This window comes from Tamandua tetradactyla, chromosome 12, assembly GCF_023851605.1.
Source record: "Tamandua tetradactyla isolate mTamTet1 chromosome 12, mTamTet1.pri, whole genome shotgun sequence".
Taxonomy (NCBI): domain Eukaryota; kingdom Metazoa; phylum Chordata; class Mammalia; order Pilosa; family Myrmecophagidae; genus Tamandua; species Tamandua tetradactyla.
In genome coordinates, this window is record NC_135338.1 from 32,434,495 (window position 1) to 32,722,852 (window position 288,358).

A 288,358-nucleotide genomic window follows, 5' to 3' on the forward strand; every position below is an offset into this window, starting at 1 on the left:
TAGATGAGGACTTCCAAAGGCTTAGAGTGACTGGATGTTAGAGTGGATTTATAATGTAAGATCTGCTCAACCACCCCAGGAATACCCAGAGGACGTACCTTTCATGAGGACTGTGAGGAATAAATTTATGAGACTGAGTCCATCATCCCTAAAGAGCTCTGTGGTTGCTGTTCTCTGTAGGTCAACTATTACTGCGTGAACCATTATCACTGAGCTTAGATTCTTAAACACAATAAGAGTGATCAGATCCTAGGTTGGCAGAAGCCAAGTAGCCATACTTAATCGACAAAATACAAGGTGGGTGTGACTACCATAATGGACAGCAGACTCAAAATAGCAATCAAAATCTATCAATTTTGTTGGCTAGTAGATCATGGAATACCTAGAAGTAAAATAAATGAGACGTCTACTAAATTCTTACTTGATCTGCGTAAGCAGAAGAGTTCTAGGTCAAGTGAACAGAAGTCTAACTTGAATTACAAAAACAGAGAGTCACGGCCCCTTACTCAACTCCCAGACTTGAGACGGTTTATAGACAGAGTCCCATGAATGAAGGGAAGGCTGGATTCCCTTGGGGAAGAACCCTGCCACACTGCCAAAAATATATACTATTAATCTTCCTCTCAGCCTTCCCTAATGAGACCTATAGCTTCTTTTCTGGGCAACTGCGCATTGGGGAAAAAATAAATGATCAGACATTTGGGGGATTATTAGACACTGGCTTGGAAGTGACATTAATTCCAAGAGACCCAAAAATGTCACTGTGGTCCACCAGTTAAAGTAGGAGCTTATGAAGGTTAAGGTGATCAATGGAAGTTTAGTTCAGGTGCCTCTCACAGTGGGCCCAGCAGGTCCCTGGACTCATTCTGTGGTTATTTCTTCAGTTCCAGAATGAATAATTGTAATGGACATACACAACAATTGCCAGAATCCCACCTTGGTACCCTGACGTGTGGAGTGAAGGCTATTATGGTAGGAAAGAACAAGTGGAAGCCACTAGAACGGCCTCTACCTAACAAAATAATAATTCAAAAGTAATACTGGATTCCTGGAGGGATTGCAGAGATGAACTCCACCAAGGAGGACTTAAATATGCAATGGGGGTGGTGTAATGGTGGCTCAGTGGTAGAATTCTCACCTGTCATGCCAGAGACCCAGGATCAATTCCTGAAGCCTGCCCATGCCAAAAAAAAAAAAAAATGCAAGGTGGTGATTTGCATTCCCATCCAACTCTATTTGGCCTGTGCAGAAAACAGATGGATCTCATAGGACAACAGTGGATAACAGTAAATTTAACCCTATGGTTACTCCAATTGCAGCTGCTGTTCCAGATATGGTATTGTTGCTTGAGCAAATCGGTGCATCCCCTGATACCTGGTATGCAACTACTGATTTGGCAAATGCTTTTTTCTCAATTGCTTTCAGTAAAGACCACAAGAAACAGTTTGCTTTCAGCTGGCAAGGCCAGCAATATACCTTCACTGCCCCACCTCTGTCATGTATCATTTCTCTAGCCCTATGTCATAATCTATTCCGCAGGGATCTTGATCATCTCTCATTTTCACAAGGCATTACACTGGTCCATTTTATTGATGATATCATGTTGACTGGACCTAGTGAGCAAAAAGTAACAACTACTATAGGCTTATTGGTAAAGCATTTGTGTATCAGAGAGTGAGATACAAACCCAACAAAAGTACAGTGAAATTTCTAGGTATCCAGTGGTAAGGGGCCAAATCAGATGACTAAGGTAGAGCAATCTTGGGCCAGGTTTATAGATGATTCTGCCTAATATATACATACCACCCAAAAGTGTACAGCTGCAGTACTATACCCCTTTCTGGGCCATCCCTGAAGGATAGTGGTGAAAGGAAACCCTCCCAGTGGGCAGAAGTTCAAGCAGTGCACCTGGTTGTTCATATTAGAGTCCTTTATAAATGGGATGAAAACAAGGAGAGAGAAAAGCAACAGAAGCAAGAAGCTGAAAACAATGAAGGGAGAGACCAGCAGAAGAGAAGGGAGAGACTAGCAGATGTTGCCATGTATCTTGCCATGTGACAGAGGAATCCAGGATTGCTGGCAGTCAGTCTTCAGGAAGAAAGCATCATCTTGATGATGCCTAGATTTGGACATTTTCACAGCTTCAAAACTGTAAGCTTGTAAACTACTAAATTCCCATAGTTAAAGCCAATGTATTTCATGTTATCTGCTTTGAGCAGCTTAACAAACTAAAACAAAGATATTTATGTTTCATGTGATGCTCAGCAGAGGGTGACTTCAGCAGAGGAAGATGTTAATAACCAAGTAGGTAAGAGGATCACTTCTGTAAATGCCAATCTGCCTCTTTCCCCAGTCACTCCTATCATTGCTCAATAGGATCATGAATAAATGGCCATGGTGGTCAGGAGGGAGGTTCTGCATGGGCTCAGCAACATGGAATTCCACTTACGAAGGCCGGTCTGGCTACAGCCACTGTTGTATCCAGAATATATAAAGAACTTTTACAATGCATATAAAAAGACAAACAACCCAATTTGAAAAATGGGCAAGGAAATTGAATAGATATTTCTCCAGATAAGATATATAAATGGCCAATAAATGTATGACATGATGATCAACATTAGTAGCCATTAAGGACATACAAATCAAAACCACAATGAGATAACTACTTCAGGTCCACAAGAAGCATTGCTATGTTTAGAAAAATAAAAGAATAACAATGTCAGAGAAGATGGGGAGAAACTGAAATTTTAGTGCATTGTTGGTGGAAATGTAAAACGATACAGCCACTATGGAAAGCAATACGGTGGTTCCTCAAAAAATTAAATAAATAATTACCATATAATATGGCAATTCTACTTCTGTGTATATGCCCCAAAAAAGTGACAACAGTGTCTCAAACAGATACTTACACACTAATGTTTATAGCAGTGTTATTCACAATAGCTAAAAGGTAGAAAACCCAAGTGTCCATCAACAAATGAATGGATAAAATGTGGTATATACACACAATAGAATATTATTTGGCTCTAAGAAAGAATGAAGTCATGAGTCATGCTGCAACTTAGAAGAACCTTGAAAATATTATGCTCAGTGAAATAAGCAAGGTGCATAAGAACATATATTGTATGATTCCACTTATATGAAATACCTAGTTTAAGCAAATTCATAGAGACAGAAGGTAGGTTAGGGGTTATCAGGGGATTAGGAGAGGGGAAAAAGGTGAGTGTTTTGTTTTGGCAGCAATGGGTGGAGGGTTGTTTAAAAACATAGGAAAGCTTTCTTGCATTTTCCCTTGCCCTTGCCCCCACCCCACTCTCTGGCTTAGTGGCAGTCTTGAAGACAGCAGCCAGTAAAAAAAAAAAAATTGCAAATTATTGTGCATGCTTATTTAATCCTGCCTGTGGCTACGTGAAGACTGTTACAATGCACAGTTCTCTTTTTCACCCATCTCAGAACTTATTCAGGGTGGGAAAAGCCCTAGAGGAAAAACTGAGGACAGTTTTTTTGAGATATTATGGCATTTAAATACACCTGTATGCATGGGGAAATTCAGAAGGCCACACACATCCCAGGGCAAGACACATGTTCAGAAAAGACCTGAGAAGTTCCTAAGTTTTCACGTTGGCCTGATCTCTAGGTTTAGTGCAGCTAAGCGTTGAAGAACAACCCAGCACAGAGCAAATCTGCAAAAACTTTTTCAGTATATGATTGTAACTGTTATATCTTTTTGATGGATTGAAACTTTTATCAATATATTATGTCCTTCTTTGTCTCTTATAGCCTATTTTGACTGAGTATAACATAGCCATCCCAGCTCTCCTTTGGTAATACTTTGCAAAAAACGTCTTTTTCCATGCTTTTACTTTCAACCTCCTTGTGTCTTTGTATTTAAAGCGAGTCTCTTTAGACAACATAAATGAATCTTTTTTTGTTTTTTTTATTTTAAATTTTTTTAAATACAAAAAAACATCAAACACAAACATTCTTAACTTTTGATCATTCCGCTCTATACATATAATCAGTAATTCACAATATCATCACATAGGTGCATATTCATCATCATGATCATTTCTTGGAACATTTGCATCAATTCAGAAAAAGAAATAAAAAGAAAACAGAAAAAAAATCATACATGCCATACCCCTTACCCCTTCCTTTCACTGATCGCTAACATTTCAATCTAAATTTAACATTTGTTCCCCTTAGTATTTATTTTTATTCCATATGGTTTACTCGTCTGTTGATAAGGTAGATAAAAGGAGCATCAGACACAAGGTTTTCACAATCACACAGTCACATTGTGAAAGCTATATCATTGTACAATCATCATCAAGAAACATGGCTACTGGAACACAGCTCTACATTTTCAGGCAGTTCCCTCCAGCCTCTCCCTTACATCTTGGATAACAAGGTGATATCTACTTAATGCATAAGAATAACCTCCAGGACTTCCGGAGAAGATGGCGGCTTAGTAAGACACGCGGGTCTTAGTTCCTCCTCCAGAAAAGCAACTAAAGAAACAGAAACAATACAAAACAACTCCCGGAGTCACGACAGAGACCAAAAAGACAGCGTACCCCATTCTGGAACGGCTGAACGGGCAGGGAGAATCTGCTGCGGTGAGATACCCGAGGGGCGCGCGTTTTCCAGGCCAGGGCGGCTGGCGACTGGGGTCCCCTCCACGCACGTGGCTCCCCAGTCTGACTGGGAACGTTGGATAGCGGGGCCCTCCCATCACGCTTGGCGTTTCGGGCCAGCTGGGCAATTAGGACCGGCACTCTCCCAAGCCGCGGGGCCAGCGACCCCCGCCGCCACGCGCGGTTTCCCGGGCCGACTGCCGTGCAGACAGACGAGCACCATGAGCGCCACCTACTGGGCAGGAAAAGAAAAAACAGAGCCCAGAGATTTCACAGAAAAACCTTTCAACCAGCTGGGTCCCACACCCAGGGAAATCTGATCAAATGCCCAGACACCAGCAGAAAATAATGGATGACGCTCGGAAAATTGAAGATATGGCCCAGTCAAAGGAACAAACCAATAGTTCAAATGAGATACAGGAGCTGAGACAACTAATGCTGAATATACGAACAGAAATGGAAAAACTCTTCAAAAACCAAATCAATAAATTGAGGGAGGACATGAAGAAGACATGGGCTGAACAAAAAGAAGAAATAGAAAATCTGAGAAAACAAATCACAGAACTTATGGGAGTGAAGGACAAAGAAGAAAAAATGGAAAAAACAATGGATACCTACAATGGTAGATCTAAAGAGACAGAAGCTACAATTAGTGAACTGGAGGATGGAACATCTGAAATCCAAAAAGAAACAGAAACTATAGGGAAAAGAATGGAAAAACTTGAGCAGGGGATCAGGGAACTGAACGACAATATGAAGCGCACAAATATACGTGTTGTGGGTGTCCCAGAAGGAGAAGAGAAGGGAAAAGGAGGAGAAAAACTAATGGAAGAAATTATCACTGAAAATTTCCCAACTCTTATGAAAGACCTAAATTTACAGATCCAAGAAGTGCAGCGCACCCCAAAGAGAATAGACCCAAATAGGCGTTCTCCAAGACACTTACTAGTTAGAATGTCAGAGGTCAAAGAGAAAGAGAGGATCTTGAAAGCAGCAAGAGAAAAACAATCTGTCACATACAAGGGAAACCCAATAAGACTATGTGTAGATTTCTCAGCAGAAACCATGGAAGCTAGAAGACAGTGGGATGATATATTTAAATTACTAAAAGAGAAAAACTGCCAACCAAGACTCCTATATCCAGCAAAATTGTCCTTCAAAAATGAAGGAGAAATTAAAACATTTATAGACAAAAAGTCACTGAGAGAATTTGTGACCAAGAGACCAGCTCTGCAAGAAATACTAAAGGGAGCACTAGAGTCAGATACGAAAAGACAGAAGAGAGAGATATGGAGTAAAGTGTAGAAAGAAGGAAAATCAGATATGATATATATAATACAAAAGCCAAAATGGTAGAGGAAAATATTATCCAAACAGTAATAATACTAAAAGTTAATGGACTGAATTTCCCAATCAAAAGACATAGAATGGCAGAATGGATTACGACCCAGCAATACCACTGCTAGGTATCTACTCAAAGGACTTAAGGGCAAAGACACAGACGGACATTTGCACACCAGTGTTTATAGCAGCATTATCTACAATTGCAAAGAGATGGAAACAGCCAAAATGTCCATCAACAGACGAGTGGCTAAACAAACTGTGGCGTATACCTACGATGGAATATTATGCAGCTTTAAGACAGACTAAATTTATGAAGCATGTAATAACATAGATGGACCTAGAGAACATTATGCTGAGTGAGTCTAGCCCAAAACTAAAGGACAAATACTGTATGGTCCCACTGATGTGAACCGACATTCGAGAATCAGCTTGGAATATATCATTGGTAACAGAGACCAGCAGGAGTTAGAAACAGGGTAAGATAATGGGTAATTGGAGCTGAAGGGATACAGACTGTGCAACAGGACTAGATACAAAAACTCAAAAATGGACAGCACAATAATACCTAAGTGTAATGTAACTAGGTTGGAACACTGAATGAAGTTGCACTTGAAATATGGTTTTTTGTTTGTTTGTTTGTGTGTTTGTATCTTTTGTTTTTGTTTTTTTCTTTTTCCTTTTTATATATATATATTTTATTAGTATTATTATTTTAATTCTCTTCTCTATATTAACATTCTATATCTTTTTCTGCTGTGTTGCTAGTTCTTTTCCTAAATCGATGCAAATGTACTAAGAAATGATGATCATACATCTATGTGATGATACTAAGAATTACTGAGTGCATTTGTAGAATGGAATGATTTCTAAATGTTGTGTTAATTTCTTTTCTTTTTTTTGATTAATAAAAAAATTAAAAAAAAAAAAGAATAACCTCCAGGATAACCTCTCAACTCTATTTGGAATCTCTCAGCCATTGACACTTTGTCTCATTTCACTCTTCCCCCTTTTGGTCGAGAAGGTTTTCTCAATCCCTTGATGCTGGGTCTCAGCTCATTTTAGAGTTTTTCTCAATCCCTTGATGCTGAATCTCAGCTCATTCTGGAATTTCTGTCCCACGCTGCCAGGAAGATCCACACCCCTGGTACTCATGTCCCACGTAGACAGGGGGAGGGTGGTGAGTCTGCTTGCTGTGTTGGCTGGAGAGAGAGGCCACATCTGAGCAAAAAAAGAGGTTCTCTTGGGGGTGACTCTTAGGCTTAATTTTAAGTAGGCTTGACCTATCCCCGTGGGGTTAAGTTTCATATGAACAAACCCCAAGACTGGGGGCTCAGACTATAGCTTTGGTTGTCCACACTGCTTGTGAGAATATCAAGAATTCAACTTGGGGAAGTTGAGTTTTCCCCCCGTTCTCACCATTCCCCGGAGGGGACTTTGCAAATACTTTTCCACTCACTGATCAAATCACTCTGGGATTCATCAGGGCATCACCTGGACAAACCAACAAAATCTCATGTCCTATACAAAGTTCCATGTACTTAAGGTGTTCAATCAACTATCCACATAAGTTATATTAGGAGATGCACTAGTCAAAGTATAGATTTGTACCAAATAAACATTTTTTTTGCTTTAGTCTCACACATTAGTTGAAATTTTAAAATACTAAGTACCATCTATTTTCAGCACACTGCAGTAATGACATTCTTTTGTTCTTCCTCATGCAAAAACATTTTTTAAATTTGTACATTTAGTCACTATCATTATACACTCTAGGCATTTCTAGACTACACCATCTCAATCTTTATCATCTATCTTTCTTTCTGATTTCATTTATGCCCCAGCCCTTCTCATATGCAGATTCATTCAGTGTTTTAACATGATTTTATTACAGTTAGGTAATATTGTGCTGTCCATTTCTGAGTTTTTATATTCAGTCCTGTTGCACAATCTGCATCCCTTCAGCTCCAGTTACCCAATATCTTACCCTATTTCTATCTCCTGATGGTCTCTGTTACCAAGGAAATATTCCAAGTTTATTCACTAATGTCAGTTCATATCAGTGAGACCATACAGTATTTGTCCTTTTCTTTCTGGCTAATCACACTCAGCATAATGTCCTTAAGGTCCATTCATGTTGTTACATACTTCATAATTTATTCTGTCTTACAGCTGCATAATATTCCATCTTATGTAAATGTCACAGTTTGTTTAGCCAACTGTCTGTTGATGGACATTTTAACTGGTTCCATCTCTTGGTAATTGTTAATAATGCTGCTATAAACATTGGTGTGTAAATGTCCATTTGTGTCCTTGGCCTCGTGTCCTTTGAGTAGAGACAGCATATAGATGGGTCCTGTTTTTTAATCCATTCTGCCAGACTATGTCTTTTGATTGGAGAGTTTAATCCATTAACATTCAGTGTTATTACTGCATGGGTAGTATTCTTCTACTATTTTGCCTTCTGGATTTTATATGTCATATCTAATTTCCCTTCTTTTTTACCTTTACTCATAGTCTTCCTTTCTACACTCTTCTCCACACCTCTCTCTTCTGTCTTCATATCTGTCTCTAGTGTTCCCTTTAGTATTTCTTGCAGAGCTGGTCTCTTGGTCACAAATTCTCTCAGTGATTTTTTGTCTGAAAATGTTTTAATTTCTCCCTCATTTTTGAAGGACAATTTTGCTGGATATAGCATTCTTGGTTGGCAGTTTTTCTCTTTTAATAATTTAAATATATTATCTCACTGTCTTCTCGCCTCCATGGTTTCTGTTGAGAGATCTGCACATAGTCTTATTGGGCTTCCCTTGTATGTGATGGCTTGCTTTTCTCTTGCTGCTTTCAAGATCCTCTCTTTCTCTTTGACCTCTGACATTCTGATTATTAAATGTCTTGGAGTATGTCTATTTGGATCTATTCTCTTTGGGGTATGCTGCAGTTCTTGGATCTGTAATTTTAAGTCTTTCATGAGAGTTGGGAAATTTTCAGTGATAATTTCCTCCATTAGTTTTTCCTCTCCTTTTCTCTTCTCTTCTCCTTCTGGGATACCCACAACACGTATATTCATGCACTTCATATTGTCTTTCAATTCCCTGAGTCCCTGCTCATATTTTTCCTTTTTTTTTTCCTATAGTTTCTGTTTCTTGTCGGATTTCAGATGTTCTGTCCTCCAGTTCAGAAATCCTATGTTCTGTCTCTCGAAATCTACCATTGTAGGTTTTCATTGCTTTTTCCATCTCTTATACTGTGTTTTTCATTCCCATAAGTTCTGTGATTTGTTTTTTCAGACTTTCAGTTTCTTCTTTTTGTTCTTTCCTTGCCTTCTTTATATCCTCCCTCAATTCATTGATTTGGTTTTTGATGAGGTTTTCCATGTCTGTTCGTACATTCTGAATTAGTTGTTTCAGCTCCTGTATGTCATTTGAATTGTTGGTTTGTTCCTTTGACTGGGCCATATCTTCAATTTTCCTAGTGTGATTTGTTTTTTTTTGCTGGCGTCTAGGCATTTAATTACCTTAATTAGTTTATTCTGGAGATTGCTTTCACTTCTTTTACCTAGGGTTTTCTTGCTGGATGAATTTGTTGTCTATCTGTTCTTTGACAGTCCGTTCAGCTTTATCTGGACCTTCAGCTTAAGTTTTGTTTAACAGAGGAGAAAATTTCAGTTCTTGTTTTCTTGTTTCTTGCCCTGCTTGTGTGGTGCCTTTCCCCCACACACTTAGGAGGGTCTACTTAGATATTATAGACCCCAGCCAGATTTTCCCAGAGCAAACTGACTTCCTATCAGGAGGAAAGAGTCCCCTGCATCGGTTTTCCCAGAGGGTGAGACCCAGCAGTTTGAAAGACTTTCCTGTGAAGTCTCTGGACTCTGTTTTTCTTCCACAATTGACGTTTGATTGTGCCCAGTCCCTGCTGCTGGTAAAGTCCTTTCCTTTCCCCTCTGGGAAGCAGCCTGTGGGGGAGGGGCGCTGGCCATCACAGTTTTGGGAACTCACAGTTCTGGGGGTTGCTTGCAGCCGGTCCAGCTGGTACAGACTGGGGTACACTGTGTGTTCGGTCACTATCGTGGCTCCGGGAGCTGTTCTGTACTGTTTCTTGTTATTTAGTAGTTGTTCTGGAGGATGAACTAAAATGCGCACGTTGTTAAGCCGCCATCTTGACCTCCATTAAATCTTGAATACGCATCTATTTAATGTGTAATAATAACCTCTAGGATAACCTCTTGACTCTGTTTGGAATCTCTCAGCCATTGACACTTTGTCTCATTTCACTCTTCCCCCTTTTGGTCGAGAAGGTTTTCTCAATCCCTTGATGCTGAGTCTCAGCTCATACTAGGGCTTTTCTCAATCCCTTGATGCTGAGTTTCAGCTCATTCTAGGATTTCTGTCCCACGCTGCCAGGCCACACCCCTGGGATTCATGTCCCACATGGACAGGGGGAGGGCAGTGAGTTTGCTTGTTGTATTGGCTGGAGAGAGAGGCGACATCTCAGCAACAAAAGAGGTTCTCTTGGGGGTGACTCTTACGCCTAATTTTACGTAGGCTTGACCTATCCTTTGTGGGGTTAAGTTTCATATGAACAAACCCCAAGATTGGGGGCTCAGCCTATAGCTTTGGTTGTCCATACTGCTGTGAGAATATTAAGAATTCAACTTGGGGAAGTTGAAATCATGTGGTTTTTTAAAATCTATTTTGTTGGGGCCCAGAAGCAGGCCTCTGACTGTTGGCAAAAACCACATCAGAAAAGCCTTGGAGGCACTGCCACTTGGTCTCCTGTGAAATGAGGTCCAGCCTGTATGCACCTTATTTAATCTGGCCTTACTGTGAGAAAGTTCTACCTCTGCAGTTTCAGGCAGGTTAATCAATGCTCACTCAGCTCTCAAGGACCCTGACTCTGGAGACCAAAGAAAGCTGTATAGAAAGCATTCTGATAAGTAATAAACAGTTCCTGGGAGGAACTGTGAACAAAACTTTGTAGCTTTGCAGGCATGACAGATATTAATTATAATCTTGCTTTGCTATATTCCCTAAAGTAGTTTCCATGTAAGAGCACAATAAATATGTGGATGTCAGTTTATTCGGTACTCTTGCTTCTGATGAGCTTGAGTACCCTCACCCCACTTAACTAACTTCTTATGCCTGTCATTTCTTAATCCTGTATGGCATCCCTTCTTCTCCCCTGTTCCTTAAGGAAATCCCAGCACATTTTGCCAACTTCTGCCCCTTACTTTCAGTTTAATTCATTTACATGTAGGGTAATTACTGATAAGAAAGGACTTCTGCCATTTAGCTATTTGTTTCTTGTTTTTCTGTTCCTCCATTACTGCCTTTTTTTATATTTAGTTGAAATCAAACATTTCATTTTGCTTTCCAATATTCTTCTAAGATGTCCATGTGCACCATCATATTTGATACCCATGAAGGGAGACTTATCATGTTGCACATGAGAACTCTCTAAAATCCAGCATAATAGCATTTGCTAAAGGCCATAAACCTAATCAGTGCTGATATCAGTGCTTGAACTCTGGTTATATTTCACCACAATGCTATTGGCCTTTGGAATCCCCACATTTGAAGCTGATCAAGGCTCTGCCATTTATGAGAGGCATGATTCACAGAAGCTTAACATTCTCTCAACTTCAGGGTTCTTCTTTGTAATATTTGAATAATACTCCCCACCTTGCAGGAATTTTTGTGAATTTATGTGTGCAAAACAAAGTTGGGACACTGATAATGGTTTAGGCATCACTGCACATTAAATCTATCATATTCTAGGGTCACATTCAAAAGGTTCTTCACTATCTTCCGAGGTTTATCACTCCCATTCCCTATGATATAACAATTTCACTCCTAGGTATATCTCCGACAGAAAAGCACATATATCAAAAGACGCGTTTCTCCTCTTTTGTTGCTCAGATGTGGGCACTCTCTAAGCGAACTCCACAGATGAACTCACTCCTCTCGCCCCCATATGGGATATGACACTCAGGGGTGTGCCTCTCTGGCAACATGGAACATGGTCCCCGGTGATGAACATGGCCCTGGCAGCATGAGATTGAGAAAGACTTCTTGACCAAAAGGGAGAAGAGAAATGAAACAAAATAAACTTTCAGAGACTGAGAGATTTCAAACAGAGTTGAAAGGTCACTCTGGAGATTATTCTTGTGTAGTCTACAAATATCCCTTTCTAGTTTTTGGTGTATTGGAGTACCTAGACGGAAATACATGAAACTTGAACTATAATAAAAAAGCTTTGATTCTTGAAGATGATTAAAATAACTATATAGCTTTTAGGGTGTGATTGTGAAAGCCTTGTGACTGACATTCCCTTTATCCAGTATATGGGCAGATGAATAAGAAAAAAAATTAATAGTGGGGAGAGGAGGTATGGGATATTTAGGGTGTTCTTTTTTTTACTTTTATTATTATTACTTTTTTTGGAATAATGAAAATATTCAAAATTTATGATGATGAACGCACAACTATACGATGACACTGTGAATCACTGATTGTATAATTTGGATTATTATATGGTATGTAAATATATAAATATCTCAATAAAATTGCATTAAAAATATTTTTAAAAAGACATATTCTTTAACGTTCAAAACACCACTATTCCTAGTAGCCAAGATGGAAACTACCAAATGCCCACTGGCAAAACAATGAGAATGAAAGATGTACAACTACACCCAACAATGTGGACGAATCTCACAAACATAATATTAAGTGGAACTAGACAGACACTAAATAGACATATTGGTTAATTTCCCGAAAGGGCAAAGACAGGAAAGAATATCACTTGGTGTTGGAATCAGGATAAGGTATCCTTGCGGAAGGGAGAAGTGGCTGGATAAGCATGAGGGTGGCTTCTGGGGTGCCGGTAGTGACCTGTTTCTGAATCTGGGTGCTTGGTTACACAGGTAAGATCAGGTGGGAAAATCCACTGACCTGAACATATGGTTTGTGCGCTTTACTGTATCTAAGTATATTTCAATATAATTTTTAAAGTTGCCGTTTTTTATTCTGCACGTACTTAGCACCCGCTTCACCTGCTCTGCAAACACTGTCGAATGAGTGGATTACACAATTTTCACTTCAAAAGGGAGAGTGGTTTTTGGACAGATAAGCGCCGTCAGGGGCGGATTCAGCGCCACACCCACAGGGCCTGGAGAAGGAGCCTGATTACTTTTACCTCAGAAGAGTCCAGGGCGCGGAGTCTGATCTCAGACACACGACGTCCCGGCGCGCTCCCTACGGCCTCTGAAGAGACTCCGGCCACTGCCTCCGGCCTCCCGGGTCAGCGTCCAGACCGCGGCAGCGCACGGCCGGGATGGCGGCGACGGTGATCCTGGAACCCGCGGGCCGCTGCAGCTGGGACGAGCCGGTGCGCATCGTGGTGCGCGGACTGGCCCCCGGACAGCGGGTCACCCTGCGCGCGTCTCTGCGCGACGAGAGGGGCGCGCTCTTCAGGGCCCGCGCGCGCTACTGCGCGGATGGCACCGGCGAGTTGGACCTGGCGCGCGCGCCCGCGTTGGGCGGCAGCTTCGTGGGGCTCGAGCCCATGGGGCTCTTCTGGGCCTTGGAGCCTGAGAAGCCTTTTTGGCGGTTCTTGAAGCGGGACGTGCAGACGCCTGTCGCCGTGGAGTTGGAGGTGCTTGACGGTCACGACCTTGAGCCTGAGCGGCTGCTGGGCGGGTCAGTTCTCGAGCGCGACTTCCTGCGTCCTGGGGTGCGGAGGGAGCCGGTACGCGCGGGCAGGCTGCGCGCCACGCTCTTCCTGCCGCCGGGTGAGTGCTGGCCGCTGGGGCGAGGCCGATTTCGGGTGCTGCCGGCGCTGGAGTTAGGCTCCTGAGCACTGTCAGGGAAGTCCCACCTTGACTCAGTGCCCGTACAACCAAAATGGAGGGTTTTTCTAGGTGCTATGCGTTTTTTTTTTGTATTTTATTTAATCTCCATAATAGCCCGATGAGAAGGTGCAAATGTAAAAACAGGCTTAGGGGCACTAGATATGATGCCTGCCCATTTTGCTATTAACCACTACCCTGCAGATCTCTACAAGCATCAGCCCGACCAGTCTTAGGCAAAATAATGGTTAAAGGAAACCGTGGCCACATTGCCCTTCTTTTGGGTCGTGGGCACAATGGGCCTTTTCTCTGCTTCTTGTGCCACAAGAAGTGGTTCTGTACCACAACTCACACTTCAGACTTTACTGACTCTCACCTAAAGCCATCTCTGGGTATTTATTTTTCTTTCCTCCCTTTCTAAATTAACTATCAGTACACAAAAACCGAGTGGCTATTGCACCACAACAGAAAGCTTTGTTTCAGAGTCTTAATTTTAACAGAAACCATTTCAGAACACTGAATCAACACTGTCTAAAATGTGAAATTCCTCCTGCCATGATGTAGTCATTTTAGTCATTAACACGAGGCTGTTTCTTACTCTCCCTTACAAAGGATAAAGATTCTTAGAATCTTGCAGGTATTATCATAGAATCATATGGAGGGTAAAGTGAGTAGGAAGGTACGTTTTGTTTTAGTTTTCCTCCCCATAAGGTATCCCTTTTCAAAAGTGACTCAGTGATTCATTGTCTTCCTTGGAGTCACAGGAACCCAATAAATAATTTAGAAAGGTCTCTAAAAGGAAAACAAATTTATTTAGATTTTATAATGTCTTTTCACTTTATAATATTGCCTTCTCTAGGACATGGACCTTTCCCAGGGATCATTGACATCTTTGGTATTGGAGGGGGCTTATTGGAATACAGAGCCAGCCTTCTGGCAGGCCATGGCTTTGCCACGTTGGCTTTAGCTTATTATGACTTTGAAGATCTCCCGAAGAAACTTAACAGCCTACAGATGGAGTACTTTGAAGAAGCCCTGTCCTACATGCTTCAACACCCCCAGGTTTTTCTACTGTTCTTTACTTAATCACATTCTCTAGAATTATCTCCAGAGAGGGCACTGCTGTTCTGTTTTTCTTTCACCGGAGAGATTTATTTGGGAGACCTCCTTGGCTTTAAGTGCCTGTTATTTCTATTTTCTCTGTCAAATGGATTAATTATGTAGAATTAATTATAAAATCCATGTGAAATTGTATTTTAAGGCACCAGGTAGCCTAGCTATGGGCCTCAGTAACATTCCTTTTGTAATGCAAATGGTGCTTCTAATTTATCTTTGTATGCTTGTTTTTAATCTTCTAATATTCTAATATGAAAGTATGTTCTCAAACATCTACCCAGGACTCTATCTGAGACTCTATAAAAGTTTCACTCATTAAGTTTGTTTTTTAGAATTGTAAAATCTCCAGATAGATCCTAGGCCAGATTAGCCCTGAAACCCAGAGTTACCAGTGTGTCCAACAGCATCACTCAGTTGCATCACCCTACCCCATAATGTTGACACCCCTTTTCAACATGAAGAAGTTAGAATGATCATTGTCCAAATGTCCCTAAAGATTGGGAGAAGAAGCAAAAGGAGAAGGAGGAGTTTTAACAGAGAAGATAGGATTTAACAAATGAAGATGACTACTGAATCATTATATTGATATTTCTGTTTAGTCTCCAGAGCAGCTAAAAGGAAATACCTGAAATTGTGGAACTGTAACCCATACCATACTTTGAAATTTGTTCTATACTACTTGTTAAAATGTACTTTGAAATCTACTGCATTTTTTGTATATATGCTATATTTCACAAAAGAAAAGAGGTTAAAAATTGAAGCAAAACACTAGGTAATGTGTATAAAACATACTTTTAACTCAAAAAAGAAAGAAAGTATGTTCCCAGATTTTGATCACGATTTGCCCACCCATTTCAGAGGCTAAGAAATATTTAATTCAACCCTGAAGTCTTACTTTGTTTCTATAAAGTTAATCATCTGTTTGTTGAGGTAGGGTCTGATGAGTGACTCATTTTTTAGAAATGAACTTGGTTCCACATAGAATTGGTTACCCAGTCACATTAAAACCTGAATCAAGCTCACCTAAATGAGGCCCCCTTAACTTGACAGGCCTCCTGTCTCAGCATTTTTTAGTGGACGATTCTGTGGAACATTTGTAACCAGTACCTAAATTTGCCAGTGAGTTTAAGATTTATTTGCTATGTGTTTAGCCATTTATTCTTTATGTAGGAAGCAACTTCCCTTTCAGCTGAGATTGATTCTCTTGGGGCCAACTGACATATTAAAGCTAGGAGCATCTCCAGTTGCATTTTAGAAAAACTTTTTTTAACTGGATAGGTTCTTGACTCTTCTCTCTTCTTTTCTTCCAGGTAAAGAGCACAGGCGTTGGGCTTCTGGGCATTTCTCTAGGGGCTGATATTTGTCTCTGCATGGCCTCATTTTTGAAGAACATCTCAGCCACAGTTTCCATCAATGGATCTGGATTCAGTGGAAGCAGCCCCATACACTACAAGCAGACTAGCATCCCACCATTGGGCCTTGACCTGAAGAGAATCAAGGTAGCTTTTTCAGGTCTTGTGGACATTGTGGATGCACGGAATGATATTGTAGGAGGATATAAGAACCCTAGCATGATTCCAATAGAAGGGGCCCAGGGACCCATTCTCTTCATTGTAGGTCAGGATGACCATAACTGGAGGAGTGAGTTCTATGCCCAAACAGCCTCTGAACGATTACAGGCCCATGGAAGGAGAAAACCCCAGGTCATCTCTTACCCTGGGACTGGGCATTACATTGAACCACCTTACTTTCCCATGTGCCCAGCTTCCTTGCACAAATTACTGAACAAACCAGTCATCTGGGGTGGGGAGCCCAGGGCTCATTCTAGAGCCCAGGTGGATGCTTGGAAGCAAATTCTAACCTTCTTCCACAAACATGTTGGATGTGCCCAAGAAAGAGCTTCCCCCAAATTGTAATGCATACTCTGTTGTTGACATGAGAGATTCAAGGTCACATTCTGAGTGTTAAGTAATCTTATGTGAATTAGTCATCCCTGAATTACATTAAATTCATGTTATTGGCATTATATATCTTTGGTTCTTTTTTTAAAAAAGTTTTTTTGAAGTAATTTCAAACTTTCAGCACAGTTGAAAAAATAAAACAAATCCTATGCAGAGAACTCAGAAATACCCTGTATTAGTTTGTCAGTGCTACCGAAAAGCAATATACCAGAAATACAATGGCTTTTAAAAAAGGAATTTAATAAGCTACAAGTTTACAGTTCTAAAGCTGTGGAAATGCCCAAATTAAAGCAGCAGCAAGAGTTTACCTTCACTCAAGAAAGGCTGATGCTGTTTGGAACACCTCTTGTAGCTGGGAAGGCACAGGGCTAGTGTCTGCTGGTCCTTGTTCCCACTTCTGTTGCTTCCAGCTTCTGATACCAGTGGTTTCCTCTCTAAGCATCTGTGGACCTTCACTTAGTTCCTCCAGGACACAACTCTGGGTTCTGGCCTGGTTAGTATCTCATGGGAAGGCACATGATGACATCTTCTGGGCCCTGCATCTCCAAATATGTGGGTCTCGTGTTGACTCTGAAGCAACTGTTCTCCAAGTGTCTGCGCTGGCTCTGTGCTTTCTCCAAAATGTTTCCTCTTTTAAGGAACTCTAATAAATGAATCAAGACCCACCTCACATCTCCATTTAATCAAAAGATCACACACACAATTGGGTGCATCACAGCTCTGTGGAGATAATCTAATCAAAACTTCCACCCTACAGGATTGAATCAAGATTGAAAGAAACGGCTGCCCCCAAAGATTGTATTAGGATTAAAACATGGCTTTTCTGGGTTGCATAATAGATTCAAACTAGCGCATATCCCCTGTACCAGTTTGAAACTGTCTTATACACCAGAAAAGCGTGTTCTTCAATCCTAATTCAATATTGCTGGGATGGATCTTTTTTATTGTTTCCAATGAGATTTGTCTTGAACCCCATTCAAGATGGGGTTGGTTACTGGAGCCCTTTAAGAAGGAACCATCTTGGGAAAAGCTTTAGAGCTGACAGAGCCCGCATAGCTGGAGACCTTTAGAGATGAGAAGAGAAAGCTAGCAAACATCGCCACATGACTTCCCAGCTGAGAGAGGTGTTCTGGACCCATTGGCCTTTCCTGAAATAAGGTATCTTTCTCTGGATGCCTTAGTTTGGACATTTTCACAGCCTTAGAAAGATAAACTTGCAACTTAAGCAACTCCATTTCTGGTATATTACATTCTGGCAACTTTAACAAACTAAAACACCACACACAGGTACAGATCTACAAATTTTGTCTTTCTGCCACCTTTGCCCTTCCTACCTTCCTTCTTTCTTTCTTGCCTTCCTGCCTTTCCTTCTTTCTCTCTTTCTCCTTCTTTCTCTCTTCTGTACATTTGAGAGCAGTTTGCACACATCATAATCCTTGAACACATAATACTTTCATGTACATTTCTTACAAAGATATTCACTATGCAATCACCTTAAGGGCAATTACCATGTTCAAGAAATGTAACTTTGGTATAAAGCTTTCATCCATTTTTCTTATGTCTCAGTGATGTCCCTTTGAGCCTTTTCTCACCTGTTCTTAGCTCCCATCTGGTATCATGTCTTGCACTTAATTGTCATTATTTCTTTAGTTCCTCTTTCTGTTTTTTTCTTGACTGTGAAACATATATACAGCATAAATCTTACCACCTCAACCCCACCTAAGCATGCCATTCAGTGGGATTGATCACATTGACAATATTGCATTACACTTACCACCATCCATTCCTAAAACTTTCCCTCTACCAACAGAAACCCTATATTCATTTTGCATTAACTTAACTCCTCATTGCCCCTTCCTCCACCTCTGGTAACCTGTACATTACTTTCTGTCTCTATGAGTTTGCATATTCTCTGAAATTTTTTCTTTGTAGTTACCATGGGGTTAAAGCTTAATGTCATAAATCTGTAACAGTCTCTTTGCTTAACTTCAATAGTATTATCAAAAGAATGCTACTGCATCCCCCCCCTACATGGGACATGACATCCAGGGGTGAAAGTGTCCCTGGTGACGTGGAAGATGACTCCCAGGGATGAGTCCAGACCTGGCACCGTGGGATCAACAATTCCATCCTCACCAAAAGGGGGGAATGAAGTGTAACTAATTATCAGTGACAGAGAGAGTTCAAATAGAGTCAAGAGGCTACTCTGGTGGTGGCTCTTATGCAAGCTTCAGATAGAACTTGCTACCTATCATAACCTACCAGTCCCCAACCAGAACCATTCCAACCAATCCTAAAGAACACCTAGGGCAATATATAAGATTCCACAAGGGTTCCATGCACTAGAGTAACTTTCCAGAAACTGACAACCTCCAGATGGGTCCCTGGTCCAGATAAGTCCTGAAACCTAGCCCAGCCTCTCCAGAATATCAGATACTTCCATCACCCTGCCCTATATTAGTGACAGACCCTTCTAACATGAAAAATTTAGAATTGCCATAGTCCAAACACCCCTAAAGAGAGGTATGGAAAGATCAAAGGTGATGGTGGAGTTATACAGAGAAGATAGGATTTAACAAATGAATATGAATGCTGAATCATTAAATTGATATCTCTTTTAGTTCCCAGTATTTTAGAGCAGTTAGAAATAAAAACCTAAAATTGTGAAATTGTAACCCATGTCAAAGTCTGAAATATGGTCTACAACTAAATTCAAACCTTTGAAATTTAAAGCTTTTTGTATATGTGTTATTGTTCGCAAAAAGAAGGGAAAAAAGTAGATTGTGATGATAAAAAGTATTTAAGCCCTCTAGCCTCCTATATTCTGGAGCAGCTAGAAGAAAAAAATATGAGAGGATTGTATGGTAGCCTGTGACAAACACTAGGATCTGTCCTGTAACCGCTTTCTGAAGAGTGCTTTGAAAACTATTGCTTTTTTAGTTCTTTGCTTTGTATATATGTTATACCATACAATTAAAAAAAAGTTAAAGAAAGAAAGAATACTACTGCAAATAGAAAGAAGAGAGCTTTATTAACAGTATAACAATTCACAAATTGGGCAACAGCTAGTAAAGGCAGGCATTACAAAGTTTTTGCAGGAGGGGACCATAAAAAATTAATTTATAATAATAAAAAAAAAAAACGGGGGAGCTCTTTGTTGGAGGAGCACTGCTGTTTCCTGTGCTGTAGCTCGGGTTGCTGCGGCGGCCGTGGCAGCCCTGGCGGACGCAGGAGTGATGGCAGCGACCGATATAGCTCGCCAGATGGGTGAAGGTTGCCAAACTGTCCCTTTGGCTGGACACATGGGGTTTGACAGCTTGATAAGTCAGTCAGCCAGGGCTTCTGCTTCAACATCCTGTGCGTGGGAGAGACAGGTCTGGGCAAGTCAACCCTCATGGACACTGTTCAACACCAAGTTTGAGGGGGAGCCAGCCACCCACACGCAACCAGGTGTCCAGCTCCGGTCTAATACCTATGACCTCCAAGAGAGCAATGTGGGGCTAAAGCTCACAATTGTTAGCACTGCGGGCTTTGGGGATCAGATCAATAAGGAAGACAGCTACAAGCCCATCGTGGAATTCATCGACACCCAATTTGAGGCCTATCTGCAGGAGGAGCTGAAGATCCGCCGAGTGCTGCACACCTACCACGACTCCCGCATCCACGCCTGCTTGTATTTCATTGCCCCCACGGGTCATTCCCTGAAGTCTCTGGACCTGGTGACAATGAAAAAGCTGGACAGCAAGGTGAACATCATCCCCATCATTGCCAAATCAGATGCCATTTCGAAGAGTGAGCTGACAAAGTTCAAAATAAAAATCACCAGCGAGCTTGTCAGTAATGGGGTCCAGATCTACCAATTCCCTACAGATGATGAATCAGTGGCAGAGATCAATGGAACCATGAATGCCCCTCTGCCATTTGCTGTCATTGGCAGCACAGAAGAACTGAAGATAGGCAACAAGATGATGAAGGCGCGGCAGTATCCTTGGGGCACAGTGCAGGTTGAAAACAAGGCGCACTGCGACTTTGTGAAGCTGCAGGAGATGCTGATTCGGGTCAACATGGAGGATCTGCGGGAGCAGACCCACACCCGGCACTATGAGCTGTACCGCCGCTGTAAGCTGGAGGAGATGGGCTTCAAGGACACCGACCCAGACAGCAAGCCCTTCAGTTTACAGGAGACATATGAAGCCAAAAGGAATGAGTTTCTAGGGGAGCTCCAGGAAAAAGAAGAGGAGATGAGGCAGATGTTTTTCCAGAGAGTGAAAGAGAAAGAAGCGGAGCTCAAAGAGGCAGAGAAAGAGCTGCATGAGAAGTTTGACCGTCTGAAGAAACTACACCAGGATGAAAAGAAGAAGCTGGAGGACAAGAAGAAATCCCTGGATGATGAAGTGAACGCTTTCAAACAGAGAAAGACAGCGGCAGAGCTGCTCCAGTCCCAGGGGTCCCAGGCTGGAGGGTCACAGACTCTGAAAAGAGAAAAAGAGAAGAAAAATTAACTCTGCTGTTTGCTGCATGCTGCATGAGACCCAGGGTCCTGTAACCCATGGCTGTGTACTGAATAGTATTCCCCGCTACAGCTGGACTGGACTCCATTTAGCCTTTTTTCTAAGGTTCCGAGGTTCCTATGTTAACTGACAGCTTTCCTTGGGTGCCAGGCAGCCGCCCCCACCCCACCTCCACCATGTACTATCACTTCAAGCCCCCACCGCCTTTTTCAGAGTTTGACAACTTGTTCCTGCTTCCCAGGCCCTTGGGCATTGACAATGTTCATCTTATTCTTTTTAATTTTTTTTTTTTAGTTTTTTTTTTTAACTACTTCTTTCAAAACACAAAATTAAACAAGGCTATGCCAAATTTTCGGGCCTTTCTGAAGTGTTGAGAATTTGCAAGAGGGTGTGTGTGAGTTCTCTCTTCAATAACAGGTAGCCAAAAATAAGCAAAAGGTAAAGAAATTGAAAAGCAAATGTTTGCACACACTTTCTCTTTTCTTGTTGGTAGAACAGAGTGCAGCGTTGACATGTTTTTGTTTTGTTTTGTTTTGTTTTTTTGGTGAGTTTGGAAAGATACTCTCATCAGTTAGTGGCAAGCAGCAGGCATGAAGGTGAAGCTGCCAGAGCATAAACTAGCATCTGGGGAAAATCCAAGACACAGTGAAGTGAGAGACCCTATACTTGGAGGAAAGACGCTCAGAGAGATGCTGAGTTAGGATGTGAGGTCTCCTTGGGAAAGCATCTTAATTGCAGCTTTGCTCTTTTTACATCCAGTTCCAAAGCTTCTTCCACAGGATCTTAAAGTTAACAAACCAAATGATCTCCATCCCCAGGGTAATTATTTGCATTTCAAATATGAGACCCTCCCCCTATATTAGCATTTGTTTACAGATTAACTGGGGGTTGAGGAGCTCTGAGTACCTTAAAAGAGTTAGAGCCCAACAACCTTTGAGATACCTTCAGAGACTAAGCTAAAGCAGGAGTTTTGTATTAAGGGGGGAAGTTTGGATCAGTAGTACAGATATGATCTGCTTTTTTTTTCCATAAGAGGAAGTTGAGGCCTGGAGAAATTAAGAAACTCGCTCCAGGTTCCACTGCTATTCCCGGGCAGAAGCCAGACTAAAATTCCATGTCTCTTGACTCCCAAACCATTTCACAAAGGATTCAGTCCGTTCATATATGTTTCTGGAGATAAGGTCTTTTGATGTTGGGAGAAACAGAATAGTCAGTATTAATTGGCCCTTCAGGGTTTTCTTCACCTCCAGTCCATTCATATATGTTTCTGGAGATAAGGTCTTTTGATGTTGGGAGAAACAGAATAGTCAGTATTAATTGGCCCTTCAGGGTTTTCTTCACCTCCTACAGAAAAGCATCAGAGGATGGTGTAGGTGGGGTGGAGGGCAAGCCGAAGACTCCAGGCTAGGTCCCTAACTGAGTGCTTCTGCTGATAGGAATCACCGGGCCATCTGTTAATGCCTCAGCTTTCCTGGAACTTTAACCTGTGCCCTGGGGAATGCTTGTAATCAGGGAAGTTTGATACACAAAACTCTGATTTGTGAGTGACAACCAGGCCTTTAGAAAGTCAATTCAGGCTATTCAAAGAATGAAAGTGCTTATTTTATTGGATCGCTTTTCTCATTGTAGACAGAAAGGTTTTTTCCTCCTACAATGAAAAGATTTTTTAAGTAGTACGATAGTTACTTTTTTTTTCTTCTTTTAATACTCTAAGTACTCTGATTACTTCTGGGGAAACAAATCCAGTCATTAGAAATGGTCTGGGCTTTTATTTTTTTTCCATCCTGTAATGGAATGACTTTCCTGAAAAGACACCCCCATGCCCACCCCACACACACATACACTCCTCATTTCTCTTAAGCCAAGAAGTTTGCTTGCCCCTAGCAATGGTGCAAATCATTTTGTTGGTGTTTTTTTTTGTTTTTGTAGTTGTTGTTCGTTTGTTTTAATCATTTGGCATTTACATGTGGCTGTTAATATGTGCTTGTTTTTAATTAAAACAAGAAGCTTTAAACCAAAAAAAAAAAAAAAACGGGGAAAATTGCGGGATTATCAAGCAGTTTCTGTTCTAGTAGCATATTGGAACATTGGGGCAATAAGGAAACTTGTTCGAAGCTGATTGGTCAGACCTTAGGTTTCTTTTTCTTGTCCTATTTGTTATAAGCTTTAGTCTGGTTTACCAAGTTATACATACCTGTAGTCTGATTGTGTTAGCTCAGGGTATTCCTCTTGTGTGCCTCCCTTGCCCAGAGCCATTTTGTAACCCAGGGCTTGAAAGTCATTTAGAGTTCCTTTCACAGCATACATAAACTATTTTCCTGTACACCTCCCCCCTTCCCCCCACCGTCTCCCCACCTCTATGTAGTTCTTGTCACAAATTACATATTCATACAGTTTGAATCCCAAGCCATTGATTTATCATTACATTTTATGCATTTGCCATTTACATCCCATAGAAAGCAAAAAGTGGAATTAAAACCAAAAAGTACAACAGTAGCTTCCTCATGATCCTGGGTGCTGCACTGTATGTCCTATAGCACACAGTCCCTTGCTCCAGGCAGCCACTTGACTGCTCTCCCACTGTTTTCTGGGAGAGCTCTATGAGCCATTTTCCGCACACAGGTTCCCTGTGTTTTCAAACCTAAAACTAGGCACTCCATGTCTGTCCCTCAACTTCTCTTCCACAAATAAATAGATAAATAAACCTATATTCTTCTCCAAGTCTTCCTTATCTCAGTAAATAGCATCATCATAAACCAGTTCAAGAATAAATCTAGGACTTCCCCACTTCCCACATCTCCATCTGTAAGTCCTGTTGTTTCTATCTCTAAATACAGGTCTGTCCACTTGAAACATATGTCCACACAAAACTTGTACAAAAGTGCTCACAGCAGTGATATTCATAATAACTCCAAAATAGAAATAACCAAAACTGTCCATCAAATAGGAATGGATAAATAAAATGTGGTGCATCTATAATGTAATCTTATTTGACATGAAAAAGAAATGAAATACTAGTATGTAATACTAACATGGATTCACCTTGAAAACATTATTTCAAGTGAAAGAAGCCAGTCATGCAGAATCACATTTTTATGATTCCATTTATATGAAATGTCCAGAATAGGTACATCTCTGTAGCTACAAAAGCTACAGAGACAAGTAGATTAGTGGTTGCCTAGTGCCGGAGGGAGATAGAATTAGGGGGAGATGGGATTACTTTTTGAGGTGATGAAAATGTTCTAAAATTGATGGTGATAATGGATGTATAGCTCTGTGAATATGCTAAAAGTCATAATTATTAAATAATTAAGTAAAACAATGCTAATAATATATACTTTATAGATTATATATAATTAGTATAATCTATATAACCTTTAATATTTAAAAAACAAATTTAATCACGTAATTTCCTTCTTAATATCCTTCAATGGATTCCCACAGTAGTTTTAATTAAATCTGAACTCCTTACCATGTTTACATTATCTGCTCCTTGTTTCCTTTCCATCCTCTCTACCAAAATTCAACAGCAGCCCACTTATTTGGGGTTTCAAGAATGCTTCCACCTCTTTTTCACCTCTGAATCATTATACATAGTCCTGTTACATGGAAAGTGACTCCAGACCTTTCCAAGACTGGCTCCTTTTCAATCTGTTATCTTTCTGACTATAGTTTGTTGCCTCCTGAAAGAGGCCTTCTTTGGCCATTTGGATTATCTCCCCCTACATATTCTCCATCATTGCATACTGTTCCTTTTTTCTTCATAACTTTGTAAACAATTTAAAATATATTTTGATCCATATATTTCTCCCAGCAGGTTATAAATGGCACGAAGGCCAAGTCCATTCTTGTTTATTAATCAGTGTATGACTGGCATCTACTCTAGTGCCTGTCTTAATTTCCCAGTTGCTAAAATAGATACCATATAACAGGTTGGCTTAAACAATGGGAATTTGCTCGTTCATGGTTTTGAGGCTAAGAGAAGTCTAAAATCAAGTCATCAGCAAGGTGATGCTTTCTTCCCAGACGCTGTTGCATCTGGAACTGGCTGCCTGAGATCTCCACTCTTTTATCTTCCTGGTTCTATTGATTTCCAGCTTCTTTCTGAGGCTTTCTCTCTCTATGTCTGAATTTCATCCTTCCTATAAAGTCCCATCCTGAGTCTCATGTCCTATTTCAATGGGTTCATACCTTCAGGAATGGATTAAGAATAAGAACATATTTTTTCTCCCTATGGTTTATACTTAAAACTACCACAGTGCCTGACACATAGTTACAACTCAGTAAGTATTTGTTAAATAAAGAAACTTTGTAAAAAAAAAAAAAAAAAGATTACATATTCAGGGCAATACTGCATGATTCTACTTATATGAAATTTTTGGAATATGCATGACTAAAGTGGAATAAAATCATAACAGTGGTTGCCTCTAGGGGATGGGATGGGGATTGACTGGAAAGAAACATGATAGAACTTTCTAGCATGATGTTAATATGTTCTGTGTCTTATTGGGAGTTTGGGCTACGCTTATGATCTGTCCATTTTATTATGTGTAAATTTTACCTCAAAAGGAAAAAACTCTTGCAAGTAAATAATGAACACCAATGAAATGCATACTGAAGTTTAGGGGGAAATGTATTGTTCTCTGCAACTTATTTTAAGATATATTAAAAATAAAATGGATTGATGGATGGATAGATTAATATGTCTGTGATAAAATGAGTATTGTATTAATTGTAGAATCGAGGAGTTAGTGGGGATATGGGTATTCATTGTAAAATTCTTTCAACTTTTATTATGTAGGAAAATTTCATAAGTGTTTGTGCTGGTTTTACTCTGTTGTGTATCCCAGAAGAGCCAAGTTCTTTAATCTTCATTCAGTACTTCTGGGTGGGAGCTCTTTGATTGCTTCCATGGAGAAGTGATCCACCAGGTGAGGTTGCATACTGGAGCATTTTAAGAGGGAACCATTGTGGAGAAATCTTCAGAGCCACCAGAACCAACAGAACCCATACATCCAGAGACCTTTGGAGATAAAGGAAAATACCCGCAGGGAAGTTTCATGAAACAAGAAGCAGGGAGAGAAAACTAGTAGACATCGCCATGTGCCCTCCCAGCTGAGAGAGATACCCATACTTCATAGGCCTTCTTGAACCAAGGTATCTTTCCCTGCATGCCTTCACTTCGACATTCTTATAGCCTTGCCTTAATTTGAACATTTTCACAGCCTTAGAACTGTAAACCTGCAACTAAATAAAGTCCCCTTTTTAAAAGCCGTTCTGTTTCTAATATATTGTGTTCTAGCAGCTTACTAACTAAAACAGTGTTGAAATAAAAATATGTAGAGGCCATTCCCGATGAAGCTTCCTGCACTCTGGTCCCAGTGAGGCGCCATCAGCAAAGAGCTCAGGGGACACTATCCTTGCTGATGCATAGTCTGAGTGCCGTAAGTGCAGTGGGGAGAGACGCCCTTGCCCTGAGCCCACCTCCAGGGAGGACCTGGTTGCAAAAGCTGAAGAAGTGAGACGCAGAGAACCGAAGACCGTCCAGCTAGTGCAAACAGCCTAATGCGCCCCTATCCAAACAGAGGCCCGGAGCCCTCAGGTCTGCACAGATAGGGAGACAGGGACTAAGAAGTAAGCCAAGCCACATTCCTTGTGCTATACCCACACACGGGGACATGCAAAACCCCACACCCCATGAAACCCGGACCCTGCCCCCCCACTGCACTCCAAGCACCCTCCGACCCCCTAACCCACATATCCCTGCTCCACGCACACCTGCCCCAGCCCAACTCATCTCTCCCAGGCAAGCTCATACTGTCACCCTATCCCTCCTGAAACCAGTGTAAGCACCCCCAGTCACTTGCTCTCCACCTCCTTCTCCCTGCCCCCTGCAAGCAGTCACCTGTGCATCCAGGCTGCAGGCGCTAACCTGTGTACCCAGGCCACATCTGCCTCCAGTGCACGCAGTTGCATAACCCTGCCCTACCCCTCCTGAGCTCTGTGCACCACACATCAGCATCCATCCAACCTGTGCACACCCCCAGCCCTCCTTCCCAGCTCTGGGCAAGCGCTGATCTGTGCATCTGGACCACATCTACCTTCAGCCCACGCAGGCACGACTCCACCCCGCCTCCCCTGAGCTCTGTGCACATGCACACCAGGGCCCTGCCCCCCAGACCTGCGCACTTGCAGTCATATCCTACCCACTGGCACCCACGCATCCATACACTGACCTCTCAACCCCCACACCCCACCCCTCCTGCCCTGTGTACATGCACACGCTTGCCCAACCCCCAGCACAAGCGCTTCAGTCCCACAGCTGGCTGGTGTTCACGTGCACATCTGTGCTACACAGCCCCCACCCAGTGCACACGTGCACCGCTGCCCCCCACCCCGAACCCCACACCCATGCCAGGGCCTGCCCACCCCACACCTTGCAACCCCTGCAACCTGCACCCTTGTGCATTTGCATCCTAATCCCCCTGGCCCCTGTCCATTTGCACAAGGATGCATCCATGCCCCGTGCCCCATACCTGCTCCACACTCATCCTGCAAATACAAAGCTTTAGACTGCTGAAGGAAATCAACTTCCATAGTAACCCTATCAAGATATTTACATACATTGAAGGCAACAGAGGACCACAAAGCATATGAAGATGCAGACAGATATAGACCAAATTAAAACAGTGGAGGAGACAGACTTTGGAACAACTAATCAAAGATGTTCATACAACTGTACTAAATAAAATCGGGTTGGCTAATGGCATAAAGGAGATCAAGAAGACACTAGAAGAGCATAAAGAGGAATTTGAAAGAATAAATAGGAAAATAGCAGCTATCACAGATATTAAAGACCAAATAAAATATATACTAGAGACACACAACAGCAGATTTGAAGAGGCAAAAGAAAAAATAAGCAAACTAGAGGATGGGACAATTGATTTCAAATACACAAAAGTAAATGGCAAAAAATTTGAATTGTATCTCAGGGAAATGATGGACAAAACAAAGCACGCAAATATAAGAATCATCAGTGTCCCAGAAGGAAAAGAGAAGAGTAAAGGGCTAGGAAGATTAGTTGAGGATATAATGGGAGAAATCTTTCCAACCCTTATGAAGGACATAAATATTCAAATCAAAGAAGCCTAGCAAACCTTGAATAGGATAAATCCAAATAGGCCTATTCCAAGACACATACTAATCAGTCTGTCAAATGTTGAAGAGAAGCAAAAAATCCTGAAAGCGCCAAGATAAAAATGATGTACCACATTCAAGGGAAACCACATGTTTTAGTTTGTAAAAAGCTGCCAGAATGCAATATACCAGAAACGGAAGGGCTTTTAAAAGGGGGAATTTATTAGGTTGCCGGTTAACAGTTCCAAGGCCATGGAAGTGTCCAAATTAAGGCATCTAGGGAGAGATACCTTGGCACAAAAAGGCCACGAAATCTGTACCCAGCCCAATTTTCCTTAAAAACTGAGTGAGAGATTAAAATTCTCACAGACAAACAAATGCTGAAAGAATTTATCAACAAGAGACCGGCCCTATAAGAAATACTAAAGGGAGTTCTCTCAGCTAAAAAACAAAACAAAACCAGAAAAAAAAAACAGAGGAAAGAGAGGTTTGGAGAAGGGCAGAGAATTGAAGAGTACTAGTAAGGGTAACTTAAAGGATAAAAGGAGAAAGAGGGAAAATAATATATAGATCTGACAAAGTCCAAAGGGTAGGATGATGGCATCAAGAAATGCTTTTACGGTAATAACTTTGAATGTTATTCAAACTAAACCTACCAATTAAAAGATACAGATTTGCAGAATAGATTAAGAAATCTAACCCAAAAAGCAAATGGAAGAAGAGGAATAACAAAGAGTACAAGAACAAGGGGGGCTTATACCAGGAATGCGAGAATGGTTCAACACAAGAAAATCAATTAACGTAATACAGCACATTAACAAATCGAAAGGGAAAAAAATCACATGATCATCTCAATTAATGCTAAAGAAGCATTTGATGAAATTCAACATCCTTTTCTGATAAAAACACTTCAAAAGGTAGGAATCAAAGGTAGCTTTCTCAATATGATAAAGGGTATGTATGAAAAACCTACAGCCAGCATCATACTCAATGTAGAGAGACTGAAATCTTTCCCCCTAAAATCAGGAATGAGACAAGGATACCTTCTGTCATCACTATTATTCAACACTGTACTAAAGGTTTTAGCTAGAGCAATCATGTCGGAAAAAGAAATAAAAGGCATCCACATTGAAAAGGAAGAGGTAAAACTTTCATTATTTGCAGATGACATACTATATTTGGAAAATCCTGAGAAATCACAACAAAGTTACTTGAGCTAATAAACAAATTCAGCAAATGGCACAATATAAAATTAATGTGCTAAATTCAGTAATGTTTGGGTGAATGGGTGGTTCAGTGGTAGAATGCTCACCTTCCATGTGGGAGACCCAGATTTCGATTCCCAGACCATGCACCTAAAAAAAAAAATAATAATAATCAGTAATGTTTCTATATACAAGCAATGACCTAAACGAGGAGTCAATTTAAGGAAAAAATTCCATCCAAAATAGCAACTAAAACAATCAAATATTTAGGAATGAACTTAACTAAGGATATAAAGGATCTATACATAGAAAACTATGTATCATTGCTGAAAGAAATCAAAGATCTAAATAGGTGGAAAGACATTCCCTGCTCATGGATAAGAAGATTAAGTGTACTTAAGATGTCCGTTCTGCCCAAATTGATCTACAGGTTCAACATGTACCAAACAAAATCCCAACAGCCTACTTTGATGATTTGCAAAAGCTAATTACCAAATTCACCCGCAAGGGAAAGAGACCCTGAGTGGCTAAAAGCATCCTAAAAAGCAATAATTAAGTGGGTGTATCAACATTTGTGACTTATAGCTTATTATAAAGCCAAAGTGGTTAAAACAGCATGGTACTGGCACAAAGATAGGAGGATTGACCAACAGAATTGAATCGAGAGCACAGAAATAGACCACCAAATCTAAGGTCAACTGATATTTGACAAGGCCCCCAAACCCACTGAACTGGGACAAAATAGTCTTTTCAATAAATGGGCATGGGAGAACTGGATATCAATAGCCGAAAGAATGAAAGAGGGCCCTTACCTTACACCCTATACAAAACTCAATGTGGAACAAACATCTAAAGATAAGAACCAGTACCATAAATCCTAGAAGAAAATGTAGGGAAATATCTTCAAGACCTAGTATTAGGAGGTAGCTTCCTAAACCTTGCACCCAAAGCACAAGCAACCAAAGAAAAAATAGATAAATGGGAACTTCTCAAAATCATTTGCTGTTGTACCACAAAAGACTTAATCAATTTGGAAATAACACATTGGATAAAGGTTTGATATCCTGTATACATAAAGAAATCCTACAATTCAACAACAAAAGAACAAACAACCCAGTTATAAAATGGGGTAAATATAAGAATAGGCATTTTTCTAAAGAACAAATACAGATGGCTAAAAAGCACATGAGGAAATGCTCTTCTTCATTAGCTTTAAGGGGAATGCAGATCAAGACTACAATGAGATATCATCTCATACCTATAAGAATGGCTGCTATTAAACAAACAGGAAACTACAAACGTTGAAGAGGATGTGGAGGAATTGAGACACTTATGCACTACTGGTGGGGATGTATAATGGTACAGCCACTATAGAAGACAGTTTGATAGTTCCTTAGGAAACTAAACATCGAGTTGCCCTATGATTCAGCAACAGCACTACTCAGTATATACCCAGAAGAGCTGAAAGCAATGACACAGACATTTGCACACCAATGTTCATTGAAACATTATTCACAATCACCAAAAGATGGAAACAATCCAAATGCCCATCAACAGATGACTGGATTAACAAAATGTGGTATATACATACAATGGAATATTATGCAGTGGTAAGATGAAATGATGTCCTAAAGCACATGACAAGATGGATGAGTCTTATGGCCATAACGCTGAGTAAAATAAGCCAGACACAAAAGGATAGATACTGTATGATTCCACTTTTGTGGTCATGGTAAAGGTAAAATCTATACAGAATATAGGGGACCTAGAGATATAAGTAAGCTAGAGATGGATAAACGGTTAGCTAATGAGGTTGAATTTAAGTACAAGGGAATAGATAGAAGTAAGGGTGGTTCACTAGTGGGTCTATAATATTACCATATTGAAGGTGAACATGATTGAAAGGGGTTGTATAGCCCCATGTGTCCCACTGATTAGCACTACAAATATAAATAAGTTCTTTCATGAACTACTTCAAAGGTATGATTCTTGTACAAAGAATGTATAATTTCAGGGTATAGGAGGAAAGCTGCTATTGCATGCTATGGCTGTGTTCCACAGGAAAACATCATCAACAACACAGCAATATCAAGGGTAATTAATGGGGGGAGGGATGAGAGTTAAAAGGAGGTTTGGACTGACTATTTGGTGAGGGCATGTTTAGTGGTTATCTTTATCTTGGGAACAATGAAATTATCTGAAATTGAGAGTGTTAATGGATGTTGACTTTGGACATTATCACACTTCCAATGGATGGAGGTGGATGAAGGATGCACTGACTGAGAAGTAGATCGGTGAATGATAGTGTACCCATATGATCAACTATTGTGCTACTACAAAAAAGGCACGAAGTTGTGAAGCATGCAACATTGTGAATGAATCTGTGGGACATTTGGTAAGGCAAAATAAACCAGAAACAAAAGAACAAATATGGCACAGTCTCATTTAGTAAATACTTATAAGAAAACTGGGGCCTAGATTGTAAGTTCTTATAGGAGTTATCTGTAGTCCAGGACAGTAAATGCTATTTCTGGACTTTGAGAGGCTGTGTATATATATACACACACACACACATATCCTGGTATTTAGAGATAAGAATGAAGCTTATCTGGTCTGGATTAAGGTAATTAAGAATGACGCTGTTCTGGTCTGGATTAAAGTAATTCCAAATACAGGTTTAAGGAAGACATCATCTGTATTTTTAGAACTTCGTCTACTCTATGAGTAGAAAGATTTATTTTGTCCAGAGCCCATATTTTCTGTAGCACATAATCTGACCCAACCTGTTGAGTACACTTAACCAAACACAGGGAGCCCAGAATAGGAATGAGGGTGAAAGTCTCCCTGGCAACATGGGAGATGACTCCCAGGGATGAGCCTCATCCTGGCACTGTGGGATGAATGATGCCATCCTGACCAAAAGGGGGAAAAGAAGTGTAACAAATAAAGTATCAGTGGTAGAGACAGTCCAAATAGATTTGAGAGGCTACTCTGGAGGCCACTTTTGGGCAAGTTTCAGTTAGACATTGCTACCTATCATAATTTGTCAACCCCCAACTGAAACATTTCCTGCCAACCCTAAAGAAACACCTAGTGCTTTATATGAGATTCTACAGAGATCCAAGGCACTAAGGTTACTTGCCAGAAACCTACAACCTCCACATGGCCCCTAGACCAGGTAAGTCCCATAATATAGAAGGGCCAGCCTCTCCAGAACATCAACTAATTCCATCCCCCTACCCCATACTGACAGCCCCTTCCAACATGAAAAAGTTAGAATGGGCATAGCCCAAATACTCCTGTATAGTGGGAGAAAGAGCAAAGATGATGGTGGAGTTATACAGAGAAAGTAGCATTTAAAAAATGAGTATGATTGCTGAATATTGATACTTCTTTTAGTCTCCAGTTTCTTGGAGTACTTAGTAGTAAAAACCTAAAATTGTTGTTGTGCCCCATACCAAACTCTGAATTCTGTTCTACAACTAATTGTTGTGGTGTGCTCTAAAATTTATTGCTTTTTTGTATATATGTTATTTTTCACGAAAAAAAGTCGATTTTGATGATAAATGCACAGCTATATGATGATATTGTAAACCATTGATCGTACACTTTGGATGATTACATGGTATGTGACTATATAATATATATCCCAAAAAATGCTAAAAAAACCAAAACAAAACATAAGTAGTCTTCAAGGTGGCTCCCAGATAAGTCTCCCTTCAGAAACAACTAATAAGAGGATAAATCCCACTTGCTTCTAACTGTGGTGGAGTTATATTGCGACTGGAGAAGATCTCCCGCAAATGCTGAATGGGGTGGGGGTGGGGGGCACAAAAAAGAAGGTAGGAGATCTTCAGCTAGGACCTGCCAGACCAGATCCCTCCCTCTCACCTGGTCCAATGCAGCTTAAAGTCACATAGTGGCAGCACTGCCAGGTACCTTCTTACCTGGGTACAGACTACAGAGCCGCATACAACATCAATTTACAACCCCACACTTTTCCAGGCACAGGGTTCCAAGGTTACAAAGAGCCAGGGCAGAACCCAAGTGACTAGTGAATGTGTGCATGCAAAAGGGCCCCCAAGAAGCAAAGACCAGGAGCAGAACTGTTGTCGAGAGGTGCACACATCCAACCCAGTTCCTAATTGCTGGAACATCTACCCAAAGAAACAAGCATTAAACGTTGACCTCATCTGGCTCCCTGGGGTGGGACACCCTACCTTGGAAACAAAAGAGACGTGACGTGGGACTTTCAACAAGTGATGCACCTGTTCAACCTGGTCTCTAATTGCTGGAACACCTAAACAAAAAAGGGGGGACATTTTTTAACACTGATCCCATCTGGTTCCCTGGGGCAGGACACCTTAACATGAAAGTTACCGGAGGCAGAAAAACCTTAAGGAGAAAGGGGGAAACTGAACTACCGTAAGGCAGGATAGGCCCCAGGACTGAAAAGTGTATTGTAAAAGGAACACTATGTCAGGGAGAGCAGTTGAGCAAATCATAGAAACTGGGAAGAAAATTCTGCACAAAAACAAACAGGACAGATTGGGACTTCAAGAGGAACAATAGAGGAGAGGAAACCTTTTCCTGGAGGTGAAACACTTGTACAGAAAAGAAATATCTTAAAAGTTGTACCACATGTCCAGGTCAAGAAACAGGTGCCAAAGACCTGAGAAAATCTGAACAGTTAAACATGGGCTTCTCTAAAGAATTAGTATAAGCTCAACCAAACACCAAAGAGTCTTAGCACATAGCCACTTGACAATAAAACTCTAGGCAAAAGGGAGAAACTGAATTTCAGAGCTAATACCTCAAAATAATCAGATGCCCAAACATCAACAAAAAGTGACAGGCCACACTAAGAAACAGTTAGAGATGGCTCAGTCAAGGGGACAAATTAAAACTTCAGAGGAAAAAGAGACTTTGGAACAACTAATCAAAGAATCCCAAACCAATATCCTAAATCAATTCAAAGAGATGAATGAAAACATGAATAGAAATAAACTAAATATGGATATAGAGCTAGATGTTTCCTTGAATACAGCTTGGCGAAGAGTTAGTAGTCCAAGGTGGATATGAGAAGAGTGTGGACCATTTGACAAATGCAGTTGCTGTGTATGGTCAGCCACAGCAGTTATTGCAAGTATTACAGCAAACTCTTCCACCACCAATGTTACAGATGCTTCTGACCCAACAATTAGAGAATTTTAAGTGCTCAGAGCTTGACTGAAGATGATGTGGCATGAAAAACAAACATCAGCATAATAAAATCTCAATTTAAAATATTTAAAAAATTCTTAACTCAGAAGATGAACAGCTCTGGGGAACTAAAGGCAAATATGCTTGATATGGACTGTGTACCACACGGAAATCTAGGAAAGTTCATTTTTACTCTCTGTAGATCCATTTCTCTCTTTTATTTATTTTTCCCAGTAAAAAGTGTATTTTGATGAAGGCTTTTCATTTTATAAATATACTATGAGTTATTGAAATATTGTAGATTTTGTTCCTTCCTAAGATGTGCACTTAAAATGTACATATATGTAATGATACTTAGGTTAAAAATACTCAGCGCTCAGTTTTGAACAATAAGGTAAAAAAAAAACTATAGGAGAAACCTGAAGAAGGCACATTTTTAAAGCTAGTACAGTTTTTAAAAATATTTTTATTGTAAACAACAAACAAACATACAAACATTCTTGACATCTTGACATACAGACATTCTTGACATGGTTACAATCAATGGCTCACAATATCATCACATAGTTGTGTATGCATCACCATGATAATTTTTTTTGAACATTTGCATCTCTCCACAAAAGAAAAAAAAAGACAAAAGAAAAAATTCATACATGCCATACCCCTTACCCCTCCCTCTCACTGACCACTGGTATTTCAATCTACTCAATTTATTTTAACCTTTGATCCCCCTACTATTTGCTTATTTCTTAATCATATTTGTTACTCATCTGTCCATACCATAGATAAAAGAAGCATCATACACTAGGTTTTCACAATCACACAGTCACATTGCAAAAGCTATATCATTATACAATCATCTTCAAGAAACATGGCTACTGGAGCACAGCTCTACAGTTTCAGGTACTTCCCTCTAGCCACTCTAATACACCATTAACTAAAAAAGAGGTTATCTGTCTTAATGCCTAAGAATACCCTCCAGGATAACCTCTCAACTCTGTTTGAAATCTCTCAGCTAGTGACACTTTATTTTGTCTCAGTTCTCTCTTTCCCCTTTTGGTCAGGAAGGTTTTCTCAATCCCTTGATCCCAAGTCCCAACTCATCCTAGGATTTCTGTCCCATATTGACAGGGAGGGATTTATGCCCCCTGGGAGTCATGTCCCACGTAGAGGGGGAAGGGCAGTGAGTTTGCTTGCCATATCAGCTGAGAGAGAGGCCACATCTGAGCAACAAAAGAGGTTTTCTGGGGGTGATTCTTAAGGCCTAATTTTAAGTAGGCTTAGCCTGTCCTTTGCTGGGATAAGTTTCATAGGGACAAACCCCAAGATTGAGGGCTTGGCCTCTTCATTTCATTGTCCCCACTGCTTGTGAGACTATCAGGAATTCTCCAAATGGGGAACTTGAATTTTTTTCCCTTTCTCCCATCTCCCAAGGGTACTTGCAAATACTTCTTTATTCAGTTCAAATCCCTCTGGGATTTTACAGGGTATCACACTAACCTAGACAAACCAACAAAATCTCATGCCCTATTCAAGATTCCATGTACTTATGGTGTTCAATTAAACTGTCCCTAGAAGTTAAATTAGGAAATGTACTAGTCAAAACATAAATTTTTCACCAAATAAACATTTCTTGCTTTAGTCTCACACAGAAGTTGAAGTTTTAAAATATAAATGACCATCTATTTTCAATATCCTGCAATATGGACATTCCTTTGTTTAAAGCTAGTACATTTTGCTGTACTTCAGAAAATTGGATGAAAACTCAATTGTGTTTATCAAAACTGAGCATTGAAATATTTGAGATATGTTTTTTCCATTTAATCTCTTAAACAAAAAAAACTATTAAAAATAAAACACAAATAAAAATTTGTGAAATGTGCTGCTATGCTGTATTAACAACTTCACCCCCATCCCTTGTTTCTAGAGTCTTGAAAGATTTTGCATAAATCAGTGGGCTTAGTGAAATGTCTTTTTTTTTTTTTTTACAAAATTGGTGGGCTTTCTACATTCTGGGTATTTATTTCCCTATATTTTAGATGTGTGTAGTTGCAAATAGCACTAGTTAGTGAATTAGTCTGCTCACTTTCCTCATTTATAAAATAAAGAAACTGGTCCACTGATTTCTGAGGTGTCCCTTTCAGCTCCATATATATTAGTTCTGTTCAGCATCTTCAAATCCACCTTCTCCTGAGGAGTGTCTTTGCTTGGCCACTGGACCTTGTGTTGTTTTATACTCTGAATTTTGCATGCTTGCCTGATATAATATTTCTAAATTGATCTTGTGTTAAGGTGTCTAACTATTGTGTTGATTTTCACTGAAATTATATGGTCCTGTCACAACTCTGTAGGTTAATTTGAAATTATGTACTTTAAGGTAACTGGGATGACCTGCTGGCCAAAAAAAAAAAGTTCCCCTTTGCTTTTATCTTCAGTATACTTCTTTAATCCTACTTCAGCTTGATTCATTTTTCTTGTTGAAATCCTGAGAGTATGGTGTAACCTTGTAGTTGAAGACTTGAAAAGAATGGAGTTAGTGGGACCTTATGTTCTAAATATTGATGTTACCTGCAGTCACAGATTCCATTTCAGAACTGAGAATAAGGATCCTTGGTATTGTGTGGCATCTGCTGAACTGAGCAATGTTTCTCATTGTACAAAATGGATGTTTTGTTTTGTTTTTTGTCTGTCTGTGAAGAGATCCCAAAGATTTTCCCTTTGTACTGGGTTTTTTTGTTGTTGTTGGTTTATTAACAAACTTTTCTTACCTTAACCTAGGTTTGTGTATGTGTGTGTATGTGTGTGTGTAGTATAGTGCAGTACAGTGGAAAGAATTTGAAATATATGTCTAGCTTCTGCTTGTTGTTAGTTACATAGCCTTTGGCATGTCATGTCATATCACCTCTAATACTCTTACCTATAAATTAGAACATCAAACTAGGTGACTCAAACATTTAAGGACTCTTCTCCAGGTACTTTCTAGGATTGTGAAAACTCTTAAAGAATGTACTTTTAAAATTATTATTATGACACTTGGTGTGCTTTTGGGGAAGAAAACCACTATAAACATGATGGTTAGCTGGCTTAACTAATAGGTTCTGAAATTCAAAGCAGTGTAGTGGTAATAGGTCAATAATTGACCATACAGCTTAGAAGCACTCATCTCTCTTGCAATATTCTAGGTATAGATCTAGGTAGATGGCGAATATAGGTGGGAAAAGGAGCAAGGATCAGACAGCTTGGCAAAAAAAAGAATTGGCCCAGAAAAGGTAAATATTGGCTGGAAGAGTGAAGGGTCAACTTAGATTTTGGGAGGGTAGAAAGTTATCTATATATGCCTTTGAAAATTGGAGTGCAATACAAGCTGAGTATCACTTGCTTTATGGAAAAAAAATCTATTTTGATTTAAGGCTTGTTGAAAAGGCAGTGATATTTCCATTTTAGAGGTGATTAAGCCAAGTACATTTTCTCATTTAAATGGCTGCTTTGGTACTTTAAAATTAGATCTCATTTTTGAAAGCTAACTGTATTACAAAAAAAGAAGAAAAAATCACTGGCTTTTTTCCCCAAATGTACACTGTATTTCCTATCTAAAGTTTTAACAGCAGTAATTAAACTATGGCATCATGATGCTGGCCAAATGGTACCTGGTACGTGGGAATGCAATCACTCAAGATTTAAGTCAAGTTTAAAACAGATCCAATGCTCCCATATGCTAATGTTGCACACTTGTATAAAATCTCTGGGAATGTGAAACATGTCTTAGGGTATCTTGCCATGCTTATTTGGGAAAGATCTTAGTTAAATACAAAATTTCTATGGTTTATATTTAAAATGAAAACATTTAAGGCCAGATGGTAGCATTATTAGTCTATTAATAGATAACTAGAACTTACATTCACATTTAACTTACATAAAGTGTGTAAAATTAATGTGAATGATAGGCAGTCACTAAATATTTTATTCTTCTAATGCTTCAGTAAGTTTGATATTTTTACCACATTCCTGCCTGTCTTTGTGACCTCATAGATCAAAGTGTTAATGAAATGTTATCACAGAAAAATATTTAAGAAAATTGATATCGTGCAGCTGTCATATGAAATTTTATTACTTGTAATGTAAAAAAATGCAGTTTTATAATTGCTTGTTCTCAACTGTTTAAGAGAGTATTAAAGGCCTTGGAGAAAGAATAAATGAAAGGGGGGACATTGCTACTGACCCCACAGAATTAAAAATTATCATAAAAGGATACTATGAACAACTGTATGCCCACAAGTTAAGACAGCCTAAATGAAATGGATAAGTTCCTAGGAAACCACAAACATCCTACACTGACTATAGAAGAAACAGAAAATACCAGCAGACCCAATTATGAGTAAAGAGATTGAATCAGTAATCAAAAACCTCTTAACAACAACAAAAAAGCCCAGAACCAGATGTCTCACATTCCAAGAAGAATTAATACTAATTCTGCTCAAACTCTTCCCAAAAATTGAAGAAGACAGAACACTTCTCAACTCATTCTATGAGGGTAACATCACCCTCATACCAAACCAGATAACGATATTACCAGAAAAGTACTGACAAGCATCCCTTATGAATATAGATGCAAAACTCCTCAACAAAATACTAGCAAACTGTGTCCAACAACATACTGAAATAATTACATACTGTGATCAAGTGGAATTTATCCCAGATAAGCAATAGTGGTTTAACATAAAAAAATCAATTAATGTAATACACCACATTAACAAAACGAAGGGAAAAACACATGATCATCTCAACTGATGTAGAAAAACCACATGATCATCTCAATTGATGTAGAAAAGGCATCTGATAAAATCCAGCATCCTTTCTTGATAAAAACATTTAGAAAAATAGGAATAGAAGTAAAGTTCATCAACACGATAAAGGACATACATGAAAAAAACCACAGCTAATGTCATAATCAATGGTGAAAGACTAAAAGCTTTCTCTCTAAGACTAGAACAAGATAGGATGCCTAGGGTCACCATTGTTGTTCAACTTTGTACTGGAAGTTCTAGCCATAGCAATTAGACGAGAAAAAGAAATAGAAGGCATCCAAATTGGAAAGGAAAAAGTAGAACTTTCATTATTTGCAGCTGACATGATCCTTTATATATGAAGTCCTGAAAATCTTAAGAAAGCTACTAAAGCTAATAACAGCAAAGTGGCAGGGTACAAGACCAATTTCCCAAATCAGTAGTGTTTCTACAGGCTAGTGATGAACACTTTGAGGAGAAAACTAAGAAAAAACTCCAGTTACATTAGCAACTAAAAGAATAAAATATCTAGATGTTAAAAGATTGCTAAAAAAATAAAATAAAATACCTAAATAAAAGGAAGGGAATTCCAAGCTCATGGATTGGAAGACTAAATATTGTCAAGATGTTGGTTCTACCCAAAGCAATTTACAGATTCAATGCAAAATGCTCTCACTCATAGAAGAAAATGTAGGGAAATATCTTATAAATCTTATATTTGGAGGCGGTTTTATAGACCTTATACCCAAAGCAAGAGCACTGAAGAAAGAAAGAAAGAAATGGGAACTCCTCAAAATTAAATACTTTTGCACATCAAAGAGCTTCATCAAGAAAGTAAAAAGACAGTGGGAGACAATATTTGGAAATTCCATATCAGATAAAGGTCTAGTCTCCAGAATTTATAAAGAGATTGTTCAACACAACAACAAAAAGACAACCTGATTACAAAATGGGCAAAAGACTTGAACAGACACTTCTCAGATGAGAAAATACAAATGGCCAAAAGACACATGAAGAGATGCTCAACGTCCCTGGCCATTAGAGAAATGCAAATCAAAACCACAATGAGATATCATCTCACACCCACCAGAATGGCCATTATCAACAAAACAGAAAATGACAAGTGCTGGAGAGGATGTGGAGAAAGAGGCACACTTATCCACTGTTGGTGGGAATGTCAAATGGTGCAACCACTGTGGAAGGCAGTTTAGCAGTTCCTCTAAAAGCTGAATATAGAATTGCCACATGACCCGGCAATACCCATTGCTAGGTATCTATTCAAAGGACATAAGGGCAAGGACACAAACGGACATTTGCACACCAATGTTTATAGCAACATTATTTACAATTGCAAAGAGATGGAAACAGTCAAAATGTCCATCAACAGATGAGTGGCTAAACAAACTGTGGTATATACATATGATGGAATATTATGCAGCTGCAAGACAGAATAAAGTTATGAAGTATGTAACAACATGGATAGACCTTGAGAGCATATGCTGAGTGAGATTAGCCAGAAACAAAAGGGTAAATACTGTATGGTCTCACTGATATGAACTGACATTAGTGAATAAACTTGGAATATTTCATTGGTAACAGAGACCATCAGGAGATAGAAATAGGGTAAGATACTGGGTAATTGGAGCTGAGAGGATACAGATTGTGCAACAGGACTGAATATAAAAACTCAGAAATGGACAGCACAATACTACCTAACAATTATGTTAAAACACTGAATGAAGCTGCATGTGAGAATGATAGAGGGAGGAGGGCTGGGGACATAAATGAAATCAGAAAGAAAGATAGATGATAAAGATTGAGATGGTATAATCTAGGAATGCCTAGAGTGTATAATGATAGTGACTAATGCACAAATTTTAAAAATGTTTTTGCATGAGGAAGAACAAAGGAATGTCATTACTGCAGGGTGCTGAAAATAGATGGTAATTAATATTTTAAATTTTCAACTTATGTGTGAGACTAAAGCAAAAAATGTTTATTTGATACAAAAAAAAAATGCTCTCACTCAGCAATGTTGAATGAGGATTAAAGTACATGGCTTTTTTGGGGTCCACCACAGATTCAAACCAGCACACTTAGTGTTTTAGTTTTGTAGACTGCTCAAGCAAATATCATGAAATGGTTCTGCTTAAACAATGTGTATTTATTTGCTCAGTTTTGAGGCTGGAAAAATGTCCAAGTCAAGGCATCAAAAAAGCGATCCTTTCTCCCTGAAAACTGGCATTCTGGGGCTGACTGCCAGTGATCCTTGGCTACTCTGTCACATGGCAAAGCACATGGCAGCCTGATTGTTTTCCTTCTCTTCCAGGTTCTTTTTCAGCTTCTTGCCTCCTACGGTTTTCTTTATGAAATTTCATTCCTCTTACAAAGGACTCCAGTAACAGAATTAAGACCTATCCTGATTAAGGTGGGCTACACCGTCATTGAAGTAGCCTCATCAAAAGGTCCTACTTACAATGGGTTCACACCCACAGGAATTGATTAGATTTAAGAACATATTTTTCTGGGATACATCCACCCCTGGAACCCCAAAAGACATATTCTTTCTATATACATTCATTCCATCACAGTATCTACCCCAAAGGCCTTAAGTCATTTCAGAAACAATGCTTCACACAAAGTCTCATCAAAATAAGTTGTGGGTGCAGTCAGTCCTCAGGTAAAACTCCCCTGTCTGTGGACTGTGAAACCTAGAGAACAAGTTTTCTGCTTCCTATATAGAATGGAGGACTAGGCATAGGATAAATATTCCCATTCCCATAGAGAGAAATTGAAAGAAAAATAGGGGTCACAGGTGCAAACAATTCTGGAACCTAGCAGAGAATACTCCATTAGATTTTAAGGTCTGAGACTCATCTATAGAATGATGTTTTGTCCTCTGACCTGGATGGAGCAGCAGCCCCACCCCTTCCAAGTGCTCACCCAGTGACCATGTGTGCTGGTTTGAGGGGATTATGTACCCTAGAAAAGCTATATTTTAATCCTGAACCAATCTTGTGGGAGCAAGATTTCTTTTAATCACTATTCAATAATGTAGGCTGAAATATTTTGATTAGATTATCTCCATGGAGATGTGACATGCCCAATTGTGGGTATTAACTTTTTTATTAGATGCAGATATGACTCCACCCATTCAGGTGGGTCTTGATTGGTTTACTGGAATCCTTTAAAAGTGGAAACATTTTGGAGAATGACAAAGCAACAGAGACAGAGCTCCAAGAGAACAGAACCATGAGAACCATGAGAACCCATGCAGCCAGAGAACGTTAGAGATGAAGAAGGAAAAACCCCTGGAGTTGCTTCATGAAACAAGAAGCTGGGAGAGAAAGCTAGCAGAAGTCACCATGTTTGTCATGTGCCAGAGAGAAACCCTGAACATCATCGGCCTTCTGGAGCAAAGGTGTCTTTCCTTGGATGCCTTAGTTTGGACATTTCTATAGCCTTGCTTTAACTTGGACATTTTTACAGCTTTAGAACTGTAAATTTACAACTTAATAAATTCCCCTTTCTAAAAGCCATTCCATTTCTGGTATATTGCATTCCAGCAGCTAGCGAACTAGAACATCATGCTTTCCTCGAATGCTGGGGTTTAGACTCCATACTCTCCCAAGCATCAGGAGTACAGAGAGATTTAAAACAAGAAGAAAGAAAATAGAGAAATGAACTAAAGAGTCATGGAATCCAGTGAAAAAGTATATTGTGTATTGGTCTCAGAAGGAAAGGAGAAAATCCGGCAGAAGCAAAATATATGAAGAGTTAATGGCTGAGAATTTTCCAAAACCGACCTAGACAGCAAGCCGCATGTTTGAGAGGTATATATACACCAAACATGATAAAGACGAAGACAATCAGGCAGTTTTAAAATATGGTGCGAGTTCATTGACACGCCTCAAGAGGTGAAAGATGTATTTCCATACCACTTAAATTTGAATAGGCTTGTGGCTGCTTCAAATAGTAAAGCAGAGCGGAAGTAATGTTGCGTGACTTCAGAGGCTAGGTCATAAAAGGCAATGAAGATTCCACATTGATGGTGGGAATGCTCGCTCCTGGAGCTCTCAGGCTCCATGTAAGAAATGTGATTATGCTCTGACCATGATGCTCTGAGGATACACAAAACATATGAAGAAGCCAACTGTAGGCTCTCCTGCTGTCAGTTCCAATTGAATCCAGGCTTTGAGTTATCCCAGCCCAGATGCCAGTCTTGTAAGTGAAAACACCTACAGATGATTCTAGGCCCTGGCCATGTGAATCTTCCCAGCAAAGGCTTCAAATATTGTAGAGCAGCGAATTGTCTCTGTCAAGTCCTGCCAAAATTGAAGATATGTGAGCAAAAAAAAGATTTTTAGTGTGAAATATTGCTGTGTAACTGCCTTAAAACTTACTGACTTCAAACAACAATCATTTCTTCCTTCCTTTATGCAGAGCTCAGTGGAAATGGACCACATTTGTACCAAGTTGCACTGCCCAGGGCAGTTTGGGGGTTTAGAGGATCCAATATCAAGACGATCACACAAGTGGCTGGCAAGTTGGTGCTGGCTATCACTTGGGAATTGAATTCGGGCTGTCAGCCAAGGATGGCCTCAGTTTCTCTCAACTTGGGCTTCTTCTCTGGGTGCCTGGGCTTCCTCACAGGCTGATGGCTGTGTTCCAAGAGTGAAAACATCCTGAGAAAGGGAGAAAATTGCATGGCATTCTTCTGACCTGCTTGGAAATTGCAAAGCATTACAACCCTTGCCATATATATTGGTAAGATAGTCAGAAAAATCCACTCAATTTCAAGAACATAAACTATATCTCTTGAAAGTAGAGTGGCAAGATGCTGTGTGCTATGGGAAATATTATTGTGGCTAATCTTTGGAGAATACAATCTGCCTTCTGGCCATAAAAATTCACATTCTGCCCACAAGTAAAATATGCCTATCCCCCTGCCAAAGATTCCCAAAAGTCTCATCCCTTTAAGGCATCAAGCTCAGACTCAATATATGGAATCTCATCTTCTATGTTAGGTCCAGGTACAGTTGAGGCTCCTCAGGTGCATTTCCTTGGGTAGAGCTCCTTGAGAATCATTTTTCTCACTGTGAACTAAAACAAGTCATTATTTCTTAAAATACTTTTTCTACCCCTTTCTCTCCCTTTCTTCTTCTGGGATTCAAATAATTTGTATATTGGTACTCTTAACAGTTCCTACAGGTTCCTCAGCTCTGTTAATTTTTTCTGTTATTTTTTCTTTTTGTTCCTCATGTTGGATATTTCTATTGTCTTGCCCTCAAGTTTTCTGATACTTCCTTCCACCTGTTCAAATTTTCTGTTGAATCTAACTAATGAGTTTTTCATTTCAATTAATGTATTTTCAACTCCAAAGTTTGTTTGGTTCCTTTTTATAGTTTCCACCTCTTTATTTTTTTCACTAAACATTTCCCTAATAATAATGGAAAAGTTCTCAAATCTGATGAAAGACATGATTATACACATCCAGGAAGCCTAGAAAACTCCAAGCAGGAGAGACTCTAAGAAATCTACACGAAGACAAATTATAGTGAAATTCTCAAAATCTAAAGGCAAATAGAAGATTATCAAATCAGGAAGAAAGAACTGTCTTGCACATGGAAGAGATCCACAAAGAAGATTAACAGTGCTTTTCTCATCAGAAACCATGGAGACCAGAAGACAGTGAAATAGCCTATTAAAGTCCTTAAAGAAAAAAACTGTCAACCAAGAATTCTATATCTGGCAAAGTAATCTTTCAAAAACGAAGGTGAAATTAACATTTACAGAAAAAACCAAGGCTAAAAGAGCTCATTACCAGAAACTTTACCCTTCAATAAGTGCTAAGGGGAGTACTTCAGGCTGAAATAAAAGGACATTAGGCAGTAACCTGAAGCCTTAAAAAGAAATAAAGAACATTGTTAAAGATAACAACGTAGGTAAATATAAAATCCTGTAATATGTGCTTTTTGATTTGTAACTGATTCACCTCCACATATGACTTAAAAGGCAAACATGTAAAATAACTGTAATTCTATGTTAATGAGCATATAACATAAAAAGATGTAATCTGAAGCAATTACACTATAAAAGGAAAAGGATAAATATATATATAGTTTGTTTATTATTTGTTTAGGTTTCTTAAGCTGCTTAAAGCAATCACCATGAAATGATTCAGCTTAAACAGTGTGAATTTATTCAGTCATGGTTAAAGTCCAGGAAATGTTCAAATGAAGCCATCATCAAGGTGATGCCTATTTCACAAAGACTGACTGCCAGCAATCCTGGGCTCCTTTGTCACATGGCAAGGCACATGATGGTGTCTGCTGGTTTCTCCTTTCTCTTCCAGTTTTTACTAATTTCAGCTTCTTGTTTTTGTGGCTTTCTCCCTCTTTTTATATTTATTCTGTTTATAAGGGACAAAGTAATAGGATTAAGGCCCATCTTGAATGAGGTGGGTCATACTTTAATTAAAATGGCCTCATCAAAAAAATCCTACTTGATCATCGTTTCTTAGTACATTTGCATCGGTTTAGAAGAACTAGCAACACAACAGAAAAAGATATAGAATGTTAATATAGAGAAAAAAAATAAAAGTAATAATAATAGTAAAAAAAAATCCTACTTAAAATGGATTTACATCCACAGGGATGGATTAGATTTAAGAACATGTTTTTCCAGGGTACATACAGCTTCAAATCACCACACTATTTAAACTACACTGGTACTAATTAAACTAAGTTGTTATTACTTCAAAATGTCAAGTGTAATTGCAAAGGTAACCATTAAAATAATAACTGAAAAAATAAAGAAAAGAAATGAAAATGGAACCACAATGGTACACTGTGAAAAAGCAACTACATACCAAAAAAGAGACAATAATGACGTAACTGAGGAATCAAAAACATATTAGAGCAGGCCACAGTGGCTCAGCAGGCAGAGTTCTCACCTGCCACTCTGGAGACCTGGGTCCAATTCCCGGTGCCTGCCCATGCAAAAAACAAACAAACAAACAAACAAAACATATGAGGCATACTGAAGAAATGGCTAAATGACTGAAGTAAATTATTTCTTCTCAGTTATTTATTTAATAGGATTAAATTCCCCTGTTAATGGCAGAGATTGACAGATTTGTTTTTTAATAAAGCATGATACATCTATAGACTGTCTACAAGTGACTCCCTTTAGGTTCAAAGACAGGAATAGGTAGAAAGTAAAAAGATAGAAAAAGATATTCCATGCTGTATTAGGGTTCCCTAGAGAAACAGGACCAACATGAAAGAGCTGTAAATATGACATTTATAAAGGTGTCTCATGCAACCGTGGAAACGGAAGAGTCCAAAATCCGTAGGGCAGGCTAGGAAGCTGGCCACTCCAATGAAGGGTCTGGATGAACTCCACAGGAGAAGCTTGCTGGCTTAAGAAGCCTTCAGCTGATTGGATTATCCCATTATGGGCGGTATGCCTTAGTTGATCACAGATGCAGTCAGCTGTCTGATGATTTACTATACCAGCCTCCCAGTTTATCAACCAGCCACGAAATATCCTTCCAGCAATGATCAAGCCAGTGCTCTCCTGACCAGACAACTGGGCATAATCATTTGGCCAAGTTGACACCAGACCCCAACCGTAACAGTCCACCTCTAATTAACTTGGCAGCTATTAACATCACCTAGAAACATGCTTAATTTCCAAATAGAACGCAATGACAAACATATGTTTTGCCTAACAATACTCAGCTGTCCTGCATACAACAGGAAACATGCAACATATATCCAGAATAGAGTACAAGTCCTTAGGTAACATTCATTCTTAAATTTCATATACTATGGCTTAACTACTAAAACATGAGCAATACAGTTATGTCATATAAGAGGAAAACAAGATATTTGCTCATGTACAAATGCAAACATAGTCATAACAAAATGGAGGAAATACTCTTACAATCACAGTCCTTGTTTCTGCAACTGATCACGTGGCCATAGTTCATATTTATCTCTACCTTTTTCTACTACCCATTCCATGTCTTTCAGTAAGCACTTCAGCTAGCTGTAGTTCTTTGTCAGGTAGGATGACCCAGACCTTCATTCCTGAAGTTTCTGGGCCACTGGTAGTCCTGCCTGGATTGGGTTGTTGCAGTTTTCCATTGACTTTAATTACAGGGCATGGTAGTAATAAGAGACACTCTAGGGAACCTCCTGTATTCCAGAAAAATGGCCCCCTACTTGGCACATGACTCCCATGGGTATAAATCTCCCTGGCAACATGGGACTTGACTCCCAGGGATGAGCCGGGACCTGGCATCATGGGAATGAGAAAGCCTTCTTGACCAAAAGGAGGAAGAGAGAAATGAGACAAAATAAAGTCTCAGTGGCTGAGAGATTTCAAATAGAGTCAGGAGGTTGTCCTGGAGGTTATTCTTAGGCATTATATAGATATCCCTTTTTAATTTATGATGTATTGGAGTGACTAGAGGGAAGTACCTGAAACTGTTGAACTGTGTTCTAGTAGCCTTGATTCTTGAAGAAGGCTGTATAACTATATCGTATTTACAATGTGACTGTGTGATTATGAAAATCCTGTGTCTAGTGCCTCATCTGTCCAGGATATGGACAGATGAGTGTTAAAAAAAAAAGGATAAAAATAATAGGGGGCGATAAAGGGTAAAAACTAGGTAAACTGAAATACTGTGGGTCAATGAGAGGGAGGGGTTGGGGTTATGGGATTGTGAGTTCTTTTTTTTCTTTTAATTTCTTTTTCTGGAGTGATGCAAATGCTTTTAAAATGATCATGGCAAAGAATACACAACTATTTGATGGTATTGTGAGCTGTTGATTAGTATAATGCAGTTGGATTATACGTGTGTGGTTATTTCTCAAGAAAAATATTTTTAAAAAATTAGAAAAATATTAATCCAAAATTAAAGAAATAAAGCACAGACAAAAATAATAAGATGGTAGATTTAAACCCAAATATATAAATAATTATATTAGATGAAATAAATATTGCAACTAAAAAAAAAATCTGTTTTGCATTCATGAGTTTCTTAGACACTTAGAGACCAAAAAAAAATTAGTCTCCATCAGCCACTAATGTTATGGAAGACAACACAAGGCTGAGTATTTAGGTTGAGGGTCTTTATTTACAAATTGGATGATACTGTACACAGTATATGCTATATATTAACTACCTTCATGGTTGGGCAAAATAGCTAATCTTTTTTCAATATAAAAAGATGAAAAGTGAAAAATGCTGACATTCAAGGAAATTGAATACTCATGTTCTAATTTTTTATAGGATAACATGACTAATCTTTTACGAAAATAGGAAAAGAAAATTTTGGAAGTCAATGAAGTCCATTTAATAAAACTGTATTACATAATACTGTAACACAATAAATGTTTTCTTAGGAATGGATACTTAATTATTTGACTTTTCATAATTATATGCACACATAAGAATTTTTCAAATATTTGTAGTCTATTATTTAGGAATATTTCTATAATATAGGCAATTTTTTAAAACTTATCACCTGACAGTTACAAATAGATGTATTCAAATCCACAATTTTTAGCAGAAAATCCTAAGGGCTTTGACGTTTTAAGAAAAGTGAACCTTTAAAAAGTTATAAAATAAAATATTAATGCCAAACCCAAACACAAAATAATAGCTTAATGCATTATTACAAGGCAAACATTCTTTTACTTGTTCGATGTCCTCATATTTGTCCTGTCACAACTGACATCTCTCCAATCCCACAAAAATAACCACTACACTAATTTCAATAATCACTTCCTTGCATTTTATCTTGTAACCCAAGTATATATCCCTAGACACCATGATTTAATCTTACTCATTTATAAATTTTTATTAGATATGTTTTTACAACTCTTTTTAATCCGTTATTTCCCCCTTCTTCCTTTTATTTTCATTGGAATTTATCTGTTGAAGAACCCATATCTTTTGACCAACCGAGTTTCCTACAGTCTGTATTTTGCTGATTGCATACCCACACTGCCATCCAGTGTGTTTCTCTGTCCCCTGGATGATGGCACAGAACCAAAGGTTTGAGCAGACTCAGATTCAATCCTTTTGGCTAGATGATGGGTCATGGTGTGTTTTTCTCATCAGAACACATACTGTCTCCTTCTCTTTTTGTGATGTTAGCTGAAAACTGATACTCAGTGCCTTGATCCAGTAATTCATTGTGGGTTGGAGAATATTCTAATTTTATTTCTTTTTCATTTGTTGGTTGGAAGGTTTCTTATAAAGGCATGCTTTCTCACATCTATTATTTGGTTAATCAATGATAGAGTAGTGTAGGAAAGGGAGAATAAATATTTTATCTTTCCCCCCAGTTTCATTTCTTACCATATTTCAAGCTAATGAACATATTCCTAATCGTCTTTCTAAGCTAACGTTTCTTTTAGTGTTATGAAGTCAAGCATATTTGATGAGTTCCAACCCATTGTAAACATTACTTTATTTGATGGGTTTCAACCCATTGTAAATGTTATTTTATTGAAGCTCAAACTGACCCATCACTGGCCACTGAGAACCCCATTGAATTGGCTCTACCCCAGCAGTCTTTCAAGTTACCTTGCTATCTCGTAAGACCAGATGTTCCCACTCAACTTTTATTTTTCCAACCCCTCCTCCTCCAGACCTGAGTGGCCTGTTTCTCTAAGAAGCCTGGTTACTTTCAGTGAAAAATAGTGTTTCAAAACCATTATCTGGGCTCTAAGGATGCTTATTGCTATTCAGTTGGTCATTGTTTCCAGGAGAGCACTAGGAAATAATGATATATTTAAAAAAACAGAACACTTCATGAGTTCATTCATTTTGATGCTTTAAAAATCAACTTCAGTACCAAAAGATTTTACTTAGCCTCTCTGTTGTATCTGTATCTCTACTTTTCTATATTGAGAATCCTGGCTTCCAAAGACACAAGCAATGATAGAATTAGAATATCCCACAATTATTCTCTTGCTTTTTCCACATTACATACACAACAATCTCAGAATAACAAATTATTACAGCCACCACCAATATACATGAAACATTTAAATTTATTTTCTATTTGCTCTGTCCATTGTTACTCAATTTTTAAAAATAGTTACTGTGTCAACATTTGCAGAATATATTTGCATAGCATGCTGTGCTTTCTACCTTTTATCTCTCCTTTAGTAGTAGTTCTTCAATTAACTATATATTTAATGCTCACCACAAGTTCTTATTAGATGGCTCTGATTCTTTTCCATGTCTGGTTCTTTAATGATGAACGCAGGACATAGATTAACATTTCCATCTTGAAAGAAAGCAAAGAAACTATTAAGACTAGTGATACTGACTTCTACGGATAAAATTTTATTTAGATAGAGTTGACTTTTTAATTATAATAATTTATAAACTACTTTGCTCCCTACACATAAGTGCAGCTTTTCCTCAGACATGAAGACTAGTTCATTCTTTCTAATTTTTGATGCCTTTCTACTGGAAAAAAAATGAGGTCTTTTGCTCTGATTTATGCAGTAAAATGTTATATTATGATGGTGTTGGTATAGCACACATCATAGCTATATGGTATTCAGAGATTTTTTTCCTTCAACTACCTAAAAATGAAGTAAAGAATAACTCATATCCTATATCTTTTATTTTCCAGTTCAGTTTAGCCATTTATTTAGTTAATCTAAAGCAAACTTAGAGTAAAAAAAAAAAGAAAAACAATAATAAAAATGTTTCTATAACAAATATCTAGTGCTTTTAAAAAGTCTTGCTTACTAGCCTATCTATTACTAAGTAAATTGGGAAAAGTAAAGACGGATGAAATCTAGAGGATTTTATGTGCTCCATTTTAGATATTGTTTTCAGGTTGCTTTTCATAGTTGCTAACAAGTAGCAACAGATTTTTACTTTCACCTCTCTTCTTCCAGTTTGAATGGACCAACTAGGAAAGCAAAACCTGTTGGATAAGAACAAAAGGAGAAGAATATTTCAGAGGTAATCATTCGACTGAAAATCTAGTCCCTGAAAAATTAAAGAATATATTTTTGAGTAGTTGTATTGACTACCGAGGCAGTAAATCTTCCTTAATTCAGAGCAATGTAAATGTGTTGACTTGAAAAAAAAATTTTTAAACCATATTTTAAGTAAACCATTAAGTCACCTTTCACTCTTGACCTCAGTGCAGCAATTTTGAATCCTCTCCCTGGTTTCCAGTTGTAAAAATTTTGCCACCTAAAGGACAAATTAGGTACAAATATTAATTGTTTCAATGTGCCCTTAACCTTTTGTGAAAAGGAATTACAATTCAGGATTTTCAAAAAGGGAAAAAGATATTTGAGTGTGGACTATGAGAAAGTTGAACACTCTTTATAGCCCCTCAGGATGGAACTTTTCCAAGGCCTTATAAAGAAAAAACTGATTCACATGTTAATGTGAAAACTAAACTCTCATAGCTCTACAAAATTTTGCGGAGATTTTCCTTTCCTTTTTTTTTTTTTTTTAACTGCACTGACTGGAATTTAAGCCAACATTCTGCCCTTCCATTCTCCACTGCAGAGAAGTGTGTGTGTAAGAAGTATTTTAAGCTCATCATGTTCTTCCAGATTTTCTTCTCTAGTCTTGCCTCATTCTTTTTTTGTTGTTGTTGTTAATTGGCATAAAAGATGTATTTAAAATTTGAACTAACACTAGTTCCGTGTAGATGAAGTACTATAGTATGAGGGGTACGCAGTCATTAATTGAAAGCTAGGCAGGAAATTTCATTTGAGGAAAGGATAAACACTCAGACTTGGTTTTTTGTTTGTCTGTTTGCTTGTTTGTTTTCATGGGCAGGCACCAGGAATAGAACCCAGGTCTCCAGCATGGCAGGTGAGAATTCTGCCACTGAGCCATCATCACACCATCTGGTTTGTTTTTAAGTTAAAATATTTCTGTATGGTTTTGTGTGTGTGTGCAAATGAATGCATATTAGGACTTGAAAAGGCATTGTGTTGGCTTGTAGCTATTATGTACCCCAGAAAAGGCATGTCCTTTTGAAAATCCTCATTCAGTATTGCTGGGTGGGATCTTTTTATTGTTTTCATGGCAATGTGACCTACCCAGTTGTGGGCAGTAACTTTTGATTAGATGGTTCCTTAGAAATGTGACCCCACCCATTCAAGGTGGGGTTGCTTACCCCTTTAAGGGGGTACTATTTTGGGAAAAACTTTAGAGCTGAGAGAGCCCACACAGCCAGAGATCTTTGGAGATGCAGAAGGAGAACACCCCTGGGAAAGCCTTATGAAACAAGAAACCAGAAGAGAAAGCTAGCAGATGTTGCCCTGTGCCTTTCCAGCTGACAGAGGTGTCCTGGACCCATTAGCCATTCTTGAGTAAAAGTATCTTCCCTGGATGCCTTAATTTGGACATTTTCATGGCCTTAGAACTGTAAACTTGGAAATTAATAAACTCCCCCTTTTTATTGATTTTTAAATTTTTTTAATATAACACCAAACAGACGCAAACATTCTTAACTTTTGATCATTCCATTCTACATATATAATCAGTAATTCACAATATCATCACATAGTTACATATTCATTATCATGATCATTACTTGGAACATTTACATCTATTCAGAAAAAGAAATAAAAACAAAACAGAAAAAAAAATCATACGTACCATACCCCTTACCCCTCCCTTTCATTGATCACTAGCATTTCCATTTATTTTAACATTTGTTCATAAATTCCCCTTTGGTTTTTAAAAACCATTCTGAAAAAAAAAGTCATTCTGTTTCTGGTATAGTGCACTCCGGAAGCTTTTACAAACTAAAACAGATTTTGGTTCTAGAGAAGTGGGGTGCAGCAGTTTGCAAATCCCAAACATGCTTCAAACTTTATAAATGGATAAGGGGAAAATTCTGGAAGAACTGTGAGAAGTTTGATAGAGAAGGCCTAGAATGCTTTGAAAAGACTGTTAGTAGAAATGTGGATCCTAAAGACACTTCTGCTAAGACCTTAGAAATGATGCATGTGGTACTGCAAACTGGAAGGAAGGCAGCCCTTGCTTTAAAGTGACAAAGAATCTGGCAAAATTGGTCACTGGTTTTAGATGGAAGGCGGATTTTAAAAGCCATGAACTTGAATATTTAGCAGAAAAGATTTCCAAATTATATGTGGAAAGTGCAGCCTCATTTCTCCTAGCAGCTTATAGCAAAATGTGACAGGAAAGAGATAAGCTGAGAACTGAACTCCTGGGTACAAAGAAACCAGAAATTGATGTTCTGGAAAATTCTGGGCTTCCAGAAAGGGAGACCCCAGAGAATAGTACCCCATGTGAGGATTTAACCAAACATGGAATCAGTCACCTGTTTCAGAAAAAGCCAGGATTGGAGATGGAGTTATCCAGGAAGAATTTGTGAAAAGTCCTTTTGTCTGATGGGCATGATCCCAGGGTACTGCATAGAAAACCAACAAGAGTGTTTTGGGATCTATATAAACAGAACCACTGCCAGTCTGGACTAAAACGGCCAGAAAGGGGACAAATTGAAGGAAAAAGTGACTTCAAAGGCAGAACCATGGAAGCTAAGGTCTGAAGCCAAGAAACCTTGGGCCAGGTACTTGGAGAGGGTGACTTTGCCCTAAAGGCAGAGGGTGGGCCTTCTACCTCAATGTTCTGGAAGAGTTGTGCCCCAGGCCTTGGAGAGGGTGGAGCACCTTCCTTGAGGACTGAGGAGGGTCTTGCTGACACCACATTATTCTGGAGGGGTAGAGCATGTGCCACAGAGATGACAGAGAGCCCAGGTGCAGCTGCAATGCTTGGAGAGGGTGGAGCGAAGAAAAAGGCAATCACCCAGTGTCCTCCAAGGTTGCATTTGAAGAGAGCCCAGCCACTCTGTAGGCCCTTGAAAAGGATGTGACTTATGCTTTCTAAAGCCCCAAGGATAAATGACCCTCAGACTTTGAAATTTAATGGAGTTTGCCCTATAGGTTTTCTGAACTGTTTGGGTCTGGTGACTCCTGTGTTCCTTCTAATTTCTCCATATGGAAATGGAAATATGACTGTCCCTCCTTTGTATATTGGCAGCAGATAACTTGTTCTGAGTTTTACAGGTTCAGAGCCAGAAGAGAATTTTGTCTTAGGACAGATCATGCCTGTACCTGACTTTGATGAGATTTTGTTTTGTTTTGTTTTTGTCATGGGTAGGCTCCAGGAATCCAATCCATGTCTCCAGCATGGCAGGTGAGAATTCTGCCAATAAGCCACCGTTGCACTGCCCTTTGATGAAATTTTGTACTGTTTTTGACTTTGTATTGTATTTGTGTTGTTACAGAAATGGTTTAAGACTTTATGATACTGTGGTGGAATGAATGTATTTTGCATTTGGAAAGAATATGTCTTTTGGGGGTCCAAAGGGTGGAATGTGCCTGTTTAAAAGTATTGTGTACCCCTAAATTTGGGGAGACAGATATTGGGGCTGCTAGGCCATCTATTCTCCTGCTTCCCACCTAGCCAAAAAAAAAAAAAAACCCTCTTTCTCTCTTTGAAACTCTAGTGTCTCAGGAATTGCTCACTTGAGCCATTAGGTAGAGAATTCACTGCCTGTCTGGTATCAGAACCTACAGAGGTCTTAACTCCACAAACATTAACCTGATGTTAAAATGTGTCTAGATACCATTATCTCTAGGAAATATGGTTCGGTGACTAAGGGATTGGAGCGGTCCTGTAACCAAGAAATTAGGATTTAAGGGATTTTGATTACTGACTTATTATATAGATGCTCCTTTTTGCTTTCTGGTATACTGGAGTAGACAGAGAGAAATACCTGAACTCTCTAAATTATAATCCAGCTGCCTTGATCTCTGATAATGATTGTATAGCCTATATATTATACTCGTGTGATTGTAACCTTCCTTTGTACCCGTTTATACAGTTTTTCAACTTTAGAGTCGTGTAGTCACTAAAGACAGCTCCTAACAAAGTTCAGCCCTAACCCATCTCAAGTCCAAAATTATCTTGACTAACTTAGATCTAATCAATGTGGGCCCACCTGGCATGTGCAGCAGCTTAAAACTTTAACCTACAAGTCAACTATACCTCATTATAATACTAAAAAACACACTCATCCTCATATTAAGGCCACCATTTTCTTACATATGTTCTGTTGACTAAGCATGTACTCAATCTGCACATTATCAATGATTAAATCATCTCTATTTACATTATCTGGGAAGACTGAGCTCATTATCCTAAGCCCTGCCCATCTTTTTTTCTCTAATCAAACTATAAGAAATACTGCAGTTCAGGGAGACAGATTTTGGCCCAATAAGCCTAGTCATAAACTTTTTCTCTCTTTGAAATCCCAGTGTCTTAGGAATTGGTCATTTGAGCATTCGGGGCAAAAGAATCCACTGCCTGTATCCAGAAACAGTAGGAGAGTAATTAGGGCCATGTTTCCCCAGGGACCACCTGAATTACAATTATCCAGGAGGCTGCTTAAAAATCCAGATTCCTGGAGAAGTCAGCATCTCTCCCAATCCTTTAGCTTTCAGACTTTGTACTTCTGTTTTGACACTCATCACGATGCATTGCAGGATTAGTAATAATTAACTCTTTCCTCCATTCAGGGCATTACTGGATTTGCACAGAGGTCTAGGAGGCCTCTGCCCAGAGGTTCAGAGATTGTCCTCAAGCCCGACCAATGGAAGTATTGCCAAAGGTTCCGCCCACGACTGCTTTCCAGAAGGTGAAAGGCACCACCCACGGTCCATCATAGGCCAAGCCTGCCTACCTCGTTTTGGTTACGGCTGGCATGGCGGCGACGGTGACCCTGGAGCCCGCGGGCCACTGCACCTGGGACGAGCCGGTGCGCATCGTGGTGCGCGGACTGGTCCCGGGACAGCGGGTCACGCTGCGCGCGTCCCTGCGCGACGAGAAGGGCGCGCTCTTCCGGGCTCGCGCGCGCTACTGCGCAGATGGCATCGGCGAGCTGGACCTGGCGCGCGCGCCCGCGCTGGGCGGCAGCTTCGTGGGGCTTGAGCCTATGGGGCTCTTTTGGGCCCTGGAGCCGGAGAAGCCCTTTGTGCGGCTAGTGAAGCGGGATGTGCTGACGCCCTTTGTCGTGGAACTAGAAGTGTTCGATGGCCACGACCCTGAGCCCCAGCGGTTGCTGGGCCAGGCTGTGCAGGAGCGCCACTTCCTGAGTCCTGGGGTGCGGAGAGAGTCGGTACGCGTGGGCAAACTGCACGCCACGCTCTTCCTGCCGCCAGGTGAGCGACCTGCTTTCCAGAGTGTTCTTGGGAGCCTGGTGGAGTCCAGGGAGTCTCAGCCGCCCTTTGCCCGACCCAGGAACCACGTAACTGTAGGACTACGCAAACTTATCCCTGAGCTCCAGAATCAGAGATTCTGGGTAGAAGCTTTTCTTCCTAAGCCTCTCGGCCCTTCCTCAATGTACTTCCCTCCCTTAACTGTATACTAAAGCCATGCATTCAGAAGTATTTACTGAGCGCCCACTATGGGCCAAGCATGCGACTGTGATTCAAGGATCGATTTAGGCAATGTGCTCTGCGGTCTGCAAGAGTGATTTTCAGCCATCTTTCACTCCAAACTTCCAAGGAGATTAAAACCCACTGTGATAACCAGTGAAACACACACACACACACAAACTCCTCCTTGACTGTCCCCTTGTCTCATGGTAAACAAACAGACTAAGACAGTTCTCAAACTGTCTTAGTTTGAGATATGATTTTGCTCCCGCCCCTTCAGGAGACATTTGGCAATGCCTGGAGGCATATTTGGATGTCACAACTGGGAGAGGAGTGCTGTTGGCATCTAGTGCATAAAGGCTGGGCATCCTGCTAAACGTCCTATAGTGCACAGGACAGCGCCCCCCCCCCCCCCAAAAAAAAAAAAACCAGGATGCTTGTTAGGTAAAAAGTGGCCTGGAAACAAGACACCTAGTCCACCTCTTCCAACCAAATTTCTGACTTAAACCCTTACTATCTAGAAATGCTGGAGTTGCGGTAGCAATCTCCTAAACAGAATTATGTAATCATTCTCCAAACAAGAGACACTGCTTTTTTCTTTTGTTTAGAATTTTGATTATAATGACACATATACAACATGACATTTCCCATTTTAACCACGTGCAAGTATACGATTCAGTGGTGTTAATGATATTCACAATGATGTGCTACCGTCACCATCATCCATTACCAAACTTTTCCATCGCCCCAAATGGAAATTCTACCCACTAAACATTAACTGTCCATTCCCTACCCCAGCCTTTGCCTTGTGCCCTGTGCCCCACCCCCTTATTTTTACACCGCTTCAACAACTCACAATCTTAATGAGTGGCTGCTCCACTAAAATGTGAACTCTTGGCATTGGAATTGGGCCTTACCCGTCTCTATATCCTTAGAGACTTGCACAATACCAGGGATATAGTACGAGCTCAATAAAGTTTTCATTAAAAGACAAACACAAACACCTCTCTCACAATCGGGCATGGTGCCTGATATTCCTAGTTGTCTGTCTTGTGTTAACTATTTCAATATCTACTCTATGTTCTATTTTAAGTTTTTGTTCCCTGCCTCAAAGACTTTTGTAAATAATGTTGAAATGTTGATCGTTCAACAAATATGTAGTAAGTCAAAGACTATGCAAGTACTGGGATCCAATAGCCAACAAAGTTAGACGTCAGCCTTGCTGTAGTTTAATATTGGACTGTGTTCTAGTTTGCTAGCTGCTGGAATGCAATATACCAGAAATGGAATGGCTTTTTTAAAGGGAAATTTAATGAGTTGCTAGTTTACAGATCTAAGGCCGAGAAAATGTCCCAATTAAAACAAGTCTATAGAAATGTCCAATCAAAGGCATCCGGGGAAAGATACCTTGGTTCAAGAAGGCCGATGAAGTTCAGGGTTTCTCTCTCAAGTGAGAAGGCACAAGGCGAACACAGTCAGGGCTTCTCTCTCAGCTGGAAGGGCACATGGCGAACACAGGGTCATCTGCTAGCTTTCTCTCCTGGCTTCCTGTTTCATGAAGCTCCCCGGGAGGCATCTTCCTTCTTCATCTCCAAAGGTCGCTGGCTGGTGGACTCTCTGCTTTGTAGTGTTGCTCTCTCTGAATCTCTCATTCTCCAAAATGTTTCCTCTTTTATAGGACTTCAGAAACTAATCAAGACCCACTCAAATGGGTGGAGACATGTCATCCCCGAATCCAGTTTAACAACCGTTCTTAACTAAATCACATCAACCAGGGAGATGATCTCATTACAGTTTCAAATATACAGTATCGAATAGGGATTATTTTACGTTTAAGAAATGAGATTTATATTAAAACATGGCTTTTCTTAGGGGGCATACTTCTTTTCAAACCAGCACAGACTGTAAAATCAAATAGAGGATACAGGCAGCTATACTTGCACCTTTAATGCATTGTGGTAAGTAGTATGATAGGGGAACGACAGGCACAGGGTGCTGGTGGAAAAGGCAATGTAAAGGAACTCAGCCTTGTGGGAAACGGGAAAGCTTCTTGTAGGAAGGGAGATCTAAGCTTAGACTTGAGTGAAGACTAAGTAAGCCAGATCAAAAGGAGAAGGAGAGAATAGTATTCTAGGCAACGGGAACAGTATCTATCCATACTCAAGGGTCAAAGAAAATAAGGCATGTTTAGGAATGGTGTTCTTTAAGGCTGGAGCAGAGGGTGTGAGGAGGTGGAGGGTATATTCTAATAATCCTCTACCTATGTTGAGACTTACAGCTCTCAAAGCATTCTCAAATAGATATTCTTTTGAGGACAACAAGAAAGAAAATATGATGGAAAATGCATATGTATATGTTCTTTCTAATTTGAATTCCTTTTATTACTTTTGTTTTGTGAAAAATTCTGGGGAAAGGGGTACTTTGTCCTCCCCTTTACCCCCTGCACATTATTAAAACAAAAAAAAAAGGTAAATTAAGATGGGTCTTCCTTCCACTGAACATCTCCTTAACTTTCCTGGCTTCAGAAACTTCTGTTTGTTTGATAGCAAAATCTGAACCCAAGAATGGCTTTTGAAAGTCTAAAGCTTCTGGTGATGTGTTGTGTTCTCCAGGCAGAGAGCCCTTCCCTGGGATCATTGATCTATTTGGAACTGGTGGTGGCCTTTGTGAATACAGGGCCAGTCTCCTGGCAGGACACGGTTTTGCTGTGCTTGCTTTGGCTTATTTCAGATTTGAAGACCTTCCTGAATATTTGAAGGACGTGCACTTGGAGTACTTTGAGGAAGCTGTGGACTTCATGCTGCAGCATCCAAAGGTGAGTTCTGGTGTTTCCTAAACTCAGAGGACAGAGGTAGACAGGACACAGGCCTGGATCTATGAGCACTATCAGGAGATGTGGAGCTGGAAGTATGCCGTAAAACACAAAGCTTCCTTCAAAAGTTACTAAGACTATTACTAATAATAATATAATTAATATTATTACTATTCATTATTATTATTATTATCTATTTCTACCTGTTTCTCTCAAATCCGTAAGACTTAATTGCTGACTGTCCTTTGTAATTCTTGACTATAATTTAAAGAAGACTTGGGCTAAAAAGCTACAAGACTTGAGTTCTTGGTTCTGCATCTTCCCCAACTGGTCCTATGATCCTGAATAGACAATTGCCCTCTTTGAGGTTCAATTTCCTTGTTTAGAAGATTAATGTATATATGTAGAGAGAAAAATTTGGCTCAGACATTTCTGAGACAATTGGTGACATTTAAACAGGAACTATATATTTGATGATATTAGGAATAATTTTTAAGTTTTATAATGGCAGTATGGTTTTGTAAAGAAAGTCCTTATCTGATAGTGGAGAATGTATTAAACTAATTAAAACATTTTGGAATGATTATGAATGGAATGATAAATATTCTTTGCTATTATCTAGACTTAAAGAGACCCAGACATTCTAATATTAAGGAATAAGATGTTCTGCAAGGTCTTGAGGATCGTCTAACTCAGTTAGGGTTCAGCAAATGGTCTTTTAGCAGAGCTTCTAAAACCTCGATGACATTAAACTGTGATGGTTGGTTTGTTTATGGAGAGAAAACCCTAGAAAAAGAGGAGGACATGTATACTATCACTTCTTCCCTTAGACCTAGACAAGAGGGCCTCCCACCTTGGACACTTTGTTTTAGATGGCCACCCTCTGGCCTGCCTTTGGCTGCAGCCCTGCCCACAGGGTGAGGATTCCCAGGGCCCAGGGAAATGTATCTACCTGGAATTCACATGCCACCTACCCCTATGCCTTTGGGACCAGGGACATCAGAATTCTCTGTTCAAATAATTCTGATCCTGCCTCCAGGACCTATGCTTCTTCCCTGGCTCCATCAGTGTGTATTCCTGTAGGCCTCGATGTGCAGGTTGGGTGTCCACTTGTGTGTGCAGCAGGACCCTCAAGGGCATGTGATGGAGCCACGGATGGGCAGAGAAGGAGGGTGGGCTCGAGACCAGGTATTGGGGCAAGAGATTGACTCTCCCCAATGTCACATTCCAGTATAGAACTCCAAGGAGTTTTAAATTTGAGCCTGGCCTTTTAAGTTATGTGGAAATATATTAATCAAGAAAAGTAAAAAGAGTATATTTTATTTAACTGTTCATTTAGGAAATTTAGGCCTTCATGTGTACTCTTGGCCCAGGCCCCATAAATAGTAGGGGAGCAGGGGCCTGTATATTAGGAAATCACTTGATTTACTTATTTTAAGAAAGCTACTTAGAGAATGTAAAATCACTGTCTATGTCCTTCATTTATGAATGCCAGGATTGTTCTCTCTCTCCTCAGGTGAAAGGCCCTGGTATTGGCCTTCTTGGCTTCTCCAAAGGAGGTGACTTGTGTCTCTCAATGGCCTCCTTCTTGAAGGGCATCACAGCCACGGTACTTATCAATGCCTGTGTAGCCAACACAATAACTCCTCTGCATTACAAGGATATGACTATTCCTAATCTTGCCAGTGACTTAGAGAAACTTAAAATCTCTGAGTCAGGCATAATGGATTTTATGGATATTTGGAACAACCCACTGGAGGAACCCAATCACCAAAGTCTCATTCCATTAGAAAAGGCCCAGGGCCCCTTCCTATTTATTGTTGGCAAGGATGATCATAACTGGAAGAGTGAACTATATGCTCATATAGCCTCTGACTGGTTACAAGCCCATGGGAAAGACAAACCCCAAATAATCTGTTACCCTGGAACAGGTCATTGTATTGATCCACCTTATTTTCCTCCTTGTTTAGCTTCTGTACATGCAGTATTGGGCCAAGCAATGGTGTTTGGAGGTGAGCCAAGGGCTCAATCAAGGGCACAGGTGGATGCCTGGCAGCAAATTCAAACTTTCTTTCATAAGCATCTCAATGGCAAAAAATCTGTCAAGCACAGCAAAATATAACCTTGTAATCATAGACCAGATGCCATCAATAAAAATTCCATTCATACAACATGTGTTGAATTTTCCAGAACATGTAGGAATCTTTTTGTAACAAAGCAACCAGTTCAGCTTCCTTGTCAGATCCAACCCTCATTTCGTCTCTGCTCAGTATCCCCTTCTTACACCCCCCCTCCCAGTTTTATCCAATGTATAGGTGTTTTAGTTTGTTAAGCTGCTGGAATGCAATATACTAGAAACAGTAATAGCTTTTAAAAAGGGAATTTAATCAATTACAAGTTTACAGTTCTAGTGTCAAGAAAATGTCCAAACTAAGACACCAACAAGAGCTTACCTTCACTCAAGAGAGGCTGATGCCATCTGGAACACCTCTGTGAGCTAGAAAGGCATGAGGCTTTTAGCAGAATTCTAGCAGAATGGTGGCATTTGCTGGTCCCTTGCTCCTGGACTTCCCTTTTTCCTGTGGGTACTCCTCACCATGCTTCTCCAGGGCTGGCCTTCATCTTTTGGCTTCCCTTGGCTCTCTCCAGGTTCTTGCTTGTTCACCATCCCATGGGAGGGCACATGGTGACATCTGCTGGGTTCCAGGCATCTCCAAACGTCCGTGTCTCTGTTTTGAGCTCTCTTCAAAATGTTTCCTCTTTTAATGGACTCCAGTAAACTAATCAAGACCCACTCAGAATGGGTGGACTCATATCTCCATCTATTCAAAGGTCACACCCATAATAGGGTGTGTCATATCTCCTGGAGATATTCTAATCAAAAGTTTCTGCCCTACAGTATTAAAATTAAAAGAAACAGCTGCCCCCACAAGATTGGATCAGGATTAAACATGGCTTTTCTGGGTTACATAATACTTTCAAACCAACACACTATGCCTAACCCTACTCTTCCTTAACTTTAAGCAGGAAAAATGAAGTGCTTTCCCAACTCACAGTTGCTGGCCTGGCTTCAGCCTTAATGCCCAGTTCTGAGGACTAAGCGTCTGTATTGCTCTGGAGTCCTATATCCCCTTTGGACCCTACTTGATCATGTCTGAGCCTTGGGAACCTACCCACTCACATTTCTTAAGGAGTGGACTCTGCTTCATTCTTGCCAGTACATATCCCTGAGTATCTACTGAAGCCTTACCACAGTCTGATGATTGGGGTCCTTACACCTGTTGAAATAATTCCTTTATGTTCCTTTATGGATTCCCAGTCACTGTGTGATATGCCTGCCTGGAGAACTGCCTTGATGCAAACAGATTTTCGGGTCTACACTCTGTGAGCCATTTCCTTAATCTTTGTTAGTCATGCCATAGCTGCCAAATCCGACTTCCTGCACTATCTGTTCCTATGACCTTCCTACAGGGAATGACTGGGACCAGTCTGCTCCAGACCATTGTAGTGTACTGGGTACTATCTAGTGTCACAAGAAACTAGAAAAGAAGGTCTTCCCTAAATGCGAGAAGGCTTTTCTGAGACTTCAGGGTACATAGTTTGCTGGGTACATAAAAATTTTTCACCAATTTGACTCTGTTCATAAAAATGGATAGATATTAGCTAATGAAAAGAGATGTTTCTTAAGGTACTTTAATTTTGACCAACTGTTTAAAATGTGTTTCAATTGTAGTCATTCACAATGTAGTATAATATTCAATGTAGTGTATAATATGTGCCTTCTGGGGGCCTCTGCTTTAACTCGCTTCCAGATGGTCTCACTATCTTAGAGCTGCCCTTGGGATGAAGATCACATGAAGAGTTATAAGGAAAGTGAATGGGAGGTGGTGGTGAGAAAAGTGAGGGCTAAAAAGGCAGCACCAAAAACTAAGCATGAGGGAGCCACGAGAGCCACGTAACCTGAGAGAAAGCCAGCAGATGTCGCGATGTTTGCCATATGCCCTTCCAACTGAGAGAGCAAGCCCAAACTTCATTAGCCTTTCTTGAGTAAAGGTAATCTCTTGCTGGTGCCTTAATTTGGACATTTTCATAGCCTTACCTTACTTTGGAGATTTCCCTGGCATTAGAACTGTAAACTTGCTACTTAATAAATTCCCCCTTTTAAAAGCTAAAAAAAAAACCAAAAAACCAAGCATGAAGATGATGACCAGTGATCTCCATTATGGAAGCACTAGAGCAGATAGCCCTACACCTCAATTTCTTCCGTATTGATAAAGTAACCTAAAAATGCCCTACACTGACTACAGATATTTGATCACTTTCCCCTCAAAATTGACTCTATGTGCCACTTGTCTCCAAGACTTTGTTTCAAAAGAACTTCAGATTGTTACAAAGTTACCTGAAAGGGGGTACAACAATGTGAATTAGAAGGGAGAAAGAAAAAAAAAGATATCCATAAAATGAAACCAGAAACAAGGCTGAAAAAAAATAGTGGCTGTTATGAAGTCCTATGCATGTGCTTCGATTGGACCACTCACTCAGACATACATTTTCTACTCCAACTCCAAAACTCATGTTCTTCATTCACCATTTGGTCAACTGTTTTCCAGCCAGAGGAGATATGTGCAAATAGTGCTGAGCTGCTTGATGGAGACTACTGGTAAGTTAGAGTTAGATGATGGAGACCATCTAAGCCAAGTTGAAGAGTTTAGATTTCAAATGATAATATAAGGAACCATTTCTAACATAATCGATTTTTTTAAATGGCTGTCAGTAACTTTTCCTTGACGTTTAGTGGCTGAAAGCAGTTGAAACCAAATAGAGACATTTTTTAAAAAATTTTTTATTTTTTTAAACATGGCAACATACAAACATGAACATTCTTAACATATGATCACTCCATTCTTGTGATATAATCAAAAACTCACAATATCATCACCATGATCATTTCTTAGAACATTTGCACCAATTCAGAAAAAAAGAAAAAGAAAAAGAAAAAAACCCTGCATACCATACCCCTTACCCCTCCCTCTCATTGACTGCTTGTATTTCCATCTACCCAATATATTTTAGCCTTTGTTTCCCCTATTTTTTTCTATACCCCTTACCACTTCCTTTCATTGAACACTAGCATTTTAATCTACTAAATTTATTTTAACATTTGTTCCCCCATTTTTATTTTTAATTCATATGTTTTATTAATCTATCCATACCATAGATAAAAAGAGCATCAGACACAAGGTTTTCACAATCACACAGTCATGTTGCGAAAGCTATATCATTATACGATCATCTTCAAGAAACATGGCTACGGGAACACAACTCTACATTTTCAGGCACTTCCCTCCAGACTCCCCAATGTACCTTAACTAAAAAGGTGATATCTATATAATGTGTACGGATAGCCTCTGGACTCTGTTTGAAATCTCTCAGCCATTGACACTTCATTTTGTCTCATTTCTCTCTTCCCCCTTTTGGGTGAGAAGGTTTTCTCAATCCCTTGATGCTGAGTCCCAGCTCTAGAGATTCTAGGATTTCTGTCCCACGTTGCCAGGGAGGTCCACACCCCTGGGAGTCATGTCCCACATAGAGGGGGAGGGCAGTGAGTGTGCTTGCCATGGTGGCTGAGAGAGAGAGAGGCCACATCTGAGCAACAAAAGAGGTTCTCTGGGGGTGACTCTTAGGCCTAATTTTAAGTGGGCTTAGCCTATCTTTTGTGGGGATAAGTTTCATATGAACAAACCCCAAGATTGAGGGCTCAGCCAATTGCTTTGGTTATCCCCACTGCTTGTGAGAATATCAGGAATTCTCCACATGGGGAAGTTGAATTTTCCCCCTTTCTCACCATTCCCCCAAGGGGACTTTGCAAATACTTTTTTACCAAATAAACATTTTTTGCTTTAGTCTCACACATATGTTAGAGTTTTAAAATATGAATTACCATCTATTTTCAACACCCTAAAATACTGACATTCCTTTGTTCTTCCTCATGCAAAAACATTTTTTAATTTGTACATTTAGTCACTCTCATTGTACACTCAAGGCATTCCTAGATTATACCATCTCAGTCTTTATCGTCTATCCTTCTGATTTCATTTGTGCCCCCAGCCCTCCTCCCTCTATCATTCTTACATTCAACTTCATTCAGTATACTAACATTATTGTATTATAGCTAAGTAGTATTGTGCTATCCATTTCTGAATTTTTACAATCGTCCTGTTGCAGAACCTGTATCCCTTCAGCTCCAGTTACCCAATATCTGCCCTATTTCTATCACCTGATGGTCTCTGTTCTTAACTGAAATTTTGTTGGAGACATTTTTAAAAAGAAAATAACAAAAACAAACCACAAGATATAACCAAATTCAACACATTGTTCTGCTTTCCTTTGTATATATAATACCCTTGAATGTTCTTCCCTTAGGGTGAGAAAGGACAAAGGACAATTTTGAAAACAAATACATGTTTTTGTCATCCAACGATTATTTTCAAAATATTTGAATAATCTGCTACATATTTCAGCCAACTAAAAATACAAAAATCTCTTAATCATTTCAAAGCAGTATGATAAGCTATACTGCACATTTGTTTTAAATGATCTTTGAATTTGGAAAGATAAAAGCTGTAGAAGGCATTCTATTTTTTCATGTGGTAACATGCAGGTATGAACAAAATCCAATATTCATGACCACTATAATGATGGGCTTGGAGGCAGAAGTAAAAATTACTTGACTCGTTGTTCTAAAGCTCAGGTTCAGCTAACATATAATATATACAAAGACAGAGCGACTTCACTAGGTACTTTTCAAAGAAAAGGGTTGTTGGCTGGTTCTAAACGAAACACTCTTGATCCAGTGGTCATATACCTTGAATGGCAAAATATTTTCAATCCGTAAATCAGGACAAATGACCGTTATAATTCCATTTATAAGGAAAGTGGAATAATATATTTGAAAATGGGAATGTTTCCAAAATATCCAAGTCAAAATATCCTTGACTGTCCAGTTTAGTGGAGTGTTTTCCTCTGGGTTAATTAACCTCATTTTACAAATGCATTTTAATTAAGGCAGAATTATATATAAAATTAAAATTTCAATTACATATTCAACATATGAATACATTCTTCCCTGTGAAAGATTCAAGTAATACAAATAAAATAAAAGATCCTCTTAACCTGTTACCCAGTCCCAGACCTCTCCAAGGGGTAATTACTGTTACCAGCTTGAAGTGTATCCTTCCAGACCATTTTCTATGTATATACATGCAAATTTATGTGTGACTAGAAAAGTATGGTTTGATCAATGTTTTGGCTAAGATCATGTGGAGTACAAATGGTGCATACTGTAAGCTTATTTCTACATATAAAAATACACTTTTTAAATACACAATTAGCCACAACCAGGCCAAAGAACAAAAGGGATTATTTTATTTCACAGTGCAGCTTTCTCAATAGAAAAGAAAAATTTGTGGGAAAACGGATACCACAATCCCACCCAACACTCCACACCTGGGCTGTTTTACAGCTCTCTGGGCTTGTCAAGGGAACTTCTCCCCACTAATTTCCACCCTCAATCCCTATCATTTTATAGCTGAAATCACTGCCTCATCTAAAGCTTTTAAACTTTAATTTTTACAGCCTTGCTTAATCCAGGGCAAAGATTATTTCAAGGGAGGAAAATGGAATTTGGCAGGAGCCTGGCATACGCTGCCTTCCGAAACCAGGTTTAGGGAACAGTGTCCCCTGGTGGCCAGTGAGGGATTTTAGCGGAGGAGACTGGCGGCATTTTCCTGTCAGAAATCATTAACTTCTCATTCTCCAGTCGTCGAGAGGTTCGGGACGAACGCCTTCCTCTCCCAGGCGGTTTCGCCACGGAGCTGCCCAAACCACCGCCGACCTCGGGTTCCGCTAACCCGGCCTCGCTTGCGGCCGGTTACTACGTGGCGCCCCAGGGACCACCCCAGGCCGTCTTGCGAGCTGGAACCCCTGTTGCCCCGCGCCGCCCAGTCCGCCCAGTCCGCCCAGTCCGCTCCGGCCCTGCCCTTGAGCGCCAATTCTCTGCCTGGTCGGTGCCGGGCCACGTCGTGTTCTGGGCCCGGGTCAGAGTCGCAGCGATCTCAGAGCCATGTGAGCGATTTTGCTCAATCTTCTAGTCATCTGGTAAATGTGACAATTTTCTTCACTCCATATTCTTGTTTAAAAATTAAAGATTTCTCAACATCGTGTGATTCTGTATTCTATTATGTAACACTATTTTATCTATTCTTTTAAGGCGCCTGCTAGATCCTCTGAATTTTAGGAAACCATTTAAGTGGTTTTTTAAGATCTTTCACTCAACTTTCTTTTTCCCAGACCTACAATAGCAGCAAGTGGACCCAAAGCCATATTTTATGAAGATCGGTTTTTTAAATCTATTTTGTCATTTTGCAGAATTTAAAAGCACCAAAAAAGGACTTTGTCTTTTTTTCAGGTTTCAAAAGAACAAGAAAAGGACCTAAGCTATATATATATATAATTATTTTTCTTTCCTCTGTGAATTTTTTCGTGTGTGTGAAGAAAGTTTTGCTTTTTTTTATTAATTTTTTAATTTTTAAAAAACATAGCAAACAAACATTCTTACCATATGATCATTCCATTCTACATATATAATTAGTCATTCTATGAATGTCTTTAACCTTTGAGAATCTGAAACTCAAAATGTACTTGATGAAAAATGTCCCAAGATGCTGTGAATTAATTTTCAGAGACAAGTAAATTTCTGATGACATACAGTTTATATAGTGGTAATAAAACATATTCATGGTCAAAGTTTACCATTTCAGTGACCAGGAGGAAGTTGAAGTAACTGGTCTGAAGATAACATGGATTTATCAATGATATTTCACCATTAATACCAATTCTTTATGGTATAATTTATACTTGTGAGTAAAAGAAGTACTCTTCTGGTTTATCAAATATGTTTGAGGATTAGATTTTTATTACAGCTACCTCAACAAAACTGGTAGGGGTTTTATCAAGCAAGGAAGAATTCTAGTTATGAGAGGTGGGAAGATGTGGAGGTCTTCTGAAAAGTACTGAAAGAACAAACATTGGATATGTTATGAATATACATTTTTTATTTTTAATAAACATTTGCTTTTTTCTATTTTTTAAAATGTGATCTTAATGACATAATTTTTTCAACATGAAATTTATTTCAGCTATTAAAATATCCACATTATAGAGCAAAAGAAAATAAACTAGCAAAATGAACATAAACCCTTATAATATCCTTCCATATATATGTTTATATATGTGTGTGTGTGTGTGCTGTGTATAATTTTTAAACGTTTTTGTATTGTTAAATATAACACATATACAAAGAAAAGGAAAAAAAGCAATGATTTTCAAAGTACACTTCAGTAAGTAGATACAGAACAGATTTCAGAGTTTGTTGTGGGTTACCATTCCACTATTTCAGATTTTTCCATCTAGCTGCTCCAAAACCCTGGAGGCTAGGAGAATTTTTTTTTCTTTTTTGTGAAAAATAGCATATGTACAAAAAAAATCTATAAATTCCAAAGCACATCTCAACAATCAGTTATAGAACAGATTTCAGAGTTTGGCATGGGTTAAAATTCCACCATTTTAGTTTTTTAACTTCTAGCTAAGATACTGGAGACTAAAAGAAATATCAATTTAATGTTTCAGCAAACATACACGTTTGTTAAACTCTACCTTCTCTGTGTAATTCTACCATCCTTTGAGCTTTCTCCCACTCTTCAGGGGTATTTGGGCTATGCCCATTCTAACTGTTTCATATTGGAAGGGGCTGTTGATAATATGGGATAGGGGGCTGGAACTAGTTGATGTTCTGGAGAGGCTGGCCCCTCTGCATTTCAGGACTTATCTGGTCTAGGGAAAAGGGTTGTAGATTTCTGGAATGCTTCTCTCCTGCACGGAACCCGTCTAGAGTCTTATATAATGCCCTAGATGTGCTTTAGGATGGGCGGGAATGGTTTTAGTCGGGTTTGGCAAGTTAGGGTAGGTAGTAATGTTTAACTAAAGCTTGCCTAGGAGTGATCTCTAGAGTTGCCTCTCTACTCTGTTTGAACTCTCTCAGCCACTGGTATGTGTATAATTTTTAAAAAAGGATCATACCAACTATTTTGTTTGGTAACTCGCATTTTTACTAAATTCATCCTAACTGTCTTTGCATGTTAATAGATGCATTTCAGCATCATTTTTTACTGGAGGGCTATTTCATTGTTTGGATGGTCAATAATAATAACCAACTCCCTTTTGTTGGTATTTGGGTGTTTTTTGTTTGTGGGGTTGGTTTGTTTGTTTTTTGGCTATTAAATCTTTGCGCATTTATCTCTGTGCAACTGTCCAATTATCTCTTCAGGACGACTTCCTAGAAGTCTCAAGGGATGCAAAAGTTTTTGAAGCATTTAATACATATTGCCACAGGTCTCCAGAAAGGCTGTATCAATTAAAGGGGCATTGAAGTTGTGCACCCCTGTTTCTCTATATCCTTAGCATGTTTGAATATTTCAACAATTTCTGGCTAACTTGATAGGTGGAGGGAAAGACATCTTAGTTATATAAAAACAATATTTTCTAATAAATATTAAATATGGAACTGAACTTTCTGGCGTCTTGGACTCCCCGGAGGACCCGAGGGAAAAAAAATCTAAGAACTTCAGGAGAGTTTAGCGCTGCACATCTTCAGTCGGAAGGTGAGGTGAATCGTCACAGGAAGTTTATTCTCCCCCGGACAAGGATGGGAAAGACATTCTGAAGGGGAAGGAAATTAAAATTTCTTTTATGGAAAAGGCAATTTCAAAGTTTTAAATTTTAAGGATGGGAAAAGCTGGCGCGAGGCTACAGTTTAGCTGAATCTGGTTTTACAGGGGAAAAACACTTCTCAGGACTGTTCTGTGCGATTAAGTTCACTCCCCGCCCCTTCAAGCTACACGGAGGTCGTACGTGTGCCACTCACACGCAAGCGGGAGGACCGGAGCGGGCGGAGCGCCATCCCACAATGCCTCGCTCGCGCTACCCTAAGGGCGGAGAGAAGGGACCGCTGCCGGGGTATGGATCTGCGGAGGACTCTGAGCAGTGCGCAGGCGCACTGACCGCGGAGGGCCCTAGCAACCGGAGCAGTGACAGTAGCAACCGCCGGAATGGTGAGTACCGTCCCGGCCTCGTAGCCGAAGCTGGGAGGAGATTGGGAGTGGAAAAGGGTAACTTGGAGTGTTGAGGGTGGTGGGTCGGCCAACAGCGGAAGGGAGCCGCGAGCGGACGCTAGCTTATTGGGAATCGGAGGCCCGAGGCTAAAGAGAAGCCCAGGCTTCGGGTGGGCTGGATAGAGGGTGGTCTGGAGTGGTTTGGAGATTGGGTTAGGGTGGAGGGACTCTGGCCTACGCGCACGAAATTCTCGAAAAAGAGTGCACTGGGTTGGGAATAGAATAGGAGTAATTCTCCCTCTGGAGAGGTGAGGGTGGAGAAGGGTCCCTGTTTACGCGAGGGGTTTGTGTAACAACCGTTGCAGCAGTTTTCTTCATCTGTGATATACCCACATTGCTCTTGGAATGACAGTGCTCTCAGTTATTATTAGGTAATACTGTGAAACCCACTCTGATAGAATATATTAGGGCAGTGTTTCTCAAATACTTACTAAGTATGGAATACAGAGTATGAATTTTTAATATTCATTGAGGGGCGGTGAGGTTGATGATTCAGGAATTTACATTTCGGCAGTGTTCCTCATGTGATTCTAAAATCGGAGAACTTTGAGAAATGGCTCGCCTTAGGTTTGAAATCTGTCAGTAGTCTATCTAATCAAAGCTCTTTATGAAGAAATGATTTTACCTAGTGATGCTCCTCTCAACTTCTACTCACAGTGTTTACTCTCTTGCTTACATACTTGGTAGTTCCAACTAGTAGTTTGAAAAAGGATGTTGTTGATTGTTTATGGACCTACCCAAAGCTATTTAGCAAAATATGTGATTGTCTTGCCGGACAGAGATTTTTATGTAGAATAAGTGTGATTAGTTGCCTACTTTTTTTTGTGATTCCAATGCTAAATTTAAGTGGACAGAAATTGAGCCCAGGAGATTGAAATGATAAGGAAGTCATATCACATTCATAACTCTTGTGGTTAAGATGAAATACCACTCTTTTAAAAGTAGTTTTTACCCTGCCTTCCCTACTTTATTCCACAGGCATTTAGGTGTAAACCACTGGCAAGGGAAGTAAAACGTTCTGGAACCTATGTTTACATTCAGGGGAAGAAAGAATTAGCCTTAAATAATTCTGAAGATATGAAGCATGGAGATTATTAAAAATCTTCAAATAGGAAATTTGAACCAGTAATTAAATGAAGCTAGCAGAGGTTGCAACTGGTAGTCCTGGAACCCTCCAGGATACTTTTTTTTTTCTGGCCCATGTAGAGTTTTGACATTTTTAAATTAGTTTTAAATTAGCATATTTCGCACTAAAACCCAGACATCTGGCTTTTCTGAAAAATCAGAAACAGCATATTTCATTATCAGGCACCTTTTTCACATTTTAGTATTACTGAATGATAATGATGTCATACAATTATAATTAGCATCTTTTCTTTTTTAATGGTTCATAAAATAGGGATGTTACAACTAATGGAATTTTTATAATTGAAGAAATGTGAAATTAGGGTAACTCATCTTCCCAGACACCTCCTGCCAACAGGTGTCTGGAGCTGAGTAGAAGTTTTACTCTTTATACAGGCTCTGTCCTAATCTGGCCAGCTTTATCCATCATAATGTCCTCTTGGTCCTTGAGACTCCTGCTATATATAAGGGAACCAGTGATCTTATGTCAATTTTATATTATCAGAATAGACAGCTAGATTGCTTCCAACTCCCTATTTCCAAAATGTTGTGAAAGTACTCTTGTATTGTCTTCTTATGGACCAGTATAAGGATTCTCTGGGAAATATACCCAGGAATAAGATTGCTGGGTCATAGGCTCTATGCATACTTAATTTCCCTAGATTCTGCCAGACTGCTTTTCAGAATGCTCTATTAGTTTTTACTTCATCCAGCAAACATGAGTTCCCATTTCTCAACATTCTAACCAACTTCCTACCTATAGCTAGTCTGAGAGATATATTTTAGTATCCCATTGTTTTACTTTTCATTTATTTGATTATTGATGAGTTTGAACACCTCTTGATATTCTTATTAGTCATTTGTATTTCATTTTCTGTGAATTGTCTATATTTTTTACCAGCTTTTCCACATTTCTTTTTGTTTTTGATTTTCAAGAGTTCCTTGTATATTCTAGATTGTATGTAATCCTTTGTTGGTCTTCTCCCACACTTTCTGTAAATTTTTTTAGTGGTGATCTTCACTTGCTGACCTCCATTTGTTCCAATGTTTGTCAGTTTATTCTATTGGGTTTTCTATATAGATAATCATCTAGACATAATGACAGTTTTGATTCCTCCCTTTAACATTCCAATTTGTATTTCTTTATCTCACTGATGAAGTTCTCTTGTACCATGTTAAACAGAAGCAGTGACAGTGGGCGTCTTTCATGTGATTTAGATATTAAAGGGAATGCTTATTAGTTTCCCAATTATGCCCACCCTGATGACCTTATTTTAAATATTTAAAATAAATATTCTTGACACATCCTGATATCCCTTACCACACTCATTTTCTTTTTTCTTAGTACTTTTCATCTTTAATGTATTATATAATATACTTACTTATTATATATATTGTTACAGTCTGTTTTCCTTTAATAGATATAAGCTCCATGAAGGCAGGGACCTTTGTTTTGTTCATTGATATATTCTAAGCACATCGAAAAATGCTTGATACATAGTTGATACTCAGTAAACATTTGCTGAGATAAATGAATGTCTCCATTAAGTCTGATGTTTGTTATAGATTTTGACATGTAGCTATTATCAAGTAAGTAATTTCCCTTCTACTCTTAGCTTGGGCTTTTATTATCAATAGATGTAGAACTTTGTCAAATGATTTTTCTGTATTTATTGAAATAAACAATTTTTTCATTAATCTGTTAATCTGTTGTGTTCCTAGTATAAAACATTCTTCATAATTATCCTCATACACAATTGGCTTTGGAAATCTAATATTGTATCTGGGATTTTCAAATCTGTGTTGAGAAGTAAAAAGGACTCTATCTGGTTATGGAATCAAGGTTACCCTAACCTCATAAAATGAGTTGGCAGTTTCCCCTCTTTTTCTGGTTTCTGAAACAACTTCTATAATGGAATATTTATTCTTTGAAAGCTTAATAAAGGTCACTTGTAAAACTATCTAGGCTTGGAGATTTAAAGGAGGTAAGGGCACTTGATTATCATTTAAAATTTTGAAGAGTTATTCGTCTGTTCAACTGATCTGATTCTTCTTGTGAAAGTTTTGGTGATTTTGTGGTTTTTTTCTAGAAATGTATGCCTTGTCTAGGTTTGAAGATTAATTATATCATTTTTTTTTAATATCTGTGATATCTGTAGTTTCTTCCCCTTATCCATTTGATGTTTTTAATTTGTATCTTCTCTTTAGTTTTGTTTTTTTTTCCTCAATCAGGTTTACCAGAGATTTAAGAACCAGTTTTTAGTATTGTTAATCTCCCCTACCCCCACCCCATTCTGTTTTTCATTGTTTTCATTTGTATTTCTTCCTGTCTTTCTTTGGGTTTGCAGTGATGTACTTTTTCAAATTTCTTGGATGCTAAGCTCATTTGTTTTCCTTTTTTTTTATTATTTCTGATAAATGTATTTAAAGCTTTGTTTTCTTCTTAGTACTGTATTCCTCAAACTTTGATTCATTATTTTTATTAATTTTATAATTTCTATAAAATATATAATAATCCATATAATTACAGAATTATTCATTAGTTTGACTTTACCCTCTAGACATAATCTCATGTACTTTTAGGTTTTTCTTTTATTATTATTTGGGGTTCCTCTTTAAAAAAAAAAACAAAACAAATAAGCTCCAGCAATAATTTATTAATAATGTCTGGGGTGCAAGAGTAGTTCAGTGTTAGAATTCTTGCCTGCAATGTCGGAGACCCAGGTTTGATTCCCAGCCCATGCACTTCCCAAACAAACAAGCAAACAAACAAATGCAAAACCAACCAAACAAAAAAATTCAACAAATGGTGCTGCAGTAAGGGGATACTCACATGGAAAAAGATTGAAATGTGACCCCCGCCATACAGCATACAAAAAAAAAAGAGTGTCTTCCTTTTTTCATCTTTAAAGTCTTAAATATTGGACTTCCGGATAAGATGGCGGCTTGGTAGGGTGTGCGCGTCTTAGTTCCTCCTCCAGAACAACTACTAGATAACTAGAAACAGTACAGAACAGCTCCCGGAGCCGCGACGGAGACCAGACACACAGTGTACCCCAGTCTGGGATGGCTGGATCGGCTGGGAGACTCCACTGTGGTGAGGTCCCCGAGCAACACACGCTTCCCCGGGCCGCAGCGGCTGGTGGCCGGAGCCCCTCCCTCCCTCCTTCCCGGGCCGGCTGGGAGCCTCGGATCAGCGGTTCCCCAAGCCACGGCGGCCGGCGACCGGAGTCCCTCCCACACACGCGGCTTCCCGGCCGGCTGGGAGCCTTGGATCAGAGGTTCCCCGGGCCGCGGCGACCAGAGCCCCTCCCACACACGCAGCTTCCCGGACCAGCTGGGAGCCTCAGATCAGCAGTTCCCCAAGCCACGGCGGCCGGCGCCCCTCCCCCACAGGCGATTTCCCGGAGGGAAAGGAAGGAGTCTCCAACAGTAGTAGAGACTGAGCCCAACCTAACACCAATAGTGGCATTAATGAACAACTTCTGACTACTAAAAATAGGCCCTCAGCTCAGGTGAAACTGATCAAGGTGGAAGTCGCCTATTGGGCTAACTGAAAAAGAGGAAAGGGGGCAAAACAGAGCCTTCTGCAGCTGTTTCTATGGGAGCTTGGTTGCCTCTGGGCTCAGCGCTGGGATTACACAGGTTGCAACTGCCCCGAACGCAGAAACAGGCTGCTTTCAGGGCTCTCTACCACCTGAACCTTCCCTGCGGGAGGGGTAAAACGCAACACAGGTGGAATCCCTCTCTCAAGGAATTCAGATCCCAGGACTTCACAATTTGAAGCCATTAAAACCAACCTACAACCTTTCCTCTGTCTCCACCACACACCCAGCAGCGACAGTCTTCCAAAGTTAAAGGAGCCACAATGTCTTTTGCTGGTGGGACCCACAGACAGACAAGCACCACATACTGGGCAGGATAAGAAAAACAGAGCCCAGAGACTTCACAGGAAAGTCTTTCAACCTGCTAGGTCCCACACTCAGGGAAATCCAATTAAATGCCCAGACACCAGCAAAAAATAACAAATCACACCAGGAAAATTGAAGATATGGCCCAGTCAAAGGAACAAACCAATAGCTCAAATGAGATACAGGAGCTGAGACAACTAATTCTGAATATACAAAAAGAGATGGAAAACCTCTTCAAAAACCAAATCAATAAATTGAGGGAGGACATGAAGAAGGCATGGAATGAACAAAAAGAAGAAATGGAAAGTCTGAAAAAACAAATCACAGAACTTATGGGAATGAAAGATACAGTAGAAGAGATGAAAAAAACAATGGAAACCTACAATGGTAGATTTCAAGAGACAGAGGCTAGAATCAGTGATCTGGAGGATGGAACATCTGAAATCCAAAAAGAAACAGAAACTATAGGGAAAAGAATGGAAAAATTTGAGCAGGGGCTCAGGGAATTGAATGATAATATGAAGCGCACAAATATACGTGTTGTGGGTGTCCCAGAAGGAGAAGAGAAGGGAAAAGGAGGAGAAAAACTAATGGAAGTAATTATCACTGAAAATTTCCCAACTCTTATGAAAGACCTAAAATTACAGATCCAAGAAGTGCAGCGCACCCCAAAGAGAATAGATCCAAATAGGCATTCTCCAAGACACTTACTAGTTAGAATGTCAGAGGTCAAAGAGAAAGAGAGGATCTTGAAAGCAGCAAGAGAAAAACAATCCATCACATACAAGGGAAACCCAATAAGACTATGTGTTGATTTCTCAGTAGAAATCATGGAAGCAAGAAGACAGTGGGATGATATATTTAAATTACTAAAAGAGAAAAACTGCCAACCAAGACTTCTATATCCAGCAAAATTGTCCTTCAAAAATGAGGGAGAAATTAAAGTCTTAAATATTGTATTAAATTGAATCTAAGGTGCACCATTTTTTATTTTCCATTGAGAAAGAAAAATAAATTGGAATTAAACTATGACAAACACTTTAAATCATATTGATAGAGCTTTTTTAGATGAATTTGGGCCTATTGATTTTCATCATATGTCATCCTTTTCAAACAGTGAAAAATATACGTATATGAGATAGCTATAAAGCATAAAAAGATGCTCATTTTCATTTGCCATAAGGGAAATGCAGATCAAGCTACAGTGAGATACCACCTCACACCTATAAGAATGGATGCTATTAAACAACAGGAAGATACAAATGTTGAAGAGGATGTGGAGAAATTGGAACGCTTATGCATTGCTGGTGGGGATGTATAATGGTACAAACACTACGGAAGGATGTTTAGCGGTTCCTTAGGAAGCTAAATATCGAGTTGCCCTATGACCTGACAATACCATTACTTGGTATGTACCCAGAAGAGCTGAAAGCGGTGACATAAACAGATATTTTCATACAGATGCTCATAGCAGCATTATTCACAATCACCAAAAGATGGAAACAATCCAAGTGTCCATCAATATACAAGTGGATTAACAAAATATGGTATATACATACAATGGAATATTATGCAGCAGTAAAATTAAATGGCAATATGGATGAGCCCTGAGTACATTAATGCTCAATGAAATAAGCCATGCACAAAAGGATAGATACTGTATGATTCCACTTTTATGACCATGGTAAAGGTAAAATCAGAGGCTAATAATACAGAATATAGGGGATCTAGAGATATAAGGAAGCTAGAGGCTGAGTGAACAGTTAGCTAATGAGGTTGAACTTAAATGTAAGGAAATAGGGAGAAGTGAAGGCAGTTCACTAATAGGTCTATAAATAATATTACCGTATTGAAGGTGAACATGATTGAAAGGGGCTATATAGCCCCATGTGTCCCACTGATTAAGACTACAAATATAAATATGTTCTTGCAAGAACTTCTTCAAAGGTATGATTCTTGTACAAAGAGTGTATAAGTTCAGGGTATAGGAGGAAAATGCTATTGCATACTATGGGCTCTGTTTAACAGGAAAACATCAACAGTACAACAGCAATAGCAGGGGTAAATTATGGGGGGAGGGACAAGAGTTAAGAGGAGGTTAGGATTTTCTGTTTGGTGAGGGTGTGTTTATTGGTTATCGTTCTCTTGGGAGCAATGAAATTATCTAAAATTGAGAGTGTTGATGGATTGCTGAAAACATACCTGATGGAAGTGGCTGAAAGATGTACTGTCTGAGAAGTAGAGTGGCAAACAATGGTGTATACATATGATGGAGTATTGTGCTGCTACAAAAAGAAATGTAGTTTTGAGGCATACAACATTGTGAATGAACCTGTGGGACATTTGGTGACGCAAAATAAACCAGAAACAAGAGAGCAAATATTGTATGGTCTTATTTAGAAAATACTTATAAGAAAACAGTGATCTAGATTGTAAGCTCTAATAACAGTCACATTTAGTCCAGAGTGGTATTGTTATTTCTGAATTTTGAGAGGCTGTTTATATATCTATAACCTGGTATTAGAAATAAGAATAAAGCCAATCAGGTCAGGATTAGTGTAATTCAGAATACAGGGGTAAGGAAGATATTGTCTATATTTTAAAACCTTATTTACTCTTTGTGACCAAAGAAAGAAAGGTTTATTTTGTCCAGAACCTAAATTTCCTGTAACGCATTATCTAACTCACCTTGTCTGGGTAGATCATTCAAGCAAAATCCAAACACAGGGAGCCCCGAATAACATTGAGGACTTTTAATCCTGTATAGCTTAATATAATGCTTGGATACATCCCAGAGTTTATTAAACAGATAATCAAAAAGTATTGGCAAAATCCCTTGCCAAAAATAAGAAACTCCTGATACTGTGTCAAACATTAGGGGCACCCAAATAATGCCATCGTGACCAAAACGGGGGAAAGAAGTGTAACAAATAAGGTGTCAGTGGCTGAGAGTTCAAATAGAGTTGAGAGGCTATTCTGGAGGTCACTCTTATGCTTTAGTTAGACATTGCTACCTATAATAACTTGCCAAACCCCAACCAAAACCATTCCAGCCAATCCTGGAGAACATCCAGGGCAATATATGGTTAGATTTCACTAGGGTAGCTTTCTAGAGACCTACAACCTCCAGATGCGTCCCTAGACCAGATAAATCCTGAAACCAAGTGGGTCCAGCCTTCTAGGCCCAAGTAGTTCCATCTTCCTACTCCATATTATTGACAGCCCCTTCCAACATGAAAAAGTTAGAATGCCCATAGCCCAAATACCCCTAAAGCATGGGATAGAAAAACCAAAGGTGATGGTGGACTTATACAAAGAAGGTAGGCGTGGGAGATGACTCCCAGGGATGAACCTAGCCCTGGCACTGGGGTATCAACAATGCCATCCTGACCAAAAGGGGAAAAGAAGTGTAACAAATAAGGTATCAGTGGCTGGGAAAGTTTGAATAAAGTCAAGAGGCTGTTCTGGAGGTCACTCTTACACAAGCTTCAGTTGGACATTGCTACCTGACATAACTTGCCAAACCACAACCAAAACCATTCCTACCAATCCTAAAAAACACCAACATTGTTATATAAGGTTCTACAAAGTTTCCATGCACTAGGATAGCTTTCCAGAAATCTACAATCTCCAGATGGCTTCCTGGACCAGATAAGTCCTGAAATGCAGAGGGACTAGCCTCTCCAGAACATCAACTGGCTCCACCCCCTTATCCCATATTATCAACAGCCTCATCCAATATGAAAGAGTTATATTACGCATAGTCCCCTAAAGAGTAGGAGGAAGCTCAAAGTTAATGATGGAGTTATACAGAGATAGTAGAGTTTAACAAATGAGTATGATTGTTGAATCATTATGTTGATATTTCTTTTAGTCTCCAGTTTTTTAGAGCAACTAGAAGTAAAAACCTAAAATGGTGGAATTATAACCCAGACCAACTCTGAAATCTGTTCTACAACTAATTGTTGCACTGTACTTTGAAATGTATTGCTTTTTTGTGTATGCATTATTTTTCACAAAAAAAAGTTATTGTGATGACAAGTGCACAGCTATAAGATGATATTGTAGACCATTGGTCATATACTTTGGATGATTACATGGTATGTGAATATATAATATATATCAATAAAAATAAATAATTAAAAATATATATGCATATGAAATAAATTGGCTAATAATTTTCTAAAATTTCACCACTGCCACCAGGCCCACAGCAGTAGTATATTATTTTTTGTTGTAAGATATGTCCAAATTTCAGTAATTTTATGAAGTAGAAAGGCTTACATCTTAGAGTCAATGAAATGTGTGTATGTGTGTATACATATATATATATATATATAATCTTCCCTGTATTATTTTTTTAGCTTCCTCACTTTATTTTTTAATTCGTTTTATTGTAGTAACATAAATGTAAGAGAAAACTTGGGATTTTAACCTTTATTAAGTGTATAATTCAGTGGCATTAGTACATTTGCAATGTTGTCCTATTATCAACACTATCCACTTTTTCATCACCTTGCGCAGAAACTCTGTACCCATTTAGTAATAACTCCTCATTCCCTCTCTTCCCAGACCCTGGAAACCTCTAATATACTTTCTGTATATATGACTTGCTTATTCTAGATATTTTGTATAAGTGGAATCATACAATATTTGTCTTTTTGTGCTTGGCTTCTTTCACTTAGTTTTATCAATGTTCATCTATATTGCAATATATATCAGAACTTTATTCAATATTTCATTGTATGTATATATCACATATTGTTTTTCCATTCATCTTTTGATGGACACTTGGGTTGTTTCTTCCTTTCTTTTACTTTTTTTTTTTTTAATAATTGTTTCTTCCTTTTGACTGTTGTAAGTAATGATAATATGAATATTGGCGTACAAGTATCTGTTTGATTCTCTGTTCTCAATTGTTTGGGTATATACCTAGAAGATAATTTCTGGGTCATATGGTAATTTTATGTTTAACTGTTTGAGGAACTGCCAAACAGTTTTTCACAGTAACTGTACCACTTTATGTCCCCACAGGGTTCCTACTTTTCTGCATCCTCTCCAATACTTATGTTCCATTTTAAAAAAATAGCCATTGTAGTGGTTATGAAGTGGTATCTCATTTTGGTTTTGATTTACATTTCCTTAATAAGTAGTGATGTTGAACAACATCTTTTCATGTGCTTATTAACCGTTTGTATATCTTCTTTGAGGAAATGTCTATTCATATCCTTTGCCCATTTTTAAACTGAGTTGTCTTTTTGTTATTTGAATTGTAGCATTTCTCTATATATTCTGGATATTAAAAGTCTTATCAGATATATGATTTCCAAATATTCTCTCCCGTTGGATAGGTTTTTTCCACTTTCTTGATAATATCCTTTGATGCACAAAAATTTTTTATTTTGATGGCATGTATTTTTATGTATTTATGTATTTTTTCTTTTGTTGCTCATACCTTTGGTGATGCATGTAATAACCCACTGCCTAATACAAGATCCTGAAGATTTTCCCCTGTGTTTTTTCCTAAGAGTTTTATTATTTTAATGCATTTTGAGTTAATTTTTATATATGGTATGAGATAGGAGTTCACTTTCTTTCTTTTCTTTTCTTTATTTATTTATTGTATGTAGATATCCAGTTTTCCCAGCATTTTCCCCATGAGTGAACTTGGCAACCTTTTTGAAAATCAGTTGGCCATATATGTGAAGCTTTATCTCTGAACTCTCAATTCTATTCCAGTGGCTTGTGTATCTGTCCTTAAACCAGTACCATACTGTTTTGAATACTGTAGCTTTGTAATAAATTTAGAAATCAGAAAGTGTGAGTCTCCAACTTTGTTCTTCTTTTTTCAAGAGTGTTGTGGCTATTCAAGGCCCTTTGTAATTCCATATAAATTTGAGGACTAGCTTTTCCATTTCTGCAAAATGCTGCTGGAATTTTCATTGGGATTGTGTTGAATCTGTAAATTGGTTTTGGGTGGTGTTAATTTCCATTTATTTAGATCTTCTTTAATTTCTTCCAGTAATGATTTGTAGTTTTCCACCTGTAAGTCCTTTATATCCTTGGTTAAATTTATTTATGGAAATCTTGTTGTTTTAATTGCTATTTTAATGGAATTGTTTTCACAATTCATTTTCAGATTGTTCACTGCTGGTGTATAGAAATACTACTGATGCATATTTTGGGGGGGTGGCGGGGTGCATGGTCCAGGAAATGAACATACCACTGATATTTATATATTGATCTTGTACCCCACCACTCTGTTAAATTCATCTATTAGCTCTGATAGCTTTTTTGTACACTCTTCTGAATTTTCTAGATATTGGATTATGTTATCTGCAAATAGGCATAGTTTTATTTCTTCCTTCCAGTTTGGATGCCTTTTCCATTAAGTCTTTCAGCAATATTTTGTAATTCACAATGTACGAGTTTTTCATATCCTTGGGTAAATTTATTCCTAGATACTTTATTTTTAAAATGCTATTGTAAATGGAATTGTTTTCTTTATTTACTTTTCAGATTGTTCATTACTGGTGTATAGAGATATAACTGATTTATGAGTGTTGATCTTGTACCCCTCTACTTTGCTGAATTCTTTTATTACCTCTGTTAGCTTTGATGTGGATTCTTTGGGATTTTCTATATATGGGATCATGTCATCTGTGAATAGAAATAGTTTTACTTCTTCCTTTCCAATTTGGTTGCCTTTTATTTATCTTTCTTGCCTAATTGCTCTGGCTAGAACTTCCAGTGTGATGTTAAATATAAATAGCAGTGGTAAAAGGAGAGACATTTTTCCTTTTCTTGTTGTTGACCTTAAGGGTAAAGCTTTCAGCCTTTCTCTGTATGATGTTAGCTGTTGATTTATCATATAAGTCCTGTATCATGTTGAACAATTTCCCTTCTATTTCTAGTTTTTATCAAGAAAGCATGCTGGAATACATTTTCTGCATCAGTGAGGTTATCGTGTATTTTTTTCTTCATGAAATATGGTTTATTTAATAGCAAGCGTCAAAAGCTATATATATTTTTGTCATCCAGGTACGAGTCAAGTGTATGGCCATTACATAATGATTTCTTTATTCCCTGAGAAATATTTAAATAAATAATTCTGATTTCAAGAAACTAAAACACCCTCCTTTGTATATAAAGTTCAAAGAAAGAAGTTCATACTTTTATGGTAGAAAAAGCTAAGGCTAATCATTATTGCATGAAGATTGAATGGACAAATTGCACCAATAAAGACAGACTTTCTTCTCCTTTTTCTTCTCCTTTAAGGCAAAAGCAACAACAATCAAAGAAGCCCTAGCCAGATGGGTGAGTATTTGAGTTTTTCACTTTTTTAAGAAACCATGCAAAGAGATTTTTTGGTAGTTATTTAAATTTGACCACTTAGCATTGAGGGATCCTTGTGGTAATGAAACTGTTCAGGATTTTGACTGTGGTGGTGGATACATGAACCTACACAGATGAGTACAAGGAAAACTGGGAAAATCTAAGTAAGATTGGTAGATTATATCAATCTCTGCATCCTAGTTGTGATATTATACTATAGTTTTGCAAAATGTTACTGTTTTAGTCTTCTAGCTGCTAAAACAAATACCATGTGTACTGGTCCAAATCTGTGGTGGACCCCAGAAAAGCCATGCCCTTTGATCCTCATTCAATATTGCTGAGTAGGAGCATTTTGATTGTTTCCATGAAGATTTGACCCACCCAATTGTGAGTGGTAACTTTTGATTAGATGATTTCCATGGAGGTGTGTCTCCACCCACTGAAGGTAGAGTTGCTTGCTGGAATCCTTTAAAAGAGGAAACATTTTGGAGAGAGTCCCTTTTTGATAGAGCCATGTGAAAGCCAGCAGATGCTGCCATTTCGCCATGTGCCCTTCCAGCTGAGAGAGAAACGTTGAACATCGTTGACCTTCTTGAACCAAGGTATCTTTCCCCGGATGCCTTGAATTGGACATTTCTGTAGACTTGTTTTAATTGGGACATTTTCTCAGTCTTAGAACTGTAAACTAGCAACTTATTAAATTCCCCTTGTTAAAAACCATTCTGTTTCTGGTATATTGCATTCCAGCAGCTAGCAAACTAGAACACCGTGCAATGGGTTGGGTTAATAGCAGGAGTTTATCGGCTCACAGTTGCAGAGGCTAGGTTTGCTTCTTCCTGGGGTTATTATTTTATGGCTAGCTGGCAATCTTTGGGATTCCTTCACTTTTCTATCACATGGCAATACACATGGCTGTGTCTTCTCCTTTTTCTTCTGGGTTCCCTTGACTTCCAACTTCTGACTTTTCCCCATGACTTCTCTCTCCCTCTGACTGTTTATAAAGGCCTCCACTAATCTGGATTAAAGTCCAACCTGATTCATTTAGGCCACTCCTTAACTGAAGTAACAGCTTGAGGAAATCTTATTTGCAGTGAGTCCAAAACCCCAGAAGACAAAGAATATGTCCAAACTGGGGTACACAATTTGATCCATCATTGCTACCATTGGAAGAAACTGGGCAAAGTACACAAGGGATCTCTTTGTATTATTTCTTACAACTGCATTTGAATCTTCAATTATGTAAATAAAAATTTTAATTAAATAATTAATTTATAAATAAATAATTAATAAAAATTTTTATTAAATAATTTAATAAAAATTAAATAATCTAAACACTGGAAAATTTAAATATGTAAAGACTGATTCATTTATTGTAAAATGGCTGGCATCTTCATGTTATCATCATTAAACTACATGTAATTTTCAGGTAATAGAATTGAATTATCCATTCAGTTCTTGTGAATTCAATGTTATAAATTATCCAGGCTTTAGACAGATGATGGTTTATATGTAGTCCAACATAAATCACATAGACAATGAAAATAATAAAGCTAAATGATAGAGCAATATTAGAAAGGAAACAAGATTATTTTAATGCATAAAATATAAACTACAATTATTATTGAATAAGTGTTAATTAATAAAAGTATTAAAATTAATTTTTTTAATTTTAAATAAAATTATTTAAATAATTCAAAGTTGGAATGCTTGTAATTCAGCACAATTCATACAATTTACATAGAATATAGAAATGACCCCTCAGTTTCTACGACCAGTAATAACATATTTGTGTAACTTATTAGTAGATTTGTTTTTTTTTCAAATGACAATGTACCTTTTACTTTTGTAGATGGGCTTTGAGTAAAAACTCTTTCAGTAGTTTTGCTGTCTGGGGAAAACAGAGAAAAGTAAATAGAATAATGAAATATTTAAATTCTTTTTTTATGCCTATTTTCTAGTTTACTCTAATTGCAATTTTTAACACTTTTATTGAGGTATAATTCACATAAATTTTACCATTTTTAGGTGTACAGTTCGTGGTATTTAGCACATTCACAATTCTGTGCAATTACCATCTCTGTTAGTTCCAAAATATTTTCATTACCTCATAAGAAAGCCCCTTTTAAATAAAGGAGCCAGTCCCTATTTGTCCATCCTCCCAATACAAGGAATGACCAATTTGCTTTTTTCCTCTCCAGATTTACCTATCCTAGATGTTTAATATAAATGGTCACATAAAATATAGCCTTTTGGTTCAGGTTATTTCACTTAGCGTAAGATTTTCAGGGATCATCTAAATTGTAGCATGTATCAGTACTTTGTTACTCTTTATGGCTGAATAATATTCCATTGTGTGTATATACCACAATTTATTTGTCCATTCCTCACTGATGGATCTAATTGCAATTTTAAAATGAATTTCTTTTTAGTAAAGTATTTAATGAAAAAACTGTTTTATTAAAGAAAAAAAGTATGGAGAGGATTCAGTATTAGATTCAGTTTTCCTTGAATTAGATATTAGGATTTTATTTTATTTATAATGAGTAGTTGTTTATTTGTTTTGGCTTATAAGTACTATTTCTAGATTACATATGGCTATAAATATTTGATTTTAAGATTTTGGGGGGACATCAACCTACTTTTTTACAGATTAATGAAGCATTATTGAGGGTCTAGTAGGTGTCCATTCCTCCTGCCCAACCTACATATATGTGACACACAAAAATAAGCACTAAATGGATGTATATTTATCTCTTTTTTCAATTGATTGTAAATTTTGTTATGATGTATTATGGTTTGATTTTTTTAAATGAGTCTTTTTAGGTCTTACACGACACTAGGTTATAGAAAATTTAGGAAAGCAAAGGAAATGGTATCTGAGCTTGCGGAACTTCCAGCTTTGTTGTAGAGATGGAGCTAAAAGATATTAAGGCACTCAAAAAATATTATTAGGCATCATATTACTGGTAATTAAATGATTAGGCAGCATATACTGGTAAATTAAAATGTGTACTTAATATTAAAGTAAAATCTAAGATAGAATTTAGCAGTAAATTAGAGTAGCGCAAATAGCTTTATCCTTAGATATGTTGTAAAGAGAAAGTCTTCCAGAATTCTTGATATTTTGAACTTCCAGCTCAGGTTGAACTGTGTATGAAAATGGAAGAGAAGATGTCAAAGAAAACAGTTGATCTTACAGGTATGAGCTTAAGTTTAAGAAAACTGTATCTACAACATACCAAGATCTGTGGTATGCAGCAAAGGCAGTGCTGAGAAAGAAATTTATAGCTTTAAATACTTACATTAAACAAGAAGAAAGATCTCAAATGAGAGACCTAACCTCACAACAGGAAGACCCAGGAAAAAAAAAAAGCACACTAATCCCAAAGCTAGCAGAAGGAAGGAAATAACAAAGAGTAGAGTGGAAATAAAAGAAAGAGAATAATAAGTAAACAGTAGAGAGATTCAACAAAACCAGAAGTCGGTTCTTTGAACAGACCAGTAATACTGACAAACCTTTAACTTGACTCACAGAGAAAAAAAAGGGGGAAGCTAAATTCAGAAGTGGAAGGGAGGACATTACTACTGATCCCAAAGAAGTAAAAAGGATCATAAAAAGATACTATGAAAACTGTTTACCAACAAATTAGATAACCTAGATGAAATGGACAAATTCCTAAAACACGGAAACCATTTACACTAACTCAGGAAGAAATAGAAAACCTCAGCAGACCAAGTAGAGATTGAATGTGTCATCAGAAACATCCCAAGAAAAAAATGTTCAGGACCAGATGGCTTCACAGGGAATTTTATCAGACATACAAGGAAAATTTACACCAATCTTGCTCAAACGTTTTAAAAAAATTGAAGAGGAGGGAATAATTCCCAAATCATTCTATAAGGCCAACATTGCCCTAATACCAAAACTACATAAAGATACCTTAAGCAAAGAAAATTATGGACTACTATCCATTATGAATAGAGATACAAAAGTCCTAAACAAAAAGTTAGCAAACCTAATCCAACTGCAGATTAAAAGAATTATGCACAATGATTAAGTGGGATTTATCCCAGGTATAAAAGGGTGGTTCAACATAAGAAAATCAATTAATGTCATAACCACCTTAACAGAGGGAAAGGGGAAAACCCAACAAGATCAAATCACTTGATGCAGAAAAAGCATTTGACAAAATCTGGCACTGTTTCTTGATTTAAAAAAAAAAAAACATTTAGAAAACTAGGAATAGAGGGAAACTTCCTCCACATGGTAAAGAATATATATGAAAAACCCATAACATCATATTAATTGGTGAAAGGTTGAACACTTTCCTTCTAAGATCACAAACAAGATAAGGATATCCATTTTTACCAATGTTATTCAACACTGTACTGGAAATTCTTGTGAGAGCTGTGGGTAAGTAAAGGAATAAAAGGCAATCATATTAAAAAGGAAGAAGTAAAACTTTCCCTATGTGCAGACGGATCCTATATATATAGTCTCCGTGAAACTCTACTAGAGCTAATAAATGAATTCAGCAGTGGATCAGGGTACAAGACCAACATGGAAAAATCAGAAGTGTTTCTCACTAATGCAAGGTGTTAATAATAAAGAGGTATATAGGAACTCTGTATTTTGTGTATTTCATGCGTGACTTTTCTGTAACCTCACAACTTCTGTAATAAAAAAAGGAAAAAAATTAAAAAATCAGTAGTGTTTCTTTATACTAGTAATGAACAATCTGAGGAGGAAATTAAATAAATTACATTTGTGTAGTGTGCTGACTTGAAACTGTTGTGTACCTCAGAAAAGCCATGTTCTTTAATTCTCGTTCAATATTATTGGGTGGGATCTTTTTGATTAAGTTGTTTCCATGGAGATGTGATCCACCCAGTTGTGGGTATGACCTTTTGATAGGTGGTTTCCATAGAAATGTCTCCTCCCGTTCAAGATGGGGATGTTTACTGGAGTCCTTTAAGAAGGAACCATTTTGAAAAAAACTTCAGAGCCCATGCAGCCAGAGAGTTTTGGAGATGCAGAAGGAAAATGCCCCTGGAGAAGTCCTTTGAAATGAGAAGCCAGGAGAGAAAGCTAGCAGATGTCCATGTGCCTTCACAGCTGACAGAGGTGTTCTAGACCCATCAGCCTTTCTTGAGTCAAGGGATCTTTCCCTGGATGCCTTAATTTGGACATTTTCTTGGCCTTAGAACTATAAACTTGCAACTTAATAAATTCCCTTTTTAAAAGCTGTTCCATTTCTGGTATATTGCATTCTGGCAGCTTTAACAAGCTAAAACACATAGCAACTAGGGGGTGCATGGGTAGTTCAGTGGTAGAATTGTCGCCTGCCATGCTGAAGACCTGGGTTCAATTCCCAGTCCATGCACTTCCCAAACAAACAAGCAAAACAAACAAACAAAACTTCAACAGAATGGTTCTGCAGTAATGGGATACTCACGTGGAAAAATAATGAAATGTGACCCCGCCATATAGCATACAAAAACAAAACAAACAAAAAAAACCACATAGCAACTAAAAGAATCAAATATCTAGAAATAAAGTTAACTAAGCATATAAAGGGCTTTACTCAGAAGACTACAAAACATTGCTAAAAGAAATTAAAGACCTAACTAAATGGAAGTACAACCCATGCTCATGGACTGGAAGGCTGAATACAGTTAAAATGTCCATTTTTTCTAAAGTGATTTACAATTGTAATCAAAAGTCCAACAGCCTTCTTTGCAAAAATGGAAAAGCCAATTGTTCTAGTTTGCAAGCTGCCAGAATGTAATATACTAGAAACAGAACAACTTTTCAAAGGGGGAATTTATTAAATTGCAAGTTTACACTTCTAAGTTCTAAGGCCATAAAAATGTTCAAATTGAGGCAGGGCTTTTAAAATGTCCAAATTAAGGCACCAACAAGTGGTTACCTTCACTCAAGAAATGCCGATGAAGTTCCGGCTTCTCTCTCAGCTGGAAGGGCACATGGCGAAATCTACTAGCTTTCTCTCCCAGCTTCTTGCTTCATGAAGCTCACCCAGGGACGTTTTCCTTCATCATCTCCAAAGGTCTCTGGCTGCATGGGCTCTATAGATTTTTCCAAAATGGTTCCCTTTTAAAGGGCTCCAGTAAGCAACCCCACTTTGAATGGGTGGAGACACATCTCTATGGAAGCCATTTAAGCAAAGTTACCACCCACGAATGGATTGTCTTCATGGAAACAATAAAAAAACTCCCACCCAGCAATATTGAATGAGGATTAAAGAACTTGGCTTTTCTGGGGTACACAACAGATTCAAACTGGCACACCAATCATCAAATTTATATGGAAGAGTAAGAGGACTTGAATAGCTAAGACACCTTTAAAAAGAAGAATGGAGGCGTGTGAGGGTAGTTCGGTGGTAGAATTCTCACCTGCCATGTGGGAGACCTGGGTTCGATTCCTAGCCTATGCACTTTCCAAACAAAGAAACCATCAAAAATAAACAAACAAGTTCAACAAATGGTGCTGTAATAATAGATACTTACATGGAAAAAGAATGAAATGTGATCCTACCATACAGCATACAAAAAAAAAAGAAGAAGAATGGAGTTGGATGACTCATACATACTTCCTGATTTTAAAACTTCTTACAAAGCTACAGTAGTCAAAACAGCATGACACTGGCACAAGGACAGATTGCAGACCAATGGAATAGAATTGAGAATTCAGATCCTCACATCTGTGGCAAATTGGTTTTGACAAGTGTGCCCCTCGATTTGGAAAGAATAGTCTCTTCAACAAATGGAAAACTGGATATCCCTGTTCAAAAGAATAAAGATGGACCATATACAAGTATTTAACTCAAAATGGATTAAAGACCTAAATGTAAGAACCAAGACTATTCAAATCCTAGAAGAAAAGGTAGGGAAGCATCTACAGGACCTTGTGTTAGGCAGTGGTTTCTTAGACTTTATATTCAAAGCGTGAATGGCAAAAGAAAAATAGATAAATGGGACTTAATATTTAAAGTTTAGTGCATCATAAGACTTCATCATGAAAGCAAAAAGACAGCCTACAGAATGGGAGAAAATATTTGGAAACCACATTCTGATATCCAGAATTTATAAATAAATCCTACAGCTCAACAACAGAAAGGGGAACAATCTAATTCTAAAATGGGCAAAAGTCTCAAATAAATAGACATTTCTCTGAAGAATATACACAAATACCTAAAGAGCATGTAAAAATATACTCACAATCATTTACCATTAGGAAAAATGTAAATCAAAACCGCAGTGGGGGCAGGGCAAGAGTAGCTCAGTGGTAGAGTTCTTGCCTGCCATGAAGAGACCCAGGTTCTATCTCAGGCCCTGCACTTCCCCCGCCAAAAAAAAAACCTGACAATGAGATGCCATGTGTTCTAGTTTGCCAGCGTCTGGAATACAATATACCAGAAACATAATGGCTTTTAAAAAGGGAAATTTAATAAGTTGCTAGTTTACAGTTCTAAGGCCAAGAAAATGTCCCGGTTAAAACAAGTCTATAAAAATGTCCACTCTAAGGCATCCAGGGAAAGATACCTTGGTTCAAGAAGGCCGATGAAGTTCAGGGTCTCTCTCTCAAGTGAGAAGGCACATGGCAAACACAGTCAGGATTTCTCACTCATCTGGAAAGCCATGTGGTGAACACAGCATCATCTGCTAGCTTTCTCTCTCGGCTTCCTGTTTCATGAAGCTCCCCAGGAATTGTTCTCCTTCTTCATCTCCAAAGGTCGCTGGCTCATGGGCTCCCTGCTTCTTGTGACTAAGTCATTCTTCTCTGCTCTCTCCAAATCTCTCATTCTCCAAAATGTTTCCTCTTTTACAGGACTTCAGAAACTAATCAAGATCCACACAAATGGGTGGAGACACGCCTCTGCCTAGTCCAGTTAAACAACCACTCTTGATTGGGTTACATCTCCAGGGAGATGATCTAATTACATACAGTATTTAATAGGGATTATTCTCCCTTTACGAAATGGGATCTTGATTAAAACATGGCTTTTCTAGGGGACTTACATCCTTTCAAACCAGTGCTCCATGTCACATCCGCTAAGATGAAAAATGAAAATTTACAAGTGTTGGAGAGGATGTGGAGAAATAGAAACACTCATTCTTTAATGGTGGGAATATAAAATGGTGCATCCTCTGTAGGCAGTTTGGCAGTTCTTCAGAAAGTTAAGTATAGAATTACCATGTGATCCACCTCTAGGCATATACCCAAAAGATTGAAAGTAGGGACTCGAACAGATATTTGCACTGTTATTCACAATTAACAAATGGTGGAAGAAACCCAAGTGTTCATCAACAGATGAATGGATAAACTAAATGGAATATTATTCAGCATGTGAAAAGAAACAAAGTTCTTATACATGTGACAAGAGCAAACCTTGAAAACATCATGTTGAATGAAATAAAGCAGAAACAAAAGAACAAATATTGTATGATTTCACTGGAGTGAAATAAGTAGAATAAGCAAATTCATAAAGTCAGAAACTAGAATAAGGTTATCAGGGCCAGAATGGAGGCAGGGAATGGGGAGTTAATTATTAATTTCTTTAATTTCTTTTGGGGTGATGGAAAAGTTTTGGTAAAGTATGGTAGAGATGGTAACACAGCATTGTGAATGTAATTAATACCACTGAATCACACCTTTCAGTGTGGTTAAAGGGGAATGTTTTAGGTGGCATATATGTTTCTAGAACAAATATTAACATATAAAGCAGGCATAGGATTGTACAACATCAACAGTGAACCACTAATGTAAACTATGGAGTATAGCTAATAATACATTATAACCATATTCTTTCATCAGTCATTACAAAAGTACCACACTAATGCAAAATGTTAAAAATGGGGGTGGGTATATGGGAACTGTATTTTGTGAATAATCTCTCTGTAAATCTACAATGTCTCATAATTTAAAAAGCAGAGTTAATATGATGGTATATGGGAACTAAGTGCAAGCTATGGGGAAAACAAGTATGTTAAGAAACAAGGAATTCTTCCTAGGAAAATGTTTTTTGCTGTTGTGTTTTGTTATTGTTTATTAATTGATGAATTCTTAAAGGAGTTTGAATATTACAGAAATAAAAGTTACTTTCTTCTCTCCTCTTTCCATTTAGTAGGGAGCTAACAATGCATCATCCAATTCAGCCATGTAGAAGCTTTCTTATCAGTATCAAGAAGTAAATGTTTTCGTTAAGAGAATGATAAGAAATGCACGGTTATTAAATTCTAATGATTGATTTGAAATAAACATCAAAAAAGCTTAGAAAATTCTGGCTTGTTTTTTTATTCTGTATTACAATGAGGGATCATTTTCTTTTATCTTTATTTTTATCGCAGGAAGAGAAAACTGGTCAGAAACCATCTGAAGCCAAAGAGATAAAGCTTTATGCCCAGATTCCCCCTATAGAAAAGATGGATGCATCTTTGTCCATGCTTGCTAATTGCGAGTAAGTTTTGTATTTTTTTTTTTGTATACTGTATGATGGGGTCACATTTCATTATTTTTCCATGTGAGTAACCTATTATTGTAGCACTATTTGTTGAATTTTTGTTTGTTTGTTTTGCTTGTTTGTTTTGTTTTTGGGGGACGTGCATGGATGAGGAATCAAACCTGGGTGTCCCTCATGGCAGGCCAAAATTCTACCACTGAACTACCTTTACATTCCCTCTCTTGTCTTTTCTAATCCTTCTAGTGTTGATATTTGGTTTCCCTTCCTTTTCTCAAGGTAGGAATTAGAAAAAGGTATTTAATTTTTTTCTATGTTCTTCATTTATTTTTTGTTTGCTCTTGTAATTCTTCCTGTGACAAGGCCAAACGAAGATTTTACTGATTTAGGATTATTAATAGAATAATACTGAACAGTACATTATTTTTTAAGTAAAGTTTTTATGATGTAGCTGAGTATCATCTGCTTGGAAAATAGAAATTTCCTCGTCTTCTCGGAGAAGCCAAATAACGCAAGAAAACCATAACTCTGCCATAAAATCTAGTTTCTCTTGTAAAATTTTCCAGCAAAGTGTTTTTCTACTTACTCAGTGACCAAAAATATCCCCTTAAAAAACTTTTCAAATTATAAAATATATTGAAAAGCACAAAAAGAAAAAGTTGTCATTAACCAAAATTACACTACCTTATGAGAACCAGTTTTAGCATTTTGATGTGAAGCCTTCTATTTTATTCTAGTCAGGGTCCAGTTACACTTGTTTTGTAACCCTGTTTTCCTTTGCCTTTTGGTGTCAGAGTTATATCAGTTCCTTTTAATTTACCTTCTAAATACTCTATACAGTTTTTAGCAGGATTCTGTGATGGATTTGAGGTCATTATACCATGACATCTTATAACCATGCTTTTTGGCTGCAATGTCTCTTGACAGGGCTATAGAATACTATAGAATTACTTGTCTTTCTAACTTCTTCATCCTGTGTTTTTCTAAGTGTGGTTCCCTGACTGTCTGTACATGTCTCCTTATGCAGGAGATCAGCCCCACTCCAACTTTATAGAAACAGAATATCTGTTGATGAAACCTAGGCATCAGTATTTATAATAAGCTCGTTGGGTGATTCTCAGACATAATTTGTGAACCCATGCATTAGACTAATATATGTCTTTGAGATTAAAGAGATAAATAAAAATATTTATTTATTGTATACAAGTTGTTCTTTGTGATGGTAGCACAGTATATCACATATACAGTATATCACATAAAAATCTACCTCAGAATACTTGAATGGCTTCTAGCATGATTTCAACTGGTCAAATATTGTTTTACTATAGAGCCCTCTCAAAGGCAGACATTCTAGAAAGTTTTGTACCCTGTACCAAAGCACCTTAAAAACTGCTTAGCGTCAACTGGTTCACATTTTTGCTTCATTCTCTTTGAGCAGGCTGCCTGAACATGAACTGAAGAATGATTCCCCAGCCGTATTCCCAGATTTAAAGTACTCCATTTTTCACTGGTAGTTCTTGGAAGTAGGGAATTACTAGAAGATATATGAATTTGACCAGTAGTTTATACTGTACAGTAATTACTTTGCTGTTTAAGCAGAAACAAATGAATAATTATTCTTCAAATCAGATCATAAAGGGTAAAATCATAGGTTCTGTTCTAGTTTGCTAGCTGCTGAAATGTGATATACCAGAAATGGAATGGCTATTTAAGAAGGGGGACTTTATTCAGTTGCAAGTCCACAGTTCAAAGGCCATGAAAATGTCCCAGCTAAAACAAGGCTTTAGAAATGTCCAATCTCAGGCATCCAGGGAAAGATACCTTGGTTCAAGGAGGCCGATGATGTTCAGGATTTGTCTCTCAACTGGAAAGGCACATGGCAAACATGACGGTATCTGCTAGCTTTCTCTCCCAGCTTCTTGTTTCATGAAGCTCCCCCAGGGGCATTTTCCTTATGTATCTCCAAAGGTCTCTGGCTGCATGGGCTCTGGTGGTTCTCATGGCTATCCTGTCATTCTGCTCTGTTGCTCTCCCCTTCTGTCCGAAATGCTTCCACTTTTAAAGGATTCTTGTAAACTAATCAAGACCGCCGGAATGGGTGGAGTTACATATCCCTCTAATCCAAGGTTAATACCCACAATTGGCTTAGTCATATCTCTCTCTGTGGAGATAATCTAATATATCTTCAAACCTAAATTATTGAATAGGGATTAAAAGAAATAGTTATTCTTACAACATTGGATCAACATTAAAATATGGCTTTTCTTGAATACATCATCCTTTCAAAATGGCACAGGCTCCAAAGTCAGATTTATTTGGGTTTTAATTCTATCCCTGCCATTTTCTGGCTGTGTAATATTGGACAAATTGCTCAATATCTTTATGTCTTAGTTTCCTCATTTGTAAAATATGAATAATAATACTTATCTTCTAGGATTGTTTTAATGGTTAAAAGAGTTAATACATGTAAATTACTTAGAATAATACTGGGCACAACATTGAGCATTCAATAAAAATTAATTTCTATTACATATATTTTTTTGCATGAAATGTATTAAGATATTAAGTGTTTATTCAGGAAAGGAAGATTAAGATGTATAATTATATTTTCTTTATAAATTTTGTTTTTATAGAATTAAAATATGTATAGAAAAATATATTTGAACTATTAAAAGTGGTCAACTTCAGGGGGATGTGTGGGGTGTGTAAGTTTATACATGACTTTTTATCATATACGTTTATGAGTCATTTAACACGTGAAAAAATATATCTCCACATGTGCATATACATAGTTATTTTTTTTACAAAAAGGCATCATGTGAAATGTATTTTTTCTTGTTTTTTACATGTCACATATTTACACACACTTTCATGGGGGTGTATGCACATATCTGCATCCAGATATTATTATATATACTATTTCTTTATACTAATATAGATTTATACCGCTAGACACAGAACTGTACAGCTTCTCAGAAGGTTTAATATGCATGCAGAACTATCTTGATGCATATATGCACATCCAAGTATACACGGAAACACAAACAGAAGCACAGTGCAAAGAGTAGGTGGTTAGGGGATTGAGGAGCTGCAGAAGGGCTGCCTAAGGGAGGAGGCAGGAACACAGGCAGTGCTTGGAGCTGCCTGGTAAGTTGGACAAGAGTCAGTCATTTGTTTTAATGGCAGCATAGAATTTCATTATATAGCAATATTTACTTTATTTCTTACTTAATTGACAGATGTTTAGATTTTGTTTTGTTTTGTTTTGTTTTTTTGCTATTGCAATAATACAATGTATAACCTAATTCATATATCTTTTGGTATTCGTATTGGTATTTCAGTAGAATCTATTCCTAGAACTGAATTACTGGGTCAAAGAATACATGTATTTAAAAATTTAATAGATAAGACAGACTGCCCTCAAAAAGGTGATTTGTTTTGTTTGCATTTACTACAATGAGTGTGTATTACTTTTAACTAGAAAAAAAAATGAAGAATTCAAAATTAGGGAGTAAGTACCATGACTGAGGGGAAAAGTGAATTCAGTATAAAAAAGAAATTACTTAAATGTTATCTTCTGTATGTACTTAAAGAATAATTTCTGATACACCATTTATTTTTAAATTAATTCAGGTTTCTCTTTGTTCTTTTTAAGGAAACTTTCACTGTCTACAAACTGCATTGAAAAAATTGCCAACCTGAACGGCTTAAGTAAGTTATCCACAGTAACAAATGTTTCTTAGATTTTCTAGTTATTGGGATAAACATTCCAGAGATACCATATAATTCCAGAAGCTGGCATCTATTTTCACCACAGTAATTCTCAGATGACAAACATAATGTGTAAATGGTGTGTCTTAAGTTTGATTATCCAAAGAAAGTTAAAGGTAAAATGAAACTTGAACATCTTAAAGATACTTTAAAACTTTTAGAGTTTGAATTGATATCTTAAGTAGAAAATCTGATTTTTTTAGTATGTGTTTCTTTGTTCAGATTTGTCTTGTGTTTGTTTCAAATTAGTTATATTTAAAATTGAATTCCTTATAATCCCTTTTCTTTCTGTGCTCCTTTTTGTTAGTGACATTGCCATCCTCCCACTTGTCAAGACTTCTGATCCCCTATATTAGTTTCTTATGGCTGCTATTTGTTAACAATTAGCATGAACCTGGTGGCTTAAAACAATAGAAATATTTCCTCTCACAGTTCTGGAAGCAGGAGTCTGAAATCATTTTCACTGTGCTGAAATTAAGGTGTCAACAGGGCTGCACTCCTTCCAGAGGCTTTAGGAGAGAATCTGTTTCTTGTCCCTTCCAGCTTCTGGTGGTTGCCAACAGTCCTTGGCTTGTGGCTGCATTCCTACAATCCCTCCTTCCGTGGTCACATTGCCATCTCCTCTTTTGTCTATGCAAAACTTCCCCTAGCCCCCTCTTACACAGATTCTTGTGTTCACATTAGGGCACTCCTAGATAAACCAAAATAATCTCCTCATCTCAAAATCCTTAACATTTGTATTTGCATGGGTTTTTTTTTTTTTTTTTTTGCCATGTAAAGTAACATTCATATGTAAGATAGCATTCACTATAATTATAGTGGAATTACAGATTACACTATAATTTTTAAATTTGATTTAATTTTTTTCAATGCTGACCACAACCCACTAAATTAATTAGACAACCTATTCATGGATTAAGACCCACAGTTTGAAAAATACTGCCTTATGATTTTTTTTTTTTCCCTCATGGGCAGGCACTGGGAATTGAACCCGGGTCTCCAGCATGTCAGGCGAGAACTCTGCCACTGAGTCACCATGGCCCACCCATGATTTTTGTCGATGTCTCGTAACTAGCAATGATACCAGAATTTTCTTCCTAAAGTTATTCTGATTACCATTCCTACAGATGAGAGGATCTGAAATAGTTTCTCTTATCTAGCAGGAGTTTTATAAGGCAGAATAACTCTATTGCCAATTTACTAAACATTTATTATATCAGAACTCTGAATGGAAAACTTCATGATGTGACTATATTCGAAACTGTGACTAAAAAGCTGCTTTGTGTGACTATTATAACCTCATATTAAAGATTAGAAAATCAATTTATTTTGTTGCCTTGTATGTTTGGCAAAAACTTTATACTTTACTCCTTCAATTTATTAAAGAAATAAACACACAGCTTTAAAATACTGTTTTGATTTTATCGGTCTTATATGCAGGATGAAACTTTTTTTTCCATGCAAAACATTTTTTTTATTTGTACATTTAATCACCATCATTGTCCACTCTAGGCATTCCTAGATTATACCATCTCAGTTTTTATCCTTTATCTTTCCTTCTGGTTCATATGTGGCTCCAGCCCTCCTCCCTCCATCATACTCACATTCAGCTTCATTCAGTGTGCTTATACTATGGTGCTGCAGTCAGGTAATATTGTGCTATCCATGTCTGAATTTTTACAATCAGTCCTGTTGCACAATCTGTATTCCTTCAGCAATGATTGCCCGGTCTCTACCCTATTTCTATCTCCTGATAATCTGTGTTCTTAACTTCACCTCTCAAAAGTTCATTCATTAATGTTAGTTCATATTAGTGAGACCACACAGTATTTGTCCTTTTGTTTCTAGTTAATTTTACTCAGCATAATATCTTCAAAGTTCATCCACATTGTTAAATGCTTCGTGACTTTATTCTGTTTTACAGCTGCATAATATTCCGTCGTATATATGTACCACAGCTTGTTTAGCCACTTGTCCATTGATGGACATTTGGGCTGTTTCCATCTCTTGGCAATTGTAAATAATGCTGCTATAAACATCAGTGTGAAAATGTCCCTTTGTGTCCTTGCCCTCAGGGTCTCTGAATATGTAGCTAGTGATGGGATTGTTAGGTCGTGTGGTAATTCTATACTTAGCTTCCTAAGGAACTGCCAAACTGCCTTCCAGAGTGGGTGTACCATTTTACATTCCCACCAACACTGAATAAGTGTGCCTCTTTCTCCACATCATCTCCAGCACTTGTGGTTTCTGTTTTTTTGATAATGGCCAGTCTAGTGGGTGTCAGAGGATATTTCATTGTGGTTTTGGTTTGCTTTTCCCTAATAGCCAGTGAAGTTGAGCATCATTTCATGCGCCTTTTAGTCATTTGTATTTCCACTTTTGAAAAGTGTCTGTTCATATCTTTTGCCCATTTTTAATTGTGTTGTCTTTTTGTTGTTTAGTTGAAAATTCTTTATACAGTCTGGATATTAAACTCTTATCTGATATGTGATTTCCAAATACTGTCTCTTATTGCATAGGCTGCCTTTTTATTTTAACAAAGTTCTTTGATGCACAATAGTGTTTAATTTTGAGGAGATCCCATTTATCTATTTAGTTTTTCAATATTCATGCTTTGGGTACATGAAACTGCCTCCTTTTGCAAAATTTATAAGCTATTTCCCTGCATTTTCTTCGAAAAGTTTTATGGTCTTAGCTCTAATGTTTAGGTTTTGATCCATTTTAAGTTAATTTTTGTATAGGGTGTGAGATATGGATCCTCTTTCATTCTTTTGCATATGGATATCCAGTTCTCCAAGCACCATTTATTGAAGAGACTGCTCTGTGCCAAGTGGGTTGGCTTGACCTCCTTATCAAAGATCAATTGTCCATAGATGAGAGGGTCTATTTCTGAATACTCAGTTTGATTCCACTGGTCAGTATATCTGTCTTTCTGCCAGTACCATGCTGTCCATGCTGTTTTGACCACTGTAGGTTTGTAATATACTGGTTTTTTTGTTTTTTTTTTTTCATGGGCAGGCACCAGGAATCGAACCCAGGTCCTCGGGCATGGCAGGCAAGCATTCTTACCTGCTGAGCCACCATGGCCCGCCCTGTAATATGCTTTTAAGTCAGGTAGTGTGAGACCTCCCACTTCATTTTTCTTTCTCAAGATATTTTTAGCTATTTGGAACACCTTTCCCTTCCAAACAAATTTGGTTATTGGTTTTTCTATTTCTGGAAAGTAAGTTACTTGAGATTTTAATTGGTATTGCATTGAATCTATAAATCATTTTGGGTAGAATTGTCATCTTAACTATATTTAGTCTTCTAATCCATGAACATGGTATGCGCTTCCATTTTTAGGTCTTCCATGGTTTCTTTTAGCAATTTCTTGTAGTTTTCTGTGTATAGGTCTTTTGTTTTCCTTAGTTAAATTTATTTCTAAATATTTGATTCTTTTAGTTTCTATTGTAAATGGAATTTTTTTTCTTGATTTCCCCCCTCAAATTGCTCATTATTAGTGTATTTGGGGGGTGTTGATCTTATAACCTTCCACTTTGTATACTCATTAATTAGCTCTAGTAGCTTTGCTATAGATTTTTTTGAGATTTTCGACATATAGTGTATCATCTGCAAACAGTGAGAGTTTTACTTTTTCCTTTCCAATTTGGATGCCTTTTATTTCTTTTTCTAGTCTAATTGCTCTGGCTAGAACTTTCAGCACAATGTTGAATAACAGTGGTGACAGTGGGCATCCTTGTCTTATTCCTGATCTTAGAGGTAAAGACTGAAAGCTTTCATATAAAGCTTTCAGTAAAGACTGAAAGCTTTCTGATATTGAATCAGATGCTTTTTCTTTCACTTTCCAAACACTTTCAGTGTTTGGCTTCTGGGACACCACCTTTCTGGTCACTTTTTTCCCAGTCTCATGTCCCCAACTTTTAAATGCCAGAGTGCTCCACAACCCGTTTATTGGATCTCTTCTTTCTTCTATCTTTATTCACTCTCCAGATGATCTCATCCAGAGTCACGGTTTTCCCATGTATATGCTGGTGGCTCCCAAATTTATATCTCTAACCCATATGTCTTTACACTTCTCACTATCTAATATACTTCATCTCTAACCCATTATTTGTTTATTATCAACAGGACAGGAATTTTTTCTGTATTGTTCACTGTTTTATTGCGAATGCTCATGGTTGTTTCTTGTATATAGTAAATGCTCAATACAAATGTGTTAAGTGAAAGATTTTAAAAATAACTTTATATTTAAAGCAGGTTTAGGTTTACAGAAGAGTTGCGCAAAGTACAGAGAGTTCCCATATGCCCCACACACATAGTTATGAAGGATTTTTTTGAGTGAGCTTTTTCCTCTACATAAAATAGGGGGAAAAGTGGTAATTTCTTCATATAAAGATGCTTTAAAAATATGTGAGATTCTCAAAATATGTCATTAATTTATAATTATATGGGTTCTGGCTTCAGTAGTTAAACCATTTCTTATGAATTTGATCACTCTTAAAATACGTTATTCTGAAAGGTCAGTATTTTTCATGAGAATTTAACATAATTTATTAAATAGCATAAATTAAAACAATTGTTTATATAAACTATATATGCCTTACACACACATACATACATCATTTTTTGCACATGAATCAGGCAATAATGCTTTATGCTAAATGTTCTAGAAATTTATCTCATTTAATCCTAATATTCTTACAAGATAGATATAATTTGCCCCATTTTATATGTGATGAAACAAATTCAAAGAGGTTCAATTGTTTCCCTAGAGCATTGGGATTTGAACCCATTTATTTGGATTTGTGTTTTTAACCTTTTAATAATGGATGTTTTAGAATGTAGCTTATGTAAAAGTAGACACAGTAGTTTCTGGGAACAAAAATGAGATTTTTTCTGTTTCACTGGAAATTCTTCTTTTAATTTAGAAAAATAAATCATGCACGTGTTTCATTCAAATGGTTCAAAAGAGATTACAATTAAAAATGTCTTCCCCCAACCATAGACTCTCAGTTCTCTCCAAAGGCAACCAGTTTCGTCTCTTTTTTTATCTTCCAGAAATAATCTATGCATATATAATAGAAACATCCTTTAAAAAAGTTTAAACAGGCATTTCATTTTTTAACCAGATTACAAACTATTTTAAATATTGAAAGTAAAAGAACTTTTAAATACTGAAACTATTTTATTTTATTTCTAATCCTTTGTGGAATGAGGTGGAGTGTACATAAATATGTTTCTGTTTTCTAGTGTGAGTCCTCATAACTGAAAAGATTTGCATTTGAGTTTAAAGTTAAAATCTTCTTTACTTTAATTTTGTTCCTGTAATAGGCAATCATTTTTTAATTCAGTATTGGCATGATGTGAAATTTTAATTGCTGTGCTTACTTTAGATGTTAGGTCAATGATATTTTCTACTTGATTACCAATTTTTATTACAGCTTTTCTTATTCATTATTTAAGGATATTTATTATATAAAATTTTTTAAAGCCTTTTTATTCTGAACTTGCAACAGTTGTGTAATATGATTCTCATAAACAAAATATTTCTTTCTTTTCACTACAGAAAACTTAAGGATATTGTCTTTAGGAAGAAACAACATAAAGAACTTAAATGGACTGGTATGTTGTTATTTATCACTTAAAAAAAATACAAACTTTTTTTACTAAATATAAAAACAATTCTTGTCCATTGTAGAAACCTTACAAAATAAAAAAAAAAACATGAAAAGTACTTAAGAGACAAGTGCTCCAGACTGAGGGGACAGCAAGCACAAAGGTCCTAGAACTAGAGATGCTTGATATGTTTGAGCATGTGAGAGTTTGGTATGTGTGCCGGTTTGAAAGGATGATATACCCTAGAAAAGCCATGTTTTGTTCCTGAACCCTAGAAAAGCCATGTTTTGATCCTGATCCAATCTTGTGGGAGTAGCCATTTGTTTAATCCTGATCCAATAATCTAGGCTGGAAATTTTAATTAGATTATCTCCATGGAGATGTGTCACACCCAGTTGTGGGTATCTAGCCTTGGATTAGAGGGAGATGTGACTCTACCCATTCCAGGTGGGTCTCGATTAGTTTACTGGAATTCTTTAAAAGAGGAAACATTTTGGAGAGAACAACAGACCCATGATAGAGCCATGAGAACCACAGGAGCCCACATAGCCAGAGACCTTTGGAGATGAAGAAGGAAAACATCCCTGAAGAAGAGCTTGATGAAACAAGAAGCCTGGAGAGAGCTTGTAGACTTTGCCAAGTTTGCCATGTGCCTTTCCAGTTGAGAGAGAAACCCTCAACTTCATCAGCCTTTCTTGACTGACAGTAACTTGTTGGTGCCTTAATTTGAAGACATTTTTATAGACTTGCTTTAACTGAGCCATTTTCTTAGCCTTAGAACTGTAAACTTGCAACTTATTAAATTTCCCTTTTTAAAAAGCTGTTCTGTTTCTGGTATATTGCATTCTGGCAGCTGGCAAACTAGAACAATATGTAAGAGCAAGAAGAGTTGAATAGAGAAGGGAGGGTGGGCCTCAGTAAGGATCAAGAAGGAGCCAGGAATCAGACCACATGGGCCTAAAGGCTATGATAAGGATTTTAGATTTTTTTTTCCAAGTGAGTTGGAAAGCCATTGAAGGGTTCTGATCAGATGATTTGACTTAAATTTTTAAAGAAATAATTTATTTTTAATTGTGATAAAATATATATCATAAAAATCATTTAAAATATTTTAGGTGGACAATTCCTTGACATTAAACACATTGACAATACTGTATAAGTTTGCCACTATTTCCAGGCTATTTTCATCATCCAAAACCCAAACTTGTACTCATTTAGCATAACTCCTCCACTCCCTCCCCTGGTAACCCCTATTCTGCTGTCTCCATAAATTTGCTTTTATTAAGTATTTCATATGAAAGGAATCATACAATATTTGTCCTGTTGTGCCTAGCTTATATTACTCAGCATGATATCTTCAAGATTCATCCCTGTTGTGGCATGTATGAGTATTTCACTTCTTTTTACAACTGAATAATATTCCATTGTTTGGATATACCACACTTTTGTTTATTCTGTCATCTGTTGGTGAACACATGGTTTGCTTCCACATTTTGCCTCTTGTGAATAATGCTGTGAGGAACAGTGGTGTACAAATATTTGCCCTGGTCCCTGCTTTCAGTTCTTTTGGGTATATTTCTTGGAGTAGAATTGCCATGTTATATAGTAATTCTATGTTTAACTTTCTGAGGAACTGCCAAACTGTCTTCTATAGTGGCTGCATTATTTTACCTTCCCACCTTCCCATTTCACCACATCCAACATTTGTTATTTTCAGTTTTTTTAATAACCATCTTAGTGAGTGTGAAATGATATCACATTGTAATTCTAATTTGCATTTCTCTAATGGATAATGATGTTAAGCATCTTTTCAAATACTTATTGGCCATTTGAATATCTTCTTTAGAGAAATGTCTATTCAAATCCTAGGCCTATTTGTTAATTAGGTTGTCTATTTTCTGTTGAGTTGTAGGAGGTCATCATATTTAATCTTAATAATCTCTATGATTTTTTTTGATATTCTATATAGATTGGTAAATTTAAGGATATTTTGCCTTCTCTTTATTCTCTGAGCCTGAGATGATAAAATTTTCTAGGATAGGGACATTACTCATAATGGTAAAAAATATTACACTGTAGTAAAAAAAATTCAAAATGTATTACTTCAAGCTAAACATTACTTTGCTACCTAAGAATTTGCAAATAAATATATCTCCAGATTTTTAGGATCACTAAGATGATTTTTAGGATCATAGATTTTTAGGATCATAGATCACTATGGCAAACTCTTGTGTTCCCCTAGGTATTTATAGAATCCACATTCTCAAGTATTGCTATATATTTCTTCCATGAACTGTAATATTTAACCAGAGACCACAAAGAAATGATAAATATAAGATTAAAGACATGTATGAAATATTATCTAGCTGAACCATTACTTCCTTAGATATCTTTACTTCTTATTAACTCATATAGTTAGCACTCAACAGTTTGTTTTCTTCCTAGAACATGTGTGTATGTGTGTATGTATACCTTTTACCAGTCCAAAAGCATTACTACTTATGCATTGACTAAAGAAAAATAAAGCTGCAGAGGTGTAGATTCGAGACTTCAGGTAGGTTCATATACTAGATTATTCACCAGATACAACATCCTCATAGCATTATTTAAAGAGCTGCCAGAGTAAATTACAAATGACTACCCATACTGTATGAAACAGAAAATGTTAAATTGAAGGAAAGTAATCTATTTAAAAGTAATTTGGAAAACAGACTATTAATGTATATTTTAAGCCCATTCATCTATATGTATCATCTGGCCTCTGTCTTCCTCTCTGATCTCCTTTTCTATTACTCTTCTACCTAGCTGCTGATCTACATGCTCTGGCTTTCTTTCTCTTTCTTAAACCCACCAAGTCCATTCCTACCTGAGGACCTTTGTACTTAACTGTTCTCTCTTCTTTAAAACTCTTTTACCCTGAATTTCCACATTTTATCCTTCATACCTCAGCTCAGATGTTACCTGCTCAAAGGTAACAGTTCTTTTCCCTATAGCAGCTGTTTAATTTCCTACACTGCTTAAAGCAAATACCATGAAATGGTTTGGCTTAAATAATGGGAATTTATTCTCTCACGGTTTTGAAGCCAGGAAAATGTCCAACTCAAGGCATCATCAAATGACGCTCTCTTCCCAAAGACTGGCTGCTGGCAATCATGGGCTCCTCTGTCATATAGCAAGGCGCATAGTGATGTCTGCTGGTCTTTCTCTTCTCTTCCGTATTTTATTGATTTCAGCTTCTTGCTTCTTTGGCTGTTCTCTCTGTCTGAATTTCATTCTCTTAAAAAAAGGACTCCTTTTTAAGAGGATTATATAATAGAATTATGACTGGTTCTGATTGAGGTGGATCACACCTTAACTGAAGTAGCCTCATCAAAAGGTCCAATTGACAATGGGTTCCTACCCTTAGGAATGGATTAAGTTAAAGAACATGTTTTTCTGGGGTACACATAGCTTCAACCTCTATAGCAGTCACTTTACCATTATAATTTTATTTTTCATCTTGCTTGTTCTCAGAAATTATTTGTCTGTTATGTCTCTCTGTCTCTTTCTCTAATATACACACGCAGGCACACACACATACACACACACTAGAATCTAAACTCTGCTTCATGCAGGCAATGAACAACTACAATAGTGTTGTACATGTAGTAGGCACTCAAATATTTATTGAGAGACCCATTATATTTTATTACTAATTACAAAAACTTTTATGTTAAAATTTCAATTTAAAAAGTAATGTAGTAAAAACCTAAAATTGTGGAATTGTAACCCATGTCAAACTCTGAAATATGTTCTACAACTAATTGTGGTGCTGTACTTTGAAATTTATAGCTTTTTGTATATGTGTTATTTTTTAGAAAAAAAGAAGGGAAAAAGGTCGAGTGTGATGACTTTTTTTTTTTTTTTTTTTTTAACATGGGCAGGCACCGGGAATCGAACCTGGGTCCTCGGGCATGGCAGGCAAGCATTCTTACCTGCTGAGCCACCGTGGCCCGCCCGAGTGTGATGACTTTTAAATATTAATACTTTAAATATTAAAAAAATATTTAAGCCCTCTAGCCTCCTATATTCTGGAGCAGCTAGAAGGAAAAATCTGAGAGGATCATATGGTGTGATGACTTTTAAATATTAATACTTTAAATATTAAAAAAATATTTAAGCCCTCTAGCCTCCTATATTCTGGAGCAGCTAGAAGGAAAAATCTGAGAGGATCATATGGTGTGATGGCTTTTAAATATTAATACTTTAAATATTAAAAAAATATTTAAGCCCTCTAGCCTCCTATATTCTGGAGCAGCTAGAAGGAAAAATCTGAGAGGATCATATGGTAGCCCATGACAAACTCTGGGATCTGTCCTGAAATTACTTGTTGAAGAGTGCTGTGAAAACTATTGCTTTTTTATTTCTTTGCTTTGTATATGTGTTATACTATACAATTAAAAAGTTAAAATGAAAAAAAAAAAAAGTAATGTATGTTTGGGTGGTACAACGGTGGCTCAGTGGCAGAATTCTCACCTGCCATGCTGGAGACCTGGGTTCGATTCCCAGAGCCTGCCCATGCCAAAACAAACAAACAAAAAAGTAATGTATGTTCACTATAAAAAAGAAATCAAGCAATTTGTAAATATTTGAAATGCCATGTGAAAGTACTTTTTATTCCTACCTACCCCATCTCATGAGGTAACCATGATAATATTGTTTTGTAGACTTAAATTTTTTTTCAGTGCACACACAAATAAATAATTTATCTCTGTGTGTGTGTCTAAGTTATATGTGTTTTACTGATATTATACAAGGCAAATTTTTTCTGTAATTTAGCTTTTTCATTAATAATATATAAGGGGTATCCTTCATTGTTAATACATGAAGATTTAATGCATTCTTTTTTAATGGCTGCATAGTTTTCCATAGTGTCAATGTACAATAATATATTTAACTATCCCTATACTGCTGGGCATTTGAATTATTTACAAATTTTTTTCTTTGAAGGGAAGGCAATGTTGTCTTTTTTTTTTTTCTATTTCAAATCATGCTGCAGTGAACATTTCTCCAGTTATCTTAATGTATGCATATAATGGATTCCTAAAAGTAGAAATGGCAAAGATATATGTGCATTTAAATTTTTGATAGGTATCTTAAGTTGCTTCTGCTAGACTGACAGTTTCTACTTCTGTCAGTGGTGTGTTGGTGAGGATTATCCCTTTCACGTTCAACATCATTGATTATTATACATATTTTTAGCTTTTATCAAAATGATAGACAAAAATGATATCATCATGTTTTAATCTCCATTCTCTAATCAGTTGTAACTTTCAACATTTTTTGTATTATTATTAGCCATTTATGTTTCCTCTTTTGGAAACCAACCAAAGATATTCTTTGTATATTTTCTACAGTTTTTATCTTTTTCTTCAAGAATTCTAGGCAGCCTTCAATATTATAAATAATTACATAGTATTGAAAATATTGTTATTATTATTTTTTGTTGTTGCAGTAAATAGTTATTGACTATGTACCAGGTTCTTTACATGCAATATCTGATTTCAGATTCACAAAAAGTAGATAATATTCCTCATTTTAAGATGAGGAAACCAAGGCTTAGATAGTTATGTAATGTACCCAAATTTAACATTCTTCAAACACTGTTGCTGAAATGGTTGATTAATTCAACTTCTTTAGTGGGATGTTTGTCATAACTATCACAATCTTAAATATGCATGGACTTTGTCCCAACTGTCCTATATCTAGGAGTTTTTCATAAACGTACATGGACAAAGATGGTGGACAAAGTACATTCATTGTGATATAGCTTGTACAAAAGACTACAGTAACCTAAATATCTGCCAGAAATGGATTGATTAAATAAATAATTACTATGCCTACTTTCAAATATATAGGAGTTTGTGTTACTTGGAATGGTCACAACACCTTTTGAAAAAAAATTTTAATGTTTGTTTTGGTATTTTACTGCAGTTGTTCATCCCAGGTGTTGGATTTATTAGTCCATCTTTGTGGAATGTTGGTTCTATATTTTAAACATTGATCACTTCTCAAATGATTAAAACACATAAAAATATTATTCTGAGCTGGTTTACAAATCTTCATATTTAGAGAAGTATGTAGAATAGATTGGATATGTATTGAAAGACAGAATTACTCCCTGCACAACAAAAATTTATACACTTGTAATTGAATATGCATAAGAAGTTCTCATTCCTGCAAATCTTCTTCCCATATGTATTGGTTTGTTAATGCTGCTGGAATGCAATATACCAGAAATGGGTTGGCTTTTATAAAGAGAATTTATCGAATTCAAAGTTTACCATTCTGAGACTGTAAAGATGTCCAAACTAAGGACTTAAGAAAGGATGATGGGTCTGGAATACCTCTGTCAGCTGGGAAGGCACATGTTGGCTTCTGCTGGTACTTGTTCTTCGTTCTATTGCATCCAGCTTCTGATGCTGGTAGTTTCTTCTCTAAACATCTGTGGGCATTCACTTAGCTCTTCCAGGACCCAACTCAGGATTCTGGCTTGCTTAGCATCTCATGGGAAGGCAAATGGTGATGTCAGCTAGGCTCTGCATCTTCAAACATCTGTGTCTAGGCATCTGTTCTCTCTGTTGGGACTCCAAGCATCCTCAGTTCTCTGCTTATCTTTCAGCTCTGAGTTTTCTCCAAAATGTTTCCCCTTTTAAAGGACTCTAGAAAACTAATCAAGACCCACCTTGAATGGGCGGAGTCACATCCACAGTTGGGTATGTCATATCTCCATGGAAACAATCTAATCAAAAGGTCCCACCCACAACTGGGTATGTCACATATTCATGAAAACAATCCAATCAAAGTTTCCACCCCACAATATTGAATCAAGATTAAAAGAAATGGAAGTGGGTCAAGATGGCAGCTGAGTGAGATATGAAATTTAGTTCATCCTCCAGAGCAGCTAGGAACTGTATGGAACAAATGCTGGGGGGCATCAGTGACTGGACATACAGTGTACACCGGTCTGGAATGGGTGGAATGGCTGAGATCCCATGCAGAACTGTAAGTCTCCAAAGCTGCAGAGGCCAGTGCTCCTCCCTCATGGACATGGCAGGCTGGTTCCCCGAGGAGAAAGGAAACAGACTTTACTAGCAGCGGGGGCTTAGCTCAACCAAGCTCCAATTACAGAATTAATTAACAAATTCTGACCATTGAAAACAGACCCCGAGCACAATAAACCTGGAATAAACACTGAGGTAACGAAGAGTGTTTGTCCTGGAAGAGAAGAGGCAGAACTGATGAAAAATAAATAAAAACCAGGGACTTTTTGAGTTGGACAGTACAAAATACTGGAAAAGGGCAGGACCCTAAGAAAAGGGGGCACGTAAAGCCTTGGGGATACATAGAGCCACATACCAACTCAAGCTCTTGATTGAGTGGGTTTGGCTCTGAAAAGGCTTTTTGATTATTTTAATTTATTTATCTGTATTTTATGTCTTAGCAGCTCATTAGATGGAACTGCAAGCGCTCTCAGACTCCTGCAATGACCCAGGCAAGGGTGGAACTAAGGCATGTCTGAGAGACAAAGTAACTAGTCAGGTGAAAAGGGTTAATTCCCTAAAGGACATATCTTCACCAAGATAAGGGGGATGGGGCCCAGATCAAGTGACTGCCCTCCTTCAGGGAATTCAGGAGCTGGAAAACAGGAGCAATCAAAGCTAGCTTACTACTGCAACCTCTGTCTCAACCACACCACTGGCAGGGAGAGGCTGCTGAAATTAAAGGCACTACATCACTTTAAGTTGGTGAGAAGTGATGGGCTGACAAGCACCACATGCTGGGCAGGATAGGAAAAACACAGAGACTACAGTCTTCATAGGGAAGTCTGACAATCTGCTGGGTCTCACAATCAGGGAAAACTGATGCTGGCTACTTTCTCTTCCTCAGGCATGGACCTATCTGATCTGGGAAAATCTGACTAGGGTTAATAATATCTGAGGAGACCCTCCTCAAAAAAAAAAAAAGTTCCATATAGGCAAGGCAAGAAACAGAAAATCAAGAACTGAAAATTCTGATCAGTTAAACTAAACCGGTACTACAGGGCTAGAATAAGTTGAACTGAATGTCAAAGAACAGATAGAGAACAAAGCCATCCAGGAAGAAAACCCTAGATAAGAGTGTTTCCAGAATAAACTAATTAGGTGAATCATTGCCTAGATGCCAGCAAATAATGAGTCATACTAGGAAAATTAAAGATATGACCCAGTCAAAAGGACAAACCAACACTTCAAAAGAGATACAGAAGTTGAAACAACTAGTTCAGGATATCTGAGCAGACATGCAAAATCTCATAAAAAACCAAACCAGTGAGTTGAGTGAGAATATAAAGAAGGCATTGGGCAAACAAAGTAGAATTTTGAAAATTTGGAAAAACAAATTGTAGAACCTATAGGAATGAAAGTCAAAATAGAAGAGATTAAAAAAAAACAGTGGAAACCTACAACAGTAGATTTGAAGACACAGAAGAAAGGATTAGTGAACCTAGAGGACAGAACATCTGAACTTCTACATGCAAAAAAATATATAGGGAAAAAAATGAATGGAAAAATCTGAGCAGGGTCTGAGAGAATGGAATGACAACTAAAACTGCATGAATATATGTGTTCTGGGTATCTCAGAAGAAGAGAAGGGAAAAGGAGCAGAAGACTAATGGAGGATATAATCACTGAAAATTTCCCATCTCTTATGAAAGACAGAAGATTACAGATTCAAGAAGTGCAGCATACCCCAAACAGAATAGATAGAAATAGACCTTGTCAATTGTCAGAGACAAAGAGAGAATTTTGAAAGCAGTGGGTGAAAATAATCCATCACGTATAAGGAAAGCTCAATAAGACCATGTGTGGATTTCTCAGCAGAAACCGTGGAGGTGAGAAGGCTCAGAGAGAAAAACTGCCAACCAAGAATTCTATACCCAGCAAAACTGCCCTTCAGAAATGAAGGGGAGATTAAAATCTTCTCAGGCAAACAGTCACTGACAGAATTTATGACTAAGAGACCATCTGTACAAGAAATAATAAAGGGAGCACTACAGGCAGATAGGAGAGGACAGGAGAGAGAAGTATGGAGAAGAGTGTAGAAATGAAGACTATCAGTAAAGGTAAAAAGAGAAAAAAATAAGATATGACATGTAAAATCCAAAAGACAAAATGATAGAAGAAAGTACTGCCTTTACAGTAATAACATTAAATGTTAATGGATTAAACTCCCAAATCAAAAGACATAGATTGTCAGAATGGGTTAAAAAACAGGACCCATCTATCTATATATTGTCTACAAGAAACTCTCTTTAGATCCAAGGACAAAAATAGGTTGAGAGTGAAAGGTTTAGAAAAGACATTTCATGCAAACAACAACCAGAAAAGAGCAGGGTATTAGCTATACTAATATTTGAAAAATTAAGTGTCAAATGTAAAACAATAAAAAGAGACAAAGAAGAACACTATGTATTAATAAAAGTTACAATTCAACAGGAAGTCATAAAATCATAAATATTTATGCACCAAGCCAGAATGCTCCATATATGAGGAAAACACTGACAACACTGAAGGGAGAAGTAGACACCTCTACCATAATAGTTGGAGACTTCAATTCCCCAGTCTCATCAGTGGATAGACCATCTAGACAGAGGATCAGTAAGGAAACAGAGTTTGAATAATACAATAAATGAACTAGACTTAACAGACATTTACAGAGCATTATACACTACAACAGTAGGATACACATTTTTCTCAAGTGCACATGGATCTCAAGGAAAGACTATATGCTGAGTCATGAAGCAAGTCTCCATAAATTTAAAAAGATGAAATCATACAAAACACTTTCTTGGATTGTAATGGAATGAAGTTGGAAATCAATAACAGGCAGAGGGCCAGGAAATTCACAAATATATGGAGGCTAAACAACACCCTTTTAAACAACCAATAGATCAAGGAAGAAATTACAAGAGAAATCAGTAAATATCTTGAGGCAAAAGAAAATGAAAACACAACATATCAAAATTTATGGATACAGCAAAGGTGGTAAAGAGAGGGAAAGTAATTGCCCTAAATACCTATATTAAAAAGAAAGAGTGAGCAAAAATCAAGGAATTAACTGTTCACCTGGAAGAACTAGAGAAAGAATTGCAAGCTAACCCCAAAGCCAACCAAAGGAAAGCAACAATGGCAATGAGAACAGAAATAAATGAAATTGAGAATATGAAAACAATAGAGAAAATCAACAAAACCAAAAGTTGGTTCTTTGAGAAAATTAATAAAATCGATAGACCCTTAGCTGGCTTGACAAAAAAAAAAAAAAAGAGAGAGAGAGAAAGAGAGAGAGAGAGAGAGGGTGCAAATAAAACCAGAAATGGAAGAGGAAACATAACTACTGATCCCACAGAAATAAAGGAGGTAATGAGAGGATACTATAAGCAACTATATGCTAATAAACTAGACAACATATGAAATGGACACCTTCCTAGAAAGGCATGAATGACCAACATTGACTCAAGAAGAAATAAACGACTTCAACAGACCAATCACAAGTAAAGAGATTGAATCAGTCACCAAGAACCTCCCCCCCAAAAAAAAGTCCAGGACCAGATGGCTTCACATTTGAATTCTACCAAGCATTCAAGAAAGAATTGGTACCAATCCTCTCAAACTCTTTGAAAAAAATGAGGAGAGAAAGCTACCTTCTCATTCGGTGAAACCAGTATCACCCAAATACCAAAGCCAAAGGTACTGCAAGAAATAAAATTACAGACCAATCTCTTTAATGAATATAGATGCAAAAATCCTCAACAAAATACTTTCAAATTGAATCCAGAAATTATACACCATGACCAAGTAGGATTTTTTTTTTATTAATTAACGGAAAAAAAGAAATTAACCCAACATTTAGAAATCATACCATTCTACATATGCATTCAGTAATTCTTAACATCATCACATAGATGCATGATCATCGTTTCTTAGTATATTTGCATCGGTTTAGAAGAACTAGCAACACAACAGAAAAAGATATAGAATGTTAATATAGAGAAAAAAATAAAAGTAATAATAATAGTAAAAAAAAAAAAACCTATAGCTCAGATGCAGCTTCATTCAGTGTTTTAACATGATTACTTTACAATTAGGTATTACTGTGCTGTCCATTTTTGAGTTTTTGTTTCTAGTCCTGTTGCACAGTCTGTATCCCTTCAGCTCCAATTACCCATTATCTTACCCTGTTTCTAACTCCTGCTGGACTCTGTTACCAATGACATATTCCAAGTTTATTCTCGAATGTCGGTTCACATCAGTGGGACCATACAGTATTTGTCCTTTAGTTTTTGGCTAGACTCACTCAGCATAATGTTCTCTAGGTCCGTCCATGTTATTACATGCTTCATAAGTTTATCCTGTCTTAAAGCTGCGTAATATTCCATCGTATGTATATACCACAGTTTGTTTAGACACTCATCTGTTGATGGACATTTTGGCTGTTTCCATCTCTTTGCAATTGTAAATAACGCTGCTATAAACATTGGTGTGCAGATGTCCGTTTGTGTCTTTGCCCTTAAGTCTTTTGAGTAGATTCCCAGCAATGGTATTGCTGGGTCATATGGCAATTCTATATTCAGCTTTTTGAGGAACCGCCAAACTGCCTTCCACAGTGGTGGCACCATTTGACATTCCCACCAACAGTGGATAAGTGTGCCTCTTTCTCTGCATCCTCTCCAGCACTTGTCATTTTCTGTTTTGTTGATAATGGCCATTCTGGTGGGTGTGAGATGATATCTCATTGTGGTTTTGATTTGCATTTCTCTAATGGCCAGGGACATTGAGCATCTCTTCATGTGCCTTTTGGCCATCCGTATTTCCTCTTCTGAGAGGTGTCTGTTCAAGTCTTTTTCCCATTTTGTAATTGGGTTGGCTGTCTTTTTGTTGTTGAGTTGAACAATCTCTTTATAAATTCTGGATACTAGACCTTTATCTGATATGTCATTTCCAAATATTGTCTCCCATTGTGTAGCCTGTCTTTCTCCTTTCTTGATGAAGTTCTTTGATGCACAAAAGTGTTTAATTTTGAGGCGCTCCCATTTATTTATTTCCTTCTTCAGTGCTCTTGCTTTAGGTTTAAGGTCCATAAAACTGCCTCCAATTGTAAGTTTCATAAGATATCTCCTTACATTTTCCTCTAACTGTTTTATGGTCTTAGACCTAATGTTTAGATCTTTGATCCATTTTGAGTTAACTTTTGTATAGGGTGTGAGAGATGGGTCTTCTTTCATTCTTTTGCATATGGATATCCAGTTCTCTAGGCACCATTTATTGAAGAGACTGTTCTGTCCCAGGTGAGTTGGCTTGACTGCCTTATGAAAGATCAAATGTCCATAGATGAGAGGGTCTATATCTGAGCACTCTATTCGATTCCATTAGTCGATATATCTATCTTTATGCCAATACCATGCTGTTTTGACCACTGTTGCTTCATAATATGCCTTAAAGTCAGGCATCGCGAGACCTCCAGCTTCGTTTTTTTTCCTCAAGATGTTTTTAGCAATTCGGGGCACCCTGCCCTTCCAGATAAATTTCCTTATTGGTTTTTCTGTTTCTGAAAAATAAGTTGTTGGGATTTTGATTGGTATTGCATTGAATCTGTAAATCAATTTAGGTAGGATTGACATCTTAACTATATTTAGTCTTCCAATCCATGAACACGGTATGCCCTTCCATCTATTTAGGTCTTCTGTGATTTCTTTTAACAGTTTTTTGTAGTTTTCTTTATATAGGTTTTTTGTCTCTTTAGTTAAATTTATTCCTAGGTATTTCATTCTTTTAGTTGCAATTGTAAATGGGATTCGTTTCTTGATTTCCCCCTCAGCTTATTCATTACTAGTGTATAGAAATGCTACAGATTTTTGAATGTTGATCTTGTAACCTGCTACTTTGCTGTACTCATTTATTAGCTCTAGTAGTTTTGTTGTGGATTTTTCCGGGTTTTCGACGTATAGTATCATATCGTCTGCAAACAGTGATAGTTTTACTTCTTCCTTTCCAATTTTGATGCCTTGTATTTCTTTTTCTTGTCTAATTGCTCTGGCTAGAACCTCCAACACAATGTTGAATAATAGTGGTGATAGTGGACATCCTTGTCTTGTTCCTTATCTTAGGGGGAAAGTTTTCAATTTTTCCCCATTGAGGATGATATTAGCTGTGGGTTTTTCATATATTCCCTCTATCATTTTAAGGAAGTTCCCTTGTATTCCTATCTTTTGAAGTGTTCTCAACAGGAAAGGATGTTGAATCTTGTCAAATGCCTTCTCTGCATCAATTGAGATGATCATGTGATTTTTCTGCTTTGATTTGTTGATATGGTGTATTACATTAATTGATTTTCTTATGTTGAACCATCCTTGCATACCTGGGATGAATCCTACTTGGTCATGATGTATAATTCTTTTAATGTGTTGTTGGATACGATTTGCTAGAATTTTATTGAGGATTTTTGCATCTATATTCATTAGATTGGTCTGTAGTTTTCTTTTCTTGTAATATCTTTGCCTGGTTTTGGTATGAGGGTGATGTTGGCTTCATAGAATGAATTAGGTAGTTTTCCCTCCACTTCGATTTTTTTGAAGAGTTTGAGGAGAGTTGGTACTAATTCTTTCTCAAATGTTTGATAGAATTCACATGTGAAACCGTCTGGTCCTGGACTTTTCTTTTTAGGAAGCTTTTGAATGACTAATTCAATTTCTTTACTTGTGATTGGTTTGTTGAGGTCATCTATGTCTTCCTGAGTCAAAGTTGGTTGTTCATGTCTTTCCAGGAACCCATCCATTTCATCTAAATTGTTGTATTTATTGGCATAAAGTTGTTCATAGTATCCTGTTATTACCTGCTTTATTTCTGTGAGGTCAGTAGTTATGTCTCGTCTTCCATTTCTGATCTTATTTATTTGCATCCTCTCTCTTCTTCTTTTTGTCAATCTTGCTAAGGGCCCATCAATCTTATTGATTTTCTCATAGAACCAACTTCTGATCTTATTGATTTTCTCTATTGTTTTCAATTTCATTTATTTCTGCTCTAATCTTTGTTATTTCTTTCCTTTTGCTTGCTTTGGGATTAGTTTGCTGTTCTTTCTGCAGTTTTTCCAAGTGGACAGTTAATTCCTGCATTTTTGCCTTTTCTTCTTTTCTGATATAGGCATTTAGGGCAATAAATTTCCCTCTTAGCACTGCCTTTGCTGCATCCCATAAGTTTTGATATGTTGTGTTTTCATTTTCATTTGCCTTGAGGTATTTACTAATTTCTCTTGCAATTTCTTCTTTGACCCACTCGTTGTTTAAGAGTGTGTTGTTGAGCCTCCATGTATTTGTGAATTTTCTGGCACTCGGCCTATTATTGATTTCCAACTTCATTCCTTTATGATCCGAGAAGGTGTTGTGTATGATTTCAATCTTTTTAAATTTGTTAAGACTTGCTTTGTGACCCAGCATATGGTCTATCTTTGAGAATGATCCATGAGCACTTGAGAAAAAGGTGTATCCTGCTGTTGTGGGATGTAATGTCCTATAAATGTCTGTTAAGTCTAGTTCATTTATAGTAATATTCAGATTCTCTATTTCTTTATTGATCCTCTGTCTAGATGTTCTGTCCGTTGATGAGAGTGGTGAATTGAAGTCTCCAACTATTATGGTATATGAGTCTATTTCCCTTTTCAGTGTTTGCAGTGTATTCCTCACGTATTTTGGGGCATTCTGGTTCGGTGCGTAAATATTTATGATTGTTATGTCTTCTTGTTTAATTGTTCCTTTTATTAGTATATAGTGTCCTTCTTTGTCTCTTTTAACTGTTTTGCATTTGAAGTCTAATTTGTTGGATATTAGTATAGCCACTCCTGCTCTTTTCTGGTTGTTATTTGCATGAAATATCTTTTCCCAACCTTTCACTTTCAACCTATGTTTATCTTTGGGTCTAAGATGTGTTTCCTGTAGACAGCATATAGAAGGATCCTGTTTTTTAATCCATTCTGCCAGTCTATGTCTTTTGATCGGGGAATTCAGTCCATTAACATTTAGTGTTATTACTGTTTGCATAATATTTTCCTCTACCATTTTGCCTTTTGTATTATATATATCATATCTGACTTTCCTTCTTTCTACACTCTTCTCCATACCTCTCTCTTCTGTCTTTTCGTATCTGACTCTAGTGCTCCCTTTAGTATTTCTTGCAGAGCTGGTCTCTTGGTCACAAATTCTCTCAGTGACTTTTTGTCTGAGAATGTTTTAATTTCTCCCTCATTTTTGAAGGACAATTTTGCTGGATATAGGAGTCTTGGTTGGCAGTTTTTCTCTTTTAGTAATTTAAATATATCATCCCACTGTCTTCTAGCTTCCGTGGTTTCTGCTGAGAAATCTACACATAGTCTTATTGGGTTTCCCTTGTATGTGATGGATTGTTTTTCTCTTGCTGCTTTCAAGATCCTCTCTTTCTCTTTGACCTCTGACATTCTAACTAGTAAGTGTCTTGGAGAACGCCTGTTTGGGTCTAATCTCTTTGGGGTGCGCTGAACTTCTTGGATCTGTAATTTTAGGTCTTTCATAAGAGTTGGGAAATTTTCAGTGATAATTTCTTCCATTAGTTTTTCTCATTCTTTTCCCTTCTCTTCTCCTTCTGGGACACCCACAACACGTATATTTGTGCGGTTCATATTGTCCTTGAGTTCCCTGATACCCTGTTCAAATTTTTCCATTCTTTTCCCGATAGTTTCTGTTTGTTTTTGGAATTCAGATGTTCCATCCTCCAAATCACTAATTCTATCTTCTGTCTCTTTAAATCTATCATTGTAGGTATCCATTGTTTTTTCCATCTTTTCTACTTTATCCTTCACTTCCATAAGCTCTGTGATTTGTTTTTTCAGTTTTTCTATTTCTTCTTTTTGTTCAGCCCATGTCTTTTTCATGTCCTCCCTCAATTTATCGATTTCGTTTTTGAAGAGGTTTTCCATTTCTGTTCGTATATTCAGCATTAGTTGTCTCAGCTCCTGTATCTCATTTGAACTATTGGTTTGTTCCTTTGACTGGGCCATATTTTCAGTCTTCTGAGCATAGTCCATTATCTTCTGCTGGCGTCTGGGCATTTAGTCAGATTTCCCTGGGTGTTGGACTCAACAGTTTGGAAGATTTTTCTGTGAAATCTCTGGGTTCTGTTTTTCTTATCTTGCCCAGTAGGTGGCGCTCGTGGCACACGTTTGTCTCATGTGTTTGGAAGGGATTCCCCCCCGGTTACCGTTCTCCGCCACCTGGGGATTTTCAATCCAATTCTCTCAGTTGGTCCGGGGGGCCGCGCGAGGTGGGGGCGCCAGCCGCCGTGGCTTGAGGGGACGCTGTGGGTCCTTTATTAATGCCCCTATTGGTGTTTGGTTGGACCCAGTCCCTGCCACTGTCGGAAATTCCCTCCTCTCCGTGGAGTGGTGCCGGTCGCCGGCCGCTGCGGCCCGGGGAACTCACCACCGGACCAGGAAGCCGCCCGCGGGGGAGGGGTGTCGGTCACCGGCCGCCGCGGCCTGGGGAACTCGCCACCGGACCAGGAAGCCGCCCGCAGGGGAGGGGCGCCGGTTGCCGGCCACCGTGGCTTGGGTAGCCCTCTGATCCAAGACTCGTAGCCGGTCCAGGAAGCCGCCCGCAAAAGAGCGGCGCCGGCCGCCACGGCTTGGGAAACTTGCCTCTCCGAGACTCTCAACCGGCCCGGGAAGGAGGGAGGGAGGAGCTCCGGCCACCAGCTGCCGCGGCTCGGGGGACCGCGCGCCGCTCGGGGATCTCACCGCAGCAGAGTCTCGCAGTCAGTCTAACCAGTCCATTCCCAGCATACTGGGGTATCTGTGTGTCCATTCCCTGCCGTGGCCCCGGGAGCTGTTCTGCACTGTTTCTGTTCACCTAGTAGTTGCTCTGGAGGAGGAACTAAGACACGCGTACCTTACTAAGCCGCCATCTTGGCCCCCTGCATCCCCAAGTAGGATTTATTCCAGCTATGCAAGGCTGGTTCAACACAAAAAATTAATATAATATGCCATATCAATAAATCAAAACAAAAACCACATGATCATCTTTCTTGATGCAGAAAAGGCATTTGACAAAATTCAGCATCCTTTCTTGATGAAAACACTTCAAAGAATAGGAATAGAAGGAACTTCCTCAATATTATAAAGAGAATATATGAAAAACTGACAGCTAACATCATCCTCAATGGGGAAAAACTGAAAGCTTTCCCTCTAAGATCAGGAGCAAGACAAGGATGCCCACTGTCACCATTGTTATTCAACATTGTGCTGTAAGTTCTAGCCAGAGCTAACCAGAGCAATTAGAGAAAAAAAAAGAAATAAAAGGCATCCAGATTGGAAAGGAAAAAGTAAAGGTCTCACTGTTTGCAGATGACATGATACTATATGTAGAAAATCCAAAAAAACCTATAGCAAAGCTACTGGAGTGAATTAATGCATACAGCAAAGTGGCAGGGTACAAGATCAACACCCCAAAATCAGTTTTACTATACACTAGTGATGAGCAATCTAAGCTGGAAATCAAGAAAAAAATTCCATTTACAATAGCAAATAATTAAATATTTGGGAATAAATTTAAGGATACAAAAGACCTATGCACAGAAACTATAAGAAATTGCAGAAAGACATCATGGAAGATCTAAATAAATGGAAGGGCATACTGTGTTCATGGATTGGAAGACTAAATATAGTTAAGATAACAGTTCTACCCAAAATGATTTATAGATTCAATGCAATACCAATTAAAATCCCAAACAACTTACTTTGCAGAAATAGAAGAAACAATAACCAGGGAGCTGGCTGGACCACAGGTTTTGGGGGCAAGTTGGGTCTGTGGGGAGCATAGGGGCCATGCTACCCAGACCCCGGGCCTGCTCCGCTTCATGCCGGGATGGTGAACCTGGTGGCCATGGTCTGGTGCTGGCTTCTGTGGAAGATGTGGGTGTTTGCCCTGGTTTTTGAGCTCTCACTCATCTACTTTCTCACAAGCACCTCAAGCAGAAGGAGAGGGCAGTGAGATTGAAATCTCCTCCAGATTCAAGACGATGATCAGCCCATTCCTTGGGAAATACATAAACCTGGGCAACTGCAGTCGACCAGGCAATCAGTGTCGTAATTCCATTCATGTCAGTGTGCCTAGCACAAAGCAATACTGCTGTATTGGCTGCTTGCCCAATGGCTGCTGCAGCACCTAGGAGTACTGTGTCTCCTGCTGCCTGCAGCCCAACAAGCAACTTCTCTTGGAGCACTTCTCAGATGGGCAGCTGTGGCATTCCAGAACCTCTTCGTGGCAGTGAAAGATCACTTTGAATTGTTTTTGGCTAAATGCAGGACCTCATCCCAGAGTGTGCAAAATGAGAACACTTATAGAGATCCCATAGCAAAGTATTGCTGTGGCAAGAGTCCTCCTGAGCTCTTCCCTGCGTGATAGGCACAGAAGACTTAAAGCATGGGCAAGAAGAGACTCTGCTGAAGAACTCTGCCAACCTGAAGCCACATTCAAATCTAGTGCATTGGTCAGAGGACAAAGGCACTTTAGGAAACTACTTCTCGTGTTGTGCTTCTTGTGTTCACTTCATCGCCTGGACCTTACCAGATGAAACTGTTCTATAGAGCAACATGGAAATTTCACCCATTCACATTCACAAAAGGCAAAACTGCAGGCTGAGTTTTAGGTGGTTTTGACATTCTTGTGTGGCACTACCTGTGTTCCTGTGAGAGAGCTGTGACTTGTGTTCTCCACTTGTTGGGACTCAGTTTTTACTTATGGTTCTGATCTGGGCCCTTTTGCCATAAAAATATTTATTGGAGATCTTTGGAGTATTGGGAAAGTGATAATGTTTTGTGTAGAAAAATATATTCAAGGAAATTATTTTGATTGTCACCATTATTCTTGTTTTCCTGTGTTCTTGAATTTCATGAATTAAATTATCCGTTTGCCCCTAGAGAAAATATTTTGTCTCTTAAAATGTGGACTTTCTCTCTAGGAGTTTATTTTTGTTTTTATTTTAACAGCATCTTCATGAGTAGGCCTTGAACACCAATGAATTAACCATATCCTGACACCATAAAATTGCCTGAAAAGTCAAAGACACTGTTCCATACTAACGCTATACAAGATTTCTAGCTGTTAGCACCACATGCATGCAGATTTGTTTCTAGTGGTATTTGAATATGCTTGCATACCTATGTGAGAGAATGATTTAACAAAAAATTCTGACTTACTTTCCTGGGGTACTCTGTCCTCATTTCCTTTGAAATCACTGTGTTCTACTCAGTCATTGTACAAAGGGAACATCAGGAAAATCATGGACTGCCTCGTCGCTGTGTCCTGTTGGAGAATCCCAGTATTAAGTCAGTTTTCAAATGGAGATACATTAGTAGCTTGCTGTATGACTTCATTCTTTATTGCTTTCAGCTTCTATGGATATAACAGGTGCAAATACTCACTTTCCCTGTGATTTGCAATGTATAATAGTTTCATAGTTTATGTTTAAAAAGGAAAAAAGAAAACCCAACTATGATAGTGAAATTCATGTGCCAACTTGGCTAGGTTATGGTGTCCAGTTGTTCAGTCAAGAAAGCACTGGCCTGACTGTTTCTGTGAGAGTATTTCATGGATCTAAATAATCAGTAAGTTGATTGCATCTGTGGCTAAGTCTACACTCAACTGAGGAGTTGCCTTCAGCAGCGAGAGAAGTCTCATCCAATCAGTTGAAGGCCTTAAAAGGAGAAATATGATTTCAGCTGTAAGCAGAAAGAATTTCATCTCTGCTTAGCTGGCCACCTTCTTCTGGGGCAATTAATCAGATACCTTCATCTGAATTCCCAGTTTTGCGGCCTACCTTACAGAATTCAGACTTGCCCAGTCCCATGGTTGTGTGGAAACTATCAGCTTTCTTAGAGAATAAACTGGCAGTGACTTTGTTTTTTAATTTTACAAACACACACTCTCCCTCCCTCTTCTCCCCTTCCCCTGGTAACCTCTAATTTGCTATTTCTAGTCATCTCTTGTAAGTGATATTATGCAATTTTGGCCTTATGTGCCTTATTTATTTCACTGAGCATAATGTTTTCAGAATTCTTCCATGTTGCAGCATGTCTTATAACTTCAGTTTTTCTTATGGCCAAATAATATTCCACTCTGTGTATGTACCACATTTTGTTAATCCATTCATTTGTTGTTAGATACTTTTGGCTATTGTGAATAATGCTGCTATAAACCTTGGGCTATGTTTTCATTCTCTTTGGGCATATACTTAGAAGTGAGGTTGCTCAATCGAATGGTAATTGTATATTTGACTTTTTGAAGGACTGCCATTTCACTTTTCATTATGGCTGCACCATTTTATGTTTACACCAATAATACGTTAGAGTTCCAGTTTCTCCACATCCTCACGAACACTTTTCCATTTTAAAAATAGTCATCCTGGGCGGGCCATGGTGCCTTAGCAGGCAGAGTTCTCACCTGCCATGCCAGAGACCCAGGTTCATTTCCCAGTGCCTGTTCAGGAAAAAAAAAATAGTCATCCTTGTGAGTGTGACATGGTGTCTTATTGTGGTTTTGGTTTGTATTCCCTATTGAATAATGATGATAAGCATCTTTTTGTGTGTTTATTGGCCATTTGTATATTATTTCTGGAAAATATCTATTAAAGTCCTTTGCCTATTTAAAAAAGAAAAGAAAAGAAAAGAAAAACGAATAACCAAATTTGTTTGGAAGGGAAGGGTGCCCCAAATAGCTAAAAATATCTTGAGAAAGAAAAATGAAGTGGGAGGTCTCACACTACCTGACTTTAAAGCATATAATGAACCTACAGTGGTCAAAACAACATGATATTGGCATAAAGACAGATATACTGACCAATGGAATAAAAATAAGTGTTCAGAAATAGAGCCTCTCATCTATGGACAATTGATCTTTGATAAGGAGGTCAAGCCAATTCACCTGGAACAGAGCAGCCTCTTTAAGAAATGGTATTTGAAGAACTGGATGTCCCTATGTAAAAGAATGAAAGAGGATCCATATCTTACACCCTATACAAAAATTAACTCAAAATGGATCGAAGACCTGAACTTTAGAGCTAAGATTGTAAAAGTTTTAGAAGAAAATGTAGGGAAATATCTTATAAATCTTATAATAGGAGGTGGTTTCCTAAACCTTACACCCAAAGCACAAGCGTTGAAAAAAAATAAATAGATAAATGGAATCTTCTCAACATTAAACACTGTTGTGCATCAAAGAACTTAGTCAAGAAAATAAAAAAGGCAGCCTACACAATGGGAGACAGTATTTGGAAATCATGTATCAGATAAGAGGTTAGTATCCAGAATATATAAAGAAATTCTTCAACTCAACAACAAAAAAATAAACAACTCAATTAAATGATGGGCAAAAGATATGAACAGACACTTTTCAAAAGAGGAAATACAAATGGCTAAGAGGCACATGAAAAGATGCTCGACTTCACTGGCTATTAAGGAAATGCAAATCAAAATCACGAGATATCCTTTGCCACCCATTAGAAAGGCCATTATCAAAAAAAAAAAAAAAAAACAGAAGACAAGTGCTAGAGAGGATGTGTAGAAAGAGATGCACTTATTCAGTGTTGGTGGGAATGTAAATGGTGCAACCACTCTGGAAGGCAGTTTGGTGGTTTCTCAGAAAGCTAAGTATATAATTACCATATGATCCAGCAACCCCATTACCCAGGTATATATTTAGAGGAAAGGAAAGCAAGGACACAAATGGACATTTTCACACCAATGTTTATGGCAGCATTATTTATGATTGCCAAGAGATGGAAACAGCCCAAATGTCCATCAACTGACAAGTGGTTAAACAAGCTGTGGTATATACATATGATGGAATATTACACAGCTATAAGACAGAATAAAGTCATGAAGCATTTAACAACATGGTTGAAGCTTGAGGATATTATGCTGAGTGAAATTAGCCAGAAACAAAAGGACAAATACTATGTGGTCTCACTAATATGAACTGACATTAATGAATGAACTTTTCTTTTTAAACTAATTAGATCTATTGGTCACTTACAGTTCCCACAGAAGTACACAGCATGCCACACAAGGTCACCAAGAGTATAACCTGACACAGGGTAACTACAATGGTTAAGTGAGACAACAAAGGGAAACTCTGGGCTGCAGCCTTTATTGGAGTCTAGGGTGGCACATTAGCAGTTTGGCAGTCAAGTATGCAATTGGTGGGTGCTTGTTTGAATTTGACCATGATAGTTGGTCTGATATGATGGCAAAACATCAAATGGCATTTTGAACTTGAGAATACTAATACAATAACATATTTTAATCTGCCTGTAGAAAAGTGACGATAGTTTATCTCACCTTTTAAATTATTGGTATGTCAGAAAAACTAGTCATTATGTTTACTATAACCCATGTTTGCTTCTATATGCTTTTATTCCCATTATCAACCCCTGTAGTATCAGGTTGATCTTACCATCTTTGTTGGAGTTTCTTAAGAATTTCTCCATAGTTCATGCTAATTTTTTCCCCTCTGTGAAATATCTTTACCTCCTTTCATATTCTTTTTTGAGAATAAGAATTCTCAGATTCCACTGACACCTTACAAAGTGAGAGCCATGCTATTTCATGTGTAAACTGCTGTGGTTACAATTTGGATTCACCATAAATTTTTCCTAGTTGATACTGTCAATATCCTAAAAAGGTATTACTTGTATTAAACTTAAATCCCTCCCTTTTCAAGGACTGTCAGAATAATACTCCATCTGGCCATTCCGAATTTATTACTTTCTGTGAGCTTACTCATTTACTGGTAAGTTCTTTTTAGATACACCTGGCAAGATCATATCTACTCACCTTAGATAAAAATGTGTTAATAAATACTCAGAACGGTTTAAAGATTATGGCCAATAAAATATTGATTTTCAAGAGTATAATTTTTACTTTGGAAAGCAATATTATCCCACTTAAATTTTTCATGTATAGAATATCCATGTTAAAATACCAAGTTGCTGAAAGATTTATCAAAATGAGTGGTCCAAACAATAATTATATTCCAATTTAAGACAAATTAAACATTTAAGGGTAGAAAGAATATGTGAAGGCTTTTGGAAAACTCAGATAATAGCCTGACCCTGAAGGTGTTTGAGAAACTCAGCAAGGCAGCGTTACTCCAATCACCAATATAAATTAGTTTTGCCTGTTTTAGAGCACATAAATAGAACTGTACAATATGTCCTTTTAAAAAAAAATTATTGATAAATCTTAAATTACAAACATTCTATACATGGTGTACAATTTGTGGGTCATAATATTATCACATAGTTGTGTATTCATCACTGTTCTAGTTTGCTAGCTGCCAGAATGCAATATACCAGAAACAGAATGGCTTTTAAAAAGGGGAATTTAATAGGTTGCTAGTTTATAGTTCTAAGGCCAAGAAAATGTCCCAATTAAAACAAGTCTACAGAAATGTCAGATCTAAGGCATCCAGGGAAAGATACCGTGGTTCAAGACGGCCAATAAAGTTCAGAGTTTCTCTCTGAAGTGGAAGAGCACATGGCGAACACAGTCAGAGTTTCTCTCTCATCTGGAAAAGCACATATGGTCAGGGTTCCTCTCTCATCTGGAAGGGCACATGGTGAACATGGCTTCATCTCCTAGCTTCTCCTGGCTTCCTGTTTCATGAAGCTCCCCAGGAGGCATTTTCCTTCTTCATCTCCAAAGGACTCTGGCTGGTGGACTCTGCTTTTTGTGGCTATGTCGTTCTGCTCTGCTCTCTCTAAATCTCCCATTCTCCAAAATGTTTCCTCTTTTATAGGGCTTCAGAAACTAATCAAGACCCACGCAAATGGATGGAGACATGCCTCTACCTAATCCAGCTTAACAACCACTCTTGATTAAGTCACATCTCCAGGGAGATGATCTAATTACAATTTCAAGCCTATAATACTGAATAGGGATTAGAAGAAACAACTGCCTTTACAAAATGGGATTAGGATTAAAACATGGCTTTTCTAGGGTACATACATTATTTCAAACCAGCACAATCACCATGATCATTTTTTAGAATATTTGCATCACTCCAGAAAAAGAAATAAAAAGAAAATACTCATACATACCATACACCTACCCTTCCCTCTTATTGACCACCAGTATTTCCATCTACCTAATTTATTTTAACCTTTGTCCCCCTATTATTTGTTCATTTTTATCCATAATTTTTACTCATCTGTTCATACCCTAGATAAAAGGAGCATCAGACACATGGTTTTCACAATCACACAGTCACATTGTAGAAGTTATATCATTATACAATTATCTTCAAGACTCAAGGCTACTGGAACACAGCTCTGTAGTTTCAGATACTTCCCTCTAGCCACTCCAATATACCATAAACTAAAAAGGGATTTCTATCTGATGCATTAGAATAACCTCCTGGATAACCTCTTAACTCTGTTTGAAATTTCTCAACCACTGAAACTTTATTTTGTCTCATTTCTCTCCTCCCCCTTTTGGTCAAGAAGGCTTTCTCGATCCCTTGATCCTGGGTCCCAGCTCATCCTGGGATTTCTGTCCCATGCTGCCAGGGAGATTTACACCCCTGGGAGTCATGTCCCACATAGAGGGGAAGGGTAGTGAGCTTACTTGCCATGTCAGCTTAGAGAGAGAAGCCACATCTGAGCAACAAAACACATCTAGGGGTGACTTTCAGGCCTAATTTTAAGTAGGCTTAGCTTCTCCTTTGCAGGAATAAATTTCATAGGGGTGAACCCCAAGATTGAGGACTCAGCCTATTGATTTGGTTGTCTCCACTGCTTGCATGAAATATCAGAAATTCTCCAAATGGGAGAGTTGAATATTTCCTCTTTTCTCCCCATTTCCCCAAGGGGACTTTTCAAATACTTCTTTATTCACTGCACAGATTACTCTGGGATATATCGGGGCATCACAGTAATCTGGGCAAAGCAACAAATTCTCATGCCCTATTCAAGATTCTGTGTACTTATGATGTTCAACTAAACTGACCAATGATTGAACTTTGAGAGTAAAAGTTAAGAACACAGGTTTTCAAGAGGTAAAATAGAGTAGAGATTGGGCATTTGGTGCTAAAGGAATACAGATTTTGCAGTAAGACTGATTGTAAAAATTCAGAAATGGATAACACAATATTACCTGATTGTAGCACAATATAAGTACGCTGAATGAAGCTGAATGTGAGTATGGTTGAGGGAGAGGAGCTGAGGGCACATATGACACCAAAGGAAAGAGGATAATGACTGAGACTTGTATAACTTAGGAATGCCTAGAGTGGACAGTGATGATGATTAAATGTACAAATATAAAAATATTTTTGCATGAGGGAGAACAAATGAATGTCAGCATTGTAAGGTGTTGAAATTGGATGGTGTTCTAGTTTGCAAGCTGCTGGAATGCATATATCAGAAACAGAACAGCTTTTAAAAGGAAATTTATTAAGTTGCACATTTACAGTTCTAATGCCCTGAAAATGTCCAAATTAAACAAGACTATAGAAATGTCCAATCTAAGGCATCCAGGTAAAGATACTTTGATTGAAGAAGACCTATAATGCTCAGGGTTTTTCTCTCAACTGGAAAGGCACATGGCAAACATGGCAACGTCTACCAGCCTTCTCTCCAGGCTTCTTGTTTCATGAAGCTCCCCTGGGGGTATTTTCCTTCTTCATCTCCAAAGGTCTCTGGCTGCATGGGCTCTCATGGCTCCTTTCCAAAATGGTTCCTTCTTAAAGGGCTCCAGTAAGCAACCCATCTTAAATGGGTGGAGACACATCTCCATGCAAACCATCTAATCAAAAGTTACCACCCACAATTGGGTGGATCACATCTCCATGAACACAACCGAAAAGCTTCCACCCAGCAATATTTAATGAGGATTAAAGGATATGGCTTTTCTGGGGTCTACAAATTCAAACTGGCTCAGTCCACCCTTTGGACCCCCCAAAAAACATGTTCTTTCCAAATGCAAAATACATTCATTCCATAACAATATCAGAAAGTCTTAAACCATTTCAGTAACAGTACAAATATAATACGAAGTCAGAAACAGTAAAAAATCTCATCAAAAAGTTAGTTACAGGCATGGTATGTCCTAAGGCAAAATTCTCCTCTGGCTCTGGACCTGTAAAACTCAGAACAAGCTATTTGCTGCCAACATACAATGGAGGGACAGCCCTAAGATAAATACCCCTATTTCCATCGGGAGAAATTAGGAGCATAGGGGTCACGAGACCCAAGCAGTTTTGAAAACCTACAAGGCAAAGTCCATTAGATTTCAAAGTCTGAAAGTCATTTATCTTCGGGGCTTTAGAAAGCAGCAGTCCCACCCTTTTGAAAGGCCCATCTCTCTCCAAATACAGCCTTAGGGAGACCACCTTTTTCTCGGCTCCACCCTTTCCAAGCATTCGGGCCATACCTGGGCTTTCTGCCATCTCCGGGGCACGTGCTCACCCCCTCCATGTGGTGGCAGCCAGACTCTCCCCAACCCCCAAGATGTGCTCTACCCTCTCCAAGGGTAGAGGTGGCACAACAATTCCACTGCAACGAGATGAAAGGCCCACCCTCTGCCTTCAGGGCAAACTCACTCCTCTCCAAGTACTTAGGTGGATCCACCCTCCTGGCCCAAGGTTTCTTGACTTCAGACCCCAGCCTCCATGGGTCTGCCTCTGAAGAAATTTTACCTTCACTTTGTCCCTTTTCTGAGTTTTTAGTACATACTGGCAGGGGTTCCATTTATACAGGTCCCACAGCACTCTTGTTGGCTTTCTAAGTAGTAAGCAAAGATCATGCCCATCAGACAAAAAGGGTTTCCACAGATCCTTCCTGGATAACTCCATCTCCAATCCTGGCTTTGTCTGAAATGGCTGACTGGTTCCACATTTGGCCAAATCCTCACATGGGGTACCATTCTCTGGGGTCTCCCTTCCTGGAGGCCCAGAATTTTCCAGAACATCAACTTCTGGTTTCTTTGCACCCAAGAGTTCAGTTCTCATCTTATCTCTTTCCTGTCACATTTCACTATAAGCTGCAAGGAGAAACCAGGCTACACTTTCCACATTTAATTTGGAAATCTCTTCTATTAAATATCCAGATTCATGGCTTTTAAAATCTACCTTCCAGCCAAAGCCACTAGTCAATTTTGCCAGGTTATCTGCCATTTTAAAACAAGGATTGCCTTCCTTCCAGTTTAATAATACATGCTTCATTTCTGTCTAGAGCCTTATCAGAGGTATCTTTAGAGTTCACATCTCTACCAACAGTCTCTTCAAAGCATTCTAGGCCTTCGCTATTAAGCTCCTCACAACTCCTCCAGAATCTTCCCCTTATCCATTTAAAAAGCCATTCCAACATGTTTGTTTGGTATTTGCAAACTGCAACAGCACCCCACCTCTCCAGTACCAAAAACTGTTCTAGTTTGCAAGCTGCCGAATGTGTTATGCCAGAAATGGAACAGCTTTTTTAAAAGGGAGTTTATTAAGTTGTAAATTTTCATGTTCTAAGGCCATGAAAATGTCCAAATTAACATACCAAATTACCTCCACTCAGGAAAGGCTGATGACATTCAGGGTTTCTCTCTCAACTGGAAAGGCACATGACAGCATCTGCTAGCTTCCTCTCCAGGCTTCTTGGTTCACAGAGCTCCCCTGGGGGCATTTTCCTTCTTCATCTCCAAAGGCTGTACTGGCTCTCATAGCTCTAAAGCTTTTTCCAAAATGTTTCCACTTTTAAAGGATTCCAGTAAATTAATCAAGACCCACCTGGAATAAGTAGAGTCACATCTCTCTCTAATCCAAGGTTAATACCCACAATTGTGTGCTTCGCAACTCCATGGAGATTATCTAATCAAGTTTCCAACCTGCAGTGCTGAACAGGGATTAAAAGAAATGGTTTCCTCCAAAAGACTGAATCAGGATTAAAACATGCTTTTCTGGGGTACATAATAGTTTCAAACCAGCAGAGACTGCTAAGGTGTTAAAACATCTTTGAAATGAACAACTTAAACTATTAGGGCTATAGAATAAAAGATTATAGATCTCAGATTTATGGTGTATTGGAGTGGCTAGAAGGAGGTACCTAAAACTGTTGAGCTGTGTTTCAGTGGCCTTGATTCTTGAAGATGATTGTATAACGATATAGCCTTTACAGTGTGATCAAGTGATTGTGAGAACCTTGTGTCTGATGCTCCTTTTATCCAAGGTATGGACAGATGAGTAAAAAAATAAGGATTAAAAAATAATGGGGAGGGTGAAGGGTAAAAAATTGGATAGATAGAAATACTGGTGGTTAATGAGAGGGAGGGAAGGTGTATGGTATGTGTGCTGGTTCGAAAGGATATATGGACCCTAGGAAAGCCGTGTTTTAATCAAAATCCCATTTCGTAAAGGCAGAATAATCCCTAATCAATACTGTCTGTTTGAAACTGTAATCAGGTCATCTCCCTGGAGATGTGATTTAATCAAGACTGGTTGTTAAGCTGGATTAGGTGAAGACATGTCTCCACCCATTTGGGTGGATCTTGGTAAATTTCTGAAGTCCTATAAAAGAGGAAACATTTTCGAGAATAGGAGATTTGGAGAGCAGAGAATGCTGCAGCACCACGAAGCAGAGAGTCCACGAGCCAGCAATATTTGGAGATGAAGATAACGCCTCCCGGGGAGCTTCACTAAACCGGAAGCCGGGAGAGAAAGCTTTGGAGATAAAGAAGGATACCGCCTCCCAGGGAGCTTCGTGAAACTGGGAGCCAGGAGAGAATGCTAGCAGATGACGCTGTGTTCACCATGTGCCCTTTCAGCTGAGAGAGAAGCCCTGACTATGTTCGCCATATGCCTTCTTGAAACCCTGAACTTCATCAGCCTTCTTGAACCAAGGTATCTTTCCCTAGATGATGCCTTTGATTGGACATTTATATAGACGTGTTTAATTGGGACATTTTCTTGGCCTTAGAACTTTAAATTAGCAACTTATTAAATTCCCCTTTTAAAGCCATTCCGTTTCTGCTATATTGCATTCCAGCAGCTAGCAACCTAGAACAGTATGTATACGTTTTTTCTTTTTTCTTTTTATTTCTTTTTCTGGAGTAATACAAATGTTTTAAAAATTATCATGGTGATGAATATAAACTATGTGATAATACTGTGGGCCATTGATTGTATCCCATATATGAACTATATTTGTGTGAAGATTTTTCACTAAAAATATTTCTAAAAAAAGATTAAAAGAAATATAGCTGTCCCCACAATATTGGATCAGGAAAAAGGACATAGCTTTTCTGGGGTACTTAACATCTTCAAACTGGCACACCAAGTAAAGAAAAATCCCAAAATGCACTAAAATTTGGTCATAGTAAAGCAGCTATATCCTAATGGCTGAAAGCTAAACTAAAACTAATACTTCACATGGCTGAACAAAGCATTACAGACATCTTTGAAAGCTAGCCTATTTAAGGAATTCCTTTATCTTCCCTTCCTATCCTATCCTCTCCTGTCCTATCTTATCCTACTCTATACTACCCTACCCTGTCTAAAATAAGTTATGATTTGTTGATAATTAAAATGAACCTTTGGCAAATGAATAAAATAGTAAATTCATCAATTGGCAATTTGGAGAATTGATAAAATTGGCCGTGTAAAATTAACCAGGAGTCCTCATCTGTACATATAAAGTGACACCAAGTGGCAGAACTCAGAATTGAACCTAAATCTTATGATGCTGTGGCCAGTATTTTTTCTGCTACCTCACACTATGTAAATTGTAGGCATGAAAAAGATAAGGATATAAGGCAATGAAAATACATGCAATAATATTTAAATTATTTTAAGGCTGATCTCCCTCCTCCAAAAGATATGTATGATACAGTAATTAAATCCTTTGGGAGAATTAGCTGAGAGTGCTTGGTTAAATCACAAAGTTCTCATATAAGAGTGCTAAGATGGACAGATTTAAGTTTCTTTTCCTTTGCAACTGTTGTTCCTTCTACTTTGACAGCTAAAACTAAAAATGAATTGTGGCGTTGGGATGACAGAGCTAACTCAGGCTACTTCATTTTCAAGTTTCCCCTTGGTTCCAGCTGTATGGAAAATGCATTAATGATCTTCATCCAGGGTACATTTATTTTCTCAACAGTGTTTAAAGGAACAATTATCAGGACATAGACCTGAGACCCACATTCTAGACATTACCATGTGGATGTAGGTAAATTATTTGGGGATAAGAAAATATTTAGCATCTAATTTACCTTGCTTAGTACATTTTTGTTTTTTAAAGAAAAAAATCACTATACTTTGTCTTATATCTAAAAAAGAAGGAAAAAAGTATTTGTGTCATCATTTATTATATCTAGCACACTGAAGAGGCAATATGATATAATCTTTATACTATAATGGAAATACTGGAATTTAAAACTGAATTTTATACATCGAAAAAAGATAAATTGATAGATAGATACTGGGATGGAAAGTGGATATCTATATCTATAAAATTCATTAGACTTTTTTATCTTTGAAAATTTCCACAATAAATGTTGAAAAAATCCTGAATTTTAGACAGCTCTACTACTTAATAGTGTGATCTTAGATAAAGCTAATTTCTCTATAATAGAAATCAAACAAACTGAAAGTAATTTGAAAATTATACCCTTGAATAAAAAATAAAATAGTGTGATTATTATTTCCCCTCTTGGTGGTTTCAGTATCCTTTCATAGTATAGTATTATGCATTGTGAGTTTTTGTTTAGTGAAGCAATCTTAGAGAAGAAGAAGCCCAGATCAGTTGGAAGAGAAGAAGAGAATATTCTACTTGGCTTCCTTGATGAGGCTACCACATAGCCTTCAACTCTCTTGCAAGTATACAAGCAGGTACCAGGTCTCTCTGAAGACCATTGTCTATAGATGTTTATAAGGAAGGAGAAGGAAAAGCCTACAAATAAGCCTATAAATCAGTTAGCTTTCTCTTTCAGGAAGTAGTAGGGGACACATTAGAAGAACTGTGGATCTCCTACAATTTTATTGAGAAGTTGAAAGGGATCCATGTAATGAAGAAATTGAAGATTCTCTACATGTCCAATAACCTAGTGAAAGATTGGGGTAAGCTGGGGCTGGCTCTTTGCTAGCCTTCTCCTTCTGTTTATAGAAAGTAGCTCAATAGGGAAGAAGGTGTAAAATGGGAACTTTTCTTTCAGAGAAAAATTGCTATAGGAGTTCCTATATTTCAGCCAGATACTTGAGATTTATATTTAAATATTTACTTTGTGTAAATACAGTTGGATTTTAATCATGAAAACATTTTAATTATTTGTCTTGGGTGGAGGACTTATTTGATATCTATATTGCTTTGCTTTTTTATTGTATATTTACTAAAGCCATACTGTATGCCATGAGCCAGGCCAGGCTCTGGAGATACACAGATGAATAGGACACTAACCCTGCCCTCAAAGAATTCAGTTTAGTCAGGGGAGATCAATTCATAAACCAATAATTATAAAACTGTATGATAAGTTCTGCAATAGAGATTTGAATGAGTTGCTTTAAGAATTCGAAGATGGGGGAATGGTTGAGTCAAAGGCAGTATAGAGAAGATCTGTGGTTGTTGGAGATTGATTTGTTGTTCTTTTTTATTCTGAACCTCATCTCCTTGTCTTCTCATCCCATCCTTATATGGCTAGCATAGAGGTAGAACAAAATGTTTTCTGTTTCCCTCCCTTTTTGTAATGTCTTCAAAGAGTGACTTTAGATGGTATAACTTTCCTAACTTACTTCAAAAGCTCAAATGACTAATTGTCCTGAATATTCAACACCACAAATTGGAACAGTAAAACTTGCCATTTTAATATGGAATATATTTTTTTATACTTGCAGCTGAATTTGTGAAGCTGGCAGAACTACCATGCCTGGAGGACCTGGTGTTTGTAGGCAATCCTTTGGAAGAGAAATACTCTTCTGAGGGGAGCTGGATCGAAGAGGCAAGCAAGAGAGTGCCCAAACTAAAAAAGTTGGATGGTGAGTGACTCTGAGCACTGGCTTAGAAATGTTTTCTAGGTATAAGAATTTGAATTTGTGGCAGGGAATGATAAAAAGAAGCAAAACTAAAGAAAATGATACATTGTCTCTCATTTCCAAGGTCATTTCTGTCTATACTAAATTTAATGATCCAGGTTTGAGTCAGGATGAGAGAAAAATTCCTAGGACATTTAGACTGGTACAAGGGCACCTCTGGACTAAAAGATTATAAGAAAGCTGGACTTTTTCTCAAGTCACAGAGGTATTATTTTGCAGAGTAATTAGATATAAATGATAAATCACTGCTTTTTCTCTTTCACTTTCTCTCTCTTTCCTAGTTTTCCCAATATCTAAGGTTGATGTCAATGTCAGTAGATATCCCTGACAGACTGGGTTCAAGTCCCATCTGCATCACTTAATAACTTTTATGAACTTGTGGTATTTAATTAATCTCACCAAAACCTTGTTCTTTTATAGTCTAAAAATAGGAGATGATACTACTGCTATTAAATCTTTTAAAGAATACCTCATTATGTTGCTGTGAAGATTGAATGTAATAATCTATGTTAAGCATTGAGCACGGTGCTTAGTACATAGCAAATATTCAGCAAAAATATTATCAATTATAATCATTTTAGTAGATTTTTAATGCAGTTTTTTGAGATATATTCACACACCGTACAAACTATACAAAGTATACAGTCATTGGCTCACAGTATTATCACATAATTGTACATACAACCCCATGATCAATTTTAGAACATTTTCATTACTCCAGAAAATAAATAAAAAGAAAAAAGAAAATCCAAATCTTCTTATACCCCTTACCCTGCTCCCCATTATTGACCCATAGTATTGGTATAGTATATTTGTTACTGTTGATGAAAAAGTATTAAAATATTACTGTTAACTATGGTCCATAGTTTGCAATAGGGACATTTTTTCATAAATGCCTCTATTATTAGCTCCTTCTAATAGTGTCATATATTAGTTTTAGTTCATGAAATAACTTTTTTAATATTTGTATAGTTAATCATGGGCATTGCCCACCATAAGATTCATTGTGTTATGCATTCCCAGGTTTTAATCTCCAACTTTCCTCCTGGCGATGTACATGACTCTAAATTTCCCCTTTCCAGCACATTCACATGCCATTCAACACTGTTAATTATTCTCACAATAACATGCTACTGTCATCTCTGACCATTTCCAAATGTTTAAGTTCAACCTAGTTAAACATTATGCACATTAATATATTAAGCAACTGCTCCCCATTCTTTAGTCTCATTGTATATCCTTGGAACCTATAATCTTCAGTTTATGTCTATGAGTTTACATATTACAATTAGTTCATATCGGTGAGATCATACAATATTTGTCCTTTTGTGTCTGACTTATTTCACTTAACATATTGTCCTCAAGGTTCATCCATATTGTTGCATGCTTCAGAACTTCATTCCTTCTGATCACTGAATAGTATTCCATAGTATGTATGCACCACATTTTGTTTAACCATTCTTCTGTTGATGGACACTTGAGTTGTTTTCATCTTTTGGCAATTATGAATAATGCCGCCATGAACATCATTGTGCAAATGTCTGTTTGTTTCCCTACTATCAGATATTCTGGGTATATCCTGAGTAGCAGGATTGCTGGGTCATAAGGCAACTCTATACTTAGCTTCCTGAGGAACTTCCACATCATCTTCCACAGCAGTTGTTACCATTTTACATTCCCACCAACAGTGAATAAGTGTTCCAATTTCTCCACATCCTTTCCAACACTTTTAATTTCCTGTTTGTTTAATAGCGGCCATCTAATAGGTGTGAGATATCTCATTGTGGTTTTGATTTGCATTTCCCTAATAGCTGGTGAAGCTGAGCATCTTTTTCATGTGCTTTTTAGCCATCTGTATTTCCTCTTTGGAAAAATATCTATTCATGCCTTTTGCCATTTTTTAATTGGGTTGCTTATCTTTTTATTGTTGACATTTTAACAGATTTTATTGTGGTAAAGTATGTATAACTTAAAATTTGCCATTTTAACCATTTAGTATATACAATTTATGTATACAATTTAATTGTGTTGATTACATCCACAATGTTGTGCATCATCCACTATCTTTTTCCACACTTTTTAATCATCTCAAACAGAAACTTTATACCCAATAAGCAATAACTCCCTATCCCCTGCTTCTTCTAGCTCCTGGGAACCTATAACCTACCGTCTTTATAAATTTAATTCCTCTATATATTATAGAATCATACATTATTTGTCATTTTGTGTCTGGCTTATTTCACTTAGCATAATGTTTCCAAGATTTATCCATGTTGTAGCATGTATCAGAACTTCATTCCTTTTTATAGCTGAGTAATATTCCATATATATATATATTTTTAATCCATTCATCTGTTAATAGACTTTTGCATTGTTTCCACCTTTTAGCTATGTGAATAATGCTGTTCCAAACTTTGGCATGCATACAAATATTTATTGAGTTCCTGTTTTCAGTTAATATGCCTATTTGAGGTCCCTTGAAATTCCAGATGAATTTCAGAATGGATTTTTCTGAAATCCGTTTTTCTGCAAAAAATGTTATTGAGCCTTTGAAAGGAATTACATTGCACCTCTGTATTGCTTTAGGTACTATCTTAACAATATTAAGTCTCCCAATTCATGAAATGGGTGTCTTTTTATTTGTTTAAAACTATTTAATTTCAGTGAGGTTTTATAATTTTCATTATACAAGTCTTGCATCTCCTTGGTTAAATTTATTCCTAAGTAATTTTATTCTTTTTGTTATTGTAAATGCAAATTTCCTTTTCATATTGTTTGTTCAAATTTCCTTACTAGTGTATAGAAATCCTGAATATTTGCTAAATTATTTTATTAGCTCTAACAGTTTTTTTTGTGAATTCTTTAGTGTTTTCTCTAAATTGACCTAGTTTTGACTATAAGTGCACCCCATTCCATCCCACCCCCACAACTGCCACTTCCAATCCATATTAGTAGGGATATTAAGAAATGTAGTCGGTCATTCTCAAGGTTCTTCCCTGGGAATATACAGCAGTTCTATGGCCAAGTCATAGGGAGAGATTTGCTGATCATTAGTCAACTGTCCTAAAAGTTGACCCCTGAGATATCTATTGTGCCCATTCCCAAGAGCCCTCTAGACTAATGACTCCCAGATGCTTCCGTGCTATTCGTGGATTATGGAAATGTTTTTTTGAAAATGAAAGTCTAGGTGGCTATAGGATTATTGCCCTAAATAAAACACACAGTCATTGCTCTCTGAGTCTTACCTTTTGTCTTGCTTGCTTTAGTATGCAAGTCTTACATCTCCTTGGTAATCTTCTCTTAAAGATTCAAATATATAGTCTGAAGATTACCCCAGGGAAATCTTTCTAGTCTGGAGATTTTCACCTTTTCCCTTCTTCTACACATTATTCTTTGTCCTTTCACAAACTATATCTTTTCTGTTTTTCAAAAATAAAAGGCAACTCAGACTATAGTTAACAGTAATATCTTACTGTTCTTTCATCAACAGTAACAAGTGTACTTCATCAACACTAGGGGCCAGTAATAAGGGATATTAGAGGTTTGGGGATTTTCTTATTTTTTATGTCTGTGTTCTAGTTTGCTAGCTGCTGGAATGCAATATACCAGAAATGGAATGGCTTTTTAAAAGGGGAATTTAATAAGTTGCTAGTTTACAGTTCTGAGGCTGAGAAAATGTCCCAATTAAAACAAGTCTATAGAAATGTCCAATCAGAGGCATCCAGGGAAAGATACCTTGGTTCAAGAAGGCCGATGAAATTCAGGGTTTCTCTCTCGGCTGGAAGGGCATGTGGCGAACATGGGGTCATCTGCTAGCTTTCTCTCCTGGCTTCTGGTTTCATGAAACTCCCCGGGAGGCGTTTTCCTTCTTCATCTCCAAAGGTCGCTGGCTGGTGGACTCTCTGCTTCGTAGTGTTGCTCTCTCTCTGAATCTCTCATTCTCCAAAATATTTCCTCTTTTATAGGACTTCAGAAACTAATCAAGACCCACTCAAATGGGTGGAGACATGTCATCCCCTAATCCAGTTTAACAACCATTCTTAACTAAATCACATCATCCAGGGAGATGATCTCATTACAATTTCAGACACACAGCATTGAATAGAGATTATTCTACCTTTATGAAATGGAATATATATTAAAACATGGCTTTTCTTAGGGGGCATACTTCCTTTCAAACCAGCACAGTCTGTTATTTTTCTTTTTGGAGCAATGAAAGTGATCTAAAGTTGAATGTGATGATAATTGCACAACTAGGTGTTGATACTGTGAGACATTGATTTACACCTTGGATGGATTATGTAGAATGTGAATATATATCAATAAAATTTACAGTTAAAAAAAGCCATAAGTCTTATGGGCTGTTTCTGCTTTCCACACTGCCCTTGAGGTAATGACATATAAAATTGACTAGCCTACCTGACTGAAGCAGGGTAGTGAGGAAAATGCTTAGAGGCAAAAAATTAGCCATATCCAGCCACATGATGAAAATGATGTGATCATCATCATACTATGCACGTTTTCCTTATTGTTTTCATGATACCCATACTGATATTCACATCCCAAATAAAGGACCTAATCCTCTGTGGTTGAGGCTTCCTTGTCCTTCACCCTTTTCTCCCCTCCTCACCATCTGCTGCCATATTCCATTGTGTTTGTCCTATACTGTGCTCTCCATCCCTCCTTACCATCTCTATCTAAAGCTTGGTACTCAATCCTTTTATCCACCCAAGCTTACTATGGCAGTGGTTCTTAAATGGACCTGTACTCCATGGAGAAACATTTCAGGATCTCTGAGTAAAGAGTGAAGGAAAGGTATATAATTTTTTTAAAGTTCTGTGGGTGATTCTGATATGCCTCCACAGGGAAAGATATGCTCCTCTCTCCTCCAATTCAGAATTATTGCCTTAAAAGGCTTATAGGTAGCTCTTCCCACACCAAAAGTAGTTTTTTTTTTCCATCTTAATCATTAGTTTTTATTTTATTGTAAAAAAGTTTAAGAAACGTCAACTTTAATGTAAAAAAACTTACAGGTAAAGGAGGAGCACTATACCAAAAGAATTTTATCAGCTCAATTAAGATAGAACTGACATATAATAAACTGCACATATTTAAAGTGTATAATTGGATAGGTTTTGCAGTATGTATACAGCATAAAACCATCACTACAATCAAGATAATGAACATGTGTTTCATTCCCAAAAGTTTCCTCACGCCCCTTTGTAATCCGTCTCTCCTGCTCCTCCCCACTGTCACTCCCCAAGTAACCAGTGCTTTCTGGTCCTTTAGAATAGTTTGCATTTTCCAGAGTTTTCTGTAAATGGCATCATGCAGTATGTCCTCTTTTTTTTTTTTTTTCTGGACCCATCGTAGGGGTAAAATGAGAGGTAAAATGAGAGAGACAGTAAATTTCTTCTTGTGGGGAGGAACAGGGACAATAAGGAAGAGGCAAATAGTCTTCTAAGGTACTGATAATGTTTTATTTCCTAAATTGGGTGCTGGGTACACAGTCATTGGGTTTATGACTCTTTAAATGATTAATACTTTATTTGTATAAATGAACAATTTCACAATTAAAAAATAAAATAAAGAAAAAGAGACATCACAGTAAAAGAGGAATTGGAATTGGTTTTTTAATAAGGATAGGATTTGTATGGGAAGACAATTCAAGAGGGCATTCCAAAATGGAGGGACTTTGTTAACCAAAGTTCCAGAGGCAAGAGTGTGCAAGATGAATTTTGGAGACAGCAGGTTGATCAGTTTTGCCAGAGTAATGATGATTGTCTGAAGAGTTAAGATTAGATGGTTGGCTGCCATCAAAGTTAGCTGTAGAAAGACTTCAAATGCTAGAGGTCAGAAAACTGGTGGCTCTTGGCCTATTGAGGGCCTGCAGATGTTTTGTTTTCTCTGCAGTGATTCTTTTTTAAAAAATCTGCCACTAGTACTTAATAATTGGGAAATTTACATAAAAGTTCAGATTTCTGGCACCTCCAGGATTGTTTATCTTATTGTGAAAATTAAGACTATTTGTCATTAACATGCAAAGTTTTTAATGTATTCAAGGCTTACCTCATTTTTCTGTCTGGAACATGTAGGCAGTTTTATTTGGAACCCTGTATTTGAGGAGCTGAATATTCATAAGCATTTATACTAATCCACTGGGAATTTTCCTGAGAGGATTTTTTAAGAATTTGAAATTAGAGCTATTTTATGAAATTCCCTTTATTATAGCACTCTTCACAGCATCCCAGAGTTCCTCAGGTCAATAGGAAAATATTTTCATTTAGAATTTTAGTAATCTGTTAGTAATCTGTGGAAACTGACCAGAAATAATTTTCTTTTACTTTTTAGGTACCCCAGTAATTAAAGAGGATGAAGAAGAAGAAAACTAACTCCACATTTTCCACTTTGTGTTAACTTATTTTAATGTTATAAGAACAATAGATAAGTTTTGTATAATTGTCTATTTTAAAGATTCTGTGTGGGTTAAAAGGTTCTTAAGAAGATAAAACAATCTGTCATTCCCATCTTTTTCTTTCTTAATTTACTCAAATATTGTTTCTCTCTAAAAATGGTAACATCAATTTATGTTTTTTAGCCCTCTTTTTAGAAACTACAAATTTTCAACTTCTGTCTTCAGTCCCAGTTATATACTATGTGACCCCATCTCCTGAAACCTTTATAGACTAATTGTTATTAATTACAAAGGAACAAAAGTGATTCATTACTAAATTTGTTTAGATTATTTTTTAGGCCTAGAATTTTGAAAGGTATACTTAGTTTTGAATCTATGGACCAACTTTCCTGGAGGTTTGTCTCCTTACAATTCAGAAGCACAAACGTGTCATGCCTTTGGTTCAGAAGGTAGTACGATGATGGGAGGAGCTCCTCATATAAATATAGCAGCAGCCATAGGACCAAGATCCCAAAATCCAATTGGAATATGGTGAAAAATTAATTTCTTGGAGGCCTTCTATCCCATGTTGTATTTACTTGTTTTCTTTCCAAAAATGTATGCATTATCAACTGGAATTTAGGTTGTGTTTTAAATGCATGACTATTTGAGTCACTGCGCACAGTCATTCTGTGATACAGGTCAGTGGTTAAGTGACTGTCATGATCATTCCTTTTCCAGTAATGTGGTCAGGCTACTCATGTGGACCTGGCTTAGGCACTGTTTTGCTTTATAAAGCAGTAGCTATATATGAATTCCTGGCCTAAATGCTGGTTAGTGACATATGTCAAAATTTGCCCTAATGACTTTGGTCTGGTGACCCTCCTTGTTGGGGAAGTATTGTTATGGTTATAAGGGTATAGAATTCAAAGACTGGATTTGGTACCTTTCAATAAATGAAACCTAGAATTTCAAAATATATTTTTTGAGAAGTTCTAAGTTAAACAGGTCCTAAAATGTATTATGTAAGTGTTATGGAGAGAAGAGAGAAGAGATGTTTCATTATGGGATCCCAGACAAATGGTAATATTTTTGAGGATTGCCTCCTTGTCAAACATTGTAAATGATTGAAATAGAATTTACCATATAAGACAAAAAAAAATTTATGGCATTTCCCTTTCAGGAAAATATAAGACACTGTAATCAGTAACCAGATCAAGACCATAGCAGGTCATGACTCAATCACTAATAAATTACAGAGAAGTCAGGGGCCTTCTGCCAAATTGTGCCTAAAATCCCTCAACCAGAGACTATTGATTCTTGTTTCCCCATCTACTTGTGTGATTTTACTTAAGAAAAAAATCACAGTTAAAGAGGGAAGAGTCATTTTTTAAAAGTGGTTGCATAAGTAGTCCAGGGTGTCAGTAGTTTTCAGCTATCACTTAAGTAGGAATTACTTGATTTCTCTAAGAGTCCCTCTGATCAAAAGGGACCACTGCTTTGACAATCAACTCTAAATACAAACAATAAGTGGAAAAATTAGTCCGACACCTTTTTATGTCCTTTTAGCTCTTTCTTACAACCTGACCAGAAGTAAACCTTTATTCTACTCTGACTGGCTTATATATTCAAAGCTTTGGGCATTTCTTTTGTGAACCATAAAGTAATGAGGCTCCATTCACCATAGGCTAAGAGAGGGAAGATGCAAGTCATCCAATAGGCAAGCTTGAAGCCATATTGCTAATGTATGGATGCATTTTCTGTAGGTTACCCTGGAAGTGAATTTAATAGGGAATGGATAACTTCATAATGAATTCATTTGTAACATGGCTTACAATTTTTGCATTTGATTTTTCTGAATTCTGTAGTATAGAAACTGATTTGCTCCTTGTTTATTAATGTCTTTTAATCACTGGTAGTCCTCAGAGAAATGTAAGGTGCTTTTCTATGTCTGTTTCACACTAAATTCATATTCATTTCCATTCAACAAATACTTGAATGCCTTTTATACATCCTTTTCATGGAATTAAAGCCAGCTTCTATGCCATTAGAAAATGGAAGGTAGGGTGTGTGGAGAAGTTCAGGATAGTCCCTCAAATCATTTCTCAGATCATCCTTTACTGCTGTAAGTTTAGCTGATATTAAATGCCTTTGGTTTATATCTCCTGTGTTAGATATTTGAGCTACTTGGAATGGATTCTCTCTGTGTTCTTGTTTTAAGCATTACACTATTTTAGCGTAGATTATTTAAATTTCTTCTATTCTTAAAAATGATGGCAGTGCTCTGTAATCAGCCCAGTATTTTCATTTTCCACAGGAAATCTGATCTTAATCTACTAAGGAATTCAACTTTTCTATATTCCCTAACTCTAAACCTATGACCGCATTTTCTGGTTAGGGCTTGAAAGATTTTTGTGTTCTCTGTTGATAGAAGTTTTTTCCTTTAAGCCAGAGTTTCTCAACCTTGGCACTAGTGACATTTTGGGCCCAATAATTCTGTTTTGGGGGCCTGTTCTGGCCTCTACCCATTCCCCAGTTGTGACAACCAAAAATTCTTCAGACAGCCATCTGTCCCCCGGAGTAGGAGGAACTTGCCCCTGGTTGAGAATCAAATGCTTTATCTGTATGCCACCTGAGTTGTTGTATCATCTGAGAGAAGGGGATATACTTAATAATGGTGGATGGAGGGAAATGACACTGGTGTTAACCTTTTTTGTAATGTTCCTTTTCAGAATTTTTACAGAACATTAGAAACTCAGGGTTGGAAGATTCAACTTATCTTTTTTTCAACGGGTCTTTGCTTTTCATATCTCTGCATTCTTGCTTATCTTAGGACAGTGATTATTAACCTACCTCTCCATTAATAGCATCAGAATCCAACTTTATCATAGATTTTGCTTTCTCTCTAAACGTTTTCAGTATACTTTAGAAAATGGATCATCATTCTTTGTGTGATTCAGTTCAGTAATACTTTGAATTATGTAGACTGCAGCATCATTGAATACATAAAAATATTGTGTAAAATTTGGTAATCATTTATGAAAGTTAGGGGGTAAGCATTGATTTTAGGTGTGATCAGAAGAATATCTGATTATGATAACTGGTCAGTTACTTGGTATGGGTAAAGGATCCATTCCACAAATAGAGGTGGTATAAGACACTTAAATGTGGTTGTTTGCAGAAAGTTTTACTTGAATAGATGCTTCTTCTGATGCCTTTTACCAATGTCTGAAGCAGAATAAGGAAGAATAAGAAATGAATCTTGACCTTTACACTGGTGAAGTGTAAATAGAGTTGAAGATGGTTATCTCTGTCACCCGGAATATTCCACCTGTTGTTCTTAGGACTAAATGGAAAAAGTGTAGGGCCCAGAAAAATTGGATTTAATCAGTCACTTAAAAAATTGGGGGGAAGTCTCAAAGCTTTGATCCATTAGTAGAGCAGTTAGTGTTTTTCTGACTGCAGTCAGACTATTAGTTCACTATACCCTTTACACATTGTAAATATTGGTAAAGGTAGAAAATTGCTGAACTGCAAGTTACCTTTTATCAGAAATTTATTCCTTTGACACGCAGTTTTCCTTATCTGGGCTGCATAATATGTCTGTAAATAATGAAATATAAGACAAGATTCAGTATAGGAGGGTTGGTGCTCTGACACAGATAGATAACTTGATCATATCCCTTTATACTCAAACTATCCAGCATGCCTCATTGTTTTCTTTTTGTAAAACCATAAAATAGGTGCAATAAGAAATAAGGTTATGTTTAAAATCACTGAACTTTTAGAAATCCCATATTTATGTAACTATTCTGTCTTTTCATAAACTAGTGACTGTAAAGGAAAAAAATTGAAAGGAAATAGACTGAGTCTTAGGTTTTTTCTGACCCAAGATAAACAGTAAAACTTTTTACCTGACATCTATTTGGAGAAGTCATAACTGGATTCTAGTTAATTTCCCATATTGGGCAGTTTAAAGGAAAACCAGTCAACCAAATTATGATCTAGCAAATTTAACAAGGGGGTGGGGGAGAGCTGACTATTTTTCAGCAGATTTGCACTTTAAAATTATGAACTGGATGTTGGTGGAAAGTACTCCCAAAGGGCAGATGGGAAGTACCTTGCCTGCATGCGAATGTTAGAGAATCAAACCTCACGTGCTTGTACTAAGCCCACAGGAGCAGTAGCTGTCTGTCAGCACAATCAAAGTCGGGATTGCCTGATTTCCTTACTTGGCACCATCTTCCCTGTCTGCTACATCCGCCGTCATCCCTCCGTGGGATATGTCAAGTAGAATACTCCTACTCAGAATAGAAACTCTGTTAGATATATTTTCCACATCTAGATTTTAAAAATGAATTTAGTTATTGGCTCAATTAAGTTGTGGCTAATGTTATGTGAGTGGGAAGATCTTTGCTTCTTTGATTAGCAGGGTGTCTACCTCTGAGATGCCATTGCCTAGAGGAATCAATCCCATGAAAAGACTGGTGAGTTGGAAGAAGAGAATATACATATAGCCAGTTACTTCTCCCAGGTGGCAGTCATGACCACAAGCATCATTCCACAATCTTTGGCTTTAGAATAAACACTGATATGATGAACATGTTAACATGTTAATATTTTGGTAATAATCTTTTATACAAAGGCATTTTGCAGCATGACCTTATGACTAAACTCATTGTGTGTTAAATTATTTAGAAATGTTGGGTTTCTGAATGTTATTTTGTGCCACTTATTTTAAAATAGTAATAAATTGTGTTATTTTATATTTAAAAATTGTATTGTTTTTGGTTACATGACAATTTTAACTGGCTGATATAGAGCAGCTGTGAATTTCCAATGATATTCAATTCTGAAGAAATTCAATGTTCAGAATTTATAAATAACACATTTATTAAATATAATAAATATTATTCCAGGTGGTTTTTATGTCTGTGAGGGTGAGAGAAAAAGAGACTCATTTTCTATGCTGTTTGTTTTTTTTTCTCCAGTGGTTCACTACCAGTGATTATTGGTAATCTCCTAGGTTTGCCAGCCTTCTCCAAAAGCATTTTGGGAACCATTTCAAATTATTAGGCTTCTGGAAAGAGCACTTATAGAGATAGCAAATTATTACTGCACTTGACCATTCCTTCTCTCCTCACTTCCAGAAGTGCACAAAGTAAAGGTTAGATGATAGGCCCTTGAAATGCAGTCTCGTGGAAAACAACCTGAACTCGGCCAGCCCATGTTTGATACACAAGGAACAAGAAGAATCCTTCATTATCAGTAACACTCCACATTTTGAAAGCACATATTCTGTGGTATCGGCTAAAATTTAATTGTGGTCACAGGAAAGGATTGTAGTGTTTTCCACTTCTTAATCCACAGTTCTTTGGTTATAAGTATGTTCTTTGCTACTTGACCTCCCTTAAAAAGCAGAAAGTTTGATTTCTAAGCCTATATGGAAAAAATCTTAGGTTCAGATCATAAACAGCTCATTATTTTTAATTGTTTCCTATAACAGAAGACAGACATCTAGGATCCTGACAGTTTGTTTTATATGTATATATATATAAATAGCATATTATTCATAGTATATATATATTAAAATTATAAAAGTCAGAATCCTGGGTGATAATCCTCCCTCTTATGATGCAATCAGTTGTACAGCTGTGAAAGGTGTATTCCTCTGTGCAGACATAGAATGCCTGTAACACATTTAGTGAAAAACTGAAAATTAATGTATTTGTTTTTAAGAATGTGATACTATGTGTGTGGGGATATGTATGGTGACCGGTCGGTGTGTGTGTGGCAGTGTATGGTGCAGCAAAGGAGTGTGTGGTGGGAGACGACAGCATTTATGATGGGAATGTTGAGGGGGTGAGGGATGTGTGCAGGAGCAATGGGGGGTAAGGTACGTGGGAGGGGCAGGGACGTAGGAGGTAAAGACATGAGAGGTGAGGACAGGAGTGTATAGAAAAATCTGGAAGGACACATACTCATTAGTTTTTTTTTTCCATATGCTGTATGGCGGGGGTCACATTCCACTCTTTTTCCATGTATCGTTATTGCAGCACCATTTCTTGAGGTTTTTTTTCTTTCTTTGCTTTTTTTTTTTCAGTTAAGTACAAGGGCCAGGAACCCAAACCAAGTCTCCCTCATGGCAGGCGAGAATTCCACCACTTAACTACCCTTGCCATCCCCCCCATATTAGTTTTTATATACATTTTATATAAAACTTATGATTACTGTATGAGTCTGCTATGATTTAAAAACCTTGTTACTAGGGGAAAATCTTCACATGATTTCTGGATTTACTAAAAATCTCAAAGATGCACACCTCCGGTCTCTGCAGCCAAAAAGACATCCTTCAACCCAAATTTCCTTTTTAGGCTCTTGATATAAAATATCATTTTACACATGAATGTATACTGAGTCAGTTACTACTTCAGTGAAACAAAATTTTTGCTGAGAAGGGATTTAAAAAGGAAATAAAAACATTGCCAGATACCCTCCCTAAACCCCATCTCAAAATTAACCTAAAAATTTTTATTTTACTTATATCTATTTAACTTCCTAATATTTGCCTTAAAAACATGTAAAAATTGAATATATTAAAAGAAATTACAATTTTAACTCATAATGATAAAGCTTAAAAATAAATCAAGGTTTGATTTTGTTAAAAAGGAAAAAAATTGTAAGAAAAGGAGAGAGAGCTGAAATTACACTGAAGAATTTTATACATGACAAAATCAGACAATAAGTTTTAAATCTTTTTATTAGCATACATCTATTAAACAATTTCAAATTTTAGAACACTTAGAATCAGCAAGAATAAGGAGACCTACTATTTGATGACAAAGATGGAGAATGGGGGAATGGATTATTCTGCAGGTTATCAACTTCTCAGGCGATTTATATCTGTATCTTGTATCAAAATTCTTGATTTACACACCTCTACAGTTGCAGTATTTTTCAAACACCCCATTTTGTAGTCTCAGAATACTTTTCAATTAAACTGAGAGACATTTAAAGATGAGAAATATGAAATTGCACTTTATAGTTAAATAACAAATATCTAATAAATTCACATTTCTTTTCCATTAATATAAACTAGGAACAATATACAGTAAGCACAAACTATGCACGATATTAGTAACAATAAAAGTTCACATTTTTACTGAACACTTCCTTTCAGCTAAGCCTTGTGCTGTCTGAACATGCAATTTCTCATTTAACAACCTTGATGGGAAGCGCACAGGTTCACTTGTTTTTCACAACTGACAATGATGCCACGATGACAGCTCACACTGAGCACGTATTCAAGCCTTTACCTGGCATTTCAGCCAGCATGATGCACTTGCACTGTTGCAGCAGCTCACAGTGCTCGCTTGCAATTTTACAAATGTTACACTAATATGCAGGCCGGACTCCCCCTCCCCCCACCCCAAAAAGAACACAACAGAACACTTCTATGGATTTACTAATCAGAGAACACACCTATAACACAAACAATGGAGCAGACGTGATCTAGGTCTGCCCTAAAGCCCCCTTTTTCCAGGGACTTAGAAGTGCCCCTCCAGGCCTAACTGCAGGAGGGCTGCCTCAGCCTCCTCCTCCTCCTCCTTGGCCTCCTCCTCGCGGATCTGCACCAGCAACTGGAAGAGGTTAGGGGCCGGCCCTTCCGCAGCCCCAGTCAGCCATAGCTGCCTTCGGATAGCCCCGCTGTGGTTGGCCCCCGCAATGACTTGCTCCAGGCGGGCCTGGTTCACGTTATCTTTATCGATGGCCCCCTTGTCCACCACCTTCTGCAGCAGAGGCTCCAGACGAATGACATAAGCAGATAACTTTTCTCCAGGGTTCTGATAAGTGTTCAGAAATCTGACCTGCGCATCTCTAGAGCTCTCCACACTCCCAAACACCTGCTCAAGAGCCTTCAGACATTCGGCAGTGGTTATGGCGGGGTTGTTGGTCTTGAGGATGCGAATGACATCAGAGGCGGGGCCTCTAAGACTCTCAATCAACCGCCGCCTCTTTTCTACATCAGACACCTGCCACTCCTCCATGACCTCATTAGTGTGCTCTAACCAGGGATCAAAAGTCTCCTCCCCAGGCCCCGGAATATCTCTCCCCGAAAACAGGGTCAGCTTCTTGTACCAGATAGACTCAACAAGAGGCTGAATAACATTATCCAAAATATAATTTAGCATCTCTGCTGGCATTTCTGGGCCTGGGGCCGGAGCGGGGTTCTGAAATCCAAGGACCCGAGCAACATCTTGCACGGTCCACCCCTCTCTCGCTAGGAAAAGATGCAGCCTTTCCAAAAACTCAGCATCAGAAGTTGGGGGCTTAAAGACCACTTTCCAGACCCCGCCTTTACCCGGCATCTCCCGGGGGATAGCGGCGTAATCTACAGCACCAGTGAGCTCTAACAAGGCTGCTTTCGCATTCTCTTCCCTCCAGAACATTCTCCCAAGCACTCGATAGGGTACCTGGGGCATTGCTGCCTGGAGGGTCTCTTCGATTTCAGCCTCATCACAATTCACTGGGATTCCCCAGACCAGCAAGGCTCTCTGGGAGTTCACATCCATCCCCCTGCACCAGTCTTCCAACAATGTCATCGCCATTTTCCCAACTATCAAGTGGCGGCACCCTTACAAGTACGAATTCGATTGTGGCTTTGGCCTAGGGCTTAGCACAATACCAGACTCTCCCCCGAACAAACACGAGGGGGGCAAGCTTCCCGCAATTACAACTAACAAATGATACCAAAGTCCTGCCCTCGCCCTTCCCCTACCCCAAAGTACTACTCTCGTAAGTCCGTCCGGGCGTTCTCGGAGCGAGGCCTCGCGGACGCTCAGTCTAGTAAGTCACGCGGCCGGCGCCATCTTGCGTCTCCGGTCGGCTCCACGGCCGAGGTCCGTCGCCTGCAGACAGGGCGTTGACTCGCGACGAGGAAGGCGAGAAGAGAGGGCGGGTCGAGAAGGCTGGAGCCTCCGGGCCGAAGAGGCCGCCGGGGTGTGGTTGCGGGGCGTGGCCGCCTCTGCTCTCAGCCGCTCCGGGCGTCGATCAGGCGTTGGCGGACGGAGCTAGGCCTTCAGGGCGGCGGCCTGGAGAACTCTGCCGTCCACCGAGGGAGCTGTTCCAACGTTGCAGAGGCGACGGCGGCCAGACCAGGCGAGCCGGGAATGGTTTCTCCGCGGGCGCAGGGACCTTTCTAGGCAGCGACGATGACCGGGGACCGAGGCGGCAGACGGGCTAGAAGGACGGAGAGGCGAGGCTATGGCGGCTGAGACGACCGAGGGTAGGGGCAGCCGAGCGCGCCGGTCGCAGCGGGCTCTGGTGCAGCGTGGCGACCAGAGCGTCCTCCTCACAGCGAGCTCAGGAGCTTCTGCCGCAGTGGAGGGCGCCGCCCAAATCGCGAGGCGTCGAGCGCGCCCCGCCCCCACGACGGAGCAAGCGCGCGTGTAACCATGGCAACGGTGTCCCAGGCGACGGGAAATGCGCGCGCTCCCGTGGCGGGCTGAGTCGATTCGTTGCCATGGTGCCAGCGACAGGCTGTGGGCAATGGTTTTTTTGATGGCGCATTTCCTTTTTCACGTTTTCCGGTTTGTTTGTTTTTTTTACAGTGAACAAATATGCTAAGCACCGTGTTTAAAAATAAGGATCTAGAGTAGACTTAAAATATTGTTGAAAATGCACCCATCATTCAGGCCTGTGTATTGAGGTCGCTCATTCAGTTAGTCTATGCTGCATAATAAAATGTTCTCAACACCCCGGCCACCTGACCATACCCTGCATCCTGCATTTAATTCCAATGAAACCAGGAGGCATGTCATTTATGTTTTTGTGTGCGACACTGAGTTTAAATATTTTCTTACCTAAAACTTGGTAGTAGATACATTATTTCTACTCAGTCACCTTTGTAGCAAGGACACCATCAGTGTGAATTTTTTCTTGTCCTAGCGTCGACAATGAGCTGGTAAAACAGAATCCGTGTACAAAAATGTCCAGTGTCATCCCTTGTATGCAAAACAAGGCCTAATTATGTCAACCCCAGTTGGTGAAAAAAACAAAGCAAAAGAACACAGCATTCAACTCTGAATTTTTAAAACCTTATTTAATAAAAGGTTTAAAGATACAGAAGAACATTCAAAAGTAAATAAGTTACATAGGTACGTTACAATCACATCAGCAAGATTTTCTTTAGTGTATTAATTTTTTTTTTTATAAAAAGCACACAAAAAATAAAATTTTCAGTCTGGTCTATCACAACTGTACAGCAAAAGAGGTAATATTTATAATATATGTACACTAGTTTAATATGTAACAGTCTTTTTAAAAAAGGGTGCCACAGGCAGCAAACACACAAAAGGCAGTGTCTGATCTTTTTTTTTTCAAAATAAAAGGAATATAGTATTTATATGCTATTAAAATATTTGTACAATAATTACAGACTGTCAAGGCTGTTCCTGTGCTCTGTCCCCTCCAACAAGGCCTTCAACTTGAGAGACAATGAAGAAAAAGTGATAACAGCTGCAAATTGTTAGAGGCAAATAGTAACACAGCCAAATGTGGGGAGGATGCAGAATTGTTTTATAAAAATATGCATACTTCCTGTAAACCTAAGGAGTTAGGCTTGCCAGTCTGGTAATAAACGATCCAAGGAAAGTAGGCCCCAGTGAAAACACATTTAAACAGCTGAGGCTGGAGTATATGTGTATTCCTCCTTCATCTTAACATCTGGCACATAAGAAAGAGGTTACATCATTGAGGCAGTTAAACATAGGCCATCCCTTAAGACACAAGCAGCATGTGACCTCTGTGCTAGGGTGGACCTCACTTAGCACAGCGGGAGGTGGGGCGGCAGAAAGGGCTTGAGGGGGCTGCTGAAGGCATGGAGGACAGTGCTGACAGCACTGCTTCCTCGGGTAGGTAAGAGACCTCAGAAATGGTCTGGAATACAGGCACTAGGTCAGTGTCATGCCCTTAGCTGAGTGCAGGTGGAGGCTGGAAGATGGATATGGTGGGACAGTGTAGGAGGGCATTATGAAACTGGAGGTTTTGTCACAACTTCCTACAGCAAAGAGCTCTGAAGAGGAAAAAATGGAGGGGGTGGGTAATGAATTGACTGTGTTCACAGGGAGAAAGCACCATGAGAGATATACATACCAGCTTCTATGGCTGCATCAACTGTATTGGCGGGGCACTTGCCACAATTGCATCTGCCCTCTGAGCATTTTAATTTTCACACTGCATTCTAGATATAAATCCATCCTTAAGCATGGATCCTCCTAAAATATGGTATCTGGTAGATAGGCTGCTGGACAATTAATACTTTCCCCATCTACATTCGCCTGGTCTGGTCTTCGTGAGCTGAGAAGAAATCATTTTCTTGTTAAAAAAAGATGTCAAAGGACTGGATGCTACCACTGGTCAGCAGGGTCTCATGAAACTGAAGGTTGTTTCCTTTATACGCCCATGAAGAGGCCTGAAACTAAATACAGTTTAAACAAAAAAACAAACATGGGACACAGAAGTAGCACTTTGGAGCTAAGCTGAGAAGGCACTCATATTCCACAAGTGATTTAAAAGTTAGTCTAAATTTGCTACCCTCCTGCTTCTAGAAGGGTAACAGATTTTTGCAATCTTGGGCCATGTAGCTTATAGAAGTCTATGGAAGAAACTGACTAGGAAGCTGGAAATATATGGGGTCATCCAGGAGTCGGGGAGGGAGAAGAATTTTGTTACTCTTATAGCTGGGGTCCGGTAGAAGCACATGAATGAATAAATGAATATTGAAAAATACCTGATAGTGCATAGTTTAGAAACAAAACTCCCTCCCCACTCTCAGTTACTAACATGATGCTTTTAGGCGGCTATTTCAAAAGGAGTAGCAGAATGCATACTGTGGGGTTTCTTTCTAAAATGTATGACCTGTCATTTACTTGTATTCACTTAGAACTCCTACACAGTTCAAGCTGAATAACAAGAACAGAAAAATAACTCAGCTCTCCTATGGGACTGGCAACTGAAGAGGCCTCTAAAACCTTCCAGCCCTTTTGCCTCAGTGACTCCATGCCAAATATGGCTTCTTCAAGCCAGAATCTAGGCGTGATAAACAAAATTAGAATTCTGGCCTCCTGTCAATCCCCTCAGGCGATCTGAAAGTACAGCCAGGGAAGTAGCAGCAAATAAAAACTGCCTTTGATCTCCCAAATGCTCCTGCTAGCTCCCGACACCCTCCACCTTTTTTTTTACCATCTTTCAATGCTGCCATCATTCCTACCGGCAAGAGCTTCCAGAGCAACAAGGCGTGGACCTTAGGGTTTGGGACTGAGGGGGGAGGCAGGGGAGTGGTGCCAAGAAGGTGCCTTGTTTGGGGATAAATGCACTTGGGCCTCTGGAAAGCAGGCGGCCCCCTGGTCCCTGAGAGGATGTTAAAACTTAAATATCAAGAATAAATAAATAGCTCCTGAATGACACCAGTCAAGGAAATGAAGGCTCCTTTCCAATCTACTTAGGAGACCTCCCTCTCCCAGGGAAAGATCCAGAAATCTCCAGCGTGCAGGATTGGGAAGCTGAGCTGTGGGCATCAGCACTAGACAGTGCTGAGGGGAGTTGGGGGGTAACTGCTGAGGGCAGGACAAAGGCAGGTAGGGTACTTGCCGCACAGAGGCACCGGCTGGGTGGCTGGGGATGGCTCCAGGCCTCTGCAGGCCTTGCTCGAGGCTAAACTCCCATGGCAACCTCCAGGGCCAAGAAAGTATTTGGCAAAGAGGTGGGAAGCAGGAAGAGCCAGGTTTGTCAAAAGCTCTGCTTCCTTCCTTTCAGCAGGCTAAGCGTTCAGACAGGGACCCGGCCCCCTTCCCCAAACATTTGAGAAAACTTTCCAACCCCAACAGGGCTGCTAGCAAGCAACAATGGGATAGGTACCTGTCCTCCGACTCTCCCACGATGCATTCTGGAGGCCTCCCAGGAGAAGGTGGCCTTTCTGAGGACATAGTCACGGAGCAGCTTAAGGCCTGGACCACCACATTCCCGCCAACAGTGCCTTTTTTTCGGGATGGGGGCCAGGCCTCTGAGGTCCTCTGGAGAGGGGGAATAATGCTGCCATGGGGGTAAGCTTGGGGGTGAGTTTGTGCTTGGCTTGCCAAGGCGGCTTCCTGGAGACTGAGGGGAGGGAGGATGGGACAGCAAGGAAGAAGGGAAGAGACCGAGCGGCAGCAGAGGTCAGAGTGTGAGAGGTGGCAGCAGCGGCCGGCCGCAGAGGCTGGAGCCCCTTCGGAGGAGGCAGCCCAAGTGGGGACTCTCACGGTTCCACGAAAGCATGAGGACAACTTCCAACAGACTAAATGCAAAGAGAACTGGATGCTGCTGCCCATTAACACTGCTCCTTGGGGCCTTTATAAATAAAAGAGCCATTTATTTGACTGTCTGGTTTGTTTTTTTTTTTTCAGAGGAAAGTCTATGGTATTCTCTTCTCACTCCCTCCGGAGGTTCCAGGGTGTTTCCAGGCGCTTCCGTAGGCGGGTGCGGGGAGGGGCCGGGGGTGGGGGGCCCGGGCCGAGGCTCGCCCGGCCGCGCCCTCCCTGCCGTCAGCCCTTCTCGCCAGCGCCGCCGTCGTCCCGCAGGGCCTGCGGGTGTGGGGAGGCGGCGGCGGCTGCAGCTGCTGCTGCGGCGGCGGCGGCGGCCTCCTTCTCCCGCTGTCTCAGAGCTGCAGCCTTCTTCTCCTGCTCTGCGTGGCTCTTCATGTGGGCGCTGCGGCTCTTCACCTTGTAGAATACCCTGCAGCCGGGCACAGGCGGGAGTTCACATAAGTGGTCTGGTCCTCCCAGTCCCCGGGGACCACTGGGGAGGCGGGGGAGTGAGTGAGAGTGTGCGTGTGCGTGAGGGGGGCTCCAGCGGGGGCCTTAGAGAGTGTGAGTGTGAGTGTGTGTGTATGTGTGTGAGGAGGGCTCCAACGGAGGCCTTCCCGACGTGCCCCAGGCCACACAGCCCAGCTTCCCCCTCTCCCAGAACCGAGGGGGAAGGCTCCTGACTCAGCGCCATGCCTCTCTTCTAAAAGCTGCCAAACGATGTCACTGCCCCAGAAACCCAATAAGCCAATCAGAAGACAAGGTAGACCTCTTCCCCCGCCCAATCAGACTTTCTGACCCGCCCCCCTACTGGAGAACCCATGGAGGCAGAGCCTGCCATCTTACCTGCCACATTTTTTACAAGGGAAGGTGTTCTCCTGATTCTGAGTCTTATTAAATGTCTCTGGTTTTTTCTTCTTCTCCGAAAAAGGCAGTGCCCTCCGTGACTTCCCTGCCCCTTCCCTTGGCTTCTCTGAGGCGTGGCCGCCAGCAGATCCTGGGGCATTGGGCTCATGGCTTCGGAGGATGAGGATGTCATTGGCCTGGAAAGAATCAAACAAGGGGAGTTGAGTGATTTGAGAAAGCGATCTCAATCGCTTTGAGGGTCTGGAATTCTGGAACCTCAGGGAAAGGGGCGCCCTTAAAGACTGTTAACACTCCTGTCAAATGGGCATCTAGTATCTGCTTGAAACATCCCAGTGACAGGGAACTCCCTACCTTCTCAGCAGCCTATTCAGTCCCTGGCCAGCTGTCTTGTTTAGAGAGGTGTGGTACGGTCATTCAGTGGGACAGGCCCAGCTCCTACAGGGCCTCTCAATTCTGACCAGGGAGATGGTGCCTCAATTAATGAAGCAATGTGTTTCTGTTTTCTATCACTCTGTCCATTCGTGCCTTTATCCCACAAATGAGATTCAGGTCTGTGTGATGTACCAGGTGCTAGAAATACAGAGGTGACAAACAGGAGCCCATGCCCTCACAGAGCTCACAGTTAAGGGGAAAGGACAGGTAGCCACTTCATGATGATGCAGCACGGGAGATGGGTGGAGGGGAAGAGCAAGTGCCATAGGGACAGAGAAGAGGACACCTGGCACAGACCTGGAGGAGGTACTACTCAGACCTGGTTCAGCGACTATGGGCCTCAGGCAAGGGAGCCTCAGATGGCCGGCCGAGGTGACAAGTGCCAACCTTCATAGGAAATCGTCCACAAAACTCACAAGAACTCAGCAAGACGAGTACACAGAGCACAGCTCTTGGTGTAGGAACAATACTCAAAAAGTGGCAAACCTCGGTGTTTATAATTTATGGGGTTTTTCTGTGAGCATAAGTTGCAAAACAAATTAAAATAAAAACAGACCCTCACAGCAGTTCCCCAGCAGACTCCTCCCAATCTCTACCCTTCCTGGGGAAGCTCTCCCTGACCCAAAGCAGCACTTGCTTTTCGGCCTGTGATGTCAGAGGCACCGGAGGACCTGGGCTGTAGCCTCTTTAACCTAGTTTCCTCCATCTGCAAAATGGGGGTTACCACTTTGTGGGGTTATTGTCAGAAACTGGTGAAATAATGAAGATGAAAGCACTTTGCAGACATCACCTCAAGAGAGTCCCACTTTCATATCAGGATTTAGCTCTCTTAGCTACATCCTGGTCTAGAAGACAACCCATGAAGGCCTCCTCATTCTCCCACATACCTTCTGGGTTTTTACAAATCTTCTTTCCTCTACAATTCACATATGGAAGCAGTATAGTGTATAAATTAATAGCAGAGCCTCGACTCAGACTGCCTACTAGCTGCATACTAGCTGTGTTCTCCTGGGCCTCAATTTCCTCCTCTGTAAAATGGGAATAATAAGAGTACCTACCACACAGGGTTGCGGAGAGGATTAAATGAGCTAGCACCATAAAGTACTTAGTACATTCACTGCCACGAGGATTATGATGATGCCCATTTGCCTGCTTGGCCCTCCCTCCCACACCCCCGGGCCCAGCTCCAGCCCTCCTCCTGGTGGGGGCGGGGGGGGATCCCGGGCGGGAGTCACACTCACCGACTCATTGGCCTGTAGTGTCTGCGTGGCTTTGACAGCCGCTGCTCTCCGGCTCCGCTCACGCCCCTCTTCCTGCTCGCCTTTCTCCTGGATTTCTGGCATCTCCTCCTCCCCCTCCTTCCTGGTCTCCTTCACCTCCCTCTTTGGCTCCAGCCTCTCTTCACTCGGGGACTCTCTTCTGGGAGGAGGCACCCTTGGGAACTTCTGGGAATTCTATGGGGGTTAGAACAAGGGTAGTGAGCCTCGAGCTCAGTCCCATGCTGCACCACTTCACGATGCAGGCTCAGCCAGGCCCTGGCCAGTCCCTGCCAGTCCTGCTCCCCTGGCCCGCCCCAGGGCAGTGGCCTGTGCTGCCACCCTATAAAGGGTCCCGGCCCTCCCAGGGCTAGCGGGCCTGAGACAAAAGACAGAGGCTGGAACCTGGGGAGCCCTCAAGTGTAGTCGGAACCCTGGAGATGCAGCCAGGGGTCATGGAGGGCAGGCTCGTCCCTCCCCACGGGCCATCTATCCTTCTGGACAGACCCTCAAGAAACACGGCCTTGGACAGGGTGGTCTGGTGGAGCCAGGCAAGGGACCTTGAGCTCCAATTCCAAAAGTCTGTAATGCTTTCTGTTACTCCTCCCCTTCCTACCTGTAAAATAGGGACCAAACCACTCCTTGCCCTAAGGGTAGCATGTTACAGAGTGTGGACCCAAGATAATACTAGGTGGGCCCAGGAGCACAGAACTGAATATCATTCTCTTTTCAATTCTCTTAAATTATATTAAAGGCAAAGTCTCATGCTGGAGTTGATGTGTCTTTCACATTTCTCTAGATTTGATCATCTTTCTCTTGAGCAAAGAGAGGTCAGGCCTCAGGCACGGGCTTGGCAGTAGTAACAGTAGCTAGCTCAAATTGAGTAACACTCTTTGGTTTTCATATATGTTTATCTTTATTCGTATCTTCTATTTATGGCAAGCATAAATAGAAGGTACATTTTCTGTTAACAAGTGTGATATAATGCTTCCCTTTAATTCAAATAAAAAATGAGTTAATTCTAAAACTATACTAAGCGTATGGCATGTGCATACGACAAAAACATTAATGGTGATATGTGGTAGGATGCAGGCATGGCAAAAGTCTTACAGGTGAGCAAAGGATAAGTGAAGTTTAGGAAACAGTGCTAGAAGGCTGCTATGAGGGGACAATAAGATGACATTGGTGCAAACAGTCTGAGAAAACTCCCCAATGTCCTGCATCAACACAACATATTATTACTATGACACTGGTAGGAGAGACAGGGGACCCCAAAGGACCACGGAGAGTGCCCAGGACATCAGCTCCTCGAGGTTGTCAGAGACACTGCCTCCCACCTTCAGCTCTCCACCCACTCCTAGAGAGCTTGGCTCCAGGGTCCCTGCTCAGCCTGGCCTCAGGCCCAGCACAGGTTCTAAGCAGCTGGGGCAGGGCATTACCTTAATATCCACTTCAACCTCTTCCTGAACTGTCTTCTCGTCGTTTGCATCCACATCCCCAAAGGTGAGGGTCCCATTGCGGCCGATTTTCACCTGCTTCTTGTAGGTGTAATAGAACTCCACGCACTGGGCCACGGTCTTGGTCTGGATCTGATGGGAAGCCAAAACCGTGGTCAGAGCACCCTGGTTCAGTTCACCTGCCTCAGGATACCCCAGCCTTTCTCATCCCTGCATGCCCCCTCTTAACTAAGGCCAAAAAGCAAACCCAGTTTCAGAAAACACAAGACTTTCTCCAAAGCCTTCTCTGCAAAGGGTCACTGACAGGGCCGTTAATCTAACCAATGCTTCAGCACTTTAAAGGACAACACTGGAACCACTGGGGAGATTTGAATATGGATTGCATATCAGATAATGTATCAGCTTAAATTTCTTGGACTTGGTAATGGTATTGTGGTTTTGCGGGAGACGATCCTGTTGGTAGAAGATGCAAGCCGAAATCTTTAGGGTCAAGTGTGACAAGGTCTGTAACTCACTTTAATGATTAGTCAAAAGAAAGAGATGCACAAGTGAGTGTGCATGTGTGTATATGCATGGATATCAATAGAGAAAACACAGGTAGCAAGTTGTAACAATTTGATAAATCTAAGTGAGGGGTAGATGAGTGTTGACTGTACTATTATTTCAATTTTTAAGTTTGATCCTTCTGCAAATAAAAAGTTAAGGGGGAGGGGGAACCCAAGTCTGCCACTGCCCCCTCCATGCCCATTTGAAGCTAACACTGTAGCAACTGTCCCTGTTTCCAGATTTCACCCCTCCAATACGTGAAAGTCTGCCATCTCAGGAGGAAACCCCCTTGTATGATCCCTAGAGCTATGGCCTACTTCTCAGCTCCCTCTGGTCAGCATGTCTGACACTGACCACCCCCCACTCCTGCTCTCACCAAAAAAAAAAAGCAAAAAGTTAAAAATATGGACTGTAGCTAACTAATATTTTAACATTCTTACATCAGTTATAACAAAGGTACCACATGTCAAGATTGGGTGCGGGATACATGGGAAAGTTATCATTTTTATTCTTAGGAATATGCTACATCTCACTAAAACAATCCAATTTCCTTGTCAGTTACACTGTTTTACTTTGAGGCTTCTCTGAAAGTGCATGCAGACAGCTGCAGGTCAAAGCTTCATCCTTAGGAAAAACAAAAAACTCTACACAAAAAGCAAGGTAAGAATATAAATTATGTTCTACCCGTCAATTAACATAACCTTGGTAAGGATGTAAAAGGAGGACAGGGTCAAGGGTCTCAACTGACATTTTGAACTTTATACAGCTACATATACATACTTCTATGGGATATAAATGTATCCTTGTTGTCATAAGTCTGTTTTCTTGATAGAGACTTTTCCTTGTTGCAAGGCTAATGCCCTCATGATAGTTAAAAAATCTATTAAACTTCCATACCTGGGGAATTCCTGCTACTCTCACAGGTAATATGGCCCAAAGCTCTGGAATACATAAGCCTTGCCTAATAAAAGAAAATATGGTAGTAAGCCAAGTCCTCGATCTTAAAGCGTGTACCTATGAACCTTATTTATATAATGATGAAACTAAGCCTAATTATAGGTAATGCCCAAGAGTCACCCCCTGAAAACCTTGTTGCTCAAAAGTGGTCTCCATCTAAGCTAAACTCTGCAAATAAACTTAACTACCTGTCCACCTACGTGTGACACGACTCTCAGGGATAAGCCTCCTTGGCACCGAGGGATTAGTACCAAGTGGTGATCAGCGCTGCATCTGGAGAAAGACCCTGATCAGTAAGGGGGGAAATACTAAATAATATCGAGATTTTTATGGCTAAAAGATTTCAAACAAGGTCAGGAGGTCATTCTTCAAACAGGGTCGAGAGGTCATTCTGGAAGTTACTCTTTTGCAGGCTCAGACAGATTTCAAATTGCCACAGTATGCAAAGCCTCACAGAAAAGTGCCTCTGAGGGCCTAGGGATATCCAGACATTGTAGGCAAGCCACATGGCTAAATAAATTTAACACCCTCTAGCAGGCTCTAATAGGGAAGCTATGAAAAGCTATCTCCCTACTATGACATAGTTATATTTACCAATAAATCCCCTAATGTTGATTCTTCTACTTCCTTTACTTGAACCTGTAATTTTCAATTTACTTGTTGTGCTGGTTTGAAAGGATGCATGTCCCCTAGAAAGCCATGTTTTAATCGAAATCCCCTTTTGTAAAAGCAGAATAATCCCTATTCAATATTGTATGTTTGAAACTGTAATCAGATCATCTCCGTGGAGATGTGATTAAACTGGATTAGGTGATGACATGTCTCCACCCATTTGTGTAGGTCTTGATAAGTTTCTGGAGTCCTATAAAAGAGGAAACATTTTGGAGAATGGAGATTCAGAGAGCAGAGCAGAATGACATAGCCACGAGAAGCAGAGAGTCCATCAGCCAGCACTTTGAAGACGAAGGAGCTTCATAAAACAGAAAGCCAGGAGAGAAAGCTAGCAGATGATGCCTTGCTCACCATGTGCCCTTCCAGCCGAGAGAGAAAGTGTGACTGTGATTGCCATGTACCCTTCCACTTCAGAGAGAAACTCTGAACTTTCTCAGCCTTCTTGAACCCAGGTATCTTTCCCTGGATGCCTTTGACTGGACATTTCTATAGACTTGCTTTAACTGGGACATTTTCTCAGCCTTAGAACTGTAAACTAGCAACTTATTAAATTCCCCTTTTTAAAAGCCATTCCATTTCTGGTATATTGCATTCCGGCAGCCAGCAAACTAGAACACTTGTTAAGTTTATTTCTCAGAGGCTTCCAGCCTCTGGATTGTTCCTGTGTTGACTGAGCTCTGCCGGCAGGTAGGCAGTCACCTCCCACTGTCCAGTGCTTCAGACCTGCCCTGGACAACTAACAAAATGATGATGCTCCCGAAAGTAAGGAGCATTTTCAACTGCAAGCAAAACAATTCCATTCTGAAGCCCCATAATATCTACATCCCTTCTCAGCCTGAAGCAGCCAAGATGGTCATTGTCCCAAATTCCTCAAGACTAAGGAATGAACAAAAATAAGGGGGATTATAACTGCTGACTGCAGCAGCCTGACCGTTGTTGTAGTCATTATCTTGTGATAACTGAGTAATTTGTAACACTGCCATTTAAAAAAAGAGAAAGATGGAAGAGAAAAAAAGCCATTATTAAAAAGTTCAGGGGAAAAAATGTGTACATGCTAAACATTGGTGAATTTGGGTAATGGGTATAAAAGAGTTCCTTGCAACTTCTCGGTAAATGTGAAGTTATTTCAAAAGAAATCATTAAAAAACAAAAAAAGATAGATAGATGCCAAGGCCAAGGTGGTGAGTCTGATAGGAGACTTATTCCATAAGCTAGAACCCATAAAACGTACCAAAGTAGACCTGTCCCATCCTATTCTGCTTCCTAAGAAATGCAAGGAAAACTGCTTTAACACTGTGCAGAAAAGGAAGGGAGAAAGGGGAGAGGAGAGTTCCTGATAAATTACAAGAAGAGTCAGCAAACTTTTCCTGTAAAGTGCTAAATATATTTTACATATATTTTAGGCTTTGGAGGCCGTGTGATCTGTAAATGTGAAGTTATTTCAAAATAAATTGTTTTAAAAAAAAAGATATTTTAGCCTACATATCGCAGTAGAACTGAGAACACTCAGTTCTACTCTCGTGGCACAAAACAGCCACAGACAATGTGTGAACAAAGGAACATGGCCACATTCCAAGAAAACTTTATATATGGGCAATAAAGAAAAAGAAAAGTTATGGGAGAAAAAGTGTGAGCACTGTTCACGTTCAAAGCTAGGTCCAATCTGGCAAAGCAGGTCCCCTTCGTCAGCCAGTGAAACAATTCTGTTCTTCCTCAGAGCAGCGACTGACAAGTGAGGACAGGGAAACATCGAACTGCTCCATGGAATGCGGCGGGGCGGGGCGCAGGGCTGAAAGGAAACTAACAAGATCACTGGAAGCCCTGAAGAGAAGGGCAGCAGACCCAAGTCTTGTTCCTAAGGCTGCCACTAAATGGCTGTGTGGCAGCGAAGTCACCTTTCCAATGTCTTCATGCAAATAATGAGTGAGGTGAGACTAGAAGACTCCAAGGGCCTCCCAAACACTGAAATCTTCGCCCTCCCATTTCACAAATCCATTCGGCCACTGGGTGTAGTGTGGGGATTACTTTCCCATGCACAGAGCTTCTTTTTCTGCCCGCCCCCCGCAAAGGGTCCCATGCCGGAATCCCGGAGCACCTGTCCAGAGAGCCCAAGGGGTCAGTAAGGGTCCTCGGGGCCTGAGGAGGGAACAGACATGTCTCATCTCACAGGAATGGCCAAGCTGTGGACATACTCATTACATCTGTTTACACTTTCACTATTGATCCTCTCCAATCACCTGTTTGACTGATGGTCTGCTCTTTTCATTACAGCATTAGGGAGGCTGCCAGAGACACATCCTGGGTTCCCAGCAGTACTGCCCCATCAGGGACAGAACATTACTAAAACACAGCAAATGACTGTCCTCACAACAGGGACCTGGGGGGGGGAGGGTTCAGCAACACCCTGTCCAGTCTCCACGTCCCACCCCGACACAACCTAAAATCTCAGGGGCCCTGCACTGGCCACAGGACACCCCCTCCCCACAGCCCTGATTCTGTGAGACAGGCCTGGAAAGATGTAATTCCTTGGATTACCAAAACACTCTATTCTCCCCAAAGAATGGAGAAGACAAGACACATTTAGGAAACTCTACTTGTATGGCTGAGTCACTGGAAGGAAGCCCCAGGAATGTTAGGAAGTGGGCAGAGGGTCCCCAGGCCAGTGACATGGGCACTTGCAGGCTTTCTGATTCCATCAACCTAGGGGAGCCTCCTCACCCCACGAGTGCTCCAGGCACTTGGGGAATGACTCACCCCTGCTGGCAGCCCTGCTGCCTTCTGGCGCTGCCTCCCCAGTTTAAGTTTGATGCCACTGGGTTTGATGTGCTCTCAGGCCTCCCTCCAGATCTGAGCCCCCAGAGCATGGAGGGGACTCACAACCAAGGGGGAGAAGGGCCTGATGGTTTTCCCTTGGGATATCGTTTAGAAAGTTGTCGCTGAGGGTGCTTAGTGGCACTGACCTAACCCTGCATTTTAAAAGAAGCTTGGCCAGCAGCTGCAGGAAGCCTGCTGCAGAGGGGGGCTCCCAAGTCATGCAGGCAGTCCCTGTCCTCGCCTGCCCCGAAACAGAGCCCCAGCTCACCAGCTTCTGCACCAGGAAGAAATCCTTCTTGTAGATGGCAATGCCCTTGTTGAACAGCTTCCTCTCCGCCATCTTCCACTGGTCAGAGCCTGCAGAGCACAAAGGGAGCCGAGGGCAGTGAGGCAGGCAGGACTGTGGGGTGATGCTGACAGGCAGAAATGCACCTCTGCAGTCATTCAGAGCTGCCTCCGCAGCCGGCTTCTGGGGCTCTGGCCGGGCTGCTTAGCCTCTGAGCCTCACTCTCCTCGCTCGTGAAATGGGAACTAATAATAGAATCCACCTCCCAACTTGTGAGGACTAAATGAGATAAAGCATGTGAAATCCGGGTGCTCTGCAGGCAGCTGGCAGGGATGGATACCAGTGGCTGCTATGGTTACATTCCTTGGTCCACGTCCCTCTTCAAGTACAATGGAACATGGGACTCCAGGGGCCATCTAAGTTCCAGGCTCTCTGACACCAACTGAGATGGCCCTCCCTGGGTTCCTGTCCCTTGCACCTGTGTCCTGGGCATTTTTTTGGTGGGACTCGACTCCCATCTGTCCACCCCCTTCCCCCATCCCCTCCAGGACACAGGAAGCCCCTTAGCAACTACCCTAACTTTGATGCCAGTTTCCTCACTCTGGCTCTCTGCTTACCCACGGCTCCTCTCCCTTCCCGACACCCTGAGCCATGTCTCAGCAGAGGTCACGGACCCATTGATGCTGGAGACCCCTTAAGGCTCCAGGCCCCAAACTCACCCCCAGAGAGGCCCACCTGTGTAGTGATAACTTGCTAGCGGGTGGCTGAGGGGCCGAAAGGGCTTCATCAGTAGCAGCTTATTCAGCGTCTCCTGAAGGGGAAGTGATAGGAAGGTCAGGGCCCTGGCAGGGGTCTCTGGAGGCCTGAGCATCCCAGGCCCTGGGCAAAATTCAGAGAGAGGGAACTTACTTTTGCCCCTCTTAAATGCTGAGGGATAAGAGGCCTGGCAGAATTAAGAAATCATGGGGGAGGGAGCTGCTCTGGACCCAGGCTACCTGACTCTTAAGGGGAAACACCTGGCCTCAAGGCCAGGCAGCCTTTCAGTGACAGCCCTGTCTGAGGGTGGGGGCTGCTCTGATTCAGAATCGGGGATTAGGCTGGATGCAAGGACCCCATGCAACAAAGTGTGGAGTATGGAACTAGGGCCCCTTTGGTCTGAGCCCCTACACAACCTCCTCCTTCGTCAGTCTTCCCACCCTCTTCAGACCAGCATGCCAGCAAGCTTGGCTCCCAACAGCAGACATGCATGCATGCCAGCCTCCTTCTGCTGAGGGGCGGGGAGGGGCCTTCTCACCAGGATGTCTCCCCTGGACTCGTGCAGACAGTGCAGGGCCAGCTCCTGATTGGTGCCAGCTCCAGGGAAAATGCTGGAGCAGGCAGCTGTCAGCAGGTCTTCCACTGGATGCAGGTGAGGAGGAGAGGAAATCACTTTCAGGGGTGGGGCTGGGCCGGGCCTGGGACCAGAGCTAGGCCTCACCCACCTGTCCATCCACGAGCCCAGTTCGGTTGCTCACTCCTCGGGTCCCTCCTTACCTTGCCGCTGCTTCTCCCGGCTGCTCTCTAGGTTCTCCCACGGCTGCCACACCAAGTCGGCCTTGTGGGGGTCTGCAGCTGCGAGGGAACGGTCCCTCAGCGAGGGAATTTCTGCTTGGAACCGAGAGCCCACGTTGATCCGCCTTCAGGAGTGGAAAGGGCAGGGAGTGAGGCCTTACCATGTAGGGCCAGGGAACCCAACTTTTGTTCTGGGGATGCAGGGGTAGTTGGCAGATGCTGAGCAAAGACAAGGCCTCATCTTGGACATAAGGAAATCTGACTTCTGTGGGAGCCCAGCTTTGCACGGAGGCTGGAAAGGGGAGGAGCCACTCCAGGATTATAGACAGGCAGAATCTCTTGGACTACCCTTCCAACCCTCCTCAGAAGTAAATTCAAACTGAGCTGCTCCATCCCTTTCCCTGCAACTTCCACACAGAAAGGTGGGGACATTAAAGCCCAGGGCAGACGGCAGAAGTTCACAGACCCCTCTGCTCACAGGCCACCTGCATGCACTGGTGCCTGGCCACCCTCTACCAGGGGCCCGAGGGAGGGCGGGACTTACGGCTCAATGCTGACTGGGGTGGCCTCCCCCATCACAGACAGGACGGGCGGGGTGACTTCAGCACTGTCTATGGGACAAAGAGCAGGTTAGTAGACAGCACCCTCCTCCCTTCAGCAAAGCGCCCCAGGCCCAAAGCTGCTGCTGTGCATGCACCAGAGGCACAGCTTCTCCCTGCACAAGTTCTTGCCTGGAGGTCGGGCACCCTGAGGTGGGCTCCGAGCTGGCTGGACTCAGGCACTTGACTAAATATTTATTGTGCCTCAATTCTCCCACCTGCAAAAAGGGGCTATCAATACCCATCTCCTAGGGCTATTGTGAGCACTGAATGAAAAACTCAGCAAGGCACAGCACTCAATCCACATGCGCATTATTTTCACCGCAACTCAGACCTGCCCAGCTCACCACAGAACCTGTCTCCAACACAAAACCACACGTGTTCGAATGCAGAGGCGTAAACTTTGGGCACACTAAGGAGGTGGTGAAGGGGGCTGGGTCACCGTTTTGAAATGATCTTCTCGCTTCCTTTCTTGATTCTCTGCCTCAGTTTCTCCAGAACTAATCTTAATGCCCCATGATCAAGACACACCCTTGCTCCAAAAAAAAAAAAAAAAAATCTCTGCTGAATCCCCTTCTGAAAAGTGAGCTTAAACCTGAAATCTTCAGCTCGGCATTCAAGGTTTCAACTTCCTGCAAGCCCGGCTCTCCCTTCCACTTTTTTTTCCACCCACCCCTTTGCCTGCACCCCACAACCCAGACTGCTTACCTCATGCTTCCTCAGTCTCCCTGCAAAGGCAACCACTTCCCTGCCTTTGCACCGGTCGTTTCCTCCACCCAGCAGGCCCTTCCCACCCTTGGCTCCACCTCCTCCTGAATCTTTTTCCTCACCACCCCAGGCAAGAAGCCTCTGCATTTGGGAGCCTACTGTCTGCTTCACACACTGGCTGCAAGTCACACTGCCCGGAATCTCTGTCCGTCTGTCTCCCAGACTTTTATGTCAACTCCCTAATGAGCCCGGACTCTTTTAGGAAAGACCATGGCTCTCCTGCATTCCTGGAGTGCTCAGAGGACCCAGTTCAAAGTTTTCCACACAAATGCTCCAGGAATACTTGTGGATGAACCGACCTCTTCTTGGCGGCCAATTAGGTCTCTACAGTGCCTTTTTCCTGCACAGCCCAGGCAAGGGGGGAGCTGCACATGGAAGTGGGAGGGCCAAGAAGCCGGTCAGCCCGGGGCAAACCATTTCTCACCCACTGGCACCAGGGGGTACCAGAGAGCTATGCTGTGAGGGAGGTCAGGTCATAGGTTAATCAGGTGAAGACCTCCCTCGTTTACTCCCACTTAGTCCTTCCCACCACCCCTAAGAGATGGGATTATTCATTTTGCAGAGGAAATGGATCCCTTTGTGGAGGGGGCAACATTTCTCAGCATTCGATCCACAAAGCCAGCCCAATCTTTCCAAAATGTCTGCTTTTGGCCAAAACGTCTCTTCATTAGACCCAGGGGACAGGATCGACAACGCAAGATTAAGAGCAAAGGCGACACACCAGGCATTGTGCTGACTGTTTGTGCATGTTAATGCATCTGGTCCTTACCACAGCCCTATGAGAGCTAAACCAGAAGAAACTATCAGTGGATCCAAAAAGGGTTGTATACTGGCAGTTGCATATGGGTCAACCAAATACTACTACTATCCTCACTTGAATGAGAAACTGAGGCCCAGAAGAGTTTAAATGTCTTGCACAAGGGGATGTAATAGTAAATGATGGAACTGGGATTTGAACCCAGCAGTCAGGCTAACCCAGCCTGTGCTCTAGAACCAGGACAGCCCCCTTCGCCCCTCGCATTCCAGCCCCATCCCCATCAATTCCCCAAAGCTGGGTCTCCTCTTTGCCCACTCCTCTTCCTCCCCACACTCCCCTGCCCACCCTGGGTGCCGAGGTGGGGGCCACTCACTGGATCGGAGCAGGGTACGGTGGGCGCTCTTCGGAGTGATGGGAGGTGGGGCTGGGATGCTGCTAGTTGACATGATGGCATTGAAGTAGAGGCCGGAGCCCTCCCGCACGGGGCTGAGGATAGGGGGCGGTGTGTAGGGGGGCAGCTCAAAGCTCCGTTCAGAGGGGTGGTCGGCGAGGCGGACGGGAGAGCGCAGGTGACTCTGGTATGGGGTGATGTTGGAATAGACAGGTGGGGCGATGAAAGTGCCCGCCTTGGTGGGGATGATCAGGGGCTCAGGCCGCGGCCGCTGCTTTGGTTTCCGCACCGAAGCTTCCCCCTCCACCTTGACATTCATATCCTCGGCCTGGAGGAAAAAAGATGGCTCAGCCTCCTATGTACGTGCAGGGAAAAGGGGAGTCTTGACCACTACTTGCCCTCACCTTTGGGACCTGTCCTACCCCACACCCACCAAAGCAAGTCTGAAAAAGGAAGCACGTCAAAAGGCCTTTATTGTCTTTTTCTGAAAAGGACCAGAGAGTAGTATTTTAGGCTTTGTAGGCCACACATGGTCTCTACTGCACATTTTTCTTTTTTAAAATAATCTTTTAAAAGTGCAAAAACCATTCTTAGATCTGGATTTGGCCACAAGCCATGTTTTCCAATTCCTAAGGTATGTCTCAGGGGCAGGAGAGTGCAGTAGCTGGGGACCCAGGCTCTGGAGCTGGATTGCTGGGTCCACTTCCTTTACTTACTTAACCCCTCTGTGCAGCATCGTTTTTAACATGGGAATAATAAGTGCCTACCTACCGGAGTAACTGTGAAGACTAAATGAATTAACTAATGGAAATCAGAGGGAACAGTACCTGAAACACAGCAATTACTCAATAAATATCAACCGTATCATTACTTAAATTCACTAGATGGAAACCCTACTAAGTGCCAAGACCTGAGCTGGGAATGGGACCAGGAGATGAACAGGACAGTCCCTGATGCCATAGAACTTTTGTTCTCATGGTATGCAGTGCTACTATCAGAGGCTAGTGCCCTCGTGCTGTAAAGATGAGCTATTCTTGCTTACACTACTTCATGCCTGATATGGCCTCTATGCAGAGGAGGAGGCAGGGCTTTAAGGGAACAGAGGCCTTTCCTTGCTCCATCCCTCCCCATCCTGCAGGGGTGAACAGCATCAAGCTATCAACAGGTGAGGCTGCATGCTGACTGAGCAGGTCTGGGAACAAAAGTCTCTCTCCCTCCCATGCTCAAACTCTACAAAAACGTCTGCCTAGCAGAGGGCCCTGGTACTTTCACCCATTTGTGCTCTCTTTTCTCTTCTACTGACTAAGAAGAAATGAAACTAATGATTCTTCAGTCCGTAGGGGAATGATACGATTACACAGAAAAAAATGCAATGGAACCAGAGGCCCCCAAAACTGCTAGACAAGAAATCCAAGATAAACTACCTGTAATAATCTGTATTTTTATAAGGGAAATGGATTTAAACTATTCTGAATATTTGACAATATTAAGAAATAGACGTCTATTTTTTAGGTGCGATAATGTTACTGAAGTTATGTTACAAAAAGAGTTCTCACGTATTTACTTCAGACACAAACTGTCCTATGTATGCATGGAATAATACGATGTTTAGGATTTGCTTCAAAATAATCCAGTGGCAGGGAGAAGTGGAGGTACAGATGAAACAAGATCCAGTATATTCTCACAACAGGTGAAGCTGGGTGATGGATAAACAGCAGGGTTCATTACATAATTCTCTCTATCTCTGTGCATGATTGAATGTTCGTAATACAAAGAAAAATAATAAATATACAAACAACAAAAAAGAAATGTGCCCAAGAAGCCTGATGTAGTGAAAGTACTCACAGGTGGGGACTCAGGGCTAGCTCTGCCATCACTTGGCTGTTTGACCTCAGGTTAAGTCTCCCCACCTTTTCTGGATCTGTTTCCTTAAACGGGGACTAGGCTGTGTAGTTGCTGAGGCGCTTTCCTGCCTACTCTTGGGACAAGCTGCCCGGACCTCCTGCCTCCAGAACACATTTTCCCTCAATCAGAGAACAAACCCTAGAGAGCACTGCTGTTCATGATAAATCTTGAAGCTTCCCTTCCTGATAGATAGGTTTGGCAGGCCAACTCTCAAGCTGAAAATAACTAGAAAAGCCAGGCTAAATAGGAAAATAAAGGCAAACACATTTCTGAAAGCATCAGAAAGCAAATACATTGGCAAAGAACTAAAGAACCAAAATCCAAGAAAACAAGGAGAGGCAAAGAGGTGAGGCTGGCATTTGGGGTCGGGTTTTCCCTAGAGACAGATGCTGATAATGGAAGAGGCAATTGAGAGGCTGAGAAACTGAGCAGAGCTTTTAATAAATTCAGGGAGCTAGCAGAATAGAAATGGGAGTTTAGAGATTACAAAAGAAGGAGAACCTGGTAAACGACCCCCCACCCCCACCCCAGGCTTTAAACTGGACTCCAAAGGCCTATCTTCTCAGAGTAAGGATGAATTAGAAATAAACTAGTCCTCACATGGAATGAAGCCCAACTTCAAACTATCTCGATCTCTGATTAAAGTGATTCAGATGCCTCACATTGTTTACTACCTGACAGAAGCAGGATAAATCCTCTCTGGAAGAGAACATCATCCAGAGACTTAACTGCAACAGTTTTTGCATATATAATGTTTGACACTCTACAAAAAAATAATGAGATATAGAAGGAAGATATGATGTTTTAAAAAAGAGAAATAAGTAAAAGAAACAGACTCAAAGGAATTCCATTAATGGAGTTATCAGTCACAAACTTTAAGAAAACTATGCTTAATGTATTCAATAAAACAAAAGGCAAGCCTGAGCATTTCATCAAAGAACTAGAAACTCTAAAAGTAAACCAAAGGGAAATTTTGTAATGGAAAAATATAATAACTAAAAACAAGAACTTAATGAATGATTTTAACAGCAAATTAGACACAGACAAAGATGAACTGAATATAGTTCATAAAAAAAAAAGAATGGAAAATACAGAAAAGTGCAAGACAGACGTGAAATAGGGGATATGGTGAAAAGGTCTAACAAAAGGTACTTGGAGTGCCAGAAGAAAGGGAGAAAGAAAATGGGGCAGAAGAAATATTCAAGAAGCACTACAAATCCCAAAGAGCATAAATACAAAGAAAACCATATTTAGGTATAACATAGTAAACTGTTCAAATTCAAAGACAAAGAAAAAAAATCTTAAAAGCAGCATGATAAAAAAATACTGTACATTCAAAAGAGCAGCAATTTGTCTTACAGTGATTTCTCAACACTGTCAGAACAAGGTATTAAGATATTTAAAGTGCCAAAACAGAATAAATAACTGCCAACCTAGAATTCGCTACCAAACAAAATCATTCCTCAAATATGAAGGTGAAATAAAAACATGTCAGAAAATCAAAGACTAAAAAAATTCATCCCTAGCAGACTCACCCTAAAGGAAATACTAAAAGGTGTTCTTCAAGCAGCATGCAAATGATCCAAGATGGAAATGTTCTGGAAGTGTACAAAAAAATGAAAAGCAGAAAAGAGGCTAATATTTGAGTAAATAAAAAATTAATATAGACAGCAGAACAATATAATATTTGGTGGATGCTAAAATATATAGAGAATGAAAATCCATGTCAATAATTCTATAATTTGGGGGTTGGGGCTAAGTGGGAAATGAAGTTAAAGTTTCATAAGGACTTTGCCATTTTCCTGGAAAAGGTAAAAGTATTGAATAATATTATATTTCACCAAGCCATGGATGCATGTTTTAATCTCCAGCAGCCTCTCTCAACCAAAGAATTAGGCCTGAATTTTACAAGGCATTCATTGTACATGATAAATTAACATCTCTCTTATGAATCTAGAATGGTACTAGCTATGAACCATCCTTTGGAGAATTGAGAAAACAGTCACTGTTCACTTTTTGTAGAGCCTACTTCTCTTGTAGAAAGTCAGGTAAGAAAGGTTGCTAGGATAATCACTAAGAGAGTAATAAATGAGTGTATGACTAAAAAGTGAACAGAGGGAGGATGTGAAATAACAAACCCAATAATCCAAAGGGGGAGAAAACGGAGTAAAAAGGAACACCAAAAAGGCAGGATAGGATAAACAGAAAGCAAACAGTAGATGACAGATTTAAACTCAAGTATATCAGTAATTACATTAAATGTAAACATACCAATGCTCTAATCAAAAGAAAAAGATTTGTTGGACTGTGGTTCTAATAAACCCCAACTATATGCTACTTGAAAGATACACTCTAAGTAGAAGATACAGAAAAATGTTGAAAGTAAAAGGATGGAAAAATAAACTCTGAATGCACCAGCCAAAAGAAAGGTGGTGTGGTTATATTAATTTCAAAGTAGACTTCAAAAGGCAAAAAGATTACTAGAAATAAAAAGAAACATTTCATAACAAGAAAGTGTCTAATCTAATGCTAAATGAATGTGCCCTAAAAACAATGCCTTGAAATAAGTAGAACAAATATTGACAGAACTAAAAGAAGAAATAGACAAAACCTCAATCTTTTTTAGCGATTTCAACATACATCTCTTAGTACTGAAAGAATAACCATCTTCTCTATATCCCAGTTCCTAGCATGTGTAGGGGCCCATTTAAGGTTTCCTGATCTGAAATGAAGGAGAGCCACTGTCCTAGATTTCCCCTGACAATTCTACTTTAAAAATAAAACTGTCTCATTGTCCCCCCAAAAATACATTCTCCTGAAGTTTGGTTTGGAAAATACAAATGGTATTCCCAAGGGCTTCTTGAAACCCTCCTACACTGCCAGGTTCTCCTTTACCCATGGGATCCTAGGCCCCCAGGATCACTCAGGTACTGGAGGTGTTTGGATACAGAGCCTCTCATACCTGAGCTGGGGCATCAGTCCCAGGGATGCGGGTGGAACGCCTCCGGGTGACGATGACTGATGGTTTGTGCTCGGCGGGGTTCTGCTCCAGACCCTTCCTGTCCTCATCAATACCTCCAGCCTGAACCACCTCAGCTGGGTCCACAGTCCGCACAGGCACAGACACCGGGATGACGAGAGGTACCATCCCGCTGTCCTCTCGTGCTCTCTTGGCAACTAAGGAAGGCTCAGAAAACTCCACCCCACACTTGGTAGCTGAGGCCAATACACTTTTCCGCTTCTCCTCAGAGCCATTGGCATCCTGGAGAAAAGGGGTGGGGGTGGAGGGAGGTGAGGTTTAGCATATAAAGCTTGATATGCTGGTCCAGGCCCCCAATCCCCATTTAATCCTCAGTAGGGACTCAAGTACCTATGAAGGCTCCCAATTGTCTTTGACAATTTGGCCTTTCCCTCACCTTTTCTCCTGCCACATTCCCAAATACTCTCCATAACCTCCATTCTGCAAGTTCATCCCATTTTGGCCTGGAGCAGAGGTCCCCAGAGGCCCCACAGTAGCCTAGAGATGTGTTTGTCCTGGCACATCTAATAATATGTGAGTACTCAAAACTCATCTCTGCAGCAAAAAGTAAAGGAGGAATCTGTGGCAAGATGAAGGGTGGTGGACTTTGCATCTGTTCCCCAATGGGCAACTGGCTATAGTGAAATTTGGTTGTCCCCAAGGATAGGGAAAATTTGACAGTCTCCTACATATCAGCCTGGCCCTACAAGCACTGAGGGTTGAGACCTCTAGGAAAGGAAGTAGAAAACACTGGCTTTGGAGTCAGATATATAAGGCTTCTACCCCAGCTATGTGAAATTCCATTTAAGCCTCAGCTTCTTTGGCTACAGAATGGGGATAAATGCCAGTGCCCTTTCTCACAGGGTTTGATAATTATTTATTATCCAGTACAAAAAAATTCCTAGCATAACAGATGTCCTCAGATTCTGTTGTTCCTCCCCATCATTGTTTTTTTTTTCTTTTCATATGCTGTATGGCAGGGTCACATTTCATTATTTTTCCATGTGAGTATCCTTTTCTTTTTTTTTTTTTTGCAGTGGGAAGGCAGGCACTGGGAATTGAACCCACGTCTCTGGCATGGCAGGCAAGAACTCTGCCTGCTGAGCCACCGTGGCCCGCAGTATCCCATTTTTGCAGCACTATTTGTTGAATTTTCATTTGCTTGGTTGGCTTTTTGTTCATTTGCTTGTTTTTTGGAAGTGCATGGACTGGAAATCAAACCTAGGTCTCCTGTATGGCAGGCGAAAATTCTACCACTGAACTACCCTTGCATCCCTCGTTCTTGTGTCTTTTTTAAAAAGCTTTAAATCACCTCTATTGAAGTATAATTTACATATAACAAAATGAACCTATTTTAATATGTATTTTGACGAATATAATCAAATAACTCATGCAACTACCATCATAATCTTGTCTTCCAGCAGGTTGGGTCTGGAAATGGCTTCCCCTTCCCCTTACTTTCAATCCTTCAAGGCCCATAACGAGCCAACCTATAACGGTGTATTGCAATTTCTTGCCTGCTGACTCCTCTTGAGTATAAACCTTAGCTTCCCTTCAGGTAAGGGTGCTCTTGGGTAGGGATTCTTTGCATGCGGGGAGTTCAGAAATGTATGGGTTCACTATCCGCTCATTTTTTTCACTGACTTGGAAACACTCCCCCTCCACGGCCCTCAGAGACCACTCACCCAAACCCCTTACCAGGTCACCCCCCCCACACTCTCACCTTTGCATTCTGCAGCGAGGCCAGCTCCACTGCTTTCTGGGCCAGGGTCAGCAAATTGGCCTCCTGGGACGCCCGGCGCCGCCGTCGTGTGCTCTGGATGACCCCACCCCGTAGCACCTGCCCACAGTCCCCCATGCCCACTGCCCGCATGGCCTCCTCAGTGCTCATGGCAGGAGCCTCCCGCTCCCGACCATTGGGGGCCAATCTTTCCCCATCAGGAAGCAGCTCCAGTGGGAATCCCAGGGCTTCAGGATGGTGCTGCCCCAGGGGTCCGGGCAGGGGCTGCTGCGGAGGCCAGTGATGTAAGAACAGGTTGCTGGCGGGGTCCTGCCCAGGTTGGGTGCCAGCCCCATCCAGGGCGGTGGGAGGCAGGACACCTTCCTTAGAGAGGCGGCGGGAGCGGCGGGGGAAGGCAATCTGGGCCTGAGGTAGCACAGGCTGCGGGGCCGACTCCTGCAGGAGGGCCTTGCGCAGTTCAGGGTTCATATCAGGATTGGGGGGGAAGGGGTAGGCTGCCATGCTGTGGTGAGCCAGGTGGGATTGTCCCAGAGGCCCAGCCGGCTGCAGGCCGAAGTCCTGGGGTGGCTGGGAGGGTGGCTGCTGCATGGGGTAAAAGTTCTCAAAGAGCTGCATCTGGGGAAGGGCTGCCTGCTGCTGCTGTGTCTGCTGCTGCTGTGTCTGCTGCTGCTGCTGCTGCTGTGGAGGGAAGGTGGCGACGGGGTTGGGGGGCGGTGGGCCCTGCCGGAAGACTTGCCGGTTCACCTGGTGGCCAAAAGCCAGCTGGAAGGGTTGCAGGGGCAGCGTCTGATTTGGGGGCTTCTTGGCTGTATGGAAGGAGTTCAGGGGAGCCTGTGGCCGCCCCACCTCCAGCTGCACTTTCTGTGACATCATTGGCCGCACGGCATTCCCGTAGCGGTCCAGCTGCGGGCCACCCCCTTTCTCCCGCTTCAGTGTCTCAGGGTGGTTATAGTAAGTGGAGAGCCCCACACCAGGATGGGGGCTCCCCTTGGGTCCACTGTAGAGAGGCAGGCTGTGGCAGTTCCAGGTTGAGTGGGGCGGAGGCTGGCCAGGCTGCTGTTGCCAACTGCTGTCACTGACACCCCCTCCCCCTCCACGCTCTGGGCCCCGCCCTGGAGCCATCACTGAGTTGGGCCACTTGACCGAGCCCACCTGCTGGGACAGCATAGCTGCTGTGGTCCGCTCAGGCCCATATACCACAGAGTTCAGCAGGGCCAGGCTGCTGGGAGGGGGCAGTTCCACAGGCTGGGAGGTGGGGGCAGCCCCTACCGGACCCTCGTGCCCAAAGTAGGACTCCTCCTTTACTCTGGTGGATGGTGGAGCGGCTGGGGGCTGCTGTGGGGCCTGCAGGGGTGGGGGCTGCTCCTTCGGTGCTGGCTCCTGGTCCCCAAAGAAGAGGCAACGCTTCCGCTTGTTCTGAGCCTTGGGCTGGGCCTGGAGGTTCATGGTGTGGCCAGCGAGGCCCCAGCAGTGAGACCTGCTTCAGCAGCTGCCCATCCCCTGGGGACAGGACCTGATGGAAGCCTGGTGTGGCCCTAGTCCAGAGGCCAGTGGGGGCTGGGGGGCGGGAAGCGGCAAGAGCAGAGGAAGATGCCAGGTGAAGCAGTGAGGCACCAGGAGAAAGAACTGCTGGCTCTTCCTTCCTCTTTATGGAGAGGCTCTCAGGCTTGGCTACTCTTCCCAGTTCATGGTGCTCCACGGGGTCCTTGAGCCTGCAGAGAAAAGAGTAGCCATAGCGTCAGCCACAGGCTCCCAGGATGCCCTGGATGTCAGCACAAGTGTAAGGAAGGAGCCTCCCTTCTGTGTCCAGGGAATGAGCCCCGCATCACAGAGCCACACTGGTGAGGCTAGAGCAGGACTACAGGGGAACTGCCAGGATGGCAGCAGAATCAGTAGCATCTCCCAAGGAGCTCTGCGACTCTTGTCTTGTCCGACCACCTCACCCTCCTGTATAATCTGTACACAGGTAGTATAATCTGTGCATTGCACAAAAGCATCTGCCAAGGGGCAAGTGGGGCTGAAGATCCAGCTCGAGGCCCCTTTGGCTGGGAAAAGGGACACTGAAGGCCACACTGGACTCCTTTGTCACAACCCAGGCTCCAGCCCACTGGACAGCCAGGCCTGGTCCTCCTCTGACCACGCAGCAGGCTCCTCACTGGACCAAGAAGGGTCTATATCCAGCCAATGCCTCCTCTGACACTCCATGCCCATTTCAGAGCCAGGAAGCGGAGAGAACAGGGACACTTCCAACATGACTACCTTTCCCACATGGACCCCAGCATCTGGAGCCGCGTCAAGCTCTTGGAGCACCCAGAGCCCAGGGGCTAGACTCAGCAGTCCTTGGCACTGAGACCCCAGAAGGGTGGGTGCAGTCTCAGCCCCACCCCTGGGAGGAGCTGCTGGGTGGGGCTGTGGCTGCCAGAGTCTCCTCCAAACTAGCACAGAACCTGTTTTGCAGCTTTGGCTGGTTGGAGGTAGGATCCAGCCCAGTCGCTGGTCAGCAGCCTCCCTGTGGCGGCCCCATCCTCCACTGCCAAAGAGCCCGACATCCTGGGCAAAGGAATAGTATAACTAAGGTATCGGGAGAGCTGAGTGCTAGAACTTAGGCCAGGGAGGTTTCTCCACGATATGGCCATGACTAAAGTGCTCAATTTTTCTCTGTTTTGTTCTCTAACTCAATAAAACAAAAGAGGTTGTACTACTTATCCTGCTACAGAACAGAGTCTGTATTTTACAATTTACATAGCTGCCTCACATGGATGTTTTAAGACTTTTTTCATTTCAGAGAGAGAATTTCCTTTTCCTCTGTGAAGCTGATGGGTAGGAGCTGCGTGGCCACCTCTTTCCCACACTGAGGGTCCAGGGCCCGTCCAGGTAGGAAGGGGGAAGGCGGGGTGGGAGGAGGGGTAAGAGAGCTCAGACAGGTCGGGGAGCAGAAGGCGGGATAAACCTGCAGGTCCAGGGCGACCTCAAGACCTGCATGCTCTGGGTTATTGTTACGGCCCCAGAAATTCCCAGGAAACCAGCCCTGAGCCGCAGGAGTGGCCAGCAGCCTCCAGGAGGAGGGCAAGGCAGAGAGATTCTCTGCACAAAGCCGGGGCGACACCGAGATGCCCGCCCCTGTTCCACCCGCACCCCCCCCCCCCCCATGAATGCCAGACCCTCCCCTGGATGGCAGTAGGGGGCTCTCCCCCAAATGCCCCTTCCACAGACTGGAGGGGGAGGGGTGGGGGAGGGGGAATGGCTCGGAGGGAAGCCCAGGAGCTATCGCACCTCTGCACCCTTCCGCAGCAACCAGCCCTTCCAAGGCGCCCGCGTGACTCACGCCAGGCCCCCTCCTTTATCTTTCACTTTCACCCAGCACCAGAAGGGGAGGAACTTCCTCCTCGATTTCCTTCCTCAGCTCTCGGGCCTCAGAGGAACGAGTGAGAGGGATACCTTCCCTGCTTGCACCCGCTTTGTCTTCATACGTGGAAGTTGGGGGACGAGGAAAGCCGAAGACAAGGAGGGCATCCAAGTGCCCCTGGCATCTGAGCACGAGGGGAAGGGTCTGCCAAGCAAAGAGCGCCTGGGACCATAGAACCACCTTCTGAGCAAACTTCTCTTGCTTTTACACCCTCATTCCCCGACAGCCCAGCCAATTCTGAGCGCAGACCCAAAACCCGGCCCCCAGACTGAAAATAACCCAGGGGCCACCCCAGGAAGCTGCAGGGTGGAGGACTGAGCTCTTTGCCTCTGAGGGCGCATCAAGCAGCCCCAACTAGAATTACTGTCCACAGAGGGAGGAAGGAAGAACCCTGCAGGCCCACGTGCTCCTGTGCGCTCACGCCTCCGCTCCCCGACAGAGTACACACACACCATCCCCCACAGCCACCCACGATCACAGTCCTGCCACCATGTGAGCCGCAGCAAGGGCTTGGAACCTGGAGGGAAGGAAGGCCAAGGGGGCCGGCGGGCAGGGCTGGATGCACGTGCGGGCGCACTCCTGACAGAGGACCTCCGAAAGCCTCTGAGGGGGGCTCTGCATGCTGGGGTTCAGCGGGGTTGGGGTGGGGGGAGGCGGGGAGCTGGGGGGGGAGTCTGCGATTGAAGCTCCTCTCACCTAAATCGCTCCCGCCCACGTTAAAGAGAGAAGGCACACAGGGTTCCAGTCCCACTCACCCTGTGTGTCCCGAAGTGGAGGGTCAGGCCTGGGGGGGCGGAGGGGGGGACTCGGCTGGTCTGCTTCCCACCTCCCCCCACGCCCGCCTCTGCACATCAAGGAGAGTGCAATCCGGTGCACTCCACGGTCAGTCGGCTCCAGAAGCTGGCCAGAGACTTGCTTAGAAATCAAGGGGACCGATTTGGGGGAGGCTGGCTGCCCCAGAAGGTCCCTGCCACAGAGGCCTCCCTTGTCCCCTCCACTGGAGGGCGGAGAGTGCCAGACACACGGGCACCCAGGTCTGGGACCCCCAGCAAGGCCTGACCATTGTGTGGGGGTATGAGGAGAAGAGGGGCAGATGCCCAGGAACCCAGAAGGAAGAGGGGAGGGGACATACGCAGGCAGCAGGGCTCTAATCATAGTGGTGGGAATAATAATAGTGCTCTATGCCAGACAGGTCCTGAGTGCTTTGTTTGCACTTAATTCCCATCACAGGCATACAAGGCAGGCATTGTCATTTTAACCTCTGTTTACAGGTGAGCTAGCAGAGGCTCATCAGAGGGGCTAAGTAACTTGTCTATGGGCACACAGTAATGGTGCAGAGCCAGGACCTGAGCCTACCTGTTGGACTCCAACATCAAGATCTTATTCCTTATCCCCAAACCATGCCACTGAGCCACGAGGTCCTTCTCTGCACAACTGGTTTCCACAGCACACTCCCCACCTCTCAGAGCGCCCAAGACCCAGGGAAGCATTTTCTGGAGACAGATGTCTCTCTTCATTTGCACACTGGCACTGGGAAGCCCCTCACCCCTGCCTGAACTCTGGCAGGTAAACACCCCCACCCCCCAATTCAGCAGAATTACAGCTAAATCTGTCAATCCTGCAGGAAGAAAGGGAAGGAGTTAATGGGGCCTCATCATGGAGGGGCCAACAGGCATGTGAGGGTCACCTGCAGGGATGCCTGATACAAGACACTTGGGCACCACTCCCGGGACCTGGAGTCTCCAGCCAAGTAACCACCCCAGACTCAGTTCTGAGAGCTGCTGGTCGGTGGGGCTTCCAGCGCTCAGAACTCTCTCTAGTGACTCGCAGCTGGCAATTCGGGGCAACTTCCTCCCATTTCTTCTATCCCAACCCCAACTTCTCACCCTGCAACTCCAATCCCTCAGGGAGAAGTTGGCCCAGCATTCCTCACTGTGAGGAGGAGGAAGGAAGCCATCTTTTCTGAAGGCTGCTGACCCATGGGCCAGGTCCCAAGGTTGCAAAGAGAGGATGTAACAAGGAACCCCTGCAGGCAGCTCACCCCTGGGACCAGCTGCAAGGCCTCTGACAACGGATGCCAGAACCTGCAAAAGGAAACCCACAGTCACCAAGGGGCCCCAGGCACGACAACCTGCTCTGTCAGTCTGCTCAACTGTCTTTCCCAGCTCCGTTCACTTTTCCCTTCCTCCAGGCTCCTCACTGCTGCACTCAATCCCTGACCAGATCCACAGATATCTCCTGGGCCTAGGATAAGGCAAGAGTGTGATATCAATGGTCTGGGCCCTATGAGAGTGCATTGAGATCTGCATTGAGAAGTACTTTCTCTATGGAAAAATAGCAGGATGCATCAAGAAAAGAAAACAGTGCTGAGCCCACATGTGTTTGGCAGGTGCCAGAAAGGCCAAACGCTGCACTGATGGTGACGCCATGCTCTGCAGGCCAGGGATGGCAGTGGGAACACACACCCAAGTGCCAATCAGCAGCCCCAGTGCCTGCCCACCCCTGCAGGCCGACCCCAGGAGAGTCTTATGAGACTTCAGCACTGGGTTGCAGGGCCAGACTCATGGCCACTGAGGGACCAGGGTCACTCACCAGCCCACTTAGGGCACTCAGTGCATTCAACTGAGAGACAGGACTGCTTGCTGCTCTCAGCCTGGTCCCAGTGGCCCTACATACTCAACGCTAACCTGGGGGTGAGAGCCAATTGGAGGATCCCTGGCCCTTGGAGGCTAATGCTCCTACTTTTACAGCCTGAGCTACCCCAGGGCCCACAAGCTCAGCACTAGGAAGAGGGGGAGTCAGAGCTTGTGCCTCTCCCACCCAAGGGCAATACAGATCCAGATATGGCATCCTGCAGGGCCCTGCATACCCAGGCCAGCCAATTCCCTGAGCACCATACAGGCTGAATTATCACAAAGTCTAAACTCCTAACCCTGTCCACAAGTCCCTGCAAACTTTGGTTCCTGCCACTTCTCTCAACACTCCATGCTTCAGCCATACCTTCAGGGCCTCCAACATGCTGTTCCCACTTTGCTTCTGGGTCTTTGACCAGGCTGTATCCTCTCCCTAGGACATTTTCACCTGGCAAGTCCTACTCATCCTTCAGGTCTCAGATACTGTTCCTCTGGGAAGCCTTCCCTGACTCCAAGGCTGAGCTGCTCTATGAGCCCACGGCACCTGCTGAACTCCACCACCATGCTCACCTGAATTCCAGGTGCCTATTTCCTCATCTCCAGCAGACAGCAAGCTCCATAGGGCAGAGTTTGCAGATTATTGTATCTTGGCACTTGTTTGGAGCTGCCACTTGGAATGCTCATTCAAGGCTGCAGCCAACAATTCAGTGGGTCAGGGCTATGTCTGGGCAGAGACACTGCTCATGACCACCATCTCCATCTCAGGCTCTTGCCCTGCCTTACCATCCAGACTCCCTCCCTGATGGACATCACCCTTCCGGAGAACGCTGAGATGAAGCCTCCTGACTCTAACCAACCTCAGCCCACCAGTGGCCCCAAGCCTTCTCCAACTAAACTGTGGCATGAGTCCTTCTCCAGGTGGACTTGCCCCGTGATGGTTCCTTAACTGCCACTTGCTGCCCCACCCCATGAGCAGACCTGCTGAAAAGTGTCAGCCCCACTGCGACTCTGCTTTCCCTTCTCCAAGGATTCCCACACCCACTTAGCCCATGGCCAGGGATCGAGCCTGTGAGTCTGTTTAACTCATGCCCTGACAAGGCTGGGCTGGGCCTCAAGACACCAGGTCTGACTAGGAGACCAGGGGGCCATGGTAGGAGCCCTCCGTAGAGACGTGATGTGTGGCCCAGCTGGCCCCCAGCCCAGCTCACAGCCTGAAAAGCTCTCTCTCAGATACTCTGGGCCCTTAACTGCAGCCAGACTGGAAAAGGGGCCTGCACTGCTATCTTGGGCCAGCTAGGTTTGCCCAGGACCACAGACAAACCTTCTCTCTAGACACAGAGCAGCAATGTTACATGCCCCCTACAGCACCCAGGCTGGAGCTCCCCATTTCTCCAAGCCACTGGACATGTAAGTCCTGTTCTCAAGGGTTTTGCAAACCAATAAGGAAGAAGATGCAGATGCACCACAGAGGTGGATCTGCCTTCTACAAGTGACCCTTCCCCAGGGGCGTGAGAGATCAAGGGGGACATCCCATAATCTGCCAATTCCCCATCCAGAGAATCCCCTGAATCATCACTTTCCTGTCTGAGATGCAGAGCCCAGGCCCACAGGCTGAGTCATAAGTCCCAAGGGTTTTGGCTAGCTCAGAAGGCCAGGGTTCGAGCTGGCTGCACTTTGAGCTTTGACCATAAAAATGCCAAAACGGAGACACTTTTAAACAGATATGTGTGAGAGGGGAATTCTTTGCCTTATGAGGCACTCTCAGGACTCCATCCAGCCTTCTACATTTATCTCCTCTCTCCCTCCCCACCCCATAAACACTCCCAGTATGTCCACAGGAAGCCTGGATACCCATATGCATTTTATAGGGGAAAAACTGAGGCAGAGAAGAAACACAGGGACATAGGCAATCAGCTTTCATCCACACTGGCAAGGGCTACAAAAGGTCTAAGGCAGCCATGGAAACAACTTTCAACAGGACTTAGGAGTCCCAGGGGGAGTAAAGTAGAAGCCGGGAGATTTAGGGTCTCTCCACAAGAGACACAGTAATGACCCCTATGGCCAGATCTTCAAGTGACTAAACCTCTGGGGTGGGCCTCAGAGCCTTCTCTTCTGGAAAGGCTGGTTCTCCGGCAGGCCTGGTGCAGGGCACTCTGAATTCTTTGCCTGAATACCCCAGTGCCAGACTCTGCCCTGGACCCAGACACAAATGAAGCCACTCACAGGGACCTCCCTACACGTGACCTTCCCCTACCTATTTCCCAACACACACATCTGCAGGTCTATCTCCTGTCCCTTCACCCATTCAGCAACTATTTGCTGCAACCACTCTCTGGAGAGACACAAAAGATAAGGCATAGTCCCTACCCTCATAGAGCTCCCAGTCCTATGGTGGAGAAAGACACAGAACTGTCTTATAGTGTCAGGGGGCACGTGCAAGATAAGCGCAAGGAACAGGTGAGCCCAGAGAGAGCTCCCTGACTTTAAGCCTTCACTGTTGCTGTTTCCTCCACCTGGAAAACCTGCCCCTACTCTGACAATCTCCTTCCTTTAAGACCCACCTCCTCCAGGCAGTCCCCCAGCACAAACTGTTCTACATCTTTTCTGAATTTTTGTGCTCTTGCTCAGTGTTTGCCACTATCCAATAATGCTTCTTCACTCCCTCTTGTTTTTGCACCAAGGCTGTGAGGTCTGGAGACAGTGTAGCCCAATGGAGAGGGCAATGGACTGGTTATCAGATAAGCAGGTATTTGGTCCAGGAGCTGCTACTCACTGGTTCTTGCCTTTGAAGAACTTAAGAACTCAGGAGGGAAAGCAGGGTGGTGGGGGTGGGGGGTAGACCTGTGTCCAAGAACAAAGAAATAGGTTTGTAACGAGCAGTCCCCATATGAAATAGCAGCCTCCAGCACACCTCCATGCCCAGCATGGGTGCATGTTCTCTACTTGTACAACCACTTTTCTTTTCCATCTGAGAAATGAAGAAAGGAGGAACTCTGAAAAGAAACCTGTCCCAGGTCACAGAGCTCATAAGTGCAAAGCTGGGATTCAAAACCAAGCCTTCCTTCCGAACTCCAAACCAGGTCTCTCTGCTTCACACTCTGTTGAGTGTTACGTTGAGCAGTGGCCTTCAAGCTTTAGCGTGTGTAATAGGACTCACCCTGAGGGACCGAATCACTGGTCAGGGGATGGGGAATCTGCTATGCTTCAAAAGCACCCAGGCAGTACTGAGACACAGGAGAAGGGAAAGGGCCTGGTACACTTTCCCTGGACCCACTGCTCCCGTTCCCCAAAGGTGCTGCCTGTCAGAAAGTCAGGAGCCATGAGGGGTCCCATGGAACCCTGGATAGATTTTGCTCTTTGCTGGCCCTAGGACTGATTATGGCTCTTACAGTGTCTGAGAACCAGCTTAGTACCCCATGTTTACAGGCACTGTACTAAGTGCTCTCATGTAATCTTCACTCTTCTTTGCCTCATTTTATAGGCCAAAACAGTACAGTTATACATGTATATTTAACACAAAAACAGACGGTAATGGAGGACTAGAGGAACAAAAAAATACATGTAGAAAATAAATAGCAAAATGGCAGATGTAAATCCTACCTTATAAGTAATTACTTTAAATAAAAATGAATTAAACTCTGATCAAAAGGCAGAGATTGGCAAAATAGATAAAAAGTCCAAATCCAAATATATGCTGTCTACAAGAGACATATTTTCTATGCAAATAGGTTGAAAGTAAAGATATGAAAAAAGATATTCCATACACACAATAACCGATAAGAGAGCTTGAGTGGCTAAATTAATTTCAGGAAAACAGACTTTAAGACAAAGAAACATAATTTCTAAAAGAGTCAACCCATAAGGCAGATAAAACAATTATAAACATCTATGCACTAAGAGAGCCAGAAAATATACAAAGAAAAACTCCCTTCAGAAATGAAGGGAGAAAAAGACAAGTCAACAATAATCGTTGGAGACTCCAATACGCACGTTCACCAGTGAGTAGAACAACTACACAGAAGATCCACAAGGAAACTGAAGACTTGTACGCGACTATAAACCAACCAGACCTAACAGACATCTATAGAACACTCCACCCAACGACAGCAGAACGCGCATTCTTCTCAAGTGCATACACATCTTTCTCCCCAATAGATCCTATGTTCCATAGCAGTACAAGTCTCAATCAATTTAAAAGGGCCGAAATCATACAAAGTATGTCCTCTGACCAAAATGGAATGAAACCAGAAATCAGTAACATAAGGAAATCTGGGAAATTCATACACCAGGAAATGAAGTTTAGAAGTCAGTAATTTACCAAGTTCTCCCAGCCTCAGAGAAGCCACTCCCTCCTCACCCAGCCCATGTCCTCCATGACTTTCGCACAGGCCTGACCAGTCATGGATCTCAGACAAATAGGAACTTTGGGGCAATCCCTCTCCCATCCCCCCCCCACACACACACACACAGACCCTGACCACAGGCTGGATCCCCAAAATCAAAACAGGTGGGACAGCTTCGGAAGGCCTTTGGGGTTGTCACAGTTTATTATGCAGCCCTGCTTCTCCCTGGGAAAATGGCCACAGGCAAATATTTCCACTCCCTGACTAGTATGTGTAACATCCAAAGAGCAGATCCTTCCCCAAAGAAGGGAGCCAGCGTTTAGACATCTCCCTGGTGCCAGGAACTCCACACACCCTGCTCCATGCTCACAAACTTCCTAGTAGAGGGGTCCTGTCGACTTCACTCTACTGAGGGAAACTGAGGTTCTGCTGTTAAGATGTCAGATGCAAGATTCAAACCCTTATCAGCCTTCAAAGCTGCCAGCTCTTCCCATTTATCCTTTGGGGAAAAACAAAAGAAAAATCCCAAATCTGCACTTGTTTTGGGTCTCAGAAAGAATACTACACATGGACGCCCCACAAACCCAGTCACAGACTCTCCCCTTTCCAGTGCTCCTTTCCAGAGCTGCTGCTTTTCCTGGGGACATTTCCAAGCAAAACAGAGCATGTAACACTCCTCCTAAGAAATAATCCCGGTCCTGCTCTGCCATATTGGGGGTATCTGTAAAAGCCCCTGCAGCCAGGAGGGCCCGGGGAATGCAGAGGTGAGTTGGGAGCCTCCGGTTTAGCAAGATCTCACTCTGAACTAGAGCCCCACACCATGGAGAAAGGCAGCTTGGTCCTCTCTTCAGAGCCAACCAGCAAAGCAGGGCCTGGCTGGGTAGCTGAACAGATTCCAAATCTCAAGGGATGGCAGTGTTCCGCTAGTCCCACCCCACATTCCACAAAGCAGTCCAGAGAAGGGAAGAACCTGCCTGAGGACACAAAATCAGGGGCACAGCAGGGCCTAGAAACAGGGACTCCCAATCCAAGGCTTCATGCCTCCATTCAGTCTGGTCTGTGCCTTTTGGCAAGACACTGGGACAGGGCTGACAGCCAAGGTGAATTAGGCTTTTCTACTTGGCCATCAACACCTCTAACATTTCATGATGTGCCAAGCTTGGTGCTAAGCACTCTACACACATCATACTGTTTAATCCTCATGAGGCAGGCATTATTCCTCTCCCCTTTACCAGTGAGGAGCCTGAAGGTCCAAGAGGTCAGATCATTTGCCTAAGGTCAGGCGAGTCTAGAGGCATGGCCACATGGAATCCCAAGCTTGTCTGTCTCCAGAGTCCTTTCTCCAAACTTCCTCCCCCAGGGCTGGGGGCCCAGCCTTCTGCCTAGACACCATGCACAGGCAGGGCTGGATGTCAGCAGCACCCTGTGCTCTGCACCTCGGGGCTGCTCACCTCTTCTCCCTGGAGAGCTGGCCTAGAACCACCGTGATGGTGTAGGAGTGTGGCTGGTGGGGTAAGGTGGGTAGGAGAGGCCTGGCAGGGGAGAGGCTTCAAAAAGAAAGAGGTTTCAGGTGATTATGACCACTGTGCCAACCTGGGGCAGGCTCAACATTTTCTGCCCAAGAGGAAGCCACTCCCTTTCCATACCCTTCCTACTCCATACCCACAGTTGACCAATAGCTTTCTCTTAAATTTTATTAGAGCATTCACAGAAAAATCATGCAGACAGTACAGAGTTTCCACATACCCCACTCACACACACGTTCCCCTATTACTAACATTTTGCACTAGTGTGGTACCTTTTTTACAACGGATGAAACAATATTATAATCATACTATTAACTAGTCCATTGCTTACAGAAGGGATCTCTCTCTGTGCTGCAAAGTTCTATGGTTTTTGTTTTGTTTTCTTTTTATTTTGGTAACATATATAGAACTTACAATTTACCATTTTATCCACTTTCAATTATACAGTTCAGTCGTGTTAATTACATTAACAAGGTTGTGCCACCATCACCACCATTCGTTACCAAAACTTTCCTATCACCCCAAACAGAAATTCCATGACAATTAAGCATTAATTCCCCATTTCCCACCTCCACCTGGGCCCCAGTAACCTGTATTCTCATTTCTGAGAATTTTTTATGAATTGGCCAGTAGCTCTCTAAAAATAGAGCCTTGACTCCCCCCTGTTTGTCAGCTACCAGATGCCCCAAATCTCCATGAGACTAGGCTCGCATCCCTTCCCCTGGCACCCTGAAGTCTGGGTCAAGTCCACTCCATCTTTGAGTTTCTGTTAGTGCCAACAGCCACCACCATCCAGGGCACTGAGCATCAGCCCCAGCCACAGACACACACATCTCTGCCTCAGATTCCTGGTAGACTGTTTCTTCCCAAGAACTTAAAGCCCTAAATAAAGGCAGTTCATCCTATATCCTGAATAAGGGAGTGATTGATTGACACTGCCAATTCCACTCCAAAGATCACTGGTCCAAATCTGTTTCATGGCTGATGACTCTGAAGACTTAAGATGTAAAGTAACGTGCCCAGGGCTGATTGCTTCGGTAGAGGGGTGGCCAGGGCCGCCCCAGTGGCTCTTCCCACCACTCAGCACTCCTCAACCCTGGCGCTGCCAAGTCCTTGATATCTGGCTCATCTCCTCTCCAGCTGGGAGATAGAGCAAGAGTGTCTGTTATGGGGTCAAGGACACCAGGTCTTCATCAACCCAGGTCCTACTGCCTGGCCAGCTCCAGAAGAGGCCAAGACCTACCTTGGTGGCCTGGGAGGGTTGGGGAGGGGGCTTCAGCCAGTTTGGGGTGAGGGCAAAAACTGAGGGGATATGGTTCCCCAATATCTGCTGGTGACCAAGAGGCACAAAAGTTTCCCCCAACAAAGGGGGTCAGCGTGGCTGCCTGGGGGCGGCCACCTAGACGGGCTACCGAGTGGGCGCAGGGAGTCACCTCCTTCACTTGTCTGGCCATCAGTTCAGTGTCACACCCCATCTCAAGCCCCGGTCAAGATCCAGGGCCTCTGCCAAACGCTCGCACATTCCTTGCGTTTCTCCAGACTCTGAGCAGCTGCTGTAGGGCCTTTTTTTTCCTATGTTGATTTATCCTTTATTGTTCCTGAAATACACCCAGAGGCCTTTGGCACAGAGTGCTGGGCACCAGCAGAGCATCCAGCTCAAGCCCCAGACTGCACACCAACCAGGCTCTCTGGGACCAGGGCCAAGCCAGCTGGGTAGCTGGGCCCCGGGATCAGACCCAGCAGCCAAGACCCCACCTACCCTGAGCCTGTGGTCCCCAGAGCTGTTCTCAGGTTGACAGAGTCTGGGATGTGTCTGGCAGGGGAGGAGACATTTGGAAGGTCTCTAGCATGCTTGAACCAAGCCCTTTCACTGCTCCTGTGTGTGTGACTTCCCCACAATCACCACACACACACACACACACACACACACACACACACACACACACACACACAGTTGGGCCCCAGAAGCCTGTCTATCCTCCACAGCAGGTTCCATGCTCAAGGCTGAGCTTCAGGCTGCCTGTGAAATGGTGGGAGAGGAAGGCCTCAGAGGGGGCTTCCCTACCCTTCCCAGTTCAAAGTATCTCTCCTGAGCAGACCAGCACAGGCCTCCCCTGGTCTCAGCTCTGCTGGTGGGGCCTGCAGGGGCACGGTGGGGTGAAAAGTGCCTAAGAGAGGCTGGGGAGGGGGAGGCCACAGGAAGTGTATGCCTGAGAGCTCCAGTCCCAGACACCAGGGCCTGCCGGGAACAAATGAGCCCGCCCAGTGACCGCCACACTGAATGTCCCACAAGTGGAAGTGCCCGCCTGGTTATTTTAGGCACCTCTTCTGCCCAGAGCCAGCAAGGAAAGGCAGCTGCTAGCAAACATGGAAGGGCTGTTTACGCTCAAGTGTGCAAGGGCTGCTGCAGAGACAGAAAGAGCACCAGCAGCCACCGTGCAGGGGGGCCACCCTTGCTTCCTCTCCCATCTGTCCCCAGAAGACCCAACTGAAGCACTTGCACAGCTGACTTAGCGTGGGTACTTCTGCTTTCACTCAGATTCAGCCTCCCAACCACAACACTCACTCACACTCACAAACAGACAAATAAATAACTATGGAGCCAGCTGAGGGCTGAGCCACACCCCGAAGCTGAGACAGTGTTCCTCTGGGCTCTCCTAGACTGGAGCACAGCCCTCCCAACCTCTAAGCTGGGAGGGGTGGGGTCGAAGGGCCAGCAGAGGAGCTGGCCCTCTTTCCACCCTCCCAAGGTGAAAGTAGAGACAGTCTGCGGGAACCCCAAGCAACTCATCACCTCCCAGCTTCCCCATCTGAAAAGAAAGAAGTTGGACTGCGTCCAAAGAGTTTTCCAGCTCTGGGATGACCCCCAATAGCTGGGGAAGCCCAGGGCTGTGACCTGGGGCAAGCCAAGGTGGGCAGACAGAGCAAGGCCAGGTAGGGAGATCTGAGCTGCAGTAGAGGGAGCAGCCAGGTGTGTGCCAGGAACTACTAGCAGGGAGGAAGAGGAGGACAAAAGCAGAGGACTCGCCCACATGTACTCTCAGGTTTTCCAGTTATCCCTTAAGCCTATTTCTGAGCTCCCTGGCCTTCCCCTCCAAGGAACTGGCAAACTCTGGCAAGAACAGGCTGGGTTGGGTCCTCTCGTCTGCTCAATTGCAGGAAAAAGGTGGGAATCAAAATTCCCTCACCATTTTCATTCCTCTTTGGACCCCATCTCCCCAGGGAGGCTGGGTAGCTTCGGAGAGAACCCTCTTCTGGCTGCAAGCTGGGTGTAGTTCCCTCTCGCTGAGCTTTGGCCTGGTCAATCCTCGCCCTGGCTGCTCCCCTTCCCCTTCCAGAGACTCCTGGAGGAAAAGGCACTGCCTGGAAAAAAAAATGTTCTCACCCCGAGCTCCCCGCAGCAGAGGGAACAGGGAGCACCTTCTCTGGCCACAGAGCCAGGCTGTGTTCCAGGAAGAGCAAGAGTGGCTGCCAGGGAAGCCTGGGGCCCCCCAACCCCATTCCTCCCTGCTCCAGGCCTGCAAACCACAGCCAGCAATCACGTCCCTCAGAGAGACCCCCCTCCCACCCCAGCAAAACCTCAGCTCCTCTCTGCCATGTGGTAACTTTCTTCTTACATAACATCTTGGTGCTCCTCACTGCCTCTGCTCCTATTTCGATTCACCAATCAAGAGTGCTCTTTGGAGTGGCAACTCCCACCCCCAGCTCCACCCAAACCTCCATGGAGGTCACTTTGGGAGCCTTCAGGTGGAGCAGAGACAAGGGGACATTTTCCTGGGCCAAGAAAGGCAGCCTTCTTCCTGCCCACGTGAGCAGCTCAGCCTGGGGCCTGGGCGGGTAGGTTCCCAAGAGCACAGTCTGATCTCCTGGAAGCTGCACCCTTAACTGGCAGCTGCAGGGACAGAGTCCCTAGCAGATATGCTCTAGGCAGATCTATGCAAGGGGGTTTGGGGGCTTGGGGGGGTGCATCACTTAGATGTTCCCAGAGGTTAGAAAATATGTTTCCTCACTTCATTTATACCGGTTTACAGCCCAAATAGCCTGGGAGACTGCTCTCCCACCACAAGCAGAAGCCTTCATTTCTCTTTCCTGATAGGAATAAAAGGCAACAGAAGTTGGACTTAGTGGGGAGCTGGTGAGATGACACCCACTTTCTGTTGAGTACCTACTATGTGCAAGTCACTTTACAAGTATGCTCTTATCTAACCTTCCCAGCAACACTACGAAATACACTATTATCATCCCCATTTTACAGGTGAGGAAACCGACGCTCAAGTGGTTAAGCAATTATTGTATGGTCTCACTTCTGAAATAACAAGAATATGCAAATTCATAGAGACAGAAAGTAGAGTACAGGTTACCAAGGGAGGAGGCAACCTATTTCTGTTTGGGGTCATGGAAAAATTTGGGTAATGGACGGTGGTGATGACAGTGCACATTGTCAATGTAATTAACCCACAGAATTGTCTAGTTGAAAGTGGTTAGAATAGGAAAATTGATGTTGTATATGTTACTACAATAAAAGAAAATAAATTGGAAAAAAGAAAGAGGGCGGTTAAGCAATGTGTCCAAAGCCACTGAGCAAGTGGAAAACCTGGACTATGAGTCCAAATCTGCTCAGGCCTCTTTCTTGCACCCCTAACAGGCTTCCTTCAGGGCTCCTGCCCATGGTTACCGTCCGTGCACGTCCCAGGAATGGTGCTCTAAGTGTGGGGGTGGAAGTGGGTACAGATGAATTGTGCTTTGATGGTTTTGGAATCTGAATCAATGCCCCCACGAAGAGGCTTTTTTGTTCCCAAGACTGTGACTGTGAGTAAGTGTGTGTGTGTGTGTGTGTGTGTGTGTGTGTGTGTGTGTGTTAAGGGTGGAAGGGGAGAAGGTGAGCTGATTTCCAAATACCAGTTTCCAACACCGAGGTTATGCTGTAATGCTTCCGATTCATAAAATGAGCTCACAGTCTCAGAGTATCTTACATGTTGTTTTGAATGCAAATGCAGATCCCTTCATAAGAACTTGAGATTCCAGCACAGTCCACCTAGTCCCCAGCTCACTGCTCAGTTTTAGGTCAGCCACACACAGACAGAGTTCTAAGGTGCAGCAGCAACCATTCCAACAGAGTGGGACCACTGGCTGCGTTTCCCATGGCCTGCAGTGGATTAGAGAAGAATGGAGCCTGCAAGACTGCTTCAGTACTGACGGATGTGTGCATGTACACAGACACACAGATACACACACAGAGGAGCGGTGGCAGGCTGGCCTGGCCAAAGGTAATGCCCAGGTTAGGAGACTCCCAGGCAGGAAGTACCACAATTCTTTTACCCTGAGGTCCCACTGGGGTCAGAATGTCTGGAACATGTTTTCCAGAAGTTCAGCTGCAAGGCAGTGCCAGGGAACTGAGCTCGCCAACGTCACAATCAAAAGGGACTGACCCTTTTGAAACAGCAGGAGGACCTCACTGGGCCTACCACATGCCGATTCACATTTTCCTGATGGAGATTTTCACTCATTTTGTTCAACTAACTTTTACTAAATGCTTAACAGACGCTGGGTATTGTGGGAACCAAAATACTGAAACGTGTTTTTAGCCTTTTAGAGACAGTAACTCAAAGAGGCTCACAACAACTCTTTGAAAGCGGTATAGAGAAGAAAGCAAAGTCCAGAAAGGTCAAATAACCTGCCCACAGTTACCAAGCTAATAAGTGCTGGTGTGGCCAGGATTTGAACCAGGCACTTGGCTCAGAGTGTTTGTTTTAACCCTTTCCCCCTCCACTATACCTATGTACATACATAACTACATAAGGTGGAAACGAGTGTTTGGGAGAAGGCTAAGGCTTTTAGCCTCTAGTGCTACTTGAACCAGGACTGAGGGACACACAGGAATATCCAAGACACCTGTGGCAATCTCCAACTCGCCAAGAGCGAGAAGGAGGCTCAACCCCTCCCAGACACTATGTCCCATGCACCTCAACTCCTCCTCCCACCCCCTCATCTCCTCTCAGGGTCCCAAAGGCCTCAGCACCCCTAAGCAGTCTAGCTTCTCCCTGGCTTCTGCAGCCCTGGGACGCCTTCGGCTGATTCTGTCACTGCATGCTGTCATTTTTTTTTCTATTTATTAAAAGCAGCAGCCCACAGGCCAAACATGGTGCTATTTTTAAATCCTACATTCAAAAGTAAAACTCTCATTCTTCTGGGCACTCTGGGGCACTCTTTCCTGGGGTAGAGGGGGGACTGACAGCCACAGGAAGCTGAAGTTCTACCCAGAGCTTGGAGAGGCGACACTGGCAGTGGGCAGGCTGTCCCAGGGAAAGCTGCATGGCCTGGGGTGTGAGGGTGGGTACGGATGGTTCTGTACCCCTTGTCCCTTGGGAGCTCCTCGAACCAGCATAACCTGCCAGCAGCCAATCCAATTAGAATGGAAAGTGGATCAGACCCATGGAATGATCTGCTTCACCCAGTAATTGAATTTATACCCCTAATATTCACTGTCCAGGGCAGCAGGGAAAAGAGGACCCATAAATTCTCTACTTGGGAAGGTTTCTCCTTTCCCCTTCTTTCTGAAGCCATCTAATAACTTGTGGGAAGGGTGCACTTCTCTGATTTAAAGGGGCATGTGCCACATCTCCCCTGGAAGGCTCTGGTGCAAGACAGGTAGGTGGTCACCTTCCCTCTGCAAGGAACCCAAAAGGATAAAATGGCTTCTCCTCGGAGCTGCATCACTGTCACCAGAACTCCAGGCCACCATCAGCCATCACCCTTGCTGGAGCAAGCCAGACCACCCCCACCCCCCACCCCCAGCCACAGCTGCCTACAGGGATCCCCAGCACATGTGCCAGAGCAGCTTCCATGGTCAGCTACAGAAAGCCAGCTTTCCCGCCATCCCAAGGCACCCCTCAGGGTGCCACACGGGTCTGATGTGGGACCACAGAAGCAGGAAACAGTCACCGAAGTTGCGACCAAGAAAGTTTTAAATGGGGCAAGTCACTTCCCCTTTCATCCATTCAGTGGCTCACCCAGTGGCCTCCCCTGTAGGTGACAGGTACCTCCTACAGATCTTTCCTCGTTGGGGCTCAGGCTTGAAAATCCCAGGGCGGCACCAGGTTATAGGCTTCCCCTCGGCCCTCGTCCAGAACCTGGGTGGGGGTCCTCAGAAGGGCAGCTAATGCACACGTTCCTGAGTTGGGGCCACGCGCAGGGTCCAGACCAAACCCGAGAATCCAGCGTTCCAGATAGGGACCACCCAACACACTGTAGCGCCCTATGGGCCGGGCCGGAGGTTCCCGGGCCGCACCAACGCGGGCAGTGCGGGGGCGGACGGAAGGGATGACAGGTCTGAGGCGAGCCAGCAGCGCCAGGGTGCACGGGGTAAGGCGGCTCTACGCTTGCCTGCCTGCCCGCCCTAAACGCTCCAGCTTAGGCCTCTACTGTACTTGCCCTAGTTTCCTGCCATACTATTTTGTCCCACAAACTCCCGACATGGGGGCAGTTCCGATGCTCTGCCCACTTTCCCCTGCACTCTGGAAAAGGAGGGGGCTCCCGCGCCAAGTTCCTGCAGCTCGCAAGCCCCTCCTCGCGCCTCCCGGCCTGGGCTCCGTCATGCAAGCCAGTCCCTGCGGACACCACGTTTCGCTCAGGCAAAGGGGAAGCTGCCGTATTCCTGAGCCGCCGCCGCCGCCGCCACCGCCACCGAGGGCCGGGAGGGTTGGGAGGGTTTTCCTGCCCCGGCCGCGCCCGGGTGGGCGGGTGCCGCGCGCGAGCTGCGTAGCTGCACAAACACCGCGGGTTTGAGCTGCACACGCAGCTGCTGGTTGAGGGGGAGTGCGGGGCCCGGGGAGGGGGCGGGCTGCGGGCGGCAAACACACGTACACACGCACACACTCCCACAGTTGCCCAGGCCGCAGAAGTTAAGGCGCGGCGACCCCCATCCCCACCCCCCCACACACATAGCCCTGCGCCCCCGCTCCTGGCCGCGCCTGCAGAGCTGCAACCCGCCGAGCGAGAGGCCACCGCTTGCGCACAGCCCAGGATCCCCTAGCCGTCGTCGCCAGGACCGGCTGCGCCCGGCCGCGTGCAGGCCTCAGCCGCCGACCTGGCACCCCACTTACCCAGCTCCTACCGGAGCTCCGACATCGGCTGTCCCCCCTCCGCCGCGAACTGCCGCCCTCGGTCTTCTCCCAGAGTCCAGCCGGCTGCACGCACTCCCGGATTTTAAAAACAAACAGGCGCCGCCGCTTCCCCGCGGCGCTCTCGGGGCTTCCGTCAGCCCGCGCCTCCCGAGGCTGGGAAGTTTGCTGGCAGGGCCCAAGCGGGACGCGCGGGCTGTCACCCCCCGGTCGCGGCGCAGGAGCCTCGAGAGCGCCCCGCACCCGCGGTATACGCCTCGCGATCGCTGGCTCTCCCTCCCTCCGTGTCACCCCCAGTCCTGCGATGCAGTGTCAGGATTGCACGGCTCTGACTCATCGGTTGAGCTCACAGCTTGAAAAAAAAAAAAAAGGAGAGAGAGAGGGCGAGAGGCAACAGCGGAGGAGGAGGACTCTCTGGCGCGCTACAAAGGATTGCACAACTCGGAGCTGGGAGCGCGGAGCGCCCAGCGGCCGGCCGGCGCGCGCGGCACGGCGGCGAGCAGGAACCAGCTCGACCACTTCATCAGCACAACTGTCTCGGAGCGGCCTCTCCGCCCGCAGGCCCGGCGCCGCCCACTTCCTGCGACCAAATAAGGCCAGGGAAGGCGTCTTTAAACCTCCGGCGGCTGGCCGGGCTGGGGATTTCCAGCAGACCTCACCTCCACTCCCCAAGTCTGCTGCCACCCTCCCCTAGGCCGGGCCGGCGCCCCCGAAGGCTTTGCTGGAACCGAGAGGCCACGAGGCTCGTTCCCTTCACACCAAGGTCAGGAGGAGACAGTGACGAAATGTTTGGAAACCCATCGGGCCTGCCAGGAAAGTGTGTGTGATTGTGGGGAGGGCGCAAGTCGCTTTCTTGCACAAAGGAAACTCTCTGTTTTTGGATACAGTAAATCATGCACGATCCTCTTCTAAGGCACTTTATTAACAGCCTTCCCGAGTTTCACTTTCTGGATGCTAGCATCCTACTGCTGGAGAGGTTTTTTGAGAAACGGGTTTCAGTCTTCATAAGGACCCATATCTCAATTACTTAGGTGATGAAAAGTTCCTGGACTTAATTCGAGTAATGAGGCCTGAGCTGAGGGCTTTTCACTCATGCCCACATTTTTCTCTAGCTTTCCATAATCCTCCTGGTGGACTCTAGTCCAAGCGCTGGTGCCTTCTTGCCTGACTATGGGAAGACGGGAAGTATTTCTGCATCACAGAGGCTTCTTGCTGGCCCCCACAAGCAATGAGAATCCAGGGCCCAGGTTTGGAAAATCCTTGGGAGGAAGCATTATTCTGTGGTTCCTTCCACGTTTTTTTTTTTTTGTTGTTGTTGTTGTTTTGTTTTGTTTCATGGAGATGGGCCAGAAGGAAACTTTCCTTTAAGGAAAAACCACTGAAAAATAGACTGTGTCCTGCCAGTTACTTTTCCCTGTGGCCAGTCCTGAAGATCGGGTGCATCCCCAGCTTTCACAGGGAGAAAGGGAGGGGCAGCAGAATACAAACCTCACAGCACAAGGCCTTTGCCACCAGGAGTGGATGACAGAGAGGACAATGGGAACTTCTGCCTGGAGACTGCAAAACCTGCACTTTGCTCCTAAGGGGCATGGTTTTCCAGTCCTCTTTCATTTCTTTGCTGGCTAGTGCCCCTGTGTGCACGTGGAGGTCACACCTCACCCAAGAGGAAAAGGGCTTCTTTGCACCATGGTGTGACAGATATGTCAAAGTAATGACAACTTAAAAGAGTCTTATGCACAAACTATTGATAATCATGCCAGGAGACTGGACTAAATAACCTCTAGAAATCCCTTCCAGTTTAAGATCCATGGTTCAGTGGTAATAAAAAAGTGAATGGAGGAGCCAGGGGAACCACCTTTAACAAAGTCAGGCCAAGTCTTAGGATTTAGCATCCCTTATGACAATTCTGAAAGCACTTCCCCACCTACAGCCTACTTAACAACCCTGGGTGAGAGAAGTCTTTAACCCTCTCACTCATTTTAAGGATGAGAACACTGAGGTTCAGAGAGGATAAGTGATCTGCAGCATGGTCACAAGGAAAGCCAATCATTTGTTACCTCTCTGCTCCCCTTCCACCCTTCTCAGGAGGAAGGCAATGAGCAATCAATAGGCGAGGTGCTCCAGCACAGGCCCCCAAGTGGAGGTCAGACTCTCAGGACTCCTGGCAGAGGCTCAGTATGAAGCCTTTTGGCTTTTCCCATTTGCCTGGTTTCTTCCCTCCCACTGACGATTCACTCAAGTGAGGGAAGCAAAAGCAAAGCCACTCGGTCTTCAGTGCCGACTGCTGCCAGGCTCTTCTGCAAATCTGCTGCCATCCTGACCTCTCCCCTGCAGCTTGCCTCAGGTCTGCCCAGAACAAGCCCTCACAGCCCCAGAGAGCCAATGCAGAGCAACACAGGGGTATTCCCAACCAACCAGAAAACCAGGCTGGAGAGAGCACATTCCTAGAAGAGCCTGCCTTCACAGGGAGCCAGGGCCCAGCCTCCAGGGAACAAGTGGGAGCCACTCCAAAGGGCACTTGTCCCACCAGGACATCCTCCCTGACCCACACCAGGGCGGGTCAGGAAGCAGCACAAGGAGGAGAGGTATAGAGGTGGGATGCACGAGAAACTGAGAAGGCTAGTGGACCCGGAGGAGTTCTCACCCCAACCAAACTTCTCAATTCGGGCCACCCAGAAAGGAAGAGCGGGAGGAAAGGGGACAGGTGTGGGTGCAGGCGAGGAGGGCTCAAAAGTATCCGAGAAGGCCCCCACCTGGCTGGAGGAGGCAGAGGACAATGTAAAGAAAGCTGCAGCTCTTCCGGGAAAACCCGCAGGTCAGTTTTGCTGCAGATATGACAGTGCAGAATCACTATGTGAAGTGAAAGTTTTGGTTTTAAAGCTCCAGCCCCTCCTACAGGCATCTGGGGCAGCCAAGAAGGTGGGGCCTTTGGAGCAAACACACACACACAGTAAAGGGTTCCAGGGACCGTACCCAGAGATGGGCTTTCTCCTCCATTGACCTTTACAAACTGCAGGAGAGGAAGGTGTGACTACAAAAGCTCCCAGTCCCTGGGGAGCATGTCTGATGAGAAACACTCCAGGAAGCAAAGCACCCTAGAAAGTATTCTAAACTATAGGTCCAATGAGGGTAGGATACGACAGAGAATGCTTCCTGGGACCGCGTCAGTTCTCTGCACTCTGCTTGGAGTCATCTATTACTGCCCTGAGCCGTCATCACCCCTGTCCACTTCTGGGCAAACCCGAGCCATGAAGAAGCTTCCACGGGTGAATTTTATGATGTGAATTACATCTCAATAAAGCCATTTAAAAAAAAAAAAGCTTCCCAAAAAGCCAGGTTCTCACCACCTGCCTCTGTTAACTTTCTGGTGCCATCACTCACTATTCTTTCTTTTACTTTTTTTATTTATAATATAACATATATACAAAACAAAGAAAGAAAAAAGGAATAGTTTTCAAAGCACTCTTCAACACGTAGTTATAGGACAGATCCCAGAGTTTGTCATGGGCTACCATACCATCCTCTCAGATTTTTCCTTCTAGCTGCTCCAGTCACTATTCTGTTTTGATTTTGATAATATATATAACATAAATTTTATCGTTTTAATATCATTCATTATTTACAAGAGGTTTTCTTTTGCTCAGGCACCATGCATTCCTGTCCTTTTCCTTCTCTGTCACTACCTGCCCATCAAGGCCAGCACACTTAGTGTGTTTAAGTGACAATCTTCACGGGAGTATGGGGAAGTGCGGGTGCAAACACATGATTGAGGAAAGTCCAGCAAGTTCACAATGCTGGTTCCTTATATTTCTTGTGTCCTTGTTGTCATTTTCGTTTGTAGAATAAAGGCACTACCTTCTAGAATCTCATTCCCCTATGTTTCCAAGAGAGGAAAGAGAAGGTTGTGGAAAGAACAGGAAACCAGAAGTGAGTTTTGGCTTTCTGCCTGACTAAGGCTAACTTGCTGTGTGATCTTTTAGGAAATTGTCTGTTACGTTCTCTGAGCCTTACTTCTTTTGGGCCCTAACAGAATGCTCAGTTAAGTTTCTGTCACATGACCAAGAAAGAGTGAATGAATGTACACCTCCTAGAGGCTTAGGAGAATTTCCCAAATCTAGGTTGTCACTTTAGCTTAGTGGGGACTTAGCTCCAGGGAAGATTGTTTTTTTTTCCCCCTTGAAAAGACTCCAGGTCTACCCCATTGGCCTCAGGATGACCCTCTCTGCTGGGCCCTGCCCAGAGAGGCTCTTAAGCATTGACAGCACAGGGCAGATCTTTCCACAGTGCTGCCAGCCTCTTCACCCCAACACATCCCAGCCATTGTGTCTTTTTGAATAATGCAAATGTTTTAAAATTAGATTGTGGTGATGGTTGCACAACTCTGTATATCTACTAAAAATCATTGAATTTGGGTGAATTTTATGGAATGTGATTTATATCTCCATAAAGTTGTCTAAAACAAAAACAACTGAAACACCACCCCAACCATTAAGTTAAGCCACAGTAACTGAGAAATACCAAGAAGTCCCTGAACCGTCTTCTTTTTCACCCTTGAAAACCCAAGGGACCCTCCTCCTCAGTTCACATTTACTTCACCTGTTCTGGGGCAGGGCCATGCCTGCCACACCAGCCCACAGCTGTCACAGCCCTCACCATCCTCCCTCCCAGCCGGCCAGGTTCTGAGTGCCTTTGTTAGGTCAGAGAGGGAGCTGCAGCAGAGGTCCACAGTTGCTGCTGTCACTCTGGGAGAGATGTCTGGCTTGGTATAGAGAGGGAGAAGAAGCAGGTGTGGCTGCCAGGGCAGGCAGGCCAGCGGGGCCATAGGGACAGAAACACCCTTTCTTCACAGAGGCAGAGCTGCCAGCTTCCCAAAGACCTCATTTCAGCTTAGTTCCATGTCCCCTGCAGAACCCGCCCCAAACAGACTCTATCTGTCCTCACTAGTGGTTCCCTGGAGCTCAGCTTCCTTACCTGGCCAGGGGGAACAGGAGGCCCAGAGATCCCTGTGTGTGCAATGGGGCATGCTTTAAAGCATAATTTTTAAATGAAAACAAATACTGACACATCACTGATGAGACTCCAAAATTCATATTCTTGGAAGTGTACAAATTAAGAGCTGGGCCTGAGTCCAGATCTTGGCTCACACCAGCTGGATGACCTTGGACAAGTTATTTAATAGCTCTATACCTCGGGTTTCTCATCTGCCAAATGGAGATAATAAGTGCTTAAAACAGTGCCCGGCACACATTACGTCTTTTCTAAGTGTTGGCTATTATTTTTTCCTCACCTCCTGACTGCTCTCCATGCTTTTAGTCTTGCACACCTATCATCCACACTGCCAGCAGAGTGATCACACCTTTTTTTAAAAAAGTTCTTCAACAATACCCCTCCTCTACTGCATAAGGCTGTTAGCCAGGGACTTAGATTTCCTGCATGATCTGGCTCTGACCCATTTCCCATCCCCAGCCCCACCACTCTGCTCAAGAACCCCAAACTCCACACAGCCATATGACCTAAAGTTCTCCCAACACATGCCTTCTCAACTTCATCTCTTAGCACATGCCTCTCCTCCCCCCACCTTCATCCCCTGGTAAACCCACACCCAGGTCTCCCATCAGACTTGAGCTTAATGTCACCTCTTCCAGGAAGCCTTCCTTGTCTCCTCTAAGCAGAGGAAGGCCACTGAAGTGTATGCAGTTGGAGCCTTCTCAGAGCCCCTTTATTCGTCCCTCAGCTGCTGTGGATGTTGGCTGCTAAGGGCTCACAGCTGTCCCCTTCTATATAAAAAGGAGTCTCTGCCAGGAGATAGCAGCACAAGGAAGGGTCTAAAAGACCTCCAGGTAGGACTGATTATGTGGTGGTGCAATTCATGCTCCAGGGCTCCCTGTGGGATAAGTATGTGTTGCTCCTGCTCCAGCTGTCCAATATCCTTCCTTGCTTAGCTTCTTCCCCTGCTCTATCCTGCTTCCCTTACTCCCTTTCTCCTGAGAGCACTTCCTCAATAAATCCCATGCACCAAATCCTCATCTCAGGCTCTCCCCTAAACTACCGTGGAATCATCTGACTCTCTTTACTCCATCACCTACACAGTGTTTTATATCTGCTTACTACACCATCACCCTACTAGGATCAGAGCTCCTCCAGAAATGGACAACCTAGGTCTTAGTCACCTCAGTATCCTATAGAGCACCTGTACAAGGTGGGTGCCCAGGAAATGCTTGCTGATAAATGCATGAATAAAAGGCAGGCAATAAAATGTCAAACATACATAAGAGATTATGCTACTGATACTATTGCTACTCTATTTCATCAATTCTAAGATGTACATTTCCCCCTATCTTAGTATCTCTGAAATCCGGATTCATTTTAAATTTGATAGCATGTCATGGTTTAACAGACAGATTTTCTCTTTCTTAGCTGTACATAAAATAACGGTGCATCTTATAATTAATGGCTTTTTAAGTTCAGTGGTATATGATATTATCATCATCATCACTAAAATTTGATCTCCTAGGTTCCGTGCAAAGTCCACAGAGCAGTGAGGCCCAGTAGCTGTCAGACAATCAAGCTCTCATACAGCGACCTGCAGTTTCTAGGGACCAGAAGGACCCCTGTGTCCAAACACTTCTAGAAACACCCATGAAAGCAGGTCAATGTGATATGGAACGAGCACTGAACTTGGAGTCAGGGAGCAGAGTTCTAAGCCTAGTTCTTCCTCTACTTTTCTGGGTGATCCTACACAGTATCTCTCTAACACGTGTCAAGCATTTACTAAATGCTTTATGTGATGCAAACCCACTAGATCCACCCAGCACCCTGAGAAGAAGCCATTATCCCTATTTTATAGATAAGGAAGCTGAGTTTCAAAAGAGTTAAACAGCTCCCCCCAAGGTCATGCAGATGGAATTTGGCCCAGGACTATTCTCTCTCTCTGCTATAGGATGATGCCTCCTGGGCTTTTGTTTCCACAAAGTTAATAAAATGAGAGGGTCGCAGACTGGAGGCTCACAAGCCATTCTCACCTATATATATGCATTTTTTTTTTTTGGCCCATATATTGTGTTTTACTTTCATCAAATTGAATTACTGCCCAACACTTTAAAATCAGAAGATTTAAACTAAAAACCAGGATATCCGGTTTGCCTTGAAAAAAAACAACGTGGAAGACTGCCCACACTGAACTCTTCCCTTGGGGATGGAACTGAGCAGCACAAGAGGGCAGGCAGTAGCACTGAGATGGGAGTAGCAGCATGATAGGAGTAGCACTGCAATACGAGTAGCAGCATGATAGGAGTAGCATGCAATGGAAGTAGCGCTGTGATGGGTCTCAAATATTACAATTTTCCACAGACCTACCCTTCCCTAGGCTAATCACTGTCATTTATTATCAGTCTTGTGTTGTTTTCTTATGCCCAGCCAGCCTCTGTCACTCAGTTCCCCCCTTAGGTTCCCGGTGGGCCTTTGTGTACATAACCCCTGGACCAAACACTAGGGCCTTCTCCAGCTCTAACAGCCAGTGGCAACTCCCAGCCTCTGGCTCCTCCCAGATCTAACAGCCTGTGGCTCCTCCCAGAATTTCCCTCCATGGAGGTCACATTAGGGACCACTCAGGCAAGCCTCCTGCCTTGTGCATCCCTCCCACTCTTTACTCTTTACCCTCTATGACAGGGGCCCCCAGTGTCTGTCCCCCGCACTCCCTCTAGGCACCCCCTGCCCCATCAGTCCCAGCCAGGAAGAAGACCAGTATTGCTGAGGTGGTGAAACAGGCCAAGGTGGAAATGAGTTAGACAAGGTCAAGGGTAGAGCCTGGGGCCAGGGAGAGAGCCAGGGAGGAGGAAGACAGGACTTTGTGTTTCCCAAAGAGAAAATGATTCAAGGAGATAAACGTAAGTGGGGAGGTGCCACAGTCACAGATGAGCACAGTTTGACACATGAGGAAATACAAACAGTAAATCATCATGAGGAAAAATGTACAGGCTCAGCAGCAATTCAAGATACACAAATTAGAATATCACTGAATTCTAACTATGGCCCAAGTCAACTGGAAAATAAGTTAATAAATAAAACAAGAAAACTGCTATTGGCAGGGCTATAAGGAAACAGCTGCACATGCGTTGCTGTCCCACTATAAAACCATTTAAACTTCCTAGCATGTCATCTGGCATTGTGATGCAAGAGTTTAAGACTTTAGCCAAGTAATTATGATTGGGGGGTTATATACCATGAAAATAATCTAAAACGCCACCACAATGAAATGTTTACAAAAGATGCTCATTGTACCACTATATTTAGCCCCCCAAAATCAAATCCATTCAGATTATGATATGCTGTGTAACAGAATGAAATATGAAAGGGACTGATTCATGAAAGCATTTGACAAAATCATGGTAAGTGACAAAATCAGCACATCTATCAGGGTGGATTTACAACTATGTTAAAACTTCCAGAGGAACACAATAGAGCAAGATTTCTTCTGTTAAATTGATCAAGATGAGAACAATTGAACAAAATTTCTTCATCCCCAAAACACCCTGGCCCAGGATCCCAGGGGGGCATTTAGCCTCAGATCCTCGGCTTGATAAGGAAGGAAGAAGAAATATAAACTGAAAAGGATGGGTTATGATTCTAGGCAGAGGGAAGGCCTCAGAACCCAAGAACTGCAGCTGCCCTTATCAGGAAGGCTTTGAAAGAAAGCCCTCTGCAAAGAAACAAAGTTGCACGAATAAACTCATACCATTTAACCTGCAGTGTTGCTGGGTGCTAACTCTTACTGCTGCACTCCCGCTCTCACTTTTACTAATACTGTATTTCAGCAACTCTTTGTGGGCTCGCCTAGGCACCCAACCACCATTTATAGCATTGTTTCTATGGAAATGTGTTTCAAGCTTCAAGAAACTAAACTGTCGACAACCCTGAGGGCACACATGTGATCTCTAAATTAGGGAAGTGAGACAAGAAGTTAGGCTAAGCCCTGGGCTCACGGAGTCAAGCTTGTTTCTTAGATTTTGTGGGAGCTTGTTAGGTAGATTTTGGGGCAGTTGGCAAAATTCACCACGCCAACAATGGTCAGGTTGGAACCAGCTCACTGTCACTGTGGGGGGTGGGGACAGGACCAGGGCATGAGCAATGCACATGGCATTCCAGGGAAGCTCCTGGATAGTCCCCACCCCAAATACACACACACACACATGCACACACACACACACATGCACACACACACACACATGCACACATACACACACAAGCAGAAGTGTTACAGAAGATGGAGAGTTAGCCTTGAGTGGGACCCCTCGTAAGTATCCAGGTGACCCCTGAGCCCGTGCTCTTTCCAAACGCCTCTCCAGGCACTGGTGGATTCTCTCACCCTGGTGACCCTCCAGCTGCAAGGCTCTATATTTCAGTCTCATTGCAGAACAAAAAAACTCCAAATCATTGACAGTTCTGGAATTTGGCTTTAGTCAGAGATAAGCTTGGGATAATCAGGCCCAGCCAGGCCGGGACATCTCCCCATGCGTGTTCTGTCCCAGCGGCTTCTGTGAGCAGGCCCCAACCTGCCTGTTCAAGGAACACCTGGGTCTCTTCAGCTCCCACCTATCTCAGGATTCCAAACATCACTCAAGAGCCTTCATTTCCTCCCCTGGACCAAGCTGGTCCCAGGGAAAGTAGGATCATGAGCTCCCCTGAAAGACACTCCACATGTCAAGCAAGTACCCCCCATTAAGAAGGAAAGGGGAGTGGTGGGTGCGAAGGCCACTCACCAGGCAGCCCGTGGTTCTGTGATGTCAGAAGAGGGTCAGCTGCTCAGCCACAGGGCCATACAAGTTCTGCAGTCACAAGTCCTAACAGAACAGAGGGCAGGATGGAGGAGTGAGGGAGGCAGAGGGCCCTGCTGGCTGTGCCAGGTGTGGACTGCATGGATGTGGGGGCATGGGGGGGGCACCAGTAAAGAACAACTGGAAGTTTCAATACTGTAATAAGTACGTATGCACAGCCCATAAACACCCAAGATGGTCAGTCATTCACTCACTCACTCCCTCCACTGGGATAGGCAGGGCTGTAGGAGGTCAGTTTGCAAAGCACACCCTCCCGGCTGCTGTTCAATAGGCAGAGGAGAGAGTCAGCTCCCTCCCCCTGTGGGGCAAGGCAGCAGCAAGGTGAGTGGGTGGCTAAATGCTGAGCCTCAAGAGCCACATGTGCTCGCTGGGCTGGTTCCCTGGACCCAGGTGTGCCAAATCACCTGGGGCCCTCAGGCCAGCTGGGAATAGCCCAGCACCAATACCAAGGGCGAGACCACACTAAAAACCCCACAATAACACAGCTAACAAGCACGGGAAGTCATGTGAAGTCAGGCTTCCCGTTACTCAAAGACCCAGTTAGCCAATCTGAATCCTCCAGCTCCTGTAGTGCTGGTGACCGATAAGACAGAGCAGTTCTTTATTCTCTGGTGGTAACAGATGGGAGGCTAGGAGTCCCTCCCCTGGCCTCCTCCCCACCCAGATCCAAAGACTTCAATATATTAAGGCCTTGCCTTTCAAAAAAAAAAAAAAAGAAAGAAAATGCATATATATATATATATATATTCATATATATATATATAGAAAGAGAGAGAGATAACTAAAGCAATTTCCCACAAACAAGTACTGCATTCAAACCTCTTCACCTCAATCCAGTTTTTACATTATGCCAATTTATACTATGGCCAATGCACAACCATTATAATCAGTTTTTTATCAAATGTATGTGTAATTTTGTGTTTTACTTTTTTCACTAAATTTCCTCAATACTTTCCCATGAATTAGTATCATCTTTGTATTAATTTAATCGTGGCCTAATACTCCAGTGAGTCTTGGTATCATGAATTACGTAACCACATGAGACATTTAGGCTGTTTACAGTTTTCTGTTATTTTAAACAATGTTGCTATAAATATCTTAGGGCATATAGCTCTTTTCCTCTTAAAGAATTATTGCCTTAGAACAAACTCCCAAGTGTTAAACTAATAGGCAAAAGGAAATTGACTCTTTTTTAACGGCTCCAATTTCTACATTTAAGAAATATTGATACATGTGAGTTACTTGGACACCTCCCCATCCTGCCAATGGAGGTCTACTCTTAAAACCCACTTTTCCCCTCTCCCCATTGGGTACTGGGAATCCCCAGTACATGCCTTATGTTGGAGGTAACAATTGATTTGCTGTGGAGGGATGAGGAAAGAAAAGCAAGAGATGTGGTAGAATGACTCAAATTCCATCCACCCGAGAGGGCTGATTTGACGCCTGTTAGGGCAGATGGGAAGGGGGAAATGGGGAGAGGTCTAATAAGTACAGGGTTTCTCTTGGGGATAATTAAAATATTCTGGAATTAGATAGCAGTGATGGCTGCATAATCTTGGAATATACCAAAACCGAATGAATTGTGCACACTTGGATTTCACAGTATATGAATTATATCTCAACTTAAAAAAATAGTAATGGGAAATAGACAGCACACAACTAGTCAATAACAAAAAGCCTTCACGCAGTAACCCCAGTTCCACCAGGAGAAGCATAAAGAGTGCAGGTGTCTGCAGACAGCAACTGCCAGGCTCCATGCACAGGCTCGTGGAATTTTCAAGCAAGGAAGGACCACAAGTAGTGTAACCCCCTCATTTTATAGACAAACTGAGGCCCTAAACCCCTGCTTTGGGGCTCCCCCACACCCCGAGATCACTGACAGGAAGCTCTGTTCCTCTTCCCCCTCCAAAAGGAAGGGCCAGAGCCCGTCCTGACTGCCTCGTGACCAGACTCAAACAGGCTCTCATTTTCAATCAAGCCCCAATCTCTCCTCTCATGGTCTGCTGGCTCATTTTCCCTAGTCCTTTCTGCGCACAAAGCCAGCAGACAGCGCTGGGCATGAAAACTAAGGAGTCCACCGAGGAAGCCCACAATTTATCCTTCTTCAAGGGTTGGGGCAATGGGAAGGGAAGTAAGTCTCTGCCACCTTTAAACCAGTTTCTCATTACCAGCACCTCTCCCGCCTCTCTGTGGAGGTGCTGGGTGCCCCCTCAGAGTCCTCCCTGGGATGAAAGAGGACCAGGTGTTGGGCTTTGTGTCCCTGTTTTGACCCTCCCAAGGGCTTCCCGCAGGCTCAGAGAAGCAGCAGAGCTAGGAAGGTGGTGACTCCACCAGCAGGTGCTAAGGGTTCCCAAGGCCAGTATGCCAGCAATCAGCTCACGAGCGTCCCCCTCTCCTGGGCCTGCCCGTTACTCCTGTGCATCTTCTCAGACTGCCCTCCCAGTCCCCATGCTGGGACACCTGGGATGTGCCAGGCACTGTACTAGGCTGGTGAGGAGCCAGGCACACCCACAACTAACTCTTCCTACACCAGGGGAAGTATCAGTTGCAGAAATTCCAAGATGGCGGCTCAGAAAGACCACATGGAAGCCAGGTTGACTTCTGGCTTGGTCCCGCAGGTGTCTGCCAGAAGTAGAAGGGCTGGAGGGGCCTTCCAGGTGGAGGGAACAACTATAAGTGAAGGCACGATGGCGTGAAAGAGCTTCACCGAGCATTGAGGAATCAGATAAAATATAGAGAGCTGAGCTAGGGAAGGGGGAGTGGCAGAAGAGGCTGGAAAGGGAGGGTGAGGCGCAAAGGGGGCCTTGTGTGCTGTTCCAAGGAGTGTGGAGTTTTTCCTGCAGGACCTGGGCAGCTCTCAAAGGTTTTTAAGAGGAGTGACCTGATCAAAGCTGTGCTTTAATAAAGTATGTCAGGTCCTGCAAGACTTCTTATCCTTCAATGCTGCTTTTAATGCAATTTCATTTAATCCAGGCAAGGTCAGTGTAAACGTATGCCAGAGCCCACAATGGGCCAGGAACACCTCTGCTCCTACCCTCCCCAGGGCCATCCTGGCCCCACATTGGTCACCAAGTCTCAGACACAGGAATTGCTTCCACTCCAGGGCAGCAAAACGCACCCCACCAGACGTTCTCTTTGTGGAGGTGACAGCTACACACTCTGAGGCACCAGGGACTCTGGCAGTCACCACAGCAAAGATTCCAGTAACTTCAAAACTGCATTTTTCTTTTTCTTCTTTAAGGAAATGAATTCCTTTGTCTAAGATTATTGGAACTAAATGACCAAGATTTCGGTCAGGATGCCATCACTTCAAAGAGCTATAACCAGAGGACTGAAGGCAAGAAGGGTTGGAACAAATTCAGAGAGACAGAAAGTGGATCAGAGGTTACCAGGGGCTAGAGGAAGAGGGGACTGGGGAGGTATCACTTAGTGGGTACAGAGTTCCTATTTGGGGTGAATAGCTTTGGGTTTCTTTTTTGGCAAATAGAGGTTGGTGATGGTCGCACAGCATTGTGGATGTAATTAATACCACTGAATTGTACACTTAAAAAGGGAAATTAACCCGACACCCTCTCATTTCATGGATGAGGAGACTGGGCAGAGATGTGACTGGAGATGCTGACAACCCCACACAGACAGTATCAGCTCTTCCTCAGGCAGGATCCTGGCAGAGTACCTCAACTAGGGCTCTCCAAGCCTTGGGTTACAGAGCTGATGTGTTCAGAACTGAAGAGGTGCCGCTCCAGTCTTCTGACCAATTTCTGTAATGGGGACCTCAATGGTCCAACAAACCAATCCCGAAGCCGGAACGCTAAACTCTAGTCAGAAAACCAAGTCAGCACTTTCCAAACACCCTGTGGCCTTCCCAGTCCTGCCCAACCCTGATGGAGAAACTGAATTCAAGCCGCAGCAGCCCATTCGACACAGAGCGCCAAGCCTTGGCCTCTGACCTTCCAGGGCTGTACTGAAGTTTTCCAAGTGGAATCAGATAGGAAGAGATGGTCCAGATGCTGGGATGACCTCCCTTTTTCCAATGAGATCATTCAGATACCAGAAGAGAAACCCAATTGCTAATGAAATGCTCAAATCTCCAGTATATATAAGAATCCTGAAGCTCAGCTAGAGGCTAAAGGATTTGGGAAGAGACCCAAAAAGATTAAGCGCAAGTTGTGGTCTATGGGGAATTCCCCATGTCCCTCCTCCCAGGTCCAGCACATTTCCTAATCAAAATCCTGTTCTGAGGGCTCAAATGGGCGCCAGGTTCCTGTGGTGGACACTGGTTGGCTTTTTCTAGTCTAGTATGTGCACCTCTTCCCAGGTTCTCATGCTGGTATTGAGAGTCCTGGCGGGAGGGAGGAGTTCATCTGCCGCTTAGGAGGCTGAAGCCTTGCTTCTCGAGACTGTGGTAGTGAGAACATGGGTGTGTGACCTAAGGTAGCCCAATCAGATGCTCGGCCTGGGCTCTGCTCCAGAGCGAGGGGCACTGAAAAGCAGGGACAGCTCAGAGCTCATTCTGCAGGGAGTGGAAGCATCCAGTTTGACTTTAGTTCCAGGCACCCAGCTTCCCACAGGTCCTGCCCAATTTCTAAGCCTCTTTCTCCAGCCTTCCCTGCCATTCAGTAAGACATCAGATACCCTACCGATAAATCCCTTTTTTAGCTTAATTTAGTTAGAGTCAACTTCTGCTGTCTGCAGACTTAAAGCCTGGACAACCCAGCTGTCCTTCCACCTCCACACTGGCTCCTGCAGCCCCTGGGACAACGCCTGTGCTAGTCTCCATCTGTTCTTCTGGGAAGAAAGTCTAATTGCAATACCCACACCCCAGCTGAGAGGGCGCAGATCCAGCACCTCATGATCACAGATATGGACAAATGCCACCCATGCTGCACAGAACAATCCACGCTGGCCATGGGCCTGACCCAGTGCCCCAGTTTGGGGAATCAATATCAGAAATTAAAGACCTCCCTGTTCCTTGGGCTCTTCCCTATTTTTTCACCAGCAGAGGGGAAGTTACCCTGGAGCTGGAGTCAGGAGACCTGGGTTCTAGGGCTTGCACATGCCACTTTAATCCTCAGCAAAGATGATACCTTGCACTTCACAGGGAGGTTAAATCAACGAGAAGCATCTCTGGCAAAGGTCCCCCAATAGCCTAATTTCTAAATCAATCATTCTTTTGAGTGCACTTTTTCTTGATTTCACCACTGATAAGCAGTTGATCAATTCCAATTTAGTTTAATAACAATCCATGGGAACCCTTTCATAGGCCATGTGCTGCACCAGGATGCAGAAAATCATAGTTCCCATCTCCATAAAATGCAAAACCCCCTCCTCTGCTCGCCCCCCTGACACTCCTGGTTCCCTTCCTTCCTCGCTGGCAGTTCCTTCCCAGTTTCTGTGGCTGACACCCCCGCACCACACCCCTTAAATATTGATACACACGCACACAAACCACTCCACGTGCTCTCCTTGAGTGATATCATCTGCTCTCTGGCTCCAGCTGGCTCACTGTATGTGCTAGTGATTTCCAAATGTCTGCTCCTGAACGTCTGATAGACAGAGGGGCTAACGGGACTAATCAGGTTTGTCTGGAACTTGTCTTCAAGCTATAGCTGCACAGCAAGCAATCATTTTTGCTTAAATGATATGTTTATTTGGCGTGGCTTAGTTTGGACTAACAGAAATTAGGTGGGGAGTGGGAGACAACACCCCTATGCCATCTCTTGGGGAGTGCCTGTCCCAGATCCTGTGTCCAGCTGCTCCTCAGACAGCTCTGCTGGATGTCTCACAGGTATCTCCAACTCAACAGACACAAAATCAGACTCTTTATCTTTTCTCTAAAACCTGCTCCTTTTTCTGCAGAAACCAGGGCTAACACTTTGATTTCTCTCTTGCTCCATACATTCAGTTGGTTCCTGATCAACCTGACCCCTTGACACCTTCCTAATTTGGCTTATTTCTCCCTTTTCCTCCCAAAGCAACTGCTCTAGCTCAGACTTGGTCTGTCTTGCCACGATGACTGCAATGACCTCCTCAGTGGTCGCTCTGCTGCCCATCTTACCCCTTCTCCAATCAGACCTCCACACCACAGCTGAATGATCATGCAAAAAGAAAATGTGATCACATCACACATGCACTCACCACCTGCCTAGTTCTCAGTGGCTCCCCATTGCCCTCAGGATAAGGTACAAACCTCCCAGCTGACACAGTCTGGCCCATAGCCTGATAACTGGCCCACAGTGTGATCCCTGCCTTCAGCACCACATCCCTACCAGGGCTCTATCCACACCCCACCACCTGCAGCTCCCAGAGCAGACCTCGTTGAGTCACACCTCCAGCCTCGACTGAGCTGTTCCCTATGCCTGGAATGCCTTTGCTGACACCCTTTGCCACCTGCTAGACTCCTACTCCATTTCTCAGAACTCAGCCCAAACACCAGCTTCTCTAGAAAGACTCTCATTCATTAATTCCAGGGCATTTCCCAAGCACAGGTACAATGCGAGGCTCTGGGGCCATCCTAGGCCTTTCCTAACATGACGCTCTCCCTTGACCTGGCAGAGTGACCAATCCCTCCTCTGAGCCCAAGACCCCTGAATGCTTTCCCACTAACTTCTGTGGCACTTAACTGTTCTTGACCTTTGTGCATGTTTCTTTCCCTCACAGATCATGAGTGCCTTGAACGTGGGAACCTGAATCTTTTTTATCTTTGTATCCTCAATATCTAGCCCAAAACCAAGAACACAGTAGGGGCTCTTTAAATGCATGTAGCATGAACAAATGAGAATATGAAGAATGTAGGGAAAACATGCTATAAACCACGATGGGCAGGATTACCACTGCTGCTGCTACAGCCAATTTTCTTTTTCTTCAGAACTGACTTCAGAAGTCAGATCCTCAATGCGGCTGCATAGATCAGTATGGTCTTCTTGGAGAGATGGAGGGAATCCTGAGCCTTTCCACCACCTCTACTGCAAATGCAAGTGGGAGTTGGAGAGTGGCTATCGGCTCCTAAGGGGTCCCATCCATGCTGTCAGGAGACCTGCTAAGGAAGTGAATATAGATTCCATGCAGGGTTCTTGCAATGGCCTGCAACAGGGAGGCTGCAGGGTGGAGGAGATAATGGCAGGGAAGAAATGGAGAGGGGCATGGATGGCCAGGGCCTTACAGCAGAGGAAATAGTCTGCTACGCCTGAGCACTGCCCTCTTCCAGTCCCACACCAAGTATTGGTCCTATATCTCAATCCTAGGTGATACTATCAAAGTATAAAACCTACTCTGTGGAATAAAAGAAGCCAGACACAAAAGGTCACACATTGTGCCAATCTATTTATATGAAATATCCAGAACAGGTGAAACCATAAAGACAGAACATAGATTGGTGGTTGCTGGGGGAGGCGGGGAGGGGAAGAAAAGAGAATGATGGCTTCATGGGTAGAGATTTTCTTTTGGGGTGATAAAAATGCTTTTAGATAGAGGTGATGGCTGCACAACATTGTGAATGTACTAAATGCCACTGAATTGTACATTTTAAATAGTTAATTTTATGTTAAGTGAATCTCAAAAAACTATCCAAGGATGTGTGAAAGAATTGATATGTGCCAGTTTTCAAACACCTATCAGAAGTCTATATCGATACCCAACTACTTGGTATGAATATACTTATTGAATGAAGTTTACCAAATGACAAACAAAACCCTACCCTGAATCTCCTCTTCATTACACCCTGCTTACCTATTCTAAGAGTCTTGCTTAAACCCATATGGCTATTTCCTAACTTACAGCTTCCATGCTCTTCCCATAAAGCATGGAACAATGGAAATTTTACATATGTCCACTTAAGTCATGCATATTGAAATAATCAAGCTTCCCTGCATACCAAAGGAAAATGCAGGGAGGGGAACCCATGTTCTACACTCAGAAACCACTAGGTAATCTGGCTGTCAACTGAGGCTGGTTAGAAGGCTTTGGGGATATATACCATGACCAAGCAGGATTTATCCCAGAAACACAAGGGTAGGTTCAACATAAGAAACGAATCAATGTTAATATACTGCTTGAATAGAATGAAGGAGAAAATGCATGATCATTTCAATTGCTGCAGAAAAAGTATTTGACAGACAAAATCCAGCACACTTTCTTGATTTAAAAAAAGCACTCATAAAACTAAGAATCAAAGGGAACTTCTTCAATGTGATAAAGGGCATATATGAAAAACCCATAGCTAACATAATATTCAATGGTGAAAGACTGAAAGCCTTCTCCCAACGATCAGGTACAAGGATGCCCACTTCCACCATTGTTATTCGACACTGTACTAGAAGTTGTGGCCAGAGCAATTAGGCAAGAAAAAGAAATAAAAGGAATCCAAATTGGAAAGGAAGAAGTACAACTATCCTTACTCACAGATAACATGATCCTATATATAGAAAATCCCACAACAAAGCTACTATGGCTAAAAATTCATTCAACACAGTGCACAAGTGGTTCAATGGTTAGAATGCCTGCCTTCCATGTGGGAGACCCAGGCTCGATTCCCAGACCATGCACCCAAAAAAATAAAAAATAAAAATTCATTCAGCAAAATAGCAGGCTATAAGATCAGCACACACAGAAATCAGTGGCTTTTCTATACATTAGCAATAAACAATCCAAAAAGGAAAGCTAGAAAACAATTCTATTTATATTAGCAACTAAAAGAATAAAATATCTAAGAATAAATTTAACCAAAGATGTACACAAAAAATTACAAATCATTGCTGAAAGAAAAATTTTAAAAACCTAAATAAATGGAAAAATATTCTGTGTTCATGGATCAGAAGATGTAATATTACTAAGATGTCATTAACTGACAGATCTACAGATCCAACGCAATCCCATTCCAACAGTCTTCTCTGCAGAAATGGAAAAGTCAATCATCAAACTCATATGGCAGGGCAAAGGAGCTCTGAATAGCCAAAACCATCTTGAAAAAGAAGAAGAAAGTTGAAGGACATGCACTTTCTAATTTCATAACTTATTACAAATCAACAGTCATCAAAACAGTGTGGTACTGGCAGAAGGACTAACATATAGAGCAACGAAGATGAATTGAGAGTTCAGAAATAAACCCTCACATCTGTGGCCAGTTTATTTTTAACAAGGGTGCCAAAGTCCACTCAATAGGAAAAGAACAGTCTCTTCAACAAATGGTGCTGGGAAAACTGAATAGCCACATTTAAAAGAATGAAATTGGACCCTTAACACACACCACATACAAAAATTATGTAAATTGGACCTTTTATTAGGCAATGAATTCCTAAACTTTACCACAAAAGTCTGAGCAACAAAAGAAAAATAAAATGCTTTGGAGAATCGATATTTTAATAACAATTAAAATTGCAATTAGAGAATGCAATGGTAAGAAGTCCATTAAACATATGACCCATATCTTCTTTTGCCTTCTTTTTAAAAAAAAATTTTTTTTGAAGTTTCTTCTTTTTAAGTCTTTGTACTGCCTTAAAGAAAGTGAATAGAAAAATTTCTTGGCTTACACACAAACATACTAGAACTGATAATGATGATAACTTAAGATTGTCAATGCAGAATGGCCAAAGGAAATAGAATGTGAGTTTTGTGCCCTGACTCTTACATTAAGCAGCTGTGTGACCTTAGAGAATCACTTAGCCTCTCTGAGCCTTAGTAAAAATGAAAGTGTTAGCATAGGTGCCCTTCCCAGCTTTAAATTCTGTACATTTTCCAAAAGACATAACCAAGAGACATAACCACATGATTTTTGGAGATCCTTTACTGTACTTACTACAAAACAGGAGCTGGATGATACAGTCCCTAAGATTCCATTAAGTTCTAAAAGTTGATTATCTTATGAAACAATGGATTCAAAGATATTGACTTATTTAAATTCCGTTATTGCTTAACTTTAACTTTTCAAGAATAGTTTTTTTAATATTAATTCCAGTTGTACCTATACCTATATTCATGAAGCTATTTAATTAAAAGTAATTTAATATATTAACTGCAACACTGTGTGTAGTAGCAAAAGACTGGAAACAACCCAATAGGAGACTGGTTAAATATAAATTTAACCAGTATTTTCCTACAGTAGAATACAATTTTGCCATTGGGGAAAAAATGAGGCAGGTCTAAGTGTAGTAATATAGAATAATCTCCAAGTTATATTAAGTGAAAAAAGTAAGGTATAGAATCCTATAGTACAGAATTCTGCATACAGCATGTTAGCATTCGTTTGTATATTCATATTTTCTTCTGTCTGCAAAGACTATCTCTGGAAGGGCAGCAGAAATTTCAGTGACTAAGTGTAGTTCCTATGAAGGGACAAACGGAGGATTGATGAAACAGGGGACATTAAAGACGGGAAATTCTTTTTTTTTTTCAAAGTTTTATGTAATCAAATGTATCTACTTATTTATTTTCTTATGGCTTCTGGGCTTTGAACTTTTCTTAAGAAGGACCTCCTTCCCTCAAGGTTAAAATAGGTTTTTATTGTATTTACATACATTTATTTATATATATATATGTTAATATTTGGGATCCCTCTTTCATTTTGTTTTGAGACTCACTTTACACTATATAACCTAACGCATCCTTTGAATTTTAAACCACCTTTTTAAATATAAAATAGAAAACTGAAAAATAGAATCTACTAGATTTTATTTTTAAATAAAACAAACCTTTCTAAAGAAACTAGCTGATAGGGTGCATTTTATAATTTCTAAATGATATCTCAATACTAAAAAAAAAAAAAAAAACCTCTCGTAAGGAGGTGGTGATTCACAGCACGAGACCTGGGTGGAAGGAACAGAATCCCTATTGGCAAACCTGATGTTAGGGTTTACGCAGGACCTTTCCAAGCCTCAGCTGTACAGTTTAAATTTTATAGGTTCAAAATACCTATTTGGACAAAACGAACCTGCGACCGATCCACTGGGAAGCAAACATCTCTCTGCCCTCTGCACAAGCCTGCCTAAGAGCTAGCCTTATCTCCTCCTGTCAGTCTGGGTCTCACAGAAGGCCAGGCTGACCCAGGTAATGAACCCTCCCCACTGCCCTCAGAACCTATGCTGAGGCATAGGGCATCCTGGGGCAGGTCAGCAAGTCCCAATTCAGGACAAGGAGGGCCAAGTGCCCAAGTTGGACAGACAAGGTTAGGCACCCAGGGGGGAAAGGGGACTGGAAATGGAGAGCAGTGAGGGCTAAAACCAGGAGAAGCCAGAGAGAGACTGATGGGCAGGAGAAGGCAGTGTTGGGCAAATGTCCAGAATTAAGGAGCTGTGGTCCTTGGTGCTTGGCTTGAGTGTGGGGTGCCAGTGCATAGACAATTTGGACATTTACCGAGGACTTGCTCTATGTGGAATGCTGGACCTGGACACACAAAGGTATATAAAAAATGGGGGGTTCCAGTTTAGTTGAAAAGTGCTGCTATGTACCCCTGCAAAAGTACACTGAAGGAGCTGAATGAAGGATGTGGTCAGAGCCACGGCTCAGCAGAGAAGCTGAGACTCTTCAGAGAAGGATTCAAGATTTTCCTCAGCACAGGCCTCAATGGGTGCTACCAGAGTCTCAGGGGGGCCCACAAGCTAAACAAGAGAAGTTCTGTGAAGGAGGAGAACGTGAATGGGGCTAGAAGGAGAACAGGTCTGAGCCAGGTGGGAAGGAAAAGAGAGAAGGCATTCCAGCTCCTGGGAAGCAGGGGAGATAAGGATGGTGGCCACCAGCTGTTTGGACAAAACACAAAGACTGGGTCACTGGGTCAGAGCCAGAGGTTAGGGCAGTGAACGGTGGAGGCCAGAATCCTGTGTGGAAGGTCCCTACTGCCAGCCGAGGAGTTTGACCCTTATCATGCAGGCAGTGGGGAGCCATTGAAGGTTACTGAGCAGAAGAGTGACCCGTGCAAACAGGCATTTTAAGAGAGATTATAGAGCAGCCCTTCTTTACCCGAGGCTTATTCAAAGCCTTGTGTGTATTTCAAGTAGCATTTTGAGAGAGACAGTCATAAAGCGTTTGCCTTATGTCATGTGGACAGGGCCAAAAAAAAGGCTTAAGGGTTTCATAAAGGATGCTTAAGTGAGGAGAAATGGGGAGTGGGGGTGAGAAGGCATGTTTTAGAGGAAGAAATGAGGCTGCTGGTTGAAACTGCCAACCACAGCATCTGGAAAATTGCAGTGCTTTCTTTAGAGTCTAGAATGCCCTCTTTTGGCTGGGGCTCTGCCTCCTTTTATGGAGATTAATTGTGATGTCAAAACACTGGATTGTGGTGTCAGGAATGAGGCAGCCAGGAGGAAGCAGATGAACAGAAATATAAATATCAGGTCTAGACAGCAAAAAAGCCTCCATTCTAAGACCATTCTCTTGCAGGGGACTTCTCCGTTTGCCTCTCTCAGTAGCACCCGGGGTTTGTGCCAGAGTTACTGAATTCTCTGACTACCTCCAATAATTTTCCTCTTAAAACAATACAATGATTTTAAAAAACAAAACTCTGTCAAGTTTTGAATCAGAACGGTCACAGTATTATTCCCAATTGTGCAAAGCAAGGCAGCAGACAGGGCTGTTCCCGAACTGGGCAGCAGCTTCAAGCCATAAATCAGTATTTACGTAAGGTGGGAGAGGAAGTCAGGATTAAGTTTCCGGTCTTAAACTGGACTGGGAATGACTGTGGGGTAGGCTCTGTGGAAGCAGAGGCAAGGCAAAGCAAGCCAAGGGGAAGGGTCTGAGTTACGCACAAAAATGAGGTTGAACTGAAGATTTGTGTAGTGGCTGATCCAAGTGACTCACCAACTCCAGGGAGCCTGGCTTCCTTCCTTCTCTGTGCCTTCTCAAGAGGTCCCTCCCCTCTGCTCTCTAGGCCAGCCCTTCTGAAAGGGCCTTAGGGTACTTTCAGTCTCTGCAGGTTTTACAGGGACACAAAGCATTGCAAACACTAGCTTACTTTCCTTTGGATCAGAAGGGACTGCCTCCTTCAAAACTAGCGCTGGTCTACTCAAAATGGACCAAGGGCCTAAATACAAGAGCTAAAACTACACAGTTCTTGGAAGATAAACATAGAGGTAAATCTTCATGACCTGGAATTCAGCAATTGGATTCTTAGCTATGACACTGAAAGTCCAAGCAACAAAAGACACAATACATAAATTTGATTTAATCAAAATCAAAATAAAAGCATGCACAGGTAGTTCAGTGGTTAGAATGCCCACCTTTCATGCGGGAGACCCAGGTTCGATTCCCGGACCATGCCCCTCCCTCAAAAAAAACAAATCAAAATAAATCTTTTTGTACATCAAAGGAAATTATCAAGAAAGTGAAAAAAACTACAGAATGGGAGAAAATAGTTTCAAACCTCCTGTCTCATAAAAGTTTAATATCTAGAATATACAAAGAATTTTTACAATGCAACAACAAAAAGACAAACAACCCAATTTAAAAATGGGCAAAAGACTTAAATAGACATTTCTCCAAAGAAGATATACAAAGGGCCAATAAACACATAAAAGATGCTCAACATCATTAGTCATCAGGGAAATGGAAATTAAAACTACAATGAGATACTACTTCACACCCACAAGGATGGCTATTATTTTTTTAAGTGGAATATAAGTGTTGGTGAGGATGCCCAGAACTCTAACACATTGTCGGTGAGAATGTAAAATGGTGCAGCCACCGTGGAAAGCAAAATAGCAGTTCCTTAAAAAGTTAAATGTAAAAATACCATTTGACCAAGACACTTCTAGGTATGTACCCAAAGAGAATGAAGACAGGGTCGCAAACAGATACTGGTACGCCAATGTTTACAGCATCACTATTCACAAGAGCCAAAAGCTAGGGGCAACCAAGCATCCATCAAAAAGTGAATGGATAAACAAAATGTGCACATATGCAAAAATGGAATATTATTCGGCTTTAAGAAAGAATGAAGTTATGAGACATGTTGCAACATGGGAGAACCTGGAAAGCATGCTCAGTGAAATAAGAAAGACACATAAGGACAAAATTTGTATGCTATTACATAAGAGATGACCAGGAATAGCACATTCGCAGAGACAGAAAGCAGATTAAAGGTTGGGAGGTGGGGGGAGAGGGGAGGGGAGGGAAGTAGGGAGGGGGAGAAGGTGTGTTTGTTTATAAAAATTAAAAAAAAAAAAAAGACTGGTGCTGAGGACTAATAAGTCCTCAATAAAGCAGCCCTGGCTGGGCTATACAGTTAACCAGGAACTTAAGTCAAAGCCCAAATGTACCTAGAATAGGGGGTTGCGTAACCCCTGGTGGTATTTTTGCTGTAAACCTCATTACCCTGTGCAACTGTGTCCGTACATCCCAGACTTTCCAGAACTGTCCTGTTTGTCCTTGAGTCCCTGGAAGCACACAGGTACCTGCCAGTGATTGTGCCCTAATGTTTTGGTTTGATAAATGATCACTGTGCCCGTGACACAGGGTGGCATGAAGCAGCAAAACAGCATTTTCCCTCCAGGTGAGGCTCAGTCACTCATCTGGGGAGAAGGCTAGGTGTGAGGGAGTTCCAGCGGGCCAGGGCCCTGGGGGCCTGCCACTCTGGGCACAGCAGTGGGGTGTGCCACCGAATCACACAGCACCCTCAGCAGGGCCTTGGAGATGCTCACAAAGCGACAGCTCCCACTCACAAGCAACACCAAGGAGCACAGGGCTGCTCTATGGGTCTTTTGCTTAGGGCAGGGAGCAGGAGGACTGAAATTTGGGATGTAAGGATGGCCCTGCAGACTTCCAGTACATGCTGCCTGACTGTGTTTTAAATCTCTCTACTACAACTAATCACCTCTGAGGCCTTCAAAGAGAACCTGTTTGCCTTCTTTCCACACTTGTAGGCTTGGCTTGCTTCTTTCCTGTGCTGCTGGGGCATCCCAGTAGGTGTGGTGACACCCTCCCATCCTATCCCCATAACGTGCTGCAGGCCTTGCTTTGGATGTAGGCCTGGGGCCCCTTTGGAGAAAGGTGCATGAATCATTCCTCTGCCCCCTGCCTCCAGACGCAGGCACAGACACACAGTCTCAAAGCCCCAGCACTTGTCCTTTGCCCAGAACACAATAAAGGAATTAGGGCCCATCTAAATTACTGCAGCTGGCACTTCCAGCCTCAAAGTCCAGCTCGTTGGCTCAGTCACACTTCTGACGTGTCCTCTTTGCAACCCTGCCCCAAATCTGGCACGATACAATTTTACTCATTCAAAGAGCTTTCCCGTCTAGGGAAGTCAATAGACATCTCCCATCTCCTTTTCCTGCTGACATCATTCCACATTTTATACAGACACAAATAAGGGTAGAGTCCCAGTGGAGGGGTCTTGAAATGGAAGGCACATTTCAGTCCCCAAGCCCTCATGAGTCTCTCCACCTCTCAGGCAGTTAGCAAGTTGTCAGAGGTGAGGGAGAGGCAAGGGAAATAAATTACCTAGTAAAGGTTAAAAGACAAAAAGATCTTGGTGACTGCAGCTCAGGCCCAGATCTGTCCTGAACATTTGCAATGCAAATCTGCGTTTTGTTCCCGGCCACCGAGGTCTTGCACAATAGCCTGTGTAAAAACATCCACGCCAACAATGCCTGACTGTGCAATCACGCTGTAATTACACGCCGGCAGGAAGCTGCTGCTAGGAACAGCACGATTCAACCTCCAGACATCCCATCTCCGAGTCTGCAAGGCACGGACGCACATTCCTGCACACACCAACGTGTCCCCGCCGCCGCCCGACCGCTGCTACTACACTTACTTGCAGATAGGCTCGAAAACGGGGAGCCGGGGCGCCACTCGCCCGCCCGCCAGCCACAAGTTACTCTGCAAGGATGTCAGAAAACTTCTCAGCTGTTCTTTAAAAACCCTGCGCCACGAGGCTACTGAGGGCGTGGGGAACCACCACCTAAGTTCCCAAACACAATCCTGCAGCCCTAACAGTTTTAGAAAACAGAAAGAACTAGATGTCAGAGTCAGAAGGTTTCAGAGTTTTATATATAAAGCACTCACATATGTACGTGGGTGTGCTGACAGTTTTTATGGCTAAATTGCAAAGTGTTAGGCCTTAGCGATTACTGTTGTGTTCTGGACGTGATGGGGAAGTATAAAGGGGGAGGGAGACAGGAGGGATTTGTTTAAAAGGGATTTGGGGACAATTCGGGATTTGTGTTCCGAAATTGCAGAAGGCTCGTTTTCCCAAACTTCCGAGTTGTTGCTCTGCTCTTGGTCATTGGAGGGCCAAGCAAATAAAAGTATGGGGGAAAGTTCCTTTAACTTCTTTCCTGCAAGCTCACCGAGAGCTGTGAGGAGAAAGAGAACGTTTCCCTGGGAAACCCGGGGCGGGGACAGCAGGGCGAGGAGTAGAGGGTTAGCCCCAGTCGCTGACCCAGGGAAGGCCCTTCCCCGCACCCTCCTCTCGCAAAGGGCGCCTGCAGAGGGCCCGGCTGCAGCCGCGGCGGTTTACAGTCCCTCCGCAAACCAGCGACAACAGAAGCGCAGCCCAGGACCCCCAGACCCCGGCCGCTGCGCTCCCGGGACCCCCGCGCCCGCCGGGCCGCCTCAGCCCGGCCCGCCACATCCCCGCCCTCGAGGCATGCCCGAGCCCCGAAACACTCCCAAAATCCCACGTCTGCGCGCCGGCCGCGCGGAGGGGATGCCGAGCCCGCGCAGCTCACCTGAGCACCGGGTCCCCGGGCCGCTCGAGGGGCGCGGGGCGCTGGGGAGCGCGGCCCGCAAACTCAAACTTTGTTGCTCTCGGGACGGCGCAATCGTCACTTCCTCGCCGAGCGGGCGGCGCGGCCCGGGCTGTAACCGAGCCGCTCGCGCGGTGGCGCGCCGGGCCGAGCTATCGCCGGCCCCGCCCGCGTCCCCGGTCCAGTCTCCTCCGGCCCTGCGCGCCCTCGACTGTCGAGGGAAGCCCGGAGCCGCCGGGGTCGCTTCTGCGCCGAAGAAGCTGAGGCGCCCTGTCCTCTGGCTGGGGCTGTAAGGTGGTCTTGGGGCTGGGGGCGGGAGGGGGGGTAATGGTTCAAGGAACCCGGGAGAGCTGGGGTTCCAGAAGAACACCCCCCCCCCCGCCGCCCTTCTCCAAACAAAAGGGTGGGGGAGGAAGAGAGAGCTTTTCAGTTCGGGATTGAGGCTGGAAAGGTCCTGTGTGGTCTGTGTTTTGCCAAATAATGCCTAAACTGGGCCGTATAACACCGCTTTCCTTCCTGGAGTTCTCTTTCCTACCCCCCATTCTCCCCCAAAGGGTCTACAGGGCCGTCCTTGGACCTTTCCCCGGTTACAGGAGCGCAGAATATTTGCGAATTATCATGCATGTTTCAGTGCCCACGTTGGGGCTGCAAAATGGTTTCAGTTCTAACCCTACCCCTTGACTCCCACCTCTTCCCGTTATACGCTAATTTACAGATCTCTTTGGGGTCTGATACATTCCGTGTTTCATCTCTAGCCAGAAGTGACTTAGAGAGGAAGGTGGAGAGTGGAATCCTGAGAGGAGGAGCTTCAGGCAATAGTAATTCAGAAATGTATCTTTGCTTAAAGTAAATTTTCTTCCTGTATTAAAAACTGCAACAACAAAAGCCACCTATTTTGGTTCCTGAGAAGTAACAATAAAATAGTCTTCAGAGGAGAATTCCTGATCCAGTGAGGCTAGAGAGAAAATGGATTTAGCCTTTGCTGTGGTTCTTTCTTTTTTTTTTTAAAGGCGATATTTGAAACTAGTGGAGGGCTTTCATAACAGAAACATTAGCTTCATTGTAGCTTCTCGCAGAAAACAGGAACCTTTTTAAAGGTGGTTCAAAGGCATCAGTTAGGACACAACAATTTTCCTTTTTTCACCAAATACTGCTTCTACTAGCAGTTGGCCAGATGACAGAACTCCTGCCAATACTTCATCTTTTTACCGAAGCACGGAAACCATAGACTTAAGTGAAGGCTTTGTCCAGAAAGGTGGATGTAAAACTGGTGGAAAGTAACATCTGGGAAATGTTCCCCAGGTCTGCCTTAACATCTCATAGGAAGCCGCAAATGCAGACTCACCCAAAGGTTGGCAGTTTGAGGATCACAGCTCTCCTAGCAACAGAAAATCCCCCACATTGCAGCTGTTATACTCTAGTTCTGATTTTACTGAGACACTAATGGCACGTTAATAAATACAAAATGTGCCATGTAAGAAAAATAATATTGCTGTGAGAAAGAAAGGAGTGATTATTAGACTCTCGATAATGATGACATGCTGAAATTTTCATTGCATTCATCCCGTTGTGGGGGGGTGTCGGAGGGATTGCCCGTTTCGATTTTGGAACAGATAGAAATAATTCCTTAGTTCTTTCTGCTTAAGGCAACCAAAGATATAATCAGGAGGAATGGAGAGAATACACCACTGAGGCTTCCAAACATAATCACGTGATAATCGGTGTTTGCTAGCACAAAAGGAGAATATTTCTTTGTTCAGCATTGTGATTCCAAACCGTCAGTCACAACCATGAATATTCAGCATTTCTGCATGCCTCGGAGTAATTAGCAGACTATGTAAATGTGTGGAGGCTTAACACATATATATATGCACACACACACACATTGCAGTTTAGGGCGGTTGGTGGCTGGAGTGTGGGGCAAACAGAGGCACCATTTCCCACTGCACTTGGGAGGCTGTGGTAGGCAGCCCCTAAGAAGGACCCCCGATAATCCCCTGCCTCCCGGCCTTCAGGCCCTGCTGGTAATCCCCTCCCCTTGAGTGTGGGCCGGGATGACTGACACACTTTAACGTATAGAATATGGCAGAAGTGATATGATGTCACTTCTGAGATTAGGTTATAAAAAGAATCCTGTGGTTTCCATCGTGGGTGCGCTCTCTTGGATCGCTTCCCCAGGGAAGGGGAGGGGGGAAGCCATGTCCGGAGGCAGCCGTGTGGAGAGGGTTTGAGGTCTGCCAACAGCCAGTATTGAGCTTGGAAAGGATTCCCCACCCGCATGCTAATGGATGGATCCTTCAGGTGAGACCTTCAGCTCCAGGCAGCAGCCTGACTCCAACTTTAAGAGAGATCTTGAGCCAAAGGCACCCAGCTAAACTGCCTGGATTCCTGAGGTACAGAAACCATAAGATAATAAATGCTTTCTTGTCTTAACCCACTAAGTTTGGAGCAATTCATTACACAGCCATAGATAACTAACAAAGAGATCAATGGAGAAGTCAATTGTGCCCAATGACAGCCTCGTGTGGGAAACAGAACATGGAGGAAGAGACAGGGAGCTAATGGAGACCTAAGTGAAACACACAAATCGAAAGAACAGAAGCCCCTGGCTCTCAGCCCTTTTGCAGAGCAAGGGTCATCCTGGAATTTAAACTAGGTCAGAGGGCGTGGACTGCTGCTTGTTCCCAGGAGGACTTGGTGTTGGGAGTCACTACCTGTCAGTACATGCAGATGTCTTCATGTCACAAGTCCTGACATCTGTCCAGGAGTTGTCTTCCTCTTCCTGGGGGCATTTACCCTGATCCCAGGATCCTCAGGCCACAACCAGTGGCCACGGGGTTAAGCATTGGTCCTGGAAGTCTTGAAAACAGGGCCTTCAACTCTGGCAGAAAGAAAGGGTGGGTGATTCCATGGGGGGGGGGGGGGTCAAAAAACGAGAAAGAAAGGCTTTGCAGTCCTGCAGGTGAAGAGAAAGTCACGGACTATCTCTGTTGAGAATCACCTCTACAACTGTTTCCAGGGCCATGAAGAACATTCTGTCCACATGATGGTGCCTTTCCCTCAGCATCATTTCCTCTCTGGTTGGAACAAATTATTTACTTTGAAAATATGAAACAAAGTTTTAGGAAGCAGGAGGGATGTTACAGGCCAGTCTTCCCTAACCAGAACAGATATCCTTCCTGTAATCACCATTGCATCCCCCTCCCCTCCACCAATCCTACACGAGCTGGCAAGTCTAGAGCCTGCTTGTTTTCCCTCCAGAGCTGCTAGGCTCCGGTTTTTCTCATGTGCAGAGGCTGCAGCTGCCATTTACCATGCCGTCATCCGGTTGCTATGACTGGTAAGGCTGTGGATGTGCCAGAACGTGAATATATTAATTTAACAGGAACTAGGCTCAGCACATACATTCCTTGTTAGGTCATTTGCTTTGCTACCTGAACCACATCCAACATGTTCAGCAATGGACACATTTCCTACAGGCTGGCTTTGCAAGAATGCCCGAATGCCTCTGCAGGTCGAGTCTGCACAGTCAGTTTTGTGTTATTAAATTACTGTGGAGGGCATAAATACATTCTAGATGGGTATGTGCATAGAACAATTCAGAAAAAAAAAATCAAGGGGAAGGGAATGACTAAAATCTCTAGTCTTCATTCTTTAAGCATCTAAGTCCTTTCTACAAAAAGTGAATGTGCTAACTTTAGCAGGGATCCCTCTCCAATCCCAGAGAGTTCTGTCTGAGCGCTTCAACACCAGAACTCGATGATGTATGCCATAATAAAGGGAATCATTGTCCTTTTCTGTTGAGCACACAGGCAGGTGAATTTTTCATTCATCCCTTTAATTAACACCTACTGAGTGTCTACTAGTGCATGTGTTAGGGATGGCAAAATGAAAAGGACAGAGTATCTCCCTAGTGGAGTGAGAGACATGTAAATTGCAGTGCAAGATGGAAGGTCTTTAAATCAAACTTAGCATCGGCCCTATGGGATCACAGAGAGGGAAGCAAGTAATTCTGGGGAAAAGAGTTATGGATCACCACCAACATTTTTCTTTAAAGAAAGAGAATGTATTAAAAAATGATCAAGGCGTAATAAGTACTAAGTACTAAGTAATAAGTAATAAGTACTGTTTTGCGTTAGCTTGTGTTTCAGTTATGTACAATATATATGTATATTTGTATTGCACCACAGTATAAGACATATTTCCTACATGCAGGCAAAATAAGAAAGTCCAAATGTCACCTTATGTATGAGACTAAAGCAAAAAATGTTTATTTGTTACAAAATTTATATTTTGACTAGTGCATTTCCTAATATAACTTATGTAGATAGTTTGATTGAAAAAAAAAAATGAAAGTCCTAGGTTTGGAGGGACTTTCATTACCACACTGAAGACCGATGATGGGCCAGGCCTCAAGGAATTGTCACGTGTGTCATTGAAGAAACAAATCATGACTTAAAAGATTTTCCGAATCCTTCCAACTTCTCCTTCCTTAGTAAACTGTTCTAGTTTCTTAGCTACCGGAATGCAATACACTGGAGATGGATTGGCTTTTCATAAAAGGGTATTTATTTAGTAAAAATGTTTAGTTCTTCAGAGGAAAGGCAGCTAACTTTCAACTGAGGTTCTTTCTTATGTGGGAAGGCACAGGGCAATCTCTGCTGGCCTTCTCTCCAGGCCTCTGGGTTCCAACAACTTTCCCTGGGGTGGTTCCTTTCTGCATCTCCAAAGGCCTGGGCTGAGCTGCAAGTGCTAATATGAGGTATGCTGAGCTTCTTGGCCCAGGCCTTTGGAGATGCAGAAAGGAATCACCCCAGGTGATTGAATATTTAGCAGAAGAGATCTCCAAATTAAATGTGGAAAGTGCAGCTTGGTTTCTCCTCACAGTTTATAGTGAAATGTGACAGGAAAGAGATAAGCTGAGAATTGAATGCCTCAGTATAAAGAAACCAGAAATTGATCTTCTGGAACATTCTGGGTTTCCAGGAGGGGAGACCCCAGAGAGTGGTGCCCTGCGTGAGGAGGTGGACAAATGCAGAACCAGTCATCCATTTCAGAGAAAGCCAGGATCGGACATGGACTTATCCAGGAAAGATTTGTGGAAACTCCTTATGTCTTAAGGACATAATCCAAGACTACTACATAGAAAGCCAACGAGAGTGCTGTGGGGCCTGTATAAACAGAGTCGCTGCCAGTCTGGACTGAGGGGTTCAGAGAAGGGACACATTGGAGGAAAAATAACTTCAGAGGCAATGCCATGGAGGCTGAGGTCTGAAGTCAAGAAGCCTCAGGCCAGGAGAGCGGACCCACCCAAGCTCCTGAAGAGGGTGAGTTTGCCCCAAAGGCAGCGGTTGGGCCTTCCATCTCGTTGCAGTAGAAGAGTCATGCTGCCTCAGGCCTTGGAGAGGGTGAAGCACATTCCTGGGGGTTTGGGGAGAGCCTGGCTGCCGCCACATGGAGGGGTTGAGCGTGTACCCTGGAGATGGCAGACAGCCCGGGGACAGCCCCAAGGCTTGGAGACGGTGGAGCCAAGAAAATGAGTTGCATTCTCAAAAAGGAGGGCCATTGCATAGGCCCTTGGAAAGGGTGGGACTGCCACTTAGGAGGTGGTAAAGCCCCAAATAAATGACTCTCAGACTTTAATATCGAATGGACTTTGCCCTGCAGGTTTTTGAAACCGTATGGGGCTGGAGGCCCCTGTGTTCCTTCCTCCCTATGGAAATGGGTATATGTATCCTATGACTGTTTCTCCTTTGTATGTTGGCAGCAAATAACTTGTTATGAGTTTCAAAGGTCCAGAGCCAGAGGAGAATTTTGCCTTAGAGCAGGCATTGCCTGAAACTAACTTTGATAGGAGTTTGTACTGTTTCTAACTTTATATTTCATGTGTATTGCTACTGAAGTGGTTTAAGTATTTTGATGGAATTGTGATGGAATTAATGTATTTCGTATATGGGAAAAACTTGTCTTTTTTAGGGTCCAGAGGGTGGAATGTGCTGGTTTGAAAGGATGTATGTACCCTAGAAAAGCTTGTTTTAATCCTAATCCCATTTTGTAAAGGCAGCCGTTTCTTCTAATCCCTATTCAGTACTGTATGTTTGAAACTTTAATTAGATCATCTCCCTGAAGATGTGACTCAATCAAGAGTGGTGGTTAAACTGGATTAGGTGGAGACATGTCTCTACCCATTCCAGGTGGGTCTTGATTACTTTACTGGAATCCTATAAAAGAGGAAACATTCTGGAGAAAAGAAGAGATTCAGAGAGAGCAGAGAATAACAACTTAGCCACGAGAAGCAGAATCCACTAGCCAGCGACCTTTGAAGATGAAGAAGGAAAATGCCTCCCTGGGAGCTTCGTGAAACAGGAAGCCAGGAGAGAAAGCTAGCAGATGACACTGTGCTCGCCATGTGCCTCTTCAGATGAGAGAGAAACCTTGACCGTGTTCACCATGTGCCTTTTCACTTAAGAGAGAAACCCTGAACTTCATTGGCCTTCTTGAACGCTGGATGCTTTAGATTGGACATTTCTAGAGACTTGTTTTAATTGGGACATTTTCTCGGCCTTAGAACTGTAAACTTGCAACTCAATAAATTCTCTTTTTAAAAGGTATATTGCATTCTGGCACCTAGCAAACTAGAATATAAACCAAAGGCCAAACCTGGAGAACCAGCAATTTGAGTCCTTTCTAGGCCAGCACTAAGGCAGTGAAAACTGGCCTCCTGGACAGTGGGATGGGGAAAGAAGAGAGAGAGGAGGGTCAGAAGTGCCTCATGATTTATGATTTTTCATCTTCTCTGGGTCTCAATGGGAGTGGGATAGGTGCCATTTATTCCAAAGGCAGTGGGAGCACCCCCCAACTTGGGATTCCAGGAGCAACCTGCTTCTTAGGCTGTTTTATACCAAACTGGGCAGCCATATCAAAATGGACATAGTGGCCAAGACTGATTGGGCAGAATCTCTGCAGCATAGCTCTCCTAAGTTTCCACAGCCCCTGCATGGCATGTATGTCACACTGAGAGCCAGCAGACAGCTGTGGGAGTGCCCTGAAGGGTCAAGGGTGCTCTCCAGAAAGTTCAGAGGAGGACTGGATGGCTGCTCCAGTGAGTAATAGGAAAGGACATGCACCAAGTTGCAAGAGGGAAAAACCAATGTGGGGGCTGAGGGTTGGCTTTGCTGGTGCCTGAGGAATGGGCATCATAGACGTTAGCAGCAGGGGTCTGCAGAGCAGGCAGAAACCCAGAGGACGAGGCTGCTGAGTGTGGCGGTTAAGAGTACACGTTCTGGACAGCTCACAGACACCTAACTTCAAGCCCTAGCTCTGCTACATCTGTCTGTGTGACCTTAGACAAGTTACTTATCCTTTCCGTGCTCCAGTTTCCTTACCTAAGATATAGGAATGATGATAACAATAGTTTATACCTCAAAAGGTTGTTATAGAATCAGTTAATAAAGTTATTACATGATAAATGCTATATAAGTTTCAGTTAACGCATAAATCATTCACCAAGAGGACACTACAGGGATATCACATGATTCCAAGATCCCCCAAATCAGGCACTCAGTTAAAAAAAAACAACAACAGCCATCCGCTTATGGGGAGGACCAGATCAGCTATAGACTATACATTTAAAATGTAGTATAGATTAAAGGTTTTAACAGCTCTACACAGTCTAGCTGGTAAGACGGACATTGAGCAAGTCTCTTCTGACCTCTGATTGTCCAAATTCAATTCAAGAGAGGGGACTGTGGTTGGCAGAGTAATAGCCCCCCCCAAATGTCCATGTTGTAATCCCTGGAACCTGTGAATATGTTATATGGCAAAGAGGAATTAAGGTTGTAGATGGAATTGAAATTGCTAATTGACTGACCTTAAACTGAGACGATTATCCTGGATTATCAGGGTGGACCCAGGGTTAGAGGGAGCTATGAGTATGGAAGAATGGACAAGGGGATACAATATCACTGATTTTGAAGATTGAGAAAAGGGGCTAGGAGCCAAGGAATGCGGGTGGGTGGTTGTTAGAAAATTGAAAAGGCAAGTTAAGGGTTTTCCTCTAGAGCTTCCAGAAAAGAATGTAGCTTTGCAGGCACCTTGACATTAATTAGCCTGTTGAGATTCATGTCATACTTTTGACCTACAAAACTACAAGAAAATAAATTTGTGTTGTTTTAAACGACCAAGCGTGTGGTAATTTGTTACAGTAGCAATAGAAAACTTATGCAGGAGCATTTCATTTTTTAAATGTGATACTTTCTGGGAAGCGTTTACACCATGTATTAGATGCCCCAGTTTTCATATTAGGAGCAGTTTTTGTATTAGCTTTGCTGACTCAGGATGCTAGGTCACCAAAAGCTTCTCAGAGTAACAGGTCACTCATAACTCAATACTAGAGTCCCAAACTCTGAGATAGTAGCTTGAAAGCAGTCCCACAGTTTAGGAGTGAACTCCATTCACACACCATTTCCTTGAGCTTCTTCTCAGACTTGATAACTGTTGATGCCACAGGCCACAATGTGGAGGCCAAGTGTAAAAATGGTATACCAGGTGGGTGGGCCACAGTGGCTCAGCAGGCAGAGTTCTCGCCTGCCATGCCATAGACCCGGATTCGATTCCTGGTGCCTGCCCATGCAAAAAAAAAAAAAAAAAAAGTTAACCAGAGCAAGCTGTCAAAAGTGTCCGGAAATTCTGCACATTCAAGGATCACAGGTTCTCAGCAAGGCTGTACAACCACCAGAGTTTGTATATAACTCTCTCTTGACGCAATGAATAGAAAAACACAAACCCAAGAAACAAGGCAATCTACGGGTTTCCTGGGGTCCAGGTTGTTCAACAAACTGAAATCACCTACAATAGCTTTGCACAGGTTACTTTTTCCTGTTTGAGAACAGGTGAATATTTATTGGCATGCACATCTCAAAGGTCAGAGCTGACTGTACAGTGGGGAGGGAGTCATCACAATCCTCTGCCAGTAATGAATATTGGTCCTGAGACATCAGTTTTAGCATAATGCGGAAGTGTCATTCGGGGCAGAGGCCAGGAGCTTCCTAGAATTCTTTTCAGGCTCATGAGGTTTTTCTTTTTTTTTTTTAGGGCTCATGGTTCATTCTGGAAGAAGGAAATCCTCCTATACTGGATTTGATAATTTCTGGGGATTATAGCAAGGGACTAGGTCTGTGACAATAAATAGAGTCCGTAAAAAGCTATAGCTCTTTGGGGATCTTCATGAGCTGAAATGCTTCACAATAGTTCCAAGTAGCTCTGTATAAAAGCTGCAGTCTGATACTGCTTGGACAGGGTGAAAGAACCCACGGTCCCCATAACTTAACCCCTTCAATTTCTCGGGTGCAAATAGAGGTGCCCAAAAGGCAACAAGAGCAAGGGGCTACTTTGGATGGCCAGATCTCAGACATTTATATGTTAAGAGAGCAGCCCACACCACACCAGCTGGACCACCTGTGGCCCCAGCTCATGCCTCTAGAACGGCTATTTAAAATGACCTCACCTGAGTGGCCTTTGCTCTGCATGGGGCTTTGCCTCATTTCCCGACATAGTTTTTGCCCTTTACCCTCAGTTAGAGGATGTGGTCATGGACTCACCTGCCAGAATCACACAGACTGAGTCCAGTCAATCGGTTAACTCCCATCTGATGTAGTGACAAAGGGCCTGAGGACCTGTGGAATGCCACGGAATCCCTCTGTGGACCCTGTCCCCCGTCCTGGTGTGGTTCTGCCATATCTATGACCTCCTGTCCTGAGATCCTTTGACCTTCCTTTAGTTTAGGAAGTCATTCTCCTACAGGCATAGGAACAAAACTGACAGCCTCGAGCCCTGATAGCCAGAAGCCTAAATTCTAGTCTTGGTTACACTTGGAGGAACTGTGTTGTAGGACTGGAGAAAATGTGGGGAGATGAGTCTTGGGTTTAGGTATAAAATATCTACCTCAGAGATGCAGCCCAGGCAACTAATAAAGTCTTGCTTCATAGCCCATCTGGTCTTGGTTTCAGATGTGAGACTAAACCAAGTCAGGGGTCTTGAGTGTCTCATGGTGACTGGTAAATCTTGTCACATTTATTACAGGTCATGTCAGACCTGATGCAGGAGATGGGAGTATATCTCACAACCAAATTGCAGTGTGGCCACCAGGGGTTCTTCCAGTGTACTGGTTTGAAATGATGACTGTACCTAGAAAAGCCATGTTTTAATCCTAATCCCATTTTGTAAAGACAGCCATTTCTTCTAATCCCTATTCAGTACTGTATGTTTGAAACTGTAATTAGATCATCTCCCTGGAGATGTGATTTAATCAAGAGTGGTTGTTAAGATGGATAAGGTAGAGGCTTGTCTCCACCAATTTGGGTGGATCTTGATTAGTTTCTGAAGTCCTATAAAAGAGGAACATTTTGGAGAATGGGAGATTCAGAGAGCAGAGCAGAACGACATAGCCATGAGAAGCAGAGTCCATTAGCCAGCGACCTTTGGAGATGAAGAAGGAAAATGCCTCCTAGGGAGCTTTGTGAAAGGAGACTAGGAGAGAAAACTAGCAGATGACAAGTTGTTCGCCACATGCCTTTCCAGATGAGAGAGAAACCCTGACCGTGTTCACCATGTACCTTCCACTTGACAGAGAAACCCTGAACTTCATCAGCCTTCTTGAACCAAGGTATTTTTCCCTGGATGTCTTAGATTGGACATTTCTGTAGACTTGTTTTAATTGGGACATTTTCTCAGCCTTGGAACTGTAAAGTAGCAACTTATCAAATTCCCCTTTTTAAAAGCCATTCTGTTTCTGGTATATTGCATTCCAGCAGCTAGCAAACTAGAACATGCAGCATGCACTATTTCCAGGAAGCAGATAACATTTGGAAGGCTACATTCTTCTCCCTTCTGAGAAGTTATGAGCTTATAGGGATTTCTAAGAGCAATGCAGAGAATGCAGAGGAATGACTTAAATTGTTCAAACCCTGTCAAGAAGTTGGATGGAGGGCTACATAACATCAAAAAGTGAGACACATGCCAAAATCCACAGACAAGCCAATAAATTCCAATTTTTACAACTGAGACCAATAAAAATCAATATGGAAAAGAGAGAATGAGTTGACTTGGTTTCTACCTCCCCATCTTCTCCATCTCTTGCTTTGTGGGATAGTTGGAGGACTGTGAACTCACTTTCCATATGTGTACCTAACTCTAGGTGGGAGTTCTTCACATTTCTGTATGTCTTGCAAACAGAATCACTGACTGCTCATTTATCATACTATCTTTTTAAAATAGTGTCTCTTCCCAAAGCATATGGGCATGGTTATTGCCCATTATTAAATTGTTAAGTTCCCTAAACCTAGTGTTCCTCTCCAGTGATTTACTCCATTGTGTGTATACTGGTGTCACTGGCCCTCTTTGCATTGCCTTTGGGAGTTGTGGATCAGGAAAATACCAATACTGTTGCTATTGCTGTTATTGAAAATAATCATGCCATTTGCCTCTGACCCAAGAGTCCTGTGTGTTCTGCCAGCATCCATGAAACTGTGGCAGGCTAACTTTTTATTTCACAAGTAGCAGAAAACCTGATACTTCACAGTTTTTGACAACCTTTCTTTTTGTCCTCATTTAACATATCTTCAATCCACCAACTAATTCTCATACCTGTGATGCTTAAAGGTAGCTTGAGCCAAAGGGAAACTATTCGTACAGAGGTGGTGACAAACCATAGAATCAAATCCAAGAGCAAGACTGAAGCTAGGACTAGATCTGTTGACAAAGCTGAGCTATCAGGAAGCTGAGTTTAAGCCTTAGACCAGAAGATCATTGTAATTCTGGGGTGTTTATAGCTATTTTGTGGCATATATGTTCTAGTCAACTGGCCAACAGGCAATTCTGAATATGCTTAGATGAACAAATACTTTGGTTTTCTCGTCTGTAAAATGAGATGCGTTGGATTAGAGTATTTCTGAGGTTCCTTCTAGCTATAAAATCTGTCTTGTATGAATTTGTAACAGGACAGTCGAGCACACTTATTAAGCACTGAAATTATTTAAAATAATGATTGCAAGGAGGACTCTGGTGTAGTGGAAAGAACACAGCATTAGAAATCAAGAAATCTGAATTTTAAGCCCAGTTCTGCCCCTACCAAACTTATGTGCCCTTGACTTATTTTACCATGAGGTGGCAAATATGAGCTGTATATAGAAGATGATTTTAGATGGTTCAAGGATGTAGCATTGAGTTAGATAGTGAAAAAGCAATTACTTTATTTCTCTTTTTCCTTTCCTTATTCTCTTTTTACTCTTTCTTATTCAGTTTAGCGCTGGCATGTCTTTAACAATGCTTTAACACCTACTAGTCTTCTTTTTAAGCAAAGAGCTGTGTCTCAAGTTCAGACATTTCACAGGCAACACTAGCTAGAGAGCATTTAATAATACTGTCTAGTTGTCATTGCTTTTTATTTTGTTTTGTTTTGCTTTCTATTTATGGCAAACAATACAAGTTTTCCATTTATGGGAATGAAACAAAGTATACTTCAAAAGTAAACTAATTCTGAAAACATTCCAAAATTTATTTCAGTTGTACAACACTGAAACTATATTAAAAGACAATGAATTGTGTGCTGTATGTGGTTGAACTGTATGATATGTGAGTTGTATCTACATAGACCTGTTTTTAAAAAGTTAATTATGGGTGGGCTGTGGTGGCTCAGCAGGCAAGAATGCTTGCCTGCCATGCCAGAGGCCCTGGGTTCGATTTCCGGTACCTGCCCATCTTGAAAAGGAAAAAACAAAGTCAATTAAGAGTGGGTGAAAGATCAAAGGTGATGGTGGAATTACAGAGAAGGTAGGTTTAACCAAATGAACATGATTGTTGAGTCATTATATTGATATTTCTTTTAGTCTCCAGTATCTCAGAGCAGTAGAAGTAAAAACCTAAAATTGCAGAATTGTAGCCCATATCAAACTCTGAAATCTGTTCTACAGCTAATTGTGCTTTGAATTTTATTGCTTCGAATCTAATGACACTGTGCTTTGAAATTTTTTGCTTTTTTTTGTATATATGTCATTTTTCAGAAAAAAGAAAAACATGTTGATTGGGATAAAAAAATATGTATTCTTTCTAGCCTCCTATATTCTGGAGCAGCTAGAAGGAAAAATCTGAGATGATGGTATGGCAGCCCATGACAAACTCTGGGATCTGTCCTGTAACTACTTGTTGAAGAGTGCTTTGAAAACTATTGCTTTTTTCTTTCTTTGCTTTGTATATATGTTATATTGTACAATAAAAAGTCAATTAATTAAAGTAAAAAGGGGGACTAATATAAATAAAATATTAAGAAAAAATGATATAGGTACTGAACAAAGCTGAGTGTGAGTATGGTTGAGGGAGCAGGGCGGGGAACATGTATGACACTGGAAGGAAGGATAGAGGATAAAGACTGGGACAGTATAACTTAGTGATACGTAGAGTGGACAATGATGGTGATTAAATGTATAAATATAATAATGCTTTTGCATGAGGGAGAACAAATGAATGTCAACATTGCAAGACATTGGAAATGGGATGGTATATTGAAAAAATATAATCAATGCAAACCAGAGTCTATGGTTAGCAGTAACGTTGTAATATGCTTCCATTGAATGTAACAAAGACATTATGCCAAAAGTAAATGTCATTAAGAGGAGTAGATAAGGGAAGGGTATGGGATTCCTGGTGGTAGTAGTGTTGGCTATCATTTTAATTTTATTTTTATCTTTCATTCTTCATTTTTTTTTCTCTTCCTCTTTCTTTGTGGAAGAAATAGGAATGTCTCATATAGATTATGGTGGTGAAATCGTAACTGTGTTATACCAGAAACCATTGATTGTTTACTTAGAATGTATTGTATGGTTTGTGAATAAAACTCTTTAGAAAGTAAGCAGATATGCAGTGGTAGAATGCTTGCCTTCCATGAGGAAGACCCGGGTTTGGTGCCTTGAGCATGCACTCACCCCTGAAAATAAAAAAAAGTTTAAAAGTAAGCAGATAGATAGTGTTAATTATCATGGTTTGCCAACCCCCAATCAAAACTATTCTTGTTAACCCTAAAGAACACTGAGGGCTCTCTATGAGATTCTACAAAAGTTTCACATGCTAACATTACTTTCCAGAAATCTACAACCTTCAGATGGTTCCTGAAACCCAGAGGGGCCAGCTTCTCTAAAACCATCAGCTAGTTCCACCCCCCAACTCAACCCATATTATTGACACCCTTTTCCAACATGAAAAAGTTAGAATGGACACAGCCCAAATACCCCTTAAAGATTGGGAGAAGGATCAGAGGAGAAGGAGGAGCTATAATAGAGAAAATAGGATTTAACAAATGAGTTTGACTGCTGAATCACTATATTGACATTTCTTTTAGTTTCCGGTGTCTTAGAGCAGCTAGAAGGAAAAAACCTAAAACTGTGGAACTGTAGCTCATACCAAATTCTGAAATCTGTACTATAACTACTTGTTACAAAGTACTTTGAAATTTATTGCTTTTTTGTATCTATATTATATTCCACAATACAAGTTTTTTAAAAAGTAACAAACACCCGAAATAAAAAATAAAAGCTTCATCCATGAAAAAGAAAAGTTAACAGAAAAATACAAGTGCTGGAAAAAAATGTGGCAAGAGGGATGCAGCTATCCTGTGCTGGTAGGGAAATAGAAAGGTGCAGACTATCTGGAGGGCAGAGTGGTGGTTCCAAAGGAAGCTAAGTATAGGGTTGCCATATAATCCAGCAACACCATTATTAGGTATATACTTGGAAGAACTGAAAGCAGGGATACGAATGGACACTTGCACACTGGTGTTTACACAGGCTGTATTTTCCACTCACAACGGATGGAGGTGGCCTAAGGGTACATCCATAGCTGAACAGAAGGGGAACTATGACATACATACAATGGAATATTGAGCAGCTGCAAGGAGGAATGAAGTTGTGAGGCATGCAACTAGGTGAATGGACCTTGAGGACAGTACGTTGACCATAGTAAGCCAAAAATGAAAAGACACACGTTAACACCTCAGTAATATGGACTGACTAAAATGTGCAAACTCTAAGAATTGAATTTGAGAGAATAGATTATCAGGTGAAGCCTTATTGTACAGGCTCCTAGGTTGTAAGCTCCTACAGCAGTCCCAACCTTTCGAAATTCTGAAATGCTGAGCTCGTTGTGTATAACATGGTCATTCCCTGGAACTTCTGGTATCAGTGTGACATCTGAGACTCAGAACTAGAGTTCTGCAGCTATGAAAGTCAGCATTATTCCTTACAGCAACTGATAAAAAAAGCTGAAAGAGAGATAAGACTTCAATTAGATTTATGAATGAAGCAGATCTGGTCAGAACCAAGGTAAAAGAGATGAAAGCGTAAAGGATGATATTGACCGTGTTTTAAAACTTCAGCTTCTGTATCAGACCAGAGGAAGAGACATTTATTTGGTTTAGAATTTTTATTTCTATAGCACACCATCTAATTTAACTTGCATGGCTGGTTTATGATAATTTCATGGAGGCTTTAATAGAGAGTGAGATCTTGTGGGTTTGTACAGTATAGTGTGAAGTCCCAATATACCCCAGAATAACTTGGGCAGAGAATAAAAAAGTATTTGTAAAGCCCCTTGGGAGACTGGGGGAAAATGTGGAAATATTAAACTTCTCCACCTGGGGAATTCCAGATATTCTCACAAGCTTTGGGGACTACCAATTTAATAGGCCAAGCCCTTGACCTTGGGGCTTGCCTTTATGAAGCTTATTCTTGCAAAGGAGAAACTGAGCTTACTTATAAATATACCTAAGAGTCACCCCCAGAGAACATCTTTTGTTTCTCAGATGTGGCCTCTCTCTCTAAGCCAACTTGGCAGGTGATCTCACTGCCCTCCCCACTACATAGGACATGGCTTCCAGGGATGTAAATCTCCCTGGCAACATGGGACATGACTCCTGGGGATGAGCCTGGATCTGGCATCCTGATTGAGAAAGACAGCTTGACCAGAAGAGGAAAGAGAAATACAGAAAAATAAAGTTTCAGTGGCTTAGAGATTTCAAATAGAGTGGAGAGGTCACTCTGGAAGTTATTCTTATGCATTATATAGATTTCCCGTTTTAGTTTTTAGTGTATTGGAATAGCTAGAAGGAAATACCTGAAACTGTTGAACTGTAATCTGGTAGCCTTGATACATACAGATGATTGTATAACTATATAGCTTTTACATGTGACCATGAGATTGTGAAAACCTTGTTTGTGACTGATACTCCCTTTATCCAGTGTATGAACAGATGAGCAAAAATAGGGGCAAAAAATAAATTAAAAACAGAGGGAGATAAGAGATATGGGATGTTTGGGGTGATTTTTTTTTAACTTTTAGTTTTATTCTTATTTTTATTTTTTTAGAGTAATGGAAATGTTCAAAAATTGATTTTGGTGATGACTGAACAAACTATGTGATGATACTATTAACCACTGATGGTACACTTGGTATGATAATAGGGAATGTGATAATATCTCAATAAAATTTCATTTAAAAAGTTTTTTTAAAAAAAATATGATTTATTAAACAGCAAAAAAAAAATTTATATATATGGTTTGCAAAGTCCCCCTGAGGGGCTGGGGAAGTTCTGATGTTCTAAATCATCCGGAGCTGCCAATGGATGGGCCAGGCCCTTGATCTTGACCTTATGAAATTTATTTCTGCAGAGGAGAAGCCAAGACTACACACGATTAGGCCTAAGAGTCATCCCCAGAGAGCCTCTTTTGTTGCTCAGATGTGGCCTCTCTCTATAAACCAACTCAGCAGGTGAACTCACTACCCTCCCCACCACTTACAGGGGACATGACTCCCAGGGATGTAAATCTCCCTGCAACATGGGACATGACTCCTGGGGATGAGTCTGGCCCTGGCATTGTAAGATTGAGAAAGCCTTCTTAACCAAAAGAGGGATGAGAAATGTGAGAAAATAAAGTTTCAGTGGCTGGGAGACTTCAAGTAGAGTCTGGAGTTTATTCTTATGCATTATATAGATTCCCTTTTCAGGCTTCAGTGTTTTGGAATAACTAGAGGGAAATACCTGAAACTGTTGAAGTGTAATCCTATAGCCTTGATTCTTGAAGATGATTGTATAATAATAAAGCTTTTAAGGTGTGACCATGTGATTGTGAAAACCTTGTGACTGACATTCTCTTTATCCAGTGTATGGAAGATGAGAAAAAGACAAAATAAATAAATAAAAGGTGGGAGGGTGAGTATGGATGGGTTGTTTTGGGTGTTCTTCTTTTACTTTTATTCTTATTTTTGTTTTTTTTTCAAGTAATGAAATGTTAAAAAATCTATTGTGACAGTGAATGCACAGCTATATGGTGATACTGTGAACCATTGATTGTAAAAATCAGATGCTTGTATAGTATGTGAATTAAAAAAAAAAAGGAAGCTCTCTGAGTACATAACGAAACTTATATAGTGAAATTTGCCTTCTTAAAATCCTTCAGGGCCTCCCCACTGTCCTTTGGATAAAGTCTTGATGCCTTAGCCTGGCTTTTTTTTTTTTTATTGACAAAAAAACATACAAACATTCATAACATACAAACATTCCATACATGGTGTACAATCAATGGTGTACAATCACAATATCATCACACAGTTGTGTATTCATCACCATAATCATTTTTTAGAACATTGCATCACTCCAGAAAAAGAAATAAAAAGAAAAAATTCAAACATACCAAACCCTATACCCCCTACCCCTCCCTCTCATTGACCACTAGTATTTCCATCTACCCAATATATTTTACCCTTTGTTCCCCCTATTATTTGTTTATTTTTTAATCCATATTTTTTACTCATCTGTCCATACCCTAGATAAAGGGAACATCAGACACAAGGTTTTCACAATCACACAGTCACACTGTAAACATTATATCTTCACACAATCATCTTCAAAAACAAGGCTGCTGCAGCACAGCCCTACGGTTCCAGGTACTTCCCTTTAGCCACTCAAATATACCATAAACTGAAAAGGGGTATCTATAAAATGCATAGGAATAACCTCCAGGATAACCTCTCGACTGTGTTTGAAATCTCTCAGCTACTGACACCTTATTTTTTCTCATTTCTCTCTTCCCCATTTTGGTCAAGAAGGTTTTCTCAATCCCTTGATGCCAAGTCCCAGTTTATCCTGGGATTTCTATTCCACATTGCCAGGGAGATTCATAACCCTGGGAGTCATATCCTACCTTAGCTTAACTTTTAAAAGCCTTTATGAACTGGTACCTGCTGAGGCCTCCAGCCTCCTCTCTCTCCAATCTCATTATCCCCCATGAGCCAGTCATGCTGACACTATTCACAGTCTCTGAATGCTTCCAGATGTTCTGGGCACATAGTCAGTGCACACTAATTGCAATTAGTGTACCATGGCCTCTTACCTCCAGTCCTTGTATGCTCTGTTCCCTCAGTCTGGAATGTTCTTTCCAACCCCACTTTCCCAATTAGTTCTGACCGGTGCTTTGGACTCGGCTTACGTGTCAACTCCTCCAGAAAGCCTTCCTTGCCCCCCATGTTAGGTTCCTCTTTATGTGCTCTGATGGTATCCTGTGCTTCCTCTATCATAATAAGCAGAACTATAGCAAAGTAGCTAGAAACACAGACCCTAGAGTCAAACTGTCTAGATTAAAATCCTAGGTTTGACACTTGCCCCAGCTGTATGTCGTTAAGTAACTTACTTAACCTCTCTGTGCCTCTTCCTCATTTGTAAAATAGAGACAATAGTAATACCTACCTCATAGACTTCCTGTGAGGATAAAATGAAGCAATGCATGGTAAATAGTTAGTGCACGGTCTGGCAGAGAGTGAGCACTCAGGTCACATTAGTTATTATTATCTCAGCACACATCATACTCTATTGTAAGTGCCAGTTCTCTGGTTTGTCTTCCTCACTATAAGCTCCTTGAAGGCAGGGAGTGCGTCTCATTCACTCATTGAGTGTCTAGCATAGAATTTACTGTGCTCAATACATTTTTGTTGAATGAATGAATAGCTCGCTCCTTAGTTTAGCTCAGCAGACATTGCCTGATGCTGAAATTCTTTCTGGATTTCCAAGACCAGTTTTCCCCCTGCCCCAGCCTGGGTTTGCAACTCAAACCCTGCCTATGACATTCTAATTTCAGATTAAATAGCTGGACTCAATTCCAAGTAGGACCTGCCTATGACATTCTGATTTCAGATTAAATAACTGGACTCAATTCCAAGTAGGAATGCCCCCAGGTAGTACAAAAGGGAAATCTCTGTCACACAGCTCATTAGAAACGTCCTCTCAGAGCTCCCACTTCCCTTTGCTCTAGATTGTCCTTACAGCGCTTGGGCAGCACTCAGAGCAGTCCCTTCACCCCATCAACAAGGTTTTGCTGGGCCAGGCCCTGCTGGGTGCTGAAGATGCCAGGGGTATGCGCCCTGCTCCCCAGGGAGGGTTCTGGGGGGTGCCCAAGTCCAGCGTGACCAGGTGACGGCATGCCGAGCACAGGGAGCACGCAGCAGATGTTAGGACTTGGCTGAGCCATGGCACTGCAGTCTGTGGAGGCAGGGCCAGAGAATCTAGCTCCCTGGAACTGAAACAAGTCAAAGTCCGGGACAGGAGGTTAGTAGCCCTGAGAGTCAAGGCTGGCACAGGTCAGAGTCCAGCAGGTGAGGTCCTCCAAAGGCCCAGCACCACCAGGGCGAAAAGCCCAGTCCCGGTGTGGGGACTGTTCGTCTGCCTCACTCCTGTTTATTCTTCCTCTTTCAGGGGAGGAGCCCACAGGCGGAGAGAAAGCCACTCAGGACTTCCCCCTGCAGGAGGGAAGAATGAATAAGCAGCAGCAGCAGCTTTATTCAGTCCTACTTGGAGTAGCTTTAGGTTCCCTGCCAGGACTTGCTCTGGGCAGGCAGTGGCAGGGGCTGGACGGCCAGGCCTGTTCCTGGACCTCTGCTGGCAGCATGGCATTCGGGAAACACACAGGACTAGAGGCCAGAATCTGCTACTAAACCAGCTCTCTAAACATGCATAAGTCATTTCACCTCTTGGGCCTTCATTTCTCCATTTAGAAAAGGAGGATTGGGGTAATGTTCGCATCTCACTATGAACCCCTTTTTAAAAAGTGAAAAAATTCAAAGACTCCACATGATGGCAGTTGTGATTTTGGTATCTATGGATTAAAAACTACAAAAGGATAAAAGCAACACTAACTTTCCATAGCATTTGTATCTTTTTAAAGGAATTTGCGTTTTTTTTATTCACAGTGGCATCAGCAGTCATTTCAAAAAGTAGGGGTTCAGTATTTTTTTTCTCATGGGCAGACACCAGGAATCGAACATGGGTCTCCAGCATGGCAGGCAAGAACTTTGCCACTGAGTCACCATCACACTACCTGGGTTCAGAATCTTTTAAGGCTCAGGGTCATGGCTTCCTAGAAAATCTCCCACCCAAATCCAACCAGTAAGGATTTCATCTTTCTTAGAATTCACAGAAATTAGTTGCCTATACCGCACTGGGCAGTGTTCTTCAAACTTTTACCTATTATGGAGTTCATCAACAATGTTAAGATGATGGGATAGAATTTGAAAGCAGGGGTGATGGGTTGTCATTTGTCACTTTTGGCTGCCCAGCTTCTGAACTCCTTCCCAGGTGTGCTGGTTTGAAAGGATGTATGTCCCCTAGGAAAGCCATGTTTTAATCAAAATCCCATTTCATAAAGTAGAGTAATCCCTATTCAATACTGTAGGTTTGAAACTGTAATCAGATCATCTCCCTGGAGCTGTGATTTAATCAAGAGTGGTTGTTGAACTGGATTAGGTGATGACACGTCTCCACCCATTTGGGTGGATCCTGATAAGGTTTCTGGAGTCCTGTAAAAGAGAAAACATTTTGGAGAATGAAAGAGATTCAGAGAGAGCAGAGCAGAATGACATAGCCACAAGAAGCAGAGTCCACTAGCCAGCGACCTTTGGAAATGAAGAAGGAAAATGGCTCCTGGGAAGCTTCATGAAACAGGAAGCCAGGAGAAGAAGCTAGCAGATGATGCCGTGTCCACCATGTACCCTTCCAGATGAGAAAGGAACCCTGACTGTGTTCACCATATGCCTTTTCAGATGAGAGAGAAACTCTGATTGTGTTCGCTTTGTGTCTTCTCACTTGAGAAAGAAACCCTGAACTTCATCAGCCTTCCTGAACCAAGGTATCTTTCTCTGGATTCCTTAGATTGGACATTTCTTATAGACCCACACACAAAAAACCTAAAGTACTTATAAAAAGTACTATAAAAGCAATACACTTTTATCACTCTGCAGGTCACGCTCCCTGTGACAGACCAGGTGGTTTATTGCCTGGTGCCCTCAAGTGCAGGAAGGTCCTTGGGTCTTTACTGCAGTGCTTTTCTTAAGAGGACATGCCCAGGCTGGTGTGGTGCTGCAGCCTTCGCATGACACAGTCACTCTCTGTGCCAACCTGGGCTCAGAAATGCCAGGGGCTTATGCCACAGTCTACACATAAATGAATTTACAAAAACAAGAAGAAAAAATACATTGATACAGATATGTCAAAAAGGTATAGGATTCACAAAAAAGAAAAAAAAGTCGATTGTTATGATAAATGCACAGCTATATGAAAATAAAACCTATTAAGTTAAAAACAAATACAGCAAATAATGCAACAATTAAAAAAAAATTCAGCTTACCCAACAAACAAACAAAAAACAAAACAAAAGTAGAGGAACCATTGGAAAAACTCCCAGCTGTCAAAGTGGGAACAATCAGAGCAACAGAATAAATAAAATAGTCGTGGATTACAACCCAAAATATAAAATAAATATCCTTGAGTCCATGTGAATAGACGTTGTTCTAGTTTGCTAGCTGCTGGAATGCAACACACCAGAAATGGAATGGCTTTTAAAAAGGGGAATTTAATGAGTTGCTAGTTTACAGTTCTAAGGCCGAGAAAATGTCCCTATCAAAACAAGTCTATAGAAATGTCCAATTTAAGGCATCCAGGGAAAGATACCTTGCTTCAAGAAGGCCAACGAAGTTCAGGGTTTCTCTCTCAAGTGGAAGGGCACATGGCGAATACGACGTCATCTGCTAGCTTTCTCTCCTGGCTTCCGGTTTCATGAAGCTCCCGGGGGGCGTTTTCCTTCTTCTTCTCCAAAGGTCACTGGCTGGTGGACTCTCTATTTTGTAGTGTTGCAGCATTCTCTGCTCTCTCTGAATCTCTCATTCTCCAAAATATTTCCTCTTTTATAGGACTTAAGAAACTAATCAAGACCCACTGAAATGGGTGGAGACATGTCATCCCCTAATCCAGTTTAACAACCATTCTTGACTAAATCACATCATCCAGGGAGATGATCTCATTACAGTTTCAAATATACAGTATTGAATAGGGATTATTCTACCTTGAAGAAATGGGATTTATATTAAAACATGGCTTTTCTTAGGGGGCATACTTCCTTTCAAACCAGCACAGATGTGCATAAAAAAGGAATAACTTCACAGTGGAGAAATTAGACAAAAGCCACTTCAGCGAGGTGACCAAGGTCAACCCAAACAGTGACATAACATGTGGATAGTAGGTACCTATGATGTGAAGTCATGGAAATGACACTTTACCTCTGTAATCTTCCTTCCAAAACCCACAACCCTAGTCTAATAATGAGAAAAACTTCAGACGAATTTCCCCAGTGCGACAACGTACAACATGCCTAACCAGTACTCCTCCAAACTCTCAATGTCATCAGAAACAAGGAAAGTCTGAGAAAATGTTCACCACTACACGGAGCCTAAGGAGACATGACAAGTGAATATAAAATGATATCTGTATAGTGTCATAGAACAGAAAGCCATCAGATAAAAACTAAGGAAATCTGAATAAATTATGGACTTTAGTTAATAATAATGTATTACTGAGTGGCTGCAAGAGGAATGAAGTTGTGAACTAGGTGAAAGAAACTTGAAGACAGTATGTAGAACGAAATGTCAGAAATAAAAAGACAAATGTTATTATACCTCACCCATTTGGGCTAACTATAATACACAAACTTGGAGAATTGAAGTCGAGAGCATGGGTTATCAGGTTGGGGCCTATTGTAAAGGGTTCCAGATTGTAAGCTCTTGCAGCAGTCACATCTATTCTGGAGTTGTAACTGTTATTTCTAAATTCTGAGATACTGAGCTATTAGTGTATAACCTGGTCATTCCTTGGAACTTTGGGTATTTGTGTGACACTTCACAGCTAGAGCTCTAAAGCGATGAAAGTCAACACTGCCCCATGCGGCAACTGTTAAAAATACTGAAAAAGTGATTAGACTTCAATCTGAGATATGAATGAAGCTGATATGGGTAGGACTAACATAAATCAGACTAAAGGGTAAAGGATACTACTGACTGTATTTTAAAACTTCAATTTCCATGGGAGACCAAAGGAAGAGACATTTAGTTCGTGCAAAATTAATATTTTCAGTAGCATACTATCTAATTTAACGTGCATGGTCAGCTTATTTGAACACCATAACTACATGGAAACTTGAATAGGGAGTGAGATCTTGTTGTGAACAGGTTGGTGTGATTCCCCAATACATCCCAGAGTAATCTGGGCAGAAGGTGAAAAAGTATTTGCAAAGTCCCCTTAAGAGGGACTGGAGAAAAAGGTGAACATATTAAACTTTTCCACCTGGGGAACACTTCATTCTTGCAAGTACTGGGGACTGCCAATTTGATGGGCCAGGCCCTCAATTTTGGGGGCTTGCCCTTAGAAACTTATTCTTGTGAAAGAGAAGCTAAGCCTATTTATGATTATTCTAAGGTCAACCCTAGAGAACCTCTTTTGTTGCTCCTTATCCATGAATGATATTGTTTATCTGTTCATCTGTTGAATGACACTTGGGTTGTTTCCATCTTTTGGCAATCGTGAATAATGCTGCCATGAACATTGGTGTGCAAACGTCCTTTCGCATCCCTGCTTTCAGATTTTCTGGGTATATCCACAAGGGAAGCCAATGGGATTGCTGGCTAATAAGGCAAATCTATGCTTAGCTTCCTGAGGAACCACCAAAGTGTCCTCTATACGCCGTACCATTTTATATTCCCACGAGGAGTGAATAATTGTTCCAATTTCTCCACATCTTCTCCAACACTTGTAGTTTCCTGTTTGTGTAATAGCAGTCTTTCTAAGAGATATGAGATGATATCACACTGTGGTTTTGATTTGCATTTCCCTAATAGCAGGTGAAGCTGAGCATCTTTTCATGTATTTTTTAGCCATCTATATTTTCTCTTTGGAAAAATGCCTATTCATGTCTTTTGCCCACTTTAAAATTAGTTTGTCTTTTTATTGTTAAGTTGTAGGATTTCTTCATATATTCTGGATATCAAACCCTCATCAGATACGTGGTTTCCAAATATTTCCTCCCATTGAGTAGGTTGCCTCTTTTCCCTTTTGACAAAGTCCTTCAAAGTACTGAAGTATTTGACTTTGAGGAATTCCCATTTATCTATTTTTTCTTTCATTGCTTGTGCTTTGGGTGTAAAGTCTAAGAAACTACTGCCTATTACTAGGTCTTGGAGATGTCTCCCTACATTTTCTTCTAGGAGTTTTACGGTACTGGTTCTTATATTTAGGTCTTTGATCCATTTTGAGTTAATTTCTGTATAAGCCATACACGTAATTTGAACAGGTCCATTTCCACAGCAAAACAAAAAATCTCTCAATCTCACTAGAGGCCACCAAACCCGGGGATAAGCACTCTGGTTGTCTCTAGTTAACAGAGCCGTTTTTACTTTTATTCTTATTTATTTACTTATTTATTTGAGTAATGAAAATGCTCAAAAATCGATTGTGATACCAGATGTGCTGCTATGTAATGACATCATGAACCACTGGTACAATGTGGATGATTATATGGTATGTGAATATACAATGTATCTCCAAAAATTTTTTTTATAGATATTGATCTATAAGGAGTATGGGATGTATGAGTTTTTTCTTTTTTTTTTTTTTTCTGGAGTGATGCAAATGTTCTAAAAAATGATCATGGTGATGAATATACAACTACGTGATGATATTGTGAGCTATTGTGCAGCATGTATGGTCTGTATGTGTGTGAAGATTTATCAATAAACGTATTTCAAAAAAAAAAAAGACATTGGTCTAAACTTCTCTTTTCCTGTGGTGTGTTTCTCTGGCGTTAGTGTTAGGGTGATATTGTCCACATAGAATGATTATGGAGTGTTTCCTACTCTTCAATTTTTTTGGAAGAGTTTGAGCAGGATTGGTGTTAATTCTTCTCAGAATGTTTGATAAAATCCCCGTGTGAAGCCCTTTGGTCCTGGGCTTTTGTTTGTTGAGATGTTTTTGGTGATTGATGCAATCTCTTTACATGTTATTGGCCTGTTGAGATCTTCTATTTCTTCTTGAGTTGGTGTAGGTAGTTTGTATCTAGGAATTTGCCTGTTTCATCCAGCTTATGTAATGTGTTGGTGCACAATTGTTCATGGTATCCTCTTGTAGTCTTTCTTATTTCTATGGGATCAGTGATAGTGTCCCCCACTCATTTTTTATTTCAATTATTTGCATCTAGTCTCTTTCTTTGTCAGTCTACCTGAAGATTTGTTGATTTTTATTAATCAAAGGACTGACTTTTAGGTTTGTGATTCTATTGTTTTTTAATGCTCAATTTCATTTATATCTGCTCTAATCTTTGTTGTTTCCTTTGTTCTACTTGTCTTGGACTTAGTTTGCTCTTCTTTTTCTATATCCTCCAGTTGTGAGGTTAGGTCTCTGAAATCTTTCTTCTGTTTTGACATAAGTATTTGGAGTTATTAATTATCCTTGCAGCACTGCCTTTACTGCATCCCATAAGTTTTGGTATATTGCGTTTTCATCTCATTAACTTCAAGATATTTCGTAATTCCTCTTGTAATATCTTCTTTGACCCATTGTTGTTCAAGAGTGTATTGTTTAATTTCTACACACCTGTGAATTTTCCACTCTTTCTCTGTTTCAGTCTGCCAAAGCTGCCAGAATGCAACAAATCAGAGATGGATTGGCTTTTAATAAAAGGGAATTTATTTAGTTAAAAATTTATGGTTCTTCAGAGGATAGGCAGCTAACTTTCATCTAAGGTTCTCTGTTATATGGGAAGGCACACGGCGACGTCTGCTGGCCTTCTCTCCTGGCTTCTGAGTTCCAAGGGCCTTCCCCAGGGTAATTCCTTTCTGCATCTCCAAATGTCTGGGCTGAGCTGCAAGTGCTGAGATGAGTGAGGTATGCTGAGCTGTTTGGGCTATGCTGTGTTGAGCTCTCTTCTGACCTCTCTCTTTTAAGACTCCAGCCAATTAAACATCACTCATTGTGGAAGGCACACCCCTTAGCCAACTGCAGATGTAATTAGCCATAGATGAATTTCACATACTAATGGTTCAAGTCCACAGCAACAGAGCTAGGCACCATCACCTGGCCGAGTTAACACCTGACCCTAACAACCACATCCTCTGTTTTGATTTCTAGCACCATTTCATTGTGGTCAGGGTAGATACATTGTATGGTTTCAATTTTTAAAATTTTTGAGACATATTTTGTGACCGCATATATGTGTATCCCTGAGAATGATTCACATGGACTGTAGAAGAATGTATATTCTAGTGCTATTGGATGAAGTGTTCTATATATGCCTGTTAGGTCTTGTTTTATAGTGTTGTTCAAGTGTTCTATTTCCTTATTGATCTTTGTCTAAATCTTCCATCCATTATTGAAATTGTTGTATTTGTCTTCTACTATTAATGTAGACCCATCTTTCTCCCTTTAAGCCTGTCAATACTTTCTTTATATATGTTGGGGTTCTGATATTATGTGCATATATATTATAATTGTTATGCCTTCTTGTTGAACTGACCCTTTATCAGAAGGATAGTATGTGGGTTTGAATCTGTTGTGTACCAGAAAAGCCAAATTCTTTAATTCTCACTCAGTGGTGCATTTTGATTATTCCCATGGAGATGTGACCCACCCAATTGTGGGTGGCAACTTTGGGTTAGATGGGTTCTGTGGAGATGTGTCTCCACCCATTCAAGGTGGGGTTGCTTACTGGAGCCCTTTAAGAGGGAACCATTTTGGAAAAAGTTACAGAGCCCACACAGCCAAAGACCTTTGGAGATGAAGGAAAAAGCCTCCAGGGAAGCTTCATGAAACAAGAAGCCTGGAGAGAAAGCTAGCAGACTTGCCATGTTCGCCATGGGCTTTTCCAGTTGAGAGAGAAACCCTGAATGTCATTGGCCTTCTTGAAGCAAGGTATCTTCCTCTAGATGCCTTAGATTGGACATTTCTATAGGCTTGCTTTAATTTGGACATTTTCACAGCCTTAGAACTGTAAATGTGCAACTACTTAAATTCCCATTTTTAAAAGGCATTCTGTTTCTGGTATATTGCATTTCAGCAGCTTGCAAACCAAAACAGGTAGTGATATTAACAGTCCTTAGTAACAGTTTTTGACATGAAGGCTATTTTATCTGATATTAGTGTAGCTATCCCACCCATCACTCTTTCGGTTATTATTTGCATGGTATATATTTTTTCCCATCCTTTCACTTTCAACCAACTTGTGTGTGAATTTAAGATGAGACTCTTTTAAATATCACAGAGTTGGGTTCCTCTTTATCCATTCTGACAATGGATTTTTTTTTTTTTACTCCATAATTAAGAGTTTTATTTTGGGATCTTCATTCCTTATGTATTTTGATGATCACGTAATTGATTTGAAGAACAATACCTGTTTCACAAGAAACAGCAATTTAAGTTGCTTAGTATCTTTTCTTTGTATTTATTTATTTATTTATTTTTAGAGAAACTGTGGGTTTACAGAACAATCATGAGTAAGATACAGGATTCCCATACACCACCCCACCACCAACAGTTGCACTGGTGTGGAAAATGTGTTGCAAGTGAAGATAATACTTTTTTAAAATAATTCTACTATTTTTTTAATAGTGGGTACATTTGTTATAATTGATGAAAGATTATTAAAGTAGTACTATAACTATTGTCTATAGTTTATGCAGGGGTACTTTTCCTCCATGTTCCTGACCTGTATATTTTTTCATGCGTGTCTGTATTTTATTGCTCATTTACTCATACACTGGATAAAGGCAATGCCCATCACAAAGTTTTTCAATGACATGGCCCCAAGATAAATGCTATATAGTTATACAGTCATTATCAAAGATCAAGTGACTGGATTACAGTTCAATAATTTCAGATATTTCCTTCTGGCTTCAACTAAAAAGAAATATCTATATAATAAGTCAGTATTCCTAACCATCTGTTAAATCCTAATTTCTCAGTTACACCCCCTCCCTCCATTTGTTCATCCTCTCAATCTTCAGGAATATCTGGGCAATGACCATTTTAACATCTTTATGCTGGAAACAGGTGTCAACCTTATTGGGTAGAGGCATGAACTGGTTGATGCTTTTGGAGAGACTGGTACTTCTGGGTTTCAGGGTTTATCTGGCATAGGAGCCATCTGGAGCTTAAGTTTCTGTAAAAATAAACTTAATAGATAGAACTTTTATAGGTTCTTAGATAGAACCCAGGATATTCTTTAGGGTTTTCAGGAATACCATTGGTTGGAGCTTGGCATACTGGGTCTGTCAATGGACTTTTGACTGGAAAGTTCAATTCATTTACCTTTCAGGTAACTACTGACAATGCAGGGCTTTCTTCTCTCATTTTGCTATTTGGTATTTGTAAGTCTTAGACCTTTTCTGTCCCTCAATTATTCTATTAAGAAGAAGAATTATATAGAGTGCTCAGATATAGACCCTCTCATCTATGGACATTTGATCTTTGATAAGGCAGTCAAGCCAACTCACCTGGGACAGAACAGTCTCTTCAATAAATGGTGCCTAGAGAACTGGATATCCATATGCAAAAGAATGAAAGAGGACCTGTATCTCACACCCTATACAAAAGTTAATTCAAAATGGATCAAAGATCTAAACATTAGGTCTAAGACCATAAAACAGTTAGAGGAAAATGTAGGGAGATATCTTATAAATCTTATAATTGGAGGCGGTTTTATGGACCTTAAACCTAAAGAAAGAGCACTGAAGAAAGAAATAAATGGGAGCTCCTCAAAATTAAACACTTTTGTGCATCAAAGAAATTCATCCAGAAAATAAAAAGACAACCTACACAAAGGGAGACAATATTTGGAAACGACATATCAGATAAAGGTCTAGTATCCAGAATTTATAAAGAGATTGTTCAACTCAACAACAAAAAGACAGCCAATCCAATTACAAAATGGGAAAAAGACTTGAACAGACGCCTCTCAGAAGAGGAAATACAAATGGCCAAAAGGCACATGAAGAGATGCTCAATGTCCCTGGCCATTAGAGAAATGCAAATCAAAACCACAATGAGATATCATCTCACACCCACCAGAATGGCCATTATCAACAAAACAGAAAATGACAAGTGCTGGAGAGAATGCGGAGAAAGAGGCACACTTATCCACTGTTGGTGGGAATGTCAAATGGTGCAACCACTGTGGAAGGCAGTTTGGCTGTTCCTCAAAAAGATGAATATAGAATTGCCATATGACCCAGCAATACTATTGCTAGGTATCTACTCAGAGGACTTAAGGACAAAGACACAAATGGACATTTGCACACCAATGTTTATAGCAGCATTATTTACAATTGCAAAGAGATGGAAACAGCCAAAATGTCCATCAACAGACGAGTGGCTAAACAAACTGTGGTATATACATACTATGGAATATTATGCAGCTCTAAGACAGAGTAAACTTATGAAGTATGTAACAACATGGATGGACCTAGAGAACATTATGCTGAGTGGGACTAGCCAAAAACTAAAGGACAAATACTGTATGGTCTCACTGATATGAGTTGACATTAGTGAATAAACTTGGAATATGTCGTTGGTAACAGAGACCATCAGGAGATAGAAATAGGGTAAGATATTGGGTAATTGGAGCTGAAGGGATACAGACTGTGCAACAGGACTGGATACAAAAACTCAGAAATGGACAGCACAATACTACCTAACTGTAATGTAATTATGTTAAAACACTGAATGAAGCTGCATGTGAGAATGATAGAGGGAGGAGGGCTGGGGACATAAATGAAATCAGAAAGAAAGATAGATGTTAAAGATCGAGATGGTATAATCTAGGAATGCCTAGAGTGTATAATAATAATAGTGAAATGTACAATGTACAAATTTTAAAAATGTTTTCGCATGAGGAAGAACAAAGGAATGTCATTATTGCAGGGTGCTGAAAATAGATGATAATTAATACTTTAAAATGTCACCTTATGTGTGAGACTAAAGCAAAAAATGTTTATTTGTTACAAAATTTATATTTTGACTAGAGCATTTCCTAATATAACTCATGTAGATAGTTTGATTGAATGTCATAAGTACTTGGAATCTCAGGTAGCACATGAGATTTTGTTGGTTTGTCCAGAGTGATGCCCCGATGAATCCCAGAATGATTTGATCAGTGACTGGAAAAGTATTTGCAAACCTCCTTCAGGGAATGGTGAGAACGGGGAGAAATTCAACTTCCCCAAGTTGAATTCTTGATATTCTCACAAGCAGTGTGGACAACCAAAGCTATAGGCTGAGCCCCCAGTCTTGGGGTTTGTTCACATGAAACTTAACCCCACAAAGGATAGGTCAAGTCTACTTAAAATTTAGGCCTAAGAGCCACCCCCAAGAGAGCCTCTTTTGTTGCTCAGATGTGGCCTCTCTCTCCAGCCAACATGATGAGCAGTTTCACCACCCTCCCCCTCTCTGCATGGGACATGACTCCCAGGGGTGTGGACCTTCCTGGCAACATGGGTCAGAGATCCTGGAATGAGCTGAGACTCAGCATCAAAGGACTGAGAAAAACCCTAGAATGAGCTGAGAATTAACATCAAGGGATTGAGAGAAACTTCTCGACCAAAGGGGGAAGAGTGAAATGAGACTAAGTGTCAATGGCTGAGAGATTCCATACAGAGTCAAGAGGTTATCTTGGAGGTTATTCTTATGCATTAAGTAGATACACCGTGTTGTTCAAGATGTAGCAGAGAGGCTGGAGGGAACTGCCTGAAAATGTAGAGCTGTGTTCCAGTAGCTATGTCTCTTGATGATGATTGAACAATAATATAGCTTTCACAATGAGACTCTGTGAATGTGAAAACCTTATGTCTGATGCTCCTTTTAGCTACTAGATCAACAGAAGAGTAGAACATATGGAATAAAAATAAATAATAGGGGGAACAAATGTTAAAATAAATTCAGTTTGAAATGCTAGTGGTAAATGAAAGTGAGAGGTAAGGGGTATGGTATGTATAATCTTTTTTTTTCTCTATTATCATTTTATTTCTTTTTCTAAATCGATGCAAATGTACTAAGAAATGATGAATATGCAACTATGTGATGATACTAAGAATTACTGATCGTATATGTAGAATGGAATGATATCCTAATATTTTGTTTGTTAATTTTTTTAATTAATAAAAAAGTTTAAAAAAAGAAGAATTATGCCTGTTTTCATAAATATTTTCTTTTTTGTGGTGTACCATTTTGAGTACCTTCTAATTTCTTTCTACATTTATTTTTCATATGCTTTCTTTGTGATTACCATGGGACTAAACTTCAACATCTTAAGTCTATAACAATCATGTTTCATTTGATACCAACTTAATTTCAATACATATATACACACTATTCCTACATTCCTCCAATTCCCAACTTTTTTTTTGTACTTGTAACAAATTATATCTTTATACATTGTGGGTACAAACCATAGATACATTATTACTTTTTATGGCTTTGCTTGTAAAAAGTGAAAAGTGGTGTTTCATGCCAAAAAATGTCATTCTAGTTTGCTAATGCTGTTGGAATGAATGCAATATATCAAAAATGGGTTGGCTTTTATAAAGGGATTTATTAAGTTACAAGTTTACAGTTCTAAGGTGATAAAAATGTCCAAACTAAGGCATCCAGAGAAAGATACCTTAACTCAAGAAAAGGCTGATGGCATCCAGAACACTTCTGTCAGCTGGGAAGGTACATAGCTGAAGTCTCCTGGTCCTTTGACTTCTGGTTTCAAACAGTTTCCCCGGGGGCATTTTTTTTTCTTCCTCTCCAAATGTCTCCACCTGTGTTGGCTCTCTGTCTGCATGCCAAATGTGCTGATTTGAAAGGATGTATGTCTCCTAGAAAAGCCATGTTTTAATCAAAATTCCATTTCATAAAGGCAGAATAATCCCTCTTCAATACTGTATGTTTGAAACTGTAATTAGATCATCTCCCCAGAGATGCGATTTAAAGAATGGTTGTTAAGCTGGAATAGGTAACAACATGTCCCGACCCATTTGGGTGGGTCTTGATTAGATTCTGAAATCCTATAAAACAGGAAACATTTTGGAGAATGAGAGATTTCTGTGAGAGCAGAGAATGACATAGCCTTGAGAAGCAGAGTCCACCAAGCAGTGACCTTTGAAGATAAAGAAGGACCATGCCTCCTGGGGAGCTTCATGAAACAGGAAGCCAGGAGAAGAAGCTAGCAGATGATGCCATGCTCACCATGTGCCCTTCCAGATGAGAGAGAAACTGACTGTGTTTGCCATGTGTTCTTCCATTTGAGAGAGAAACCCTGAACTTCATCAGCCTTCTTGAATCGAGGTATCTTTCCCTGGATACCTTAGATTGGACATTTCTATAGACTTGCTTTAACTGTGACATTTTCTCAGCCTTAGAACTGTAAAGTAGCAACTTATTAAATTCCCCCTTTTAAAAGCCATTCTGTTTCTGGTATATTGTATTTTGGCAGCTAGCAAACTAGAACACCAAGCATCTCCAAATGTCTGTGTCTAAGCTTTCTTCTAAAATGTTTCCCTGTGCTTGCTGTTTTAAGGACCCCAACAAACTAGTTGAGACCCACCTTGAATGTGTGGAGTCACATCTCCATCTAACCAAAAAGTCACACCCACAGTTGGGTGTGTCACATCTCCATGGAAACAACCTAATGAAGAGGTCCCACCCTACAATAATGAATCAAGATTAGAAGAACAAGGCTTTTCTGGGTTACATAACAATTTCAAAATAGCACAAATACTGTGGAATGGTACTGGCATTTATAATTACCCATATGGTCACCATCACCAGAAGTCTTATTTTTTTATGCTGCTTCAGTCCACTGTCTGGACTCATTTCCTTTCAAACTTAAGATTTCCCTTTAGTCTTGTTTGTTGGTCAGTGTCAGTGGTAAGAAACTGCCTTGGCTTTTGTTTATCTGGGAATATCTTCATCTTTCCCTCATTTTTGAAAGGCAGTCTTGCCAGATATAATGTTCTTGGTTGGCAATTGTTTCCTTTCAGCACTTTAAATATTTTGTCCCACTGCCTTCTTGCCTCCATGGTTTCTGATAAGAAAGCAGCATTTGATCTCACTGGGACTCCCTTTTACATAACATTTGCTGTTCTCTTACAACTTTGAGAACTCTCTCCTTGTCCTTAGCATTCAACATCTTAACTACAATATGTTTGGATCTGACTCTCTTCCAGTTTATCAGGTTTGGGGTTCAGAGGGATTATTTTATTTTTAAACTTTCTTTAATTTGTGAAATATAACATATATACAAAAAAGCAATAAATTTCAAAGGACATTGTAACAAATAGTTATAAAACAGATTTCAGACTTTGATGTGAGTAACAAACCATAATTTTAGGTTTTTCCTTCTAGCTGCTCCAAGACCCTGGAGACTAAAAGAAATATCAATATTATGATTCTGCAGTCACACTCATTTGCTAAATCTTTTCTTCTCTGTTATAACTCCTTCTCCTTTGATCTTTCTCCCAATATTTAGGGGTATTTGGACCATGCTGATTCTAATTTCTTCATGTGGGAAAGGGTTGCTGATAATATGGAATAGGAGGAAGGAACAAGTTGATGTTCTGGAGAAGCTGGGCCCTCAGAGGGATTCTTGAATGTGCATATTCACGTCCTTGATTTAAATTCATTAAATTTGGGAAGTTTTCTGGCATTATTTCATTTTATATTCCTTCTGCCCTTTACTCTCTTCTCCTTTTGAGGGTATTATAATGTGTATATTGGTATGCTTGATGGTGTCCCATGGGTTTCTTAAGCTTTGTTTCATTTTTAAAAAATCCTTTCAATTGTCTTGCCTTCAAGTTTACGAGTCTTTCTTCTGCTAGCTCCAAGGTGCTGCTGAACTCCTCCTAGGAATTTTTCATTTCAGTTGTTATAGTCGTCAACTCCATATTTCTGTTTGTTCATTTTTAAATTTCTATCTCTTTTTTTTAATTTTTTATTAATTAAAAATATATATTACAAAAAAGAAACACAAGCATTCTTAATATATGCTCATTTCATTCTACATATATAATCAGTAATTCACAATATCATCACATAGTTGCATATTCATCATCATAATCATTTCTTAGAACATTTGCATCAATTCAGGAAAAGAAATTAAAAAACAACAGAAAAATAAAACAAAAACAGAAAAAAAATTTACATACTATACCCCTTACCCCTCCCTTTCATTGATCACTAGCATTTCAAACTAAATTTATTTTAAAATTTGTTCCTCCTATTATTTATTTTTATTACATATGTTCTACTTGTCTGTTGACAAGGTAGATAAAAGGAGCATGAGACACAATGTTTTCACAATCACACAGTCACATTGTGAAAGCTCTATCATTATACAATCATCGTCAATAAACATGGCTACTGGAACACAGCTCTACATTTTCAGGCAGTTCCCTCCAGCCTCTCCATTACATCTTGGATAACAAGGTGATATCTACTTAATGCGTAAGAATAACCTCCAGGATAACCTCTCAACTCTGTATGGAATCTCTCAACCATTGACACTTAGTCTCATTTCACTCTTCAACCTTTTGGTCAAGAACGTTTTCTCAATCCCTTGATGCTGGGTCTCAGCTCATTCTAGAGTTTTTCTCAATCCCTTGATGCAGAGTCTCAGCTCATTCTGGGATTTCTGTCCCATGTTGCCAGGAAGGTCCACACCCCTGGGAGTCATGGCCCATGTAGACAGGGGAAGGGTGGTGAGATTGCTTGTTGTGTTAGCTGGAGAGAGAAGCCACATTTGAGCCAAAGAAGAGGTTCACTTGGGGGTGACTCTCAGGCCTAATTTTAAGTAGGCTTGACCTATCCTTTGTGGGGTTAAGTTTCATATGAACAACCCCCAAGACTGGTTGCTCAGCCTATAGCTTTGGTTGTCCACACTGCTTGTGAGAATATCAAGAATTCAACTTGGGGAGGTTGAATTTTTCCTCCGTTCTCACCATTCCCTGAAAGGGACTTTGCAAATACTTTTCCACTCGTTGATCAAATCACTCTGGGCTTCATTGGGGCATCACTCTGGACAAACCAACAAAATCTCATGTCCTACCCAAGGTTCCATGTACTTATGTTGTTCAACCAACTATCTACATAAGTTGTATTAGGAGATGCACTAGTCAAAATATAAATTTTGAACTAAATAAACATTTTTTGCTTTAGTCTCACACATAAGTTGAAATTTTTAAATATTAATTACCATCTATTTTCAGCACCCTGCAGTAATGACATTCCTTTGTTCTTCCTGATGCAAAAACATTTTTTTAATTTGTACATTTAGTTACTATCATTATACACTCTAAGCATTCCTAGATTATACCATCTCAATCTTTATCATCTATCTTTCTTTGTGATTTCATTTATGCCCCCAGCCCTCCTCCCTCTATCATTCTCACATTCAGCTTCATTCAGTGCTTTAACATAATTGTATTACAGTTAGGTAGTATTGTGCTGTCCATTTCTGAGTTTTTGTATTCACTCCTGTTGCACACTCTGTATCCCTTCAGCTCCAATTGCCCAATATCTTACCCTATTTCTATCTCCTGATGGTCTCTGTTACCAATGAAATATTCCAAGTTTATTCACTAATGTCAGTTCATATCAGTGAGATCATACAGTATTTGTCCTTTTGTTTTTTGCTAATCACACTCAGCATAATGTCCTCAAGGTCCATCCATGTTGTTATATACTTCATAATTTTATTCTGTCTTACAGCTGCATAATATTCCATCGTATGTATATGCTACGGTTTGTTTAGCCACCCATCTGCTGATGGACAGTTTGGCTGTTTCCATCTCTTGGTAACTGTAAATAATGCTGCTATAAACATGGGTGTGCAAATGTCCATTTTGTCCTTGCCCTTGTGTCCCTTGAGTAGAGACAGCATATAGATGGGTCCTGTTTTTTAATCAGTTCTGCCGGTCTATGTCTTTTGATGAGGGAGTTTAATCCATTAACATTTAGTGTTTTTACTGCACAGGTAGTACTTTCTTCTACTATTTGCCTTCTGGATTTTATATGTCATATCTAATTTTCCTTCTTTTTACCTTTACTCATAGTCTTCTTTTCTACAATCTTCTCCACACTTCTCTCTTCTGTCTTTTCATGATCTGTCTCTAGTGCTCCCTTTAGTATTTCTTGCAGAGATGGTCTCTTGGTCACAAATTCTCTCAGTGATTTTTCATCTGAAAACGTTTTAATTTCTCCCTCATTTTTGAAGGACAGTTTTGCTGGATATAGAATTCTGGTTGGCAGTTTTTCTCTTTTAGTAATTTAAATATATCATCCCATTGTCTTCTCGCCTCCATGGTTTCTGCTGAGAGATCTACGCATAGTCTTATCGGGCTTCCCTTGTACGTGATGGATCGCTTTTCTCTTGCTGCTTTCAAGATTCTCTCTTTCTCTTTGACGTCTCACATATTGATTAGTAAATGTCTTGGAGTACGTCTATTTGGAACTATTCTCTTTGGGGTATGCTGCACTTCTTGGATCTGTAATTTTGAGTCTTTCATAAGAGTTGGGAAATTTTCAGTGATAATTTCCTTCATTAGTTTTTCTCCTTTTCCCTTCTCTTCTCCTTCTGGGACCCTCACAACACGTGTGCTTCATATTGTCATTGAATTCCCTGAGTCCCTGCTCATATTTTTCAATTTTTTTCCCCTACAGTTTCTTTTGCTTGTCAGATTTCAGATGCTCCATCCTCCAGTTCACTAATCCTATGTTCTGTCTCTTGAAATCTACCATTGTAGGTCTCCATTGTTTTTTTCATCTCTTCTACTGTGCCTTTCATTCCCATAAGTTCTGTGATTTGTTTTTTCAGACTTTCCATTTCTTCTTTTTGTTCATTCCTTGCCTTCTTTATATCCTCCCTCAATTCATTGATTTGGTTTTTGATGAGGTTTTCCATGTCTGTTCGTATATTCTGAATTAATTATTTCAGCTCCTGTATCTCATTTGAACTGTTGGTTTGTTCCTTTGACTAGGCCATATCTTCAACTTTCTTAGTGTGATTTTTTTTTTGGTTTTTGTTTTTGTTTTGTTTGTTTTTTTGCTGGCATCTAGGCATTTAATTACCTTAATCTGTTTATTCTGGAGATTGCTTTCACTTCTTTTACTTAGGATTTTCTTGCTGGATGAATTTGTTGTCTATCTGTTCTTTGACATTCAGTTCAGCTTTATATGACCTCTAGCTTAAGTTTTGTTTAACAGAGGAGAATTTTTCAGTTCTTGTTTTCTTGTTTCTTGCCCTGTTTGTATGGTGACTTCCCCCCCACACACACACTTAGGAGGGTCTACTTAGGTATTATAGCCCCCAGCCGGATTTTCCCAGACCAAACTGGCCTCCTATTAGGAGGTAAGAGTCACCTGCTTTAGTTTTCCTTGAGGTTGAGACCCAGCAGGTTGAAAGACTTTCCTGTGAAGTCTCTGGACTCTGTTTTTCTTATCCTGCCAGTATGTGGCGCTTGTCTGCCTGCAGGTCCCACCAGCATAAGATGATACAGTACCTTTAACTTTGGCACACTCTCCCTGCTGGGGGTGTGATGGAAACAAGGGACAGGTTGTAGGCTGGTTTAAATGGCTTCAAATTACCAAGTCCTGGTGTCTGAATTCCTTGAGGGATGGATTCCGCCTAATAGTTGGGCTTTACCCCTCCCCTGGGGAAGGCACAGGCTCCAGAGAAGCCCTCAAATGAGCTTGTTTCTGCCTATACCTGGGGCAGTTGCAGCCTGAGAAGCCCTGCTTCTGTATCCAAAGGCAGTCAAGCCTTTGTAGAAACACAGCCACAAAAACCTCTGTTTCCTTCTTTTTTTTATCCTTTTTCCATCAGCCCTGGCCTCTTGGTTGCGGGGCACAAATGAGCGACCTCTGCTTTGATCAGGTTCACCTGAGCTGGGGGCCTGTTTTTAGTAGTCAGAATTTGTTAATTAATTCCACAATTGGCTTTTGGTTGGGCTCAGCCCCTGGTGCTGGTCAAGTCTCTTTCCTTTCCCCTCTGGGAAGCAGCCTGTGGGGGAGGGATGCCGGCTGCTGCGGCTTGGGAAACTCACAGTTCTGGGGGGGGGCTTGCAGCCGGTCCAACTGGTCCAGACTGGGGTACACTGTGTGTCCAGTCACTAGTGTGGCCCCAGGAGCTCTTCTGTACTGTTTCTGGTTATTTAGTAGTTGTTCTGGAGGACGAACTAAAATGTGCACATTGTTAAGCCACCATCTTGTAAATTTCTATCTCTTTTTTGAGATTCTCACATTGTTAATTCATCGTTTTCCTGTTTAGTTCTTTTTCTGTGTTTTCTTATATTTCCTTGAACATTTTGAGGATCTTTTTTTAGACCTGGGCATGGCAGGCAAGAATTCTGCCACTAAGCTGCCATCACACTGCCCTGAAGATCATTTTTTAAATGTCTTTGTAAGGTTTGTGCAAAATCTGGTCTTCTTTATTGATGGTTTCTAGACTTTTTTCCTCTTCCTTTGGATCAACCATCATTTCTTGTTTCTTTATTTGTCTTGTAATCTTTTGTTACACCCTGTACATTTTAATATTTTAAAGTGTTAACTCTGGGATTTAATTCCTGAGCTGTCTGTTCCTTAAGTTTGTATCCTGTTAGGGATATGACAGAGACTTCCTTGAATGCTAGGAGCTAACAAAAAGAGCAAACCAACAGAAAAGCATCTTTTGCAGTCTGTGCAAAGTTGCTCTTCATTGATGCTATTTGTAGAATTTAATTCTCCTATCAAGATCAGACTGCGGTGACTGCAAAGTGCAAAGTCTTCTCTGTCTATTCTTAGACTTGATCTTGTGCTTATTCAAGGCCTTAGGAATGCCCTCATTTATGGGAATTCAGACCCCCCACAACTCCCTGTCAAATAGACTTTCTCTCAGGCAGGCCATGGTGGCTCAGCAGGCAAGAATGCTTGCCTGCTATGCCAGAGGATCCGGGTTTGATTCCCGGTGCCTGCCCATGTAAAAGAAAAAAAGACTTTCTCTCCCTCCAGAATGCTTTCCCTCCCTCCAAGGTGCTCTACTGTATTGCAGTAGAGGAGATAATCCTTTGACCAGGACCTCCTTCACTTAATTTTTTCTTATATTGCTTTAGCTGTCTATAAACTGCTTTTGCTTGCAGGGCAAGTCCTGAGACTGTAAGCAAGCCTGAGATGACTTTTCTGGTTCAGTCTTTCAGGCTCTCATGTGATAGATTAACAGGGACACAAGTACCTCAGTATGTACATAGGAGTTACTCTGTCCCTTCTGGAACTAGGTCAGAGATCCACGATGGTAGTGGAGGCTGGCTCCACACCACTGCCAGGCAGGGGGTAAGGGAGTGGCCAGCAAGAGTGTCATGAACTTCTCTTTTTGTTTTTGAAGCTGCATTTTCTTGCTTCATCCTTGGCCCAGTTACTACAGCCCTTGAACTTTTTTCTGGAGTGTGGAGAAGACAGCCCTGCCAGTTTTTGCTTGTTATTCAATGACTTTGTAGGGGAACAGCACCCTAGGCCATTTTATAACACCATCTTGAGCAGCTAGGAGCCCTAAACATTTTAAACAGTAATTTAAAAAATATTTATGTATATATATATATATTTAAATGAAATTCTAATGTTCACATTGGCACCCCTGAGTCACCTCAGAGAAGCTGAGCACAGTTTGGTTTGAAATCCACTGAGCTGCTCTGATGGAGGGAAATGGAAGATAATACCTTTGATCTCTGTCGCTAAGATACTCTTGGTTTCTAAGATAGGGAAGAATCTCGTATCTCAAGGCAAAACCCTTAAAAACATCTTAATAACCTCCCTTTATCCCCACCCCCACTGAAGGCACTGTGTGAGCAACTGAGTGAAGCCAAGGCTGCTGTTGTCTTTGTCCTGCCTTTGCCTGTCAGACCCAGAGCTCCTTGGCAGTGGGAAAGGCTGAAGGCTAGTATTAAGCTGGGCGACAGATGGCCGGGACATGTCTCTTTTTACTCAGCTGCCCTGTCCAGCCTGCCAAGCTGTGTACATTTCAAACATTTGAGGTTCAACCAAGAAAGACAAGTAATGATTTTAAATCACTTGCTTAAACAAATGGCTAATCCTTGGGTAGCCAGAGAAGAGATCTTTAAAGCCCTGCTTAAATCCAGTGGAGGAGGGGAACAAGGAAATGCTGTGTGCCTTCTCTGCTTTGAACCTAAATCAGGCCATCCTGAGGGCGATTGGGCATTTGTCCAGTACCCCAATGTGTAGTCTGCCTTCTACGCTTTTTGGAAGGGTAGGGTGTTTAGACACATGTTTATTTGGAGTGAGAATGAGGAGGAGAAAGTCTTTTCTGCAGGTAGGCTTGGATCCTGAGAAAGAATGCATTCCAGCATTTGCCTTCTGGTCTGGAATTGTGACATCTCTACGTCAACCTGCTTCATAAGTTCAGTCTGTTCAACTTTCCTGTCCTGGTTCAGGCTCTTCTTATTTCTCACCTAGATTACACCTGGATTTCTTGTCTGTAAGTAATCCTACAATTGTACCTCTCTCCTGTCATTAGACTTTTCCTGCTGCATGGGATCATCCCCATTATTTTATAGCATCACCCATCATGAATATACCTTTTCTTTGCCTCCAAATTCCTCTTCAATTATTGCTCCCATTTCTCTCCTTCCTTTCATAAAGCTTTTTGAAATAGTAGTATACCTGGGTCCATTCATCACTTCCTGTTCACTTTCTTATGTGTACTGTTCCACTGAAACCTCTCTTGTCAAGGTCACTAGCAACTTCTATGCTGTAAAATTCAAAGGGCATTCCCAGACCATGCACCCCCCCAAAAAAAAAAATAAATAAAGGAATACAAGTTTAAAATCCAATGGGCATATATCTCTCCTCTCATACTTGAACTCTCAGCAGTATTTGACACAGTTGCCCATTTCCTCCTTCTTTGTTAGCTTTAAGGATGACAGTCTCTCCTGTTTTTCCATCTATCTCTAGACTCCTCTTCTTAGATTCCTTGGGAGACCCTTCTTCCTTCACCTGGTCATTCCATGTTGAGATAGATCAAGAATTGGTCCTGAAACAGCTTCTAGTTCCTATCTACAGCTCTCTAGCTGATCTTATCCAGTCCCAGAGCTCTAAATACCACCTGAATGCAGATGACCTCCAATTTTATATCTCCATCCCTGAGTCCAGACTCATCTGTCCAACTGCCTGCTTTATGCTTCACTTGGTTGGCTAACAGGCACCTTGAATCATCTTTCCAAAATGGGGCTCTTACTTCTCTTTGCTTTTAAAGTCTCACCCTCTTTTCCCAACGCCACCCTTTAATAAATATCATTGTTACCCATCTGTTTACTCAAGCTGAGACTCTAGAATTCATCTTTCCTTTTCTCTCAACCTCCCTCCTCCATCCCATCTATCATCATGTTTGGTCAGTGCCAAGTCCAAAATATCTTGTTTCGACCACACTTTTCTCTCCATCCCCACTGATACCTTCCTATTCCAGGCCATCATTACCTTTCACCTGGATGACTGAACTTGCCTCTTAACTGGCTTCCCTGCTTCACAATGGTCTCTCCCAAATTTGTTTCTGACAGAACAGTGAGAATGACATTCATTCCTTTTTTATTCAAGGAATATTTATTGAGTGTCCATGGGGTTCCAGGCAGTGAACAAATAGGCTGTAGTCTCTTCTCTTAAGGATCTTGCAATTCTGGAGTGGAGATAGGCAATATCTACAAGAAAAGTAAATTATAGTATTATGTTAGAAGAAGATAAGTGGAATGGAAAAAAATAGATCAGGTTGTTGTAGATTGAATTATGTACCCCAACAAAGACATATTCTTAATTGTAGTCCCATTCCTGTGAGTATAAACTCACTTGTAAATAGGACTTATTAAAGTCCTATTATCAGTTAAGGTGCAGATTCATTTGTGAGTAGGGTCTTCTAAGATCCTACATATGTATGTCCCAAATGAATCATAACAGGTCTGAATCCATATTACTGGTTGCCTTATAAAGAGAGAGCAATAGGGAGATGAACCAGAAACCAGAAGAGCAGACAGGAGGAGATCCAGGACATTGTCATGTGATAGAGGACCGCCATCACCGGAATGCTACCAGTCCTGGGAGAAAGCATGGTCTTACCAACACTTTGAGTTGGTACTTCTGGCCTCTAAAACCATGAGCCAATGAATTCCCATTCTTTAAGCCAATCCATTATGTGGTGTTTGTCATAGCAGCCAGGCAAACTAAGACACAGAGTAAGGTGATCTCAGAGAGCACATGTATGTCTGTTTGTTGCAGAAGGATGTTGCAATTTTAAATAGGGGAGTCAAAAAATTTTATGTCTAAACATTTTTCCTACCAAAAGCATTGCCTAAATAAATGTCTGATCCAAAGTCTGGTGTAGGAAATGCATAAGATGATTCTGAAACATCCTGTTATACTTGAAAGCAAAGAAACTAACAAAGCCTTGAGTGACAGAAAAATAACTTAGAAGTCAAGTTCAAGAGGCTTCCACAGGTCAAAGATGGACAATTGAGGGTCTAAAAGAATAATGGCAACAATGGATCAAAAGACATACATGTACCAGAAGGAAAGATAGAGGATTAGAGGATAAAGACTGGGACAGTATAACAGAAATACCTAGAATGGACAATGATGGTGATTAAATGTACAAATAAAAAAATTTTTTTGTGTTAGAACAAACGAATGTCAACATTGCAAGGTGTTGAAAATGGATGGCATACAGGAAAAAATACAGTCAATGCAAGCTAGGGTCTATAGTTAACAGTAGCATTGTAACATGCTTCCACTGAATGTAACAAAGGCATTATGCCAAAACTAAATGTCAACAGACAGGGGGCATGGGAGTGTGGTATAGATTCCTTATGGAAGAAAAGGAAATGTCCTCATATAGTTTATAGTGGTGAAGTCGTGTCCATTTACTTAGGATGGATTGTTTGACGTGTGAATAAAACTGTTTAAAATGAAGAGAGAGAAATAAGTGCTAGAGAAAATGCAGAGATGTACCTTTTCAGTGTCAGTAGGGAAACTGAAAGGTGCAGCCCCTTTGGGAGCAGTGCGGTAGTTCCACAAGAGGCTAGGGGTGGAGTTGCCATATGATCCTTCAACCCCATTGCTCAGTATATACCTGGAGGAACTGAGTGTGGGGACATGAATGGACGTTTGCACACTGGTATTTATGGCTGCAGTGTTCAAGTTTCATAATGGATAAGGGTGCAACGACTGAGGAATGGAAGGGGGAACTGTGGTGTGTACACACAGTGGTCTACTGAGTGGCCACAAGAAGGAATGAAGTTGTGAGGCATGCAACCAGGTGAATGAATCTTAAGGACAGTTTGTTGAATAAAATGTCAGAAACAAAAAGACAAATATTATCATGCCTCACTCATAGGAGTAACTATAATATAAAAACACAGAGAATTAAAGTCAAGAGCATGGGTTATCAGGTTGGGGCCTATTGTAAAGGGTCCTAGATTGTAAGCTCTTATAGCAGTCATATATATTCAGGAGTCATAGCTGTTATTTCTAAATTCTGAGATACTGAGCTATTTGTGTATAACCGGGTCATTCCCAGAAACTTCGGGTATTTAGGTGACACCTGAGACTCAGAGTTAGAGCTCTGAAGCTATGAAACATTGAGTAGAGATATGAATGAAACTGATCTGCATAGGACTGGGCAGATCAGAATATAGGGTAAAGGATGATATCATCCATAGTTTAAAACTTCAACTTCTGTGTAAGACTAAAGGGAGAGATGTTTAGTTGGTGCGAAATTTGTGTTTAGGGTAGTGCATTTCCTAGTTTAACTTTTATGGTCAATTTAGCTGAACACCATAAGTACATGGAATCTTGAATAGGTTGTGAGATCTTGTTGGTTAATATATCCCAGAGTAATTTGGGCGGTGAATAAAGCAATATTTACAAAGTTTCCTTGGGGGACTAGGGAGAAAGGAGAAAATATCCAGCTTCCTCATTTGGAGAATTTCTGATATTCTCACAAACAGTGGGAACAAATAAATCAATAGGCTGAGCCCTCAATCTTGGGGTTTACCCCTATGAAACGTATTCCTGCAAAGGATAGGCTAAGCCTACTTAAAATTATACCTAAGAGTCACCCCCAGAGAACCTCTTTTGTTGCTCAGATGTGGCCTCTCTCTCTCTAAGCCAACTTGGCAGGTGAATTCACTGCCCTCCCTGCTTTGTGGGACATGACCCCCAGGGGTGTAAATCTCCTTGGCAATGTGAGACAGAAATCCTGGGATTTGCTGGGACCCAGCATCATGGGATTGAGAAAGCCTTCTAGACCAAAAGGTAGAAAAGAGAAATGAGACAAAATAAAGTTTCAGTGGCTGGGAAATTTCAAACAGAGTTCAGAAGTTATCCTGGAAGATATTCTTATGTATTAAATAGATATCACTTTTTAGTTTATGGTGCATAGGAGTGGCTGGAGGGAAGTACCTGAAATTGTCAAGGTGTGCTAAGTAGCCTTGATTCCTGAAGACAATTGTATAAAAATATAACATTTACAGTATGACTATGTGATTGTGAAAACCTTGTGTCTGGGGCTCCTTTTATCCAGGGTATGGACAGATGAGTAAAAAAATATGGTTAAAAATAACTAAATAATAGGGAGGATAAGGGGTAAAACAAAAGGGGTACATGGAAATACGAGTGGTCAATGAGAGGGATGGGTAAGGGGTATGGCATGTATGCGTTTTTTCTTTTTCTTTCTTTTTCTGGAGTGATGCAAATGTTCTAAAAATTATCGTGGTGATTGTGTTAGTTTGCAAGTTGCCCAAATGTGATATACCAGAACTGGAACAGCTTTTAAAAAGGGGAATTTAATAAGTTTCTAGTTTATACTCCTAAACCTATAAAAATGTCAAATTAGGCATCAAGTAAATATGCCTTAATTCAAGGAAGGCTGATAGCTCAGGAACAGCTCTGTCAGCTGGCATCTGTTGTTCCTTTGCTCCTGGGTTCTGCTGCTTTCAGCCTCTGTTCCTTTGGGGGTCCCTCACTTTGCTTCTCTGGGGCTGGTTTTCATCTCTTGGCTTCCCTTGGCTCTCTCCAGGTTCTGGCTTGCTTAACATCTCATGACAATGTTTGCTGGGCTCCAAGCATCTACAAACATCCATGTCTGTTCTCCACATGTCCACATCTGTGCCAGCTCTGCTAGAAGTTTCTGTCAGCTCTGAGGCTTCTGTCATTCCATAGTCTCTGTTGTTTCTGGCTCTCTCCAGAATGTTTCCTCTTTTAAAGGATTCCAGTAAAATAATCAAGACCACCTGGAATGGGTGGAGTCACATATCCATGGAGATAATCTATTCAAAAGTTTCCAACCTATAGTCTTGAATCAGGATCAAAAGAAATGGCTGCCCCTGCAAGATTGGATCAGGATTAAAATGTGGCTTTTCTGGGGTACATAATACTTTCAAACTATCACAGTGATGAATACACAACTATGTGATGATATTGTGAGCTATTCATTGTACAACATGTATAGAATGTTTGTGTGTGAAGATTTGTCAATAAAATATTTAAAAAAAAGACATACATGTCAAAATCCCTGAGTTCATAAAGATACTTTTAAAGAAAACTTATTGGTCACCTTTGGAAGATGCTAAGGAACCAATAAATTATTCTGAAAACTGGTAAATAATAAGAAGGAATCAAGTATGTACTCTACCTTACCTGTATGAAAATAATCAAGTAAACAAACAGTTGATGTAGGAAAGTTTCTCTTATGGATACATTCCAGGTAAGAAAAGAAAAAAATGAACATAATTAGAACATCACAATTTTGCAACCTCTACAGGAATAATCAGCCTAAGCCATGAACATCAACAGCTGCTAACATCATAAAAAAAGGGAAATAGCCAGATATTATGTGCTTCCTGATAGATGCCTGATATTGCTTTTGCAGTAGCTAAATTTGAATTTCAGATAATCAATACTGTTTATTATAAGTGTGTCTCATACAAGATTTGGAACACGCTTATACTAAAAATTGTTATTTATTTGAAATTCAAATCTAGCTGAACATCTCATATTTTTATTTACTAAATCTAGCAACCCTAAAAATAGTCTTGCCAAAAAAATCAAACCTGAATCTGATAAAGCCTCAAATTTAACTCCCAGTGCTAGGAAATACATGAGATAGAGAAATATGTCAACTGATACCATGACATTGTAATTAGCACTATCCAGACTGTAGGAAACTCTTCAGGGTGGTGAGAGATGGGGAGAAAGATAGAGAGGAATGGAAAGTGTTTGAATTTTTATTAAAACAATAAAAAGTAGATACAGTTGGTTGTTTTTTTTTTTTTTTTAATCCCCTGATTTTATTGTCATACAAGCATGGCCAACACTGTAAGTACTGTTCTGGTGCTATGTCAATATATACACATCTACCCCATTTCTTTTTTATAAGATTACTTTTTCCTTTAAAAAAAATTTATTTTTGTGTGTCATCTTATCCCATTTCTTTTCTTTTTTAACTCTCAATTTTTATTTGGTAATACAATTTAAAAGGTACAAAAATTTCAGAGTTGTTGACACTTTTTACCTCTAAATGGAAAACTTCAGTAAAAGAGGCTCAAAGATTTAAGGCCAGGTATTTCTTCCAAATGAGTGAATGACATCAGTTCTGATTCTTTTGGAGGTTCCTAACCAGCCATCAGGCCTTTATTTTCAATTCATGTCTAGGAGGGAATGTAGAGAGTAAGGTGGGAGAGGCAAGGCGTCAGCAGAGAAAGCAACTTATAAGTAGGCAGAGAGCTAGCTTCTGCTCTGAAGTTATTGCTAGATCTAACAGGTATGTATATATGTACCTGCTTCAGAGTGAAATTGAGAAGCAGTTGAATGAATGGCCCTTTACTAAGCTGGCAAGTGTTGTAAACTATAGCATTTATTGTCTAGCAGAATGGTGAAAAGATGATGTCTTAATGGGGAATTTTGATTCTCCCAACTCCTACAAAAGCTGTGGTCCAGAATCAAATCATCCAGAACTTGGTAAAATGCCAAGGTAAGTGGCTCAGCATTCAGCTGAAGAACTACTTCCTGAAATTATTTCATTTCTCCAAAAGAAGTTAGTTGTTGATGAAGGGTAAGCATAAGTATGTCTAACCATTATAATAAGTCCCCTTAGTAGGGGTTTCCCACTACCTCCCAAAGTCATTGTTGGTTTTTCTAGTTCAAGAGTTACAGTGTGGTCTCTGCCAAGGCCCCCTGGTGTTTAGGGTTTGCATAGCTCTTCCACTGGTAATGAGAGCACACACAGCTCTTCTGACAGCATGTATTTTGCACTTGAGTAGGCTTCTCCAGTGGGCTTCCTTAAGCCCTTCACTCCTCCAATGGTATAAAGACCCTAAGTGGGATCAAGTACATCACCTACTCACTACATGGTCCTCCTTAAAAGGCTTAGAGGATGCTTCTTCCTGACAGCCCCCAAATGTAGGCAGAGAAAGGAAATATGAGTAAGGACTTCCCACTCAACTGGGGTATTAGGGCTTCCAGGTGCCTATCCAGGACAGAATCCAGCCTAATTCAGTACCTTCTCATACCTCTTAGGTGCTCTGTCTTACAGGTTTGGTTTCTATAAAAAAGTTTGACTAGGGAAGAGCAAGGCTTTTTGCCCAAGTCTCTATACCTTCAATGTAAAGTCAGCGAGTCCATCTTTTAGAAACCCCACGGGAAAGAGAGGGACTTCAATCTCAGGGGATGTAGATTAAGACTCCTGAATGTTAAGCAGAAAGCCACTACCTCCCCCTAAATTTCCCTTTTCATCATAAAATAAATTCAAGGGTGGTGCAGAATCAGGTCCTAAGAGAGGAAGCAGCACAGATGAGACTGGAATTTCCCAGCCACTAGGGAGTCAGATCCTCTGTTGGCTCCCAGTGTCAGGTCAGGAGACTAACAGCTTCCACTCCCAGCACTTAAGGAAGCAACTGTTTGCAACTCTGAAGATTTTCAACACCCTCTGTGCTTTATTTCTCACCAGGATTAAATTTTCTGGTCCAAAATTGTATCCTAGGGAGGACCACTGCTGATCTGGACGCTAACGTCTTTTTGATCCAAAGACACAAATGGATTTTAGGCAATGTAGCCAAAGATTTTAACAAAGCTAGGCTAAAGCACAGAAAGTCAGAGAGACCATGAATCAATCCAAATGTGCTAGACAGAAAGAAAAGCATTTCTAGCAGGGCTTCTGATGGGTAAAACAGAGGCAAGCAGTCCAAAGGGATAGGTGGGGAATGGAAGGAAAGGTGGAACTGCTCAAGAAGTTGTCTAGCTCCTCAGAGGAATGTAGGAAGACATGGGTCCAAGTTCTGCAAAGTCTCCTTCTGTCCATTATCATCATCACCCCAAGATAAAAAAACAAGATCAAATTGCCCATGCAATTGTGCCAGTCCCTGCCAGCCTCGGGGACTCTGTTAGCCAAGAAGTGTACCCCACAGTGTGAAAAGCAGACCAGATATTTGATAATATGGAATTACTATTAGTGTTTTGAGATGTGATCATGATAATATGGTTATTCTTTTCGAAAGAGTTTTTTTCTTCTTTTAAAGATACATATGTTTTTGGAGTAATGAAAATGTTCAAAAATTTTTGTGGTGACTAATATCACAACTATATGATGATGCTGTGAACCATTGATTTTATACTTTGAATGATTATACAGTATATGAATATATCTCAATAAAATTGCATTTAAAAAGATACATGTGTGGGCGGGCCACGGTGGCTCAGCAGGCAGGAATGCTTGCCTGCAATGCCAGAGGACCCGGGTTCGATTCCCGATGCCTGCCCATGTTAAAAAAAAAAAAAAAAGATACGTGTGGAAATATTTGCAATAAAGTGATACGGTCTGGGTTTTGCTTAAAAGTAAGGCATGGGGGTAATGGTATGGAGAGTAGAGATGAAACAAGTTTGAGTTGACAATTGTTGAAGTTGGATGATGAATAAATACTTGGAATCATATGTCATTCTCCTTACTTTTATATATATTTAAAATTTTCAAGAAAAAAATTTAAAAACATAAATAGGGTGGTCAGGGTAGGTCTCACAATCTTTGAACAAAGTCTTGAAGGCAGTGAGAAAGCAAGCTGTGCTGCTCTCTGGGAGAAGTGTGTTCCAGGCAGAGGGATCAGCCGTGGAAAGGCTTGGGGACCTTTACCTGGATTGGGAGCAACAGCAAGATTGCAAGTGTAATTGGACTGGAATGAGCAAGGATGGGATACATAGATTATTTAGGGTCATCTCTAGGCAGATCACTGGAGGAAGGCAGGGCACCATCGGACCTCCCAAGGTCTCTTTTCCTTTGAGTGAAATGAGGAGCCATTGGGCAATTCCGGGCAAGGCAGAAGCATGATGTGACAATTTTTTTCTTTAACTTTTTTTTTTATTAATTAAAAAAAGAATTAACAAAACAATTAGAAATCCTTCCATTCTACATGTACAATCAGTAATTCTTAATATCATCACATAGTTGCATATTCATCATTTCTTAGTACATTTGCATTGATTTAGAAAAAGAAATAAAAAGACAACAGAATAAGAATTAAAACGATAATAGAAAGAAAAAGAAAAAAAAAGACCTATACCTCACATGCAGCTTCATTCAGTGTCTTAACATAATTCCATTACAATTAGGTAGTATTGTGCTGTCCATTTCTGAGTTTTTATATCCAATCCCGTTGTACAGTCTGTATCCCTTCAGCTCCAATTACCCCTTCTCTCTCTCTTTTTTTTTTAATTAACGGAAAAAAAGAAATTAACCCAACATTTAGAAATCATACCATTATACATATGCAATCAGTAATTCTTTTTTTTTTTTTTTTTAATTAACGGAAAAAAAGAAATTAACCCAACATTTAGAGATCATACCATTCTACACATGCAATCATTAATTCTTAACATCATCACATAGATGCATGATCATCATTTCTTAGTACATTTGCATCAGTTTAGAAGAACTAGCAACATAACCGAAAAAGATATAGAATGTTAATATAGAGAAAAAAATAAAAGTGATAATAGTAAAATCAAAACAAATCAAAACAAAACAAAACAAAACAAAAACCTATAGCTCAGATGCAGCTTCATTCAGTGTTTTAACATGATTACTTTACAATTAGGTATTGTTGTGCTGTCCATTTTTGAGTTTTTGTATCTAGTCCTGTTACACCGTCTGTATCCCTTCAACTCCAGTTGCCCATTATCTTACCCTGTTTCTAACTCCTGCTGGACTCTGTTACCAATGATATATTCCAAATTTATTCTCGAATGTCTGTTCACATCAGTGGGACCATACAGTATTTGTCCTTTAGTTTTTGGCTAGACTCACTCAGCATAATGTTCTCTAGGTCCATCCATGTTATTACTAGCTTCATAAGTTTATCCTGTCTTAAAGCTGCATAGTATTCCATTGTATGTATATACCACAGTTTGTTTAGCCACTCTTCTGTTGATGGAGATTTCGGCTGTTTCCATCTCTTTGCAATTGTAAATAACGCTGCTATAAACATTGGTGTGCAAATGTCCGTTTGTGTCTTTGCCCTTAAGTCCTTTGAGTATATTCCCAGCAATGGTATTGCTGGGTCGTATGGCAATTCTATATTCAGCTTTTTGAGGAACCGCCAAACTGCCTTCCACAGTGGTTGCACCATTTGACATTCCCACCAACAGTGGATAAGTGTGCCTCTTTCTCCACATTCTCTCCAGCACTTGTCATTTTCTGTTTTGTTGATAATGGCCATTCTGGTGGGTGTGAGATGATATCTCATTGTGGTTTTGATTTGCATTTCTCTAATGGCCAGGGACATTGAGCATCTCTTCATGTGCCTTTTGGCCATTTGTATTTCCTCTTCTGAGAGGCGTCTGTTCAAGTCTTTTTCCCATTTTGTAATTGGATTGGCTGTCTTTTTGTTGTTGAGTTGAACAATCTCTTTATAAATTCTGGATACTAGACCTTTATCTGATATGTCGTTTCCAAATATTGTCTCCCTTTGTGTAGGTTGTCTTTTTATTTTCTGGATGAATTTCTTTGATGCACAAAAGTGTTTAATTTTGAGGAGTTCCCATTTATTTCTTTCTTCAGTGCTCTTTCTTTAGGTTTAAGGTCCATAAAACCGCCTCCAATTATAAGATTTATAAGATATCTCCCTACATTTTCCTCTAACTGTTTTATGGTCTTAGACCTAATGTTTAGATCTTTGATCCATTTTGAATTAACTTTTGTATAGGGTGTGAGATACAGGTCCTCTTTCATTCTTTTGCATATGGATATCCAGTTCTCTAGGCACCATTTATTGAAGAGACTGTTCTGTCCCAGGTGAGTTGGTTTGACTGCCTTATCAAAGATCAAATGTCCATAGATGAGAGGGTCTATATCTGAGCACTCTGTTCGATTCCATTGGTCGATATATCTATCTTTATGCCAATACCATGCTGTTTTGACCACTGTGGCTTCATAATATGCCTTAAAGTCAGGCAGTGCGAGACCTCCAGCTTCGTTTTTTTTCCTCAAGATGTTTTTAGCAATTCAGGGCACCCTGCCCTTCCAGATAAATTTGCTTATTGGTTTTTCTATTTCTGAAAAATAAGTTGTTGGGATTTTGATTGGTATTGCATTGAATCTGTAGATCAATTTAGGTAGGATTGACATCTTAACTATATTTAGTCTTCCAATCCATGAACACGGTATGCCCTTCCATCTATTTAGGTCTTCTGTGATTTCTTTTAACAGTTTTTGTAGTTTTCTTTATATAGGTTTTTTGTCTCTTTAGTTAAATTTATTCCTAGGTATTTTATTCTTTTAGTTGCAATTGTAAATGGGATTCGTTTCTTGATTTCCCCCTCAGCTTGTTCATTACTAGTGTATAGAAATGCTACAGATTTTTGAATGTTGATCTTGTAACCTGCTACTTTGCTGTACTCATTTATTAGCTCTAGTAGTTTTGTTGTGGATTTTCTGGGTTTTTGACGTATAGTATCATATCGTCTGCAAACAGTGATAGTTTTACTTCTTCCTTTCCAATTCTGATGCCTTGTATTTCTTTTTCTTGTCTAATTGCTCTGGCTAGAACCTCCAACACAATGTTGAATAATAGTGGTGATAGTGGACATCCTTGTCTTGTTCCTGATCTTAGGGGGAAAGTTTTCAATTTTTCCCCATTGAGGATGATATTAGCTGTGGGTTTTTCATATATTCCCTCTATCATTTTAAGGAAGTTCCCTTGTATTCCTATCTTTTGAAGTGTTTTCAACAGGAAAGGATGTTGAATCTTGTCAAATGCCTTCTCTGCATCAATTGAGATGATCATGTGATTTTTCTGCTTTGATTTGTTGATATGGTGTATTACATTAATTGATTTTCTTATGTTGAACCATCCTTGCATACCTGGGATGAATCCTACTTGGTCATGATGTATAATTCTTTTAATGTGTTGTTGGATACGATTTGCTAGAATTTTATTGAGGATTTTTGCATCTATATTCATTAGAGAGATTGGTCTGTAGTTTTCTTTTTTTGTAATATCTTTGCCTGGTTTTGGTATGAGGGTGATGTTGGCTTCATAGAATGAATTAGGTAGTTTTCCCTCCACTTCGATTTTTTTGAAGAGTTTGAGGAGAATTGGTACTAATTCTTTCTGGAACGTTTGGTAGAATTCACATGTGAAGCCATCTGGTCCTGGACTTTTCTTTTTAGGAAGATTTTGAATGACTAATTCAATTTCTTTACTTGTGATTGGTTTGTTGAAGTCATCTATGTCTTCCTGAGTCAAAGTTGGTTGTTCATGTCTTTCCAGGAACCCGTCCATTTCATCTAAATTGTTGTATTTATTAGCGTAAAGATGCTCATAGTATCCTGTTATTACCTCCTTTATTTCTGTGAGGTCAGTAGTTATGTCTCGTCTTCCATTTCTGATCTTATTCATTTGCATCCTCTCTCTTCTTGTTTTTGTCAATCTTGCTAAGGGCCCATCAATCTTATTGATTTTCTCATAGAACCAACTTCTGGTCTTATTGATTTTCTCTATTGTTTTCATGTTTTCAATTTCATTTATTTCTGCTCTGATCTTTGTTATTTCTTTCCTTTTGCTTGCTTTGGGATTAGTTTGCTGTTCTTTCTCCAGTTCTTCCAAGTGAACAGTTAATTCCTGCATTTTTGCCTTTTCTTCTTTTCTGATATAGGCATTTAGGGCGATAAATTTCCCTCTTAGCACTGCCTTTGTTGCATCCCATAAGTTTTGATATGTTGTGTTTTCATTTTCATTTGCCTCGAGGTATTTACTAATTTCTCTTGCAATTTCTTCTTTGACCCACTCGTTGTTTAAGAGTGTGTTGTTGAGCCTCCATGTATTTGTGAATTTTCTGGCATTCCGCCTATTATTGATTTCCAACTTCATTCCTTTATGATCCGAGAAAGTGTTGTGTATGATTTCAATCTTTTTAAATTTGTTAAGACTTGCTTTGTGACCCAGCATATGGTCTATCTTTGAAAATGATCCATGAGCACTTGAGAAAAAGGTGTATCCTGCTGTTGTGGGATTTAATGTCCTATAAATGTCTGTTAAGTCTAGCTCCTTTATAGTAATATTCAGATTCTCTATTTCTTTATTGATCCTCTGTCTAGATGTTCTGTCCATTGATGAGAGTGGGGAATTGAAGTCTCCAACTATTATGGTATTTGTGTCTATTTCCCTTTTCAGTGTTTGCAGTGTATTCCTCACGTATTTTGGGGCATTCTGGTTCGGTGCGTAAGTATTTATAATTGCTATGTCTTCTTGTTTAATTGTTCATTTTATTAGTATATAGTGTCCTTCTTTGTCTCTTTTAACTGTTTTACATTTGAAGTCTAACTTGTTGGATATTAGTATAGCCACTCCTGCTCTTTTCTGGTTGTTATTTGCATGTTATTTCCCAACCTTTCACTTTCAACCTATGTTTATCTTTGGGTCTAAGATGTGTTTCCTGTAGACAGCATATAGAAGGATCCTGTTTTTAATCCATTCTGCCATTCTATGTCTTTTGATTGGGGAATTCAGTCCATTAACATTTAGTGTTATTACTGTTTGGATAATATTGTCCTCTACCATTTTGCCTTTTGTATTATATATATCATATCTGACTTTCCTTCTTTCTACACTCTTCTCCATACCTCTCTCTTCTGTCTTTTCGGTTCTGACTCTAGTGCTCCCTTTAGTATTTCTTGCAGAGCTGGTCTCTTGGTCACAAATTCTCTCAGTGACTTTTTGTCTGAGAATGTTTTAATTTCTCCCTCATTTTTGAAGGACAATTTTGCTGGATATAGGAGTCTTGGTTCGCAGTTTTTCTCTTTTAGTAATTTAAATATATCATCCCACTGTCTTCTAGCCTCCATGGTTTCTGCTGAGAAATCTACACATAGTCTTATTGGGTTTCCCTTGTATGTGATGCATTGTTTTTCTCTTGCTGCTTTCAAGATCCTCTCTTTCTCTTTGACCTCTGGCATTCTAACTAGTAAGTGTCTTGGAGAACGCCTATTTGGGTCTAATCTCTTTGGGGTGCGCTGCACTTCTTGGATCTGTAATTTTAGGTCTTTCATAAGAGTTGGGAAATTTTCAGTGAAAATTTCTTCCATTAGTTTTTCTCCTCCTTTTCCCTTCTCTTCTCCTTCTGGGACACCCACAACACGTATATTTGTGCGGTTCATATTGTCCTTGAGTTCCCTGATACCTTGTTCAAATTTTTCCATTCTTTTCCCGATAGTTTCTGTTTGTTTTTGGAATTCAGATGTTCCATCCTCCAAATCACTAATTCTGTCTCTTTGAATCTATCATTGTAGGTATCCATTGTTTTTTCTATCTTTTCTACTTTGTCCTTCACTTCCATAAGTTCTGTGATTTGTTTTTTCAGTTTTTCTATTTCTTCTTTATGTTCAGCCCATGTCTTCTTCATGTTCTCCCTCAATTTATCGATTTCGTTTTTGAAGAGGTTTTCCATTTCTGTTCGTATATTCAGCATTAGTTGTCTCAGCTCCTGTATCTCATTTGAACTATTCGTTTGTTCCTTTGACTGGGCCATATTTTCAATTATTTGAGCGTGATCCGTTATCTTCTGTTGGCGTCTGCGCATTTAGACAGATTTCCCTGGGTATTGGATCCAAAAGTTTGGAAGATTTTTCTGTGAAATCTCTGGGTTCTGTTTTTCTTATCCTGCCCAGTAGGTGGCGCTTGTGGCACACGTTTGTCTGCGGGTCCCACCAGTAAAAGGTGCTGTGGGACCTTTAACTTTGGAAAACTCTCGCCGTCCGGGAGGTTCGCTAGCCGAAGCGGCTTGGAAGAGTGCGAGCCGGCCCGGGGTCCGAACGCGAGGAGGGTCGCTGGCCGTGGCAGCCCGGGAAAGTGCCCGTCCGAATTTCCTAGTCAGCCCGGGGCAACAAGCGTGGCGGGAGGGCGCCAGCGGCAGCGGCCCGCCCGGGAGAGTGCACGTTCCCGGGGAGTCACGGGTTTGGAAGGGGCCTCCCCCACCCGTCACCATTCTCCGCGGCCTGGGGATTTCCGATCCAATTCTCTCAGTTGGTCCGGGGGGCCGCGCGTGGTGTGGGCACCAGCCGCCGTGGTTTGAGGGGACCGCCTGTCCAATTCACCCAGCCGGCCCGGGAAGGGGGAAGGGAGTGACTCCGGCCGCTTGCCGCCCCGCCTGGTGAAGCCCGCGCCCCTCGGCAATCTCACCAGAGTGGGTTCTCTCAGCCAGCCAGCCGTTCCAGGATGGGGTACGCTGTCTTTTTTATCTCTGTTGTGGCTTTGGGAGCTGTTCTGTATCGTTTCTACTCCCCTAGTAGCTGTCCTGTAGAAGAAACTAAGATCCGCGCGTCTTACTAAGCCGCCATCTTCTCTGGAACTTCTTTAACTTTTAATGTTGAAATAATTTCAAACTTACAGGACAGTTGCAAAAATAATATAAACCCCATACAGAGAACTCCAACTTCCCCATCCTCCAGGTACCTACATCCATCATTTTTAACATTTTGCCACCTTCGTCTTATCGTTCATTCTGTCCATCTATCTATCTACCCATCATTATCTGTCCCTCCTTCTCTCTCATCTATCTTCTGAAAACTTGAGAGTGGTTTACACACATCACACTCCTTGAACACATAACACTTCCATGTACATTTCCTACAAACAAGGATATTAATTTAAATAATCACTTTGAGTGCAATTATCAAGTCCAAGAAATTTAACATCAATATAAACCTTACATTCTATTTTCCCATTTGTCTTATGTTCCAGTAATGTCCTTTTGAGCTTTTTCTCCTCTATTCTTAGATCTCATTCAGTTTCGTGTATTGCATTGTATTGTCATTATCTCTTTGCTTGTTCTTTCTTTTTTTTAATTGTGAAAGCATGCCACATAAATCTTCCCACTCCATCCCCTCCCAAGCATACCATTCAGTGGGATTAAAACACACTCACAATGTTGCAGTCCCCTCACCACCATCCATTACTAGAAATTGTCCTTCACCCCAATCAGAAACCCTACATTCATTTCATGTTAACTTCCAATCGCCCCTGCTCCCAGCCATGGGAACCTGTACTCTACTTTCTGTCTGTATATGTTTGCATATTCTCTGATAGTAACTGAATTTTAAAGGGTTTCCTCTGGCTGTTGTATTGAAGACAGACAATATGGGGGCAAAAGTGCTTTAAATACTTTCATGGCTTTATAGTGCTTTCATTTATTTTATTACAGTTTAATTTGGGGGATATGGGTAATAAATTTTTCTTCCTTTGTGCTATTACTTTTTTTTTTTTTTTTTTCTCAGACGGGGGCGAGTCTGTCCCCGGGGGGCATGTGGCAGTATCTGAAGACATTTTTTGCTTGTCACAGCTGGGTGGAGGGGAGGCTTCTGGCGTCCAGAAAGGAGAGGCAGGGATGCTGTTCAACATCCTACAGGACACAGGACAGCCCTACAACACATTGTCAGCCCAGATGTCAGCAGACACCCTGGCAGGGTAGAATGTGCTATTACTTTTTAAATTTTATTTATTTATTTTTGAATACGTAGAACATTGCCATTCTCTCTGAAGGGTCCATGCTCCAGCTTCTGCCATTTCTCAGCCTCACCCCAAGTGATTCTCTCTCTTGCTCATCAGCCTCCTCTTCATTCCTAAAACGAGCCAAAGCCCTTTCAGCCTTGGTTCTTTGTATTTACTGTTCCCTGTGCCTGGAACATGTGCTTAGACATAGTTTCCTGACAGGTGTGCATAATCGATTATGTTTGGAGACCACTGGTTTATGGGATCTAACCTGAATGGCTTTTCTTGGCTTACTGGGTCACCCCTTTAGCAAGCCACATGAATTGAGGCTTTCTAGAAGCAATCTTGAGAGTTGCTTGGGGTCAAGTCTTGCTTTACTCAGGGGAGTTGCAAGGGAAGCAGTGATATGAAAGAAAAGAAGCTAAGAGCCTGCTTGTGGGGTGGGGTGAAACGAGAGCTGAGATAAAGCAACTGCAAGGTGAGAGGCACTGTGGGGAAAGCGCAGAGATGCTTCAAGGTTGATTAAGAAACTCTGTCGTGTGACCTGTGCTATCTGCCCATCCTTTACCCCTCCTTTACCTACTCATGGAATACCTTTGGAGCAGAGTGATTTGGTGGGATAAGCCTCCAGGGAATAGCAGGACAGCTAATGGAGACACTTCACACCAGATTCTGTTTATATCTTTCTCCCTCACTGTGAGCCCTGTAGGGTGGAGACTATATATCTTGTTTTAGATTTCCTACTACCTACCAAAGTGCCTGTCACTTCATACATAGTTAGTGAATGAATGAATTAGTGAATGAATGAAGCTCCCTTCACCCTTTGCAGAAGTCTTCACCTTTTAAAGAGATTGTAGTCTTCTTCCAATATAAGAAAATATGGTTTGTGATGGGGTGAATAATGTCCTCCCAATGATGTGGTAGGTTGAGTTATGTACCCCAGAAATAAATCATATTCTTAATCTTAATCCATTCTACTGGGTATGAACCCACTGTAAATAGGACCTTTCAGAAGATGTTATTTTAGTTAAGGTGTGGCCCAGCAGAATGAGGTTGGGCTTTTATCCTATTACTGGGGCCTTTATGAAGAGAAAGCTGTGTGGAGAAGTCAGAAGTCAAGGGAACCTGGCAGAGAAAGAAGTTTCCACCACGTGCATTGCCATGTGACAGAAAAACCAAGGACCACTCTTGGCAGCCAGCCCAAGAGTGCCATAGTCTTCAGAAAGAAAGTATCACCTTTCTCCTCCTTGCCTGAAAACCATGGCCAATAAATTCCTGTTCCTTAAGACAACCCACTGAATGGTATTTGTTTTTGAAGTTGGAAAACCAAGCCAGATGTCCATATTCCAGTCCCTGGAATCTGTGAATATGTTATCTTTACAGATTAAGCCCCTATGGTAAAAGGGACTTTGCAGATGTGACTAAATTTAGGATTTTGAGCTGGAGCGATTATTTTGGATTACACTAAGGGTTTTATAAGAAAGAGGCAGGAAGATTAGAATCAGTCGTAGGAGATATGACAAGGAAAGGAAGAAATTGGGGTGGTGTGAGGAAAGGGCCACCAGTCAAGGAATGCAAGTGACCTCTAAGAACTAGAAAAGACAAGGAAATGGATTCATTCCTCAAAGCCTCCAGAAGAAACCTGCCTGCCAAACACCTTCATATATATATATATATTTTTTTTCTGGTTGCATGGTACGGGAACTGAACCTGGGTCTCCCTCGTGAAAGGCAAGCATTCTGCCATGGAACCACATTGGCACCCCCGACACCTTCATTTTTAACCTCCTAAGACTCATTTTGGACTTCTGACCTTCAGAACTGCCTCTCTGATTGGAAAACCCAGACTGCCTCCTGTTTGCACTAGCAGCTTCAGCCTTACGTGAATGTCTGCTTGGTGTGTGCCCTGTGACTTGTTATGGGAGCCGTGATGAGACACACATCACAATTAGACGACGACCTTAGAAAGAGGATGCTGGCCAGGGCAAGAAAAATAATGAGGGCAGTCAAGAGTGTCACTTTGGAAACCACCGGCTGACTTGAAAGGATGGAGCCCTGAATCATTCACTGTCTATTTATTGAGGGGAAAGAAAAGGAAGAAGAAATTAAAGCCATGCTCCCTTCACTCTGCTTCTCTTTCTAGATGATGCTATTTTGAAAGCAAAGACAAAGAAAAAGATGATGGGAAAGGCTACGAGTGAGGACCTTGAGCTTGAGTTAAAAGGACTTCCTTTTATGACTATGATGTAATAAGACATTTTTTATATATGAATAACATTCTTCCACATTATCATCTTATGAGCTAAGAATTTATCCCAATAGTAATGCTATTAGAATATTTTAAGATTTTTTTCCCTGAAGCTTTTGGGGGGGTGGGGGGAGACAGTGACTTTCGAGCTTAATCACACACCTTATTTCCCAGGCATGATACTGAAGGACTTGGGTGGTCCAAAAACCCATATGCTACTTCAGAAGTGAAGCCTTGTTGAAGGGTAAAGGGTCCGTGCACTGGGATGTGTTGTTAGTTAGGCAGACATTTCTCACTGAGAGGCTCTAAATGATTTCAAGACAGCATCGGCACAGTTGTAGCAGTGTGTGGCTCCCTCTGGATGGTTCAGTGAGGGCAGAGGCCATGGCTGTCATTCACCGTTGACACATAATGTGTGTGCAGTAAAAGTTTGTTGAATGAATGAATGAATGAGAGAGACTAACACATATGAAGGTTCTGCGATGGCTGTTAAAACTAGAAAAAAAGAAGCCCAATTTAAAAATTCTTTCATTCTTTCACGTAGGAAATAGCATTTCCAGGTGCTTATCTAAGAGGCTGAGCCCTCTTTACTAGAGTGATATTATAACCAGTGCCAAATTTCATCAGGGATCTTTGGTACTCTTGGGAACAGCCACCGGGGTCCCATTTACAGAAATTAATGTGGGGCGGGCCACAGTGGCTCACTGGCAGAGTTCTTGCCTGCCATGCCAGAGACCTGGGTTCAATTCCCGGTGCCTGCCCATGTTAAGAAAAAAAAAAAAGAGTAGAAATTAATGTGGACATCTGTCCCCAAGTGAAGACTGCAAACTGTTTTTTGTGCAAGCTGATAAAGCCTTAGCCTTAGGAGACATTTTGGGAACATATTACGATTAAAATGGGATTCAGTGACCCAAATGATCCTCAGAATCAATTGTTTCCTGCTCAGTCACTCCCTTCTGGAAGTCAATAGTAGCATCAGTCTCCAGTTAACCAGATTCCCAATGTATTAGCCAAACCTGACAGACCCAAACCTTTCTCACCTTCTGGTGTATACAACTCAAGCCCAAGGGTCATGCTAACAATGGATAACCCATTTCTGGAAGGCTATATTTCCTTGCTTTTCCTTCCTGGGCAGGGAATTTGCAATCAGCAAGATGAATCACTGGGGCAAGAAAGCTATTTATTCATCAATTTCTGGCCCTTCATGATAGGAAATAGTTTGAGGTCCATAGGTGACAATGTCACTGCTGTTGGGCCAATGATGCCCATCCTTATTTATATCATGCCATGCAGAGAGGGGGACAAATAGCATTTGTAAAGCCCTGGAAAAAAGCCAAGGGGCTCCTCTAGCCACCCCAGACCCTGCCAGCTCTCTCCTCAGGTTAGGCAATTGATTACAAGTAGAAGAGGTGGTGTCGACATTCACAAAGAAGTTCGGTGGCCCACCCAGCCTCATAACTCAAACCCATGACCACAGCTTCTTCGTAGGGTTTGAGTCTTTCCTCATGGAAGTGTGAAGGTCTCTGCACAGGAGAGATGGCAGACTTGTGAGCAGGGACAAGAGGTCGAGAATAGCCTCTATCCTTGATTGCATGAAGAAGTTTATCCAGCTTCCCTAGGCTATGGTTTCCTCAAATGGCAGCATCTCTTCAAGAGCATGGGTTCTCTCAAATGTCTCCTGCCCCAGAAAGCCGTCCTTGACCACCTAGCCTGAATCTGGTGACCCTTCTCTGCTCTGTTATTTGTTTCTAGCACAGCACTTACCAAACCATAGAATAATTTATTGTCTTTCTTACCAGGCTGCAAGCTCTGGCTCTTATTTTTCTTTATATTGCCTGGGTCTAGCACATATTGGGCACAGATGCCCACTGAATGAAACGAATGTCACAGATCATTTTGGCGACAGAGGATGACTACTGCCATAAGCCAACCTCCTTTAAAATGACATAATTTCTGCTTAGTTGCCTTAACAGCTCCTGTCCTGCTCACACCTGGTTCCAGGCAACCAATAAAATCGGCTGTGGTTGTGCTCTTTAACTCAGGGAATAACCCAGCTCCTCCTACTTCCCACCAATCCTTCTTGCTTCATTCTGGTTTCCTCGAGTTGGTCACATACCCTGGTTTTTCCCCCGCTAAGTATGTCTTGGAAGGCACCAGTTACCCTTCTGCCCATGGGTACGTCATCTTGATCATTCCCCACGCCTCCCTGGGCAACTCCTGTGTGGGCAAAGCCTGGCCACTCAACCCAGGACAATCGTCAGTGCCCTAGGCTCTTGCTTAACTGGGAGAAGGGATCAGGCTTTATGTAACCTCCTTTCTTTTTATATTTTGCTTTGTCCTTTATTTATTTATGCATTCATTTATTCATTTATTTTACTTTAACAGCTTTCTTGAGCTATAACTCACATATCCTAAAATTCATCCTTTGAAAGTAGGCAATTCAATGGTTTTTTGTATGGTCACAGAGTTGTGCAAACATCGCCACTATCTAATTTTAGATCATTTTCCATCACCCCAGAAACTTGTACTCTCCAGCAATCACTACCATTTCCTCCTTTCCCCTAGTCCTCATCAAACTCTAATGTACTGTCTTCTTTTTTTTAATTAGAGCACTTGTAGGTTTACAGAAAAATCATGTACAAAGTACAACGTTTCCATATACCCCCACTCAACACACGCAATTTTCCCTATTGTACTAGTGTGTTATTTTTGTTCCAATTGAGGAAATCAAATTATTACAATTAAGCTATTAACTTTAGTCCACTGTGCGCTAAGGGTCACTTTTTGTGTTGTATAGTTCTACTGAGTATTTTTGCACATGTGGAGATAAGAAATTTCCCTCTTTATTCTTTTTCAAATGTGCAGTTCAGTAGTATTAATTACATTCACAAAGTTGTGCCTTTCTCTCGAACCTACTTTCTGTCTCTTTGGAGTTGCTTATTCTGGACATTTCATATAAATGGATTCACGCAATATGTTGCCCTTTGTGTCTGGAATATTTCACTTAGAATAACATTTTCAAGGTTTGTCCATGTTGTAGTATATATTGGCACTTTATCCCTTTTTATGGCTGAATAATATGCTAATATATGGACAAAACATATTTTCGTTTATCCCTTCATTAGTTGATGAACATTCTGGTTCTTTCCATACTTTGCCTGTTATGAATAATGCTGTTATAAACCTTCATGTATGGGTTTTTTTGGTGGACTTACGTTTTCAGTTTTCTTAGCTATATACTTACAAATGGAGTAATTGGGTCGTACAGAGACTCTATGTTTAACCTTTTGAGGAACTGCCAAACTGTTTCCCGAAGTGACTGCAACATTTTACATACTCACCAGCAATGTCTGAGGGTTACATTTTCCCCTTATCTTCACCTCACTTCACTTGTTATTATTTGTCTTTTTTATTATAGCCGTATAGTGGGTGTGAAGTGGTATCTTTTGTGGCTTGATTTGTATTTTCCTAATGACTAATGACATTCAGTATCTTCTCATGATTTATTGTCTATTCAAATATTTTGCCTGCTTTTAAATTGAGTTATTTGTCTTTTTATGGTTATGAGTTTTTTATATGTTCTAGATATGACTCCTTTATCAGACGTATGACTTGCAAATATTTTCTTCCATTCTATGGGTTGTCTCTTCACTTTCTCGAAGGTGTTCTTTGAAGAACGAAAGCTTTCAATCTCAGTGAATTCCCTATTTTCATTTTTTGTCACTGTGCTTTTGATGTCATAACTAAGCAAACATTGCCCAATCCAAGGTCATGAATACTTCTTTGTTTTCTTCTAAGAGTTTTAAAGCTTTTAGCTCTTATATTTATGTGTATAATCTGCTCTCTTCATTTCTGGTTTGTCATCTCCCAAGGGCAAATGCATTTCACAGAAGAGTGTTTGGTGTAATTTCCTGTGAATCATCTGTTGCCTTTACACTGGGATGAGATATCATTAATAAAGTTGTTCGTATTTGGTTTTTCTGTGAAACAGGTATTCATACCTTCAAAAACCCTTGGCTCCCATCATGTCAAAAAAAAAAATACATGTGGTGAATAAAACTGTTTTAAAATGAACAGAGAAAAACTAGTGCTAGAGGAAATGCAGAGAAAGAGATGTACCTATTCACTATCAGTGAGGAAATGAGAGGTGCAGTCGCTTGGAGGGCAGTGTGGTTGTTCCACAGGAGGCTAGGGGTGGGGTTGCCATATGATCCTGCAACCCCATTGCTCAGTATATACCTGGAGGAACTGAGTGTGGGAACACGAATGGACATTTGCACACTGCTGTTTCGGCCATGTTCCTGATCCATAATGAATAGAGGTGGCTTAAGGGTACAGTGATCGAGGAATGGAAGGAAGAACTGTGGTGTATACATACAATGGACTACTGAGCACTGCAAGAAGGAATGAAGTTGTGAGGCAGGCAACTAGGTGAATGAACTTTAAGAGATGTATGTTGAATGAAATGTCAGGATCAAAAAGACAAATATTATCATGCCTCTATCGTATGGACTATCTATAATATAAAAATTTGGTGAACTAAAGTCAAGAGCATGGGTTATCAAGTTGGAGCTATTGTAAAGGGTCCTAGATTATCAGCTCTTACAGCAGTCACATATATTTAGGAATGTAACTGTTAATTCTAAATTCTGAGATACTGAGTTGCTTGTATATTACATGGTCTTTCCCAGAAACTTTGGGTATTTATGTGACACCTGAGACTCAGAGTTAGAGCTTAGAAGCTATGACAATCAGTAGTACCCCCATACAGGAGCTGTTTAAAAAGTTGAGAAAGTAACAGACACTGAGTAGAGATATGAGCGAAACTGATCTGGATAGGACTAAGCCATATCAGAAGACTGGGTAAAGGATATCTTCCATATTTCAAAACTTCAGCTTCTGTGTGAGACTAAAGGGAGAGATGTTTATTTGGTGCAAAATTTATATTTTGTGTATTGCATTTCCTAATTTAACTTGTATGGTCAGTTTAGTTGAACATCATAAGTACATGGGATCTTGAATAGGGTGCAAGGTTTTGTTGGTTTGTCCAGGTTAGTGTGATGCCCCAATAAATCCCAGAGTGATTTGGGCAGTGAATAAGGAAGTATTTACAAAGTCCCCTTGGAGGAATGGGGAGAAAGGAAGACATATTCAACTTCCCCATTTGGAGAATTTCTGATATTCTTGCAAGCAGTTGGGGACACCCAAAATCAATAGGCTGAGCCCTCAATCTTGGGGTTCACCCATATGAAACTTATTCCTGCAAAGGATAGGCTCAGCTTACATAAAATTAGGCCTAAGAGTCATGCCCAGAGACTCTCTTTTGTTGCTCAGGTGTGGCCTTTCTCCCTTAGCTAACTCAGCAGGTGAACTCACTGCCCTCCCTCCTACATGGAACATTACTCCCAGAAGTGTAAATCTCCCTGGCAACATGAGACAGAAATCCCGGGATGATCCCGGATCTGGCATCAACAGATTGAGAAAGCCTTCTTGACCAAAAGGGGACAGAGAGAAATGAGACAATATAAACTTTCAGTGGCTGAGAGATTTCAGATTTGAGAGGTTATCCTGGAGGTTATTCTTATGCATTATATAGATATTCCTTTTTAGTTTATGGTGTATTGGAGTGGCTAGAGGGAAGTACCTGAAACTGTTGAGCTGTGTTCTAGCAGCCTTGATTCTTGAAGATGATTGAATAAAGATATAATGTTTACACTGTGACTGTGATTTTGAAAACCCTGTGTTTGATGCTTCTTATATCCAGGGTATGGGCAGATGAGTAAAAAAATATGGGTAAATAAATAAATAACAGAGGGGACAGAGGATAAAGTAAATTGGGTAGATGGAAATACAAGTGGCCAATGAGAGGGAGAGGTAAGGGGTATGGTATGAATGAGTTTTTTCTTTTCTCTTTTTATTCCTTTTTCTGGAGTGATGCAAATGTTCTAAAAAATGATCATGGTGATAAATACACAACTATGTGATAATATTGTGAGCCATTGATTGTAACCATGTATAGAATGCATGTGTGTGAAGATTTTTCAGTTAAAAAAACCACATATGTGATTATATATGATTTCCAGCCTCCTATCACACATGCCCTGCCACAGACCGTGACTGGAGGAATTCCAGGCATTGCCAGCTTTGGCGGCGATTTGAAGTTTGGTGATTCAAAGAATGACAAATAATCTCCTAGGACCTTAATTCTAAGAAAGAACAAATACAACTACAGAATTTTCAGAGGGGACATCGCCGCTTGGTAAGCTGTCACCTCATCACAAACCAACCACCAAAGGGCCTTTTCTGTGTATGTGACTCATTGTTTCTGAGGTTTTGGTTATTTGGCTCAGACATCGTCTGAGCTATTGTCTGCCAAGATGTTTGAATTTGGAAATTCTTCTTTATGCCGCTGAGCAAATAATATCACATTTTCCCTGTGGATACTGCATTTGTTGTTCTTCGTAAATTAGTAGCAAAATTAGCCTTAGTTTCCTTGAACATTGATTTTGTATGGTTGTTTTGATCCTCTCCAACTGGTATATTTGTTCTCATGTTTATTTGTCAGCAAATCCTTCAACTTCCTGTGTATTTAACCTTGAACCCCTTCAGAACAAAAGAAACAAATTCATTTTTAAAAAATCTAACTTTATTTTTTACATCGTTAAGTTTTTTAAGATTTGGCCCTGGAAGAAGGGGACCAGACAGGTCATTTTAATCGGATACATGTTTACATGAAAAGTCATTACTTGGGTTCCCGGGTAGTTTAGTCGTTAGAATGCCTGCCTTTCATGCGGGAGACCTGGGCTGGATTCCCGAACCATGTGCCGCTCCCCCACCACCAAAAAAAAACATTACTTTACCCTTTTTTTTTTTTTATACATGGGCAGGCACCGCGAATCGAACCCGGGTCCTCTAGCATTCCAGGCAAGCGTTCTTGCCTGCTGAGCCACCGTGGCCCACCCTACCCTTATTTTGAGCCAAACCTCAAAGGAAGGGTTACACTTATTAATTTCTACAATTAGATAACCATTTTATTGAGGGGAGAATCAGCTAAAATCTGGCCATGCAAAGCCCTCACTTTCTAATAAGTCAGTCCACAGGAATGCAGAGTCAGATGACTTACTCTTCCAAGAGAGGCTTTTGAAGCTTATCTGTGATTATGTCTGTTATCCAATAAATGGTATTAACATCCATCATCCAGGATGTGGCGAAACCTACAAAGAGCACAGAGCACATAAGCTCTTGGCTGCCATAACTCCACAGCCCTTCAGAGGTGTCACTGTAAGGGAAGGACCTGACTTCTTCCAGCGTCGATTTGCTCCCGGAAATGCCAGGGCCAATGTCAAGGCAACACAACTAGACCTGCAACCCAAACTGTGGTATGGGGTCTTGGGCCATCTCAGTATCAGGATGCTTTTAATGGAAAGAAACTGAATTAATAACATGTATGTAAATTTCACTTAATATTTATCCCTTAAAAGATGCTCATGAGATCTTGCTGGTCTAGGTAAAAAAGCAGCTATAAAGTAGTATGTATAGCATGGTGTCCCTTTTTGTAAGCTGTGTGTATGCTTACGCAAGTCTAGAAAAGAGATCAAGTCCTCTCTCCAGGTAATAAAACTAAAAATAAAACTAAAAATTTCGGAAAAGCTTTATACTTTTCCGAAAAAAAATTTTAATGAGTGCCTTTTACTTCTATAATAAAAAATAAACTAATCCT

The 288,358-nt window shown here is 41.2% G+C and overlaps 5 protein-coding genes, 1 long non-coding RNA gene and 2 pseudogenes across 22 annotated transcripts; 5 read left to right on the plus strand and 3 right to left on the minus strand.

The window, feature by feature from the left end:
* The first annotated feature begins 13,133 nt into the window (after positions 1 to 13,133).
* LOC143651979 (peroxisomal succinyl-coenzyme A thioesterase-like) lies at positions 13,134 to 19,333 on the plus strand. Its single transcript, XM_077122996.1, has 3 exons — positions 13,134 to 13,770; positions 14,687 to 14,889; positions 16,254 to 19,333. The coding sequence occupies exons 1-3, from the start codon at positions 13,314 to 13,316 to the stop codon at positions 16,857 to 16,859; spliced, it is 1,266 nt and encodes a 421-aa protein (XP_076979111.1). The 5' UTR covers positions 13,134 to 13,313; the 3' UTR covers positions 16,860 to 19,333.
* Positions 19,334 to 20,054: 721 nt separating this feature from the next.
* LOC143651977 (septin-6 pseudogene) lies at positions 20,055 to 21,926 on the plus strand (annotated as a pseudogene).
* A 3,836-nt stretch (positions 21,927 to 25,762) lies between these two features.
* Positions 25,763 to 56,704, minus strand: LOC143651980 (uncharacterized). Of its 2 annotated transcripts, XR_013160352.1 has the most exons (5): positions 56,527 to 56,704; positions 50,974 to 51,057; positions 46,699 to 46,734; positions 29,865 to 29,907; positions 25,763 to 26,438 (listed from the first exon to the last, which is right to left on the minus strand). It is a non-coding gene; the product is annotated as an uncharacterized LOC143651980 (long non-coding RNA). The 2 variants fall into 2 exon arrangements; XR_013160353.1 differs by lacking the exon at positions 46,699 to 46,734.
* On the plus strand, positions 43,782 to 62,198 carry LOC143651978 (acyl-coenzyme A thioesterase 6-like). Of its 7 annotated transcripts, XM_077122992.1 has the most exons (7): positions 43,782 to 43,967; positions 44,187 to 45,688; positions 51,683 to 51,749; positions 52,587 to 52,622; positions 56,363 to 57,004; positions 59,833 to 60,035; positions 61,549 to 62,198. In XM_077122992.1, exons 5-7 carry the CDS (start codon positions 56,548 to 56,550, stop codon positions 62,152 to 62,154), a joined length of 1,266 nt encoding a protein of 421 aa, XP_076979107.1. In that variant the 5' UTR covers positions 43,782 to 43,967; positions 44,187 to 45,688; positions 51,683 to 51,749; positions 52,587 to 52,622; positions 56,363 to 56,547; the 3' UTR covers positions 62,155 to 62,198. The 7 variants fall into 7 exon arrangements, with proteins under 7 accessions (XP_076979107.1, XP_076979103.1, XP_076979104.1 ...); XM_077122988.1 differs by having other exon boundaries at positions 43,782 to 45,688; XM_077122989.1 differs by having other exon boundaries at positions 43,782 to 45,684.
* Positions 62,199 to 70,812: 8,614 nt separating this feature from the next.
* Positions 70,813 to 142,034, plus strand: DNAL1 (dynein axonemal light chain 1). Of its 6 annotated transcripts, none has more exons than XM_077122998.1 (9): positions 70,813 to 71,200; positions 83,575 to 83,613; positions 86,768 to 86,830; positions 93,001 to 93,110; positions 96,766 to 96,821; positions 102,451 to 102,506; positions 133,566 to 133,692; positions 134,464 to 134,604; positions 141,013 to 142,034. In XM_077122998.1, exons 4-9 carry the CDS (start codon positions 93,076 to 93,078, stop codon positions 141,051 to 141,053), a joined length of 456 nt encoding a protein of 151 aa, XP_076979113.1. In that variant the 5' UTR covers positions 70,813 to 71,200; positions 83,575 to 83,613; positions 86,768 to 86,830; positions 93,001 to 93,075; the 3' UTR covers positions 141,054 to 142,034. The 6 variants fall into 6 exon arrangements, with proteins under 6 accessions (XP_076979113.1, XP_076979112.1, XP_076979117.1 ...); XM_077123000.1 differs by lacking the exon at positions 70,813 to 71,200 and adding an exon at positions 71,207 to 71,257; XM_077123001.1 differs by lacking the exon at positions 70,813 to 71,200 and adding an exon at positions 71,450 to 71,631.
* Positions 120,290 to 125,733, plus strand: LOC143651982 (SREBP regulating gene protein pseudogene; annotated as a pseudogene).
* Positions 142,035 to 147,797: 5,763 nt separating the features above from the next.
* PNMA1 (PNMA family member 1) lies at positions 147,798 to 150,454 on the minus strand. Its single transcript, XM_077123010.1, has one exon. The coding sequence runs from the start codon at positions 149,662 to 149,664 to the stop codon at positions 148,603 to 148,605; it is 1,062 nt and encodes a 353-aa protein (XP_076979125.1). The 5' UTR covers positions 149,665 to 150,454; the 3' UTR covers positions 147,798 to 148,602.
* Positions 150,455 to 154,620: 4,166 nt separating this feature from the next.
* MIDEAS (mitotic deacetylase associated SANT domain protein) lies at positions 154,621 to 223,782 on the minus strand. 5 transcript variants are annotated; one of them, XM_077123006.1, is made up of 13 exons: positions 223,665 to 223,782; positions 174,396 to 176,125; positions 172,616 to 172,915; positions 167,731 to 168,076; positions 165,778 to 165,844; positions 165,216 to 165,358; positions 164,977 to 165,080; positions 164,418 to 164,493; positions 163,665 to 163,753; positions 158,390 to 158,539; positions 156,936 to 157,148; positions 155,242 to 155,438; positions 154,621 to 154,825 (listed from the first exon to the last, which is right to left on the minus strand). In XM_077123006.1, the coding sequence occupies exons 2-13, from the start codon at positions 175,857 to 175,859 to the stop codon at positions 154,636 to 154,638; spliced, it is 3,339 nt and encodes a 1,112-aa protein (XP_076979121.1). In that variant the 5' UTR covers positions 175,860 to 176,125; positions 223,665 to 223,782; the 3' UTR covers positions 154,621 to 154,635. The 5 variants fall into 5 exon arrangements, with proteins under 5 accessions (XP_076979121.1, XP_076979119.1, XP_076979122.1 ...); XM_077123004.1 differs by lacking the exon at positions 223,665 to 223,782 and adding an exon at positions 220,933 to 221,056; XM_077123007.1 differs by lacking the exon at positions 223,665 to 223,782 and adding an exon at positions 204,200 to 204,953.
* Positions 223,783 to 288,358: the final 64,576 nt, after the last annotated feature.

Excerpts from the sequence above, each read along its gene's own strand:
- DNAL1 (XM_077122997.1), top strand. Across the intron at positions 93,111-96,765 it reads TCCATGCTTGCTAATTGCGA|GAAACTTTCACTGTCTACAA; the intron begins GTAAGTTTTGTA and ends GTTCTTTTTAAG. Across the intron at positions 133,693-134,463 it reads TAACCTAGTGAAAGATTGGG|CTGAATTTGTGAAGCTGGCA; the intron begins GTAAGCTGGGGC and ends TTATACTTGCAG.
- PNMA1 (XM_077123010.1), bottom strand. The coding sequence starts at position 149,664 with ATGGCGATGACATTGTTGGAAGACTGGTGCAGGGGGATGGATGTGAAC.
- MIDEAS (XM_077123006.1), bottom strand. The coding sequence starts at position 175,859 with ATGAACCTCCAGGCCCAGCCCAAGGCTCAGAACAAGCGGAAGCGTTGC. Across the intron at positions 168,077-172,615 it reads GGACTGATGCCCCAGCTCAG|GCCGAGGATATGAATGTCAA; the intron begins GTATGAGAGGCT and ends TTTTTCCTCCAG. Across the intron at positions 165,845-167,730 it reads CCGTACCCTGCTCCGATCCA|ACAGTGCTGAAGTCACCCCG; the intron begins GTGAGTGGCCCC and ends TTTGTCCCATAG.
- LOC143651979 (XM_077122996.1), top strand. The coding sequence starts at position 13,314 with ATGGCGGCGACGGTGATCCTGGAACCCGCGGGCCGCTGCAGCTGGGAC. Across the intron at positions 13,771-14,686 it reads CACGCTCTTCCTGCCGCCGG|GACATGGACCTTTCCCAGGG; the intron begins GTGAGTGCTGGC and ends TGCCTTCTCTAG. Across the intron at positions 14,890-16,253 it reads ACATGCTTCAACACCCCCAG|GTAAAGAGCACAGGCGTTGG; the intron begins GTTTTTCTACTG and ends CTTTTCTTCCAG.
- LOC143651978 (XM_077122988.1), top strand. The coding sequence starts at position 56,548 with ATGGCGGCGACGGTGACCCTGGAGCCCGCGGGCCACTGCACCTGGGAC. Across the intron at positions 57,005-59,832 it reads CACGCTCTTCCTGCCGCCAG|GCAGAGAGCCCTTCCCTGGG; the intron begins GTGAGCGACCTG and ends TGTGTTCTCCAG. Across the intron at positions 60,036-61,548 it reads TCATGCTGCAGCATCCAAAG|GTGAAAGGCCCTGGTATTGG; the intron begins GTGAGTTCTGGT and ends CTCTCTCCTCAG.